This window comes from Lutjanus erythropterus, chromosome 17 (assembly GCF_056507025.1).
Source record: "Lutjanus erythropterus isolate fLutEry1 chromosome 17, fLutEry1.hap2, whole genome shotgun sequence".
NCBI lineage: Eukaryota > Metazoa > Chordata > Actinopteri > Lutjaniformes > Lutjanidae > Lutjanus > Lutjanus erythropterus.
This window is the reverse complement of record NC_139333.1, coordinates 31,327,404-31,554,142: the sequence shown is the minus strand read 5'-3', so window position 1 is coordinate 31,554,142 and position 226,739 is coordinate 31,327,404. Positions and strand designations below refer to the sequence as shown.

At 38.8% G+C, this 226,739-nt stretch overlaps 7 protein-coding genes across 13 annotated transcripts; 5 read left to right on the top strand and 2 right to left on the bottom strand.

The window, feature by feature from the left end:
- The first annotated feature begins 25,445 nt into the window (after nucleotides 1–25,445).
- Nucleotides 25,446–42,254, top strand: LOC146312520 (NLR family CARD domain-containing protein 3-like). 4 transcript variants are annotated; one of them, XM_084740678.1, is made up of 15 exons: nucleotides 25,446–25,518; nucleotides 26,410–26,469; nucleotides 27,901–28,001; nucleotides 28,134–28,247; nucleotides 30,061–30,174; nucleotides 31,235–31,348; nucleotides 33,864–33,942; nucleotides 34,111–34,339; nucleotides 35,976–37,770; nucleotides 37,878–38,051; nucleotides 38,657–38,830; nucleotides 38,910–39,083; nucleotides 39,828–39,998; nucleotides 40,111–40,157; nucleotides 41,058–42,254. In XM_084740678.1, exons 1-15 carry the CDS (start codon nucleotides 25,450–25,452, stop codon nucleotides 41,618–41,620), a joined length of 3,978 nt encoding a protein of 1,325 aa, XP_084596804.1. In that variant the 5' UTR covers nucleotides 25,446–25,449; the 3' UTR covers nucleotides 41,621–42,254. The 4 variants fall into 4 exon arrangements, with proteins under 4 accessions (XP_084596804.1, XP_084596805.1, XP_084596806.1 ...); XM_084740679.1 differs by lacking the exon at nucleotides 30,061–30,174; XM_084740680.1 differs by lacking the exons at nucleotides 30,061–30,174; nucleotides 31,235–31,348.
- A 3,165-nt stretch (nucleotides 42,255–45,419) lies between these two features.
- rfng (RFNG O-fucosylpeptide 3-beta-N-acetylglucosaminyltransferase) lies at nucleotides 45,420–61,810 on the top strand. 2 transcript variants are annotated; one of them, XM_084740420.1, is made up of 9 exons: nucleotides 45,420–45,737; nucleotides 50,222–50,794; nucleotides 56,034–56,082; nucleotides 57,091–57,193; nucleotides 57,398–57,551; nucleotides 58,102–58,187; nucleotides 58,749–58,914; nucleotides 59,110–59,195; nucleotides 61,492–61,810. In XM_084740420.1, exons 2-9 carry the CDS (start codon nucleotides 50,288–50,290, stop codon nucleotides 61,565–61,567), a joined length of 1,227 nt encoding a protein of 408 aa, XP_084596546.1. In that variant the 5' UTR covers nucleotides 45,420–45,737; nucleotides 50,222–50,287; the 3' UTR covers nucleotides 61,568–61,810. The 2 variants fall into 2 exon arrangements, with proteins under 2 accessions (XP_084596546.1, XP_084596545.1); XM_084740419.1 differs by having other exon boundaries at nucleotides 45,420–45,833.
- Nucleotides 61,811–66,885: 5,075 nt separating this feature from the next.
- dcxr (dicarbonyl/L-xylulose reductase) lies at nucleotides 66,886–84,685 on the top strand. Of its 3 annotated transcripts, none has more exons than XM_084740929.1 (9): nucleotides 66,886–66,962; nucleotides 69,558–69,631; nucleotides 72,746–72,843; nucleotides 74,991–75,145; nucleotides 75,275–75,317; nucleotides 77,166–77,265; nucleotides 79,752–79,816; nucleotides 81,071–81,188; nucleotides 84,471–84,685. In XM_084740929.1, the coding sequence occupies exons 2-9, from the start codon at nucleotides 69,580–69,582 to the stop codon at nucleotides 84,572–84,574; spliced, it is 735 nt and encodes a 244-aa protein (XP_084597055.1). In that variant the 5' UTR covers nucleotides 66,886–66,962; nucleotides 69,558–69,579; the 3' UTR covers nucleotides 84,575–84,685. The 3 variants fall into 3 exon arrangements, with proteins under 3 accessions (XP_084597055.1, XP_084597053.1, XP_084597054.1); XM_084740927.1 differs by lacking the exon at nucleotides 66,886–66,962 and adding an exon at nucleotides 69,222–69,364; XM_084740928.1 differs by lacking the exon at nucleotides 66,886–66,962 and adding an exon at nucleotides 69,270–69,353.
- A 5,066-nt stretch (nucleotides 84,686–89,751) lies between these two features.
- Nucleotides 89,752–110,676, bottom strand: rac3b (Rac family small GTPase 3b). Its single transcript, XM_084741033.1, has 6 exons — nucleotides 110,508–110,676; nucleotides 102,859–102,930; nucleotides 98,374–98,491; nucleotides 96,364–96,426; nucleotides 95,620–95,779; nucleotides 89,752–90,813 (listed from the first exon to the last, which is right to left on the bottom strand). The coding sequence occupies exons 1-6, from the start codon at nucleotides 110,540–110,542 to the stop codon at nucleotides 90,683–90,685; spliced, it is 579 nt and encodes a 192-aa protein (XP_084597159.1). The 5' UTR covers nucleotides 110,543–110,676; the 3' UTR covers nucleotides 89,752–90,682.
- A 1,263-nt stretch (nucleotides 110,677–111,939) lies between these two features.
- On the bottom strand, nucleotides 111,940–145,147 carry lrrc45 (leucine rich repeat containing 45). Its single transcript, XM_084741239.1, has 18 exons — nucleotides 145,048–145,147; nucleotides 142,125–142,428; nucleotides 140,606–140,667; nucleotides 140,437–140,507; nucleotides 138,452–138,630; nucleotides 137,185–137,313; nucleotides 134,868–134,980; nucleotides 132,903–132,961; nucleotides 132,614–132,691; nucleotides 130,602–130,737; nucleotides 127,566–127,643; nucleotides 126,285–126,396; nucleotides 126,117–126,187; nucleotides 124,293–124,385; nucleotides 118,325–118,417; nucleotides 117,313–117,486; nucleotides 115,143–115,290; nucleotides 111,940–113,536 (listed from the first exon to the last, which is right to left on the bottom strand). The coding sequence occupies exons 2-18, from the start codon at nucleotides 142,351–142,353 to the stop codon at nucleotides 113,337–113,339; spliced, it is 2,025 nt and encodes a 674-aa protein (XP_084597365.1). The 5' UTR covers nucleotides 142,354–142,428; nucleotides 145,048–145,147; the 3' UTR covers nucleotides 111,940–113,336.
- A 437-nt stretch (nucleotides 145,148–145,584) lies between these two features.
- Nucleotides 145,585–156,290, top strand: trub1 (TruB pseudouridine (psi) synthase family member 1). The gene is made up of 8 exons (XM_084740865.1): nucleotides 145,585–145,773; nucleotides 145,856–145,954; nucleotides 148,006–148,061; nucleotides 150,143–150,224; nucleotides 150,348–150,420; nucleotides 153,229–153,368; nucleotides 155,547–155,603; nucleotides 155,727–156,290. Exons 1-8 carry the CDS (start codon nucleotides 145,626–145,628, stop codon nucleotides 155,906–155,908), a joined length of 837 nt encoding a protein of 278 aa, XP_084596991.1. The 5' UTR covers nucleotides 145,585–145,625; the 3' UTR covers nucleotides 155,909–156,290.
- Nucleotides 156,291–165,348: 9,058 nt separating this feature from the next.
- On the top strand, nucleotides 165,349–174,986 carry hhex (hematopoietically expressed homeobox). The gene is made up of 4 exons (XM_084741581.1): nucleotides 165,349–166,001; nucleotides 171,288–171,466; nucleotides 173,246–173,296; nucleotides 174,159–174,986. Exons 1-4 carry the CDS (start codon nucleotides 165,614–165,616, stop codon nucleotides 174,420–174,422), a joined length of 882 nt encoding a protein of 293 aa, XP_084597707.1. The 5' UTR covers nucleotides 165,349–165,613; the 3' UTR covers nucleotides 174,423–174,986.
- Nucleotides 174,987–226,739: the final 51,753 nt, after the last annotated feature.

The window sequence follows — 226,739 nt, the reverse complement described above, 5'->3', positions numbered from 1 at the left end:
GAGCAGAGTTTGGTTTCAAGTCTCTACCACCATCCCTTCAAAAGTTATCCCCCGAAAACCAGTGGAGGTATGATAATGACATGGTGCTAGGGTTATAACCTAACACTGATGGCATCACAGAGCCCATGCTAGATCAAAGCACAGTGTCTGTGACGTCATCACGTTGCCTTTGATAACATCACAGCCACCTAACATTCTGATGTGTTCACTTGTGTGTGTGTGTATGTGTGTTGTGTGTGTGTGTGTGTGTGTGTGTGTGTGTGTGTGCAGACAAAGTTATGGGGGTGCAGAGCCTGCTTTCAAGTCTGTACCACATTCACTTCAAAAGTTGTTCCACAAAAACCCGTCCATGTATGCACCAGAGTCCTCGAGGTTCTAGTTGACCCACTTCCCAACCTTGTAGAGACTCGATGGTGGTACCCTTGGATCCGGAATGTCCAAAAATGGGGGTGCAGAGCTTAGTTTCACGTCTCTACCACCTTTCCTTCAAACGTTATCCTCCAAAAACCCGTCGAGGTATGCACCAGAGTCTTCAAGGTTCTGGTTGACCCACTTCCCGACCTCGTAGAGACGCGAGGGTGGCACCGTTGGATCCGGAATGTCCAGAAATGGGGGTGCAGAGCTTGGTTTCAAGTCTCTACCACCATCCCTTCAAAAGTTAGCCCCCGAAACCTGTCGAGGTATGCACCAGAGTCCTCGAGGTTCTGGTTGACCCACTTCCCGACGTCGTAGAGACTCGATGGTGGCACCGTTGGATCCGGAATGTCCGAAAATGGGGGTGCAGAGCTTGGTTTCAAGTCTCTACCACCATCCCTTCAAAAGTTATCTCCCGAAACCTGTCGAGGTATGCACCAGAGTCCTCGAGGTTCTGGTTGACCCACTTCCCGACCTCGTAGAGACTCGAGGGTGGCACCGTTGGATCCGGAATGTCCGAAAATGGGGGTGCAGAGCTTGGTTTCAAGTCTCTACCACCATCCCTTCAAAAGTTATCCCCCGAAAACCAGTGGAGGTATGATAATGACATGGTGCTAGGGTTATAACCTAACACTGATGGCATCACAGAGCCCATGCTAGATCAAAGCACAGTGTCTGTGACGTCATCACGTTGCCTTTGATGACATCACAGCCACCTAACATTCTGATGTGTTCACTTGTGTGTGTGTGTATGTGTGTTGTGGGTGTGGGTGTGTGTGTGTGTGTGTGTGTGTGTGCAGACAAAGTTATGGGGGTGCAGAGCCTGCTTTCAAGTCTGTACCACATTCACTTCAAAAGTTATTCCACAAAAACCCGTCCAGGTATGCACCAGAGTCCTCGAGGTTCTAGTTGACCCACTTCCCAACCTTGTAGAGACTCGATGGTGGTACCCTTGGATCCGGAATGTCCAAAAATGGGGGTGCAGAGCTTAGTTTCACGTCTCTACCACCTTTCCTTCAAACGTTATCCTCCAAAAACCCGTCGAGGTATGCACCAGAGTCTTCAAGGTTCTGGTTGACCCACTTCCCGACCTCGTAGAGACGCGAGGGTGGCACCGTTAGATCCGGAATGTCCAGAAATGGGGGTGCAGAGCTTGGTTTCAAGTCTCTACCACCATCCCTTCAAAAGTTAGCCCCCGAAACCTGTCGAGGTATGCACCAGAGTCCTCGAGGTTCTGGTTGACCCACTTCCCGACGTCGTAGAGACTCGAGGGTGGCACCGTTGGATCCGGAATGTCCGAAAATGGGGGTGCAGAGCTTGGTGTCAAGTCTCTACCACCATCCCTTCAAAAGTTATCCCCCGAAAACCAGTGGAGGTATGATAATGACATGGTGCTAGGGTTATAACCTAACACTGATGGCATCACAGAGCCCATGCTAGATCAAAGCACAGCGTCTGTGACGTCATCACGTTGCCTTTGATGACATCACAGCCACCTAACATTCTGATGTGTTCACTTGTGTGTGTGTGTATGTGTGTTGTGGGTGTGGGTGTGTGTGTGTGTGTGTGTGTGTGTGCAGACAAAGTTATGGGGGTGCAGAGCCTGCTTTCAAGTCTGTACCACATTCACTTCAAAAGTTATTCCACAAAAACCCGTCCAGGTATGCACCAGAGTCCTCGAGGTTCTAGTTGACCCACTTCCCAACCTTGTAGAGACTCGATGGTGGTACCCTTGGATCCGGAATGTCCAAAAATGGGGGTGCAGAGCTTAGTTTCACGTCTCTACCACCTTTCCTTCAAACGTTATCCTCCAAAAACCCGTCGAGGTATGCACCAGAGTCTTCAAGGTTCTGGTTGACCCACTTCCCGACCTCGTAGAGACGCGAGGGTGGCACCGTTGGATCCGGAATGTCCAGAAATGGGGGTGCAGAGCTTGGTTTCAAGTCTCTACCACCATCCCTTCAAAAGTTAGCCCCCGAAACCTGTCGAGGTATGCACCAGAGTCCTCGAGGTTCTGGTTGACCCACTTCCCGACGTCGTAGAGACTCGATGGTGGCACCGTTGGATCCGGAATGTCCGAAAATGGGGGTGCAGAGCTTGGTTTCAAGTCTCTACCACCATCCCTTCAAAAGTTATCTCCCGAAACCTGTCGAGGTATGCACCAGAGTCCTCGAGGTTCTGGTTGACCCACTTTCCGACCTCGTAGAGACTCGAGGGTGGCACCGTTGGATCCGGAATGTCCGAAAATGGTGGTGCAGAGCTTGGTTTCAAGTCTCTACCACCATCCCTTCAAAAGTTATCCCCCGAAAACCAGTGGAGGTATGATAATGACATGGTGCTAGGGTTATAACCTAACACTGATGGCATCACAGAGCCCATGCTAGATCAAAGCACAGTGTCTGTGACGTCATCACGTTGCCTTTGATGACATCACAGCCACCTAACATTCTGATGTGTTCACTTATGTGTGTGTGTATGTGTGTTGTGGGTGTGGGTGTGTGTGTGTGTGTGTGTGTGTGTGTGTGCAGACAAAGTTATGGGGGTGCAGAGCCTGCTTTCAAGTCTGTACCACATTCACTTCAAAAGTTATTCCACAAAAACCCGTCCAGGTATGCACCAGAGTCCTCGAGGTTCTAGTTGACCCACTTCCCAACCTTGTAGAGACTCGATGGTGGTACCCTTGGATCCGGAATGTCCAAAAATGGGGGTGCAGAGCTTAGTTTCACGTCTCTACCACCTTTCCTTCAAACGTTATCCTCCAAAAACCCGTCGAGGTATGCACCAGAGTCTTCAAGGTTCTGGTTGACCCACTTCCCGACCTCGTAGAGACGCGAGGGTGGCACCGTTGGATCCGGAATGTCCGAAAATGGGGGTGCAGAGCTTGGTTTCAAGTCTCTACCACCATCCCTTCAAAAGTTATCCCCCGAAACCTGTCGAGGTATGCACCAGAGTCCTCGAGGTTCTGGTTGACCCACTTCCCGACCTCGTAGAGACTCCAGGGTGGCACCGTTGGATCCGGAATGTCCGAAAATGGGGGTGCAGAGCTTAGTTTCACGTCTCTACCACCTTTCCTTCAAACGTTATCCTCCAAAAACCCGTCGAGGTATGCACCAGAGTCCTCGAGGTTCTGGTTGACCCACTTCCCGACGTCGTAGAGACTCGATGGTGGCACCGTTGGATCCGGAATGTCCGAAAATGGGGGTGCAGAGCTTGGTTTCAAGTCTCTACCACCATCCCTTCAAAAGTTAGCCCCCGAAACCTGTCGAGGTATGCACCAGAGTCCTCGAGGTTCTGGTTGACCCACTTCCCGACGTCGTAGAGACTCGGGGGTGGCAACGTTGGATCCGGAATGTCCGAAAATGGGGGTGCAGAGCTTGGTTTCAAGTCTCTACCACCATCCCTTCAAAAGTTATCCCCCGAAAACCAGTGGAGGTATGATAATGACATGGTGCTAGGGTTATAACCTAACACTGATGGCATCACAGAGCCCATGCTAGATCAAAGCACAGTGTCTGTGACGTCATCACGTTGCCTTTGATGACATCACAGCCACCTAACATTCTGATGTGTTCACTTGTGTGTGTGTGTGTGTGTATGTGTGTTGTGGGTGTGGGTGTGTGTGTGTGTGTGTGCAGACAAAGTTATGGGGGTGCAGAGCCTGCTTTCAAGTCTGTACCACATTCACTTCAAAAGTTATTCCACAAAAACCCGTCGAGGTATGCACCAGAGTTCTCGAGGTTCTAGTTGACCCACTTCCCAACCTTGTAGAGACTCGATGGTGGTACCCTTGGATCCGGAATGTCCAAAAATGGGGGTGCAGAGCTTAGTTTCACGTCTCTACCACCTTTCCTTCAAAAGTTATCCTCCAAAAACCCGTCGAGGTATGCACCAGAGTCCTCGAGGTTCTGGTTGACCCACTTCCCGACGTCGTAGAGACTCGATGGTGGCACCGTTGGATCTGGAATTTCCGAAAATGGGGGTGCAGAGCTTGGTTTCAAGTCTCTACCACCATCCCTTCAAAAGTTATCCCCCGAAAACCAGTGGAGGTATGATAATGACATGGTGCTAGGGTTATAACCTAACACTGATGGCATCACAGAGCCCATGCTAGATCAAAGCACAGTGTCTGTGACGTCATCACGTTGCCTTTGATGACATCACAGCCACCTAACATTCTGATGTGTTCACTTGTGTGTGTGTGTGTGTGTATGTGTGTTGTGGGTGTGGGTGTGTGTGTGTGTGTGTGCAGACAAAGTTATGGGGGTGCAGAGCCTGCTTTCAAGTCTGTACCACATTCACTTCAAAAGTTATTCCACAAAAACCCGTCCAGGTATGCACCAGAGTCCTCGAGGTTCTAGTTGACCCACTTCCCAACCTTGTAGAGACTCGATGGTGGCACCGTTGGATCCGGAATGTCCGAAAATGGGGGTGCAGAGCTTGGTTTCAAGTCTCTACCACCATCCCTTCAAAAGTTATCCCCCGAAACCTGTCGAGGTATGCACCAGAGTCCTCGAGGTTCTGGTTGACCCACTTCCCGACGTCGTAGAGACTCGATGGTGGCTCCGTTGGATCCGGAATGTCCGAAAATGGGGGTGCAGAGCTTGGTTTCAAGTCTCTACCACCATCCTTTCAAAAGTTATCCCCCGAAAACCAGTGGAGGTGTGATAATGACATGGTGCTAGGGTTATAACCTAACACTGATGGCATCACAGAGCCCATGCTAGATCAAAGCACAGTGTCTGTGACGTCATCACGTTGCCTTTGATGACATCACAGCCACCTAACATTCTGATGTGTTCACTTGTGTGTGTATGTGTGTTGTGGGTGTGGGTGTGTGTGTGTGTGTGTGTGTGTGCAGACAAAGTTATGGGGGTGCAGAGCCTGCTTTCAAGTCTGTACCACATTCACTTCAAAAGTTATTCCACAAAAACCCGTCCAGGTATGCACCAGAGTCCTCGAGGTTCTAGTTGACCCACTTCCCAACCTTGTAGAGACTCGATGGTGGTACCCTTGGATCCGGAATGTCCAAAAATGGGGGTGCAGAGCTTAGTTTCACGTCTCTACCACCTTTCCTTCAAACGTTATCCTCCAAAAACCCGTCGAGGTATGCACCAGAGTCCTCGAGGTTCTGGTTGACCCACTTCCCGACGTCGTAGAGACTCGATGGTGGCACCGTTGGATCCGGAATGTCCGAAAATGGGGGTGCAGAGCTTGGTTTCAAGTCTCTACCACCATCCCTTCAAAAGTTATCCCCCGAAACCTGTCGAGGTATGCACCAGAGTCCTCGAGGTTCTGGTTGACCCACTTCTCGACGTCGTAGAGACTCGATGGTGGCTCCGTTGGATCCGGAATGTCCGAAAATGGGGGTGCAGAGCTTGGTTTCAAGTCTCTACCACCATCCTTTCAAAAGTTATCCCCCGAAAACCAGTGGAGGTGTGATAATGACATGGTGCTAGGGTTATAACCTAACACTGATGGCATCACAGAGCCCATGCTAGATCAAAGCACAGTGTCTGTGACGTCATCACGTTGCCTTTGATGACATCACAGCCACCTAACATTCTGATGTGTTCACTTGTGTGTGTATGTGTGTTGTGGGTGTGGGTGTGTGTGTGTGTGTGTGTGTGTGTGCAGACAAAGTTATGGGGGTGCAGAGCCTGCTTTCAAGTCTGTACCACATTCACTTCAAAAGTTATTCCACAAAAACCCGTCGAGGTATGCACCAGAGTCCTCGAGGTTCTAGTTGACCCACTTCCCAACCTTGTAGAGACTCGATGGTGGTACCCTTGGATCCGGAATGTCCAAAAATGGGGGTGCAGAGCTTAGTTTCACGTCTCTACCACCTTTCCTTCAAACGTTATCCTCCAAAAACCCGTCGAGGTATGCACCAGAGTCCTCGAGGTTCTGGTTGACCCACTTCCCGACGTCGTAGATACTCGATGGTGGCACCGTTGGATCCGGAATGTCCGAAAATGGGGGTGCAGAGCTTGGTTTCAAGTCTCTACCACCATCCCTTCAAAAGTTATCCCCGAAACCTGTCGAGGTATGCACCAGAGTCCTCGGGGTTCTGGTTGACCCACTTCCCAACCTTGTAGAGACTCGATGGTGGTACCCTTGGATCCGGAATGTCCAAAAATGGGGGTGCAGAGCTTAGTTTCACGTCTCTACCACCTTTCCTTCAAACGTTATCCTCCAAAAACCCGTCGAGGTATGCACCAGAGTCCTCGAGGTTCTGGTTGACCCACTTCCCGACGTCGTAGAGACTCGATGGTGGCACCGTTGGATCCGGAATGTCCGAAAATGGGGGTGCAGAGCTTGGTTTCAAGTCTCTACCACCATCCCTTCAAAAGTTATCCCCCGAAAACCAGTGGAGGTATGATAATGACATGGTGCTAGGGTTATAACCTAACACTGATGGCATCACAGAGCCCATGCTAGATCAAAGCACAGTGTCTGTGACGTCATCACGTTGCCTTTGATGACATCACAGCCACCTAACATTCTGATGTGTTCACTTGTGTGTGTGTGTGTGTGTATGTGTGTTGTGGGTGTGGGTGTGTGTGTGTGTGTGTGCAGACAAAGTTATGGGGGTGCAGAGCCTGCTTTCAAGTCTGTACCACATTCACTTCAAAAGTTATTCCACAAAAACCCGTCGAGGTATGCACCAGAGTTCTCGAGGTTCTAGTTGACCCACTTCCCAACCTTGTAGAGACTCGATGGTGGTACCCTTGGATCCGGAATGTCCAAAAATGGGGGTGCAGAGCTTAGTTTCACGTCTCTACCACCTTTCCTTCAAACGTTATCCTCCAAAAACCCGTCGAGGTATGCACCAGAGTCCTCGAGGTTCTGGTTGACCCACTTCCCGACGTCGTAGAGACTCGATGGTGGCACCGTTGGATCCAGAATTTCCGAAAATGGGGGTGCAGAGCTTGGTTTCAAGTCTCTACCACCATCCCTTCAAAAGTTATCCCCCGAAAACCAGTGGAGGTATGATAATGACATGGTGCTAGGGTTATAACCTAACACTGATGGCATCACAGAGCCCATGCTAGATCAAAGCACAGTGTCTGTGACGTCATCACGTTGCCTTTGATGACATCACAGCCACCTAACATTCTGATGTGTTCACTTGTGTGTGTGTGTGTGTGTATGTGTGTTGTGGGTGTGGGTGTGTGTGTGTGTGTGTGCAGACAAAGTTATGGGGGTGCAGAGCCTGCTTTCAAGTCTGTACCACATTCACTTCAAAAGTTATTCCACAAAAACCCGTCCAGGTATGCACCAGAGTCCTCGAGGTTCTAGTTGACCCACTTCCCGACCTCGTAGAGACATGAGGGTGGCACCGTTGGATCCGGAATGTCCAGAAATGGGGGTGCAGAGCTTGGTTTCAAGTCTCTACCACCATCCCTTCAAAAGTTAGCCCCCGAAACCTGTCGAGGTATGCACCAGAGTCCTCGAGGTTCTGGTTGACCCACTTCCCGACGTCGTAGAGACTCGGGGGTGGCACCGTTGGATCCGGAATGTCCGAAAATGGGGGTGCAGAGCTTGGTTTCAAGTCTCTACCACCATCCCTTCAAAAGTTATCCCCCGAAACCTGTCGAGGTATGCACCAGAGTCCTCGAGGTTCTGGTTGACCCACTTCCCGACGTCGTAGAGAGTCGATGGTGGCACCGTTGGATCCGGAATGTCCGAAAATGGGGGTGCAGAGCTTGGTTTCAAGTCTCTACCACCATCCCTTCAAAAGTTATCCCCCGAAAACCAGTGGAGGTATGATAATGACATGGTGCTAGGGTTATAACCTAACACTGATGGCATCACAGAGCCCATGCTAGATCAAAGCACAGTGTCTGTGACGTCATCACGTTGCCTTTGATGACATCACAGCCACCTAACATTCTGATGTGTTCACTTGTGTGTGTGTGTATGTGTGTTGTGGGTGTGGGTGTGTGTGTGCAGACAAAGTTATGGGGGTGCAGAGCCTGCTTTCAAGTCTGTACCACATTCACTTCAAAAGTTATTCCACAAAAACCCGTCAAGGTATGCACCAGAGTCCTCGAGGTTCTAGTTGACCCACTTCCCAACCTTGTAGAGACTCGATGGTGGTACCCTTGGATCCGGAATGTCCAAAAATGGGGGTGCAGAGCTTAGTTTCACGTCTCTACCACCTTTCCTTCAAACGTTATCCTCCAAAAACCCGTCGAGGTATGCACCAGAGTCTTCAAGGTTCTGGTTGACCCACTTCCCGACCTCGTAGAGACGCGAGGGTGGCACCGTTGGATCCGGAATGTCCAGAAATGGGGGTGCAGAGCTTGGTTTCAAGTCTCTACCACCATCCCTTCAAAAGTTATCCCCCGAAACCTGTCGAGGTATGCACCAGAGTCCTCGAGGTTCTGGTTGACCCACTTCCCGACGTCGTAGAGACTCGAGGGTGGCACCGTTGGATCCGGAATGTCCGAAAATGGGGGTGCAGAGCTTGGTTTCAAGTCTCTACCACCTATTGGATAAAATGCCAGCCGGCCGACAGTTTTACATCACTGGGAACGGCAGAGTGAAAAGGCGCACAACTGTCATGGATGATAACCAAGACGGATACAGAGACGGAGGGCTGACAATTGAAGATCGTCTGCCCAGCCCGTAAGTAGTGAACAATTAACTCTTGTACATTGGAATGTAAATGGATGGACGCATATGAACTATGAACTTAGACTCATGATTTTAAATTACTTTTGTCCGTTCATCACAGCATGTTGGCTACTACTGCTACTACTACTGCTTTGAGAGCTGAAGAGTGAGGAGAAATGTTACCAACTTTGTGAAACGTTGTATGTGACAAATTCTTAGTTATTTGGGCCTTCTTGTAAATTCGAACTCATATACTCATAGAGCTGTGATCGGATCACCCAGGATACATGTGAATACCAGGTCTGAATGGGCTATTTATTTGAATCGTTAGAACCGAATTTCTTTGAATCATTTTTTCTTTGCGCTAATTGCTAAGAACAGCCACGCACTGATGAGAGTCATGTCTTTGTTGCTGCATGACTTGGTCAGGGTTAACTACAGAGGAAGGAGGATCTAGGGGGGATAGAGCGTGACTCTTTAGGCCCTCAGGATGGAGACGCCATTAAACCAGAAAAACAAAAATCTTCAATCAGAAATTCATAATCAACTCCTCATCCTCCCCCACAGAGCACAGAACCCTTCCAACAGTCCATGTTTGACAAAAAGCAAACATATTGTCTGTCATCCTATAATAGGCATGTTCCACTCTCAGTCTGGCCTTTAACAGGCCCTCCAGAACTGGCACCGACTCCACACTGCCGACATTCTGAACGCGGTTCCTACGTGTCAGCCAGATGGCCAACTTAGCAGAACCAGAGAGAAAATTTATCATGGAATGAACACTCTTCTTCCTGGCACAGTATTTCGGACCAAAGATGAATAAACCAAAAGAAAAAACTTCACCAAACCCCTGGAACAGCCTTCTTAATAGTTCAAAAAGAGCTGACAGCCGAGGACACTGTACAAACAAATGTGCCAAAGTTTCAGTCTGACCACAGAAAAGACACTCCTCCCCTACCCCCGGATCCATGTGTGCTCTGTGTCTGTTTGTAGCTATTGCACCATGTACAACCCTCCACTGGAGGTCTGCTGTCCGCTTTTCAACGGGCAGCTTGTACAGGGACCACCAGCTGCCTTTCGGGGAAAAGTCTGTGCCAAAAAACTCAGTCCACCTCGACTCCTTCAACCCTGCCAAAGATTGCGGGTTCAGAACCTTGACACAGACGTGGTAAATTGCTTTTTTCCCTGCATCCTTTAGCTTGTTCAGGTGAGGAGTTGTGAACGACAGCAGCTGGTCTCCTCCCTCCTGCCACTCCCCCACTGCTGGGGTGATGAGCAGAGAGGGAAAACTGTATTCACTGTTCTCAGTCCACTGGTCACATAAAGTGCAGCTCTCTGCAAACGCTCTCAGGTTTTGTGGCAGGGCAGCACGAACTTCCTCCACCACTCAGAGGTGATGTTGCTCCTCATTCTCAGAGTGTCCACCGATATTGCTGTCATCTTCATTAGATGGCCCAGTTTGGTGCAGCCAGCTTCTCTGAGGCTTGCTCGCAGGCTAGCAGACTGCATTGTCTGCGTCCTTAAAAAGTTGTTAAAAAATAAAGGCTCCTCAAACAACCACATACCTGGAGTCTCATCTGTGGTACGAGGAAACCTGAAAATCTGCCAGGCTTGCAACACAGAGCTGTAAAATGGTGTCAGTCCAGCAAGAACCACATCTTCAGGTTGTAACAGGAAAAGCTGTTTGTCGTAGCCCAAGCGCCCAGCTCTCCTCAGCAGCAGCCTAGCTGTATCAAGCCAGCCTGGGCCAGAGGTATACAGGAATCTTTGTGCAGTCTGGAGTCTAAAGGAGGCAATTTTACACTGAATATTAATCAACCCCTGTCCCCCTTCAGCTACAGGCAGATAGAGGACTGCTGCTCGGACCCAGTGCTTACCAGACCAGAAAGTCCACGATAGCTCTCTGAATATCCTCTATCAGGCTTCTTGGTGGTGTCAAAGCATTGAACCTGTGCCAAAGGGCCGAGGCAACAAGTTGTTGGCAACCAGAACTCTTCCCCTGTATGACAACTGGGGTAGCAACCATTTCCATTTAGACAACCACGCGCACACTTTCTCCTTGACACCCACCCAGTTCTTTGCCTGAAAGCCTTCTGTGCCCAAGAACACCCCCAACACTTTCAGCCCCTCCTTACCCCACTCAAGACCTCCAGGCAGACTGGGAACTGCCTGATCCCTCCACTGTCCCACCAACAAGGCTTCACTTTTCGCCCAGTTCACCTGTGCAGATGAGACCTTTTCATACAGGGACAGGGTGTCCTGCAAACATTGAACATCCCCCTGGCTCGTAACAAAAATACTGACGTCATCTGCATAAGCTGAAACAGTAGGAGGATGAGCAAGATCCGAGGACCCAGGCAGTGAGAGACCACTGAGCCAACCCCTCAACCTGCACAGCAAGGGCTCAATGGCTGTAAAGCTGACCTGATATAGGACAGCCTTGTCGTATCCCCTCGCTGCACAGGGATTGGCCGGCTCAGCCCTGCCCCTGTCTTTACTAAACACTGAGCACCACTGTACAATAAACCAATCCAAGCTAGAAACCCATCACCAATACCAAAAGCCCTGAGTGTAGAAAACAAATAAGAGATCCACCCTGTCAAAAGCCTTCTCCTGGTCCAAACACACAATACTAAAATTGACATTATTATAAGATCTGCACACATCAATGACATCTCGAATGAGGAAAATGTTGTCCATAATAGTCCTGTCAGGCACACAATATGTTTGATCTGTATGAATGATTATGTCCAAGATGTACTTAAGTCTATTTGATAAGGCTCTAGAAAGCACCTTATAGTCTGTACATAGGAGGGCAACTGGCCTCCAGTTCTTAAGTAAGGCCAAATCCCCTTTTTTGGGCAGTAGGGAAAGTACTGCTCGTCGACAAGAGACAGGGAGAGATCCTGCTCTAAAACATTCCAGCAAAACAGAATGCAAATCAGGACCAAGAATATTCCAGAATCGCTTAAAAAAGTCAGCAGAGAGACCATCGATCCCAGGTGCCCGTCCTGACACTAGCTGGTTGACAGCAACTGTCAACTCCTCCAGAGTCAGTTCACAGTCCAGATCAGCTTTCTCTTCCAGGGTGAGCTGAGGAAGCCCCTCCAGGAGCTCCTCATGACATTCCATGCTGCATTGCTCCGCCCTGAAGAGTTCAGCGTAGAAATGCATGAAATAGCTCCTCATCTCACTAGGACTTGTGGTCACTCTGCCTCCTGGCAGCTTAAGGCAGGTCATCTGCTTCCTCTGTGCCACCGATTTCTCTAGATTGAAAAAAAAGAAGTTGCGGCATCCATGTCCTTTAGCTGGAGGAAACGAGACCTGACGAGGGCCCCCTTGACTCTTTCCTGCAGGAAGGAGCTCAACTCGAGCCTCTTTTCCACATGACCCATGGTAGGATCAGAGTCCCTATGTAACCCTTCCTCAATGTTTTTAATGCTGACTTCAAGTTCCTGAACTGCTGCCTTGATTTTAGCAGTGGAATGGGAGGTGTACTGGTGACAAAAAACACGAATTTGTACCTTACCAACCTCCCACCATTGCTTCAAAGAACTAAAATCACCTTTTCTCCTTTTCCATTGCTTCCAGAAATGCTCAAAACTCTGACAAAAAGTACTGTCTTGCAGAAGTTTGTTATTAAAAAAAACAGTGGGACTTAACCCTGTCACCTGGTGAACTGACCAAATCTATGCTAACAAAATGATGGTCAGTGAAACCAACTGGATTTATGTTGCTATGAATTAGTCTAGAGCTAAGATTCTGGGAGATATAGAACCTATCTAATCTGGCTGCACTCACCCTGTTGTTACCAACCCTCACCCATGTATACTGCCTGGATTGTGGATGTTTAACCCTCCATGTGTCTAACAGATCCAAGTGTGTGATAACACTATTAAGACTCTGAGATGACTGTGGGTGGGGCTCCTCACCCGTCCTGTCCATTGTAAAATCTAGAGTACAGTTAAAATCCCCACCAATAATCAACTGATCCTGGTGATAATTAATCAGCTAATTTTTTAGCAGTGTAAAAAACCCTACTCTTTCTGGCCCTTGATTTGGGGCATACACATTAACAAAACAAAACAAAGAACTTTCTATTTCAGCCCTAACAATCAACAGTCGACCTTTCACCACTTCAGTGGAAGATAAAATTGTTGCATTTGCAGTTGATCTAAACAGAACAGCTACCCCTGCACTGAAGTTGGTGCCATGGCTAAGAGAATATGAGCCCTCCCACCATAAACCCCAGTCTACCTCATCTACTGGATTTGTATGTGTATCTTGCAAAAAAAGCACATCTATTTTTTTCTGAATAGAAACTTCAGAAATTAAAGACCTTTTCTGTCTGTCCCTCCCACCATTAATGTTTAAAGACCCTATTTTAAGGTTCTGCATAGAAAGGTGAGAGAGGAGAAACAGACAAGAAGAAACAAGCAGAGAACAGTAAAGAGAGGAAAACACAGAGTGATACATGATCATGTTACTTTTTTCGTTTTTCGAGCAGGTCTACTGTTTTTTGCTTTTCTCAAAGTTGTAATGCCTGCCTCCACCTGCCTCTTATGCGGACACGCAACACGTTTGTGTCCCACATCACTGCACTCAAAACATTTCAACTGTCCTAAGCTAGCATACACCATATAAGCGCCATCACCGTGCTTCACTCTGAAGGACACCTCCAGTGTTTGAGAAGGTGAATCCAAAAACATGAACACCTGCCGTCTCAGAGACTGCACATGCTTCAGCTTTGGATCCTTACATCCCAAACTCACCGTCTTAAATCCACTGGCAAATTTGCCGAACCTACGGAGCTCGCTTTCTAACGACTCGTTAGGTATAAACGGCGGAACACCAGACACGGTGATCCGCGTGGAGGGAACTGACAGCGGGGATACCTGCACAAAAGCGTCCCTAATAAACACGCCGCTCTCTATCAGCTGATACACATGAGGCTCATCTTTCAAAAACACGACCACAGCTTTGTTCATTCGCGATGCAAAACAAAGATTGTCATGTCCTACCTGCTCACCGGCAGCCAGCAGAACCTCCTCCACGGTAACAAAACTATCCGGCAGCACTATCCGCACTCCCTGCCGGATAGACGGAGGTGGCGTCTCGGAGGACGCCATTCCTCCCGAAAAAACACCGGACAAAACCACTGATCACTCAGCCAATACTCAAAACAATATTGGAAAAAAGCTTACCTGATCATGTACACAAGACAGATGAAGAAGTCAGAGTGAAACCCGTAAAAAACAAGGACAGACAACTCTTCAAACTCCGCGCCACTCACACGTCCGCCACCACAACTCACACTCACCGGAAACGGAAAGAGAGAGGAGAGGAGAGGAGAGGAGAGGAGAGGAGAGGAGGTGGGAGGGTGTCATGGGTTGATAACACCGTTGGAAATTAAAGTGATATATTGACTGCCAAAGTGGAAATGTCCCTTGTTTTCATTTCAGAAATCAGAAAACTTTAAGGTAATTACAATCATCATCATAAAATTGTAACTATGAGTTGTTAAATAAGAAGGCTTACCTTACATTTTTCACCTTTGAAATGTATATTTTTAAATTGTTGGCAAATAGTACCTTAGTAGTATAGTGGTGCTTATTCCCTTACAAACGTGTAATTGAATGACCAAAAACCAACTCTCACAAAGTGAACCTGCAGTTCTTTGTCTGTGGTTCTTGGTTTACAGTTCTGTCTTGGATGTATATTATTTAATACACAATTTTACAGACACTGTCTTTTTAAAGTTGCTCAAAGACCAGAGTGTCTTGGATATATTTTAGTCTGATTTTAGATCTTCAGTGTGAAGGAAATCTGGCAGAGCTGTGTTTGCTTTCTCCAGCAGATGGTGGTATTGGCCTGTGAATATTCACTGAAACAACGAGAGGATCAGCCTGTGGCTTTCTTACTGAAAAACTTTTATGTTGGTTTCAATACATTTACAGTATATTAACAGTCAATATTTACCACACACTCACCAAACACACAAGATTTTGAATAGCACAAGTAAATAGTACCTTGTTTAAAGGAGAGATCTCTAATGTATTGTCTGTAATAAATCTTTAAATGACCATGATATGTCATCATGCTTATTCTGGGCCAGAATGACTGTTTTTCCTGACCTGTTTCACATAAATTAGACTTCATATTAATGCTACATGTTCGCCAAATGAGTGTCTGTTTATAAGACATAAGAAATCATTAAAAGATTTTTACAACAGTTAATATTTTTATGGTGTCTTGCAGGGAGTAAGACAGGCAGCCACTTCATTCAAACTCCAGAGTGTGTCTGATTTCTGGATAATGGACTTAACTTTACATTGACAGACAACTGACAGTTATAAACAGCTGATCAACATACAGCAGAGGACTCACTGCTTGTTATTTTCTATTTATGATGCTACACATATCTTGTGCTCCTGCAGAGCTCCCGCAGAGCTCCTGCAGCCTGCAAAGCTTCCTTGAGTCTGGGGAGGAGGGACTGTATATCAAATAATAATAATTAAACTAATATACAGTCTATGGCTTCAACTCATATTTGCTCTTGTTGTGTGTGTCCGCTCACAAGTCAGTGTAGACAATGGTATGTGCGAGTCCCTCCACATGACTTCTTTAATGCTAGTTTGTCTTTGTATGCTCATCGGTGTGGGTGTAAAAGTGTGTTAGAGGAAAAACCCACACAGACTGTGTATGTGTGCGCGCGTGTGTGTGTTTGTCCAAAGGCCTATAATCTCACCCAGGACTAACAGTGGAATCCAACTGGTCACAATAAGGTCTTTGTGGTGAGTGCAGAGCCAGCAGGTGAAAACTCTTTTTCAGACCTCAGAGGGAACATGTGATGGAGAGTTAGTACAGTGTGCTGTCTTATCTGCGCTTATGTGTGAGTGGGTGTGTGTTTATGTCTATGCACAGTGTGGAAAACCAGTAGCACAAATGATTGATGAACAGACTAATGTTTAAACTCTAGAGCAGGGGTCCCCAAATGGCGGACCGCGGTCCGAGTCCGGACCCACACGCCGTCCTATACGGACCCGGACCTATAACCAAAAAATTATTAATAGATTTTAAATTTTGACGGGACGTTTCTATTTTAACTGGCGCAACTTTTCTAGTCTTTCCGGCGCTTCTTTAGCTGATCAGGAAACACACAGACCAACTGCAGAGAAGCTGTGTGTGGAGGAGACTGTTGTTAATGACGAGTTTATTACAACAGAAACTAACGTGATGGTTAATGACATCGACATCAACCAGATGCACTTATAAAATTAAACAACTGTATAAGGAGGCCTAAACGTAAAACAGGAGTCTGTGTTTCTCTGTGAGAAACTTTCAGACCTTGTCACAGCAGAGTGAACAGGTGAGGGAGGAGAGGAGGACAGACTGATCACTAATCAATCACTGATACCGTCGTTCTCTCGGACTGATTAAAAAACATAAAAATGTCAAAGTTGGTGACAAACCAAACCTGGATGTCCACACAAATAAAGTCTTTGTGTGAAACACTGCAGAGTGAAACATCGTGCTGTTTAAAGACAGTCTGCTGTCATTAGTTTGACAGAGACAGAGGGTCGTGTCTAGAAGGGAACCCTAGACCTGCGAAAGATCGCGCGAGTTTGATTATTTTAGTAGAAATAACGGACACAAATCTGTGAGAGTGCAAATAAAGAGTTACCTTCTAGACACGACCGAAAAAGGTGCGCAGCTCCAAAAATAGAAAATTATGTCATGGTGCCGATGTTTTTAATGTGGCAGGCCACCATAAATAAAACACTATTCACTGATCCACAGAGAGTCACTGAAACACTGATCACTGACCTGCTGTGATGAAAAAAATACTCACATTCTTTATTTAGGTATTTTTACATTGTGGTATTAGTGTTTTTACTTAATTACAATTTAAAAATTGTGCATGTTATTGTTTCCTTTTTTGAAAAATCAACATTTTTATTGCTGTTGTTGTACTTTAATGGTATTCTTATCGCTATTTTTATTTATTTATTTATTTATTTATTTTATTACTAAATACAGACCTGCAAACTCCTAAGAGGAGAAAAAGGTGTCATGTTGGTAAACCAGTCCCCTGTCCTCTGGGGGTCTGGGAGCGTCTGTCCTGCTCCAGAAGAAAAATGTTGTGATTTTAACATGTTAACAAAATATTCTGGTGACTGTTTCAGTTAAAAGAGTGAGTTCACTCTTCTGTTTGTGGTTTCTGCAGACATTACTACCTTTACTTTTACCTTTGTACTTGGAAAAAAAAAGTAAAAAGTAAAGTGAAAACAGTAAAAGTAAATCTACATTAAAAGTAAAGTTACTTTGCTGAGTATTTTTACTTTAGCAATTTATAGTTGTTCATTTAATAGACCTGTCTTATCTTCTCTTTTGTATATTTCCATTGTTCTTAAATAAAGCAAAAGTAATGTAATAGAAAAAAAAATGCAGAACACGCAATATTTCTTATCTGATTACTCAATTAATCAGCAGAATAATCAATAGATTATACTTAAATTTTACTGGTTCGGCCCACTCGAGAAAGTTAGACATTATGATATTCCGGACCTTTGCTTTAGGAAATTTTCTCTAACTGGACCTCTTTGAATTTTAATTGAATACCCCTGCCTTATGGTATCAATTTTTACTTCACTGAGCTTCCCGGAATCCTCCCCTTCACTCCACCGCACCACAGCAAACTTCCTCTCCATGTGTTCTGACATGATCAAATAAATAAAATTGTTGCTTAGCTTAGCAATCAATAAATGGCCAACAGACCAACAGACAGATAATGTTACAAATGCATTTTCATATATTGTGATGCAAATGTCTGTCCTCTGTCACTGATAATATCCACATTTCTTACAAATTTTTATGTGTACTGTTCAACACTCAGCTAACAATCAATGCTAACATTACCCAAAAAGAAAATCAAGTGCAGGCAAATTTAAGCTAAAACCTTAAAATATATACCTTAACATATCTATCTATCTACATAATGTTAAATAAGTAAATTTACTTACCTCCAACGCTAGATTCATTCAACTGCGTGGTATCCATAGGGCAACGGCGGAATCTGCCGTATGACTTGCCGCTCTTCCTCATTCAAAAGATACGATACGTTACCCTTGAGTTACCTTGCAAGATCTCGCGTTGATAATTTGTTGCCAGGGCTCAGGCATGACCCGCCCAACTTTCCCTCTGATTGGCTTATCTCAATATTTCCACCCTAATCTTAACCAATCATCGCTCTCATGGCTAAAAAAACACTTAACTTCCAGGGCCCCGTCTAATCTTATTCGAGTTGTTTTCTAGCCGTGAAATTAGCGGTTCACAATATGGATGGATTATAGACGAGACAGCTATGCCGAAGAGGAAACTCGTTACACCTGACACAACAGAAAGAGACTGGTTGAGGAAAAACGTTCCTGCACGTACTTTATCAAGATGGAAAAAAAAGGTATGCGCGACATGTCTCCTAACGCAGCTCATAAGTAACGGTAACGTTACAGTATTTGGTAACTAGTTACTGTCCATTGTTTCGTCAGGAAAATCAACAGAATTTTGAAAGACATCGGAGAACACACAACGCCACAACATGTAAGTGCTACCAATTTCTTTACTCTTCGTCTTATCATCTAATATTGTCATACTTAATGTAAGATACATAGCGAACTAATAGCTCACCATACAATAATCATTTAAGCCCTAGTCCTGTTGATATGTGCCAAATGTGAGCTGAAATGTTCACTTTTTCTTTAAAGCATGAAACATTGTGCAGTGTGGGGTCATGCACACTCCACCACCATATGTATTTTGCATTATGTTTTGATGGACAAGAATTACAGAGATACGGTATAAAACATTGTAAATGATGTTTGTATGTCACGTGAGTAGGGAATTTATTGTTGTTGTGAGAAGGAAATCCCAGGCTAGGTTAGACTAACCCAGAATAACCCTAACCCCTAACCCTATACTCTCCCCCACCCTTATCCTAAACCCAACCTTCCCCCTCCCGCCTAATCTCCCCCTTTTTTACTCTTTCCCATACTATACCCATGGTTATACTTATCCTAAACCCAACCTACCCCCATCCTTATCTAAATACTCATTAATTCTATACTCTCCTTAGTCCTGACCCTAAACACAACCATCCTCCCCCCTCCTAACTAATCCCTTCTTTCTTTCTCTTTTCTCTTCCTTTTTTCTCTCTTTTCTCTCCCATTTTTTTCACACTGGACCAACCGAACCTGGACTCACAAGAATAATTTTTCAACACTCCCTCTCCCCTCCCCCTCCAGTTCCCCATCAGGAATCTGGGAGGTGGCGGGGAGACACAGTATGAGCCTACTCCGGCCGGGTTTTGATCGAGGTTAACCGACTTCTCATTACCTCTATACTGTTGTCCTCCTGACCACTCACCCATTTTCCCATATGTTATCCCACACAACCAAGATGGTGAGGATTTGACATCTGACATGAGATCTTAAGCAAGTAACATGCGTCGGCCAGTGCATTGCCTTTGACTCTCCACACCAAACTGAGCCGGTTACACGACTGACCCAGGGAAGTCATCGAGATAATAATTCCTACACCTAACCCAGAATAATTTCTGTTGCATTCATGTTGTGTGATTTTTTAAAAGCAAATGTAATCTACAAGGCAGTAGAGGAGGTACAGTTTTTAACATATCAACAAAACATACAGTTTTATGTAGTGTGTTTGCAGTGTAGTTCAAAACCAACCAGTCATCAATAAAGGAAAGGAAAAAATGCATTGTAATAGTTTTCTGGGGAAGTCTGTGGAATCTGTCTCTAAGGAGTTGTTGATTTGTATTGCTTAAAGGAAAGTTATGAAGATACCAGTCAGAGAGAAGATCAGAGAGCAGAACCTCTCACACAGGCTCAGGTGAGACAAAACTACAATATTATACAGCTCTCTCTCAGTCTCTCACCCTCACTGTCAAAGTACAGCTACTATTTCTCTATTTCTCCCCTTCATTCTTATCTTTTTAATAAAAAAATGGACTTGTGTTCCTCTCAAGACAGTGAAGATGCCACGCAGAGAGCAGAGCCTTTCACAGTAGCACAGGTGAGAAAAAAAACTACAACTCTCTCTCACTCTGTCCCTAACTCTTACTGTTAAACTACAGCTACTATCTCTATTGTTCATTTCTGTCATTCTTAGGAAAGTCATGAAGATGCTAGCCAGAGAGAGGAGCAGAGAGGAGAACCTCTCGCACTGGCACAGGTGAGCCAAAACTACAGTACTATACTGTCTTCTCCCTCTCTTTCCCTCTCTTCCTCTGTAATGAGTTGTTGATTTGTATCCTTCTCAGGAAAACAATGAAGATACCAGCCAAAGACAAGAGCAAAGAGCTGAATCTTTCATAATGATACAGGTGAGGCAAACTACAGCATTCGCATATGAGGTTAATTACATTTTTGAATATTACATTTAGTTGTCATTTGAAAAACTGTAACAAAATGCAGACATACATTTTTGCGGTTAATTGAATTCATCTTCTTTTTTTTCCCTTGTGTTGTTCCTTGTGTTTATTTTTTATGCTAAGTACAGTCAACCGAAATTGAAACCTGATAAGGTTTAATACAGTTCTGCTTTTTTCAATAATTTTAGGACAGTGTTCCTCAAGAAATAGATGTCCACTCCCATGGACTAACGGAAGGGCAAAGCATCATCTCGATTCTCTCCTTTGCACTGAGACACAACACTACAGGTGTATTGATGGAGGATTCATGGTCATACCTAAAGCAAAACAAAACAAAGAAACAACTCTGTTGCACTTTTAAAGGATGGGAGTATTTTTAGAGTCTCACACTTTATTGACATGGGTGACCAGTGTTTATATGCCATAGGAAACTATGGTAGTTGCACAGTGCAGAAATTAGCCAGAGGTTCTCATATCAAAACTCAACTGAGCTACATGTCAACTGTCCACTTTCCCACAGGCTTTCACAAAGCCATAAATGCTACTCAGGTAGTTAGACCATGTATGTATATTCAGTGTCCACAGTCCAGCTCAAGTGTATGTCAGCTACTGAACACATATTACTGTAAGTGAATCAATGTTAACTAAATGTGAAGTCACTTACTCATTTTGAGTTTCTGAGCTGAAAAGGAAACATTTCTGTCTAAACTATTAGCAGTGTAACTAAACTGAAGCAGCACATATCAGTAAAGACAAAATGCACATGTATTCTTATGTGAGACATTTTGCACTGCATGTTATTCTAATCTTGTGCAAAATTAAGTCTTTCTATAGCAAGAAAGGAATGAATGAGTCTTTTTCTATCTCTTTGCTTCATATTGAATACTTTCCATGGGGATTTTTAATATTTGCTGTGTGAATACAAAATCATTTTGCTAATTTTAATGGCCACAGTTGGTTTAAATAACAAATATTACCCATGTAATAATTTTAGGAAAATTCAGTAGTCAGAGAGAAGAATGAGCCACCTGGATTTGAGAAAATGCTTACCATAGCAAAATTTTAACATTCCAGTGTTATTATGTGTCAAAACCCCCTTTTTTTAGTCATCTTGTGCTTTTCCATGAAATTGTATTGTAAGATTATGTTGTCTTTTAATTTGTATGTCTTATATATGTGGCACCTCACATAAGTCTACGTCTAAGTGTTTTCTATGAAACCTTTAAGATTTTACTTTCACTGATAGTTGTCCAGCTCATAGAAGTTTGATATAACACAGATCTACTAAGGATATTGTATGTGAAATTACTATCATATACTGTTCTTATAAGTTCCCAAGTCATACAAGTTTCATATTGTACAACATTACTAAGGATCTTATATCTGGCTTGATTGTCTTATGCATAACTTACAAGTTTCAGATAAAAGAGACAAAAACTTTATAAAATTTATCTGTATCTTTTCCATATGGGTGCCCTTAACTTGGCATACCCTCCCACTTTGCGCTACACTTTTGAGGTCTTCCAAAAACTCTTGCTGGAGCTGGATGGATTTAAACGGTCCCTAAAAGTAAACACCTTGAAGTTGAAGTTGCTTTCCTAAATGCATGTCATGTCTTTGTCATCCTAGAGGAGAAAAATGTGGCATCATGCATGGACCCTTGTTGAGGATGTAGCATCATGCATGGACCAAAAATGCCAAGAATCAGCACTGAGTTCCAGTTAATCTTGGTTTACTAGTGGGAAGTTGCCTGTCATAAATGTTTTCTCATTTTTTGTCAAATAAGGTATCTGTTACAGTAAAGATTTTATTCTTCATTTATAATGGTTAGACACCTTAAGCTGGTCATTTTTAATCGATTCTGTTGATTTTATTTCATTAATGTTTTAGAAGTGCACTAGTCTAGAGGACTGGTTTCAGAGTGTAGGTTTGAAAGATTTTAATTGCATATTTGAGAAGTGACTGTGTTACCAGATCTATGTTGGATGCGGTGTATAATGTGTAGTACTGTGTATTTGCTGTTTACCAGTCATACCAACCTTTAAGTAGTATGATACAAATTTAGATATTTTTCTTTAAAAAAAAATATACTTAGTCTTACTTTAAATACAGTACCTTTTGCTGAAGATAGATCTTTAATTTACTGTTACTGTTACAATATAATGCACTTTTACTATTAATGCAGTACTTGTACATTCTTTTTTTTCTCCATTTAAATAGGAGTATACATACAAGCTTAAGAGGCTGTTTCTATCCTGACCCCAGAAGTTGTTTTGAGCATGTTTGTGTGTTAAACATTCCTGAATATCTGAGAATGTTGAAACTCTGTTTCAGAGGGTTGCAAGTTTTTCACTGCATATTTGAAAAGCACTATTCCAGATCTGTACTGTATGTACAAAAGTATTGGGACACCTGCACAGTCTAATGCTATTGACAGTGACAGTGTCGACAGTGTTCCTAATATTTTGCCACAATAGTGTATATTGGATGTAGTGTATACTGTGTAATACTGTCTGTTTGTTCAGTTTATGTCAAAACTGGCAATGATTACGTAATTTTAGTGAGTAATGTAACGTAATGCAAGCAAGTAAATTAAAATGTCAAGCACAAGAAAATAATTAAAATCTACTAAATTACCCCATAACAGCAAATACTACAGATATATAAAATTTACTTAAAATTTTGGGGAAAATGATGTTCCTGTCTATGAAAAACAAGTAGATTTTACTTAATTTGTTTAAATAAATATAACTTAAAACTTGGATATAATTAAGTAAATGTTACTTAATATCGTCACAACTGTTATGTTTTATGTTAAGTAAATTTTACTTGATACTGGCAAGTGAGTGTTACTTGATATTGCAGCATTAAATTTTACTTAAATCATTTGCGTGCAAATACTTACAATATAGATTTTTAAGTAAATCTTATGAGTTATTTTTTTCACTCCTGAACCTCTCTTGGCCTTGTTTGGTGCCCCCTTGCAGCCTAATACCTCTAAAGTCACGCAGACTGTTCTTGCCTTTACCACCCTGCTGGCCAGGCGACTTCTATTCCTTAATTGGAAACACCCTCAACCTCCATCCCACAACAGGTGGGTGAAAGAGCTGTTACTATCCATTAGACTTGAAAAACTTAGATTCTCCCTCAATGGCCCCCTAAACTCATTTGAAAAGACTTGGAGACCTCTCTTAAATCATGTTGATTCTTTGACATCTCTGCCTGATTGTGATCTCTGAGCCTGAGTCTTTTTTTTTTTTTAAGCATTTTTTTTTTCTTTTATTTACTTAGCAATTTGTTTTCCTAACTGGTGTATTTGTTGTATGTACTCGGTATTCTTAACAGGGTGTTAATGAATGCACAATGATACTCGCTCTCCCTTGGGTGGGGTGGGATTGTGGGAGGGATATAGGGATAAAGGAAGGGAAAAATGGAAAGAAAGGAAGTTTTCGTCACATTTCATTGTTGTGTTGATGCCTGTGAAATTACTTCCAATAAAGAAAGTTAATTAAAAAAATGTATACATTGATTGATTATTTGGATAATCATTGGATTATGTGTGATTTTCCTGCTCTTACGTCAGACTGTCTGCTGTGAAAAAGAAGAGTCATCGTATTTCTGCGGACTGTACTTTCACTTTCGTTTCAGTGAAAGCGTCGCTGATGAACACATCTAAAGGTAGGTTATTAGTAAAGTGTTGTCTTCTCGCTCACCGTGTTCTGTCTGTATCCACAGTTAATAAAGTCTGCCTGTTCAAACTTAAGAACAGTTTATCTCCACCGAACTCAGCAGTGAACACCGTTTACATGTTAGAGTCGATGGATCAACAGAGGACGGAGTGTCACACAGTAGACATGAGACTAACAATAAACACGCCACAGCAGAGACGTCTGGATAATTTCATCCTTCTGTAGTCTTTAGTTTCACTGAAGTTGAGGAATTTAAGTTATGGAAGCAGAGCGACGAAAAGTGACATTTGAAACAGCTTTTCATATCTGACATGTCGGCCACTGAAGATGACGTTTTAAGTATTTTTCTTTGGTCATTTCCTAGAGCAGTCATTACCAAAGACTGGGTCACGACACCGGAGGTTTTATTTGGGTTTAAGATATAAAATGTGTATATTGATTTACCGATGGGGGGGTGTTAAAGGGATAGTTCACCCAAAAAATAAAAATTCAGTCATTATCTCCTCACCCTCATGCTGACTGAAAGTCAGGTTTAGTTTTTCAGTCCACAAAACACTGCTGGAGTTTCACAGGAAAACAGTGTTGCAGAATCTTCCAAACAATGGAAGTGAGTGGTGACCAGTTTTCAAATTTAAAAAACAACCAGGAAAAAAAAAAAAAAAACATAAAATGCCTCCATACTGCTCATGTAGTGTAATCCAAGTCTCCTCAAGTCCCAACATGCCGTTTGGCATAACACACACTCTGTTCAGACAGTGTGGATGCACATGTGAATGTAGCTCCAAGCTCAGGATCTACAGTGAAGAGTCAGTCTAAAAACATGATTTACATTACCTCTCTGGAGTCAACTTGGCATGTTGGGGCCACCAATGTCAAAAAAGTCTGGACAGGGCCCTGCTAGTAACAATATTCCCTCCAGTGCATTAAAAAGTATAATATTACCATCTGCAATGTAGAGGAGTACAATAACATAAAATGAAAATACCAAAAAAAAAAAGACGAAGGACCACTACTCTATACTATATTCAAGTACACTTACTATCCACTCGTCCTCAGTGTAATGAATGAGCTGGATGTTGCTACACAAACTCTGATGTCTGTAACTGTGACAGTCCTGTAGTGAGTTAGTAGATAGTACTTAGATTAGATAGCTTTAATCATGCCTGAAAATTTGAGCCCATCAGGGACTGATGCTGTCCGAAATGCTGCTTCTTAACAAACTCCCCTCTATGCACCAAACAGTACAGATAAAATGTTTTGTCATCTCATTTCAGCACAATGCCACCAAAGAAAAGGCAGAAACAGCAGCAGGACTTATTTTGTTTTTTTAAAAAGAGTAACGTCAGTGTGAGTAACAGTTACACAACACAAGTACAACACCTAATCAGACCATTTATCAACATGTAGGACATTATTTTAGATATTATGTGCAAAAATTTTCCCATCAGGAGAATGATAGTACAGAGAGTAGTGAGGCAGTTGACGCAATGAAAGGTGGAGAGACTGAGGAAGCTCAGGTGAGGTTTTATATTGATTAGTGAAATATGTAATAGCCTGTTATTACTTTTTAAACATAAACAGTTTTATCATGAGAAGAAGTGTAATACATTCAGGGAAGAGATAGCAGAGCCAGGTGGAGCTTCAGAGTGTGAGGTAAGGTTTAAAAATCATATTACTGATTATAATAGATCCGTAAAGGAGAACAGGTGAGGACTCATGTCAAGTTGATTTTTTAAAGATACATTTTCAATAATTATTTCATTATTTCTACAGTACTGTCAGGGTTTGGGTTAGGTTATGATTAGGTCATCAGCTGCACTAGAAGACCCACTAGAGTTCTGCACATTTATATGGTAAAATGCTTCTCCACAGTGACCAAAAAGTGGATTTTTTCACATTTAGTTTTAAAATGGTCCACCTTTATGTTCAGGAGCTGTACCTTAGACCTGCATCTCTGAAGCCATTTTGTATGTTTAGGAGCAGCAGTGTAGCACGAAGGAGACAGGAAGAGGAGAGGATGGTACAGGGCCTGATGTGAGGTCTTAAAATAAATGAGTGAAAACTTTTACTGTAAGGGTTAGATTATGCTGTAAACAGAGTTAACAATGTATGAGCCTATCAGTTGTTCAATCTGTATGATAAAAACCTTAACAGACACTTTTTTAGCTTTTGTAAGTCAAATGCTGATACTGTACATTACTATGTAAAGTCTGTTGTAAATACATTAATGCCTTGCAGGGACATCAAGGGCTTGAGGCAGGGAGTCAAAGTGAGGGAGAGACAGGAGCAGACCAACAGGTAAGAGAGATTAACATATAACAGTAGAGTTCCCAAAGAAGTTGCCCATGTCTTAAGATCATAAAACATATACATACATATATTATACATGCATTAATATAGGTGTGCATAACACTGTTTTTCCAAGAAACATTTGAAAAAAAGAAGAAAGAAAGTATTTCATCAAACCGAAAATAAAACAATTTCAGAAAGATCAGCCAAGATATGGACAATGCTGGAGGGAGTGTGGAAACTCCCAGGCATATCATTTCCACATCTCCTGTAACTGCCCAACGATCCAGCCTTACTGGGGGGAAATAGTAAGATTGATTAATTTAATAATAGGTTTTGAAATCAGACACAATTTCTGTACAATATATCTCAGGAATATTTCTGCCACAATCAATTGTAGTGATAAATACTTGATAAGAATAATGTTGGCAGCCAGTAAAAAAGCTATAACAAGGAGGTGGCTAACTAAAGAGCCCCCAACAAAAGAGGAATGGATTGGTATTATAAAAGAAATATATAACATGGAAAAGCTAACTTTCTGGACAAATTTACTAATTACTGGAGAAAGTGGACATTCCATTTTGAAACAGCGGCTTCTACTCATGATAATGTGTAATTAATATATATATATATATATATATATATATATATATATATATATATATATATATATATATATACACACACACATAAGTGTGAGTATGAAGGTGCGGATATGTGTGAACAAAGATAAGTAAAGTAATTGTGAATGTTTTTACATCTGTGTGTATGTACAGTATGTATATATAGTGTACATGCATATATGTGTGTGTATGTACGTAGTATGTGTATACATATGTATATATCTATGAAAATTAGTAATTTTTTATATAAATTCTTGGAGTAAAACAGCCCCCTTGAGTGAGTACCGTACATAACAACAAGCAGACTTTGGACCTATGCTTTGGACTTTTAATGGAAATGCACTTTCAGTGCTCATTGTACAAACAGATTTATCCCCTAACTATAATGACGCAGATCAGTCCAACAGGGAAACACATTAATGGTACAGAAATGGACTGGAACGAAATAACTCTAAAAATTTAACCTTTTCCCTGAAACAATGTTGCCCATGTGAATCACTGACCTGATCTGTTATTTTTGAAATAATTTATTTTTCTATGATTGTCTGTGCTTTTTTCTTTTTCCTTGTTTTCTATGTATTTCATTATGCAACACATACAAATCTATAAAAAATAAAGTAAAAAAATATTAAAAATATTAAAAAAAGAAGAAAGAAAGTAAAAGATCACATAGCATTTTCTGAATGTTTTGCAGTGTAGTTAATTTATGACATATTTCTGCTCAAACTATTTGCGGATCTGTCAGGTTTCCGACACGTGTTCCCCCCAGTGTTAAACTCATTCCTTAGCCCTTGATTGTGATGTTATTTGGGTGAAGGTGCTCAAAGCCATGGATCAATGTGAGGACAGAGAGGACGGAGTCCTTCCAGCTAAAACCAGTCTGAGTGGGGAGCATGGCTGCCACACTGAAGCTCTGAGGTGAGATGAGGATCTTTTTTTATTGTGTAATATAAGTGACCAACATGAAGTGAGAATCTTTAAGTGTCTGTGCAGTGAAATCACTCCACTGTCATACTTTAGAGTTGAAGCTTGTGTGTATGTGTGTTGAAGCCCAGAGCAGCAGCACAGACTGGAACCTCCTGAACCCAGCTGTGTGTCCATGAAGAGCCACCACTCTATGGGAGTCCCCATCACATTCACAGGACAACACACTGCTGAGACACAGTAAGTTTCGAAGCCTTTTAATGAACTAACCAGCAAGGTTTATGACTGTTTGAGTAGTTGAGCCCAGTATGGAGCTGCTTCTTCTCTCCTGTGATTGAGAAAAAATGGGTATACTGAAATAGATGTAGGAGGTATTGAAGTATTACAGAATATCAGGGGATTTAAAAATACAGACAGTACCATCATTGTGAATAAAGTTATTTGAAACATAGAAGTTGCAACTGTTTATTTTACTGATGGAAAATAAAAATATAAAATGAAATTAGTAGGAGCTCAGCCAACAAAAGAATTACCTAAGAAGTAATTGGTTGGTTGTTTCCAGGGGTGGACCTAATTAATTACAAATACTCAAATTACTGCAATTAAGTCAGTAAACTTAATTAAGTTTTTTTTTTATGTACTTGTACTTTTTGAATACAAATCTGTACTTATACACAAGGAGTCTTTACACTATGTAATCTACTTAGTTACTTTTAAAATCATAGTTGAGTACTAGTTACAGTTTGAATTAATATCCAAACCTTTCATCTGCATTTTAGTAGCCAATAAGGCGATCTGTTGACAAACTGGCCAATGAAAAACTTTTAAAATGCTACAGGTCTAACAACTAACATCCCTACTGGTCTGCAGTAGGGATGTTAATGATTATTCATTAATTGATTAACTGCTGTTAGGAATTTGACCAATTGAAAATGTATAATCTATATTTTATATTATCTATATTATATTTGATTGAATACAGCTATTAATAAATCATTAAATGTCAACGATTAACAAGATTAAACGATTGCGACGATTACAATGATTAAATATTTTTCATGTTTCATTGTTGTAGGTCTATGAAAAAGTTGAGACAGCTCAAAATTTCAAGCCAACATACTACAGTCAAATTCTTCAGTTTTGAAAAAGTTTTACCAACTGCTGATCTTTTGTTGAGATAATTTACTTTTCTGCTTTAGAAAAATTTAAATGTTTAAATTTTAGAAACCCCAAAATGTTGTATTTAGAAAAATATGATGTAAACCATTTAATTTTAAGGCAACAAAATAGTAACAAATCAGGTTCACAGTTAACTGTGACCACATTTTGAAAAACATTTTTTTTTTTGAGTTTCTCTAACTTTAAATTTTACTATAAATTTATCTAAGGAAGAATAGAAAATTATCTCAACTAAAGGTCAGCAGAAAGTTTGTAAAAGTTTGAGTTGGGCTCATAACTCAAAAATTCTACTGCAGTATGTTGTACACTAAATTTCAAAAAAGTATTTCATTAACTTAAATATGCATCAAAGACTGTGTCTACGGCTCAGTGTCTTCCTCGAAATTGTGGTGGTGACTCATCTTCTTGAGTCTCCATAAGCTATGGCTGCCAAAAAAAAAGTCTTCTGGGAAAAGAGATAATTGAATACTTGTGGCTCCAGACAGATTTTTTTCTCCCTTTTTTGGCCAAAAATGTCTCTTTTGATTGTTAAGGTTGCAGACCCCTGCTTTACCACCCCCCCCCCTCTCCTGTCATATTTTCAGCCGTCCTATAAATGAAAAGCATAAAAATATTTTAAAAATATTGATACATATAACTTCATTTTGGGATTACTGACATGTATCAGCCAGATGATACACCAGTTAATCATCTCCAGTCAGCCAAATGATGTGCTTAATTCAGAGAGAAAGTGAGAAGTACAGTGGTACTTTTTCTCAATACACAGGTAAAATATTTGTTTTTCAAGCCATGGAGCTCTGAATATAACTATTTACTGTGTCAGTGTCTTGTGTTTTACAATGTAAAATACAGTATATGCTGCATTTTATTCTAGGATGCAGCAGCAGAGAGCAGACTCCTCTGCACTCAGATCAGTCACTCCTCCAGGACACACAGCTAAGGAGCCTCCTCTGTATTTCAAAGAGGAACACCACTCTGTTGATAAAAGGTAAAGATTTAAAACTCATACACACCTTCACACACTAAAGACTCTACTTGACAAAATCAACTTGACTTGGACTTTTAACACCAATGACTCATGACTTCACTTGAACATGAGCCTTTTAACTTGAAAATACTTGATTCCTTCCCCCAAGCCTGAAGATGAAAAGGTTTGTCATTAAGAAGGTGTGGATCCATGAATCATTTTATGAATCAACTGACGTCAACACTGTTCTTTTTCATGAAGTCCACACCAGATTCAATCTGTTTGAACAACAACAGCATCCTATCAAGTTGCAAGAGAGAACCATGAAATGAAATTCATTCACATATAAAAACTATGAGGTGGTCAAGAAAAAATGAATTGCGGAATGCAAAACTTGTGGGTCAAAAGTTACAGAAAGGAAATGCAACAACTTCCAGCTTTGTTCAATATTTGAAGTTGCCAAAGAAGAAGAAGTTAGTCGAGGCTAAGAGTAACATAGCTAGTGATGATCTAACATTAGCTTGACAACTAAGTAACTTTGTAAATCAATGAAGCTGGAAACACAGTTACATTATGATTTGTTTAGGACCTAAAACTCAAAGCTTAGGACTTGAAACTTGACTTAGGACTTGTCAGTCTTGACTTTGGACTCGCCTGTCTTGACATGGGACTTAAGTGCGTACTTGTGACAATCAAAACACTGACTTTGATACCAGCCTGCTGCCCTTTGCTGTGAGTTGTCACCCGACTCTCACCCTCCTTTCCTGTCTCTTTATGGCTGTTCTATCACAATAAAGGCAAAACAAAGAAAAAATACAATTAGTGTACAGTTTCAAATTTTATTTAGCATTAAAAATGTGTTTGCTTACCACATTTTAAAAAAACACAGTAAATACTGTCCAGCATCAGTCAAAGTTAGCAATAGTCTCCCAGGTGCAGGTGCAGCAGCAACGTCGGTTGTTCTGCATCATTTTAACAATACCACAAGAAAACCGATAACCCTGATCATTTTTGTCACTATTATCATGACATGAACGTGTTGAGCTTGTTGTTTCTTTCTGTGTGTGTATGTGTGTTGAAGCCCAGAGCAGCAGCACAGACTGGAACCTCCTGAACCCAGCTGTGTGTCCATTAGGAGCCACCACTCTATGGGAGTCCCCATCACATTCACAGGACAACACACTGCTGAGACACAGTAAGCCAAGTTTTGAGGCATTTTATTGAACTAAATCCAGCAAGGTTTGTGAATGTTTGAGTAGTTGAGCCCAGTGTAGAGCTGCTGCTGCCTCTCCTGGGAGTTACTAAAGTGAACATGCAGTGTTTCCCTTCGCTTTTTTTCTTTGGGGGGGTGGGGGGTGGGTTGCCTAGGCTGGAATGAGTGTGGTCCGTCGTTGCAGGACCCTCTCGCCAAAGGACCCCATTACCATGATTACAAAGCATTTGGACCTGAATAAACAGTTAACACTGATTTGTGTTCACATTTTTTTATTTTAGCAGTGGAACACTGTTTTTTATTCATTTATTCATTCATTTATTTATTTATGCATCTAGCCATCCATCCATCCATCTATCCATCAGGTGCAGCGTTATGGGTGGGCCTAACGGGTCTGGGCCCACACACTTATACAACTGGCCCACCATAAATGACTCGGAGAACATATATTTTCTTAATTTTTTTTTTTTTTAATTATTAAAATAAGCATTTTAATACACCCTTAAGACAAAAAAAATTCCATTTGACAAAAAGACAATGTTTATTCAGCTATTATCGAATGTGAGGTCTGGACCATGTCTGCACGTCACACTATGGCAGTTGTTCAGCAGAAATGATGACCGGTGTACTGAGGAAATCTTATCATTGTCTTATTTTATACCTGCAAATGCATTTTTCATCAAAACTAGAACATCTATAAAATGTAGACAATACAGGAGGTAGAGCTGAATATTGCTGCCTGACTTGATTGTCTTCAGATGACCTTCACAGCACAGATAGTTAAGTGATCTACATGATCCATAGTGAAAACATAGATAAGGAGATATCCTGTGCCATTTGAAATAAATATAAACTGCAGATTGAAACTGAAGAATATTTTAAGTGTCATTAATAATGATAATCAACTGGAAGTGCTAGTTGCCATCCACAGTATGATTTTGTTAAAGTGAGATTATCAGTTGGAAACAGTGTTAACTTTTGTAATTAAAAGGCCCAACCGAAGTTACTGTGGCCCACCCAAACACTGACAGCCATGCTGGATCAAAGCCAGACTGACGGTGGTGGTGGTGAACAGGTGTGTTTGGGTCTAGTCGTGGCGACGTTAACAGGGGCAGGAGATCGGCAAGCGCTGTGGTCGGGGCTGGGAGAGATGCTCTCATTTTGGCTAACACTGGCCGCAGAGTGGGGCGAACAGCTGGGGAACCTCCATTTACAATCTTTGTTTGTTTGTGTTTTTTTTACCGTAACAGTGGAAAACTGTCTCTCCTCTGCTCTCTGAGTGTGGCTGGGTGTGTCTGTACCGGTGTATGGGTGTGTGCTGTGAGAGAGGAGCGAGGGGGGAGACCTGCCCGTCACAGAGGCGAGGAGAAATGCGTTGTAATGAATGTAATGAAACGATAGCAACACATTCGACTCTGAAATCGCACAAATTAGAGTTAAGGAACACCTGTTATAGGCCCTTTTAAAATATAAATTAAATAATGGAATTTAAAAATTTCTGTTTGAAATTTGAATTTCTGTGTGGGGATCCTGTTGGGAGGGCGGGGTGTCCTACCAAATACACTATAGGGGAAACACTGACATGCATATACTTACTTCAGAAGACTGCTTTCTTTCTATTTACCTTCTCTTTGAAAAGTTATTTTAATGATATCTTAAATTTATAAAACATAAATCTATCCATGCATTAAGTTATGAGATGACCTTTTCTTGTTTCTACCTCTAACAGTTTAGCATTTCAATCAGGAGAGTCTCCACTCTGAATGTACAAAATATTTTTATTTGACATGCACATTCAAGATGAGAAATGTGAAAAATCTTTGGCATTAAGACTCCATCGTGATATCATCATGTGTAAAGCCGTGATTAGTAAAGGAAACCCCTGATTGAGTCCAGACACTGGTGGTGGTGAAATGGCTGTAGATTAGAAGTACTAGAGGAGAACAGGGTGGAGGATGGCCGCAACAATTCTTTGCTGAAGTGACAGCTGAAAGTGGCAGAGAGGAGAACAGATTTAAAGTTTTGACACAACATGATTGGCTGATGGAGATTGAGGCTAAACGTGGATGGTTGACTTAAAGAGTGAACGTCCATGGATAGCTGATTGAGAATAAGTGGGTAAAGAGACGGGGGGGAGAGAAAGACAGTTATGGATGAAGGAGACATGATAGCCTTTCTGATTGAACTTACATTGAGCTTCATTATGACATACCACTAATCATGGATCAGTCTGTCAGAATAAATGCAGTATGTTTTTTTTCCGTATCAGTTGGCTGACTGAATCGAGCTAGCAGTGGGTTTGTGTCATTCACTTTTTCATCATTTGTTTTTTTCTTGCCATTATGGGGATTTAAACTAGTGACCTAGGGCAAAAAAGGCAACATAAGTGCATGCAGCCTTGCTAACTTTTGACTGTGTGTGTGTGTGTGTGTGTGTGTGTGTGTGTGTGTGTGTGTGTGTGTGTGTGTGTGTGTGTGTGTGTGTGTTTCCTCCACAGAGCCCACCAAAAAACATCAAATGTCCAATGTAGTCAGCCTGAGCAGCAGCATCAAACAGACCTGGACTCCATTTTTATGGTGTGCAAGTGTACAAGGACATTTTCTCAACTAACATTAACAACTTCAAAATGAATGCATGCTGTTCAGTGTCAGTGCTACACTCTTCTGATCTAGGATCTGTGGGCTTTCTATGTAGGACAGATGACTGTGATGCTGAAAACTAATTTTATATATGGCTTGTTCCAGCTTCTGGAAGAGAACATACTCACTTTTGTGAAGAATGAGTTGAAGAGGCTTCAGAGGATTCTGAGTACAGCCTACCCAGAATGCTCTGAGAAGTTGAAGGAGGATGAAGCTGCTGTCGGCAGTGAGGAGGACAAGCACAGGAGACACAGCAGGGACGCTTTTGTGGTGATCACACAACACTTTCTCAGGAGAATGAAGATGGAGGAGCTGGCTGACTGTCTGCAGAGGAGTAAGAGTTTTTTCAATATGCAAAGCCAAGTTCAGTTTCTCGATACTGCTGTTGCAATATTGCAACAGCAATATCGAGATTGTAGGAGATCGAGATTGTAGGCTGTATGACTACTGGTACACAGAGAGATTTTTGATAAACAATCATCAGTAATGTGGATATTAATGACTCAGTGAATAAAAGGAAAAAAATAAACAATAATTAACAGCTGGAACAGTCACTTTACTGTAATGCAGCCTTTAAAACCAGGAATTGAGGAACCCTTGTGCCATATCATGCCAAAACTAATCAAATATCTGTCAGTTATAGACATGTCATCAATGGCAATAAGAAAGTAATTCTATAAAATGTTCTGTAGTTTCACCAAAGTGCAATAAATGCAAGCCATCATTGAAGCACATAATGAATACACCCATGAACAACCTATCATATTGCTTGAAAATGGAGTATGCTACGAGTGACAAACAAAAACCCAATCATTTAATAGACAATCCCCACATTTGCACCTACCCTGTCTCATAAAAAACCTCGGTACTATGACTGACAGACAAACAGCAAATCATTTTACAGATGTGATATACAGTTGCCCCATTGACATATGAGACAACAGCATGGAGTTTCAAGTAGTGACAACAGACAGCATGAGTGACATATGAGGACAACAGATGCAGTGACAAAATGAGTGCATGTTAAACAAAAAAACATGTCAGCTCGCCACTTTTTTTTCATGTCAGACTACTATCAGCAAGTGAGAGGCTCAGACATCCAGAGGGAGCTCAAAGTAGAACTGCTGCTTGTTTTTGTCCAAACAAGTCAGCTGAGGTGGAGGAGATGGAAAGCATTGCAGCGTGCAGGGACATCATTCTCTCCCTGCTGCCACTGTGACCTGATCCTAGATTAGAGGGAAGAAATAGGTGATGGATCAACAATTATGAGAGCACCATTATGTGTTAGCTATGCAGGAAGAGTTTCCTGACCAAGATGGGTATTATAACAGATTTATTAGATCATCTCAGCCACTTCCACCCTTTGAAATAAATAACATGGCAGTCACAGGCCATATGATCAATTATCTATATCTACCAAGATGAAACTAATACATTTTTCAGCTATATGTTCCAGGCCTAATAAGTGCTATTATAGACATTTCTCAATAACTCCATGCTGACATAGAGTGAGTTAATCTACATCAAGACATTATCTGATCACAGTTGGGCAGCACATCTCCCCCAGCCCTGCTCTTGAGTGGGACCTCTCCTTAGTATTTCTACATATTGGAGCATGGGTTCAGACTTTTACTTTTGACAGCTCTAGAAATACCATCAGACTGCATTCTTTCCCTTGATAATGATCCCATTGGAAAAAAGCAGGACTATGGCTATATCCCTCAGACACACACACACACATACACACATACACACACACACACACACACACACACACACACACACACACACACCGGAGAGCCTCTTAGACCATGTTCAGACCTAGTATAAATATGTGTTCTGGGTCATCCAGTCACAAGTGGACATCACATGGTGTAGTGAGGACCTCGAAAAACCTCATATCAGTTTTTTACCGTGCCGCTCTATTCCTCTTAAATACACTCAGTCTCATTCATTGTTTTCTCCAACAGGAACGAGTGCTGCTAAGTGCCAGTGTAAACTCAAATCCAATCTTAAGAAGAAGTTCCAACCCTTGTTTGAGGGGCTTGCTAAAGCAGGAAACCCAACACTTCTGAGTGAGATCTACACAGAGCTCTACATCACAGAGGGAGGGAGTGGACAGGTTAATGATGAGCATGAGGTCAGACAGATTGAAACAGCATCCAGGAGACGAGGCAGACTGGAAACAACAATCAAATGTAAAGACATATTACAAGCTCTACCTGGAAGAGGTCGACCAATCAGAACAGTGATGACAAACGGAGTTGCTGGCATTGGGAAAACAGTCTTAACACAGAAGTTCACTCTGGACTGGGCTGAAGACAAAACCAACCATGACATACAGTTCACATTTCCATTCACTTTCAGAGAGCTGAATGTGCTGAAAGAGAAAAAGTACAGCTTGGTGGAACTGATTCATCACTTCTTTACTGAAATCAAAGAAGCAGGAATCTGCAGGTTTGAAGAGTTCCAGGTTGTGTTCATCTTTGATGGCCTGGATGAGTGTCGACTTCCTCTGGACTTCCGCAACAAGGAGATCCTGACTGATGTTACAGAGTCCACCTCAGTGGATGTACTGCTGACAAACCTCATCAGGGGGAAACTGCTTCCCTCTGCCCGCCTCTGGATAACCACAAGACCTGCAGCAGCCAGTCAGATCCCTCCTGAGTGTGTTGACATGGTGACAGAGATCAGAGGCTTTGCTGACCCCCAAAAGGAAGAGTATTTCAGGAAGAAATTCAAAGATGAGGAGAAGGCCAGCAGAATCATCTCCCACATCAAGACATCACAAAGCCTCCACATCATGTGTCACATCCCAGTCTTCTGCTGGATCACTGCTACAGTTCTGGAGGATGTGTTAAAAGCCAGAGGAGGAGAGCTGCCCAAGACTCTGACTGAGATGTACATCCACTTCCTGGTGGTTCAGTCCAAAATGAAGAATGTCAAGTATGATGGAGGATCTGAGACAGATCCACACTGGAGTCCAGAGAGCAGGAAGATGATTGAGTCTCTGGGAAGGCTGGCTTTTGAGCAGCTGCAGAAAGGAAACCTGATCTTCTATGAATCAGACCTGACAGAGTGTGGCATCGATATCAGAGCAGCCTCAGTGTACTCAGGAGTGTTCACACAGATCTTTAAAGAGGAGAGAGGACTGTACCAGGACAAGGTGTTCTGCTTTGTCCATCTGAGCGTTCAGGAGTTCCTGGCTGCTCTTCATGTCCATCTGACATTCACCAACTCTAGTGTCAATCTGTTGAAAGAAGAACAATCAACCACTCTGAGGTCAAGGCCAAATATAAACAAATCTGCAGTAATACTCTTCTACCAAAGTGCTGTGGACACGGCCTTACAGAGTCCAAATGGATACTTGGACCTGTTCCTCCGCTTCCTCCTGGGTTTGTCAGTGCAGAGCAATCAGATTCTTCTACAAGGCCTGCTGACACAAAACAGCCTGCCAACCATTCCAGAAACAGTTACATACATCAAGGGGAACATTGGGGAGAACCTCTCACCAGAGAGAAGCTTTAACCTGTTCCACTGTCTGTATGAACTGAACGACTGTTCTCTAGTGGAGGAGATCCAACTGCACCTGAGTTCAGGAACTCTCTCCTCAGATAAGCTTTCTCCTGCTCAGTGGTCAGCTCTTGTCTTCATCTTACTGTCTTCAAAAACAGTTCTGGACCTGTTTGACCTGAGGAAGTACTCTGCATCAGAGGAAGGTCTTCTGTGGCTGCTGCCAGTGGTCAAAACCTCCAGGGAAAATCTGTATGTTTATACACAACCAAATACATTCACTTAACCTTAAATACAGTGATGTAAAGCAAGAAAGGAAATAACTGACATGGAAATAACTTGTTGCTTTGGCCTTCCAGGCTGAGTGGCTGTAATCTATCAAATAAAAGCTGTAAAGCTCTGGCACCAGTTCTGAGCAGTCTGTCATCTCCTCTGATAAAGCTGGACCTAAGTTACAATGACCTGCTGGATCCAGGAGTGAGGCAGCTGTCTGCTGACCTGAAGAGTCCACACTGTAAACTAGAAGCTCTCAGGTTAGATTTTCACTTCATTTCAAATGATTTGAGATTTCAAGCTTACTGTCCTATAGGTCCACACAGTCAAAACAGCCTCTCAGGATTATGACCAGGATTAGTAAACACTCACTGATACCCCTTTTCCATACACATGTGCTGGCTTGACTCAGTTTGACTCAGCACGCGACCACAGCAAGAGGCAAGGATTTGCATTTCCATTGCAACAGGGCAATTATTTAGAAGCTTTTATTATGAAACTTTAAATATGTGTATGTATATAGTGGATTGCCAGATATTTCATCATATGGAGGGCAAAAATTAGGATAATTGAAACTCCCAGTAGCAGGGAGAGAGGAGACAAATGAAGAGAGTTGGAAAACATGGGATGCATATTTCATCATTTATCAGAATTAGATAAATCATATTATATCATATACCATTTTGTGTCATTTACAGTAGATTATCAGGGTGTGTTCATGCCTTGCAGGAATTGGAAAAAAAATAGCACAGACAGATGGATTGCGAGCCAGCTGTAGAGCTCTGTGCTGTGGCATGCTTTGTGTACACTGTTTCTGCCATCAAGAGTTTTTTTTTCTTTTTTCACTGAATATATTTTTCCACAGGCTACGTGGCTGTAAGCTGTCATGGAGAAGCTGTAAAGCTCTGTCCTCAGTTCTCAGCTCCCAGTCCTCTAGTCTGAGAGAGCTGGACCTGAGTGACAATGAACTGCAGGATTTAGGAGTCATGGAGGTCTCCACTGGGCTTAAGAGTCCACGCTCTAAACTGGAAAAGCTCAGGTTAGATCACGTTAGCCTTCAAGATATTTTTGCCAAACTTAAGTCCATTTATTTATTGTTTTTTCATTCTTTTTTTCAGGCTGAGTGGCTGTGACCTGTCAAATGAAAGCTGTGAAGTTCTGGCTACAGTTCTCAGCAGCCAATCCTCTTGTCTAAAAACGCTGGACCTGAGTAACAACGACCTGCAGGATTCAGGAATGAACCTGCTTTCTGGTGGACTTGGGAGTCCACACTGCAAACTGGAAAGTCTCAGGTTAGATCAGATTATGATGCTTATGTGTACCAAAAAGTACAACATTACATTTCATTCACCTGTTCTGTTCAGGAAATTGTATTACTGGTGAAGATAAACTGGCTAAATTTTCCACAAACCAATATATTTCAAAATCTTATTATTGTAGCTGATATATCTATTACAGACCATTACAAAAACTATTTTCAGCCTAAGTCAGAACATTGATTATTTTACATGATACATTTCTTTGCCTTTCTCATGAGGTTGAAGCAGAAGGGGTTCAGTTGAAAATCAAAATGTCATGGCGGTGATGTACTTGTTTGTTCATGTTGCAAGGCCACTGTCAATCAGTTATGCCAAACCACACCCAGTCAGACCTGCTGAAGGAGATTAGCTAAGTTTTGAGTATTAAACTCTTTATAAATTATGCAAGTTCAAATGAGCTGTACTTAGTGAAGCGAACAACAAAAAGCTAAGCTAAGAAGCTTTTGGCAGTATTATACATATGCACACATTCTCAGCAATGTGTACCAATCTAATTCACTGGCTAGTTAGCAAAGCTGATAGTGACTTGATTTTCACAAATATTACATTTAGGAAAAAGAGACAATTGGGATCAGTCAGTAATCTGCACACCCACCACCCTGTCAACCGCTATTGGTTCTACAGCTGAGCAAAACACCATTGTGTTCATGGGTTTTGCTTCAGAAATCCTTTAGATTTCCTGATCTGACATGTATCGTCTTTTGGTTTGTGTTGTAGTCTGTCAGGTTGTATGGCCACAGAGAAAGGCTGTGCTTCCCTGGCCTCAGCACTGAGCTCCAACCCCTCTCATCTGAGAGAGTTGGATCTGAGCTACAATCATCCAGGAGACTCAGTAAGGCTTCTCATGGCTGGGCTGAAGGATCCACACTGGAGACTAGAAACTCTCAGGTAGGGAGGGGTGTGTAAAACAGAAGTGCATATAAAAACAACTTAGTACCCATATTTCTTTCATTATCAAAAAGATTAGGCTGGTTTAACTCTGTTAATCTCCTCCTTCAAGGGTGGACAACAGTGGAGTCCAACTGACAAAACCAGGACTAAGGAAGTGTAAGTGTTTTTTAGGTTGATTTCTGAAAGCTCTTTGTAGCAGTCCGTTGTCTCTAATGATGGCATTTGGTCTGGGAGGAGGGATGGTTCAGGTTTAAGTTTGGCAGGCTTGGTGGTGGTCAGGTATTCAGATAATATGTCTTCTTTTTTAGCCGCTATTGCGTCCATATAGATGGAGTTGGTCATGGAGAGAATTGTAGTTTGGGAGATATGCTCCTCCCAAGAGAGGCCAAGAATCTTTTGAAGGCACTAGATGTGGAAGACCTCCAGGTTTTTGATATGCTGTCTGTATGGAGTCCAGATTTCTGCCCCATAGAGCAAAGTGGAGGTACATACCACATTATATATGTCAACCTTGGTGCTAACCTTCAGGTTGATAGAGGTTATGTTCAGATGTTTGCACAGCTCTCTGCTGTTCTGTAGTAAGACAGAGATCATGTCAGTAGTGGATCTGAACTTCAGGAGACCACATTGTACTTCAGAAAGAGCTCTTTCCAGCATGTGTTCCATCAGTTTGTTGAGCATGATTTCTGGAACAAGGATCAAGCAGCTGCAAGCAAGAACTGCTTTAACATAATGGCAACACTGACACACAGTGATTGGAAAGACAGAGAATGTCTGAGGACATCTGGTGGAAATGTGGTGAATAGCAGGTCTGTAGAGTTAGACATGCAGGGACCTCGGGGATTGAATTGGCATTGTCAGCTTAGTGACAACCAGTGTTTAAATCCATTATTTCCATAGACTGTCCTGTCCCACTCTCCCTCTCTACTCATAATCAGTGAATCAGTAAAGTGATTTGTAATATCCACCTCTACTTCTATGCCCACTGTGTTTATTTCCCTCTACACCTACAAGTCATTTGTAAAAATTCAGTCAGTGCCTTGTTCTCTCCATCAGATGCCTGTGAACTTGAAATGGACCCAGACACGGCACACAGGAACCTGTTCCTGTTTAATAACAACATTGTGACATTTGAGGAGGAGGAGCAGCCATATCCTGATCATCCTGAGAGGTTTCAGTGCTGGTATCAGCTGCTGTGCAGGATTGGTCTGACTGGTCGCTGTTACTGGGAGGTCAAATGGATAGGACTGGTATCCATAGGAGTGACTTACAGAGGAATCAAAAGGAGTGGATACGGTAATGACAGCTGCATTGGTTGGAACGACTGCTCCTGGACTCTGGACTGCTCTCATGTAGGTTACTGTGCCTGGCACAATAACAGAGTCAAAATCATACAAAACCCTGCCTTCTCCACTGACTGGAACACAGTAGCAGTCCATTTGGACTGGTCTGCTGGTACTGTGTCCTTCTTCAGAGTGTCTGAAGGTGAACTGAGCCACATCCACACCTTCAGCTGCACCTTCACCGAACCCCTCTACCCCATCTTTAGGATTCGGTCTGAGTTTACAGACAAACTTTGCCACTCGCTGTCTCTGTGTCAGATGTATGAAGAAGACTAGAGACACACTGGTGACTGACAGCTGCTGACAAGCTCCTTCAGTGTGTACAGAATCCAATGCACACAATTACACACACATATATGCACATAATTACAGCACACAACACAACTATATCTTAAAAACTAATTTACATATTTTCAGAGAAGTCTGAATGAAGGCAGAGGTGAGGGCTCTCTCTAGAGAGCAGAAAACTGCCTTTCAGTCGGGTGACACAGAGGCTTACAGAACAGCATCCCATCCACAGAAGATGCCATCTCCACTGCCTTAAACTCAGTCTTCACTCACTTTCAGAAAAACAACACCCACATCAGATTGCTGTTTGTTGATTTTAGCCTCATGAAGCTGACTGAGTTTGGATACTTCCTCCATTCTAGCCCTCTCCTGTTCACCCATGGCTGCAGCCCCTGACATGGAGGGAACTCTGTTGTGAAGTTTGCAGATGACATCATCATTAGGGACAAGGTTTCAACCAACAATGAGACATCATTTGGGGAGGAACTCAACAGTCTTACAGAGTGGTACAACAACTTCCTTTTCAACTCCAGCAAAACCAAGGAAACCAAGATTCCTGAGTATCAACATCACAGAGAACCTGTCATAGACATCACACATCTCCTTCCTTTTAAAGAAAGGTCTGAAAACGTGGGATATGCACGGCCCAGTATAGGAGGGCAGTATTTATTTATATTAATATTGTATATAAATGTTACATTGTTTATGTGAGTTCTGCAAAAATAACTGCAACTCAATCTTGCTATAAAACTCTGTGTTGGACAATGATAAATACATCTACCTTGTACTTTGTACATGCACCTTGTAAATGTAAATGTAGATATATGTAAATTTTATCTTACAGAGCTGATTTCTCACTAATGAGTTTACATGTAATGATTCTACATGAGGTGACGCTAAACACAGTTTTTAGATGAAGTGAAAAGTCAACCACAAGAACTTTCCTACTGAAGATTTAAATCTTTCAAAAAGTTTTATTAACTTCTGGGTTTGGGATATCCACCTGAAACTTATGCCATAAGTAATGGTAAATGGTGTGATTTCTTTTTTTTTTTTTTTTTTTTTTTTTACATGATTTTAAAACATTTACATGATAAAGCAAATACACACACAATAGACATAAAACATCCAAGACCATTATATAAAATGACAGAAAAAAGACTCACAGAGCTTCAAAGATTGGTCCACAGATTCCAGTCCACAACAATACTGACATGATACTGATGGTATGAAAATTTCATATGATGATTACAGTGACCACAAATATCATCATCGCTATCCTGGTATTGTTGTCACTCTCCAAGTTTTATATTGACAGATGTTAAATGTTTTTGATGATGCACTCAACAAAGCCATGTTGCTGCTGTGCCTGCATCTGGGAGTATGTTGCTATCTTGTTAACTTGTTGCTAACATGCCAAACATCACAGATGATCCCAAAGCTTTTGTCTGAGGTTGTCAAAATTAGATTTGCACATCAATTGAAATCACCATTTGTACAAATGTCTGAATAAAAAACTATTTAAATTATAAAATTTTTGGTCCTCACTCAAAAATTGTAGGCTTATGAGTTGGCCACCCCTCTGTAACTGCTCAAAATAAATATAAATAATAATAATAACAATAATAATAAATATTTAAATAATCTAAATATGCCTTACATATAGATAAAGCCCAATAATTTCCTTAAACAGCTGGCCACTGTAGTTTTTAACAAATGTTACTCAAATAGGAGAAAACTGTGCTGTTTTCAGCAGTAGATTGATCATTATTTGGTGATCTAGTGAGTATTTGTGGAAGCAGGATGGTGTGTGTGTGGTTGAGTCAAAGTAAACTACAGTGTGTGTTCATGTTAATAAAGGAACATGTCAGCCTGTACAATAGAGTGTGGCTCACTCATGTGTTTTTAATAATGTTGGACAAAAATAGAGCTCTATGGTACAGAAGAATAAGATATATCAGGCTTTGATACACGGTCAGTATCCTCCTTCATTGTTGATTTGACTCTGCACTTTGAGATTAGTTGCTGAACAAGAAAAATATTGCCTGAACACTGCCAGAATATTGCATTATATTTTATCTCATTCTCATTAAAGAAATACATTTCAGCTACACAATATGGGTTATCGTTTTCATTTATTATGTGATCTATATGTGGTATTTCTGATAATTATTGGATGATTGATAATAACATGAACACTTCTGGATAGACACAGATCATATATTAATAGTGGTGATGAGGTAATAATGGATTCCTCCTTTTTGAAGTGACACTAGTACAGGAGAAATGTCTCTCATTGATTTGTGATGCAACCCTTTGAATTATGGTCACACAGTTTCCTCCATTCAAAGCACAAGTAAGGTGTGTGCAGAGAACTGAACATTGTTGAGGTAGTACATGGTATGTGGTGTTGAAATACTGCCTAGGCTAGTGACGATCAGCAGAGGGCGCTGAGCTGCAACTGAAAGAGCTCAGAAACACAACATTCACAGATCAGTGACTGAGAGATTTGTCAAGCTGACTAGAATTAGCCCGAGCAATACCAGGGGTACACTTTTTACAGAATAAAAGCATCACATAACAATACGTCAGTAAATAATTCCATTATGTAATTTTTTTTTTGCACGGGCCTAAATGACCTTCAGTGGGCAATGTGACTGATTGAAACCAGCTGTAACAAATTGTAATCAATACTTTTGTTATGCAATTATAGGTTTATAACAGTGTAAGTAATAGAGACAAAAAACTATCAGTAACTATGAATCAGTAGCAGATGTCTGATGAAATTACATGTTCATACTTTTTATGGGGTCATATGAGTGCTGTAAAAAAGAATAAATCTGTAAAAGAATAAGAAAATAAATGTGAAAATATAAAAGGAAATAAGTAAATAAAAATGGTCTAAAGAAAAAATAGAAACAGAATAAATAAAAATGTAAATATTACCTAAGACTGAGGCAGGGTATTGTTTAAATAATGTTAATACCAGTACCAATACCAGTACTCTGAAAGTGACACAGATACCAATAGATCACTCTATTCAATACTGTCCAAGTGTCCACCCTGAAGTTTTCTTCATGCTTTATTAGGTGCTTCATCATACCATAGTCATAGTCGTATTCACAGTTTTTTCCTGAATTTAATCAACATTTGATGCATTTATTTTTTATCAAACCCACATGTGTGTAATGTATCCATACTTTTGAATCATTGTATTGACTGGAGAAGACTCAATACTACTTAGTACTGGGTTATTTCAATTGATACCTCTAAGTTATTGAGTATGGATACCCATCCTTCTGCGAGATAAATAAAATATAAAGGAATCTGATTATTTACATTTATTTATTATTTAAGATTTACATTTATTTTAACGTTTATATATGTGTATATATGTGTATGTGTGTGTGTGTGCAATGAATCTAATTTTTGTATACCTCTTTTTTAATATAATAGAATTCATTCATTTTTGTCCCTTTAGTTTTTCCTTATCCTTTTCCCTCCTGCTTTTTAAACCTAGGAGGATACATGTGGTCATTCAAGTAAAAACAAAAGGAAAAGCAAAGGTTCTGTTGGCTGGGAGGTGTTATTTGTCTGTACGTGACTTTTTAATGGCACTCCTATGACTCCATAACTTTCATCACCATATTGCAAAACACTACAGGTTTTATCTCTTGACCTTTCTAAAAGATTCTCTTATGTCCACACAGGTCATCTTGCTTTACCCACCATACTGAAAATAAATTGCTCTTTTATTTTGAAAGATTTGCCGGAAGTGCAGTGTTATTATCCAGTCTGGCTTTGGCCCGGCGGTCCGAGGTCCGAGTTGAGTTTGTTGGTTTGTGGAATATTTGGTGAAGTAGAAGCGGACGGGCTGGCAGTGAAAGTAACCCTGTAGCTTCCTAAAGCTTCTTAAAAAGTTATCGGTAAATAAAACCGATGATCTGAACCGAGAGGGCAGAGGAGGAACTAACGAACTGTTGTAGGTTTAAAGTCACGTCGGAACAAAAAGGAAGACAACGAGCGGAGCAGTGGATCCCCCGGTGGCATTCTTCATTCAACACCGTCGAAACTGAGGATTGTTGATCCACTAACGTTCAGCTCGGTGTGTTTCAGTCACAGCTGTATGGTTCCTGGTTAGCATAGTTATTTAAAGGCCATGCTGGAAAAAGAAGTCCAATGTGTCCTCTGATATTTGACGGTAAGAGCTGCAGCGAAGCCGCAGTGCCATTCTTTGCCAAGCTGTTTCACCACGACAAACTCCACTTGGAAATCTGTCTCTTCAGAGTCCGCTGCTTACAAGACGGACTTTTGTGTTGTAGACAAGAAGTTTATGAGTATATCCCAAGTGCCCGTTAAACTCGGTATACGTTTTATTTTTCAGTCAGCATATATGTTTTATTCAGATTTCCACTTTTGTAACGACTTCTCTCAGAATAAACACCTCAACTCTAAACAATGTTGCAATACTGTAACCAAATATGAACGTGTAAATGTAATGAAAAAGAGAATTGTTTGGTAAATTATACTGATGCCGAAGTTTTTTAGTGTGTCTCTTTGGCTCATAACCATAATTGAACGATATATAATACTGCGTAAAAACAAGTCCATCTTAAATTGATGTATTTTTAAGCGAAAGTAGTTTAACAGTTTGGTGCTCAGGTTTTTAGCTAGCTTAAGTGTTGGCTTTAAACTATGTAAGGTAATGGCTGTAAGTAAAGTAACAGGTACAGAGACTGTATTATTTCATAACAAAGTCAGACCACTGCAGACCAGTACAGAGAAACTGCACACATAGCCCTTTAAACAATGATGGAAATGATTCAATGTATATTTGCATCTAGTCTATGTAAGAGAGATTGTTATCTTTACAATGAAAGGGATAGTTCACCCAAAAATGAAAATCCAGTCATTATCTGTTCACCCTTATGCTGATTGAAGATCAGGTTTAATTTGTTCATCCACAAAACACTGCTGGAGTTACACAGGAAACGGTGCTGCAGAACCTCCCAAACAATGGAAGTGAATGGTTTGCAGTTTTCAAACATTAAAAAACAATCAAACATACATACAAAGCCTCCATACTGCTCATCTGGCACAATCCAATTCTCCCAAAGTCCTGACATGCCGTTGGCATACCGTAACACGACACACACTCAGCTCAGCATATGAATGTGGCTCCAAGCTAAGGACCTACAATGAAGATTCTGACTAAAATCATGGTGTCAATGACATTGTTTTAGTCAACTTGGCATTTGGGGCTTTAGGAGACTTGGATTACACCAGTTAAGCAATATGGAGGTATTTTATATTTTTATTGTTGTTTTTGTATGCTTGAAAGCTGGTCACCATTCACTTCCATTGTTTGGGAGATTCTGCAACACTGTTTTCCTGTGAAACTCCAGCAACTAAACCCGACCTTCAAGTGGCATGAGGGTGAGTAGATAATTACAGATTTTTCATTTTTGGGTGAGCTATCCTTTTAACTCAATACAGAAAGTCTTACAAGCTTTGAATGTGGATGAGGCAGGGCACAATATTAGCACCAGCCATCAGCCAAATGCTGGTAAATTATGCGAATGGCTGGTAGATTTGTTTCACCCACCAGCCAAAAAAACAATGATAATCTATTCAGTGGCTTTTAAAGTTTAAACCTCTCTGTGAATGTTGTGTTTCTGATGTCTTGAAGTTAACTTTGCACCCTGGGACTAGGTATTCCAAACAGCTGTTACAGCTGTTGCCCAATTAGAAGGCATTTAATGCAGCTTTTTATTATAATTTTATTACCAGCAGAGGTGGCAAAAGTCCACACATTCTGTACTCATGGAAAAGTGCAGATACTTGTTTGAAAAAAGACTGGTAAAAGTAGAAGTACTGATTCAACTTCTTTACTACAGTAAAAAAATGAAAATCTACAGGCTCAAAGATGAAAAGTTAAAAAGTCAGCCTGTGAAGGACATTTCTGCTTACTGTTTCACTGCAAAGCTAAGTGAACCTCTCCTTTTCTCCATACTCCAGTCTCCCTCTCTAACTGGTACATCTTGTTAGGTCTTGTAGTTTTTGCTGGGATACACCTTTTATGACATTTCTCGTCTTGTTGCATCTTTTTCATCCCACTACATCTTTTTTGTTCTTTGTTTTTTTTCTATTTCATTTTATGTATTTTGTCTTTTTTCATCTTGTTACTTGTTTTTCAACTCATGTTTTTTTAAATCCTTTTTTGTTGTCTTTTATGTTGTTTTAAACCTTGTTACTTTTTTGTGGTGTTTTTCATATTGTTGTGTTTTTTTACGGTATAAATTGGTGAAATGCACATTGAAATTCTCCAGCGTCTAAGATGACAAATTCCTTTTTTGTTTGACCAACAGTCCAAAACCTAAATATATTCCATTTATAATGACAGACAGAAAACAGTGAAAAGTAGAAAATTCTCACATTTAAGAAGCAGGAAATTCAAAATTGTTGGCCAGTTAAATTTCAGTCCATTAATAATTTACTAATTGTTTCAGCCTAGTTGTTTGCCAACTTGTAGAGGGCTGTAAAGAAGAGATAATAATAATAATAATAATAATAATAATAATAATAATAATTATGATGACGATTATGATGATAATAATAATAATGATAATGATATGAAGAAGAAGAAGAAGAAGAAGAAGAAGAATTTGCACATTCCTTGAATTTTCAGTGTGGATTAAGAGCTTTACAAAAACAACTTGAAAACACTGTGACCACAGGTTACCTTTCCATTTCCACTGAGTATTCAGAGCACTATGGACATGCAGGGCAAATACTGACCTGTGTCCCCTGACCTGAGCTTTGAAGGACAGCCTCTCTGCTGTTGAGGTGTCCGTGCTCTTCTGGTGCTCCTGTCTCTGGACGCCTGGCTCTTAGATGTGACTGAACGTGTTGGTAAACTGCTGTTTCTGACTGCTGACTCACCATAATCAGATCTCTTTCAACAGTCACCACATCAGCAGGAGCAGAGCCTGTGTGCTGCTGGTGGGGCTCAATGGGCCCTTTGTGGGGGACAGTATTAAAAACAGATGTGTGGGAGGTTTGATTTTGGGGGACACAAACAAGTGGACTTCAGCAAGCTGTAAAATGGGGTATTAAAGTTTCCTCATGAGACAAAATTATCTGGTGAGAAGTTGACACTGATAATTTGTATAAAAGTGAATATATTTAAAGAATAAACACTATAGAGTCGATGCACACTAATGTGGTTTGAATTAAAGGGTTGTGATGTAGTGTAAGACTCATTTGGGTGGACAGGCATGCATCAGAACTTAAATTTAGACAGTAATGACAGTACTTTATATTATGGGTCTGTAATTTCCTAATAATTTCTTAGAAGTAGCCCCTCCTACTTTTCCATGAATATGCTTTTTGTTGCATGGAGCCCTAATTTGGCTCTCAGAACTGTTTAGCCATGGAGGTAAAGAGGCCAGTCAGCTGTCTGCTGGTGTTTTTCTGTGGGTACTGTATAGCCCACTTTAGGCATACTGATCCAACCTAAAAACCAAACCTAAATGAAACCAACAATTCCTGCTACTGTTGCTTCACATTGATATAAATTGGCTATGACTGATATTTTTTATAATTTAACAATAATGTGGGAGGTGGCACTCGAAGTATTAGGGGTGTAAATCACAAATGATATTATACTGATTCTTTGGACCAGTAGTTCCCAAACTTTTTCTGGCATGACCCCTTTCAAAGGTCAAAAAAATGTTTACAGCTGTCTGTGTACGTGTACATCAGGGCTTAAACTATTTAAACAATATTTCTTATCCGATTACTTGATTAATTGCCAGAGTGATAAGTAAAATACTCAGTTATTAAAGTAATTGATAGCTGCAGCCCTATTGTACACATTTGTGTGACTAAATATATGTCACACAGACCGTTGTGTGTTCACTGATGCGGAACGTATAATTTGAGCTTCAGAAGATAATAATGTCTCAGCTTGTTTTCGCTGCCTCCAAGTGTCCAGAAATACAACTATGACTGCAGGTTTAGGTTAAATCTTTCCACCATCAAACCATTATGAGGCTTTTATTGTGAAATAGCTAGAATTTCCTGAGCTTTTATTGTGAAGAAGCAATCCAAAACCTGCAAACAAAGCATGAAACCACTCCTTGTCTTTCTAGTGAGAGATCAACGCCCAATTAGAGATTTTTTTATATCAATTTTTTGCTTCCCTGATACCTGAACTTTGCATATTGTGTACCCATCTTTGTAGTAGCAGTGTCCCTTTTCGGGGTTTATAAATTATGGGGGACCAGATCGGTGCATGGTTTTGTGAACTCACCAATACCTGATCCAGCATTTTAGGCAGCATCTGAGGCATTTTTTGATACTGGTATTTGTATCAGAACAAACGTACCCTCAGTAATGTTGGTTGATACCATGTGGTCTGTTTAAAATCTGAACTTCTCTCACCTGTTTGAAGAGCTCTCAGAAAGGTCTCTATCTAACACAACCTGCTCTCTGCTGAAATGTAAGGACATGCTGTTTGAGGTGTTGAATATTGGATATGAACATGCCTCTCAATACACTGTTGAATGTCCCATTTTGTCTGTGTAGGTTTCCATGTGACGGTGTGAGGATGGGACAGGGTGGTGTTGGACGTGGCTGCAGCCCTGGAGGCTGATGAACCTGCTCCATTGGCCAATCAGGATGCACATAGCTTCAGTGGGTGTCAGCAAGTTCTGCTTCCTGTTTTCCCTGGCATTCTGCGGCCTCCTGCTTCTGCTCATCCCCGCCCTCCAGCCCCCAGCTCGCCAGGTGGACCTGCCTCAGCCCCGACCACAAGTCAGACCAGCTCAAACTGGCCCATCACACCATGCTGGGGTTCCGGCAGCATCTGTCCAAGGCGGGGGAACTGACTCTGCCACAGGACTCATTAGGAGCTTAGCAGGGCAGGTGGGATCAATTGAGACTGGAGTTACCAGGAATGATAACCACAATCCCAAGAGTGGGACGGACTCCAAAAGAGGGGCTCTCCCTGGAGGAAAGGGTCATGGACTTTCAGGGTCTAGGTCTCGTGACCCGTTAGAGTTAAAGGACATTTTTATCGCAGTAAAGACTACCAGGAAGTACCACAAGTCCAGACTGGAGCTGCTGATCCAGACCTGGGTTTCCCAAGCTAAAGAACAGGTGAGGAGAGCAGGGCAATGTTCAGTCTGAAAATATGTGCACCGTTTTGCTACAGTTTCCAGATTGAATGACGCATTTCCTCAAAATGGTCCAAAATGAGTGTTGAGGTGTGTTTTTTCTCATATGGTGGGTGTGCTACAGGTGTTTCCCAATCATCAGCAACGTTTATGTAAAAAAGCAGCTAAGTGCAGTGCACTTGCGCACATAACAGTGTGTTCAACGAGACACCCGTTCAGTTTCAATAAATGTTTTGCCAAGTTTTGTCAGGGCTGAAAGCGGCCCTGGAGTTCTTCATTGGTTTCGATGTTGCCTTCACTGACCTGTGCTCCCTGTAAGGCTGGACTGGACTTGAGACTCAGTGACCTGAGACTTGACTTGCACCTGCATAAAATGGCTTGTAAAGATGGGCCACACAAACTAAGCAGTTTTTAAACAGTAAGTAACTTGTAATCTGAGTAGTTTGTTGACCAAGTACTTTTACACCTGAGTGGGTTTGTGAAAGGATAATTTTTACTTAAGCAATTGTTATGTGAGTAATTGTAATTTTACTTGAGTAAAGATTTTCAGGACTATGCTCACCACTTGTTGGAAGTAGCAATAGCGGTTAATGCTAATGTTAATCACCTTGAGTTGAGTGTTCTGACAGTGTTTTGTTGAACTGTTTGACTTTGTGCTTCCTCTTAGTTTAACCTGAACCCAATTGTTGCTCAAACCCAAACCACTCATCTTCCACACTGAAGAACATCAACTCAGTTTGACACAGACCACAAACTTGACTCCATCTAGTCATTCTTCCATCGCCTGACTGTTACCTAATCTAAACCCAAAGCACAGTGGAAACGCTGCTGTAAACAGGGCTGAAGAGCAAACAGAGCTTGACATAAGATCTCAAACCAGTAACCATCAGTGTGCATGCCGGCTTCTTAAATGCGCAATGAGATTTGTGGCTCCTCCAGTGATTTGCAAACTGGAAGTGAAATGTGTGCAGCAGTAATCCAGAGAGTCTGACATTTATTTGCAGGTAGGAAGCCTTTCAACATGCAAATTGCATGAAGCAGGTTTGTGATTGGATGGTGTGTTAAGCTAGCTGGCAGTTGGTACACACTGACAGACACACTGAAGATGTACGGACTCATATCTCTGATATTGATCGTTGATGTCCATGTATAGATTAATATTTATACCTCTTTTAATTGATAATCAGATGTATGTTAGTTACAGTCCTGAAGTATGGTGCTTGGCTGGCTTACAACTTGACATAACTTCAGGACAAAATAAATCATAGTTATTTGCCGCTCCCAGTTAAAGCAACGGATAAAGAAACTGTGTTTGCTAAATACTGTGGCTGTTTAGAAATATAATTGCTCTACATAATCCCTGTTACCCAAGACCTTAACCATCCAATATGTCTGTCAGGGGTGTGGTACATGAGCTAAAAGCCCTCTATAATAATTCATGAGTTGTTATCACTGAAGCTATCAGCTGCACACTGACGGCGGGTCCTAACATTCAGAGCACATCTTTACATAAATAAGCAACTCTCATATAAACACATTCCTGCAGCATGTAGCGGCTCCTGTGGTGACAGAGTGAAGTGAGACATGGGAAGCAGCGGGGCTTCACCACCACGTCAAGTCCACTAGTTTACATTTGGGTTTAGGCTTATACACTGATGTTTGTGCTAATGAACTTGGCTCTTGTCTGCGTACACCCTGTTTCTGTTGTTCGGGTGGTTTTTAGGGAGTTGCCTTATCAACACCAGAGATTCCTCGCTTATGCGGTTAGAGCTTGTCCTCGTTGACATTTAGTAGAACCACAGGACATTTATAAGAAAATAAATCTTGACTTCACCCCTCATCTTCTCTGTCAGAATCCCCTCTATCAGACCAAGTTGTTTATTGAGCTCATTGTGGAATCATTCTGGAGTTTCACCCACTGTATATTACTCTTAGCTCCTGATGCTTACGGGGATAGTTCACCCTAAAATGAAAATTCAGTCATTATCTACTCATCCTCATGCTGATTGAAGGTCAGGTTTAGTTTTTTAGTCCACAAAACACTGCTGGAATTTTACAGGAAAACAGTGTTGTAGAATCTCCTAAACAATGGAAGTGAATGGTTTGCAGTTTTCAAATGGAAAAAAACAAATGAAAAAAAACTTCTTCTTTTTTTGCACATTTGTATGTGTGTTCCATTATGGCAGTCCTGGCCTGGGTTCCACAGCAACCTGAAACATGGAGACATGTGTTTAAACACTTTGCTTAGCTGCCTCTCTCTGCCCCACCAACCATCATATCCATACACACTCGCTCACCACACCACGGCTCTGACTCTCCTCCAAAATGACAGAACAGTTTGAGCTTGACAATTTATTTTCTTTGGAAACTATTGTCAAACTAAACGTTTAGGCCAACGTGGGCAAGAAGTCTTGAACATGCTCAGAAGCACGGGAAGTTTAAACTTCTACTGTTCAGCTGTTCTACAAACTCCGTCCACTGGTGAATGTGATAGACAGAAGCTCCAGATCAAGAGAGTAAGTGGAGGGTTTGCCAGTTGTTTTTGTCAGATTGTACTTCTATTGAGGGTGGGCAGAAGTTTGGTGAAACTATGCTGGGAATTGTGTGAGGTCAGTAAAGTACACATGCAGGGATAGATCCTGATATTCTTAAGCACTGGCCTCACAGGCCACAAAGTCCCTACATTTGGTGGCCAAATACATTTCTGAGGCCCAAATGTAAACTTGTATAACAATGCAGAAAAGGCAACTTAACACAACTGAACACAGCCTATCAAGGCAATCTCATTTCTAAATGACAGTTCACTTGCTGCTACAGAACAAACAGACTACATCATGTAATTCCAGCAGCCAAACCACACAAACCTCAGTAACACAAAGCTTGTACTGTGCATCACCATTCTGCTTTTTTATGTTCAGCAGCATGTAAGTAAGTTAAATTACTTTAAGTGTTCAGGCTTGAGGTATTTTTTGTTAGAAGAGACTTTTAAGTTTAAGTCAAGAACTTTGATATATATGCCATCTATAAAGCAAGTGTCTCAGGAGTGTTATTTTACTTGAGCGTCTTAGTGTGATAAAAGTTTTTGTTTAAAAAATAAGAATTGTGTGAGAGAATTGTGATTTTAATTCTTAGAAAGAAGATTCACATTTTTGTAAGAATCATGCAGTCCTACAAGAAATTGGGATGTTTGTGGGACTCTTAACATTTTGTTGGTGAATCCTCGCAGCATGGGGACAAAACTTATGGTCACACGGGGCCAGCTATGTGGAATATTTGGTGGCTGCACAGCAACTTTTTGTGGCCATTGAGCCATGGTCAATGTCAAACCATGTCATGGTAAAGGTGTAATTTGTCCTGCCTTTACAGGTACAAATAGGTACATTTGTACAGATGCAAAATTGGTCTGGCTCAGTAGCATTTGTACCAGCAACCTTTCCCATTGAAATGAGTTAGATTCAATGTAATAACAGTATATTAACTCACGGAGATTAAATAAATCCACGCTGAGATTCAGTTCAGTTCTCAGCTGAGTTCTTGTTTTACTCACAACCCAAAGATATTCAATTTACTGTCAGAGAGGAGTAAAGAAACCAAAAATAATATTATATTTTAGAAAAACTACTCATCGATTAATAATTGGCAATTATTTTGATAATCGAATAATTGTTGCAGCTCTAAACTGATCATTTGGATTTGATGACACATGGAACATTATTGGTAAGAGGCCATGGTATAAGTGGGATAATGTCCTCTAAGTTGTACATTCCAATCATCCTTTCTAACCAACTTTCTAATCTTTCTGTCAACTCAATCTTTTTAACTAGAGCTGCAGCTAATGAGTATTTTCGTTATGAAATCTGCAAATTATTTTTTTATGATATCGATTGTTTGGTCCATAAACTGTTAGAAAATAGTAAAAACTGCCTGCTGTGTTTTGCTTGAATATTCCAAAACCAAAAGATTAGCAATTTGCTATCAAAGAAAAAGACAAATAGTGATCCCTCACACTTTAGAAGCTGCATCTATGGACTGTGCCACATTCTTGCTTGAAAAATTTATAATTAAAAAAATTAATTGATCATCAAAATGGTTGATTTTCTGTTTGACTAATTAACTAATCAGTCAATTAACTGTTCCAGCTCTATTTTGAGCAGCTGTGGATTGCAGGAAAGTAGTTTCAGTCTACAGTCCAGTTGAATCGTCTGTCCATGCCAATTTCCAAATGGCCATATTTCACTCTTAAAGGTTTTTAACACACACACAGTCAAATGTGCATGAAGAGAGGCTTCAGTTTGAAGTGGTCTTAAGTAGCTCATATAAACTTTTAAGTATCCAACACAGAGAGCACTGTGAGCAGCTCTGTATTGAACACTATTAAAGCAATTAGTAAGTCTCAGTGCCGGACAAAGAGCCTCAGTGTGGAGAGAAGGAGGTTTAACTGCAGAAACACTCTGCCCCACTTCGCTCTGAAATGTCACAGGCGGTGGGGGTGTAGGAGTTCCAGTTCAGTCTGTGCTCCCAGGATCAACAGCCCGACTCCGAGTCTGTTCTGTGTTAGCTCTCACATCAGATACAGGAGGCATTACAGGCCTGTTGCCACTTTATTTTACTGCTCATAGGTCAGTAAAGTGTGTCCCCCCTGTTTACAACTGCCTGTAAAATTGAAAGCTGCTCATACCTCAGTGTATTTAATGTGAATGTGTCAGTGCAGCTCGCACACTGCAGCAGACTGTGTGGTGTGTATCCTCACATTAAGAGGCAGCTGATGGTTATTTAATAGAAGCCTGAGGTCAAGTTAAATGAGCCCTTTGACCATGTCATTAGATGGTGTGTGAAGGTGAAGTCTGCCTGCAGGGCTCTGAAGAGACTTAACACATCTGTCTCTGCCTCCTGTACAAGACGAACTGTCCATATAGAGAACTTCACTATCAGAGGCTCTGACATCCAGGTAGAATGAGAAACATCATAAAACTCTGGCAGTTTGATGAGTTTAACTTGGATTTTATTTGCACAACAGAAGCCTAAAGAGAAATGAAAAGGTGAAAAGAAGCACGCAGTTAATTTTTGTCATTTTTGTTTTGTCTTTGATCTTTGTCTTGCAACTTGTACACATGTCCTCCTCAACAAGAGGAACAATGGAGGACTTCACTGTGTCCCAGTAGGAGAGTATGAGTGTGTGTGTATGTATGCTTGCATTGTTTAACAGTGAGCCTTTGTTTCAGACCTACATTTTCACCGACGGTGAGGACAAGGAGCTACGGATGAGAACGGGTAAGAAGTTGACACTTTTCATTAGGGAGGTTCTTGGTGACTAATATCCCTGTCAGTTAAACACAAATTTTAATTTAGACAGTAAGAAAACACCCAGAGAGCAGGTAATGTTGAGCACAGTTTATTAACTGATAATGTTTAACTTTGTCCAAAATAATACTGTGTTTATTAAGACATTATGAACATTGAACATCATTGAACAACTCATTAAATGCCAACTTTTCAGACTGAACAGGATCAGTGTCTGCAGGTATAAACAGCGTGGCTAATGTTAGCAGTGCTAGCAGCAGTAGCTGCTCTGCTCACAGGTTAATGTCCATGTCTGTGCTGAATGCAGTCACATGTTGCTGCAGTTAAGTGGTTATATTCTGACACAGACTACATTCAACCTTGTTTTTATTTTCTACATCAAAACACTGATAAACCGTGGTGTTTATGAGCTGTCATCTGTCCCACTTTGGTGCCATCAGGGCATTTGCACTGGACGAGAGGGGCTGCTGTCTGCTGGAGCTACAGCCCCGACTAGTGGCAGGCTGCTACATAACATCTTAGAGGCAACAGTTAACTGGCATTGTACATGAATGGAATATTGATAAATACTTTAACCAACTAGTATTTCTGGTGCCAACTAGCGAGGGTGGTAATGCTTAATTGTGTAGTCCACTCATGGCACACATCCCTAATGTCTGTAGATGTAGATGCACTGTAGATGACAGGAGTACTGTATATGCAGATTTACAAATTTCCCTCAGAGAACTGAGTCATGTTAAAATATTCAGTATGTCGCACTAAATATGTAGTCCTGTGCTTGGATTTAAGTACAGATTTTTTTTGAACAAAGCAGCTGGAGGAAGAATGGCAAAATTTATGATGTACAGTATCCCCAGTGCTTATGTACTATATGTGAATCATCTGCTACAACATAGAAAATATTCAAGTGGACAGTAGAACAATATGATTCTATATACAGCAAGTAAACAGTGCTGTCCTCTGCTGTCTCTTCTCCAGGAGCAAACATCATCAACACTAACTGCTCCGCAGCTCACACCCGACAGGCTCTGTGCTGCAAGATGTCTGTGGAGTACGACAAATTCATCGAGTCTCAGAAAAAGTGAGTGAAAAGTGATCTGCACCTGTACCACCATTACAGTAAACGTGTTCACTTAGGCAGGGCTAATGTATGATGCTGACTCTGTGTGTGTGTGTGTGTGTGTGTGTGTGTGTGTGTGTGTGTGTGCGTGCGTGCGTGTGTGTGTGTGTGTGTGTGTGTGTGTGTGTGTGTGTGTGTGTGTGTGTGTGTGTGTGTGTGTTCCAGGTGGTTCTGCCATGTGGATGATGACAACTATGTGATCCTGCCCAGCCTGCTGCGGCTGCTCTCCTCCTACCACCACAGCCAGGATGTGTACCTGGGCCGGCCCAGTCTGGATCATCCTATAGAGGCTGCAGAGAGGGTCAAGAGTGACGGATCGGTCAGTCAGCTCACAGCTTATCATGAGTTTTTGGTTCCACTAACTGACAAATAAAGCCGCGACCAGTACAGCCAAATCCAGGCTTCAGAAAAAAAGCTAATTCCCTACAGAGTTTTTATGGGTGCTGGAAGTCCTTGAAAATACTGGAATTTTAATGTGGTGTTTTGAAGGGTTGCAAAGTGCTTAAAACCTCTTAAAATTGTAATTGCATGACTTTCATAATAAATTGCTGTCTAACTGAATAGTTCACTGTTTAGAGAAAGAAATAAAATAAGTTAAAGGAGGAATTTAAGAAGCTGAGATCAGAGAATTTGGACTTTTTTTTTTTAAACTCAAACTGATTGATTGCATGTGCTCCACATGTTTAGACCTCTTTTTCAAGACTTTCCTGTAACTAATATTTTCATTATCAATTAATCTGTAAGGTGCTGAAAAACCTTGAAAATTCAACTTAAAAATGCTTGAAAAGTGCTTGAATTTGACTTTGGAAATGGTGCAGGAACTCTGTCCCTAACAGCAGGCTGCTGTGGCTGTTTTTGTCTCATTTCAGGTGTCTGTCAAGTTCTGGTTTGCTACAGGTGGAGCAGGTTTCTGTATCAGCAGAGGTCTGGCACTGAAAATGAGCCCCTGGGCCAGGTAGGTCATGGACTCTTTGACTCTTTGAACTGATTTAAACCTTTGTACCTTGTGAAGACAGCTCACTCGTGTGGCTGCATTTTGTGGCAGAAAATCTACATTTTTATGTACTGTAAGAGCAATGTAAGCTCTGATTTAGATGAAGAATGAGTAGAAGAGAATGTCATTAGATAACCCTCAAAGAATGTGCCTGGACCTGCTCCAGCATGTTTTAAGGTGTAGATGGAGACACAAATATCACAGTGACAGTAATGTCAAGAGAGCATGAGTTTCCATGTACAGTGGGTGACACATGTCTCTGTAGTTTGTCAGCTGTAACAAACTACCACTTTGTTTAATTTTTCTTAAATATTGACAGAAGAAACTGAGGAAAAGACACCCAAATTTTAAAGAAATGTATACAGACAAGTATTGTGAGTAGCTGTGTCCAAAGAAGTTTAAAAATGTAATTTCCATTTTCATTCCACTTGCCTGGGAGGATAATGAGTTTAGAAGCTGCTGTCGGTGTGAGGAGACACTTTGACAGACTTTGTAGGCTGAAATTCTGCCCTCTGGTTTCAGTTTGGGGAATTTCATCAGCACAGCAGAGAAGATTCGACTACCAGACGACTGCACCATCGGCTACATCATCGAAGCGCTGCTGGAGGTGACCCTGACGCACACACACTTCTTCCACTCTCACCTGGAGAACCTACAGAAGCTGCCCACTGACACTGTGCTGGAGCAGGTGAGTATGGTGAACAGCAGGGGTGTAATAAAACAGTTTGCAGTTGAAGCAGTTACAGATTTAGCCCATTCTACTGGCACATGTTTTTAAAAATGTCTGTATCATATCAGCCTCTGACCTGTTTATAAAGTTTGGGTTTCCCTGAGCTCCTCTCATTAAGTGAAGTTAAACTGAATCATTTCTGTTTTGCACCAGGTGACTCTGAGCTACGGAGGCTTTGAGAACAGAAGAAATGTTGTCAGCATTGTTGGAGGCTTTTCACTGTCTGAGGACCCCACAAGGTAAGCATACCAAGGCTGTATGCAGACACAATCAGGCGTTGTTGTGATTAGCTGTAGGGTTGTGCAACATTTGGGGGGGACTGGTGGGGGTGTTTATTTGTAACCTGACACACCAGATGGTTTGTTAAACAGAATCATCTTGGAAGTCGTCTTTAAAAAACGTTTTGAAAAGGGCAGGTGCTTCCAAAAAACACCTGACAGGTGACTGGATGAACCATCCGTTTATCATGTTTAACACGGACAAATTTCAACCTTTTGTGTTCTTTGTTCTTCTTTCAATGAAGAAATACTCTACAGTTTAATATAACTGATGCTATCACAGTATCTACAGTAACCTCTTCAGGAGCCACCGTTGTTTTTTTGAAATGAGTCACTTTCATGGACGCTTCTCGCTGTTGTCAAACCTAAAACCACACCCTTAGCTGCCAGTAGTCCCTCCTAGGACGCTGACTGGCTGCACCACTTTTGGTGTGGACATAAATTGATAACTTGAATAGGTGAATTCTCTCGTGATCTTGTGAATCCAGCTGCCTCACAATATAATGTTTAATTTCTCTGTTTCACTGGCTTTCTAACTACCAGCTCTCTCTCTTCCCATTCACTCTGTGCTCAAAAATGATCACAAACCAAACAAAGCTTCTTGGTGTTGGTATTTTGCGGCATAAACTGCAGCCAGACACAGATGTTGAAGCTCAATACACAAAATAAATAAGTGAGGATACAACTGGGATATTATTATTGTTTGGTTCTTGATCTCCACCTGGATAGCGACCAGTTTCAGAGATATTTCAGGCTGACTGTAGAGCAGTCTGATCGTCTGCTTACATGATTGGCCACCATAGCTTGACATCAGGTTGGGTTTCTCCAAAAGTTGATTATGTTTCAACTTTTCTGCCGTACACTGCTGTGTTTTTTCAGCATCCTCTGTGGCCCCTCTGCTCCTCTACACCCTGCACATTACTGCATCTGTAAAACAAACAGGGCTTTTTTATTAAACATAACTTCTGATTCATGGAGGTCTTTAATGTCTGGAACCATGCATATTAGCAGTGTTCTTATGTAATCTGAAGGATCAGTATCAAAAATGAACAAAGCTTCTAAGTGTGACTAAGTTGGTACTTGTAGTGACCTGGTCTGTGTTTTTGTATTTGTTTTATCTTAATATTTCACAGTCTGTGTAGTTATCTATATGTTACTGTAGCAGAGTGAGTTTTACTAACTGCTGTGTTACATGGTGAGTGTGTGGACATTTGAATGTTCCAGTCATATGTGTGATTCAAAAACAGCAGGCGTTATTGTGCTGCAATAACAGCCTCGGCTCTTTTGGGAATTCGTCCCACCAGATTTTTCATTTGAGCGTTGGTGAGGTCAACCACTGATAAGCTCTGGCTCACAGCTGGCATTCCAGTTCATTCCAAGGGTGTTGAGGATTGAGGTCATATTGTTCCACAGCAAACTGACATTTGTTGTTGATGATGTTCTATGCTGAAACATTAAGATTTTCCTTTTTGGGGGCCTAAGAGGTCTCAGAACAAACCAAGAAACAGACCCAGACAACAAGTACTGAAAGCAGCATGCCCACATATTTTTGGCCATATTGTGTGCTTGAAGTGTGGACATAGAACATATCAGAATTGGTGTCAAAAACATGATTGGGACATTAATTATTTGTCTGATTATTGATTATTCTTACTCAGTTAATCACTGCTATACATTGTTTTCCTGAGGCTTGTGCACTTGATTGTAAGAGGAGAGAACACATTTTTTTCATTTTATTCAACAGTTAGTGCATAAATACATAGACAATATGAACAACACAAAGTACAAATACATTAAAGAACAACACAACAATAATGAGCAAAACAAAAAACACAATAGAGCAAATAAAAGAATGAACAACAAGTAAACAGATCTGTTTGGCTTTGGATTTATTTCAGATGACTTCTTCAGGATGAGTTTGGCATTATTCATTTTTGCACATATATTTTTATTTCTTTCCGTTTCTCCCTCTTTGCCTTCCTCTTTGTCTTTTCCCCTTCCCTGTTATACACCCACATTTACATTTATTTGTGTTGTCAGCTCCCCGGCAACTGAACAGATCTGAGAATCGTTGAATATGTTTTATTGATCTGTTTGAGATTTTGTAGATTGTTGTTCTACTGATATCTGTTGTGTTAAGAGATCCAACCATTGTGAGATATTGATCTTTTTCCCTCTACTTTTCCAGTTTAGTAGTATTGTTTTGTTACGTTTTGAAAATGTATGTCTCTGACTCTCTTCTGTTCCCTCCCTGCAGGTTTAAGACAGTCCACTGTCTTCTGTATGCAGATACTGACTGGTGTCCAAAGGTCAAACCTCGACACAAAAACTGAAAGCCTCAGTGTTTTTATCCTGCTACACCTCTGTCCCACTGTCTCACTCTGCCATGTTTGGATCCAGCTACATTTAGCCAGAAATATTTCACATGCATCATTTTGTGGATGCTGTTACTCCTCATGCTTCATGAATGCACCGACAGGTCAAACAGATCTAACTCATCAAGTCAATAATAGGTGGAGCCAAAGAATGACTTTCTCTGACTAAGTGAGCGTGGAAGTGAAGCCAGTGTAAACCAGCTTTTGTGGTCCAGCTTTAGTAGAAAAGCAGCGAAAAACTGTTTGAGTCTCCAACAATATTAGCATTGTAGCAAAGATGCTGCCTTTTATTACAGCGCTGCTCTGCTGGCTCAGGAGAAACACTGTTGTACAAATTCCATCTTTGTGTTTCCACTTGACTAAAATCCAGTTTTGCACCAAATAAGGAGCATGGATTTTGTCTGTTACTTCTTACAGTGCCACTTTAAATGGGTCAATAGGAAGAGGAGGGATGATTACACATTTGGATATATGAGAGTTGTATTAACAGATCTGAACATTAGAAGACTCCCTACGTCTTTTCTCATTGGTTGAATGAAGGAAAGATTAGCCTGATTCTTTGGCTCCATCTACTGTGGTTTTAAAAAATGGACTACAAAGCTATAGAAGTCATAATCCTGAACTCTGAAGCTACTCTGAGGTTATGAATGTCTATAAGACTATAAGAGATGTCCCTGCAGAGTTCCTGCTTAGACATTCATGTTTTCTAGACAGCTGACTTTTACTCTGATAACTTGCGTCTCTTTGGCTGAACCACTGAGAGCGTCTGTCCATGATAAATGACGGTGAAACTTCACCCTGCGTTTCAGTGCTGTGCTCCTTCCACTGAGTGATGAACCACTTCAGGCAAATGCTCCAGCTTTTGAAGGACTCCACAGTGTTATTACTGCTCAAGATCAGTTGATGAATGATGGCACAGATGTTTGAATGTTACCCACAAACCATAGCTCTTGTTTTAAAGGTCATTTCTCTACTTTATTCTTCTCCTGCTGACGTTACCCCAAAGTCCGTGTCAAAGCAGGCTGGTTTCTTTAAAATGACCGAATGTTGAGGTACTTTTGAGATGCGTTGAGATTGTGTTGCTCTCAAACATGAACTGAACTGATGTTTTATGTGAGCAGATATGAGATTATGTTTGAGCCACTGACAGAAAACCTGTGGAAGGTTTCTGTGCTACATTTATTCACTCTGTTCTGATGCCTTCATGTTCTTCTTGTATTAGCCTGTTTCTAACAGGCCAGTCTTTATAGTTTTGCACTACTTTGATCTTGTTACTGCCTGTATGTTACTGACTGGACATCTGTTGTACAGTGTTGGTGTAAATATGAGTGATCTCCATCACATATTCTTTCTCTGCTTAGTTTGTAGTTTTAGCTTCACCTACACTTCTGCCAGACAGAGTTACTCTGGAGACAAAGATAATTAGTTTGTTGGAGTTCAACAGAGCCAAAGATATCTCAACCACTCTGCCATGAAAGCTGATATGGATATTCATGCCCTCCAGAGGATACTTACTGATAACTGAAGTGAGCACTGACCTTTTCTGAGGCATCATCAGGTCACACTTTCCTGTTGACCAACAATTTTGTCATGGTGAGGTACCACGCTGCAAAAATGTTAAACTCTGTTTCTGTAAAAAAAACCCCAAAAGGTTAAACTTGTTCACCGAGTTACAATAACTTTTAAAATATGATCAAAAAGGCTACTATTTAGGAATTATTGTTTAGTGCACTTAATTTAATTACAAGCCAATTAATATTAAATATGAGGACCCAGTTGCATAAAATCACTTAGGCTAAGGTGCCCTTAAATTTTCATCTAATAATGCCCCAGAAATAAACAGATTTCATTAAAAAAAACTTAAGGATTTCTTCAGAATGCTGTTGGAGAAAACACTTGAATCTCTGTGTTTGCCATCAGCAACTTAAGTATTCCTTGTGCTTTGTTAGAAGGTCCACTTACCATGTTCATTGGAAAATGTTAAAGGACCAAGAAGTCCCTTCTTAGTCTGTTCAAAGTGAAATATTATGAGGAATGTAAGACAATGGTTGAATTTATAGTGAACGAAGAGGAGGAGGAGATACCAAGACACATTTTTCAAGACAGGGAGTCCCTGCTGAACGCTATGAGTGACTGTAACTAGTTAACCAAACATGAACATTATTCTGTCTCACATATTAACTAATATTTTAATATTAGCTGTATCATTTTATTGAAAGTCCTGTCTTCTTTCTTGCTGTCACAGCAATATTTTCATATTTCTTCAAGACTTCATCTACAGTTTGTTTCACAGCAGTGATAGTCGGTTACTTTTTGCCACATCTTCTGCTTGTGTATACCTCTTATGGCTTTTTTAAAGTTATCTTGAAAACATTAGTCTAAAATATAAGAGGTCTTATGCAACCTTCAGCTTAGGGAAACATGTTGTGGAAGGGACAAATTTAAAGGGATAGTTTGCCCAAAAATGAAAATTCAGTCATTATCCACTCACCCTCACGCCGATTGAGAAGACTGATCACCATTCACTTCCATTGTTTGGGAGATTCTGCAACGCTGTTTTCAAATGAGACTCCAGTAGTGTTTTGTGGACTAACAAGATAAACCTGACCCTCAATCAGCATTGAGGGTGAGTAAATAATGACTGAATTTTCATTTTTGGGTGAACTATCTCTTTAAAGTATTTTATGCAACCGGGTACAGGAGATTAATTGTTTAAAATAAGGTTAGTTTTATTCTTGATTCTTAAGGCACGTCTTTAACATCGGTGCATCCACTGCTTTGTTCCAGACTGACAGATCTAAGCAGCTATTGGATGGATTGCCGTGAAATGTTTTTCATGTGTTCCCTTCAGAATGAATTGTAATATCATCAATATCGTTTCATCAAGTTTCATCATTAGGTGAACTTTTCATTTGTCCAAGACTAAGGACATTCCTGTCAGCTTCTCCTGTACTTTGTGTTTAGTGTTAATCCACAAATGTTAGCATGCTAACGAGCTAAACTAATATGCTGAACATGATCAACGCACCAGCCTCGCACAGTAGATGCCAAGTCATGTTTCTAACTAAGTAACATTAGATTGAAACCCAGTTCTGTTAAGATGTCTTCTGTAATGAATGGAAAATGAAATGCCTGACTAACCACAGCCATGCTGTAGTTTTCCAAGTAGCCAGTTGGCCTGCTGGTGCTCTGTATTATAAATGCTTGCGATAAGATGGAAAAGGAAATCCTCGCAGATAAGATTTCCTTAAATATCAAGACCTCCTTCTTTTGCCTTCTCAGTTGCCAGCTTTCTGACTTGTACTTCATAAACTGCTTCTTTGGCTCCACCCACTCAGCTTACACCAACCAGCATCAGTATTTCTGCCTGTAAAAAGTATTTGTGTAAAACACCTGTCTATCTTTTTGCACACAAGACTAGAATCCAAAATCCAGAGCATGTGTCCCACTGCAGGTCAGTGGGTGAGACTGAGTGTGAAATGTGTTTTTGTAAGCCTTCTTTATCACTGATGTGTTAATGTGTTCTTTCAGTAAGAATAAAACCTTTCTGCATTCTCAACTGTTTGACTGTTTTATTGTTGAATTACAGCTGATGTGTGGATCTGTTTAGTTTGATTCATTGAACAAAACATGGAAGAAAACCAACACTATGGTCCTACCAGAGGTGGCAAAAGTTCGTGTGTTCTTTACTCAAGTAGAAGTACAGTTATTGCTTAAAAAAGACTGGTAAAACTAGAAGAACTGATTCAACTTCTTTACTGCAGTAAAAGTGAAAAAGTTCAGGCTCTGAAATGTTTAAAAGTAAAAAGTCGTCCTCTGAAGGACATTTCTACTGACTGTCTCTGTGCAAAGATAACTGAACCTCAACTTGTCTCCACAGTCGAGTCTCCCTCTGTCTGTTTCAGATTTGACCTTGTATACGTCTTGTTATGTCTTCTATGCCTTGTTTTGTCTTGTTACATGTTCTATATCTTTTTCATGGTTGTCGTCTTGTTACATCTTTGACATAGTTTTTGTCTTTCTGCGTCTTTTACATTGGTTTCATCTTGTTACTCTTTTGGGTGGTTTTCGTCTTGTAATGTCTTAAACAGTTTTTATCTTGTTATGTGTTGTTGCATTGTTTTTGTTTTGTTACTTGGTTTTCATCTCGTTACATTTTATTACATCTTTTACATCATTTTCATCTTGTCAGGTCCTTTACAGTTTTCTTACATGTTCTTACATCATTTTCATCTTTTTCCATCATGTTTGTCATTTTACATTTGGTTACATCTTATATCTTGTTACATCTGTTGCATTGTTTTCATCTTGTCACGTGTTTTATGTTGTTTTCGTCTTGTTACATCTTTTGTCATTTTCATCTTGTTACATTGTTCATGTTAGGTGTTGTTATGTTATTTTCATCTTGTTATGTTTGTTTACATTTTTTCTCATTACATCTTCTTACATCTTTTATGTTGTTTTCATCTCATTAGATTTTTTCCATCATTTTCTTCTTGTTAGGTCTGTGATGTGATATGCACTGATGGATACACTAAGGAATCATCTTTCACGTTATTGTATATTCATGTTGATGTTTGAAGGGCAGTGCTCAATGATGCAAAATAAGAATGATCATATTTCCCCTTAAATGCATTAAAACATGTTTTTAAAATGTAAGATGTAAAAAGTACAGTTGTAAAATGCTCCAATCTCTGGTTACTACTCTAGTTATTGCAAAGTTAATGACATCATGTGTAACTGGTATGAACTGTCTGTCAGATTTCTAGGAATGTGTTTGCCATGTCCTCCTGGGAGCTGTCTCCCTGTAACCCCTGCAAGTTAAACTGCTGTTACACAAGCAGATGAGCTCAACTCTGGAACACGTGCGTGATTAAATGAAGTTGATGGAGGAGAACAGTGACCTGGTGCTGCTCTTAAATCACAAACTGGGTGGATGTGGATGAAGACAAGGCTTCACTTCAGGGTATTCATATCTGTGTGTGTGTGTGTGTGTGTGTGTGTGTGTGTGTGTGTGTGTGTGTGTGTGTGTGTGTAAATGTGTAGGCATACTTCATCTTTGTGTTGTAGTCTATATGTTCCCTGTTACCTCTAAGTTCTCATTAGGTTCAGTGCTCAGACACGTGGCAGCCACATGATACTGAACAGTCAGAGAACCAGAGACAAACCAGGCTGCAGGTTTGTGGTCATGTGACTAAACACAAGCAATAAAACTGACATCTAGATTGTGACACTAATGTTTGACTTTAACATGACATGAAATGTAAACACATTTTGCATAACCTCTTCTCAACAAAAGAATCTGAAGTTGTCAGGCGTGAAATTTGTCTTAACAGAAGCAGCTGAACAAAAGGTAAGCCATGTATGTATCAAATGATCAACACATGCACTTGCAGCACCAACTTAGTAGAGGAAATAGTTCCAATGATAACTGTTGACAGTGAGTGTGTGAATTGTTCAGTTTTCAAACCTACAAATAAAAGTCCTGCACTCAAAGCCCTTAGAAATGCACAAGTACTATCAGTTGTCAACAACCTGGGACTCTTTTGCTCCTCTCCACTGGCTCCCTGTGACTTTGACAAGAAATAGTATGCAAATTATTTATTTTTTTGTTTTTAGAGTTACTTTTTTCTTAACTTTTATTTCTAATTGAAATGATGACATTAATGTGTAAACACAGAATAAGTGAAAACGTATATTTTGTCACTCAAATCATGTCTCCAGTTTGGCTCCCTGTACTCTTAACTTCTGCTAGTGACTAGTCTTGAGTCTCCGTAGACTTGCTGTGTTGCCAAATCCAGAAAAAGGAAAAGGAAAGGTCTCCTAGGAAAATAGATATTTTAATAGTTGCAGCTCCAGACAGATTTCTTTTTCTTTTTTGGCCAAAATGGCTGAAGGTTGAGGTTGCTCACCCCTGAGCTAAAAACAGTCACAGTGCAGTGTTAAGGTCCCTGTCAGTGTTTTCCCATTAAATCTGATGTTTTTAGATTCATATTATGTTGCATTAAAGTGTATGTTACATTTTCCTGCTGTAGATGTTTAAAGTTAATCTCATTTGAACTGCTTTCTATACTGTTGGCTGGTTTAATCTACAGCAAAGCATCATGGTCTATAGTGTGGCTGTCTTATGAGAATCACACATCTCTAAAAAGTCAGATATGCCTGTTTTCAGCTTTGTGACCGTACATCTTCCAGACGATCCAATAAGATTTTTTGAAGAGCTTATTTAGCTGAAGAAGGAGGAGCATTTTCTCAAACCATAAAAACACTTCATCCTTCAGTTCATCACACATTCAAAATGTAGTCTCTACATACATTTTTGAGATACATGGTTTTCATTGGACAGGAAGGGGATGAAAAATTGTAATCTGAAAAGTAACGAGTAGCTGTGGGATGAATGTAGTGAAGTAAAAAGTACAGTATTTCCCTGTAAGATGTAGTGGAGTCAGTATACAGTTGCTTAAAATGGAAATACTGCAGTGAAGTACAAGTACCTCAAACATGTACTTAACTGGGGCAGATCCAGAGGGGTGGCAAAAGATGCTTTGTCAGACAGTTCTGGTCAGTCTAATTACAAAAAATTTAAAAATGAGAAATTGTGTCTGGTTGGAAATTTTCAAGAGTGAAATTCTGATGTCTGAGTGCAAACGAGTGCAGCCAGAGTTGACACTTTAACAGGTTTCCATCAAGCAGCCCCACGAGCTGTCCCTGCAGCACGCAGCATTTTATCTACCACACTGTCAAACACACTGCATTCATTTAGATCGTTTTAGAAATAAAAACATCAAATTTTATACATTCTGGCCACATGTTAGGCTAAATAATGGGTTTATATTCAATGAAAAAAAAACTTGCATTTGAATAATATTTGGACAATATGTCTGAAGATCTGGAAATAAAACCATTTATTTTTATTGGCACCTATATTTCTATTTAAGGTTTTACTTCTGCCTTCATAAAATATTTTTGATTAACATATCTTCATTTGATTAAATTATTATGGAAGCCCATTTCCACCAGTGAAAGAAAACAACATGGTGTGTCATAATTAAAAGATCAAGTTCAAAATTATGTTAGATATGTTAAATTGAAATGTAAAATTAAATTAAAAAGTCATAATTATGAGATAAAACATGGACATTATAATAAAATCTCATAGTTATGACTTTTTAATTTCAATTTTAACTTTTTATCTCACACCCTCAACTTTTTATCTCATAATTTCGACTTTTAATTACATAATGATGACTTTTATCTCATAATTAAGACTGTCACATAATTATTTTTCATCATTATTATTATTGTACTTAAGTACAGTACTTGAGTAAATGTTACTTTCCACCACTGAAACCAGATTCCACTCACCTCCATTATGTTAGACTGAAAGCAGAAATCTGAGTCAGACATGAAAACTCTTGAGTGTTAATATACTGTGTTTGTGTTTTATTATTTATTATTTTATGATTTATTATGATTCCACGTGTCCACAGACAGCAGACTGTGGTGGTTTATGCCTTTTCACAGTGACTCTGCAGTCTGACCTGGAAGATCAACACGCTCTGAACATTAACTTTGGTGTCAGAGTTTAATCTCTGAGCCCAGCGGAAAACACACACACACACACACACACACACACACACACACACACACACACACACACACACACACACACACACACACAGCGCTTCCTGAGCTGCAGTCCGGATCCACCGACCGCTCAGTCTGTCGGTGTGTCAGTCTGCTGTCCAGCTGCTGGTAAGACTCTTAGTCCAACATTGAAGCACATGATCAGTGTGTGGATGCAGTGGATGCAGTGTGCTGTGTAACGTGCAGGACAAAGACCAGGAAGTTGCAGCTGAGTTTAGTTGGATCAGTCTGACGTCATGTGACTTCTTCATGTGACCTCTCCTCAGTCTCTTCTATCTGTGTTGTTTGTATCAATCCACAGCTGATCTGGGACCTGTGCGAACATGGAGATTTCATTTGCAGGCAAACGAGCTCTGGTCACGGGAGCAGGAAAAGGTAACACACAACACTTAAAATACTGTACACACAAAGGAAGTGTGAAGTGAGCGTTTACACTGACACCAGCAGGCTGCAGTGAGCATCACACCCACCTCTTCATCCACACAGGACACACAAACAAAGTCTTCAGAATACTAGGCTTATTGAGACAAACATTCATTAGAGAATTTTTAATATGCTGCAACTGTCCACAGGTTTGGGATCAGTTACAATATCTGACTTCCATACGATGAACAATATGTAAGATAAGATAAATCTTTACTAGTCCTACAACAGGGACGCTTGCAGCAGCAAACTGGATAGCAGAATAGAAAGAAGCATAAATAAAAACAATAAATAATAAATAATTAAACAAGCAATATTTACAAGAGGAGACTTAAAAAATAGGAACAACATAAACAAGAGGAAATATATAAAATAGGAATAATATATACAGTACAAATCTTTAAATGGTACAGACTGAGTTTAAAATGATGTACTAGACCAGAGCTGGTCCTGACCAGAGATATACAGAACAGACTGAGTATTTCAGTACATTCATTTCCATCTTGCATTAGTGTAGAGTTGTGGTGGACTATATCTAAGTACATTTACATCAAGTACTGCACTTATTTTGTACTTTACTTGAGTTCCATTTTATCCAACTTTATGTTTCTACACTACAACCTGGAGGCAAGTACTGAACTTTTTAGTGATGACATTAGATGGTCTTATAGACCATGATGCATTGCTGTAGATTAAACCAGCCAACAGTGGCCTATAAAGTAGTTAAAATGGACTCAACCTTAAACATCTACAACAATGAACAGCAGTAACATTAAATCAATAATATTAATCCAGAAACATCAGACATAATAACACTGACAGGAACATTTTACTGCAACATGAATACTTTTACTTTAAGTACATTTATCTGATAATATTTAAATATTTTTTTTACTTCAGTAAGGTTTTGTAAATGCAGGACTTTTACTTGTAGTGAAGTATTTTTACAGTGTGATATTAGTACTTCTGCTTCAGTAAAGGATCTGAATACTTTTTACACTCCTGGTCTCCTCAGAGGAGACACACATATCTAACATCGGACAGACAGACAGACAGACAGATGGACAGAGGGAGGAGCATCAACTTAACATTACTGTGAATTAATGATATCAAACTAGGAGAGGAGGAACACAAGTTTACCTGATTACTGTTCACCACATTCACTGTCTAGATGTTATTTTCTCTTTCGTTCTGCTTCATTCTCTCATCAAAGTTGTAAACACTGACACCTGCTTTGACATGAGGGGGAGGCAGGGCCCTTGTGTACGTCATGGGGCCCTACACAACCTGTGTAGTGTGAGTATAGGGCCGACCGGCACTGTCTAGACATCACCAATATTTATTTTGATGGAACAGTGCAGCCATGGACTTAGGTTCACACATTAATTTCACACAGTGTTAGTGCCAGATACACTGAGTGCACAGATGGTGAAGCACCTACTGCAATGCCACCACAACTGCCAGATGCAACCAGCAGAGATTTGCAAAGTTCCACCAACATTAACATGACCTGAGCTGAGACAGGCTGAGCAGTTGTTGATCACTTGCAGCCCGTAGTGAGAATATCCCCAGTTAAAACCTGAGTGCAGGAGAAACAGAGACAGAGTCAGAGACAGTCAGAGTTCATTTATTTGCCATTTACAGTAGATACTACATTAGAAATGGAGGTGCAAGAGAAAACATGAAAAAGAAACAGCTCATCACACAGACAAAAAACAAAACAGTACATGAAAAACACAGGACAAAAGGAAGAACAGAAACAAATGCAAATGCCTTGCATGAATAAGTCTGACAAACAGTCCCACTCAGAAATAAAGCACACAAATGAGGTACACTAATCAGAGCACGTGTGCATGAGTTACTTTTAAAGTTCAGTTATACAATTATAAAGTGCATATGCACAGATAGCTTTGTGTGTCCAGATTATGAAGTTTGTAAGGACATGTGACACACAAGGGACAGTTTATGCAGGTAAAAAAAAGAAAAAGTGCAAATAGTCAAAGTGCACATGTTTTACTTCCTAGATCAACTGAAGTAAACAGTGAGGGACTCCACCATCAGGACTTACAGTTATTTAATCCACATATTGCACTTGAGAAGAAACTTTCTGCAAAGTGAGTGGTGGAACATTTAATAGAACGATAGCATCTGCCTGAAGGAAGAGGAACCAAGAGACTGGCAGCAGGACGACATGAAGGCTCACTGATTATAGAAGAGGCACGGGACACGAGATGAGAACTATGAAGATCCTCGAGGGCTTGCAGGCTGACACCAGTTATCACCAGTTACACACCAGTTATTACGTACCCAACACACAATTCTGGTCAAAGATTTTAGGATAACTGAAGAGATGACCAGAGATGGGTGTAGAGAGTTTGGGAATGACATGCAGCAAAGGGCCGTAGGCAGGAGTCGAACTTATGGCCACTGCAGAGGACTCAGCCTTAGTACATGGGGCGAGTGCTCTACCAACTGAGCTAGAGGCCACCCTCCTCCTTCAGTCCACATGTTTGGCATGCTGCAGTTCATTTTTTGCTGTGTGGTTCATAAACAAACTTAGGTTTGATATCATTTTTTCCAGCTGGAGCTCAGTGACATTATGTTAGTTCTTCATGGTTGTCTGCTGTCTGATTGGTTCAAACAAAGTGGATGTGATGAATTTAGCGTCTGAGCGTAATGAACACTCAGAGATGTCCTTATCTGCCTACAACGAGTTTTTGTGTCCTGCTTATGAATGCTGGGACTAAAAGTAAAGTGTTAGAATTGAAAATGAACTGATGAAAGCTGAGGTGATATAAAGGAATGTGAATTAAAATGATGACATATGGTGTGAACTTCAGCAGGTGATGAAGGCATCCATCATCCTCTCATACCCTCACAGAGTCTTGTCAGTTGCAGCGCAGTGAGAAAATGGACTTTTAAATGCTTTGTTCCTGCAGTTTAGTCTGGTAAAGCCTGAGTCATGTGTGGAATGTGTGTGTGAGTGTGTGTGTGTGTCAGCTCTGGTGTCACACTCCGCTCCGCTCTGTAATAAGTCTTTGTGTTTATGGATGTTTGCTGTCTCAGGGATCGGCAGGGCCACGGCTCTGGCTCTGGCACGCTGCGGGGCAAAGGTCACGGCGGTCACACGCACGCAGGCTGACCTGAACAGTCTGGTGCAGGAGGTACACACACCCCCAACACACACACACACACACACACTGTCACCAATCTGAGGGGCCCCTGTCCCCGACCTCTGACCCCTCCACACCCTCCACTGTTTCATCTGTCCCATTGTGCTTCCATTCCATCTCTCCACTCATTATCATCCAAGGTTTCTACTTTACTCTCCACCCCACTGCTCTTCATCTATTGTCCTCTTCATCTTCATCACTGGCTGAGATATGAGCAGCAGCTCTGCTCTGTCTCATGGAGTTGGTGTTGTGAGTGAATATGATGCCAGAGGTGTGAAGTAACTAAGTACAAATACTTTGTTACTGTACTGTTAATCTACAGTCATAGATTTTTCAGGTATCTGTACTTTACTTGAGTATTTATTTTTCTGTCAACTTTTTATTTTTACTCCCTACATTTGAAAACAAATCTCTGTACTTTCTACTCCTCACATTTTCAAAGCTGGTACATTACTTCAGTTTTAATGCATTTGAGTGGAAGTATAGATAATTTTTATTTTCCAGCAATGTGTGCCACCTTCCCAGCATCAAGACAGATTTAAGTGGATGGGACAATAGCATAGAAAAGATGAATTCTTGGTGTATCCATCAGTGTGTATCATATCAATTAAGCAGATGTAACAAGAGGAAAACAACATGAAACAAGCAAGACAATAACATGAAAAAGACCTAACTAAACAAAAAATGATGTAAAAAACATAACAAGATGAGACACAACGTAAAAGAAATAACAAGACTAAAAATATATAACTAGACAAAAAGAATGATAAAAGACAGAAGACAAAAAACAATGTAAAAGACAAGCACTTTTAGTGGATATACAGGCACTTTTGCCCCAATAATCATATTGCAACCACTGCAGTCTGTTTTGCAGCTGCCAGCTGAGGTGACCTCATTTATTTTAGTTTTGCAAAACTGACGATAAATCACAAAAATGGCAAAGATAACAAATAATATACAGAGAAGCAAATAATACCTAAGCAAGTTTAAAATATCAATAAATTTTCACAAAGTTATTGAGAACACAAAGTTCACAGTGTGATAGCAATAATAATAATAATAATAATAATAATAATAATAATAATAATAATAATAATAATAATAATAACAATAATAATAATAATATACATTTGCAAGCAGAAAATGTGAGTATGTGACAAAAAGGAATTAAATGGTTTTCAAGAATCTTTTGTAACATTTTATAGAGGAACAGCTTTTTGCCAAAGGATGTTTTTCCATAATTTGGTACTCATAAATCTTACTGAAAATTGACGTCTGCAAGTGAGAAATTTAGTAAGAATGGACCTGAGAATTTGCTTTAAAACCTCTGAAAACTTGGCTTGAAAGAGTGAAAATGCATATATGATATCAAAGTTTAGTAAGCAACGACAAAGATCTGAGTGAAACTATTAAACTATTAAAACACCTGGTTCACAAACAGCTCATTTTGCTGTTTAGACAATTTTTCAGGAGTGTGTGGGCGTGTCAGCTCAGCTTTGATTGACAGCTGCCTCAATGTCCTGCTGTGGACCACCGTGGACACGGTCAACACCTAAACAAAGTCCCCCCCCCCCACCAAAATCACTGTGCTGCTCTTTTCACAACCACTAGACCAAACCATTATTGATTTGAGCCAGGTTAAATCACTGCAGCAGCAGGAGAAGAGAAGTTTTGTTGCACCCACATAGCAACTGACAGTGATTTTTTGTGATTGGTTTGTGCAATTAATTGCAGAATTTTCATAATAAATCTCTGAACACAAACACGCCCAATTCAAATCCAATACAGGAAAGTGTAGAAAAACTTAGTTTGACATTATTTCAAATCTGGATTAAATCAGACTTCTTTTTATATGCATACTATGATGCTACTATGAGCCTAAATTACATGGTTAGAAGACTGTAGTGGATTTGGATTTACAGAGGCTGTTCAGGAATATCCCTTGCACTTGAAAGCATCTCGTAAATAAAAACACATCTTTGAAAGAGATTAAAAGATAGGGACAGGGATTGTAATTGTGTTTTACCACAAACTGTGTCCACTGTAGAAGAGATCAATGTTATCAAAGCCTTTAATATAAATGAATCACATTTAGACATCTTCTGTTACCTTAACTGACCTGTCTGTTCCTCTCACAGTGTGCGTCCATCTCCCCGGTGTGTGTGGACCTGGCAGACTGGGGGGCCACGGAGGTGGCCCTGCAGGACGTGGGCCCCATCGATCTGCTGGTGAACAACGCTGCCTGTGCCAACCTGCAGCCATTTCTGGAGGTCACACCTGACCAGTTTGACCAGTAAGACAAGAATACAGGAAACTTTCATGATCTCAAACTGTGAAACTGCAGCAGCCAGTTGTCACAGAATACAGCCTGATCAGACTGTACTGTTCCATCATGTGTTCTCCTGTTCTGTTTTATCTGCAGGTCATTCAATGTGAACGTGAAAGCTGTGCTGCATGTCTCTCAGGTACAGTACACCCACCGCCACCCACCACCAACACAACACAACACAGACCCGTTTCTGTTGTTTTTAACAGGGACAGGACATTTTTAAGGGGAACAATATGTCACATAGAAGTGATAAACATGATCTGAAAGCTGGAGCCTTGGATGGTGAGCACCTCTGTTCTGTGGATTGCTCAGAAATCGAACTTCTTAAGAAATCCAAGTGGAAGACTGAAATTTCATACTGAAATTGATGATGCCAAAATTTCCCATTGCTGCTCACATTTAAAGCCTGATTTGTGCATGTCTTCATGTCTGATGTCCACATATGAAGGATTAAGTGCTGTCCACAACCAACAAGCAACTCTTTTTTTAAAATATATTTTATTTAGATTATACATTATATACAGTTAACACTTTCCACAATAACAAAACAAAGACACACAATCTTAATAATAAAACAAAACAAAAATCAAAGATGAAACAGAAGACAATATAAAACAACACATCTGCTCCACATACTTACAAGCTCAGCATCTGTATATACATCTGTATGTTCCTGTCTGATCAACTCACTCACTTCATAAACTCACATCTCCAACGAAATGATCCTTTAGATTGTGACCAATAGTTGTGTTCTATGTGGTGCTATTGTTATTTATCCTTCAGTGTTACAAGAACACCGAAAATGAAAAAGATAAGTTAATGAAATAAAACAAAACAAAACCTCAAATCAGGTTCAGTACGGAGACCACTCTTTTATCTTCTTCTCTTTATGCACACTTTTAAAGACCCCCTCCAGTGAAAATTCTGTTTTTAACCTTGTGAACATGTCCATGTGGTGGTTTCATGTGTTCTAAGACATATCAGGAGTGAAATGAGCAGTAAACACCATGACTGAGCAGGTCTTGCTTTGAAACGGTGAGTGAATGAGCAAGGGCAGTCTCAAAAAAACACATTCAATCAGGGTGAGTATATGATGTCATAACTCTAAGGAACAAATCACCTTAATGAAGGGGGTGGCGCTGTATGAATCATCAGCAGTGATGCTAGCGGTGTAGCTAGTGCCTGCGATTAGCTCACGAAACAGAGGAGAAGCCAGGTGCTGCTATTTGGGGGTGGGGGGTGTGAGGAGAGGATGGGAACTATTTGCATATTCATAAACCACTGAATGCTGAATGAAGTCAACGTGTGGAGCTATGTGTAAGTCATTTTAACAAGGTATTTGAATTTATTTTGCAAAAATAACAACAATAACAAAAAATATATATTATTTTGTTTTACATTAATGATAATCAACGCCATCATTTATATAGATTATTGCCAATTTATGTTGCCTTGTATACAAGTATACAAACATAATGATGTGGATTTAAATTATTATAATCAGAATCTAAATAGTGCTGTCTGTCAGTGTATTGTTAAGAAACACCTTTAAATCACCACTTGGAGCTTTTTGGACTTTTTGAATGTGATAGAGGAGACTTGTATGAGTAATAAACATTACTCAGATTTTCTCTTGTAATTTGTGTGAGGGTCACTTCTTTTTTCTCACAAAATGCCTGTAGTAAAAAATATTTATTTTGATATTAAGATCATTTTCAAAATGTTTCCCTTTACACAATTCCTTCTTTCACATTGAGGATTCACGTTTATGCTGCAATTTGTGTGAGGTTGACCCACAGTTTTTGGGTAAAATGTCTGAACTATATACCAAAGAAAACCATCCATCCTCTGAATGTGCCAGGTTTTTGTGTCAGGGAAAATCTGGGCAAGAAAACCTCAATCTCTCCTGGAACGGACGAGCAGGATATCTGAGGGAGGTTAAATTCAAATAATCCCTCTGTTGAATTTCTGTCTCTGTGGACAGATCGTGGCTTGTGGAATGAAGGCCAGAGGATCAGGAGGTTCCATCGTCAACGTGTCCAGCCAGGCCTCACAGTGTGCCCTCAGAGACCACGCTGTCTACTGTGAGTAACACAGCAACAAGGTGTTCAGTACAAACAAATCCTGAACAGAATCTTCTGAGGAAACATTATGGTGTGATAACTCAGCTGCAGACAGGTCACTGACTATTAATCTTACAAACACTTCTAAACACCGGGGTTTTCTATATCTGGCTTTTTGTACATTGGGCCTCAGTCATCAAACAATCTTAAGAAGAAATTTCTTCTTAAAACCCAGAAAACACAGGAAGGTTCTGGCTTTCACCAATGTTTTCTTATGTATTATGCACTGTTTAATACATTGATTCACCCTGGGGTTCGGGCCCCTCTCAGGGGGACGCCCGAAATCACAGGGGGTCCCCAAGACTTTTTCAGCTCTGAGGTCCTCTAAATCAGATCTGGACATGTCACACTAAAATCACAATTTCAATTTCATCTCAATTTAAGCACTTTTCAAGCATTTTCAACTTTTCCTGCACTTCTAGCTGACATATTTAAATCTAAAATGATTATTCCTCCTCTTCATCACATTAAATCAGATGTTTTTGTTTTATTATCAACTAAAATGATGTTTTATGATAAAATTCTACAGACGGGTGACAAATTCAAAGAAAACAAAGTTTCATGTTTCAAAATGTGTCACCTGTCTGTAAGTAGACTTGGCTTCCTGTTAGGGTTGTGAATGTAGTGCATTGTCCTTAACAAAATGTTGAAAATGCTAACAATTAATTAATTGATTAATCATTAATAATTAATAAGACATAAAACACATTTTTTCTATTTTTTTCCTCATTTACATTTTTTTCTTATTGTTTCTCTTTTTTCTTATTTAAAGTTTAATTTTAAGTGTCATTATGCAATGAATGACTCTGACAAACAAAACAATGTCAAATGAGGCACTAGACTAATGATTAATTATCAATCAATACATGTTTACTTTAAATTCTTATTTGGTAATTCATTGATTAATGATTAATCATTAACTTCCTGTCAATCTGTCTCAGCAAATATCTAACTTATTTCATTTCTTTATCACAAAAGTTAACTAACTCATTTAGTCAGGCAGCAATTTATTATGAAAGTAATGTGATTACAATTTCAAGCAGTTTCAAGAACTTTATCTAAAATCCAAGCACTTTTCAAACCTTGAACACATTAAAATTCAAGTGTTTTCAAGGATTTCCTGTACGAACTTGCAACTTATATAAAAGTTTGAATACAAAAGTATTTAAAAAGACACGTTTCTTTGTCCTCAGTTAAAAATAGTGTCTGCTTAATGAGCCACAACTCTGTGAAAATAAATCATTATTGATCTTTTGGTAAGAATGAGTGTGTAAAAGAAAAAATGTTGAGCTTCTACTAGAACAGAGACATTTAGCAAAGCTTAAGCTTCTAAGAATGGAAATTATTTAAATGATGTTTATTTTGGACAGTAAATACTTGTAAAGAATCACTTCTTCTTTTAGTGTATGCACACATGTGTTCAGACTGGGGGTTCAGCTTTCCTTAGATACAAGTAGGGGGGTCCAAGGAAAACAGGAGGGGAACCACTGGTTTAATATTATAAGATATATACTATAAAAGTATTTTTATCATTTCTAATATTATTTTCATTATTTCACAAAGCATTATGGTCTTTTAAAACAAATAATGAATTTGACTTTACAGTGTGATTATTTATAGCCTGAAAACAATCTCATCACTTAAAAGTGCACATCTTTATTTTTACATGTTTTTTTTTTAATATGTATTAATTTCTGTGTTTTAAAATATGCAGTGTTTGCTGATGTTAGATACATGGACATGTTGCAGAAAAGAACACTTATTCACTAAAATAATTTTTACACACTGGTGTTTAAATGTGTTTTACAGATACAGATTTAGAAAAATGTACGGTCAAACTATTAATTCTGAAAGAAAACAAACAAAAACAAACTTACCCTGTGATTCTGAGATGTCAGAGGAGTTAGATTTTCATTTCTGAATTCTTGACTTCTCTCTCAACTTTTCTGATGGAAATGTTGGTGAATGAGACTCATCATTATATGTATTTACTTTTTATGTTTGCATTTACTGCCATAATTAAATGACAGTTGTTTAGCCTTTTGTCTTCGATAACTGACACAGAAGAGTTGTGTTGTGTTTCAGTGTTGTCCAGCAGGAGGCAGCGTACACCCACAGTACATACAAAGCACAGTCATTAGTTTTGATGAGATTTAGTTTTAAGAGGAGGATACATCATCAGTGCTCAGATATCACAGCATCAGGGACGATACCACAGCCCGGGTTTATTGACACTGACAGAGTTGATGACAGAGATTCAAAGAGTTTCCTGAGGGCCAGCTGGCTGGAAAGACATTTAGTTCTCAGTCACCATTTTTACCATCATAGTAAAAATACTTTAATGCAAATTACTGTACTAACTACTACAGACCCACAGTGAGGAGTTAGCAGGGCCCAGGCTCTCATACTGTAGCTGTGGTGACAGTAACATTCCTGTTGTTGTTCAGGTGCCACTAAAGGAGCCCTGGACATGCTGACTAAAGTGATGGCTCTGGAGCTGGGACCCCACCAGGTACCCTCACCATTACACTGCACACAAACTGCCCTTCATCATTTAGACCATGTTTTGACTTGTTGGATTTGACAGTCGCCCACATCCAGTGGTGGACAAAGTAGTCAACCCCAGTACTTGAGTCAAAGTACAGATACTCCTGGTCAAATATTACTCAAGTACTCGAGTACTTGCTTTTTAAGAATACTTAAGTATCCAAAAGTACAAATTACAAAGTACATTTTCTAATATCAATACATGCTGTATTGTTTTCATGATGCATTTACAGAAGCTTGTAACTCTCTGAAATCACCTAATGATGCACTGACCTGCTTGTAGAACCACTCTGCTACACAAAGCCTGTAAAAACACCTATAACAACTTCGGCATAGAAATACAATCAAATACAAAAAGGACAGCTGTTGTCTCCCCAATAAAAACAAACAAATAAAAACAAAAAACAAAAAAACATCAGGGCTTTTTCTTCTCCCCACACATTTATTACAGGGAGTTGCAAAGTTTACTGTACAGTCTGTTACCACGAACAAACTACATCTCTGCTTTCAAGAACTCACCGTTCTGTTGAACCACTTGGCTACACAGGAACCTGAACACAGCATGTGGCCAGCTGCATTTTAGACAAGAAAAAACAGCAACAGCTGACTTCAAAGCTAAAGACTAAAAGTAGACTAAAAGTAACGAGTAACAACAACCATCCTAGAAATGTAGTGGGGTGAAAGTCATAAGTTTCCAAAAAATATATTCTCAATGGTGACCAGTTCTCAAATGTAAAAAAAAACCCAACAGAATAAAAACATAAAATGCCTCCATACTGCTCGTCTGGTGTAATCCAAGTCTCCTAAAGCCCCATTATGAGAAGTCGACCCAAAAAATTCACCATGTTTTTATCCTGAATCTTCACTGTAGATCTTTGCTTGGAGCCACGTTCACATGCACACTGAACTGTGTGTGTGTGTTGTGACACTGTGCAAACGACATGTCAGGGCTTTAGGAGACTTGGATTATGCCAGACGAATAGTATGGAGGTATGGTTGTTTTTTTCCATTTGAAAACTGCTAACCATTTACTTCCACTGTTTGGGAGATTCTGCAACACTATTTTCCTGTAAACCTGACAATCAGGGTGAATAGATAATGACTGAATTTTCATTTTTGGGTGAACCATCTTTGTAACGATGGAACAGTTTGAACTGATGTGCCTGTGCTTGTGTTGTGTTGTGTTGTGTTGTGTTGTGTTGTGTTGTGCTGTGATCAGATCCGTGTCAACAGTGTGAACCCCACAGTGGTGATGACAGAGATGGGTCGCCTGGGCTGGAGCAACCCTGAAAAAGCCAAGACCATGACATCCCGCATCCCCCTCGGCCGCTTTGCAGGTTGTACACCCACCCACACACACACACACACACACACAGTTGAACTCATCAGTACATACAGCCAGAGACAGTGGAACACGTTCTCTTTGGATTCTGTCGTTCTGTAACATACAACTTCATGTCAATGTTTGGTACAAATATCTTTCTTTCCAGCTTAAACACAGGTAGTAATCATTTATCTATAGCTGCTTGACCCTGTCCCAGCATGCATTGGGTGACAGGCAAGTCAGTAGTCCATCTGGTTATCAGCTGCACGTCTTCAAGGCACTGTTCAACGTATTGGAAATAGAATAATTAGCTTTCTTTTCCAGAGTGAGATGAGAAAACTGATATTAAACTCTGAGTACAGTTTGTAGGATTTGACATGGAACTACTCCCAGCTACATTTACTGCTATTTTAAGAAGGTGTGGGAAGCCCAAAGCCAGAACACCAGAGCCAGTACAGGAAATCTTTCTAGATTTAAGTGTTAGATTGGAAAGTTCATGTGGTTTCACTTTGTTCTTATTTTCCAAATCATCTTAGAGTTGTCCAAAAGATCAGTCTCTGTCTTGATAAAGGTTAGTGGTAATAAATGGTAATGGTAATAAACCAACCAAACCTTCCAATCCAACAAACAGACAGTGCTTCTGTATTTTTGAACACATGATATCTGTTTGTTAAATAGCTCCATGTATTTTTAACTTGGCAGAGCTGGACCAGCTGTTTCCCCCTCACTCCAGTCTTTTTACAAATCAACTACAGAAGCTGAGACCAGCTGTACATGCAAAAATTTATTAATACTATTGTTTTCTTAAGATATTAATGGCATTATCTCAAGAAAAAGAGCTTTGTTATCTCGAGATAAGAAAATGATTAACCTGTTATCATAAGAAAACAAGCTTTGTTGTCCTGAAATAAGGAGATAATCAGCCTGTTATCAGGACAAAACTAGCTTTCTTATCACAAGATTAGGAGATAATCAAACCATTATCACGAGAAAATGAGCTTTGCTGTCCTGAAATAGGAGACAATTAATACGTTATCACGAGAAAACAAGTTTTGTTATCCTGCAACAGGGAGATGATCAACCTGTTATCACAACAAAAGTAGCTTTCTTGTCACAATTAGGAGATAATATCCCCAATATCCTGAGAAAACGAACTTTCTTATTGTGAGATTAGGAGACAATTAGCCCATTATCACGAGACAACAAACTTTCTTATAGCAATATTTAGAGAAATTGTGCTTTGTTATCCTGAAATAAGGAGAAAATCAACACGTTATCTAAAAAACATTAGCTCTCTCATCAAGAGATTAGGAGACAATCAGCCCGTTATCACAAGAAAACTAGCTTTGTTATCATGAGACTAGGTGATAATCAACCTGTTATCACAAGAATATAGTCTTAGTTATCCTGAAATCAGGAGATAATAAATCAGTTATCACAAGAAAATGAGCTTTGCTATTTCAAGTTTCAAAAGGCAATTAACCCATTATTGAGAAGAAAATTAGCTTTGTTACCACGAGATAAGAAGATAATCAACCTGCAGTCATGAGAAAACAAGCTTTGTCATGACGAGATAACAAAACGTCTGGAATTTCAGAGGTGTGAGGTATGTTTCTGTCTGTGAGCTCACTGAGGAAAGTCTGCTCATTCAAAAGTGTTTAAGTTTCTTTTGACAGCAATGCTAGAGCTTGATGAACCTGTTATCACAAGACAGTGACCTCCGTCATCTCAAAATACAAAACAATCCATTTGTGATTTCAAGATAACTGCAAAAGTATTCTGGGCTTCTGTACTAACCACATCCTGACTCCAGCTCTGGTATTAACACACAAACGTGATTTGTTTCCCCTGTCTCATCTCACTCTCATAAAGAATGAAGTGATGAACTACTTCTTAAAGTTTGGGTGGTCCTTTTCTTTAAAAACAAAGTCACGTGGAGGGTTTGCTCTGAGCGCCCAGCCTCCTCACAGACTTCACACCAGGCTGCTGAGAAGGAGGCTGGAGGCTGATTCACATTCAGGAATGTGGATTCCATCCTGGTGGTGGAACAATGGAGCAGCTGAGCTCTTCAGCCTCGCCTGTCCATTCAGTCCAACTGTGTCTTGAGGTCTTAAACGGAGTTCATTATGTCCTCTTATAGCTGGAGCTACAGCTTCACATTCTCTGTGATAGAGTCCAGCATGTTGGTCAGTGTTTGACTCCACCAACACACTGCCTGGTCAACAAATCTGGTTTTCATCCACAGTCACGATGTCGAGGTGCAGACAAAGAGTGCAAACAAATTCTAGTCCTGTTGTCAGACTGAGTGTAAACTAAAACTAAACACACACACTTATACTGATAACTGTGTTCATCTGACTGTTAACCAGGGTCTAGAGGGTTACTTCAAAAATGTATTCAGATACAGTTACTAAATAAAAATGTAGTCAGTAATGTAATCCAAATATCACAATATTAAAGCAAAGTAACTTGATTACTCTCCGTTACTTTTGGATTACCTCAATATGAAACATAGTGAAATTGTGTAGCCTAATATAGTGTTTTTAGGACTGCAACTAACAAGTATTTTCATTTTCTCAATTAATCGATTTGTTGTTTGGTCCATCAAATGTCAGAAAATGGTGAGAAAAGTTGATCAAAGTCCAATAAGACGTCCTCAAATGTCTTGTTTTGTCCACAACTCAAAAATATTGAACAAAGTAAAGAAACTGAAACAGAAAATATTCACATTTAAGAAGCTGAAATCAGAGATTTTAACCTTTTTTTTTAAATTAAAAAATTACTCAAAACAATTAATCAGTTAATTAATCCTGTCACAAACTTGTCATGTGCTCATCTCCACGTGTTTGGACTCAGTCTTTTTATCAATATAAATGCTGATTAATTTAATAGTTGAATAATAATAGATTAATTGTTGCAGCTCCAAGTGTTTTATGTTCATTGTTAAGTTTATTACTTTGTCCAGTTTGGTTGTGCTCAATTTATTGATTGATTGTGTGTGACTGTGTGCACTGCGCGTGGTAATATATCATTCTTTATTTTAAAGTTGTACTCCTACTAATAATCCACTTTTTACTAAATATATTTCTAATCTGATTACATCTTTTATATATATAGCTTTAATGAAATACAGTTATCTTTCTTTGCATCCAGTTTACATAAACCTGTTACATGTAATCTGTTACTCCCCAAGCCTGGTGTTAACTGAGCTCCCTGTGTGTGTGTGTGTGTGTGTGTGTGTGTGTGTGTGTGTGTGTGTGTGTGTGTGTGTGTGTGTGTGTGTGTGCGTGTGCAGAGGTGGAGGACGTGGTGAACAGTATTCTCTTCCTGCTGAGTGATAAGAGCAACATGACTAATGGAGTGACTCTGCCGGTGGACGGAGGCTTCCTGGCCTGCTGATCAACACGAGCTTCATCTCAGAGGAAGAGGAACAAACATGTCCTGTCTTATCAATTATTGTACAAATACAGGTCAGTTTCATTCAGGCATTAAAGTCAAGCTCAAACTTTACTTTTGTTATTTGTCTTTATTTATGTATAACACTGGAGTATGTTTCTTTTTCCCTCTACTTGCATTTATGTCATTGATTTTGAGTGGTATTGGTAATTATTGATAGTCATTTTACTCTTACCTGTAATATTATTTATCCATCTAGATTGTTTCAGTGTGAGTTGCTAACAACCAATTATGTTAGGTTAATTGATATCATATATTCTGTTACAATTTATCAGTTTTATCTTCAGTAGTTGTTTTTATCTAAGGAACAGTCTAAATCAGAGAGGAAAAAGAAAAGCAGCAAATCCTCTCTTTGGAAAAGATGAAACCAGAGAATGTTTGTTCATTTTGCTTGAAATAATTACTTACAACATTTAGTCATTATCAAAATATGCATCAGTTAATTCTGATTGGTTGAGGCGGATGACGCCCACCCTGAGCCTGGTTCTGCTCGAGGTTCCTGCCTTGTATTGGAACCTGCTAGCTTAAACCATAATCTACCACTTTCACTGAAGAGACTGTGTCCCATGGACATGTGCTTCATGTCTGACTGAAGGTCAGAAGATAAGTACCATATTCATCTGTGTTAGTTTGGAGAGACAGATTATTAATTATAATTATATATAATTAGAATTTTTGCTGATTAAAAAATACTACTTTTATGTAAAACCACTTTTAAGTATGTATTAAAACATCTCTCACGTTTTGATATTTAAAAAATCCCATAATTTTGGACAAATAGAGTCTCACTATTTTGAAACTTTTAACCTTCAGTACTCATGTAACTTTCTTATCTTATCTTATCTTACCTTATCTTATATTATATTATATTATATTATATTATATTATATTATATTATATTACAGTCTACTTGCCAATATCTTGAAGCCAGAAATATTGAATACCCCAAAGGTTTGTGGGTCTTCATAAACATTCTATAATTTATGACCAAGTTAGTTATTTCTGTTATTTCAATAGTTATCAAGTTATCTGTGCAATTTAATCAACTCAGTGTCTTCTCCTCTAAACTAACCTGAACTTTATCAGATTCAGCCCACTTAGAGCTGGAATGTGGGGCTTTCCAGTTTAAACAGCCATTCTGAATTTTAAAAAAGTCAGACAGCATCCTCAATAAGTCCCCAAAAACAAAATCAGCCCAAGACCAGCCAAGCGGTTGCTGAAACGTTGTCCCTATAGGTCATAAACCTAATTAATGTTAATTAATCAAATTGCCCAACATATGCATGTTAGCATCTAGCAGTTGCATATTGCTGGAGACCCATATTTACATGTCTGACATAAAACTGTGGGGTGCTCAACATTTCTAGGTTGACAACAGGACAAATAGATTTTCATGTACGTCTGTTTCATTTATTTTATATAAGGCTATTTCTTTTAAGTCCCAGCAGTGAAATTTTGGATTTATGTTAAGTTTTATGTTAAGTTTCTTACATGGTGCTTGATAAATTGTATACACATCATTAAACCAAAAAATAATTACCAAATAATGTCATGTAATAACATTTATGAAGCATTTTATGGGTCAAAACACCACTTGTGTTCATGTCCTACAGCTGTGGTCTCAATGTTCAGATACATGAAATGAGTTAATAAAAATAAATTGAGATTAATTTAAATGAAATTGTTCTATATAAATATTACTTTACACTATGCTAAAAATATTTTTGTTTGTTTGTTTATCGATCATTTATATGATTTTTTCAATCTAAAGGCACCTGTCCCACACTTTTATGTCCTCACTGCAATGCTGAATAAAGTCCATTAAAATTAAAATTCATGGAGGTTGATTTTTACTCATGTTTGAGAGTCAAAAGTGCCCGTGGTTCAAGAAACACCCAGAACTTTCTTTTAATATTTCCATCTTATGTTCTCCATGTGCACAGTATTTGTTAAATCTGATTTCCATGTGCTGTTATTCTTTATCCTATGTATTATCATGCTGTTATTAATAGTAAGAAAGACAGAAACAAAGAAAGACAGGGGTCTGAGTGAAGAACAAATGACAGTACACAGAGTACCTTACATATACATTTGTATTTAGTATACAAAAAATTGAAATATTTCACCACACAGACATGTGAAGTAATAAAAAATAAGACAAACAGTTGGAACAAGTATACAAGTCATCTTACATTACATACGTACATGGCCAATGCATTTCATCATACAACCTCTCCTAAGAATTACAGTGGGTCAAAGAACCAGAGAACTTCCATGCAATAGTAGATTAGAATTTTTCGCTGCGTTTCTCAGCTACATCTCGACACCTTAGCTAGGCAGGACCACACGACATGATTCAACCACACAGTTTGCTATGCCAACCAAAGACAGCGTGACAGAGTTGGACTGCGGTGCTGCGTCTCACCACGCGGGGGGAGACAGACACACCACAGACCTTTGCAACCATACAGAAATGCATTTCATAAAGGTGCAATCTGCACTGTTTGCCACGACGACAAACTCCACAAAGATTGGCCCCTTTATTGTACACTGTTAGCAACACTTCTAACTTCAACATGAGCGACTATAATCCCTTTAGTTTGAATTGTTTTAGAGCTAAATATTCAGGTACATGTAGATATATTCATAACGCATTCCTTTTCTAAGGATTATTCTGTACATCACTAGATGTCATTAATATCCATTTTTTCTTTCTTTATGTTCACAGATTGTTGAAAAGTCTTGTGTATTACTACAATACAATATGAAATAGTACCAAAAACTGGACACTAAAAAACTTGGCTTAAAACAATACTGTCTTTTCTGCACTACCCCAAACTGTCCAACAAAGCTGTCTCACTGATACCAACACGTGCTCGTCCACACACATGCGCACGCACACACACACCAGCGTTCATATACACGCCTGTGACACACACACTCCCGCTCACACACACTCGCACACAGAGACAAGGTCTAAACAATGGGATAAATTAAGACAGAATATTTTAAGACCCATGCAAGCTCCTCCACCCCCAGAGGCAGAACTCAGGCAGCAAGGTTGTACAGCCCCCACGTTTGGCATGCTCGTCTGTCACATGTTCACAGTTAGATGAAGTTACCCACAGACACCTGACTAAGATCACATGTCTGTTGAAAGTTAGAACACAATTGTGATCGTTTTTGTTTTTTGTTTTTTTTTAACCATAAAAGGACCAAGAACCTCAGGTGATGTGGCAAAATGATCTGAACTGAAGGCGTTCTCTTTTTCCAGAGTCGACCACACCTCATGGGCTTCATCAGTGAAGAAGACCTGCAGAGGTCTTCATCATGTCACCACATGCTCTTTAGGGCTGGGTATCAGTACTCAGTACCTTTAAGTATCAATTGAAATAACCCAGTACCAAGTAGTATTGAAACTTCTCTAGTCAAACGATACCTCCAGCAGAGAGGTATCCCAGATCTAGAAAGAAAATGACAATTTAAATGGTTTTGCTGACAGTCAATCACTGCAAGTGTTCTTCGTGAGGAAGAACCTTTGAAAAAAGGTATCAAATGAAGTACTCCATGAAGTATCAGTATCACTTTAAGGTTACTGGTATTGTCATTTAACGGAACCCTTGACAAACCCTTATATCAGAGGCAAATGGTACTGGGTAGAACCTCAGCCATTCAGGAAAAACTCTTTTGGAACTCTCATTTCTGAGTATTCATTGATGAAGACCATGAAATACAGTTGAAAGCACCAAAAAAGAAGCTAGTAGGTTAAACTTAAAAGATTTTTCTCCTTTTTTTAAAATTCATTGTTAGGTTACAGCACCGATGTTCTCCCTTCAGTTCTATTAAAGGTCCAGAAAGAGATTCTGGAGAAACATAGTCGATTGTTGAGTCACCAACCCAAAGTGTAGGTTTACGAGAACCTGGGAATGAGACTCAACAACTGACAGTGTTTCTCCAGAATCGCTTACTGTAGAGGGTTTATATGTAGCAAAGTCATCATGCAGAAAGTCTGGTCACGTAGGAGAACATTTGTAGAAGGTCTCAGGAAAATACCATTTTGATGCTAAAACATATATGATCTCTGACCAAAATTTGAATGTTTGGATTTGAACACATAAGGAACACTACTGGGAAACTACAGGATGATATAAAAAATAATGGACCTGCCTTTTAAGTTCAGACTATTTTGTCAAACTACCATTGTCAGGTTGAGTTGGAAGATGAATTATTGACCTTGTAAATAGCAGTTTTCAGCCCCACCTCTGGCTGAACGCTCAGGTGAAACAAGTGAGCTGACCTGATAACTGAGAGGAGGATTTTTAGTGAAACAACTTTTCACAAGGTGAAGAATTAGCCTTCACATTCAAAATGTTTTAGAATTGGCTCAACGAACTTCTGACTGCTATTTCAATTTTATGCTCAAACTCTGTAGAGGAACATGATCATAATTTTGCCAATCAATCCTCTCAGTATCAATAACATTGTACTCACTTAAGTAATTGCTGAGATGTTTGACAGGGATTGGGTTGACCACAGCCAGCTTAACCTTGAGGGTGAAGACGAGCTGCTGAGCTATTAACATTTTCACTTTAAAAGCTGTGTTTGCACAGCAGGAATTTTCCCTAGGAACTAGTAACCTTGGGAGGACCAGGGCCTAATTTATATTGGGGACATTATTTTACCTCCCAAAAAAGTCCTTACTCTGGGGATAGTACTTTCCAAAAGGACAGTAACTTTGGGGGTGGAGCTTGCAGCGCTGAACATCTCTAATCAGTCCAGTACTTTTTTTTACCACCATTTTTAAAAATCTGTAGCCGTAAACCAGTTTTTTTTTTTTTGTTAACTGTGCTTGGACACATCAACATGGAGTTACAGCAGAAAGAATATGACTCATGAGCTGATAAGTCTTAAGTCCAGGCCACTTTATGTAACATCATTGTTGTTGGACTAATTTCACTAATCTTCTGAGTCTTTAAACTGTGGTGGAAATTTAGACAACAATGACCTAAAGGAACCTTTCAGCTCTTTGGAAAGAAGTTCCTGGAATTAATTTTTTTTTCTAAGTTAGAACAATACCTGGCCCCAGATTTTCTGTACAACATATTAGGACTAAACTGAAACTAAACATAAATGTCTAGATTTTTACAGTGGGGCCCCCTGCTGGAGATTAAGTACAAATGCTGGTGTTGTTTTAAAACCCTTTTTAGTGTTTTTTCACTCATGAGACTTTACACTCTTAAAGGAACAATTTACCCCCCAGAAAAACATTAATGGCATCCTCCTCCACATCGATACAGTACTGCTCACAACAAGGTGTGGATTATCTTGAGTAACTGTGTCATGATTTCCTGAAAGAGGCTGTTGAGGGCTTTTTTGAGCACCACAAGCCGAGTGCCCTCTGGTTCTATTACATTGTAGAGAAGCCGATATCTCCAAAACTCAAAAATCTAAGCAACTAACTTGGTGAGTACAATGTTATTAGCGACTGGAATAAGACCCTGGTTGTAATAAGCATGCCACATTATTTTTTCAGACATCATGCTGTATTTGTGAAGTGTCATGACTGCAGGCAGTAGTGTTTTGTTTACTGTGTGCATGCCGATAGTTTGTTTTATCTCCACATGCTGATCTTAGACGAGGAGCTGAGGGTAACTTCTGACCTGAAGGCGTATTCACAGTTCACTTTCTATCTAGTCAACACTGCATTAATTCAAGCAAGCATGGCTGAGAAAGAAGAGATGTTGTAGTATGAAGACGAGTAATAGAAACCTTTGTCAGCCCTCATGGCAACTTGATGTAGTTCTATGAGTACAAAGTAGGTGGACAGTCAATGTCTTTCACAAAGAACCTATGAATCTATTCAGTAATGGTAAAAAAATCTGATTAAATATTGGTCTTGGTACCAATATCGCCTTGAAAAAACATCAATATAAAGAAAGCAATCTCAGCAGTGCACACTCACGCTCGCTAGTTTTTCTCTCTCATCCTCTCAGAGAAGTAGTGGTTGTTGTTCATGGTGATGTGGTGTAGTGTTTTAGCAGTGTCTCCTCCTCAGAACATGGTGCACCTCTTTCCCCTCTTCTTCACGGGCGGAGGGCAGAGCACGGCTCGGATGGCCTCATCGAATACCGTCTTCAGGCCCCGCTGGGTCAGCGCGGAGCACTCCAGGTACTTCACGGCTCCTGAGGGAGGAAGAGGGCATGATGGGAAAAAAGATTTCTCAGACACTGCTTCTACTGCTGAAGTATAGCAAGGTTCAAAGGGAGCCAGTGAAGAACAGATTTGTTGTCAACCTTAAGGCCTCAGAAGACTTTGAATAAAGTGTTTGTTGAATCCTTTAATAGTGCCTGAAACCACCACCCCCTCACGTCCTCTCCCACATCATAAGTAACTCTAACTGATTTCCATAACTAGAACAGCCATAAGCCTCATTTTGACCTTTGACCAGACTAAGAGATGTATGCATTTGTTCTTTTTTAAAACAAAATAAGCATTTTGTGCATTTTGTAAAATGTATTTACATATTTATCAGTATGCAGCCATCGTGTGTAGTAAATCGTAATGACTGCATATATTCACAGCAGTATTTTTCTGCAGGATAATAACCATCAGTGATCCAATTCAAATTTTAGATTAATCTTTAATTACTCAGAGGGAGAAACAGTTAAATGTATTTCATAAGAATATAAATATCTTATTTTAACATTTATGATAACAAATTTCCACCTAGATCACAAAAATAATCACAGCCTATGGGAAAAGGCTGGAAACGAGTACAAAAGGAAAACCACGAGTTGGAAATATTGCTATTTGTAATAAGTAAGAGTACTTTGTTTCAACATTTGAGAGCTTCAACGCAAATATTCAGTGAGTTATAGGTGCCAAGACAAAACATGTTACAACCATCCCTGGTCTCCCGTATTTTATTTTTAATTGAGCCTAATTCATTAATTATTTGTATTTCAGCATCAGGAAATTGGAAATTGAGAAATTGAGACCCCTTGTGAAGTTTTACTGACAGAGACGATGATAGTTGCTAAGCAACCAAGCTGCATTTCTGTGTGGTCAATATTACCAACTCTGGCCAAAAAAGGTAAAAATTATCACTTTATTTTGTTTTCTGTGTAACAACATATATATATATATATATATATATATATATGTATATATATATATATTTAGGAAAAGTCAGGTACCAATAGCATTGTATTCTTTTAACTCAACAAAGTTATTTAACTTTGAAAAGGGTCAAAATGAGTACCCTGGCTGTTGTAGCGTTAAAGGCATCATTTGGATTCATAGAAGAAGAAGAGAGGTCCACGGCACTCTTCTTCTTTATAAAGCATTTATTCAGATGCTATCTCAAAGACAGCATAGACAAAGCTTGTACATGCTAAAATAGAGCTGGGTCACAACCCACACGTAGCAACACAGCCTTCCACACACAGCAACAAGCCTTCAAATACAAGACAAGTCAAACAACATCTAAAGGTTATAGCTGATGATATTCTACATTTTTCTTAGTGCCAACAAATCTAAATAAAAGATCAAAATCAACAATAAATTGATCCTTCTAACAAGTACTGTCTGTGTATCTTAAGACTGATATAGCTTAATATACACAGACAACCAAACCAAACTCCATGGGTGAAATCAAAAATTTTACATCCTGAAATACAGGAGTTGTGGGTCTGCTGCAGCAGGCTGTTAGCTTGTTTGGGTAATTGTGTGACTTCAGTATTTTAAAGGGTAAGTTTGGATTCACCAAAGTCACATGACACATACAAACTAACAGATCGAGGCAGCAACTCCCATCTTCTGCAGGGTAAAATGAGTGATTTTGCCAAAGGTGTTTGGTTGGTTTGGAAAGAGTGATATTCGGCCCATATAACTGTGGTTTCCCATCACAAAAGTCTATCTGACAGCAAGATAAAGGGGTGAAAATATTAAAATAAAATATAGCATTCACTTCAACTCATACTGAATTTGTTAGGTGTCTTCTACGAACTGGGGATGTGTTGACCACCATCTACACTAGGTAGAATACTGACTATGGATCAGTACCTCATACAACCTCACTTCAAATAATCAAATCTTTCCTTGTCTGACAATCTCACAAGCACATCTCCTTCATGCAGTGATCGGTCAGGTGTGCAAAGGTGTGTAAGTAACGCAAAAACATGAATGCACTCAGAGAGACCGTGTTCACCCTAACCACGTTAAGTGGGATTTGTCGTGTTGATACCTGAGATCAGGAAGGTACTGTGATGGAACCAGAAGGCTATCTCTCCTAGATTATGTGTATTCACCAAAACTACTTGGTGACTTGGCCAACTTGGCTTTTTTTAGCGTTATTGCAGAAGCATGTATCACCTATGACTGATATACACTTATAAACATTGGAAAATAAAGCATATTGGTGAATGCAACAAGTTCTCCTAATTTCCTTGAACACACCACTTGAGAACAAATCTGCTCATACGAGTGATTCTTGCATGAGGCCCAATGTTTCCCACATGTAGAACTTTTTATGTGAAGATGTCAACTAAGCAAATTCAAAAAATGCACTACAGAATTACAGAGTGTATACTTGGTTAGAATTACCTTATGACTTTTAAAAACTACTTGGGTAGGTTTATGATAAAAAACTACAAAGGCAGGTTTAAGAAAATTTTGTGCTTTTGGTTCAAATGAGTATGTTATCCATTAAGTTATCTCAGAGGGTGTTGTTGTGTAAACCTGACATAGTGGTGGTTTACAATGGTTTGTTACACAGAATCATCTGAGAAGTTGTCCTTAGCACTTTCAAAAGTCACTTGGCAGGTGACTGGATGAACCATCTGTCTATCATGTCTAACATGGGCTAACTACAACCAATCAGCCGAAGCAGGTCGGGAGAAGAGTGAAAACTTCTTTTCCATGGAGAAAAGCCTTCAGTGTCAAATACTCTCCAGTTCTGATATAACTGATTTTATCACAGTATCTACACTAACCTCTTCAGAGACGGCATTGTTTGTATGAGATGAGTTGTTTCCATGGACGCTTCTCACTGTCATCACTTTAAACCACGCCCATAGCTGCCAGTAGTCCCTCCTAGGACACTGATCGGCTGCACCACTATTGGTGCAGACACGAACAGATAACTTGAAGCCTGGCAAGATGGATTCTTGTGTTATCTCATGATCCCATGAGTCCAGCTGCCTCAGAATGTAAATGCAAAGTACTGTATATGTAAAATCTATATGGTGGTTTGAACAAAGAAAAAATCTAAAGGGTTGGTTTTTGGATTTTTGGTAGTGTTTATTTTTTTCTACATGCTACATGTCTTTCACATGCTGAGAGGAACAGTTCAACACGTTGGCTTTCTTTCTGAGAATGAGATGAGGAGATGGAAATCAGTCTGTGTGGTAACTATCGCTGCCGATTGAACATTTTCCTAGTCAACTGAAAGACATCAGTTAAAGCTATACATATATATTACATATATACTATTACATATATATTTTGTGGGCATGCCTGTTAAATGCTAATGGCAAGAAGGGTAATGTCTCTGAATGTGTTGGAACAACCAGCAGGAACTGAACATTTTCATTTCATTTAATGCAGTATAACCTCGCACAAGTCTTACTGTTACATGACAGTGTGCAGTTGTCCAAAAAGATTATGTTGCAGCCTGTTTTATCAGCTGCAGCCATCCAATACTGGACCAGTTTCAAAAATTGGTGTCCCAATTCGTCACTCAAACAAAAACATAGGAAAATAAGCTTCAGGTTGAAAACTACCATAGTTACCCTTTAAGTGCAGAGCTAAGACTAAAGTGTTCAAAGTTCAAAAATCCACCTACAGCAGCAGCGTCTCTAAAGCTCACTGATTAACATGTTGTATGTTGCAGAGTTAGGTGTTCAGAATGATGAGCCACAGTTTCTCCATCCCCTCAGCAGCTTTGTGCAGTGTCTCTGGCTATAGTTCAGGTTACCATGGTGATAACAGGTTTTGGTCTCTGTACAAGCAGAAACCTGACAACCTCAGTGAAAACAAGCCGTCAGAAAACCTCCAACTAAAGCCACAGACTCTGCTTTTCTGGTTGTGTACATATTAAACCAATGATGAACAAAATGTTAACTACTTAGCCGTAAAGGTGTTGGCAGGTATATTTTTTAAATTTGGACAGCGCTGTTTTTCCTGCTTCTGTTTTTAAGTTAAGATAGGCTTGTCATGTCCTGATTCAAGCTCTGTACTTAAGGGGTAACTTGGGTATTTTTCAACCATGTTTCTGTTAACAGAGACAGGCTGCAATGTAATCCTTATGGGCAACTGTGAACTGTCAAGTGTTTGTTTTTGTCACCAACAGGCTCAGATTGTCATTCTGAGTGTCTGACAACATTATGGAAAGGACCTCTATAGAGAGAGACCTTTTTTTTCAAACAGTAAGATACAGCTCTGGAAAAAGTTGAGACCACTGCAAAGTGATCAGTTTCTCTGGTTTTACTATTTATAGGTATGTGTTTGAGTAAAATGAACATGTTTGTTTTATTCTATAAACTGCTGACAACATTGCTCTCCAATTTGAAATTAAAATATTGCCATTTAGTGCATTTATTGGCAGAAAATGACAACTGGTCAAAATAACAAAAAACACGCAGTGTTTTCAGACTTGGAATAATGCAAAGAAAACATGTTCATATTCATTTTTAAACAACACAACACTAATATTTTAACTTAGGAGTTTAGAAATCAATATTGGTGGGATAATCTTAATCTTTAATCACAGCAGTGGTTTTTATAATCTTCCTCATAAAATAAGATTTGGTTCAGGTGATCATCTAATCAGTGTCTCATTAAAGCAGAATGAGAAGTCTTGTGTTGGAATCCAACAAACACAAGCAACTATAACGTGTATAATTTATTCAGGAGAAAAATTCCCTTTCTACAGACTAAATCTTCATACAAAACATATGCAGTTGTGCACGTGGCACACACAGCCTCACCAATCTCTCTTGCCATGGCCAGGCCCTGTGGGTAGGTGATGGGGGACAGCTTCTTGTCTCGCAGCCTCTCGATGGTGTCCTTGTCATCTCTCAGATCCAGCTTGGTGCCCACCAGGATGATGGGTGTGTTGGGGCAGTGGTGTCTCACCTCAGGGTACCACTGGGCCGCCACACACACACACAAATGCACGTGTACATATGCACATATACAAAGGACAAAGTCAGTGAGAGAGGAGAGAGAGAAGAGTTAGCTGGATGCAGACTGAGGCTGAGCAGTGATGAGCGCCTTCACACCATGACAGTCAACACACTCTGTGGAGCTAAACAAGTTGTTTTTATAGATCTGTGTGAATGGAAGCAAAGTTGTATGAAGACAAAACATCCTCAGGCATCACATGATGAGAGAATCCTGTCAGACTGTGCTGAGGGAGGCAGGACCTTCACAACAGTGTGGTTTCATGTGAGAGCGTCTCATGATGCTCAGCAGATCAAACCACAGGCGGCCACTACGCTCCCCCTGCACAGTGCTCGGCCTCGTTCAGACCTCGCCTCACAACACGTCTCTGTACTGCCACACCCAGGGGGGGTCAGCTCAAATCCAGATTGTTCTAAGCCGAGGTCTGAGTGGGCGGGGCGGCGGTGTGAGAAGCCAGGTGGAGCCATAGATGTGCCTCCTTGTGGTCAGACTCGGCATGGAGGGGGGAGGACGTGGGGAGGGGGCGGGAGGTCAGTCAGCGTACTGACCTTAGCTCGGACGTTCTCAAAGGAGGCCGGACTGACCAGGGAGAAGCATATCAAGAACACATCCTGGGAGAGAACCAAAGAGACGGCTAGTTGAGAGCAAGATCTGTGTGTGTGTGTGAGTGCGTGTGTGTGATCCTTCTTCATTTTGAATTGACATTTAAAGTCTATTTTTTGTAAGAAGTATCCAACATTTTAATGACCCTTTTAAAGCCACAGTTGACCCCAAAATCAAAAATACATATTTTTCCCCTGGCTGGTAGTGGTATTTATCCATCTAGATTTTTTTGTTGTGAGTTGCCGAGTTTTGGAGATATCAGCTGTAGAGATGTCTGCCTTCTCTCTAACAAATGGAACTAAATGTCACTTGGCTTGTGGTGCGCAAAGCACCAGAAAGACATTTGAAAAATTCTAAATCTGTGTCTCTGATGGCACTCAGCTTGTCACACCAAGAAAAATTAGATGGATAAACAAGATGGTGAAACAGCACTGCAGACCAGGGAAAAATATGTACTTTTGTTAAGGGGCAAACCGTCGCCTGACATTTAATCAGTAGGATTTAGTTTTCACTCATGTAAGTGATCTTTTAAGATATCTCTAAACTAATTTTGATGTGTTATATTCAGACCCCAATCAGTATATTGGTTGACAGATCAGACATTAGCCTTTCACAGCTATACTGCTCTTTATCAGTACTGGCATATCTGTTGTCTGATATGTGCCTCTATGAAAACTTTTTTTAACAGAACATCATCCAGATGTTTTTAATTTGTTATATATGTGTTTTTTATTCATAGTTTATAATTATTAAAAATGAAAGTTTGCCCTGATTGTCATTGTGGACAATTAACTTTATTGTTAAACTGTAACAAATTACTAACTAATATCAAAAACTAGTTTTGAATTATCATTACAAAACAACTGTTACTGTATATATTCTATACTTTGTATATTTATATTCTGTATAACAAATATTGGCTGATATATAGATATTGTCATTTTTTTGCTCAGTAATGTCAGTATCGTCATTCAGCCCAAAAATTGAGTAACTGAGTTTGAATAGAAGTCAGTGGTAAAATACACCCACAATGGATATTTCCACTGGTAATTATTAAGAATTAACATTAAGACTAGTGAGAAAATGAAACATAGATATCTTTAGTTAGAAATTAATACGAAATGTAACTATGGGTACTAGTAAGTACATAAGTTACTTTATGAGTATGTTGAATTGGAATTCTCACTAGTCAAAAGCAGTTGCTGATATCTACAGCTACTATTACCTCTACTGATTACACTGTTGGTTAACTAACAGTGACCAACTGATACTATATCACAAAACTCATTCATGACCTTGTTTCATTTAATTACACAGAGAGACGTAGACTTCAGAGTTAGTACAATTCATGAAATTCAGGAAGGGAAGTATGATTATAAAACCTAACCAGCCTTTTATTTATAGGAAGAATATTTTGAAATTTGAGGTGAATTGTGTTATTTTTGTGAAATGTGATTTAGTGATATTTAGATCTAAACTAAACTGAATCTAACCAACGTTCTTTAACATTATAACCATATCAAGATGATCTTAATTAGGGTGACTGTAGAGTCTGTATAACAAGTTGAACTACAGAGTTGACATCATTCTGTAAAGATTCACCACATTCCATTTTATCTTCATGTTTCTATATGTAAGTGAGTGATATCAGTCACTTCAGTCGGTTGTCAGCTGTTCCACCTGACAGTTAGCAGGTGTAAACATTTAGTAACATCCTCTAACGTCTCTAAGTAAGAACTAGTTTGTTTTGTTCAACACATTCTTTAGTGAGGCGTAAATCTCCACTTTGTAAACATTCAGTTGTAAAAGTTTGTAAGGGACTTAAAAACTGCTCTGGATCAAAAGTTTCCTTTTCCTTGAGATGTTATCACTTTAGAGGTTTCAGACAGAGCTGAACGTGTGTGTGTGTGTGTGTGTGTGTGTGTGTGTGTGGCTGGGGGAAAGGGTTTGAATACCGTCTGTGGGTAAGACAGAGGTCTGAGCCTATCGTAGTCCTCCTGTCCTGCTGTATCCCAGAGGCCCAGATTCACTGGTTTCCCATCCACCATCACATTGGCAGAGTAGTTGTCAAAGCTGCAGGAAGGTGAAAACCACACTAAGTAACATGCAGTTAAAGTTAGAACTATTTAAAAAAGATACATTTTCTTGTCATAACTAAAAAATATTGGGCTATGTAGTCGGCCACACCTCTGTGACCTCTCAAGCTCTGTGGCATTTGCCTGTGGCTTAAATGTAAAACTATAGATATAAAACACTATTAAAATTAGATTTTAAAATGATACACTTAATAATAATTATAGAAATTCAAATTTATTTATTTTTATTTATTTATTTCTTAGCATTTTCCTTCATCTTCCTCCAGTTTGCCTGCTGAAGTGTTAAGACATAAATATTCAGCTTTTCTTACATACAAGTAAGGCTCCAAGGAAAAGAGAAAGTTTGGAGCCACTGATCTGGATAAGGATGGCATATTGTTTAAGGAAATTTTGTTTTTATGTTATTAGTTTAATAATTGTTTAATATGAAGCCAGCAGCATCTTTTCACTTGTTGATAATGTATCTTATGGTAGATTGTCACCAGGTGGTGTAGTAAACTTACAGCAATAGTTTTTGGAAACACACTTAAGTCACGTTCTTGCTGAGACCTTTATGAGAGGATTGACATCAGTATCATATCTATCTGTGAAATCAAAGACAACAACCGGCAGCTGGTTAGCTTAGCTTAGTTTATTTTAGCCTAGATTAGCATAAAGACTGGAAGCAGTGTAATGGTCTGGGGTATATATTGTGTTATGTCTCCTTAGTTATCAGTTCATTGTTGTCCTTTGTGTTGAGTTTTCCAGACCTGCCTGTGTTTTCCTGCTTATTTCAGACTTTTACCTTGTTCTGGATTTGGTCAGCTTTATTTTTGTGTGTTTTTGGACTATGATTTCTTCTACATAAGCTTTTTGCTCATTAACTTTTTGTTGTTAAATCACCTTTAACTGTTTCTGCTCAGTCTTGCTAATTCACTTGACACATTCTAACAAGCAGTGGGCAGAGTTAGCCTGGCTCTGTCCAGAGGTCACAAAATACTCTAACCAGCACCTCTAAAGCTCACTAATTAACTTCTCCTTTGTTTAATCTGTACAAAAAATCTTGATGTCTCCATGAGGTTGCTAGGCAACCAGCAGAGACTCTAGGAGGTTACTGCTCCCAGTGGCCCATAACCCACAATAAAACCACAACTTGATATTTTTCACTTTTTTTTGTAGTTTTGTTGTGTGTGTTTTATCCTCCTTGTTGTGACAGTCAATCTGTGGCCCTGACCACAGCTCTGAAATATCAGCAGTCTAACTATATTGTGTACTGATAAATGGAGCTGTCTGTGGTGCTGAAGAAGCAAACACATTTGTAATTGTGAGTTTTTCTCTCAGTCCCACTCTTCTATCAGTTTTGTATAAATGGAACCATATAGCCTTCTGTAAATACTTAATTCTATACTATAATGTAGTCTGTATACTCATCACAGATCACAGAGACACTGCTGCCTGTAGTAGTCCTATAATATTTCTATGATCATGCTCTCATTGAGGCGTCCTCCTTGTTAAAAATTAACAAACAAATCACCGCTTGGCAGTAACAGATTGACCATCTGGAAATTGGGCAAATGCCAAAAGGGCTGCTTGTCTATAGGCCACGTGGGCTGATCAGAATGAGACTGTGCGTCTAATAAAAAATAGTAATAATTATATTTTTTTCTTTGAGGATTTTGAAATCAGCCGACTTGTACCTTGATAAACACTCTTATGATGTCCTTGATCTAGTGAGTGGAATGGTCAGCTGAGGATGGAAACTTCAAATTGAGTGGGTATGAAATTTAATGTTGTGTTAAATCCTTGCTGGTGTATGTCAGCAACTGTGGGGATGAATATAGTGTGTGTCATTTGAATGTGTGTTTTGTGTTGCAAATTTCTGCATTTCAGTCACTCTGTATGATTTTACCTCCAGCTTTTTATGTTTACATCTGGGTGGGGTTGGTGTTAGGTTGAAAATAGAGCTGGTTACAAATGTCAGGGCTGATTTTTGATCCCAGTCTGTCACTGACAGGTTATATCTCATTAAACAAATGAGATATTATACGTTAATCAGTAAGCTTTAGATGTGCTGCTAGGACAGAGCTTCATATTTACTGGACAGACATGAGAGCAATAATAATCTTCTCATAAAGCTCTCGACAAGATAGCAAAAATGACCAAAATGTCTAACTATTCCTTTAGGGCTGTATGTGAAGAAAGATCTGATAAAAAAAAATCATTGGAGCTCAGTGTTTCATCCACTGCAATATCAATACTTATATCGTGGTATAGTATATCTTTTGGAAAGTTTGACAGAAGAAATCTTAAATCAAAGTTCATTTGGTAGCTTTCAGTCACATCTCAGGGTCTTCATCAGCAGATGCAGTTTGTTAAGTTGTTGCTGGGTTGGCTCAGGTGTCATCATGTGACCTACAGTATGTATGGAACTTTGGTCACATGGTAAAAGGTTGTCTGGTCATATATATTATCTGGTCATACATGTTGTGATGTGGTTCACACTTAGGTCATGTGATGACCACTGAACTGATGAAGACCCTAAAACATGGTTTCAGTTTCTGCTTTTGTCAAACTATGATTTCTAGAGTCAAGAATGAACTTTTTAGCTATAATAGATAATTGCAGGTCTGTTTTTGGTTAATCTGTCAAAGTAATCTCTGGCAAACCAAAGCTTAAACAATATTACCATAAATAGCCCATTCAGTAAAATACAACTTTAAAACATTTTGTTCTGCACCGGAGTACATTTATCTGATTATTTATATCACTGCTACTTTGATTCAGACAGGAATTCATTTTGAAAACAAAAGCTGAATTTTAAATTCTACTTTGTCATTGTACATTATGTAACTAAAGTACAATTAATTTAATGATTTTACAGACTTTTATTTGTTTATTTAACTGGAGACTTTGTTGCCATGGTGCCACTCTGCCTCCAGCTGTGCTGTTAGTTTTGATGAGATTCTTTTTCATTGTCAGTGCAAAGCCTGTAAAAACTGTAAAAATGTTGAGTGTTTAAATTAAAGATTTTTTTTTTTTATTTATGTGATATGTAAATAATTATCAAAAATTGTTCAGTTCAATTAACTTATTGATATGAGAGAGATGTACTAAAGTTGCATTTACTAAAAATATTTGAGTTGGCTTAATCAATGATTTACTCCAAATATTTAAGCTCTCATAACCTCCAACTTTGGGGTTTATAAACACTGCCAATTGATTGTCTTAATTTCATTGAGTCCTGCTGACTTATTTGGGTTTCTAGTTTGCCTACTATGGTCTAATAACAAGATATTAAATTGAGAGCTCCTGAGGTATAAACAGTCTGGCAAATTGTACGTGCTTTCCTTAATCAATCATTGGTAGGATTAAGGATCAATTAATTGATTAATTGTTATTTTGAAAAAAGCAAAATTTAAGCTTCATTTCCACAACAACATATTACATATTATCTGACAGCATCACATGGTGTATGAAACATATAAAGGCGGACATATTCAGTCCCTCCAGGAAGTTACGATGTTGTGATCACAACAATTCACGCAAAGCCAACCAATCCTCCTGAATTCTATGTGACCTGGCAATTTTGTCCAAACCACAATTTTTCCGCAAATTTGACCAATCATTATAGCTTCTCACGAGTTCCACCAATCACAGCAGTCCTCTCTGCAAACATCATACATGTATGTCTTAATGACCGACTAAGTGGTTTTGTTTTATTATTCAATACTTTTCTGGATTCATATTTTTGTTCTTTTGTCACAGGTATGGAAAAGAAAACAACATTTACCATTGTCATTAATATTTATCAACGCTCTGTCTACTTTTATTCTATAATTTTGTGCTGTTTTGACTGAATTTGTGCTCCAGAAAGATTCTGCTTCTTTGTAGAATATCAAACTGGTGCACTTCATCATTTACAAACAAAACAGATTTTTATCATTTTTGTAATTCTGAGCCTTATTGTTCCGGTTAGTTAGAACACTCAGAACACAGTGTGGTTTTGTTCTCTCTGGAACAAGATCCCTTTGATTTTTAATTAATTATCCAAAAAAAAAAAAAAATGCTATTTTGTTTTTGTTTTTTTTTCTCTTGGTCCTACAATTTCATTGCAAAAAATGAAAATAAAATCATTGCAATAGGCATCACATTTTTTTTAATAAAACCTGCTGTGATATCAGGCATTTCAGGCCGCAACAACCCCAAAAAAAGGTCCATGAAATCCTGGAGGGACTGACTATTACATTTTTTTTAATGAAAATCAGAAAACAGAAAGTAAACAGAAAATCATCTGGCTCTCAGCTGTAACATGAAACCACTGCTTATATGAAATAGGGTGCAGTGTGTCAGTGTGTCTGTACTCACACAGTGGGGATGTATTCACCAGGGAAGGCATTGGTGGTGTAGCTAATCAGCAGACAGGTCTTACCCACAGCCCTGAAGAAGAGGGACAGCAGAGGACACATGAGGACTAATTTACAATTTACAATACACTTCATGTACAAACAGTAATTCTGTATAGACTGTGGTATATGCCTGTATGTATGAGTGTAAGGCAGGCTGTTACTCTCTTTTACTGTGCCACACAGACACTGGCCTACATTCATGTTGCCTGAGGGACACAGTAGCCCCCTATGATACACCCCCCTCCCAACTCACACACATACAAGCTCACTCACGCAGTCACTCACATGCACAGGCACAAGCACCTCTCCAGCTCACAGTACAGAACCCCCCCCCCCCCCCACACACACACACACATACGCACACACAAACACCAGTACTGCGCTAAACTGACACAAGCCGCAGGACGCTGCACAGATTGGAGGTGGCATGGATGGGTATTGGCTGTGTGCTCATGCATGATGTAATGAGCAATTTTTGTGTGCATGTCTCCATAGACACAGCAAATGGTGGTCACACGCAGTGCCAATATGTGTGAGGGTTCCATGAGACTGATTTGAGGTCAGTGAGTTGTTCTGGTTGCAACGGAGGGCAGAACAGAGAGGGACAGAGGGACAGAAAACAATAAGAGGGAAGAAGATGAGAGTACAGAGCCTGATACTAACAGCTTCAATTCATCTTCTCATTTCATAAGGAAAAAGGCCTTTAGATTGCACTTTATTTTACAGCAAAGACAGTACAAGCTGTATTTAAAGTATCAAATCTGATGAAAACTAAATCTAATAATATATTTAGATATACTTATTAGAGAATAGACCCTTTATTAGACCCTTATTACACAAATTCTTACTATACATTACAGAACTGTAGGGTAAACCAAATTGTATTGTTTCCCAATGTTAGAGCCTTATTAGACTTCATTATTGGAGAAACACTACACTTAGGTTTACAGAACACTTCTGTTGTAATATGCCCCTAATTACCCTCTAATGATGTCTAATAAGGATCTAACAGTGGAAGACAATACACCTTAATTTACAGTACAGTTCTGTTGTGACATGTCCTTAATTATATTCTAATAAAGTCTAATAAGGGTCTAAGTGGTCTAAGTGGGAAACTATACACTTGAGTTGTACACTACTATACAACTACAACTATACACTTTAGTTTACAGTACACATCTGTTGTAATGTGTCCCTAATTACCTCCAAATAACAACTAATAAGAGTTTGACAGTGGGAAATAATACACTTTAGTTTACAGTACACTTCTGCTGGAGGGTTGAAAGATCTAATAAAGGTCTACTACTGTCTTATAAAGAACATATTATTTCTAGTTTTTGTCTAAGTCCTGCTTGTTACATCTTATATCGTACCGTTGGTGTATGGTGTCTAATTAGCGTATAGCTGTGTCTGTTTACTGACTAATAAATAACATGTTACATCTAGTTTTTGTCTAATCTAATATGAAGCACAGGTCCAGGCTCCAAAAACACTGGATCCTACACTTCCCACAATGCAATTTGATAGTGTCTGCTCTTTAAATGAGTCCTTGACTGGGAAAATTCACATGAATGCCAACCCAATTCAGAACATCAATTCAGAACAACCCTACCTCACTCTACCCTGTGTAGCATCCATGTTGTTTCCAACAGAGGTGATCATATTTGGATGAAAGCGTGGAGCTGGTGGGAGACGTACTGTGAGTTTAGCTGTGCCTGCTTTTGGCTCGTACATACGGCAGGAAAAAATGGCAGCCTGCTAGGCCACAGTCTTTCTTATATTACAGCTAAATAGCGCAGCAGAGTCTGAAAACATCTGAGGTGAGAAATGAGCACTGCTTAGTTTGATAGTTAAATCTGGGCCGGGGGCCACAATTGACTAAATGAACATCATGCTGTACTGAAGAAGACTTAAAACTAGCGATTTAGACCATAAACTCATGAGGAAACTGTGTACTGAGGTAATAAATCAAGTGAGAATGAGGCTCGTTATCTAATAAGAATACAGTACATACATACATGATCTGATTTCTTTATGCAGCCAGCAGAGTCTCCCCCTGCTGACCATTAGAAAATATGCAGGTTTTTAGGCTTAAGCTTTTATTGAAACACATTTGAACACTTAACTGTTGCGGGATGGATGAAAACCCTGCAAAACAGTCGCACAAGCCGATTGGCCCAAAACGTAAAAGTGAATTCATTTAACCTGCAGATTGTATACAGATTGTATATTATATAATATTTTAGTATATTTTCAAACATAGTTGTTCATCTTTAGTACTGATGATTCAGCCAGTAGAGTTTTATGTCCATCCAAGACTTGGTGGATTATCAGTCCACCAACTATCAACTCACACTGTCTAATAAAGAAACAAGTGTGATTTTTACTCGGTGGACGAAATCACGCCTCCCATTCACAACTCTACTGTATGTAAAATCAATTTAAAGATGCAAGTTGACACACATTAGCTCTGTGTAGCACAAATTAATGAATTAAAGAAGTGCAGCTTCTATGGTGTAGTGCTGAGTGAAAAAACTGACAAGGCTTTATGAATCCAGTCTACGAATGTATGTAGACAGGAGGGAGAGCAGAGACTGGAGGAAAACAATACAAAGACCTGCAGTTTCTAAGATAAGTCAGAGTCTGAGCTGTAACACAAACACACACAGATGGCCTCTGCAAATACAGAGCCTACTTTGCTAGCTAGCTAGCTAGCTTTCTCCAGTCCCTGGTGGGACAAGCCTCTGGCATGATGGAAGTGCCTCCAGCATGACAGAGACTGGTTGTTGAAAAGATGGACAAGACTGTACATGTTTTGACCTGCATCCTCTATGTTAACAGTAGCATGGGTTTTGCAAAGTAAGGTACACATTTTTAAACACTGAGTTAATTTATTAAGTTACCCTTTAATCAAGCTAACGTTAAACTGCTAGCAAGCTTATGCTAGCTAACAAACACTATTGTCCTTCTCCAGCCCCGATTCCCTATATCAACCCCTCTGCCCTCAAAGATGGACAGATCTTAATCAAGTAAACCTGGGCGACTGAACAGGCACTTGTTGTTGTTGACCTTAACCCATCCCTCGTTAGCATATTTTAGGCCAAACCCGATTACAGCCCCACATTTTTCTTAACAAGCTTCCCTCTATATACCAAACAATAGGAGCTGGCAGTGACAGGGACAATACATGGGGGAAATTTGACTTGGCAACGACAAAACTGGGGAGAAAATTAAAAACAGTACTATAATAATATAGCCCCCACCCAACACAAGCCCATGAAACATTTGAGAAATGAGGCCCTACCCGACCCAAACCTGTCAGGCCCCGTTGGGTTCAGGCACGGATCTCAAGCTCTACTATGTACTAAAAGGAAATTGTGTATAAAATCCACCTCTCTTTCATCATTGTATATAGCCTATAAAAAATTGGAAATATTAATGTTTGATGGTTTAATGGTAGACTAAATGTTGAAGAAAATACTGTTGATGTAAAAATGGTCCCAAGGAAAAGCGAGGGAAGTTTATTTTACATTATATAACATAATTCATACATACTATTCTAAGTCAAACTGTATACACTCTCTTAGTAAACTCACTCACTGACCACAGTTTTTCCTTTTGCTCAAATTCTCTGCATATAATGTTGTGTTCCTTATACTATGACAGTTTCCCTGAAATTAGATTTAAAATAGCAATATATAACCTTGCTTATTGTATCACAATATACTGAGTCATAACCACTGAATCATGATACATGTGGTAACAGAACATGTGACAACGACACCACTTCAGCTGAGAATTAGCTCAAGTCGCTAGTGAGCTACACAATGTCTGTATGATCTATACCATGGCTTTTTCAGCAAACACAAACTGTTGACAAAAACACACAAATTTGTGGGACTAACCCAAAACAAAATCTTGTATTTAGTCTTTAGACTCTCCCCACCACACCACCAGCTTGTAATGCAGACTTTCTTTTATAATTTTAAGCCCACTGTGAAATGGATCAGAGCAGCACATCTGGGTACTCTGCTCTTGTGCCATGCCCCGCCCCTTTTTGGATGAAAACAGCCGCTCTAATTTGACTGACAGTAAATGCAAATTCCGAGGTCTTTGCCAATTTAGAAGCATAAAATAAAAATCCATATACTGGATAAACCATATAAATACTACCTAATACATAATACATATAAAACCATGTACCAAAGACTGGGTTGTGAACCACCGGTGGGGTCACCAGAAATTTTATTTGGGTCCCCAAATAAAATAAGATTACGGAAGAAATTCTGCAAATTTAATATTTATATCTACAGTACAACTTTTATAAAAGCATTTAAAATGTGCATGTTGTATTGATAAGAAAAAATTAAAGCCTGTTAATAGTGTCTAAATATTTTGTCTCATTTATGAAGTAGGTTAAAATTTTTAATTTTTTAAATAACATTCAAGATAAAAACTTTGACTTTGACTGGGTCACGATGGTTTGTCAGTTTTAAAAAGTGGGTCCCCAGTACACTAAGGCCAGTTGGGCAATTAAGGATTGGTGTCATATAGAAAAAGATAAAGAAATAGACTGTCTCCATCAAAGTGGACGAAACTGAAATGTAAAACTGCCCTACTGAATGCCCAGGTAATGTATTTCTGACATCTGTCATGTTTTATGCCATTAAGACACTTTATTTTGCTGTTTCGGTAATTGGTCCTTACTGTAAACTAAATAGATTCTATGGAGGCCGTTTGCTGCGAGCCGAGAGAAGTAGAAAACAGGTCTGTTTTAGCTGTTTACAAGGTTCATTAGTAGAAGCTAATTCAGCTCAATTTGTGTGAATTAATAACGTTAAAACACCCTCTGCTCCCGCTGGTCTTTCAAGTGAACTATTAAACCAAGCTCTATTCTAAAAACAGCTGTTTTATGGTACAGTCATATTTCTTCACTGTAAAATCTTTAATTTTACCATCACTAAGACTTTTCTGATTCACTTCCGTCTACACACACAATCTGCACACATGTCATTTACTCAGTGACATTAACTAACCTGTGATGAGGTGTCTGCAGACTACAGTTTATCATCAGTTCTCTCTGCTGATGCTCTGAAACCACACCACTCTCCTCTTTTACCGTCCGTCACTCTTTGGAAAAGTGAAGGAAATCATAAATTTCCATTTACTGTTTGACGTGTGAAATGCATTGCAGCAGCTTTTAGCACTTTTGCAGTGTTTTGTTTTCACCCAAAAGGGGGTGTGGTCATTCTGACTGCAGGAAAGTGACGTGAGCCTGCTCTCGTACCTTTATGACATCATCGGGGTTGTTTTTATGACATTTCAGAAATTCCAATAATCTATTTCTGCTCACATAATATACCTATGTTAAATCAATACTGTGATATAAGACTGGATATGGTTTTATGGTGACATGACATGAGTGTTGTCCTGGTTTTAAAGGCTGCATTACAGTAAAGTGATGTCATTTATTGAACTTACCAGACTGTTTTAGCTGTTCTATTATTATAATATTATTGCATTATTAATGTTTAGTCAAAAATATTTAGATTTTGTCCAGTCCATCACCCAGTGGTAATGTCAGTGTTTTACTCTGACATCTGATGCTTTTAAAATTAATATTAATACTGAGTTGAGTTTATTTTAATTACTTTATATACTGTTGGCTAGTTTAATCAACACCAATGCATCATATTCTGTGAAATAATCAAATGTTTGCTCTACTTAAAAATGTATGATTTGTTATTTTATAGAAAATGTCTATTGAAATGTATATTGTATATTTTGGATTAATCTAAAACATTGTAATATTATTTACAAGCTCAGTCCTGCTACAGAGCCAGCTGAGTAAGATGTCCCATGATGGTTAAACTAAACCAGAAGAGTGCTCTTTTAAAGGAGCAACTCACCACATTTTATGTGGATGTCCAGTCAGTGTTGATGGTAAATGTAGTCAAGTGAAGCAATAAATTCCCCAGTGCGGCTGTACTGACCGATAAGGGTGGGGTGCGTTCAATCTGAAAACCGTTTTGTTATGGTTTCATGATTGAATTACATTTTTCCTCAAAGCAGTGCACTTATGTGAATAACAGGGTGTTGAACACCCCACCATTTTTGTTTAAATATACATTTTGCTACATTTTGTCAGGGCTGTGAATGCAGCCCTGAGTTCTCATATACATTTGGTATACATGTACCAGGATGCATTGCACACAAGCCTCTGACACCTATGCCCATGTTGAAAAACACTCATCTCGCACACCGTCTGGCTACCCAGAGGAGGAAACCAAAAATGGAGTTTCACAGGAAAACAGTGTTGCAGAATCTCCCAAACAATGGAAGTGAATGGTGACCAGATTTCAAATGTAAGAAAAAACAAAACAAAACAAAACAAAAAAACCCATACTGCTCATCTGGTGTAATCCAAATCTCCTAAAGCACCGACATGCTAAATTGACTTGAAAGACGTCATTTACACCATGTATTTAGCCTGAATCTTCACTGTAGATTCTTAGCATGGAGACATGGTCATGTGCACACTGTCTGAACCGGGTGTGTGAGGTGTGACAGTGTGTGCACAAGTGAACAGCACTTTAGGGCTGTAGGCTACTTAAACAGTATAGAGGCATTTTATGTTTTGTTTTTTGTTCTTTGTTTTGGTTCTTTTTACATTTGAAAACTGGTCACCATTCACTTCCATTTTTTGGAAGGTTCTGCAACACTGTTTTCCTGTGAATCTCCAGCAATGTTTTCTCAGTCAGCATGAGAGTGAGCAGATAATGAATTTTTGTGAACTGTTCATTTAAGTGGTTTATGATATTTCAGAATTCTCAGTATTCTCTCTGCAGATAATATCACAGTAATCACCTCTACTATAGAGGAGGATTAAGGTCATAAACTTTTTTTTTTAAGTTCTGAGAAAAAATATTCAAATTCTTGATTCTAAAATATAACTTACTGTTAAAATTGTTTAGTGTCATCATTTTGACTTTAATCATAAACCCATGATTTCAGTCTTGGGCCTATCCTGGCTTTTTTCCCCCCTAAGATTTAACATGAATGTCAGAGCTCATTTTTCCTGGCCTTCATCCACACCTTAGCACTGATATTGGTTTTTAGAAGAGAAATGATGAAAGGCTGCTGCAAATGTCCCTCCACACTGACCTGAGCGGGCTGTGGCTGCAGTAAGACACGCTCACAGCTCACTGGGAGCAGAATTAGGGCAGCGGGGCCTGTTTGCCACTGACAGGGCCACAAATTCCTTAGCGTGCATCAGCACTTCAGCCTGCCTCCAGTGGCCTACGAGGCGTGTAGGTGTTCCCGCATAGCATCCCGAGGCGCTCCGCTGCTGCAGCCACAATCAACCGGAGGACACGGTTTGATCGGACCGAACGTGTTCCCAAAGATGCAGAGAACCGAGGAGATGCACCGAGCACCGGGGAGCAGGCGACAGAAAGCAGGGCCACCGACTGATCGCTGAGCCCCAGCCCCTTTTCCTACATAGCATCCTCCCATCATCCATCCATCCGTGGCCGCTTCACTGACTCACACAGTAGAGGCTGCTGCTGGTGTGTGTGAGTGTGTGTGTGTTTGTGTGTGTGATCTTACCCGTCGCCCACCACCACACATTTGATCGCTTGCATTTGGACACGAGCTGGAGGTTTCCAGGAGCCGGCGCTGGTGCTGTAACAGATCCGACAGTGTGCGCTGAGGTCTGGGATGAGAGCAGCGGGCCAGTCCGCTCGGCGATGGAGCCGCAGTGAAAGGGGTCGATGACGAGCAGAGCCGAGCGGCTCCGGAGATTACCGAGTGTGTTTAAAGGGACAGAGAGCGAAGAATCCGAGCAGAGGAGGAGAGGATTCACCCCTCCGAACTTTTGTCTTCGCTTTTTCTTTCTTTCCTTTTTGTTTTGTTTTTCTAACTTCTTTTTTCTTGTCTTTTGTCTCTTTCGATTTTTTTTGTTTCTTACATATTTATTATTTTCTTTATTTTTACATTATCCATTTTTTCTTTATTTGTTTTTTCTTTTCCAATTTCAGAATCTACAATCAATTGTAACTTATAATAATAATGAACATAATTTTAATTGAAGATATCCAAAATGAAAAATCATTACAGATATCCATACTGTAATTTAGAATACATATCCAAATAAATATTGTGACTAGTCAAAATGCAGCTGCAGATCTTCACAACTGTATTAAGGTGACAGTTGAAAGGTTGAGAGGACACTGTTTCAACATACAGGATTAGTTGACTATCCACAATTACACTTTTGACATCCATAATAGTATTTCTCCTATTCAGAATGGTAATTAAAGCTATCCACAGTGACATCTTAGCAAATATTATATTTCAAGATATTTGTAATCTTGATTGATACTGGTCAAAACTTAATTTAAGATATGTAAAAAAAAAAACTTAAAAAGTATAAATGGGCTTTTTAACAATAAAAAGCTAGATATATTGCAGATAACTGCAATTATGAAATTCCTCCTAGAGGCAAAAAGACTAATGACATTTTTTTTTTATTTTAGATATCCAAAGGGAGAAACCATTCCAAGAGATATCAACAATACATCTCTGCAGTTGCACCTTTTCCCTTATTGTAATCTGAGATTACATTTTTACTGGTTATAATGGCGATTGTGGGTATCTGTAATTACATTTATTTATTTATATACCCAATCTAAAAAAAGAAACTACAATTTCATCACACTAAGCCATCATACAACTTTGTATTATAAAATAATAATAATAAAAAAACATTATTTAATATTAAAGCTACAAATTGCTTAACCCCTACAGTATATCATCACCCAATAAAGCACAGGAAGCACGGTGAAGTATTGACGAAGGTTTAAATGGATGTGAACTATCTTGACACTTAATGATCTTTGGCTGTCATTTCAAGACCCAGTGACCTCATACATCCCCACCCCACCATCACACTCTGAATAGCATCTATGTTATCTGTTAAATGGGATGATTGACTAAATCAGCCACTACACCGTCCGCACAGCAGGAAAAACCACAAACATTTATGTCAGAAATGACCACCTTTAATAGATATATAAAACACAAGTCATCAAAAACTGAGCAAATGGTAAAAACACACCTGAAAAAATAAAATGACAAGCATCATGTCTGAAACCATTTCATGATATAAAACAGGATTTTGTTTTATAAAAGACGGCATCCAGAGTTTAATTGGGAATTTGTTCATAAAATATCGTTTAGAAAAACAGCAGATAACATTTTGTGAATCAGTTTCTGGACTGTCTGCTTTGACAGATACAACAATAAGGCAGATTTGAACCAAATCTCATTTTGCATGTAAACACATTACCTTCAATTCATTTAGACTGAGTTAGTGGAACAGAACTGAGCAGGACAGAGAAAACAGATACAGATGATGACTTCCAGCTCATCTCAGCTTCAGAAAACATGTAGAGTAGAAATGATATGGCGATGATTGGAACATAGACATTTTGAGGTGCATTTTGTAAGGCAGAACCAGCTTCACTGATCATGTTGTTACATTTTTTTCTTCTTTTTGATGTTCAGACTGCTGCGTCACTCCTTCATGTAACAGAGGAGAAATAACATACATGTTGAAACAATACAGAATTTCTATGAATGTGGATATAAGAACATGTTGTTTTGAAGCTGGTAATAATTTCATCTGGCTGCAAACGTCTTGTTAATAACAAACAAACTAACAGGGTAAAAGTCTAATGCACTGTGGCAACCCCTAGAGGCTGGAGTGTTCATTACACCCCATTACATTAAAAGTGTTGGACCCAATAACCAACATACTCATTATTGAGAAATTCAGAGCGCTTCATTAGAAGGTGGAGGTGAAAATGTAAATTTTGCCCTGAGGGTGGTGAATCTGGCGATAGATGAAAGGTCAAAAGAGCATTATAAAACAGGATAATTTCAAGTGAAGTTGTATGAGGTATTTATCCATAGTCAGTGTATTATCTACAGTAGAAAGTGGTTTGCACACTCAGTTTGGAAGCAGTGAAAATATTCTAAATATAGCGTACATTTAAACTGTTTTTTTGGTGTCTAAAATACATGTTGCTGCCAATCTTGTCCACAGCAGGACATTACTTAGGTTCCTACTCTTGCTGCTGCTCCAAACTGAGGGTGTGCCAGCCACCATCTACTGTTAGTAATACACTGACTATGGATAATTACTTCATACAACCACACTTCAAATAATCACAACTACAACTAGCCAGCCAAAGCCATACTGCGCTGCACTGACAGCTCCATCATATTTCTGTTACACTCCTGATTTTTACTAGTCTTTTCTACTCTTGAAGTCCAGACAGTCATGATTTCTTTCAGTCCTTCAGACCATCCTGACCTGCGCAGGAGCCCAGCGGAGGCTCAGAGGTTCCAGCTGAGGTGTTTGAGGTCTCCGGGTCATTTCTTGGGGCTGCTGTAGTGTCCCAGAGGGGAGCCCTGGACGTATGTGAGGATGGCACTCTGCAGGAAGCTGGCTCTCTGCGCCTCGTCCTCCCTCATCCTCTGGATCTCTGCCTCTTTCAGCCGCAGCTTCTCCAGCATGGAAGACATCTGACTCTCTTTGTCAAGCAGCGCCTCTCTGTGGTTACTGCTCAGTACTGCAGGACAGTAGGTCACATAAGGAGGAAGAGATGAAATACAGAAGTACAGAAAATATCTCAGATTTCAAACATGATGTATTTGAAATAGGGCTGCAACTAATGATTTTTTTGATTGTTGATTAATACATAAATTATTTTCTTGGTTAATCGATTAATTAACCCTGTCCACAAATTATTTTTATCATCAATCACGTTGATTATTTTCTTCATTAACTGATTAGTTGTTTGGTCCATAAAATATCAGAAACTGGTGAAAAATATTGACCAGTGTTTCCCAAAGCCCAGGATGACGTCCTCAGAAACCAGAAAAATATTCACATTTAAGAAGCTGAAATCAGAGAATTTTGGCTTTTTTCTTTAAAAATGACACAAAACAATTAATCAGTTATTAAAATAGTTGATGACTCATTTAACAGTTGATTAATGATAAAGTAATTGATTAATCGTTGCAGCTCTTATTTGGAATCGGAAATATTACATTCCAAACAAATTATCAGAGTATCTTTTTTTCTTAAAAGGTGAGAACCTTTAACAGTTGTTTCTTGGCATTTCTGGTTGACCTGGGCATTACTGGTATGTAAGTTGCTACACATGTAATATGCATCGGCCGATATCTTGCTCATTCTACTGGCATCAACACATTTCTTAAGTAAAAATAATTTGCTCTGAAATAATTAACACAAACAAAAGACCCAGTTGTAAACTGACTTTTTGAAATTTTCTTTTATGCCCAAACGAAATAAAAGACTTGGGTAAAGTGATTAAAAAATTCCGAGTTATTTATGAGTGTAAAATTATGAGTGTTCATAGAGAAAAAAAAAACAGATCAAGGCCATGTTTTAATACACTGAGTGCTCGAAATGTTATTTCCTGCACTAGTGATGTGTCGATGGACTCATTCATCACTATCCCATGTACGCATAAACCAACCAACTGCCACCTAATCAGACACCTGCACCTCTCAGTTTCATTTCCACACATGTAGTAATGTCATGCAGGAAACACTTTGGGACTTTAAAGCAGCTAAAACTGTAGTTATAAACGTAACAAGACAGAGGAAACTCAGCAGAAACAGAATTAAATAATCAAAGAAGCTGCACTGCTGGGTCTCATGCACAGCATCTCTCTTACCAGGGAGATGCTTCATCCTATTTGCTATTAATCAGAATGTTCATTTTTATGAACCAACCCACCCAATCCATGGATTAATTGCAGTGCCCACAGTTGTAACTGTTGTCTGTGCATCACTAGTGTGCACACAAGATATGTGTTGTTACCATGTTTTTAGCTAATTTGTGGCCACAACATAAATGTATATACAGCAAAGCAACACGGCAGAGCAGCCTCTCCCAGAGCAGCAAGTACACCTGCTCAAAATATTATGCAAGGCAGGTTTTGCACACCCACATAATCTTTCCTGGAGATGCAGTGTCTGCCAAGTGCACAGGCTATACAGTGACAATAAACAACTGCATTTTATTCAAAACATCCAATGACATTTCAAGTGCTCAATGTAGTAAAAGAGAAGCACTGAATATGTATTTCTTTTTCTCTATGACCACTCCAGTACTCAGGGGAAGATAAAGAAAGAGTGAGGGCACACCTTTCATCTCTCTCTCCAGAGCATTGATCTTCTCTTTGAGTCCTCCCTGTGCCGTCCTCTCTGCATGTAAATGTCCAATCTGCTCCTGCAGCTCCACCCTCACCCGCGTCACCTCAGCCACTCTCTCCTGGTCCTTACCTGACAGCTCCTGCAACAACACACCACCCGTTCAACACCCAGTGACCTTACATGACCACAAACACCCATTTATTTCTTCTTCTGACACTTGATAGGCTGTCACAGGCTGAGCTTCACCAATGAGGTTTCATTTTTAAACCACTTTAAGTCACGGTTTAAGTTTAAACTATGTTGCACCAAACTATAAAACTTAGTTTGAAGTTAAGAAAAATTACATTTTAACCTCTCTTTTAATCTCAGTGTAGGTTTTACTCTAAACCTAGATTCTGTTGCACCAAAACTTTAAACTACAATTTAAACTTGATTTCAAACTTACACCTAAGGAGGTTAAATTCTGCAATTGAAAATTGAGGTCAATAATGACCAGTTTTCAACTGTAAAAAAACAACAGAAAAAAATAAGAAACACCTCCAGACTGCTTGTCTGGTGTAATCCAAGTCTGCTAAAGCCCTGACATGCCCTTCACTTGTGTGTGTACACACACACAGTTCAGACAGTGTGCACACACACACACACACACATGAACATGGCTCCAAGCTAAAGATCTACAGTGAAGATTCAGGCTAAAAACATGGTGAAAATGGAGTAAATGACGTCTTTCAAGTCAACCTGGCATGTTGGGGCTTTAGGAGACTTGGATTACACCAGATGACCAGTATGGAGGCATTAAGGTTTAATTTAATTTAAGATCAAATTAAGAACTAGGGCCTTAGCCTGGGGCTGAGAGACCTTTCACACTGGCCCAATCCAAAGTGGGCTAACCCCAACTTAAGCCTAGGGCTTGCTGGCCCTGCTCCAGAGCAGGGTTAGTCCTGAGTTTGCAGGGTAATCCCTGAAAATCAACTATACCCAGGGCTAAAAACTGCCTGTGTGAAACAGGGCTGAAAAAAGGAGTAGTCACACAACACTCTAAAATGTTCACATCAGTTGGTGCACCATGTAACCCAGACATGTAAACCCAGGGCTGGCAGAAGTGCAGTGTGAATCATAGACCGGTGCTTATTTTAACCCTAGCTTATCAACATGTGTGTGAAAAGAGGCCAAGTTAGTCCAAGGTTAGCTCTTAGCCCAGGGTTAAGAATAGCTCAGGGATAAGAATAGGCAGTCTGAAAAGCCCTAATTTATGTTGTTGGTTTTTTTGTGTTTTTTTTAATGTTTGTACACTGGTCACCATTCACTTCAACTGATTCTACAACACTGTTTTCCTGTGAAACTCCAGCAGAGTCTAAAGAACTAAGACTAAAAAAAATTAAACCTGACTTTCAATCAGCATGAGGGTGAGTAGATAATGACAGAATTTTCATTTCTGGGTGAACTAACCCTTTAAACAAGGAGAAATTAGAGCTTCTCTGCTGAGCCATCATGAGTATATTAAGCTAACATTTTAGCTTGCTAGCAAACAATGTAAAGTTAACATTTAATAACATAACATAACCTTTAATACAGAGCAGCTAATTCCCCACCAACAGCACACATGTTTTTGCTTTATCATTATTAACAGTGATTATTATGTTTGATAAACAAGCAGATCTATATCAATTAAACTCAGATAACCTAAACAGAGATTAATTTTTGCTTCATTTTGAACCTGGATTAACTAATTTTAAACCAAATTTTACTAAACTCTGATTAGAACTAATCTTAGATTAGATTAAACCTTGTTGGTGTGACCCAGTCATAGAGGTGTGGATTGGAGGGAGCTATTTTGGGTGTTCAGCATCTGTCTATAAATACAGTCCCATTCATTTTCTCATAGACAATGTTGGGTGACTGACACTTGTCTCTCTTCAAGTCTCGGATGGACACGAAGCATGAAATATCTGGTCCTTTGATAAAAAAAAAATCAAAGGTACAAGTCTGTGGAAATAATACAATAGAAATAATATGCAGTGACTTGCACATCATTCATGCAGCAACACCACTGAAAAACTGACACACAGGAGTGACATGTTGAATGATGAATGAATGATGATGCCTACACACAGTGACCCTGAGATGCTGGATGTGTAACAGGCAGCTGGGGGGTCCTGACCTGCTGGAGCTCGTCTATCCTGCGCCGCAGACCGTCCATCTCGATGCTCTGCTGGCTGTTCTTCACCTGCAGCTCAGAGATGGTCTGTTTCTGCTGGGAGGAGTGAAGCTGCACCTCCTGCAGGGAGGATCGCACCGCGCGGAGCTTCTCCTCCAACGACGACACGTGCTCCTGCTGCTCAGAGGAGACAGAGGTGATTGTACCTCATCTGTGCACCGTTTGGACAAAAGCCAGTGAATAAATGTGAATGTAGTAGAGATGCATGATATGGATGTTTTTCAGCCGATAACTGATAATGACCTGCCTCTCATGGCCAATACTGATAAGATTATACACAGCTGAGAGTAAGAAAGATTCAGATACGCTGAGCAAAGATGGATGATTTAATACTCCACAGCTCTGACTGAACTGACATCACCTAAAATCTACCTCCTCAGTCTGGCTTTTGATTAGGAATGGTTTATAGACAATAATCTTACTTATTTCTGTTTTATTTTATTATTTTTAATGATTTCACTTTATTTTATTCAACATCATCTGTTATTTTATTATTATCAGTATTGTTTTGTTGTTATTGGCTTTATTTGGCTTTATTATGTTTTTGTTTTGTCCTTACTCCATTTTAGGTTTTAGTTTGAATTGCATTAACCTGTATGAAAGGTGCTATACAATTAAAATGTGACTGATTGATTGATATTACAATATTATACATAATAAATAACAGTTTGGACTCTTAAAATGTTCATTTGTTTTTTTAGTAATGTTCTTTAAAAAACTTTACACATATACTATGGTGTTTCTAGAACATTTTGCCATAGAATTCAAATTAGTTGCTTTTACATCATCTGTTAAATAAGATATTATCAGCTATAATCCATTATTGGAATAATACATAATATACTTTATTTCATTACTGAACGATTATTTATTGGCCCTGATATTTATCATGCATCCCTGGTGGCTAACGTAGTCACATCATACTAAGTGATCAGAGGGAGATTTTTTAACTCACCTCCTCCAGACGCACTTGAGCTCGCACTCGTCCCAGTTCCTCCTCTGCCTGCGCTCTCTCTGTCACACACGCTGCTTTAGCTTTACTCAGCTCCTACAACACACAGACATTAAAACACATCACATGACATTAGTTTAAGAGCGCAGGCAGACTGTAGAGTTCAGCAGAACTTCTCACACTGTGCAGAAGGTGTCCCTGAAGATCCACACCGAGCCCCGCCCTCCTTAGTTACTGTTCCTACGTCTGTCAAGCATTCAGTTCTCTCACTGCACATATGCAGTTTACAGTGATGTTCTAGTTGATGACTGTAAATTTTGTTTGGCTAAAATGATGACTCGCAATATTTTTTTATTCAGTGTAGCAAGAAATTTAATATGACAATATTGCAATAAAAATACCGTAACACAGTATTACAATGTTTTTGGGTTTTCTTTGCATAAAGTTACTGACTGCTTTTTTTTTGCAGTTGCACATAATTCAAACATTTATGTCAAAGACAATTCATGCAAATTATTTACACATGCTTCCATCATGGCTGCAGGGTTGGGAGGGTTACTATAAAAATGTATTCTGATACAGTTACTACCTGTTAAAATATATAATCAGTAACCTAATCTAAGTACCAAGTTATTCAAGTAATGACACTTAATTACTTTAGTTACTTTCGGATTGCCGTAAACAAGCAAATTCATTCCAGTCTGAAGTTTTTACAGGCCCAAAATATGTTTCAGTACTCATAGTACTGACAATATGGACAGATTAGCCAGGTAACTGGATTTCTGTGTAGCTAACATTAGCGGCTGGTCTGACCTGTAAATGTTTCTGTCAATTAAATGTTGAGTTCTTGGATGATAACAACATTTTCACAGCTGAAAGCAGAACTGACACTGTACTGTGATGTTGTTCCTCTCTTCTGATTTGAAGACAAAATAATTTCTATCCAGTTACACACTTAAAATTTCAAATCACAAAGCAATACAAAACAATAAAACAAAATATTAAAAAAACAATAAAACATCAATACATGAACACCCAGCATCAATAGCAGCACATCAGTCAATAATTCCTGATAAAAGACATGTTAAAACCTGTATAAAACATTCACATCCCTCACTGTCAAAACACATGTAACAAATCTTTGAAGGTGTCCATGGAGACATTCATCGAATAATGGAACACAATTACCTTTTTTTTGTATTCTGATAATGTAATCCTGTAACTTGCAATCTGTTACTCCCCGAGCCTGCATGGCTTCTACTTTTATTTTATTTAATTAAAGAATGAAAGCAGAAGCGCTTTAAGTCAAAAGGGAAAATAATTTTATACGAAACAGACACATCAACAACATACACATCTGATTTAATATTTAATAAGGGACATTTTTTCAAGTTGTCAATATGATATTTTTATCATCACATCCCAAGTAGGTAGCTAATGTAAGCTAATGCTAATGCTTAAGCTAGTTGAGTCAGATAACTTTTCAGTGTTTCCATTTGACAGGCTCTTAAATATATAAGGTTATTTACTGGCTGTGTACATGAATAAACCAATTTAAAATGCAGTGGTATCAAACACAAGTTTAGCTGGTGGTAATGTTACTACAGGAAGTAAAATAGTTAGCAGACATGCTAATGTTTGCAGCTTATAGACATGCACGATATTGGATTTTTGCCAGTATCTGATGTGCCAATATTTTCCAACTCATTTTGGCTGATTGCTGATGCTGATGATATGTGCATACAATTTTTAGACCCAGTCTCTCCATCAAGCATCAAGTCTCTCCTGTGGTGAATGAAATACAGGGTGTCCACAAAGTCTCTTTACAATTTTAAACATTTATTACAAAAGCAGTTGATGAGATATGTTAATCATATCTGTTCTATGTACTCAGTGGTTATCAGAGTTTTTAATCACATTGCATTTGTGTATTTCAGGTAGCCTGTTGATGAAAAAGGTTCAGTTAAATAAATCCCTAAAAATGGCTACTCCTCAAGAAAAGGCACAATGTGTATCGTGGTTTATTGAAACTAAATCGGATATGCAGACTCAGCGAAACTACAGGATCAAGTATGGACAACTGTCTGGCAGCAGTACGGATGGACATCGTAGGAGAACGATCAAAGGCTTGTCTTACATGATCAATGTTTTCCTCAGATGTTCTTGGTTGTCCATTCCTTCCTTTATCCAACACTGTCCCTGTCTCAAGAAATTTATTGTGCCATGCATGAATTGACGGACGTGACGGTGGATGTCTTCCATACTCAATCCTGTTTGTGATTAAAAACTCTGGTAACCACAGAGTACATAGAACAGATCTGATTAACATATCTGATCAATTGCTTTTGTAATAGATTTTTTAAATTGTAAAGAGACTTTGTGGACAGCCTGTATTATTCTGCCTACTGTTATCAGGATGGCCCACAGGCGAATGCAGACAGAAAATACAGTGCTTCTCAAAATGGACACATTCACTGAAAAAATGAGAAAACTGACTTAAAAAAAAAAATTCACATCACAGACATACTTGAGACCTGTGCGAGTAATTCAAGTATCATCTTATCATCCTGTAATATTGTCAGAAATGTTCATTTTGGGCAGAAACAGGTCTTTCATTTTAAGTCTTTATCTGCTGATACAGATGACCGCATCCCTACCAGCTCACGTTACAGTGCATAAAAACAGAGTTTAATCCATTGTTCATGTTTTCCCTTGTGTTTTAGATTTTTGAAAGACTACAAAAAGAGAGTATGGCTCTTCTTACAGCCCCATGCACACCGCTTTAACACGGAGAGAGATGCAAATGTTGAAGGTCTGCGGTGCCTAGTTACAGTTATGAGCTAAGCCATGATTGGACAGTTGCTGTTCCCAAGAGTGGTTTTGCAAGGGTTTAATCAATTTAACTGCAATTTCATTCTGTAGAAATGACCCCATAATACAGGCCTATTGTGTTGGATGACAGTGCAGTGTTAAGATATTCATCTTTATGTGACTGCCACACCATCTGTGCCTGTCCACCTACACTGCAGACAGTTTTTTAAATGAGCTCTCCAGCATGCCTTCACCCGCAGCTTCAGCTCAAAGGTGGGAAATTCCCAGCTTGAGAGGAGCCAACTTGTGGACTTGTGGATTTGAATAACTGCACTGTTTGGAAAGTTGCAGTTAGGGAATCTCCCCCCTCCAGTAAATACAGATACTATTCAAGTCTGCGGCTTTAAACTGTTTGTAGTGGATGCTTATAAAAGTAGAATTATGCAACATGGATTATGTGAGACAGAGTGCTGATTGCAGTGTCTTTGTTGATGTGTGCAGCAGATTACAAGTTCCTGACTGTTGCTTTCACTATTAATAATGACTAACGGCATCATAAACAGGAGAAAGATCAATCATGGTGTGCCTTTGTTATATCTCTGTGGCTGCTGGAGTTACATTTCTGAGGAAACAAACATCAGTTACAGCAGCTACTGAGGCTGTGCACAGGCTCTGCTGCTGCACCAGCAGGCACAGGAGGGTTATTTTAAAAATGTATTTTCATACACTTACTGATTACCTGTTAAAAAATGTAGTCAGTAACCTAATCCAACTATGACAATTTTAAAGTAATGTAACTTGATTACTTTCTTTTACTTTTGGAGTACTTACCTCAATATGAAATATGTTCAGATTGTTGAGCCTAACGTAATGTTTTATGTTTGTTAAGTGAAATTGTATAAAAATGCACAATTAGATAATGTGCATTCAAATTAGGACAGAAACTAACAATTATTTTCATTATCAAATAAACTGTTTATTATTTTCTTGATTAATCGATTAGTTGTTTGGGCCATAAAATGTCAGAAAATGGTGATGGTAATGGTAATGGTTCACATTTAAGAAGCTGAAATCAAAACTCTAATTCAAATGTTCTTTGTTAAGTATGCTATTCACACTTCACATTCAAACTTCAAATAAACTGCCACAAACTTATTCTGGGGCCTGTGTTTTTACCCACACACACCCCGCTCACCAACATCAACACCTACAGTTCCAAAATATTTATTTACTGTGTCCGTCTGTTTTACACACAGGTAGTTTGGCTCAAGTTTAATTACCATTCAAACTTAAAACCATAGCAACGTTTAAGAGCACAGCTGTCAAAGCTCACACCACTTGCTAACCTGAGATGATGTGAATGAGTGAGTGAGAGAACAGCTGATTGGTTCACTTTTCCTAAATGAGGATGTCCTAACCTGCTCTGTGTGTCAGCCAACAGGCTGAGCAATGTGTCGCCTGCTTGAAATATCTCTCACCCCAGCTCTGTTTTGGCAAGGTTTCACAAACCATCATAATATTTTATCTGGTTAAAATGGATGTGACATCCTTGAACTTTGTGTTTCTTCTCATCAAAGCAATCAAAAGGAGGATGAAACCTTTTATAGGAATATCCTCAAAAAAGGTCAGGGTTTGGAAGAAACAAAGAGACCTTTTGGGAGTTACAAGTAAGTAAACTGTCCTCCAACTATATAGAAACAAAACTGGCTTAAGGAAATTATTTTAATTATGAATAAATAACTCAGACATCCAATTTACTTTCTGGGGAGCAGGGAGGAGTCACACCGTTGTGACATCACTCATATTACATGTGGACAGTTATTTGCTCGTGTTGCTTCTAGTTAAGAAGTCATGTCACTCGTTACCAACTGTGGCAAGCCAGCTGAGTCTGGCTGTAAAAGGGACTAGAATAATTTGTTGTCATGGCAACGGTAAACCCTTGCTTTACAACTTTTGATTTTGAGTGCAAAACTTTCACCAAAAATCTGTGAATGCTTTTATTTCATATTGTTGCCAAAAGACCATGGTATCAGAAGGATAATCATCGGGTGGTTTTTCGCCTCCACATTGTGCCTTCAAACTGTTTAACACACGCCTACTCTTATTTAGTATAATTTCACATATTTAATATTTCAGTAGCAGTTATAGTAATATTGACAGGTTGGTTAGCTAACTGGATTTCATGGAAGTGTGAAATGTTGTAATGTGTGTGCTCTGCATGGTAGTACATCATTTTTCATTTTAAAATGTATTTTAAAACTGTAACCCTGCTAATGATCCCCATTTTCACTAAATATTACTGAAATCTTATTACATCTTATTTTGTTGTATCTGTAATGGAATATAGTTACCTTTATATTTGTATCCTGATTACACAATCCTGTTACATGTAATCCGTTACTCCACAAGCCTGTGCACCATAACTATTAGATGCAAGATTTAGGCTAATAAATAAGTTTGTTCTCTATTATGGGCAGCTACTTTGCTGACTAAATGTTACATCGATTGTAAAAAAAATATATCTATAAAATAAAAGCACCACACACAATGTGAACAACATGTTTCACCTGCGGCTTCTTCAGGTTCACTCAACACAGTTACATGAGCTCCCACAGGTTTGTTTTTCAGTGCTCAATAGGTTTAAAAGAAATCTGTTTTTCACACAGCAGTAGGACCCGTAGTCTATTATTTAAGATTTTTAGCACTTCCTATTCAGTTGGTTGTATAATGGTATAAGTTAAAATTATATATAAAATGGTGTAATTCTTGTAACTCTTTAATAATCATGCTATGGTTTTTTATAAATGTAATTCTGTGTAACATTGTCATCCTTTTTATATGAATGCTTTTTTTTTTTTTAATGCTGAAGGACTGAAAAAAAAAACCGAAGTGAAATGAGTGTGATATTTAGTCACATGATCTGTGTATATTTCTCACACCTGTGGGAGTTCATGTCATTGTGTTGAGTGAGCCTGAAGGAGCCACGGGTGACACAGGTGTTGATTTCTCCTAACAGTAAAGTCAGTTCAGTTGCTGTGATTTTTATTGATATTTTTTACTTTAGATGTTCCTGTGACCGACCAGCACTTGATCCCTCACAGCCTTCCTGTTATGCTGGTTGTGTTTTGATCTTTGATACACAGACACAGTAAACTCTGACCTCTTCCAGTTGTATCCGCTGACCCTCCAGTTTGAAGATGCGTTCTTGCAGAGCTCTCTCGCTCTCCTCTAGGTGTCGATTCACGTGCTCCACCTGGGCAAAAATTTAAACTTTTAGTATTTTATCTTTTTCTATCTAGTCCAAATCGATTAGAATACTGAGCTTTTGTAAACCACTGTGTACAGTGAAACAATAACTTAGGCTGCAAAACTGATCAACATTATTGCAATTATCACAATCTCAATATAGCCAAGAGCAAAATCCAAATCACAGAACCAAACTACTTTTTTAAATAATGTATAAGAAAACAGCATTATAATGAGGTACTGTTGTGCTGCAGAGATATCTGGGCCTAAAAATCGTCAGACCTCAACAAATATCACATTATCATGATTTTAATTGGGTTTATTTTCGGTAAAAATGAAAGTTGTGATGCAAAAATGACCATTCCCACAATTCATATCACGTATTACAATTTCAGTCAAAATAACTGCAATATGAGTTTGCTGCCTTATCATGCACCCCTAAAATGAACTGTCCAACAGACAAAATGAGTTTCCTTTTCTCCTGTTTCAAACTAAAAGTGAGCAAACCTGAAATGTTGATTCCATTACACGGAAAAACTGTACACAAAGGTATGGATTTACAGTAAGTTCAAGAAGTGAGTGTAAACTGTGATGGACGTTATCTCCATATTCCCACATCTCAGTTATTAATTTAAAGGGTACAGTGGAATCAGGGGAATTCCGGAGTGCTTGGAAAGCTGATTGGCCTGGAGTATCAGGTCAGTGTTTAAGTGCTACATCAAACATGGGGCAGCTTAAGCCCATCAGAACGGTAAACCGTCAGCCCACCTGCCTACTTTTTATCTGGTATGATCTCTGTCTGTTATTTCGAGCGATTTCTCCCACGCACGAGACAACGTTCAGTTAACGCATGGATTACATGTGGCCGAGAGGTGTGGAGTAAAAGCAGACAGCACAGGAGAAAAGCATGCTAGCAGTGTCCTTGTTGCCGCACGTCATCATATCACAACTACATTTCTCGAGTTGATTCTATGTTTCTATGTCTATGTAGTGCCCTTAAAACTCGATCATACTCTATAGGAAATCAACTAATGATCTGGAAAATAAAGACCTACATGTGTTATGGAAGTGTATCTGACAAACTCCTCAAACTGAAGACAGTTGGATTGACCTGGACTGATGCCTGATTCCTAGCCTAATTATTATCCCAGTGTGCAACTGGGTGAGTACAATAATACACATGGAGCTACCAAATGATGGACAAAACTAGGGCTGCAACTGATTATTTTCATTGTCAACTGATCTGTTGATTATTTTCTCCATTAATCAATTAAGTAATCCTGTCACTATTTTGTCAGTTGAAAAATAAATCCAAACATGTTCAGGCCTATTTTTCTGTAACAATTATTATCAATTATCAATCAGATCTGTTATAAATTAGTTGTTTAATCTATAAAATGGAGAAAAATGTTGATCAGTGTTTCTCAAAGCTCAATATGACGTCCTCAAATCTCTTTTGTCCACAACCCAAAGGTTTTCAATTTACTGTCAGAGCAGAGTAAAGAAAGCAGAAAATATTCACATTTAAGAAACTGAAATCAGAGAATTTGGATTTTTTTTTTCATAAAAAATGACTCCAATTAATTGATTATCAAAATAGTTGGTATCATCATCAATTAATTGTTGCAGCTATTCAAAACTACAAAAACAAAACTAAAGTTGTGATAAACTGAAGTTGTCCTTATATGTACATACATATATAACATATACATATAAATGAGAAAGTTGGTGACAGCACCTCCTTCTGGCGGAGACTGTCCATGTCCTCCAGAGCTTGCTTGGACCTTCGCTTCTCTATCTCCAGACGTTCTGTCAGAGGGGGACATACAGGACATCTCTGCTGGGTTACACATGAAGAAATCATATGTGTTGTAAAGAATGTGTGTTTTCTGTGAGTGTGTGTTACCTTCTGCCTGTGCCAGTCGCAGCTTCAGCTCTGCTGTGCTGTTGGTCAGCTCCTGCTTCAGCTCAAAGATCTGCTGCTGCTGACACTTACACCTGCGCTCCATCTCCTCCACCTGACCAGAGATGGCAAAAGTTTACACATTCTGTACTCAAGTACAAGTACAGATACTTTTGTAATAAAGTACAAGTACTAATTGAACTTGTTTACTGCAGTAAAAGTGAAAAAGTGCAGACTCTGAAATGTACTCAAAGTATAAAAGTAAAAACTTTCCCTCTACGAGATGTTTCTGGGCAAAGCTAGTTAGCTTTTGTTCTTCTCTGTCCATTTTGTCTTGTTTCACCTTTTTTGTCATTATGTCTTTTACATCTTTTTCATCTTCTTACATCTTTTACATTGTTTTTTGTCTTGTTTCATCTTTTTTGTCATTATGTCTTTTACATCTTTTTAATCTTCTTACATCTTTAACATTGTTTTTTGTCTTGTTACATCTTTCACATCATTTTGGACATGCTACATTTTTTATGTGGTTAGTCTCGCTTCATCTTTTTGGTGTCATTACAATTTTTTTGTCTTGTTACATTTTACACATTGTTTTGTTGTCTTTTTTTTTTTTTTGTCTTGATACATCTTTTACGTAACCTTCATCTTGTTAAGTCTTTAAAGTGTTTTGTCTTGTCATGTCTTTTTCATTTTGTAATGTCTCTTTCGTCTTGTCACATCTGTTGCATGGTTTTCCACTTACGTTGTTTTCGTTGTTATAGCTTTTGCATTATTTTTTGTCCTCTACATTGTTTTTTGTCTTGTTATTGGTGTCGTTACTTCTTTTTCTTTGTGTTTTATGTCATTTTCATCTTGTTATGCATGATATGCACTGATGGATACACCAAGAAATCATCTTTTCTATTCGTTACTGTCTTATCCACTTAGGTTGAAATCAGTCTTGATGGAAGGCAGCACACAATGATGCAAAATAAAAATAATCAATAATTCCCCTCAAATGCATTAAAACTAAAATAAAAAACCCTGTAGTGAAAATTGAAGGAGTAGAAAGTACAGATATTTGTGTTCAAATGTAGGGAGTACATTAAAAATAGAGAGTAAAAGTACATAAAAAGTTGTCAGAAAAATAAATACTCAAGTTAAGTATAGATGATGAAAAATCTACTTAAGTACAGTAACCAAGTATTTGTACTTAGTTCTTTCCCACCTCTGCATCTGTGCTCATAACCGTGGCCCGTGTGTGTGCTGCTGAACACTGGAACAGTGTTGTGACAGACTTACTTTGCTCCTGAGTTGGACGTTGGTTTCTGTCAGGTTCTGGATCTCTCTGAGGAGTTTGCCCTCTCTGAGTGCACCATCCTGCAAGATGCAAACACATGAGGTACATTCATTACTGACAGCAATGTCTCAACAAGCAGAAATGATTCTGATTTTTCTTTTTCTCAGCTTGTCATAATGTGTTATTTGTTCAGCAGGATTTGAGCAGACTGAACATTGATTTGATTTTTTTCTTGATGCTTTTGCCATGTTAGGATGTATGTTGTTAAAGAGATGTTCGTCCTGGTATGCAAGGCCACGCCTCCTTCTGGGGGAAAGATCACTGTTTTACATAACGAGAGAAACAAGGAAATGCTGAAAAGCTGCTGTGCAGTAGGTTGTAAAACAAATGAATATACAAATCTATCATCATCACTGGTGCCCCATCCTTCCTGGAAAGGAAAGGGATCCTAAAAAGAGAGCAGTTAGAATGTCTGAGCCTCCAAAAGATGGTAACTCATTATTTTGACAGCAGTGTTCGTTCCTTTTTGATGACAATAAATATCAATTGGTTTATTTATGTTGAATAAGAAACTAGAAACAACTGTAACAATATCCACGGCTTTCACACTGGTATTTGAGGTACATAATATACATGAATACACACACTGTGTGATAAACAGCTAAATGAGGAATAAGGAAGGCTAACTAATCTCTCAGTCTAGCTTGGATCAACAGATGTCTATTAACTAGGTTTTATTATTTATAGACCACACTTAGCCTACTATACCTGGTAACTTAGCATTAGCCATAGCAGTCCACTGTTGACTCATTGATCCACTTGGACAGGAATAGACTGAAGGATCATGATGGCTGACTGATCAACCTTAATTTATCAACATCTTGTGAATGTTGCGGTTCAGGCAAGGTCACAAAATAATTGTTAAACATGTCTATTAAAGACAGGTTTGCTTAACCTAACATGAATTCATACAAACATGTACATTTACATTGTTGTCTATGGGATCTTCTGTTTCTTATCTCCCAAAAGGGTCATGACATTTTGGTGAAGCACCTGTATGTGTCAGTCTGATGTTCAGTATACTGCCCAGGTCCATGTGTGAAGTGAATAACTAACAGAAAAAAGTAAACTGAATATATTAAAGGATACAATATTTTGTGAAATAATGGACTCATAACTATGAAGTGCTGTTGAACCATTCACAGAATCTCACTAGTACCATTTACAGGCTCTTATTTGTTCCAAACATACCACCTACAAACAGGGGTGGAAGTAATTAATTACAATTGTAAACTTTGTACTTTTATGAGTAGATTTTCAAGTCTGTACTTTTACTTGTACTTAAGTATTCATTATGCCATGTAATCTACTTAGTCACTAGTCATAGTTGAGTACTGAGTACAATTTGAATTCATATCCAGACCTTTTATCTGCATTTTTGTAGCCATTAAAGTGATCTGATGAAAACCAGGACATATGGACAAAAAACAAAACAAAACAAAAAATATATTTAATGACTGATCTTTAACTGATTTTTAATTAAGAATTTAAACAGTTACAAATGTATTCATGGATATTTAATCAATAGTTGTGGCAGTAACTGCACCTCGTCTAGCTTTGTTTTGTCTGCTGGAGACATTTGCTGAATAAGGAAATAAAAACTTGAAATGAGAGAAAAAAAAGACAAAAAAAAAGTCAAAAAAAAAAAAAACAAAAAAAAAAAAAACAGCCAATCAAAATGAGGGGAAAAAACACTTGTTTTGTATCAAATCAATTATTAATGACTAATTAATTGTTAGTGTTTTAACTATTGGTAAAGCAAAACACAGAAAATTTAAAGCCCTAGTCTGGAGAGGTGATGGTGACATTGGTTAAAAGTAACTAGTAGTTTTTTGATAAATACTTTGTACTTTTACTTAACTTTATTTTAGCAATGTAGTAGTACTTGTACTTGAGTACAGATTTTTTAGTACTCTTTCCACCACTGCTTACAAATCACATGACAGAAGAGTGACAACTCTAGGAAACTATTAATAACGAGCACAGCTACAACACTTAATTATTGTGCAATATTACCTTCAATATCTCTTCAATATTACTGTTCACTTTTCATTGTTATTATCATGTAGAATATTAGGTCTGATATGATATGCAATATTGCAGTCACTATCAGGTGCAATACTACTTTCTATTATTTTTCAATATTGCTTTCAATGTCATTTTCAATACCATGTTTCTATTTTTGTTTGTTTTAGCTTAATTTTTAATTTATGTTAGTTCTGTTGTTATTCTATTAGGTAGTGTTGTTGTGCAACCTTTCACACTTGATTTTATATTTCACTCTATATGTAATATTCTATTGTTTTTGTATCATTTTTTTTCTCGGTTACTGTAGTTTTGGAAAATAAACAATCTCTGGCACAAGAATTTCCTTTGGGATTAATAAAGTTTTGACTCATGCTATGGTATCATGTATCATATCTTCTGTTATCTTTATCTTTGTTGTTTTTCTTTGTCATTTATGACAGTAAATGAAGAGCCTTGAACTGTTGGTTGGACAAAAGAAGCAATGTGAGAGCATCACTTAGGGTTGTGAGAAATTGTGATGAGCATTTTTCATTATTTTTGACTGCAGACTGAATGATTTATCATGAAAATAATAGGCAGATAAATGGATAACAAAAATAATCCTTGTCTGCAGCCATAATAAGGAGAAATATGCATAATTAACAACAGCTAGAGTTGTCATGTATAGCAAACTTTCTTATAGACTCAACAGCATCAACATTTTGAGATTCCCATCATCTCAAGATTGTCTCTATTTAAGCTATTTTCCCTCTCGTTTCACTCTGTAAACAACAGCCAGTAGCAACAGGGATTTTCATACTGGTGTTGACCAAAACTATCACCACATGTGAAAGCTTCCATGAGCTAGCTAAGGCTGGATCACATATGAAAATGTGAGCCTGTTTAAATCTTATTATCTGTAAAATCAAATTTGAAGTGAAGTGACTTGTTGCAGTGCCATCCTTCCGTACCTCTTGTTCTTTCTTCCTCTCTCTGCTCTGTCGGTCCCTCTGTTCTTCTCTCTCAGCCTTCACTCTCGTCAGCAGCTCTCCCATGTTGTGGTTCTTCTGCTCAGAGAGGGCAAGGGCAGCCTCTGTCATCTGCAGTCTATGGGACATCACGACATGATCAGAGTTATTGTACATTATGAAACATTAGTGAGCGGTGCATCGATGATCTGACGGTGATGTCTGATGCAATCAGGATGACACAGACTGTAGCATGTACACAGGCACACAGGCTGGCCAAAACAGGACTTGTACAACCATTTTACTGGCAGAAAGGTCTTTGCCATCTTTGTGGCAGGATATCAGGACAGGTAAGAAAAAAATCTGCTGTCATAATCGACCCACACCACCATCAATATTTTCATCTTTGATGAGGCTCAATATTTAGTGTAGTATTTGTCAGCAGCAGATGTTCTGGCACAACAGTCACAGAAGGAAAATGCTGTCATATGGACTTTTCATATGTATCCCTGGGCTATTCTTAAGCCTGAGCTAAGAGTTAACCTTGGCCTAATTTAGCCCCTTTTCACACATGTATTGTTAAGCCATGGTTAAGCTAAGCCCAGGGCTATATGATTCACACTGTATTTCTACTAGCCCTGGGTTACATGTCTGTCGGTACAGCAACAAATATGAACATTTTAAAATGTTGGTTTCACACTGACACTTTTTAGCCCCGTGTTTAGTTGATTTTCAGGGGATAACCCCACAAACTCAGGCCTAACCCTGCTCTGAAGCAGGGCCAGTAGCCCTAGGCTAAAGTCAGGGTTAGCACACTTTGGAATGTTTCAGGATTGTGCCAGTGTGAAAGCTTTCTTAGCCTGGGGCTGAATGCAGTGTGAAAAGCATTGAGAGTCAAAAGCCAGAAACACACACAAAAAAACCCAACTAAAAACAACCTAATTGTCAAATCAGTAAATTTCCTGATCACCTAATGACCACGTCCCTGTTTTCATGGCATCTCAACATGAGCTGTGGTCTCACTGTGTGGCACTTTCTTGACCTTGTAAATCATTTTGCCTGTTGTGGGAGGAAAGGCTCAAACAGATGGGAGGTGCATTCACATGAGGCATCACAAGGGGTATTTTGGTGGAAATCTGGTCTCACTTTCACTTCTACTGAAGCCCAAACATTAGAGAAATTCAAGCATGTGTTTCCTGTAGGGGTGCAAATTCTGTGTGATTGTGTGTGTATGCATTTTCCTCTGAAGAAATGGTACACAAAACATACATTATCGATTATAAATTAAAATTATTTAAAATTCTGGTATTGACCAGCTCCACACTACCGGACTACAAATTGTAGTGTCACACTCATACTCTGATTATAGTTTGTGACTGTCTCAGAGCACAGTGCAGGGAAGTTTCGTTGAACGGAAAGAGTTTGAGAACAGATGTCTCAGAACCTCGTCTGTTTCTGATTACATCACTCAGCTGCCAGTCTGCTGATTAATTAAATAAGAGCAAAGCAAATACTCAGATCACATGTGCAGTAATGAAAGAATAATTCTTACAATATAAATAAACTATTTGGACTGATTGCCCTCCAAATAGTAGATGCTTTTAAATTGGCATAAAAAATTAAATGTACAGCAGGATCATTAGTTATTAATGTTTTCCAATGCTTTTATAGTTTTCTGTTCACCAGTATTAACTGTACATGTACAAATGCTGTACTTACTGGCCTCTTTTATATGTGTATTTTTTAATTAACTTACTCCTCTCTGACAGTAATCTCTGAAAAAATCTCTGAGTTGCAGACAAAAAATATGTTTGAGGATGATGACATTGTAAAAAATTCAAAATTCTGTAATTTGAGATTCTTAAATGTGAATACTTAGCTTAGCTTTGGGTTGGAGGGACATTTTATGGAGCAATCAATTATGAAAATAATCATTAGTTGCACCCCTCACCTACACAAAGACTGTGCTGTTGTTCATATTGTGAACATGAAATAAAGGAAAATGAAATGCTTACTTGGCAGTGAGAGAGTTGACAGCTGACTTCCTCTCATTCAGAGCTTCCTGGAGTTGGCCTATCTGCATGGAGGTGGACCTGACCAAACAGAAAAGAGGTAATGAGGTCATTGCCATGAGGTCATGGATTCAAGATGAGAAAGGTGCACAGTGATTGTTATACATACAAACATAGCGAACAATGTGCTGCTTAAATAACTTCTACATCTCCTGGCTTTATTCCCAGTGCAAATGTGAAGGGTTAATAGCCTCTCAGTTATAAAACTGTACAGAGTCACACCTCAACTCACCTGCTGGAGCGTCCTATCTCTTCCCTCTGCATGTCTATGGTTTCCATCAGGCTCAAGAACTGAAAGAGAGGACAACCAAAGACATCAGCACAAACATTATCCTAAATCTGCTGTACTTCATGAGTACTTGAAGGTGATATTCCACACAAATTCTTGTGTGTATCCAAAAAAGGTCCATAAATTCATATTTAATGTAGCTACAAAATGTTTAATCCATATTGGATCATAGTGACTGCACGCAGCTTCAATTCATGTCAGCTAAGACGAATCAGGCTTAATTTCTCACAATATTTAATGCATTTTACCATAAACTTTATTGAAATCAGTTCTATTCTGGATAATTAATAACATTCTAACTGAATAGATTTAACTCTACTTTCACTTTAAAAGAGCAGTGTGTAACTGAACAAGCTGATTATAAACACCTCACCTCACTCTCCCCATCCAAGCATGTAGGAGAATCTACGGTGGCTACTAAACTCACACAACATGTGACAGGCCATATCCGTCATTTCACTAAAAACATGTCAGCCAAATGTCAGCCTCATGGTGGCGCTAGAGTAAATGTCCATCAAATGGTGCTTTTCCACTGGCAGTGAGTCAACCCGTGCTGTGCTGATTTGCATTTCCATTACCACTTTCATGACTCAGCACAGTTTGGCGTGTCTGAGATGGACCTTCTCTGCAGTGGGGCCAGTCCCGCCTCCAAGTGGGCTGCAGTGAAGTCTCACCAACTCCCTCAATCTGCCCCTCAAACAAGCAAGTGTTGCAATAATTAACTCGTCTGTGCAGGAAAGCAGAGAAAAAGATGTTTCCAAACTTGTCTCTGACTGTGTGTTCAGCTCTCAGTACTTTAGACCTGATCTTTAGGATTTGAAGTTTAATTTCTCTCCTGGTTCGCTGTTTTTATGTTCAGATAGCTGCTGAATTTTACTGTCATTTTAGCTTTCAGCTGTACAGGAGTCAAGTTAAGTTACTGCTGATGAAAACTGAAGGTTTTCTAGTTTTGCTGCTTCATAGTGAAAGCTTTTGAATACAACAATAACATGGGACTTACATTATAAAGAATTTATAGGAAGTTGAATGTTTAGATGCTGTTTTACAGCTGCTCAACTCGAGCTAAGCTGCTCGTCTTCAGTCATGAGACACACCTTCAAGTGAGTAGCTCTGTTGTAATGGAAATGCAAACCCCTGCTGTGCTGGGCTGATGTGCCAAGTCAAACCGAGTCGAGCCAGGCCAGCACGTGAATAAAAAAGGGGTATAAGTCAGTAGAATTCATCCTGTGAAGATCATGAATGTCTGAACATAGCATCATGACAAACCATCAGATAGTCACTGAGATATTTCAGTCCAGACCAGTGGCTATAAATACAGGTGGATGATGTCTCCACTTCCTCTCACTATACAAAACTAAAGTCAAAGTATCCCAGATACAAGCGCTGCCATCTTTTGCTGGTGACATCATTTGGAGCCAGAGTCAGTGCAGTAGTGATCGCGGTTGGAATTGTGATATTGAGGTCCCACCCACACAGCCAGCTGACTCAAACACCAGCAGCGCTCAGCTGTCGGTCACAATGTGACACTCCCTTTTTATTGCATTGAAAAATAATTAAAAATAAATTGAAAACGAAAAATAAAAACTTGAACAAAAATCAGCATGATAACAACTACCTAAAATGAGAGCAACTATCTTTAGGAAAGGTTTATTTGATGTGTAGTTTGATGTTTTAGTTTGATCCATGTCCCATCTAATCTAGGATTTATGAATTGTACTGCAGCTAACAACCAGGAGAAGGAGAAGTTTTGGCTGCTCTTTTGGGAAGAGTTCATGTTGCTCATTTCTAATATATATGAATGGCCTGGACCAAATTGGTGGACCGGCGGACCTGAAAACCTCTGCAGCGATCTGCATGGCATGCTTCTCACTGAGTGTAAGTTGTTTCTTTCTTTAGTGTGTGGTTTACCTGCCGGGCCTTTTCCTCCTTCAGTGTATGAATCTCCTTGTTGAGGACCTGGCTTCTGCTGTGGCTCTCTCTCAGGGTGGACTGTCTGTCTGAGTTGTGCCCTGTGGTCTGCTCTTAAAGAGTTAACAACAGGAGCAGAAGGGTCAGGAGTGAAGAGAGAGAAACATGGGTACAAAGCAGAGGACAGCATGCTAATAGGTGTCACAGAGTGTATCACATTCAAATCCACATTATAGTAGTGTTAACACTCCCAGTGGTGACAGGTGTAACATGATATTCAAACTTAAGCCTTACTGTTACAGTTGTAACCACAGATGGGATTATGATTTCCTCTGAATATAAGACACTGAGGCACAACACTGTATCTCACCACCAGCTGACCTCATGCTGTATGCCTTTATATGTCTTTAATATATACACAGTAGGATGTGATAACATTGTGCCATGAAAAGCTCTGTGTTTTGTACTTTACTGTGTGCTTGGAGTCAAAATTATGTTAAACATTTTGGTCACACTAAGACGAAATTATTCTGGTTTGGCATAGCAGGCAGCGCTATATAGGGCTCAATTAATCACAATAAAATCATGGCCGAGTGCAATATCCAAATTGCAGAACTAGAACCAAATTTCTATTTTTTGAGAAAGGAAAAAAATATGTGAGAAAACACCATTATAATGAGGTACTGTAGTGCTGCACAGGTGCCTTGGTCTAAAAATCTTGTTTTTTAGATGGAAGAAAACATGTTTGTTTGGTATAGACTTCAACATAATCACGACTAATAGTTTCTTTTTTTCATCAAAAATGAAAATTGTAAACTAAAAATGATCATTCCCACTAATCGTATGGCATATTTCAATCGCAATTTCAGTCAAAATAATTACAATATGACTTTTTTTTTTACCATATCATGCAGCCCTGGGTGCTATACATATCATCAGCAGCGATACCCAACCCTCAGGAGAAGCTGGATGTAGCTAGTTACTGTGATTAGCTCACAAAACAGAGGAGAAGCCAGGTGCAGGGTAGGGGTATGGGGGTGTGGGGTGTGAAGAGAGGGTAGAAACTATTTGCATATTCATGAATCCTTGAATACTAAATGAAGGCAATGTGTAGAGCCAAATGTAAGACATTTTATCAAAGTATCTGAGCTTATTTTGCAAAAAAGAGCATGAGCTGAGCATGTTATATTGTTTGAAACATGACAGGAAACATGATGGTGCTGTTACTTAGTTTTAGCCATAGTTTAGGTTAGGTTGTGCTGGATTATACCTCTTTTTACCAACTGATATCCAGTCCAGTGATTTTGGCCAGTATCAGACTGATACCGATACTGAGTATCAGAGTGGCTCATTCCTAAATCTGAGCGCAGCGCCACGCCAAGAGTAGGTGCCACCCCTCTCTCCGTCGGAAAACAAAGGGACAGCCAGCAAGGAGCACTTTTACAGCTGATCATGTGGGAGGCCTCGAATATCCAGAGTTGTGTGGCACAAGCTTGAAACAATACAGTGAAGAGAGTGTTGAGTTTTACTGTTGAATTGTATTTTCAGTTCTGTGTGCAGCACAAACTGATTTCCATCCACCTCAGTGGTTGTAAGGCTGAGGAAGAAATGCCAGAGACAGATATCTCTGAAACCAAAACTATCTGAACGGAGAGTTACCTCCAGAGGGAAGTGAGAGGATATGTTATGGGGTTCTTCTGTGTCGTTTAGATGAACCGACCCTTTAAAGAGGCAGACAGGATGCAGCTGTCTGTTTGTGGGGGCAGTGTACTATGCAAAAAATACAAACAAAAACTTTGTTTGAAAATAAGTTCATGGTTCATACAGCTTTTTAAGAGTAGACTTTAAGCAATGTTCAAGAACTTATAAATGCAAACTGTGAATTCCTTTATACCCACTGCAAACAATGCACAGTAAACTGTCACTTTGTTTATTGTATCAGCTGTTCATATTAACTTTGATTGTTTATTTTGAACAGGATTATTTAAGACTTGCAAATTTCCAGAGTAAGAGATCACCAGAGGTCTCATCTAACTGTGATGATGAATATGACAAAGGGATTGTTTCATTTTATATATAAATATAAAAAGATTTCTGGTTTTGTGTGATTATTTTGAAAATCGTTTTTTTTTTAAGTCAAGCATGTTCTCAATCTTTAAACATAACAGTTAAAAAGAAACATTTTCCAAACTTTCAAGACTTTGTACAAACCCTGTGAGTTGCACGCATTTAGTAATGCAGAGCAAAAAGACAAGGACAGACACACAGACACACACACAGACACACACACACACACACACACACACACACACCTTACCAAGTGCTTTGAGTGTGTCACTCGGTATGTTGTTCCCTGCCATTTCCAGCTGCACTACGCTCTTGTTCTTCTGCAGACCCTCCAGCAGAGACCTGCCGCCCAGCAGCCCAATGTTGTTCCACCTCAGATCTGTGGACACAGTCAGTGACACAGGCTGGAGTCAGTGTACACCAGAATACAGTAAGAATCTGCTCTTTAGTTCCTCAAGCAGGGGGTTACATTTATCATTCTGCATCTTTGTTAAACTCAAAAGCAGATGCTTTTTTCTGTCAGTGGTTGCTGTGGATCCCGTGAATCAGTCAAGCCTATGTCCCTCTTTTAAACCCCTGCATGAATAGCAAGTAAGACAAAAATGTTGTATTGAAATTAGTTCAATTTTCAAGTGGCAAAAGCTGCACTAAAACTTCACACAATAACATCAGCAGAAAATTTACTAAGCTGTGCCTTTAAATAATGAACGCTTATCCTGTGACAATTACAAAAAACTCATGCAGTCATGATTACATTCAAGTTAAAGTGAGTAAGTATAATACCAGTGTAATATCTTACCTAATATGAGCGTAACTAGTTGATTTTTCTATTAAATTAAATTATATTAAAGGGATAGTTTGTTTTTCTGTAGTGGGGCTTCTATGAGGTACGTAGTCAAAGTCAGTGTGTTACCCACAGGAGATGGCTGTCAGACAGCCTTTTATGATAGGATATGCTGTTATAGAAGCCAAGTATCACTCTCCAAATCAAGAAATAGTAGTTTTACCTCACAGAAGACAGGAGTTGCTGGTCTACCACAGGAGAGCAGAGAGAAGAGGCTTTAAAAGTATCTGCCTGTTGAGCTCGCAATACCTCTGTAGCTAGCTAACTCTGGCTAAGTACCTCATACAACCTCACTTCCAATAATCCAAACTATCCCTTTTAATCATTGTTGACTTACTTGTGGAACCTCAACTTAAACGCAATCCGTTATCTGTTTGATTTCATGATATATTAGATATATTGTGATTATACTTGGTACAATCAAATGTACCTTAAAGCTATGTAGACCACTGATACAGGCCTGGTGGTTGATGTATGATAAATAATAACAATTTAAATTGTAATGAGTCAAACTGTTCAGCCCTGTTAACAGTAATATGTGTGATCCCCAACCAATCTTCTGACAGACAACAAAGCAAAAACTTCATGTCACTTAATAATCGACAGATTCTTATAACCGTAGACAATTGGCCTTCAAATTGCCGTAGTCGTAATATATTTTATCATGTGTCACCTAACACTTCCACAGTGTTGTTGCGTTTGAGTGCCAGAGCGAGCTCGGCCGCTCCGTGGTGGTTGATCTGATTGTTGCGCAGGTCCAGCTGTGTCAGCACGCTGTTGGAGGCCAAACCTTCACAAAAGAGTGAGAAGGCTTCGTCCCACACCCCCAAAGCATTCCACTCCAACACCAGCCTGCAAACAGCATTTACAAGTTTTAAGCATCATGTGCTCTCTGCTGCAAAAATCCTGTCTTGGAAGACATACAAGGAGTGATTAGTTGGCTACAATATTTATTAGCAACTAGTCAGCTGTGTTAATATTTTTCTGACCAGCCCACACTGTGAGCAGATCTGAGAGTAAAGGACTAATCTTCAAACTAATATGCTCAGTTACTCCAGTGTTTCTCAGGCAAATGAGCAAAGAGCAGACCAAGGAACCATCCAACTTAGGCAAGACTGCTGGATGAATTACAGTAGAAAATACATGATGTGATCTGTCAGACTAATGTGGACAGCAGGGGAATAACACATAATTCCAACCTTATGTGAACTTTAATCAAAGTACTTGAACAATGACAGTTTAGGGGGGCCAACAGCAAAGTTTAACAGGTGAATCCAGCCATGGTGACAGCAAACATACTGTAGCAGCTCAAATTAGGATTGGTGATTGGTGGCATTCAGGAGTTCTTGAGCATAATCAATGTTGGCTGCATCATAAATTTTATTAATAAATAATAAGTTGTTTTCTTTGCATGACCACTGACAGATGGGTTTTGTACTTTTTTTAAACACATAACCTCACCTAATTGGCCTACATTAAGATTGTGTTTTAAAATATGACTGGCCAAAGTAGCAATTACACAAAGTGTGAAGGAAAAAAAAAAATTAGTTATTCAGCTATTTTATACCAAACATGTATTCATTATTTCTATTCATATTTCAATTATAACATCTGTAAATTTTACCTTATTTGTAAAGTTGATATGATTTGATCCAGAAAGTTCTTTCTTGACTTTGGAAATAGAAATTTAACTAAATCATTTCAACTCAAGGTCCCCTGACTAGCCTTTTTCATGAGATGTAGGTGAAAGCACAGGAAACAGTAAGTGGACCTTGAATTCAGAGGTGGGAAGTAACTAAGTAGAAATACTTTGTTACTGTACTTAAGTACATTTTTCATGTATCTGTACTTTACTTTAGAGTTTATTTTTCTGACAACTTTGTGCTTTTACTCCCTACATTTTAACACAAAATTTCTACTCCATACATTTCAGAAGAGGCTTGTTACTTTTCATTTTGATGCATTTGAGTGGAAGTATTGATCATTTCTATTTTGTGTCATTGTGCACCACCTTCCCAACATCCTGACTGATTATAACCTAAATAGATGGAACAGTAACACATAGAAAAGAGAAAATAGAAAAGTATCCACTGATGCATGTCATGCATGACAGATGCAACAAGATGAAAACGGCATAAAAGACACAAAACAAGACAAAAAAGACATTAGACTAAAAATGGCATAACTAGATGAAAGAGACATAAGACAAAAAACAAAAAAGACGTAACGATGTAATAAGACAAAAAAAAAAAACAACATAAAAGTTGTAACGATGAAAAACTAAGACAAAAAAGACGTAGCAAGACTAAACAGACAAGAAAGGGAGACTGGACCTCAGAGAAAAGGTGAGGTTCCGTTAGCTTTGCCCAAAAACAGCCTGTAGAAATGTTCTTCAGAAATGTCCTTTACTTTTATACTTTTAGTACATTTCAGAGTTGAATCATTACTTCTATTTTTTGTTTTGTGTTTTTTACACAAGTATCTGTACTTCTACTTGAGTACAAAATGTGTGTTCTTTTGCCACCTCTGCTTGAATAAGAGTATTTGTCCAAAATAATTTTTTATTTGCTATTTCACAAAACAAAAATTACATTGCACATTAAAGTGCATATCTGCTGGAGTGACAGAAAATATGCTCACATGAAGCACGATTCTCACCTGCGCAGAGTTTTGTTCCGTGCCAACAACTTTCCCAACACCTCAGCACCTTTGGATCTCAAGTTATTCCCCTGTGAACAATATTAACCATCGATCAAATATCAATAAGCATGTTTCATATAGAAAAAAACTCCATGGAGTGTGGAGAGTATAACTGTACCAGTTTTACCTTCAGATCCAGGACTTTTACAGTTATGTTGTCAAACAGTCCAGTCAGCAGCACTTTGGCACCTGAGAGTCACACAAAAAAGGAAAGCAGATTATCTCATGCATGATGTCACACTCAGAGCTTCATCTTTTCTCAAGTCAAAGTGCTTCTCAAGCAATTTCAAGGTGCAGTTTCAAGTCTTTCCAGCAACTTATAGCTGCACTGTAAATAACATATTTATATCCATACAATCAAAATGATTATTTCACTTCTTCATCACATTAAATCAGATGTTATTGTGCTATAGACCAGTGTTTCCCAACTCTGGTCCTCAAGTCACACTGCCCTGGGCCCCGTTTCCCAGAGCCTTCGTAGCGCTGCGTTCGTCGTAAGTTGTATATAAGGTCTCCCAGGCTGTTTCCCAGAGTTGGGAAACAGCCTGTAACCTTAAGAGAGACCTTAAGATACAACTTACAACGCAAGTAGCGCTACGAAGACTCTGGGAAATGAGGCCCTGCATGTTTCGGATGTTTCCCTGCTCCAACACACATGATTCAAATGATCAGCTCATCACCAAGCCTCTGCAGAACAACCTGATCATTTGAATCAGGTGTGTTGGAGCAGGGAAACATCTAGGGCAGTGTGCTGGGGGGGGACCAGGGACACACTGGTCTATAGACAACCCAAATTATATTTTGTGATGGCATTCTACAGAGGGGTGACAAATTACAGGAAAACACAACAAAGTTTCAAATGTGTCACCTGTCTGCAAGAAAACTTGGCATCCTATATAACCTGGTTGAGCCAATATCGGACTTATTTTATTTCTTTATTTAAAAAGTAGGGCTGCAAGTGATGATTATTTTCATTATTTATTAATCTGTTGATCATTTTCTTGATTAGTTGATTACTTGGTCCATAAAATGTCAGAAAAAGGTGAAAAATGTGAATTTGTGTTTCCCAAAGTCCAAGAGGACATCTTTGTTGTACCACAACATATTAAGTTTACTGTCATCGATGAGTAAAGAAATATTCACATTTAAGAAGCTGAAATCAGATAATTTGGACATTTTGGCTTAAAAATTACTCAAAACATTTAACTGATTATCATAATAGTTGTGGATTAACTTAATAGTTGACAACTAATCGATTAATTGACTATTCATTGCAGCTCTACTATTCAGTCAGGCAGCCATTTGTTATCAAAGTAATGCGATTACAGTTTCAAGCAGTTTCAACTGAGAAAAAAAAAACTTTACAAGTCTGATTAATTAAACTCAACAGCTGCAGCAGTACTGACAGCCATCCCAATGATTTTTAAGAAGTCTGATTTTTTATGGTAACAGTAAATGTAGAAACCAGGTTATTCATGTAGAAACCAGGTTATTCATGTGAAAAATCTAAATATGTATCAAGCAAATATTTGCATTTGTAGATTTGTGTCTGCTAACAGAACCTACTCTTCAGCTGGGTAACTTCCAGTATGATACAGCAGGGTATACTGTATATAAACTGTTTGTGGATTTGAAGATTTACACACCTTCCTCACTGAGCATGCAGTCACTGAGCGACACCTCTGTAAACACGGTGTCTTTTTGGAGCGCCCTGGCCAGCACAGAGCAGGTGTCTGCAGACAGGCTCTGTCCACTCAGGTCCAGTTTGGAGCCCTGAGTGGCTCTGTTCTCCTGCAGCTGAGCCACAACACTCTCCTGAGGCTCCACACCTCCCTCCTTACACAGACGCAGGTACGTCTGCCTGAAGTCCTCCATTCTGGGTCACCAGTCTGTCCTTTTCATCTGAGGTGTATGACGCTGTCTTCACAGCTTCCTTCTTTATTCTACGACCTGTTGAAGAAGAGACTGAATTTACAGACAAGTGATGAGAGGACTAGATGACAATGGCAACTGTTCTGGTCATTGATTTATCAGTCATAAGTCATTTTTCAAAAAAAAAGCCAAACATTCCCAAGTAGTAGCCTTTGAATTGTGAGGATTTGCTGCTTTTCTTTGACTAATGTGACTGTAAATATTTTTGGGTTGGCCTTCAGGACATCATGATGGGCATTTCTTATCATTTTATTTATGGACAATGGGATAAATAGATGAAATGAGAAAATAATTAAAAGACTATTCAATAATGAGAAAATAAATGTTAGTTGCAGCCCTTTTACGCAACAAATAACACAGTGTTCAGTAAATTATGGGCGTTATAGAACTGAAAATCAGTTTTATAGGACACAGATGCATGCTACTACTGCAATAATTCTGTCTTTCCTGCATCAAGTGTGTCTGAACTGCACCCTAAAGTTCGGTTGGTAGATAGATAGACATGGTTTCAGATTTGTGTGTTGTTATATTGTGATATAAGTGTTGTCTTTCCCTGGCTTTAAAAGCTGCATTACAGTACAGTGATGTAATTTTCTTCTTCAACACTTTGTGGTGGGCTTGGCAGGAGAAAAAAATCTAAGCAAAAATGAAAATGCTTTGAGATGTTTAAAAAAACAAAAAGAATATTTGTGGAACTCACATACCTGTGGCTATGTCTGTTTTGTTTAACCATAAAGTGCAATATTTTTAATGTTTGATTTTGAAGTAATCCAGATTAGATTACATTTTTTGTAATTCAATGGTTTATGTTCCTGCTTACAAAAATTGCCATGTAAATTGTATTCAGTGACAGACTACATTTCAAAGTAATTTGACCCAACCCTGAGTAAGCAGATAATGAAATCGACGTCACACGGACCCTCATGTACTTGCACATATGGAAAGTATCATTTTGTTTTTAGTCATTACATCCACATTACTGATGATTATTTATCAGAAATCTCATTGTGTTAATGTTTTGTGAATGAATCAAAGCCCATTCTTACAATATTGTCAAAATATCAATAAATATTTGGTCAAAAATATTGTAACATTTGATTTTGCCCACGTGTCTTTCTACTGGTTATACCATCAGTCAGTGAGTAAGTGGACGCAGACCTGCAGGAGGCCCAGAGTCAAACAGTCAATCAGCTGCCTTGATGAATTGCATGGAACTCTTGTGTTACAACTGTTAATTGACTGTCAGTGCTTCCTAACTACCGACTTCATCTACCAACAGGACAGTTTCTGACTGGGCATACAGTACATGGTTGCTTTATCAGGTAAAGACTTGTCAGATACTATCAGTGTCCTGAGCTCTGTAACACACAGTAAAGTTAATAATTCAGAGATGTCCAAGACATCTGTGTTAAAGCTGAAACATACCACCACTTCCACTCAGTTCAGTAGAATCAGTTGGCTACCAGCATTAATTAATTATTACTAGTAAATTAGAAAATCTAAGCAGTGTGGTAAGAAACAACCAGTGGTGAAAAGTAATTAAGTACATTTACTCAAGTACTGTACTTAAGTGCAGCTTTGAGAAACTTGTATTTTACTTGAGTATTTCTATTTTCTGCTACTTAAGACTTCTACTGCACTACATCTCAAGGAAATAGAATTTTTACTTTGTCTGACAGGTTTAGCTACTAGTTACTTTTTAAATGATGGTTATTCATCTCCTTCTTTCCAGTGTTTCCAGATGTGTTGATTTTGGAATGTTAGTGAAGTGTTCCTTTAAGGATAAAAAAAAAATCTCTTCCTTCTTTAGCTAAAATATTTTAAAACCCTCTTGGATCAGCTGGAAAATGCATCATCACAGGCTGTTGGATTTATTTATTATTTATATTTATTTTATTCTATTATTAGATATAATAGTGAAAGACTGACAGTGACCATTTTACTGCACCATGATTACTTGTACTTTTACTTTTCATATTATTAAGTACATTCTGCGGATAATACCTACTGCACACACTTTTAAGTGAAGTTTTGAATGCAGGACTTTTATTTTGAAATTTGTACTTTTACCGAATTTGAACACTTCTTCCACTACTAGCAACATCTAGACTTGACCATGCAAGTACTCCACTGTGGTCCATAAAAACTGTAGCAGTTTTGAGTGCATTACAATTTCGGAAAAAACACACACGATGTAAACTTTAATCTTCCCAACACCAACACCACCAGAATCACCTCTACAATTCGGCAACAACTATACATAACAAATACAACATATTAATTAGAAATTTAAACTTTGACAACAGTCAGATTAGCTAAGAGGTTGGCGGAAGCAGCAGTGTGACACAAAAGTATCAAATTAAAAGTAATAAATGCTGATGGTGTGAAATAATATATGTGCCGAATTAGAATATAGCTTCTGTTGACTTAGAAACGGTGCAGTGTTTTATTCTACAAGATATGTATCGTCAGGGTGAGCAAGCTAAAGTTATATAGCCAAGTCTTGAATGAGGGTGTCGCGTAATGTTATCATTACACTCCACGCGCGCCAAAGGCTCATCCAGGGCTTTCAAAACAGAGGAGCAAGTTTATAAAAAATAATCATATGTTCAGTAAAAAACAAAACAAAACACAGACCTCAGAGACTGCAGAACAACTATCTTCCTGACAGTTATTGTTGTTGTAGACAGCACAGCTGACAAGCGCAGGAAGCCAAGCTAAGTAACTAGGAAGTGTGTTGCGGCGCAAAGCATCTTGGTCAACGTAGTCTCTTTTTTCTGCATTCTTTATTTTGTCATAGAAAAAAAATCAAAAATCAGAATATTACACGTTTTAAGTCAAAATCTTTGAGCAACACGACAATAATAAACTTTAAACATCTTTCAATATGTTTATGTACTATTACTCATAATGCCAGAAAAGATCTTGGAAAAGATGGAACACGGTTTTAGATTGAGATGTGCAAGTACAATTAATATTTATATAATTTTTCAGCAGTCTTCCCTTGTCCTGGGTGAGGTATTTAACAACTGACTAAAACTGCACTAATCAGTCAAAAAAATCTTTGGGCACAGAAAGTTATTTGTAACAAATTCTCTGTAACGTTGTGTTAATGGACCAGCAGGTGGCGTAATACAAAAACAGGCGCTCAAGCAGAGCTGGTAACTGCGTCAGTAGAAGAAGAAGAGAATCAGCCGAAGAAGAGTGATACAAGCATGGCAGGAAACATCAGTAACACTGCAGGTCCTATAACTAGTTCTCTGTCTAAACTCCAGTCTTTAAATGGACTGTTCGCCATCTATAAGAAACAAGGACCGACCTCTGCAGACGTCTTAAACAAGCTCAAAGAAGCTTTACTGAAAGGTAACATGGCAGCATCAGGAGTCAGGAAATAAACCTGCTGTATTGGGCTGAAGCTCACAGTGAAATGTGTTGTGTCTCTCAGAGGCTGGAGTACAGAACCCCAACCCGCGGAAGAGGAAGAAGCAGAGCCTGAAGATGGGACACGGAGGGACGCTGGACAGCGCTGCCAGCGGGGTGTTGGGTGAGCACCTGAGCACGTGCCACTGTTGTCATGGTCATGATGCCTTGGTTAGCGGTGGAGCAGGAAGTAAAGAAAAGATCCACCCAGATATTTTTCATGTGATTGTACAGTCAGTGTTGATGGTAAATACAGTCAACTGAAACATTGAAATGCTACTATATTGACAGAGGAAGCTGAGTTCTCTTGCTGCAAAATCTGTTGTTCTTCCTCCATCAGTGATGTCACTGCGATGTGGTTGGTGTTAAGGAAGAACTACTGGCTGTTTCAGCCTGGATTTCTAGTCTCCTCCTCTTGGCAGCCAGGGGCAATGCTAGATGAGTATTTTGTCACCCAACGCTATGTTTTGACCAACAAACTAATCGTAATAGGCTAGGGTGGTGATATTCAGCAACATGAGATTGGGCATCAGAAGGTTGTGCGCAAAGCATTCTGGTACATGTATGCATGCTGAGATGGCTAGACATGCAGGAGAAGAAGTTTTCTTGGTCAATATAGCAGCACTGAGGAATTTCTTGCTTCAGTTAACTACATTTACTATCATTACTGACTGGACATCTGCATCAAATGTGCAGAATTTCCCTTTAACATTATAAAGTTGATGGGGATGTTGGGTGGTGTTGGCAAAAAAGTGTATATCAAAAATTGTTCACATGAGCTGTGAACCTGATTTTTCTCTATTTGTGTTTTTGAAAATTCAATGGTTTTAATTGAAAATATTACAATTTTAACTATGCACATGTTGGGGCATTTCTAAAAGGGATTTTTTCAAGTTTATCTAAAGAAGAAAAGTTAATAACGTCAACAAAATATTATTAGTTTGTAAATCTTTTCAAAACTCAACTCAACATTTTAGACTGCTTCAGAAATTAGACAAAATTAGTGTAATTATACAGAATTAACAAGCTCTTGTTTTTTTCTCTAATCAGTAAAAGTATAAACATATTTTAAATGCTTTATAAAAGATGTACTACAGATATAACTCTTACATTTGCAGAATTTCTTCCACAGTCTTTAATTTATCTGGCAACTCGAATAAAATCTCTTGTCACCCACCAGTGGGTCATGACCCAGTCTCAGGGAATGAGTGTTTTAGAGCCCCCAAATATGTAAAAACAGGGTCCTGCAGATTAGTAGTACTGCACTACTAACTGTAATATAATTACTATTTTGGACAGTGCAATCTCTTACACAACATATTACTGGGTAAAGCAATAATATCACAGTAATAAGCTACTGAGTAATGCATTACTGCCCAACAGTGGTGAAAAGGTGTCTCTTTCCTTCCTGTCTGTACCTGTTAGGTCTTAATGGTTAATAAATGGTTATTAGAACACCTGGAAAGTCAAAAGTCCCTATCCTGTTATACTCTATCAGCACTGATTTAATGCCTATTGTCCAATCAAATTACTTTGTTGGAACTAACTTTTTTAATGGTTCATCAATGAGTAGGTGTGCATTAAACAGTTGCCCTCAAAATCAAAAGCTGTGAAGCAAGAGCTTACTGTTGTCATGACAAGGAATAATTCTCGTCCCTTGTACAACTGAGCAGTTCGCTGTGTTCTTTTGTTTTTGGTTTAAAAGTCTTTAAGTATATCAACTGCCCATTTTGTTGCCTTTCATATTTATTTCATCATTTTCAGCTCTTCAGGTGTATTGTTTTTCAGTTGTTTTTTTCTTTTTTTCCTTTTCTTTTTCTTTACTACATGAATTTCTAACAGTGATTAAACTTGTGCCAAACTGCATGTGCATTAAATGGTTGTAATGCACACCTGTTAGCCAATCAGAAAAGAGTATTCACCCAGACCATGGTATAATAAACAATATACATGTGGGCAAAATAAATGACACCATTGTTGTTTTTACTCTGTCAGAAAGCTAAAAATGGTTTACGATTAGTTACATCTCCCTCATACCATCACCCTCCCACTGGATGGTTGATTGTAATAAAACAGGACAAACATTTCCAGGGCCGCCTCTGGTGAGGCTGTGAAATGAGCCAAATAGTAGCAGGACGATAGACGTTAGACTAACACTGTGTGTGTTTGTTTCAGTCGTTGGTGTTGGGAACGGCACAAAGATGCTCAGCACAATGTTGGCTGGTTCTAAGGTGAGTGTGTTTCTGCTTATATAAACAGTAGAAGTCAGTAGATATACAATAAAGCTGTAAAAAGCAGCATCAACCAAACTGTGAAATGTTCTGCTTACTGCCAGTGACAAATCCTTTTCACTGCACTCCAAAGACTTAATATGGGCTTCATTTTCACATCATGTGCAGTTTAATCAGAGCAAGCTTTTTTTTTATTCACATTGTGTCATAAATTTGGTCATATTGAGACATAATTATGCATTTTCAAACTTATTGTATACAGTTTCAGGTATTCTGGTGGTTGGGCTTGGCCAGTATCAAAGTATTATGTTATACCATGGTCTTTAGAAATCCTGAAGGTATGATTTTTCAGTACCGTCATTGCGAACAAAGTTATCTGAGTCATAGAAGTTACTGGGGTTTTTTTCTGATGGAAACTATAAAGCTAAAATAAATTTATTACAATAGGGTACTTAGCCAACAGAACAATTATTTGGAGGTAGAAAACAAATAATTGAGCAGGAATTCCTGCTCTATAGCTTAAGTCTCCTTGACAATTAATGTAATGTATAACTAGATTCATTCAATCATGAAAATATTGCCACATGCAACTTTATTTTGACATGACTTCTTCCAACTATAAAAGCAGTCTATTAGCCACATGATATATCTATAAATCATCTCTGTTCAGCCAAATGATGTGTTTGAATCCGCGGTAACGCAGTAGTGTCATCAGGTCCTTGAGCAATAATCTATGGAATAAGGCTGCTTATTTCCCATGTATTCATTAGGGCCGTAAGTATTTACATCCAGTAAGATTTGTCTTAGAGGGCTAGCTGCAAAGCGTTGTGAGCTAGACAGTGTCTGTCACCAGTGGTTAAACATTTGTTTTTTCACACAAATACCCTCTTATACTGTACACTCTGGTGAAATGTCAGGAAGGTATGACAAAATAGATTCTGTCCAAACCTACTGGTGACTGGGGGCATATACCACATAACCACAGCATGGATAGCTGGGGATATTTGTGGGTTTTTTTTTTGTTGTTGTTTGTGTTAGAGCTAAGACAATCCAATCCCATATTGGTATCAGATGCCGATTGGATCAGACTGCCAGCACTGATCTACATACCAATCCAGATCACATGGTTTTTTAGGAATTATACTGTAAATATGTAACAATAAAATTCATATTGCCAAAATTCTGTCACATAAAATAAATTAAATAGTAATTTAAGTGTTCTACAGAGATATTTATTTTTTGCAGCTGCTACTGAAGTCCTCAACATGTCCTTTAGAGATATTTTACTCTTGAAACACAGAAAAGCAAGACAGCAACTGATAATGTGTTAAGAGCTGCAATGATTAATCGATTATTTAATTAATTGCCAACTATTTTGATGATTGATTAATCAGTTTGAGTGATTTTAAAAGCAAAAAAGATCAAAATTATCTGATTGCAGCTTCTTAGATGTGAACATTTCCTGGTTTGGTCTGAATATCTTTTGGTTTTCAGTACAACAAGATACTTGGGCTTTGGGAAACACTGATCAGCATTTTTCACTTTTTTCTGATATTATATAAATCAGACAACTCATAATTGATTAATTGAGAAAATATTCAATAGATTGACAGTGAATATAATTGTTAGTTGTTTCTTCTCTCTCTCAAATAAAAGCAAAATGGCAAAAATTATATTATTTATTAAACACCAAAAACAGAACATGTAGACAAAAATATATTGTGCACACAAATTGAAGAAGGAAACAGAAGCTAAATTTAATTTAAAGCTGCTGTAATTAAATAAAAGAAGTGACCCACAGAGAGCGATCACACAGCTGGGTGTTTTGTGTTTCCAGTCCACAGTTGATCTGTTGTGGTTCAGTCTGAGCCGTCTCATCAGTTTTGTTTCCACCAGGCTGCTGTTATCAGTGAAACTGCTTTGATAAAAACACTGTTCACTGCCTGAAACACTCGCCCCTGCTACAGTTGCATAAAGTGAACAGCATGAATATTTGCATCAGTCAGAAGTTCCATATAGTCTCGTGTAAGTGGTCACTCTTACACCGAGATAATAAAGTGATGTGTGTGTTTGTTTTTCAGAAATATGTTGCTGTGGGGGAACTGGGGAAAGCAACAGATACTCTTGATGCCACTGGCAGTGTGGTTCTAGAGAAAGAATTTGGTAAATATTGAAGTACAAATGACATCACTTCATCCCATTCAGCAGTCTATCTCTGTGTGTGTCCCTCTGTCTCTGCAGTGTTAAGTCTCTACAGGATGTTGCTGATGTGATTTTTGTCCACAGAGCACATCACCAGACTGGAGTTTGAGGAGAAGCTGAAAACTTTCACTGGTGACATCATGCAGGTTCCTCCCCTGTGAGTAAAAGCTCCGGTGTGTCATCATAGTAACCAGGGTTTGTCCTGGCTCAGACTGAGGCTGAGGTGGGACAATTCTGATAATGTGCTCATTTACATAAGCAACATATTTTTAGAGTTCTGATAATTATCATGTTATTAAGCATACGTGTTGTACGCAGTCAAACGGCTAAGATTTTAAAATCAAATCAAATAATTTCATAGCTTTTGTTTTCAGTTGTTTTTTTTTTGTTTTGTTTTTTTTCATTTATAGTTTGGGGCCTTCTTGCAGCTAGTTGAACAAAAATATGGTGTAAAAGCTCTTTATTTAATTTACACATTTCACAACCAGAGGCAAAATATTTCAGCCTCTTATTTTTCATTTGATAAAACCTCTTATTTGGCCCTTTGCAAAGCCCCGCCCTCCTTAGTTACTGTTGCTATGCCTGCCAAGCTCTCCATTCTCACACTTCATTTATGCAGTTTATGGTGATGGTAACAGGGGCAGATTTAACATCGAAATTGGGAGGAATTGTTGAAACACAGGCCCTTTGAAACCTTGGAGAATTAACAAAAACAAAAAAACAAAATAATGACTTACAAGCAGATTTCAAAAGTCGACTAACTCGACTTGAGTCAGCTGAGAAGTCTCCACATTTTCAAACAAGAACCCTGTGAAAGTGTAAATGTAAAGTTACCTGACAGCTGCATATATGATAGAATGTTAATGCTAAAAGACTGAGGCTAAAGCTAGCTTACATCTCAGCAAACATTGGTTGGATGGTGAAATACAGCAGGTATAGCTACATGATAGATGTCAGACATACACTAATTAACATGCGAAAAGGAAGCGCTGGAACTCGATAAGTGCAGCAAACGGTGATCGCAGAAGACGGCCGGGTAAAGAGCTAAGCTAACCCAGCTTAGACCTGAGACGGTGAGCCAGAGAGAGAGATGTATGATCATCAGCCCACTTTGATTCTGCATCAGCCCACATCCTCCTCCTCAAACCCCCACAGAACAAATGCAAGTTTGGCTGGAGGTAAAGTTATTGCAGGTAGTAAGCTAGTGCTAGTTAGCCAGACATGCTAACAATTGTAACTTATGTTAGAGCAGATGAAGACAGTTTAATCCATTCACCACACGTGTGCTCTTGTGTTGAGTATCACTCTTCTCAGAGCCTCCTACACACCTTCAACATGTAGAGTAATGGAAAACTTGACAGCCCTAGCTGCATTTGCTAACCTATGATTGGACAGTTGCTGTTTGGAGGAGGGGCTTAGCAAAGGGTCAATTAATGATACATCCCATCAGTGTGATCTTTCCAGCGAGTTCACTAAGAGGAGAATCATGACCTCAGGTGAAAGTGTTAAGTTTGACATCTGAGTATTACAGCAGTTAAAAATAAATACTGCATGTTACTTAAGAGATGAGGTAAATTGGTCAGGTCTGGAAATAGTTTTTTTTCTTTCTTTTTTTTTCAAGAAATGAAATGTGCTTAGATGCAAAAGAAACAATATTCTGAATATTCTATTCTACCTGTTTTAACAGCCACAAAGAATCAGGAAGCTGATATTTGAGAAAATCCATAGAATGTAAGAGAGTTTTAGCAGCGCCTTTATGGCACTGTGCAGATTTTGATACATGCCGTCACCATGTCATGACAGTTACAAGTGACAGAAATCCACCAAGAGCATTTTCTCTCTTCACTCATCCACACACACACACACACACACACACACAGAACAAATCTTATTGGCTGAAAGCCATCAAATAGACTGTACATTCATGCCCCTCAGAGGATGCAGCCATTACAGAGCCTGCTTCAGTTTGTCTCCTGCTCCACAGTTCTCAAAGCATGAGCCCGTTGCTCGTCCTGTGGACTGGACCTTTACACCTAATGTCCTGCTTGCACACAGTAAACTGTAAAATGTAACAGGATGACCACATGGCATGTGCTGAGCAGAGTAAAGGCTTAAACACGTTTGGATTTATTTTCAAGTCATTTCTGTAATGATTATTTTTATCATTGATCAATTTGTTGATAATTTTCTCCATTAATCAGTTAGTATTACAAATAGTTGCCAATTAGTTTAAAAATCGTTTCATCGATTAATAGTTGTAGCTGTAAAAGCAGGTACTCTGTAGGTGTCAGTATCACCTTCAGGGTATTGCTATTGGTATTGGTATTGGTATTGGTACTAATAAATCATCATAGGTATAGATCAGAGCAACCCATCCAGGTAGCCCCGAAGTAGTGACAACTCTGACACAGCCTCATTTAAGGTGGGCTGACTGTTAAGGTGGACCAGGCTGTTCTCATTTCAGTGACAAGCTGCTCTTTGCTCAGGAGATGAGCACAGCCTTTAACCACAGTTAAAAGCTGTTGATTTTTTCCACATCTTTACATATCATGGCTTTATTTTTTGCATCAAATTATGGAAAGTGGTATTGATAAGAGTATTGACAAGTATCGGTATCAATAAGCAGTACTGGTAACAATGAAACTCTATGATACCCATACTTACGCAAAATGTGTTGTGGTCGAGGGAAGTGACATGTGGCTGCTCTAATCCATGCTGCTGTGTTTGCATCGTGGTGCAGTGAAGCGTGCAGCCTGTAGAGGTCACTAGCAGAGCTTTACACTTCACATCTGTCCATTTCCCTGTGAAGAAGCTTTCCTGCCTGTGGCCATGACACTTCCTGTAGTCCAGCAGCTTCAAGTTGGACCATTACATGTCACTTTATTAGTGCAGCTTATCTTTCTAATTAAAAAAGACAGGCAGTGTGTGCAGTATAGTGTGATTTGTTAATTTTCTGTCCTTTCAGCTACTCGGCACTGAAGAAAGATGGCCAGCGTCTGTCCGTCCTGCTGAAGAAAGGCCACCAGGTAGAGGCCAAACCAGCCAGACCAGTGACTGTGTACAACCTGAGCCTGCAGGAGTTCAAGCCTCCTCTCTTCACTCTGGGTCAGCACACATGCACTATTTCTCTCTCCCTCTATGTAACACTGACTTCTGTGGCCATATTCACAAAGCCTCCTGGTGCAAAGAGTTGCTCCTGCTGATGCAGTTCTGAGAAAATTCTTCGAATTGTTACATTTTCTAAGAATTTCCCCTCAAAGTTAAGAGCTCAGCTCCGCTTCACGGAGAATACACACCGAGTCTATTTTTGACGGATGCCACGTCAATTAGCACAGAGCAGGTCGAACAGGTAGGAAGTCAGGCACGGAAAAGGCAGGGAGAATCTGGTTAATTTTCAGAATAAAAGACCCCTTGTAGACTCACAATCCTAAAGACAGACAGAAAATAAACTATTTAACTATGTAGCCTGCTTATCTGTGGTAGAAGCACAAACAGCAAGGAAAGAGGACTTAATCAACAAAATCAGAGCAAGTAAACATAATCAGACGGGCAAAACGCTGCACTGCTGAAACGCTTCTGAAACGCTGCTGGTGGGAATTGCAGTCGCTCATATGATGGAACAAAACCACAACGCACATGCAATATTACAAAGCCGCATCTGGTGGAAATCCCCGGTAAGAGTTTCTTAAACAGAGGAGAACATGTCAGAAAGACCAAGAGGTAGGAGCAGAAACACTTACAGGTTAAATCATGCAGGGATGATGTTTGTGGTCAATCTCATTAAGATGTGCTCACAGAATAATAGTAATAATAATTGCAGCCATCATTGTCATTATCATCTTTATTTATGTAGCACTTTTTTTAATGCTATGAAGTGTTTTACAAAAGAAAATAAAACAGCATTCATGGACACAGTGTTCTTCTCCCTATAATGTCAAATATAGTAAGTACTGAAAGCATGTGCGTGCGTATGTGAAAAGGCTACTGCATACAACCATATTTTCACAATTTTCCTACTTTTATTATTAAAAAAATAATAATTATTCTAATATTAATCTGAGATCTTAAAGGGATAGTTCGCCCAAAATGAAAATTCAGTCATTATCTGCTCACCCTCATGCTGATTGAAGGTCAGGTTTAGTTTTTTAGTCCACAAAACACTGCTGGAGTTTCACAGGAAAACAGTGTTGCAGAATCTCCCAAACAATGGAAGTGAATGGTGAGCAGTTTTCAAATGTAAAACAACAACAGCAATGCCTTCATACTGCTCGTCTGGTGTAATCCAAGTCTCCTAAAGCCTCGACATGCAAAGTTGCCTTGAAAAATGTCATTGTTGTCATTAATTTTTTTAGCCTGAATCTTCACTGTAGATCCTTAGGTTGAAGCCATGTTCACGTGCACACTTGTCTGTCTGGGTGTGCACACAAAAGTGAACAGCATGTTGGGGCTTGGAGAGATTTTATGTGATTTTTTTTTTGGTCATTTCCATTGTTTGGTAGATTCTGCAACACTGTTTTCCTGTTAAACTCCAGCAGTGTTTTGGACTGAAAAACTAAATCTGACCTTCAATCAGCATGAGGGTGAGTAGATAATGACTGAACTTTCATTTTTGGCTGAACTATCCCTTTAAGCCGGAGAAAGTGTCAGAAAGACCAAAAGGTGGAGAAATATTCTCCAAACACTGAATGACAGTAAATTAATGAAACGTTTCAGGTTAAATCATGCAGAGATGATGTTTGTGTGAAATTACCAGCATGGTAAATAAACAGTGCTTTCAAAATTTTCATTATTGTTACTATCATTATGAGTAGTAGTAGCAGTAATACTAGTAGTACAAGTAGGAGTAGTAGTATCATTATTATTATATATTATTCGAGCGAGATGTTCTTCAAGAGAGATGATTACACCATTTATTAGTAGAGACTAAATTCTGTTGATTTTATTTTTGTCTAGTTTTTAGTTGTTTTTTTTTTTTATTAATTTATTTTGATCAGCCAGTCACATTCTTTAAAAGCATGTGTCATACCCAGCAATGTGTTCAGCCACATCTCCTCTGTCCCCTCCTTCATCAGAGTTACGAAGTTGAGAAGTCTCTTAAATCAGTCCTAAGCTACAACTCCTTGTTAAAAGTTTTTAGCTTCAGTTAGGAGCTCTCTGAGAGGAGTGTTTGTGAATTTCTGATAACTAAAATAGGATTTTGTATATCACTCTCTATGCTTTCCTTGTTTTTAATTTTGAACTACACATTTAAACACACTGAACATAGTTGTGTTTTTGTGACAGATATTGAATGTGGTGGTGGATTTTATGTCAGAAGCTTGGTGGATGACCTGGGAAAAGGTGAGATGGATTCATTCTTTTTCACACTTTCCTCATTAGACTGTTGAAACTGAACTAACCATTTAGAAGTAAAACCTGTTACCACGTCACCATGAGAATGATCCCGTGCCCCATGTGCTGCAGCTCTGTCATCGTGCGCTCATGTGAAGGAGCTGATCCGGACCAAGCAGGGTCAGTTCACCCTGGAGGAGCACGCCTTACACGAGGAGCAGTGGACACTGGAGCATGTCCAGCGCTCCCTGCAGCCCTGCTCAGACTCACAGCAGGCTGAGGACTGTACAAAAGCCCCAGAAGCTGACACCTGAGGAGGAACACGCTGTGAACAGGACTCAGAGTGAAAGTGACGAGCTCAGACTGCTGTCTGTTTCGTGATTAGTCATGACTGCTTGGCTCTTCCAATGAACACAACATCCTGTCTAAAAATCATCTGGATATTTGAAGGTGTGCTGTTTAGAGAAGCTGAGACAAACGTCAAAATCTCTGCTGTGTTAAAAGTCAGTGGAGCAGTGGAGTGACTCTACACTGGACTCATGATTTTTAGTCCACATCCAAGTGTTTTTTTGTCTCAGCTGCTGGTTAAGTTTTGGTTAAATATGTAAGTAATTCAGTTTGGATATGACAGCCCTGCTCCACCCTCCACCCAGCCTCCTGGAGAGCAGGCTGATAGAAACATTACACATCACTGTATACTAGAGCTGCAACCATTAATCAAATAATCAGTTATTAATCCATTGTTAATTAATCAGCAACTTTTTTGATAATCTGTTTCAGTCATTTTTTAAGCAAAAATGTTCAAATTCTCTGATTTCACCTTCTTCAATATGAATATTTTCTTTACTCCTCTTTGACAGTAAACGGAATATCTTTGAGTTGTGGACAAAACAAGACATTCACAGACATCATCTTGGACTTTGAGAAACACTGAACAACAGATTTCTGAAACTTTATGGGTAAACAACTATTAATTGAGAAATCGAGAAAATAATCAACCAGTTAATTGACTATGAAAATAATTGTTAGTTTCAGCCCTACTGTATACAGGTCACAATTTCTATATATAATTTCTTATATAAAAATGTGAGATGATATACTGTGTTTGAAAAGACTTAAAAGGGATAGTTCAGATTATTTTACCTACAGTACTACCTAGGGCTGAATGATTTTGAAAAAATGCAGTTGCAGTTATTTTAACTGCTATTGCAACTGCAGTATGATTTGTGATATTAGAGGTGATGATAATTTTTAGATTATTCTTATATTGATTGGGGAAAAAACATGTTAAATGACTGGTGCTTTTTTTTTCAGGAATCTGTTCTGAATGAAGATGTTTTTATTTAAGTCTGTAGAATCTGATGTGTAGGAGAGGACGTCTCTGTCTCATGACAATGGATAAAATTTTGATTAATTGTGCAGCTCTAGTATTACCTACAGTAGATGGCAGTCAACACGCTCCCAGTTTGGAGAAGCAGCAGGAGTATCGTAGGAAGCAAAGTGATGTACTGCTGTGGACAAGGTCAGCAGCAAAATGTATTTTAGAGGCCTGAAGAAAATTAGTTTAAGTATACGCTATATTTCTAATATTTCAACCACTTTACCTTGCTGTTGGACAGCCTTTTCTGGCATGAAACCACCGTTATATAAGCTTCATACTCTCTGCAAAGCAACCACACTCCTTTAGCAAAAACTGGAATTTAACCTCACAGAACACAGAAGTTGCTGTGTTTTGTGTGACTTCACTGTTATCAAAGGCTAGTTTGGATTCACCTAAAATCACACAGCACAAACTAAAAGATGGAGGCAGTGGTTCACTAACAACTCCTGTGTTCTATGACGTAAAACTGCTGTTTTTCCTTTAGGAATCTGGTGGCTTTGAGGAGAGTGATATTTGGCTTTTATAACTGCGGTTTCCTGTCAGAAAAGTCTGTCTGATGGCAAAGTAAAGCTGTGAAAATATTCTAAATACAGAGTACACTCATACAACTCCACTTAAAAAAATCTGAATTATCTCTATAAAGTTTAACATGAAACAGACTCAGCAGTGTTAAGTGTTAAACAGACATTCAAACTGCAGGATTTATGATTTGTGCTTATGCTTATGTTTTTCTTAAAAAAAAAAAAAAAAAAAGAAATTACAGTTTGCAGTCACAATAGCAGGAAATCAGCAGAAACATTAACTGCATTTATATTGTGATATATGAATATTGACTGGTATGAAAGGAGTATTGTAGTAACATTTTACTAGCTGTACAGTCTTGGTCTGAACATTATCTTCATTTGGTCTTGTATGAACCACTAGCAGTAAATATCATTGGTTCTACCTGGAGATGTGTTTGTGGATGTGCTGTTTGCTTTGAACGGTGCTCTTAACAGACTTTTTGTGTTTTTTAAGATTACTCCACCTCTGAAAGTGTTACATCAGCAGTGCTGTACACTGATAAAGCATAAGTAATTTCATTTGTTCTGTACTTGCAAATTAAATAAATACACAAGTGAAATGAATAACAATTGTGTAATCATGTGTAGGCTCGTGGTGAAGGAACTGTTTCTGCACAGGGCATCAGTGGTTGGCTGACACAGTTAAGTGAGAAAATTTTGGGCCCTTCAACATCAGGCATAACATCTGCATAAAAAGAAAATATTATGTAGTTATAGAGATTTTCTAAACGTAGAAGTCTTTCTAGTTTTTGTCTTCCTCTCCTTTAAACAAACGTTGAACATTTGAATTTTGCTGCCTTGTATCTGCTATCAAACACAGGAGAGGAAATAAGAGTTTGTGGTTTAAGTGTGAACAGACTGAAGTACATCTGGCAGATGGAGTGGTATAATTAGGCTGAACCATGATACAGCGCTGCTACAGTCCATATTGCAGGTGATAATGGTGTCACGTGGTGCCAATGTCTGAGAGCGGTTGACTGATAAAATATGTATGGAGAACAATACCTCCAGGGCAAAAAGGATGGTGAAAGGTGAGGAATGATTTTTTTAATAAAAGCCCCACACTACTGCTTTTTGAAATAGGTCAAAATTGTGACTCATTACACCATAATTTTAAATTTATGTGTCATACTTCTGACTTAGCATCTCAATTTTGATATGATACACTGCCTAGCCAAAAAAAAAAAGTCACACAGTGTAATATTGTACATTTATTTCTGTCCATCCTGTTGGATTAATTTTTCACTGAGATCTTGTATTGATGATGGAGAGTCAGATCGCTGTTTAAAGTTTTCTCCAGAACATCCCAAAGTTTCTCAGTGGGGTTGAGGTCTGGACTCTGTGGTGGACAGTCCATGTGTGAAAATGATGTCTCATGCTTCCTGAACCTCTTTCATTATTTGAGCCTGATGAATCCTGACATTGTCATCTTGGAATATGTCCGTGTCATCAGGGAAGAAAAAATCCATTGATGTAAAAACCTGTTCATTCAGTATATTCAGGTAGAGAGATGACCTCAGGCTTTGGGCTCATAACGTTGAACCTCGACCTGACCAACTGAAGCAACCCCAGATCAGAACACTGCCCCCACAGGCTTGTACAGTAGGCACTAGGCATGATGGGAGCATCACTTCATCCACCTCTCTTCTTAGCCTGATGCCCCGATCACTCTGGAACAGGGTAAATCTGGACTCATCAGACCACATGACCTTTTTCCGTCGCTCCAGAGTCCAATCTTTATGCTCCCTAGCAAACTGAAGCCTTTTTCTGATTATGCTCACTGATAGGTGTTTTTCTTAAGGCTACACAGCTGTTTAGTCCCAATCCCTTGAGTTCTCTTCACTTTGTGTGTGGATGTTCTTGCTTCTGACATGGTTGTTCAAGAAATGAGAAGCTGCTCACTGCATCAGTTAGGGTTAAATAACTTGTTGCCAGCTGAAACATATTAATCACTGCAGTAATTTTCCAATGGGAGTCTCTTACCTATTTGTTCAGTTAAATCCAGGTGGTGACTTTTTTTTTGGCCAGCCAGTGTACTGTGTAAGTCAACTTATCACAGGTTTTAAGAATTGTAACTCCAATTACAAAATGGTCAGGACGCTGCATTAATTACAAATAAAATCTAAATTCAATGATTTTCAAATCCTTTCCCGTGTATATTCAATTAAATACAGTACAAAGACAAAATTATTTAATGTTCAAACTGATAAACAGTAGCAACAAAGACTGTGAGAGTTGTGTAACGCTCCAGAAACATTGGAACATTCCACAGGTAAGCAGGTTCATTGGTAACAGGTGACAGTATCATGGTTGGGTATTAAAGTTGCATCCTGGAAAGGCTCAGTCGTTCACAGCCATGGATGGAGTGAGGTTCACCACTTTGTGAAAAACTGCAAATGGTCCAACAGTTAAAGAACAATGTTTCTCAACACGAAAGTGCAGAAATTTAGAGATTTCACCATCTACAATCCATAATATCATTAAAAGATTCAGAGAATACAGAGAAATCTCTGCATGTAAGGTGCAACCAACCAACACTGAAAACCAGCACTGAATGTCTATGACCTTTGACCCCTCAGGCAGCACTGCATTAAAAACTGCATTAAAAACCCACATCATTGTATAAAGGATACTACATGGAACACTTTGGAAAACTGTTGTCAGTAAACACAGTTTGTCTCTGCATCTACAAATGCAAGTTAAGACTCTACCATGCAAAGAGAAAGACATATATCAACAACATCCAGAAACACTGCAGACTTCTCTGGACCCGAGCTCATCTGAGATGGACTGACACAAAGTGGAAAAGTGTGCTGTGGTCTGATGAGTCCACATTTCAGATTGTTTTCACTAATCATGGACATCATGTCCTCCGGGCTAAAGAGGAAAAGGACCGTCCAGATTGTTACCAGCACTAACTTCAAAAGACAGCAGCTGTGATGGTATGGGGGTGTGTTAGTGCCCATGGCATCATGGGTAACTGTCATATCTGTGAAGGCCCCATTAATGATGAAAGGTACATACAGGTTTTGGAGCGACATATGCTGCCATCCAGAGACGTCTTTGCCAAGACACATTGTGGATGTGTTCCAACAGCATGTCTTCATAGTAAAAGAGTTCAGGTACTAGACTGGTCTGCCTGCAGTCCAGACCTGTCTCCCATTAAAAATGTGTGGTGCATTATGAAGCACAAAATACAACAACAGAGACTCCGGAGTGTTTTACACTACATCCCACCTTCTTTGGAATCAGGGTTGTATCACATAGTGTCTTATATGTTTAAGTTACTAAATATAAAATGTATAATATTTCATCAAAAGTGAGGAGCACTTACTTCTAAAAATTATACATGAGTAAAAATTTAGGGCCAGTCAAGTCATGATCCCAACAAAGCCATATGTCATCATTTAGACTCTCATAGGCCCTGCACACCCTCACAGGAACTTTAAATTACTCCTTCTCATCACACCTGTAGTTTTGTGTAAGTTGGGTGGAGCTATGCTGTTAATGTATAGATGATGTCTCCAAACTACACTGATGGTGGAATAAATTGTTCTGCAAGTGCAACAAAAATAAAAGCAAAATGAGGGAGCTGTCAATCAAGAACATTCTGTTCTGTCCACACCGTCTTAAAGTGGAGGTCTAATCGGTGTGGAAAACACATGCATGTCTCTCATGTGCAGAAGCTGAGTCCAAATATCTGATATCTGCTGCAAAGAGAAACAAAACAACTACAAAGAGAAATAAAACAACAAAGAAAAACAAAATAACTACAAAGAGAAATAAACTACAAAGAGAAATAAAACAACAAAGAAAAACAAAACAACTACAAAGAGAAATAAACTACAAAGAGAAACAAAACAACTACAAAGAGAAACAAAACAGCAAAGAGAAACAAAACAACTACAAAGAGAAATAAAACAACAAAGAGGAACAAAACAACTACAAAGAGAAATAAAACAACTACAAAGAGAAATTAAACAACAAAGAAAAACAAAATAACTACAAAGAGAAATAAAACAACAAAGAAAAACAAAACAACTACAAAGAGAAATAAACTACAAAGAGAAACAAAACAATTACAAAGAGAATCAAAACAACTACAAAGAGAAATAAAACAACAAAGAGAAACAAAACAACTACAAAGAAAAACAAAACAACTACAAAGAGAAATAAACTACAAAGAGAAACAAAACAACTACAAAGAGAAACAAAACAGCAAAGAGAAACAAAAGAACTACCAAGAGACATAAAACAAAGAGAAACAAAACAACTACAAAGAAAACAAAACAGCAAAGAGAAACAAAACAACTACAAAAAGAAATAAAACAACAAAGAGAAACAAAACAACTACAACTACACACAAAATGGCTATGACCGCATTGACTAAAACAACTAAATAGAGAAACAAAACTACAAAGGCAAACAAAACTACCACAGGGAATCAAAATAACCACAAAGATGAACAATATGATTACAGAGACCAAAATGACTATAAAAAAAAGACACAAAAACAACCATAACAAGACATGAAATAACCACAAAGAAGAGCCACAGAACATCAAGCACAAACAATGAGCTTCATAATGAGCTACAAACCCACTGCGAAAAGACGCAAAACAACCACAAAGTACGTCGGTGTTTAAAGCTCCATGTCTGCGCCTGGGGCCCCCCGGAGCCCATCGTCTAATCCACCCATGAAGTATATGGATAATGTTTAATGTTGAGCAGGACACAGTGAGAATGTGTATGTGTGAGTCTGTGTGCGTGAGTTGTTAATGGGAACATACTTGGCGCCAGCTGCTGAGGAGAAGTTATCAATCGTTTTTTTGGACAGGGGTCTGACGCCGCGGGACGCTGGCCGGATCAATGAGCTGCAATCATTGTCTCAGTCCAAATATTAGCCGTTTGCACATTTCTTTCATGTCTTCAAGGCTGCTCATACCTCTGTTTGCTCTCTGAGTCCACTTTATCTAAATTACAGCCGTTAGAAAGTTGCGCTTTAAAGTCGCTTCAGAAGATCGAAGCATTGGATTGGATCAGAGCGCGCAGTGATCAGAGAGGAGCTGCGGGCCGAAGCTGACCTGTGACCGCGTCATTAATGAAGTCAGCTGGTAATAAAAAAAAATCAAGATGAGCTTCACACGTGCAGCTGTCCGTGGTGTGTCTGAGAAACAGAGAAGTTGTCGGTTATTGTTTAACACTTTGCGGAAACGTGTGTGAGCGGATAAACATTCACTAAGCGAGCCATTATAGACATTTGCATTTATAGTCATTATCATCAGAGTGTCACCTCAACCACTGATAGGAGGATTTCACAGGAAAACTCCTAACATTCACATGATGAGTTAATCACTCGCCATTCAGCTGCACCGTTCGGGATGTGGATTGCAGTTGGCTTGTATTACATTGTTAAAGATAACACTCTGTTCTCTGTGTTTGATTAGTCAAAGAGACATTTAGCTCCTGTTCGGCCTGTGCGTAAAACCAGGGCCATAACACAGACTGAACTCAGGTCAGCTGGAGGTTTCCTTCAGGGGGTTTCAGGGTCCCGTCTGGGGGAGTTTACAGTTGAAACTATTTTCTCACCAAAATTTTATCCCTGACAGAATGAGGAAGGTCTTACAACAGGAGAATCTGTTTATGTAGTTTATGGTGCTGAAAGACAGACAAGAGACTCACTAATGTAAAAGTATGTCTCATAGAAGGAAAAGAAGTGCTGTCAGAAATAGGAACTAATGGTAAAATGAAAAACCCAATTATGAAACATCCTTTCATATTTTATTCATCAATTATAGACCACTTCGTGGAAATACAAAAAAAATAAATAAATAAATAAAAATAAAAATAGCTATAGCATGTCAAATATGGCACAGGTTAAAGTAAGGCAGCCCCAAAATTTAAGGAGCTGAGGAGTGTGACCTGTGGGTGTGTCGATAACTGAGTTGTGCCTGCAGGGCCAAGGGCCAAAGATTTGTTTATTGAAGGATTACTGCTCACTTTACAGTTGAGTCTTCAATCACATTGAAGCTGTGTACGAAAAAAATCAACAGGCAAAGGAAAGATACACGTGCACAGATGCACACAAATATACTTGAAATAAAAAGATTATTTACTTGGTCACTGGAAAAATCAAATAATAGAATCTTTCTACTGTAAGCATTTTTAATCCAAACGTCACATGGCTCATAAAGAAAAGCTGGGGTAAAAACAGTGTTGTTGTTGTTGTTGATGTAAAAAATAAATATCACATTGCACATTCACAATCAGAGCTGCCTCAGATTTTTCCAGACTGCCAGTCAATACTTTGAACTTCCATTAAGCCTCCTCTTTGACTGAATACTTGTGCTTTTGTTTTATTTATGGTCAAATAGCTCAGGGTTTTTTGTTATTTGTTATGACCTGTTGATGAGTCTGATACAGAAATATATGTACAGAAATAAATAAATATTTTGTTTATTTTGTCCTAATACAACTACACAGTGTGTGTATTCCGCACTAATAATCCAATGTTCAGACAACAGAATAGTTCTGCTTTAAGAAAACAGATTCTGCATCAAAGCTTTTCTCTTTTTTCATTATTTAGAACATTGAGCTTTATTTATGTTTGTATTTATTTGAATGTTTTGTAACGGTATCACTGGATCTGTTGAGGCAGAAAGCTTTGCAGAGAATTTAGACAGACAAACTAGTTCACTCTGACCATTATGCTTAACAAGTATTGATGTACATTTTGCTGCTACAACACATCTTTATTGAGAATGTACCATTTTGAATACAGAAATTTTACAGGTAATTAAGTATTTCTATGTTGCAATTTTGCTTTTACTGGAGTAAAGGGAGCGAATCATTCTTTCACCACTGATCATTATATAATCACAATAGCATAGCTGGAGACATGTAGAAGCACAATCATTCAGCCAAATGATGGCATTAATTTGTTTCTCATACAACAACTACTAACATTCTAATATTCTGTTTAAAATGTTTATTTAAAGATAAATAGTCCTGCCACCACACAAATGTAATATAAAGCTTACATATTTTAAATCCTCAAAAATAAATTGTACATCCAGTCTATCCTCAGCATTCCACCATGTTTTTTTTTTTTTTTTTTATGATTTATTAGGGTGTTTATTGAGTCATTTCCTGTAGACCTATATAGTTTTGTTGTGTATGCTTTTTGTTTTTATGAGAAGCAAAAAGAGAACTTCTACTAGCATTTGATTATACAACCTTGTGTTGTAAAATCATCCACAAAGTGCATTTACTTTATAAAAAATGAAAAGCGGGCTACATACAAAAGAAAACAGTGCACAGTTATAATACTTTTTATTAATATCTTAGTTTTTCATTTATTCATTACTTTTTCCTACAACTTCAATATTGCAGATCCCTGGTAACTTTACTAAAGCTTGTTTTCCAGTGAAGATATGAACAGCCACAATTCCTGCTTTCCAAAATGGATAATTAATAACAATAACTTGCATACAGCACTGCATTTTCAGTAAGAGAAATGTGATGAGGGAACAGTGTGAGGATCTTATTGTTGAGTAAACCCCAGTGTTTTTGAAGGTGGCATTCAGCCTGCTATCAGTGTCATGTTGCACTATTATATCAGCCAAACAAACCATAGATTTGGGGGTTGCTGATTGGCTGTAGTGAAGTGATTCTCTTGAAATACTATTATCTCTCCTCTCCCGTCATCTGATCACTGTGCGCCTCGATTGGAGCTACGCGTGAGCCAATCAGAAACGGCCGCCGGCCACCTGCAGGAAGTTGGCCGTCCACTTATCTCCTCCCTCCTCCGCCTGCAGCCAGATAACAGCCCCAACTGTTGGATCAAGCAGCAGCCAGTCCTCCACCGCAAACTGATGGACACCAAAACATTGTAACGGTCTCCTCCTCCGCAGCGCTGAAGATTCTAAGTCTAATGTGTCTCTGCTGGTTAGTGGACTGTGGAGTTACAGTGGATGCTTAAAGAACTTCTTCAGAGACAGTGTCGATAAAGAGGAAGGCTGCAGGGACAGACAGGAGGGAGGGAACCCTAGCGCGCAGTGACGGCACAAGGCACCATGAGCGTCCCGCTTTACGCACCGACTCCCATCCAGCCGGCTCACCCGACCCCGTTCTACATCGAGGACATTCTGGGGAGGACCGCCGCCACCTCATCCTCCTCATCTCCCTCTTCTTCATCCTCCTCTTCCTCCTCCTCCTGCTCAACTCCGATCATCCCCACACCGACTCTCCCGTCGCCCAACTCCTCCTTCACGAGTCTCATCTCGCCGTACAGGACGCCGATTTATGAGCCCACACCGATCCACCCGGCGCTGTCTCACCACGCCGCTGCCGCGCTGACGGCGGCGACTTACAGCTCCATCTACCCGTTCCACCACCACCACCACCAGCACCACCGCTCCATGGGGGAGTACGCGCAGGCGCTGCTCAGGCACGACCCTCTGGGTGAGTTTGTGCGTAAAAGTCTGTCTGCTCTGTAGTGCGTCTGGGGTCCAAATCTTTACACTTTTCACGAATCCGTATCTTGCATTTTGATTTTTATTTGACATTTGTGAAATTAAATTTGTGAGAAGACACCCAACGCCGGATGATGTGGCAACAGATTACTTTTTAGCCTTTGCATGAAAACTTCTCTGTCTTCGCAGCTTCGTTTCAGTGCCAACGAAACCATTTTTGCATAAGTATATCACGCTTGGCCATGCATGCATGTCCAACTCCTCACAGTCTGCAGTCTTCATAAACAGACTGCAGGGTTATAGACAGTCACTGGACGCGTTCCTTTTCTGTAGTCTTCAGCTCTTTCTGCGTGATGCCTGAGCACGCACACATGAGTCACACTGTTATTGTGACAGACATATTTGGGGCCACAATAGCAGCGGGCTTATCCATTCAGTCTGTAGTGGCGGTGGTGATAGGGGGGTGGCGGGGGGGGGTGCATGGCAACCTTGACTCTTTTTCCTGACTCCCATTGTTCAGAAACATCAGAGGAGCAAGTCAGCGGTGACTAAAACATAGCCGAGCTCTAAATCACTTGTTATTTCACTCCTCTCTCTCTCTCTCTCTCTCTCTCTCTCTCTCTCTCTCTGTGTGTGTGTGTGTGTGTGCGTGTGTGTGTGTTTTCCCATACTTGTCAGCCCCAAATGCCCTCTGCAAGGAAGAAAATGATTTTAAATGCATGCAGATATTTGCTGGGTTCGTGTATTCTCACATTTACATCTACATGCATGAGGAGTGGCGTATTATGCAGTATTACGAAGTATTCATCAGCCCAGAGTTTTCAAAGGAATCATATATCTTAGATTTAATTCTTAGAAAATACAGACACTACATTGCAGTGTGATGCAGTGGTGTACATATACAAATGTTAGCATCTATTCAGTTCAGTTTTATTTGTTTAGCTAATCACAACAGTATTGAGCAGATCCAGACAGTACTTTTTATAAAGCCAGTAGTTCCCTCCAAGAGCAAGCACTGAGGCGACTATGGTGAGGAAAAACGTGCTATTAACAAAACCATGAATTACTATATCAAAATAATGAGGTAGTATATCACAACAATGAGTTAGTATTCCACAATAATGCATTAGTATATCAAAAATAATAAGTTACATATCACAATAATGAGTTAGTACTCCAAAATAATGACTTACTATATCAAATTAATGACTAAATAGCTAAAAAATAATGAGCTAGTGTCTGAGTTAGTGTCTCAAACTAATTGATTATTATCTCAAAATACTAAGAAACTTTCAGAATAATGAATTCATATCTAACTTCATATTATAATGACTTTTTTCAGCACTATGGCAGTAATTGGCCTCCATACTTATGAAATATGTGACTGTATACACATGATATAGCCTGATATATGTGGTGTTGTGGCTGGTCAGAGCAGCAGGGTTTATGAACAGTTAGTCAACATGAGCAGAGGTTAGGATGTGAGGTCGTGGTAGCCGCGGTGCCTGCCGGTCCTCTGTAGTATGGTGTTTGCAGCGGAGCGTCTGACTGTGCGTTGCGGCTCTTTTTCCGTTCCTGGCGGAAGCCGTGGGCCTGTCGATAGGAGTAAATCTGCTTTCAGAAGCTGTTAAATGTTTTCCTGGCTCACCCCGGCCAGCCGCTTCCTCGGGAGCTCGCTGCACGCTGCTGATTATTTTATCGACATCCTCAATACAGACATATTCAGGAAACACTCGGCCTCTGATAGCCCGGGATCCGTTTTTCACATATTGTTGCACTTCCTCTGGCTGGCCAGCGAGGATGTGGCTGACTTTCTTTATGGTCGGCGGGCGGCGAGGAGAAAATCAAGCAAACAGACAGCACATCAGCTCTAATGGGATCTTACAGGACAGATAAAGAGGCATTTTACACGAGTTTAAGGGGCAATAAAAAGGGAAGGCTTCAAGTGGGGGGTAGAAAGAAACAAAACGAGGCATTGTAACTGTCACACAGCAAACAAAAGAAAATTAAAAATACTTTAAGGAAAGATTCATTTCAGTGAAAGTCTGGAGGCCTGCTCAAGTACACCCGAGACATTACTTAACTGCTGTTAAAAAAGAGGCTACTTAAGTAAAAGTACAAAGTAGAGTATTCTCCTCTAAACTACTCAGAGTACTTTTGATGTCTGATGCATTATCAATAACAGCTATTCAATCAAAGAGGTTTCTGTTTCTCCTGTTGTGCTGTGGTCACACTCACCAAAGTAAGAGTACACACTAACACACTTGTAAAAAATGCTCCTGAAAGTGCCCCGCAAAAATACTTAATCACAGTAACATGAGTAGCTGTAATGCGTTACTTCTACCCTACAAAATCACCAGGCATCACGTGTGTGTCTGTGTGACGTGATCCAGTTTGAATATGGATCAGAACTGCATTTTTATTAGTAATTATTATTAAACTGATCACCAACTATTCCGATTATCAGTTAATCGGTTTGAGTTTTTTCTTAAGAAAAGTGAATATTTTCTGGTTTCTTTACTTCTCTCTGACAGTAAACTGAATATCTTTGGATTGTGAACAAAACAAAACGGACGGAGACGAACACTTTTTCATTTTATGGACTAAACAATTGATGAATTGAGAAAATAATCATCAGATTAATCAGCAAACAAATGAATCGTTACTTGCAGCCCTGATACTGATTGATTAGATTAGAATATGGTCTCTGTGCGCAGTTATTTGTTTATATTTCCGCTGTTTAGTTATTCCAATATGCTCATGTTTCTTTTATTGCATTAAATCATATCATGTATTAACACATGTAGACTAAACAAGAAAATCCAACTGCTTCAGTTGAATAGAATTCGTTTATCTCATGACTTGAGACTCTTTTTTTTGTAACAACCAGCCAGGAAGGAAACATGATTAATAAATCATAATTAGCAGAGTTGGAGAGTAATCAACTACATGTGATTAAACTAGTAGTTTAACTACATTTTGCAGACACTTGCTGGTAGTCCAAGTCATATTTGCATCGTGATTCCAGTAGTTAAATGACTTGACCAGACACTGACTGATGGACGTTGTCTTTACGGAACACACTTAAAAAAAATAAATAAATAAAAAATACAAACCATTTCACAAGAGACCTTATCAATAAATCTTGGGAAGACTTCATGTGTGCAAAAATGAACGTTCCTCGTCATTTTATTGCCATTTACACATTTTAAATACTGTATAAATGAGAAATAAATGCATTTAGGCTGAGTTAACAGGCCATCTCTGGTTTTATTTCCTCTCACTGGGAAATTAATATAGGATATTTTAGCCGGTTTCATAAATGAAGAAGAAGAAGAAGACAGAGGAAAAAAGAAATTAAAATAAGTGGCGGAATTAACAAGCTCCCAGGTTTTCTCTCATCAGCAAAACAATGAACACATTTTGAATGCTTCATAAAAGACGTGCTGCAGATATAAATCTTAAATTTGCAGAATTTCTTGTCTTCTTTTTTATTTTTTATTTTTTTTAAATTTGGTGAGTCACAGGAGATTTTTTTGTACAATCCCACGAGTACTGCTGTGGGCACCTTTTGCAATAAACTCAATTAAGTGGACTTTTGCTGGTATGTGAGTTTTTGTACGATACTTTGTTGTAACTTCGTATCACCTGCATGAACACTGTCACATTTTAAAAGTAGTTTGAACTAATTTTTCTGACTAAACTAGCTGTCTCTCCCAAGTTCAGCCCCCTCCAGTGTGTAGTCTTTGGTATCTGACACAGCTCTGAACCTCTCCAACACTGATCATCAGATATAAATCCTGGTAAGAGACCTGTAGAAATAGAAGGGTCTGTCCTGCTGTAGCAGCGGGACAGCCTTGGACTTTCGTCCTCCTGAGTGGCCTAAATATCTGTCCACTCTAAAGCAATATTGTTTCTATACTTTAGCTCATTAATGATTAACCTGAGCTTTATTCTCTTAAAAAAATGTCATGAAAGGACAGATGGGCTGGACTGGCTGACTTCCTTTGGGACAGAGCAGCAATCAGAAGATGTTCGACAACCGTTTGGAGGGGAGCAGATTTACACCGTCAGTGCGAGCAGAGCGGAGGACATGAGTGTCTGTTGGTGGATGCCATCGCCTATAATCACACCGCAAAGCAGGAAGCACATGAAGCGGATATTTGGCCATAGTTTTCACTCTGTCACGACCTTCCTTAAAGACAGCAGCAGCAGCAGCAGCAGCAGGCCGGGCTGACAGGCGGCTGACTGCAGCCTCTCAGCTCCATTGTTTGTTCCAGACCATTAACTGCAGAGGAAACCAGACAAGACAAAAACAGCCTGATTACAGCGCTACACACTGTCCTGTCTGCCTGATCAATCGGTCTGTTAAACTACATGCAGAGCAATACAGTCACTTTATTACAATGCTGCAGCGGGAGCGTTGCGCCATTCATGTATTAATAGATTATCTTATTCATTCCTTTTTTTTTTTCTTATAGTTTTCTACTTTTTTTTTTTTTTTTTACCTTCAAACCGCAGCTTTTTTTACTCTTCATTCACACGTCAGTCTGATCTATGAACACGATCAGAATCAGAAATTCTTTATTGTTCCATTGATGGAGTTGGGTTACGTTACATTTCCTCCCATTTAAGAATAGAAACATATAGGCTGAAATTATAAGACAAGTAAAAATGTAAATAAGGATGCTGGAAAATATGTGCATGATACCACAATATATAATCTAGCAATAATAAGAGCTATAGAGAAAAAATGTAGTGTAACAGTGTAACAATAATGCTGAAAAAATGGCTCTATAAATTAGAGCTGCAATAACTAATCAATTATTAATTGATTTTCTAAATTAACCAACAGCTATTTTCATAATTGATTAATCATTTTGAGTCTCATTTTGTAATTAGAAGTCTAAATTCTCTGATTTCAAATGTGAATATTTTACACATATTAATAATATGTATAAAAATAATAATAATATTTTTGAGTTGTGGACAAGACATTTGATGACGTCATCTTGAGATCTGATCGACATTTTTCAACATTTTCAGACATTTCATGGACCAAACAACTAATTAACTAATCCAGAAAATAAATCGACAAATTGATAATAATCGTTTGTTGCTGCCCTACAAGTGTTAAGATTATTAAAATGCAAGAATATTATAAATAAGTGTGAAATGAATCAGACGTGGCTTGTGCCATTCTGTGTGAATGTCTGGACATGGTGTTATGAGGTTGTGGACATGGACATTAAATGAATGTCTTCCCTCTCTGAAGGCAAACCTCTGCTGTGGACCCCCTTCATCCAGCGGCCCCTGCACAAGAGAAAGGGTGGTCAGGTCCGGTTCTCTAACGACCAGACCATCGAGCTGGAGAAGAAGTTCGAGACGCAGAAATACCTGTCCCCCCCGGAGAGGAAGCGCCTGGCCAAGATGCTGCAGCTCAGCGAGAGACAGGTGAGGAGACATGTTATCCACCGTTCATTCAAGAGCGTATGTGGACTGTCAGTAAATCCTATATTTAATTTAATTTAATTTAATTCGTGTTTTTGTGTGTATCTGGGTACGGACGTCGCGCACGTACAGAGGACACAGCGACTACTTTCATATTTAAAGTTATCCCCGTACTGACCGAAGGACAGAGAACATGTCTTCTACATTCTTTACCGCTTTTTTGTACCATGTGGAAAAGCAAAGTTAAAGGAAAGCTTAATATAGCGTGATATATTCCACTCTGACTTTGAAACATCAGCTTATGTTGTGTTTGAAATATTTGTCACAAGATGCTTCATTCATCAATGCTGCTCATCCAAACATTTAATTACAACTCTTATCAACACAGGAGACTAACAATTACGAGATATGTTCCGGTGTTAATGTGACAGGTCACCATATTTGGTGTAACACCCCTGAAACTCAGTCAGATAAAGAAGGAAAATATTTTATGGTAATTTCAAACTTCTAAAATTGAAACGTAAAACTTTTTAATATATATGTTTGTATTTATATTTCATGACCTCTCAAGGCCCTTCTGCAGGGCACTCACGGCCCACCAGCGGGCCGCGGCCCACACTTTGAGAATCACTACGTAAATACTGTTGCTGCAGAAGAAAGCCCGGACATTACTTTTACTAGCCACTAACGGAGCTATTACAATCTGTCTGAACTATTTCATTTACGACAGCCGCCAGAAAAAAAACGAGATGAAGTGAAATCCAAATCACTGATACAAAAATATTATCATAATGCAAATTCATTTTTGCTGGAGCGCGACTGACGTATTTGTGTCATGGTCCGACATGTTGTCAAATATGGGCCAATATGACTTTTATTTTTATTTTCATAAAATATAATGCAGATTGTTTTGCGTTTTTTAATTTTATTTTTTTATGTTTATATGCCGCATTTTATGTAGGCCTGGGCCTGAGTTTGATCCTTGTCTTGATTCAAGTGTATCATACAGTATGTCAGTCATTTCCAGAGACTGGGTCGTGACTCACGCGGTGGCTCACAAGAGATTTTATTTATTTTAAAATAAAACACTATGGAGGTAACTCTGCAAACGTAAGATTTATATCTGCAGTGCACCTTTAATAATGAACTAAAATGTGTCTATTGTTTAAGTGATGGAAGGAGAAAATAAAAACCAGTCAATTCTGTCTAAATGCATTTATTTAGTCTCAGTTATGAAGTGGGCTCAAATGTCCGATATTGTTTTCCCCATGACAGAAAATAAAAAGAATACCGTCAGCCACTAATTCCTCATATATTTAACGTGTATGTTATCAATACCACGCGTCTAGATAATATAAGATGATGCAGAAATGACATTAAGATAATCATGAACGTTCATTAATGCAGAAACAAACAAATGAACTGAAAATGAACTCTGTGTTTATTGATAAGGTCAATCAACTTGGGTTGCCATGGTTTATTTACAAGTGGGTCCGCCGAAAAAACGTTTGTGAAGTTTATATTCCCTGAAGTTTACTGTTAAACTGTCAAATATCCTGCCTCCCTTACATCAGTGTGTTTATGAATGCTTTCTGTTTGATATCTTGTTTGATATATTTTTTACTCCCTCATTATTATGAGTGTCGGCGCCCAAAATCTAGTATTGGACAGGACAGTAATCACAGTTTGACATGTTCGTTTCTGGACCGAGTCCAGTATAGAAGTGGAATGGAATCCGATCTTAATTCTTCTCATTAAGCAGTCTGAACTTTTGTCTTTCAGGTTAAAACCTGGTTTCAAAATCGACGAGCGAAGTGGCGAAGACTAAAACAGGTGAGAGGTTTCTCTAATTTTCATAAGAAATACTCCATTAATTTCTTATGGAAGAATTATTAACAAAAAATCTTAAGTATCAGCCACTGCAGCAGTAATGTGATTACTTTAAGGTGTGATACACTGGGTTAATATGAATTAAGCTGTGACAGATGAAACATTCTGACTTTTTGCATTAAACTGAATATTGTAGTCGTGTCCTTATTAGTGCAATTACATCAGTTGTATTATTCATAATTAGTACACACACACCGTAAAAACAAAAAAGTTGAGAAAACTCAACATTTCAAGGCATCAGACTGCAACAGATTTTTGAGTTTCAGATTCTTAAGTTTTGAAAAAGTTTTTACCAACTACTAATCCTAATCCTAATTTAACTTTTTTTACTTAGATAAACTTAAATGTTTGATTTTTAGAAACTCAAAACATTGTATTCTTTTTAAATGAATAAATTAATTGAAGTGAAAGTGAAAGTTAAAATTTTAATATTTTTTAATTAAAACCTTTTACAATTTTTTCATTTTTTAAAAGTTTCTAAAACTCAATGATTCGAAATGATCTCAAACTAAAGATTAGAGGTCAGCAAAACTTTTTAAAGTTTATTTCAAAACTTAAGAGTTTCAAAACTCAAAAATCTATTGCAGTGTGATGCCTTGAAATTTGATTTTTTTATTATTATTATTATTTTATATTTTTTTTTTACAGTGCACATATATGTTTTTGTAGCAAAAGATGATATTTTAAGTGAGTTATGAAGGAAAATGTAGAAAATGCCCCCGGTCTCCTCCAGTAGGCCAGTAGGATTTAAATGTCAGCTGTTCAGGCGTGTTAATTCATGAAACACTGTGTCCACGTCCATCAGGAGAATCCTCAGGGAGGGAAGAGGGAGCTGGAGGAGGACGCCTCCGCCGGGAGGAGCACTAAAGCAGACGACCTGACCGAGACCTCCGAGATGCAGAGCCCGGAGCACAGACACTCGGTCCCGGCCTCCGAGCTGCAGACGACCCGCTGTGTGCGCTCCGTGTCCCCGCAGCAGAGCCACACAGAACTGGACTCTGACGTGTCTGACGATTCAGACCAGGACCTGGACATAGAGGACGAGTCCGAGTTCACGCTCAAACCGTAGGGCTGAACACTGATACTGGATCCAGTGGGATTTTAGCCCGTAGGAGCTGGATGATGAAGCTCGCAGGACTGCTCCTCACTGGACTGCAGACTGACAGACAGGATGACAGAGCAGAAAAAAAGAGCAAATCCCAGAAATAAAACATGTCACCACCTTCAGTGCCTTCACACTGCACTGTCATCTGAGTTCTAAATATATCTTTTTGTATATAAAGCATCTGTATCTGTATTTGTGTTGATTGTCGCTGTTGTGTCGATCAGTGTGTGTAAATGAGCAGCAGTTGTATAGATCACTTTCTGTTCTGTGTGTGGTTTTGGATGATAAACGCTCTTATATGGGCCGTTGCCTTAAAATGTGATATTCCATTAAATAATCAATGTAGCTCAAATTATGTTTTCTTTGGTGATATGTAGCCTAATAAACTATTTTTGTGGTAATTTTGTGTTAAGAATGAATGAGTCACTTTTGCATGAAGCTCAGCTGGAATTTGACTGTGATTTATGGTTTTGTATTTCTTCAAATTGCACAGAAAAATAAATACCTTAAGTTTTGAATTTAAGACCATTTTTGTGTCGGCAAAGAATTAAAACGACAGAGTGGAAACAAATCAATGCAAAGCAGGCAACAGTAAGTGAAAATAACAAGAACAGATGGGGCTTTAATGTACATTCAGCAATAATGAAGACAGTTGATAAAATTCTTATTTTAGAAGCCTAAAATAAAAGTGAAAAAGCTTTAATAAATGGTTATCATCTTTAAATAACAAAATGATTGAGTTACAAGGACAACAAAAGCTTTGGCATGACAAGTTGGAAAAAAAAAGTGACACAACACTGAGTGAAAACAGGTTCTGCTTTTTGAAAGTGTGAAAAATATGGTCAGTTTGGAAGATGAACTGTATATTATTGTCTACCTGACTTCCTGTCTTCACCTCAGCTAAAAGTTTCTTCTTCTTCTTCTTCTTCTTCTTCTTCTTCTTCTTCTCATATAATGTTAAAATTATATAAAAAAATTGGATTAAAACTGGATAAAAAATTAACAAACAAAGCGAGGAGGTGCTCAACATCGGAAAGTAAATAACATAAAATGAGACATTTCTTCATTTTGAATAGTCCAAAGACGTGGGCAGTATGGGATGTTACCTATTATAATATGCAGATATATCTGTATTATCTATGCATCTGGCACAGTTATGCCCCTGACATGAATGACAGAAAAAGTTCAAGAAGAAGTTTGACAGAAATCTTTCTCTCAGTAAGGTTTTAGGGAGTCAGATGACACAGTATAAAGAGTGCAAAGTCCATATCAGGAGCAGATTGTGGTGATGGTTCCACTATTGTTTACTCAATATCCTCATTTTTTTTTTCTTAAATTATATTTTCACTTTTCTGTTGCAGTTTTGGTTTGGGTTAAAAATAACCGCACATTAGAAAGGGCTTTCTGGCAGAAAAAGTCATATAATAATTACTACATATTAAAGCATGACATGTTTAAGATGGCTGCTCCTAGTCGCTGTTTAAATTTACTTTATGGAAATCAATATAAAAAGCCATGGTGGAGAAGAAGTAATTGGATCCTTTACTCAGACAAAAACTACAATGCAATATTATAAAAATATTCCTTACAGGTAAAAGCTGCATTTCAAATTTTATTTTGATAAAAACACACTTGTTTTACAGGAACAGTTTACCTAAAGCACCAAAAAGATAAGATAAAGGATGATTTCTCATTTTTGTATTTTAAAAACAGAGTTTGTGTAACCTGTAGTTGAGGGTAAGAACAGCTGAACTTCCCGACATACTAATACATAATGAGCATTTTAATGCATAGCTGGTCAAGTTATATCTAATTTTAACTATTTAGTGCAGGATAAATAGTGCAATGCAATGAACATTTATAAGCTTATCATACCTTTTGGATGACATTTTGAAACTGAATACTAATATAGAACTTGCTTGCATTAGATAATCCATACCAGTGAACAATATGTCTATTTTCATTTATTTCAAGTTGCCCTCCTCACATGGACCAGAAGAATTGAATCCCTGCTATAACATCTCTCACTTAAACCGAAGCTTTTGATTGGTGGATTTTGTACAGGAAGCTCTGTAGGTCATGCTCCATCTTAATTCACTCTAAACGGTTACATTTTGATTTACAGGTGACGGTTTGTGTCATGAAGACATGTTTTAAAACAAACACTTTAATTTGTTGAATTCATTTTCAGATTCATCCATTTAAATGATCTAAATATAAAAATGTTTTATTTATTTATTTTTTCACAAAAGACTTCACAGTTTAATTAATAATATTTTTAATGTTTCAGTCTAAAATAGTTCATATATTATGCTATATACTTACCTCAATCTATATAATTTTTGTCATACAATTCTGCCTTTAAATAAATGTTCAGTTCCATAAAGCTGTCATGTTGTTATTTATAGCATCAATATGAAGTAAACTTAAAGTAGTTCAATAGATTGCAACAGCAAAACTGTAGAAATATAATATATTACTGACATGATAATTACAGTATTGCACTGTAAACCTCACATTATACGATACAATACTGTAAAAAGAATTACAGTAATAAACTGTGAAAGTTAATCACAGTAGTGAAACAGTAGAAACTGTTGTATAATAATGGACATCCCTGCTGCCAGTTGTTTACTGTAAATTCACAGATAAATTTGTTCCATTCCTCTTCCTCCTGCCAGTCGACCTGACATCATATTATTTATATATTATATTATTATAAACTTTGAGAAGCTCTGTCATAGATTACTAGAACCACAGAATATACTGTTCAGATCAGAAGATCCTGACCCCCAAACAGCTTTGCAGAACATTCAAAGCTGCCTATAGAACCAAGGCTCAGGAAGTCCACGAAAGGTTTTCACATTCACTCACGAAATTCTAATCATATGATTTTTTTTCATTTCTTTTTTCCACAAAAGGTTTCATAGTTCAATAAATAATATTTTAATTTTATATCTAAAATAGTTCATAGATAATGCTCTATATCTTAAATCCAGTCTTACTTTTGTCATACAATGCTGCCTTTGAATAAATATTCTCTTCCATAAAACTCTCACTTCATCATCTTTTTTGTTTTAGAGGTTATGCATATTTAACATAAAACCAAACTAATTTCTAGTTCTCAATACTGAGACGTGTCTGCAATTTACAGTTGTATTTATCAATATAAAGAAAGTTAAAGTAGTTTAATGTTTTACAACAGATTGCAACAGCAAAACTGTAGAAATACAGTATATTACTGACATGATAGTTACAGTATTACACTGTGAACTTCACATTATAGGCACAATACTGTAAATTATAAATTATTACAATTACAATAATAAACTGTGAAAGTAAATTACAGAAGAGAAACTGTAGAAATTGCTGTATAATAATGGCAACCCTGCTGCCAGTTGTTTGAGAAATTATTTTCTTGTTATGTATACTGGTGTCCATGGGAGAAAACTCGGTCATAGATAGTCATAGATTACTGGAGCCACTGAATATGCTCTCTAGGAAGATCCTGACCCCCAAACAGCTTTGCAGTATGTTGAAAGTTGTCCATAGGAGCAGAGTTTCATTCATTTAAATTATAATGATATGATTTTTTTGTTTCTTTTTTTTTTTTCCCACAAAAGACTTCATAATTCAAAGAATAATATTTTAATTTGTATACCTAAAATACTCCAATTTAACTTTAATCCAATCTAATGTAATCTAACGTATATAAGGGTCCCACTGTCACAGATAACAATCAGTTAGGATCAGTTGAACTAATTTGCGACACAAGTCAACATAAAGCTGGTTGTTGTTGTGGAGGATGAATGCTGGGAACAGAGAGGTCCAGCTCAAAGACGCACAGTAAACTGAACCACTGCTGCTCATTCTGCTGTCTCACTGAGGAATCAAAGGCTGACACAGATTAGCAAACATGTCAATGGTTGTCCCATCACCACATTCATCTTCAAATAGCTTATCATTGAGCTCTCATGCAAACACTGAGTGGGAGTTTTCAGTAAGTAGATTAGGTTAATGATTGAGTGAACCCTCAGAACAACAGGGACAGCAGACAGACAGCAGGGCACTGATTGATACTCATACAATATGTCCACAGGACTTCTTAATAGAAGACAAGGGGACAGGTTCTGAGACTTGTTGATGTGTAAGTTGAGAGAACTGATTTAGAACTGATTTAGAGCTTTTAAGGATTAAAGCTCATTGATCTTATAGCCTTGTTTGAGTTTCATTACTGAAGTTCAGTGGCCTCACACACACACACACACACACACACACACACACACACACACACACACACACACACACACACACACACACTCTGACTCTTCCAAAACCAACAGTATGCACATTGATCTCAGCCTCTGGATTGTGTAATGCTTCACAAATTGTGCAGGGTAAAGTCAACATTTAGGGGAATAGTACACACAGTTGGTGGGTGAAATGTTCAGCAGATAGCTGCTCCATTCCAAAGTGCCCGTCTGATCTGCTCAATTCACACACATACACACACACACACACACACACACACTAGACCCACTTTGTTACTGAACATGACTGCTTCGATGGGAGCAGAGTCTTATTTAGAATAACTGACTACAGTACTTGTAAACTTCATATTGTGTCCACTGACCGTCAGTCACACAGCAGCTATGTGGCTATTTGTATCTGACCCCAGAGGTGATGACACAAGCAGTGGTGGAAAGTACTATGATGTACTGAAAATCTGTACTCAAGTACAAGTAATGTTACAATACTTAAATATTACTCAATTACAAGTAAAAGTACTGGTGGTAGAAATATACCGCAGTAAAAGTACAAAGTATTTGTCACAAAAATTACTGTTAACCATCTGTCACCTCTTCAAACAAGGTTTGCAGATTTTGTGCATGTTCCTTAACCAACAGTTAAAAATGCTGACAATCAATTAATCTCAAACACTTTTTAAGATTTTCCTCATTTTCAATTTTATCTGTTTGTTGACATTTTTTTTCTCATTTTAAGTCTAAGTTGGCTCCACTAGACAAAACACATGAGGTGCAGCTACTGCCATGACAACTGATTAAATATCCATGAATACATTTTAATTGGTTAAATTCTTAGTGGCAATCATCCTCACTACAAATGTAGCATTGTAGCATTTTGTTTTGTTTTTCATCCATATGTCCTGGTTTTCATCAGTCTGTTTGTGATTAGATCACCTTATTGGCTACTAAAATGCAGATTAAAGGTTATTCAAATTGTTCACAATACTCAACTATGATTTTAAAAGTAACTAAGTATATTACAACTTGAAATGCATACTTATGTACGAGTTAAAGTACCAGACTTGTAAATCTACTCACAGAAGTTCAAGCACCCCAAAAAACTACCTAATTACAGTAATCTGAGTAATTGTAGTTTGTTACTTCAACTTCGACTCCTGCACACAAGAGCAGATACTTGTGTAAAGAAAGACTCTGGTAAAAGTAGAAGTACTGATTCAACTTGTTGACTCGAGTAAAAGTGAAAAAGCACAGGTTCTGAAAAGTACTTAGAGTACAAAAGTAAAAATTTGTCCTCTGAAGGATATTTCTTCTGACTGTGTGCAAAGCAAACTGAACCTCACATTTTCTCCATCAGTCTCCCTCTGTCTGTTTTGTCTTGTTACATCTTTTACATAATCATTGATGTTGTCATATCTTTTTCTTCTTAGTTTTTTTTTTAAATATTGTTTCATGTATTATCTGTTCTTTAAGTGATCTTTTTCATCCTGACTCTGATCTTTTCATTTAACCATTATCTTCAACAGGCGCATCAAGACATGCATTTGCAAAGAATGATTTATTGGTAAAATTGTGTTCCTGGCTCCACATTCAGCAGCTTTTCTGTTTGTTTGTTTTTTCTCTCAGATGAGACAATCAGCAGGCAGATACACAAGTTTTTTCATCTCTCCAACTATGGTAACAATATTCAATATTCAATCAATGTATTAATAAAACATTATAACACAATGCAATAATAAATGCATTGTAAAAAGTGTGAAATTAAATGTAAAAATAAAACTAACCTTATAAAATAAACAAAGAAAACTTAATTAATACAAATAATAATAGAAAATATCTTAATATCTTAAATCTTATATAACTTTATTTCGCTCTATATTTTTGATATAGATATAGCAAAATAAAGTTTTTTCTACTGAAGGAGGAGGTTTAATCTCACGTTATTCCACCAGACAATGACTTTGAGATCAGAGCTGCTCTACACACGCCCACACAGACTCTGCTTTGTTGACAAGTCAGAAAGAGAGCCTATGATTGGTTGACAGACTCAACCCCTGGCGGAGATTTCAACTGGACGCTCAACAACCATGTTAACAACAACAATAGCGGTTTTCAACACAAAGAACTGGATAAGTAATCACAAAGACTTTCAGAGTTGGATTTATTATCCTGGAAATGTTCAGGTTCAGTTTACTCTAAACGAGCAACTTAACCAGGTGGTCACACACTGTTGTCTGGGTAACACAGGTAGGGTCGCCACCTGTCCCGCATGATACAGGATCGTCCCATATTCAAGAGTAAACTGCACAGAACACAGTTTGTCTCATGTTTTCATGCAGACTCTACTCTAATGCACACACTTCGTTTTCGCGTGCCTGAAAAGATGTGAGGTAATCACATCATAAAACATATTTTTGTTACTCATGGTGGACTAGCTGACCTGAAGCAAAATTCAGCAGAGGACTACCACATCTAAACAGAACAAAAGCAGAGGGAGCAGAGTGGAGATACTGGAGTTACTTTGACAGACAAACATTTTGCTCATGTCTATGATCTGATGTTTTCAACTATAAAATGGTCACAAAGAAGGTCAACTGTGTGGTTATGATTATTATTAATGAGTAGAGACAGAAAAAGTACACACATTCTTTACTCAAGTAGAAGTGGAGACACGTGTTTGGAAAAAAAGAGACCCTAGTAACAGTAGAAGTACTGATTCAACTTGTTTACTGCAGTAAATGTGAAAAAGTACACACTTTGAAATGTACTCAAAGTATAAAAGGACATTTCTACCAGCTGTTACCTGCTGCAGAGCTAACTGAACCTCACCTTTTCTCTACAGGTGAGTCTCCCTTCGTCTTCTTATATATTTTGCATAATGTTTTGTTTTGTTATGTGTTTTAGGTAATTTTCTTTCTTTCTCTTGCTACGTCTTTAATGTTGTTTTTCATCTTGTTACATTGTTGTATTTTGTTTTTGTTGTTCTGTCTTTATGTAATTTTGTCTTGTTGCATCTTTTTTTTGTCTTGTATCATTTTTTGTCTTGTTATGTCTTTTACATTGTTTTTATGTCTTATGTGTTTTATGTCATTTTATACTATTGCATCTTTTTTGTCTTGCTTGGAAGGCGGCACAGGATGCAGAATTAAATAATCAATAATTCCCCTCAAATGCATTAAAACTAAAGTAAGGTGAATGTTTTAAAACTGTAGAAAGTACAAATATTTGTATGTCAGGAAAACAGTTACTCAAGTAAAGTACAGATACCTAAAAATCCACTTAAGTACAGTAATGAAGTATTTGTAATTACTGCCCACCTCTGTAAAGGGTTAAATGATTTACTATATTTCTAAAATACTAAACAGGTAAAATATCTTTTCAGGTCTCAAAGTGATGCTGATCAGGTGTCAGCTGGTGGGCTAAAATGATCCATTATCATAAACTGTGACACCGTAAGTCAGTGGTTGTGATGTTCAGCTGATATTCTGAGAACAGATCAGAGACTTTGTATCACCTCTTTAATAGGACGAAACCCTCATAGACAGCAGGACAGTATTACCACTGCTCATTATTAGCTCAGTGTGTGTGTGTGTGTGTGTGTGTTGGGGGGGGGGGTTGGTGCACACAAGTTAATGTGTGGTTATATTTGAACGACTGAGGAATGTGTTGACTGTTGACCTTGGCCAAATGGAAGCCATTATCTCCCCTCACTGAGGCCTCGCTCCTCCTGAGCTGATAAATTAATGAGAGAAAACACGGCGTACATCGATACTGCTGTCGCCAGCAGAGACACAGACACTGACAGACAGGGGAGGGACGGGGGGAGGAGGGGACAAAACAGAGACACACAAGTATCAGAATATCAGAACGGCAAACACTTTTATTAAAACACTGATGGGACACAGAGAGGCAAAAACAGCATCAGCATATTTATAGCACTGAAAAAAAATGACTGACCAATTTAAAAAAAGCTTCAATTAGTAACACAAATTAATTAAGTTTTTTCAAATCAATTTGACAAAATAGATGAACACAACTGCTTTAAGTTTGATGGAATAAACTAATTGCTTTTAATCAACAGTTCACTTTAATGCAGTTTAAAATTAAGGCAAGTCAACTTAAAAGCTTCCACTTTTCCAACTCAATTATTTGTTTTACCTGAAGGTAAAATAGTGCTCATTAACATCGCAATAATGTGGTGTCAGGAAAAGTAGTTTTTTAATAGGGACCTTAGTGTGTTATTTTAGATTCTTGAATGTTACCAAGACTCAAAGTTAAGCAGACTTAATGATAGCTGGTTTGGTTCAGAGAGTTTACTAAAACTTAAACAATACAGTTTAAACAATAGGGACATTTCATATCTAACATGATGCATTTTTTTTTATCACAAAATATAAGTTTGTCTTGTATTAGACCTGGAGAAAATGGTGGCTGAACTGCAGGGGAAAAATTTGGAAGAGACGTGGACATCATGATGTCAGATGTACAATACTCACAGAAACCTAACTGACACACTTTTACGGATATAACAATAGCGGGTTAAGGGAACAGGGTGTAATTTTATAATCCAAAAAAGTAGACTACATCAATAAAGCAGAAGACTGAATGAGACTCAGTCAAAACATTAGTTTACCTCAAGTGAAATACGCTTAAAGTGTAGAACTACAAAAGAAACAGAAAATAACAGTGAAAGAGTTTGTATCAGCGGAAGTGCGCTGCTTTAGTTCTGTTTCAAAGAATTTGTCTTCTCTGCTGTTTCATATATATTTTGGTTTGAGTAATTTTTTTTAGGAAAAAAGTCCCTGGTTTCAGCTCCTACAATGTGAATATTTTCTGTTTTCAGTTTCTTTACTCCTCTCTGACAGTAAACTGAGTATCCTTCAGTTGTGGACAAAACAAGACACTTGAGGACGTCATCTTGGAAACACTGATCAACATTTTTCACTATTTTCAGACATTTTATGAACCAAATTAAAATAAATCGATTAATCAAGAAAAGGCGGGACAGATTAATCGACAATCAAAATAATGGTTAGTTGCAGCCCTGTTGTAGTGTGCTTATTATTTTGTTATCTAAAAGTTACCAGAATACAGGAAACAACCTTGATGTCTCAAGGTTGGCAAGTATGTTTGGAATAAACCCACGCAGACACAGAGAGAACATGCAGACTCCACACAGAAAGGCTGTGTCTGAACCAGGATTCCAACCCACAACCTTCTTCTGCTAAATGCTCCGCCCTTGTAATCGTTTAATGGCTTAACCTGAACGGCTTCAGACAAAATGTTAATTACACTATACTACTGCTTTCTGACTTTAACACGTATTGATGAGGACTTAACTTGGACTTGTCTCTCAGAGTGAGAGACATCCCGACAGACTGTTTCAGACTGTCTCTCACTCTGAGAGACAGACAGGACAATGTTGAAATATAAAGGTGAGTCAACCATCGACTTCCTGCGGACTTCTGAAGGAGTGCAACAGAGTCAGAAACAAGTTCTTCTTTACCTAACCCTTGTCTAAACCATAAACCAAGACTAACATGGAGTGGTTGACTTTGTGGGCACCAGCACCCATAGTGTGAGTCTGTGAAAACACACACACACACACACACACACACACACACACACACACACAGAGGACCCAGCCATAACACAGCGGCTAACAGAATGATTACTGCAGCCTGGGAGCATTTAGTCATGTGTACAGCTCTGAGTGCAGAGGAACTAGGAGTTAAATTGGCCGTGTGCTGATCTGTGTTGAAAGAGAACAAACAGTAGCTCCTGTGCTCTGCTGGCCAGCAGAACACACCAAACAGCTTTCTGAACACTTGTAATGATGATGAATGTCTGTTTGTGGGTGGACCAGGATGTTCAGCTTCCTCCAGCTTTAACCTGCCATTAGGACAGTGAGCTGCTGTCCTGTAGACGGTTTCAAGTTTGCTATTTTTCATTATAGTACATATTGTATATTAACTACTTCTGTTGCATTCAGTACATCACCAATTTATCTTTCATAGTTGATTTATTTATGTTATATATTTTTATTCATTTGTTGAAAATGTTTTTTTTTTAGGTGAAGCCTCAATTTTTGGTTGGGCTCTTAAATCAGGCTAAACGTACAGTACAAGATCAGTTCATGATGAAAACAGCTGATAAACAACAGCTGACATGTGTACATGCAAGTGTCTAAGAGTGTATGTATAACTATGTGTGTGGTGATGTATGAAGTTTTTAAAAAATCTTGTTATAATGTGATGTCTATAGTAACGTTTTGATGTTATAACAATGTGAAAATATCTTAATGTGAAAAACATCTTGTTAAAACATATTATTCCATGAAACTCATCTGTATTTCTTTTCTTGGCATGGTGGCACTACACTGCTGTACAAAAGTACAGCAGTGTATTGCTGCTCAAAGCGTTTCAGAAATTAAAAATGAAAAGAGCAGACAATTCATACGACAGATAAAATATTAAAATACATTTGAAAATATGTAGAAAGTAAAATAATGAACAGTTAAAAATACATAAAACAAAGTAAAAGTAAAATGATGATAATGATTACTACCACCATCACAACTTTCACCAACATCAACACCATCAGCAACAGCAGCATCATAGTCATCATCATCATTGCCATCGCCATTTCCAGCATCATCATCATCGTTGTCATCATCATCATCATCATCATCATCATCATCATCATCATCATCACCGTCTTTACTGTCATCACCATCTTCATCATCAAAACAAAACAACAGAGAGCAGCTTCAGAGTACATCTTCATCTCTTTGGTGTGGTGAGCAGCAGAGAGGGCTCTAAACTATCTTTGCATCACATTTATAGACAAGCACGAGAATCTTAAAATTCATTCTAATTCTAACTGGAAGTCAGTGCAGGTGGTTCCTGGTGCAGGGACTATAGATTAGGTGTGCTGTGAGCTCTGTGTCAGTTAAACTTTTAGAAGGAGAACTTTAGAACTGATTCATTCAGACTTTTGGAGGGAGATGTGTGCACAGTGAACTGCAGTAGTCAGGTGAGGGTTAGCATGTGTAATTAAATCATGCAAGGCCCTTCACAGTAAGTTTCCTGCTTTCATCCATAGAACAGCACATCCTTCACAGTATATTCTCTGTAATGTTAGTAGGTCTTGAGAAAATTGCCAGTGAAGATTTCTCATACATGACCTCTTCCAGGCAAAATGCTGAATCTTTGAATGAGGCTTAATTATGTTATGATAGCAACAGGTTTTAGTTACCTAATCTCATAAGAAAACAATCATCATATTGTTTGTGAGACATTGATAACTGTCTCATTATGTGTCTTTATCTCAGGATGACATGCGTTTGTGCTTCATGGTCTGTTCACCCTGGTTTAATCATGGAGTCATTCTGCTCAGCTTTAGGAGAACACTGGACAAATGATAAATTATTAGTTCCAGACAAAAAAACAAAAAACAAATGAGAAAACACAAGATTATATATATAACCATTGTTCTTTGAGTGGAGAGACTACCTCTGCACCCAGCCACATATTCTACATGTACAGGAGCTCTATTGCACATGATGCAGCATACATTTCCCACAATGCAACTCAGCATCATAAATGCTTCCTGCTTGCTTAATGCCAATGTCTTTCAAATCCCATGTCTGCAGTTTGAGACACAGGCTTTCTTATGGAAATCTTTAGTCTCCAAGCCCAAATTGAGATGACCCTGATGACATCATTATGACCTAGTCAGAGGATATTATACAACTATTTTCACATGCTGAGTGGTACTCACTATAACCAGTAATCTGATGTTCATATGTTAAGTTGGTAGACACAGCATGATGAGACAGAACAGTGCTGTCCTCAGTGTAAGCTGAGTGGACAGACTCATGTGAGACACTGCTGGCACCAGTGATCCAAACAAAGAAGTGAAACCAACATGTACTCCAGAGAAAACAGTAATGTGCATGTCAGCAGGGCAGCAGTCCATGGCAAAGCTTTTACTAATGTCCACTACAGACACACTCCAAGGCCAGCAAAGACCAGAGACCAAAGGAAAGACCAGCCTGAGGTAAATGACTGGAACAAGTGATCATCCTTTGGACCTAGGATCTAATGAAAAGCTACTGCTGTGCAAGGCTGCCAACCTGCTCCCTATAACATCTGTCTGCAGCCACATGTGGACGAACAGACCAATGACAGCAGGACACAGAGACAGGAAACCCTATCATCAAGGCCTACACAAAAGCACTTTAACCAGGATATTATTTTATTTTAAATTATCCTTTATTTAGACAGGATGATACTAGATCTCTTCTTCCAGGAAGTTCTGGTCAAGAGGGCAGAACATGCAGTTTCACATAAGAGACAATTCCATGGGTTAGAAAACATCACATTTCACCACAGGTCCAGGATTATGTAAAGCAGCAACATGTTATGTTCAGGACCACTTGTAAAAGATCTTTAAAGATATTCAAAGATAGGAGTGCTTCTAAAGAAATTGTATTTTGCAACTCCTGCATAAAAAAAAAAAGCTGGGTGCACCCTGAGGACATGTAAAAGATTCTGGCTTGTGGATCTAGTGTTACAGCTGCTGGTATGATAGGATGAATGACTGGATTTATATGTAGGTAATTTACCTAACAGTGACTTCACAATAAACAGCAGCATGTGTGATTTTCTCCTCTGGTACAGAGACCATCCTAAAAATGTATATAAAACACAGTGATGAATGTGTGAACCTGCACGTAATGCCGTGTGATATGCAGAATCCAGTTTTTAGAGTAGTGTTGAATTTGCATGCATGTAAATCACATCGCCGTAATCTAAAACAGATACAAATGAACTCTGCATAATTTTCTTCATGGCAACAAATTGAAGTCATTTTTGTAAACAGAAATGAAAAGTTTAGGACCAAGATATCTCAAAAGATAATCAATGTGCAGATTAAAAAAACAACTTTTCATCAAGCCATATGTGGAGGTATCTGTAGGTGGTGACTCTTTCTACACATGTTCCTGTTATCTGGCTTCATTTAGCCTAACAACCGCAATCATGCTGAACGGTCATACAACGGTTGGTATCAACTTTGTAAGAGTTCATTTACAGCTGTATATATGCTCTATGCAGAGCCAATACTGCAGCCTATAAGTGGCTGACACCGTTGTTGGCCACCACATTATCCTCAAGTATGATTGGTTATCTGTCCAGTGAGAGGCAGGACCATAGTTTGAACCAATTGTTTGACTATTATTTATAGATGTGCATTGTTTTCTTTTATATGTAGCCTGCTTATTTTTTGTCAAGGTTAATTTATTCAAATATAGTCTCACAGCCTGAGGATAGAGGTACAGCGTCTTTTTGAGGACTTAAAGAATAAAGTATAGAAGCTTTATATTATATTTGTATGGTGCCACTCTGTTGTGTGTGATTTGTACGACTATTTATTTTTTAAATAAAAATTTTAAACACAAGAATGAAAGAAACTGTAAGATAATGTAATGTTAGTAGTAAAAGTAGAAATGGAAAGGGAACATGAACATGCGCATGTGTGTACTTCATGCCACCCCTGCATAAGTCAGTGTCCCACTTGGGCCATCCCTGACAAAAAAATCTGTAAACACCCCTGCAGGATTCATGTCCTGTGTGAAATGAAACTGTGGATTTATTTACTGTTTTGAGTAACTTAAATTTCATTATGGATGTGACTTCTGCCACGTGAGTAGTGTCACTTCCTTTACATGACATATGTACATAACGTAGTTATTCTAACCCAAATCACAATCTTTTTGTAAAACTACAAAGTAATTTTTGTGCCTACACTTATCCAAACGACAAACATTTTACAACATAAACCATATGCGTACTGTCCTGTGTGTAATGTCTCTGACTTGCATAATGTAGATAAGTTCTTGTCAGCCTGTTGCTGCTGATACTCTTCTGTGGTAATACTGTCATTTTGAGATGACAGATGATACTGTGTAGTCTATTATAAGAAAAAGTAATGTGATAATAATGACATATTAGGTAATCCACTACTCCTACACTGCTGCAAACACATTTGATTACAATGATAAAAAACACACAGACACACACACACGCACACACACACACACACACACACACACACACACACACACACACACACACACCAGAGTAACAAAGTGCTCATCTCCAAAAGTGACTTCGTATTCTGAAACATAAAAGTGCCTGTTCAATCAGACAAGTGAATGAAGTCACAATAATTTTATTATACAAATGATATGTGACGACTGAATTGACAGAAGATGTTTTCTCTTCAACTCTGCAGGGAGATTTTTGTAATCTGCCCTGAGCAGCAGTGAGACCAACTTTTTATACAGGCAGGAAACAACGGCTGACAGAGAGGAGTTTTACACCATGCAACACAGGACCTGGCTGGAATCGAACAGTGGACATTGTGGTTATGTGGTTTGTACTGTGGCACGCAAATTCAGCTACCATGGTGCTCCAGACTGAAAGAAGAGAATTGTTGGACCGACTTAAAAACATTACTTATGGCAACTACTAACACACAAATTAATTATTATTTTTTTTTTTTTAAGTTAACAAGTTATATGGTGACAATTGCTTTAAGTCAGATACACTTAATAATCTGCACTTAATTCATGTCAGAAATTGATGCAAATTTAAGGCAGGTCAAGTTGAAAGTTTCCAATTTTCCAACTCAATCATTCATTTTACCTAAAACTAAAATACTTCTCCTAGTTGTACAGTATAGTATAGTATAGTATAGTATGATATTGTACTAAGTAGTTTTTTTAATAGTAACATTACTGATACAATTGCTAATGTTAGCATGACTTTAACATGTTGGTTTCATTTAGTGAGTTTACAAAAGCTTAAACACAATTTAACCAATTCAGATGGAGAACTTTACAATTAACATGATACATTATTTGAAAATATCATTTTTGAGAAACCTAACTGATGTGGCTTAACTTAAACAAGAATAGAAGGTTGAGGGAATGGGATGAAATTTCAAGTTGTTATAAGCCACAAAAACAGACCAAAAGCAGAATGGAGCTCCTTCAAAACATACTTTTCTTCAACTACTACTACTGAAATACACTTTTTACAAGACAAGTTAAATCCTAGTACTGAAAAGGGACACTCCAAGTGATACTTTTTAATTTCTCCATACATACTGCTTTAATCCACAGGGTGTATTTCTATCAGTTCATATAGTGTATTTTTATTAGTGTGTACTTTTTGTATCAGTGTGTTCTTTTTGTATATGGTGTGTATTCATTTTGCTCCCATTATGCTGCTCCTGTAATTACCTTTCTCTGATCTAGTGTACCTGTACTATCCTGTGACTGTGGCAATAAATCTCTTGAATCTTGAATAAATTTTACATTTTTTTACAAAAACACTTGGGTTGTCATTTTTTTAATGATGCATGAGAAATACTGAAAATGTTATTAGAGACAAATACAAATTTTCAGTGAAAAAGTATCATGTCCAAACCTACTGTGTATAAATACTGCAAAAAGTAATTTCATACAACAGACTGCACTGACCCAAGTATTGAAGTACTATTATTTTATCAAATATTTCCATCATGATCACATTTTTCCCAATGATTTTCTCTCATTTCATATATATAATCTTCTCCACGTTCACCTCAGGTGTTGAATGTATCAGCCTGTCTTTGTTCAGCGTCCCATCTGGTGAGTCAACAGTGAGGCCTGGAGTCGTCACAGAAACCACTTACTGTGTGTGTGAAAAGGATCCACATCGAGACATTAATCCCCAAAACAATAATCCAATAGATAATGCGTGAGGGAGGCCCTTTGAAGCAATGGAAAACAGGAGAGGGGCCGCGGGGGGCCCGGCAGCGGAGATTCATTCCTCCGGCAGCTAAGGAGATATCACTCACCGATTCATGGGTGCACTCAAGTGTACTATTTGCTTTTCAATTAGGCCATATCCAAATGGAAGATAGGGAGGTTTTAAAAGTATTCACATGGTAGTTAAAAGAGTACTGGATTTTCTGCCTCACCATCCAATTTAGATAGAGTCCATCTGAACGATTAGCTGCTCAAACAAGCTGCCCTGCAGAGCACACACTCTGATAATAAATAGTTATGGCCAAATGTCGCAAACATCCGACTGAATTAAGGTGCTATTAGGACACAAGTGACATTTTAGGAACAATATAAAAGGATATCTGCTGAGGTGAGGTGGGTGGCTGCTGGAAAATACAAACTTTTCCACTGTGATAAGATTATTAACGTCAGGATTTGTCATGAGGTGTTTGTTCTTTAAAAATAAAATCTCATCACATTCCCAGAAAACAACCCATCACTATTTACAAACTAGATCATTTTACTTTAGTTTAGTTATATTTTGCACAATTTAAAAAAATGCAAAAATTGCAGAGGTAACAAATAATGTATATTGCAGGGGGAAAAAAAGCCCCAGAGGACTTATTAGGTTAGGTTAAAATTTCACAAAATTATTGAAGAACACAAAATTAATACACACACAGAAAATAATACATATAATGGCAAAGTAATAGTAATAAAATGTATTTGATAGCAACAATAATCATAAGGAGATAATGTAATGATAATGATAATAATAAGAAAATATGAGTATGTGATGCATGTATGTATGAATGCATGTGTATGTGTGTGTTGTGAGAAGGATGTGGGTTTACATTTTACTGACCCCTGAGTAAAAATACATATCAGTCTGAGTTAAACAAACAAAACATGGACAACAATACATGTTGTATCTTTTCCTTTATTTTAAGAATCTCATGCCACCACAAGTACAGTAATATTTTCAGTAATGTTCATAGTCAGATGCCAAATTAATGGACTCAGACCTTCACAGGGTGTATCTTCAAAATGTCTCTTTGAATTAATTAATTAAGATATTCAAATTCAAAGAACTAAAAACCACATGTGAAAAATTACTTGGCATTCATGTAGTATTTAAGCTCAGAAGGCACAAAGACAGAACGTCAGAAATCAGCACAGAATTATCATATGACAGGATTAACATGTCAATCATGTCAGTTTATTTATATAATACCAAATCACAATAAAATTATCTTGGAGCATTTTTCATAAAGAACAAGTCTGGACTTTGCTCTTTATAATATTACTTAAAGAGACACGAGGGTTCCCACCAAGAGCAAACACTACATCAACAGTAGTAGGAAAACGTACTTATCAAGCAGAACCAGGGTCTAGGACAGACCTGGGAAAAATGCAGCACACAGGCCAGATGAGGCCCACTGAAAGGTTTCACGTGGCCTGCATGGTACACTGTAAAACATCAAGTTTTAGACATTACCAACAAAAGATTAACCCACAATTCATCACATGGCAAATCAGAAAGGGTGACCAACAGTAGAAGTGCCCTACATAGAACACTTGTGACCATCCAGTATTAGAGACTTGGCCATTATTAGGAGCTTATATTATGTATCTGATCCACAGCAACCTGATCAGTTCTCATGTTGGCCCCATGAAAAATAATCACCCACCCCTGATCTCGGTGTATTGAGCCCTACTGACCTGATCCCTACTCCCTACTTCTCACTTCTGTGCACCTTACTGTACTGTGATGCCCTTATTAAGAACAGTACACACAGCAGACTATGGAAGCTTCATTATATGCCCATGGATCTGTTTGTCCAGACCTAAAGATCAACCACTACACCATGTGCTATAAGAAGATGACTAAATGCCCCAGGATATCCATGTATTAATTTGTACTGATTTATTTAAACACATTGTTTAGGACTATGAACAATATGAGAACAATACAAACTGAAGTAATAAAACTGGACTAGTTTTTGATACAAAACCAACATGTTCCTGCTCCGAGCTAGTCAAAGACAGTTTGGTCAGTGGTCCCACACTTCAAACTAGGATGCGGTAATCTTTCAATATAATAGATACAAAACTACATAAGGAAGTTTAGGAAAAGATCATGTTTGGGTTAAAATAAAAGTATGTTACTGAAGTTAGTTAATGTATGTAAGTATGTAACAGAGGTAAGTTACATAACATCTAAAAAACAAATCAATGCTGATGTTTGGTTTTACACAAGACATAAACCCTGGTCTCCAGAGTGAGGGCCCAATCACACATGCACAAATTAAGGGCCATGGCCACAAATTCACATCAGTTTTTCACAATGAGATCAACTTTGGTGTGACAAGAACCTAAAAGTCCTTGTTTATCTGACCCATCCATCCACCCCAGTGATGTTCTTGCTCCTTATACTACATCACCTGACTTCCAAAGCACATCAAAACATAACACACATAGAGATACGTACATAGTCATAGTTTGAAACATAGGCACAAGGACCAAGCTGATCTTTTTCAATGCATTGAGTGAGTGTGGGCTGACAAGACAGGGCGACATGATTAGCTAATGATGGAGGATCTCTTGAGGCCTGGGAGACTGGGGCTTGTGGGAAGTTGCCCATGTTGCCTGGTTGGTAATCCAACAGAGAGAGCAACCAGAGAACTACTGTGTCAGTTGAAATCGATATTAAAGTCAAAAGGCAGCATTTTGACCAGCGAGAAGCAGCAGGTTGCAACTGTACAAATCTTTTTATTTACAGTACAGCCCTGTTCACCAACCCATATATACCTGCCACCTATATCTGGTCAACAATGTGTGATTACCAGGAGGGTTTAATGTGTGTCACACTCTAAAGCGATATTTCACCCAAATATGAAATTTCACTCAATATCTACTCACCCCTGTGCCGATGTGAGGATATCTCCAGTTCACAAAACACTTCCGGAGCATCAGTGGAAAACAGCATTGCAGCCAAATCAAGTGAATGGTGACCAGTTTTAAAACGTAAAAAAAAGAACACAAAAAAATACAAAATGTCTCCATACTGGTCGTGTGGTGTAATCCAAGTGTCTGTAAGCCACTACATTAAAATTTGACCCAAAAAGACGCCATTTACACCATGTTTTTAGCCTAAATGTCAACTGTAGCCTCTCAGACCTGATCCTTGTGCACATGCCTGAGCGCAACACGAGATATACGAGATCTCGTGATACCTTCACACCTTTGTTTACATGCTACCTGGAAGCCACTCAGACATCAGTGAGAGGTCTGCTCAGAAATAGTGACTTGTCACAGCTGACTTCACAAACATTCCAGTTTCCAGCAGAAAATGTCCAAGGACTTCAACATAGAAGAGGAACATAATTTCTTTGCTGCAGCCACGCTGCTTGGGTGAGAGCTTTTGTACCTGAAAATTTTAATAGTCAAATTTTAATGTTGCAGATTATGCACACTTGGATTGCACCACACGAGCAGTATGGAGACATTTCGTGTTTTTTTGTGTTCTTTTTTCACATTTTAAAACTGGTCACCATTCACTTCAGCTGTACTGGATTTGTCTGCAACACTGTTTTCCACTGAAGCTCCGGGAATGTTTTGTGAACTGGAGATTTTCACCCATCCTCACATCGGCACAGGGGTGAGGAGATATTGAGTGAAATTTCATATTTGGGTGAACTGTTGCCAAACTTCCTGTCCATTTCCCACCCCTTGCTCCCTCTTCATTCAACCAGCCAGTAGGTGACACTATTGTGGAGACAAGGTTATGATCCCTCACCAGCTTCCCACTGGTCACCATGCCTTATTTCCCCATCAAGCCAATCTGAAGGCCTGTACAGACCATACATCCAAACTACTATCTATTGAAGTTACGGCCACTCATAAGGGTGTGGCCTGTCACATGGTGAAATTCATAGAGAGGACAGTGATATGAGGTATTAGGGTGGTGGATTTCCAAATGATGTTGTCTCTCTGGCATCATCAGGTCAATGTTAGAGTTCACCATTTTCAGTAAGTTATTATTGGCCACTTATACCACACCATAACCGTAACTTGTGGGAAAATGTACTATAAAAGGACCCATTTCACAATCACGGCAAAAACATCCCATCATAAATCTCACTGTGCTTCTGAGCACACACAAAGCCAGTATTGTGATGTCTGAGTGGAGTCATGGAATGTCAGAGGAAATGAATCAAAAGTGTGGCTCAAGTCTTATCAGCCCAGCCCCAGTCACCGTGCTACAGTGACACTTTTCTATTAGCAGCCCCGATTATAGCAGTTACACTTTAAAAAGTGTTGTGTTAAAATCACAACCCAAATGTGGAGATCTGGGTTGAGTTCTGCGACATGACCATGGATGTAAAGGAGAGTAAATCTAAACTCAGCACATCCTGGATAGTTTTTTACTGTTTCTTATATAAATGCATGATATTTAAGATATAAAGGCACATATTTGACATTTGTTGTACGGAAGGAGTGCTGTTATGAAAAAAGAATGTGAGTTAGTTTTGATTAGCAGCCCCTTCTCATTCTCATTCTCATTCTCATGACATTTTGTCATGACCCTCAGCGCCTCATACAAATATGAAAGGTACCCTTTAGAGTCTTCATGAGATGCACCAAGGTTTCAAGTAATTTCAATGGAAACCCATCAACCTCAGGAGACATAGTATAAAGAGCAAGAAAATCCATTGGTGGGAGGTGGGGTTGATGGATGGTCATACAAATACATGACTTTCACCCGGGTAGTCAGGGTTGTGTCCTGTGTCAAAGCAAAAGTCAACATTACCTAAAGTTTTTAATTTGAATAATGTCATGTGTCATGTCACTTGCAGCACTTTGTCACGTCACGTGACCTATATAGCATAACACACTTCATTTCAACCTAAACCATGATCTTTTCCTTAATATAACCTAGTAGATTTGGTGTGTAAGCCTAACCAAGTAGTTTTGTTGCTCAAATCCATAATAGTGGTTTAAGTACCTAAACCTAACCAAGTAGTTTTGATATCTACATCTAACTAAGTAATTTTGGTGCCTAAATCTAACCAAGTATTTTTGGTGCCCAAGTCCAACCAAGTAGTTTTGTTGCCTAAAACTAACCAAGTAGTTTTGTTTTCTAAATGTAAGCAAATAGTTTTGTTGTTTAGGTCTAACCAAATAGTTTTGGCACCTAAACCTAACCAAGTCAATTTGGTGCCTAAACCTAACAAAACTATAACTATTCCCCAACCTTAACCATGTGTTAAAAAGGAAATGTTGGTATTTGACATCCTGGGATGAGAATAGGTTGGGTCAAACCAATCAAATCAGGTTAGGCAACTAAAACAACTGGTAAAAGTTTGGAAAAAATCAGTTATGATTCCCTCAAAGTTAGGTGTGTTTCACCTCCATCCATGAGCCTGACCTCCACACTGTGGGGCCACATCCAATCTTGTATGATGTGTATTTTATGTGAATGTCATGAGACTTCTAGAAAAAAGTGATTTGTGCACTTATTAACACATCAGACATGCCAAATTTTTATCATGTTCACATGAGGAGGTGCATGTCTCAGAGGAAAACATAGCAGTGCCATATCACTGCTGCAGTTCAAATGCAATTCAAATCTCGAATTGTATTATCAGTTCATATCTGGGTAATGTATCTGATCTGTATTCACTTACAGTCTGAGTGTGTATGAGTGCATGTGTAGAGGTATGTGTGAACAGGATCAGCACAGCTTGTATCGAGTTTTACAGTGTTGAATAGTAGCTCTTATCAACCCCTCATAGAGACAAACACAGCTAAATGATCCAGTCATAAGCTTTCACCGATCTGCTGCTGCTCCTTTTATGACATGCTCGTGCTGTTGTTCCCATCCCACACCATTGATTTTTACTGCCTGTGTACACAGCGAGCCCCCTTGTAAAACTGCCTCTGTTCACAGCAATGTGTTGGCTGGTTTGTGTGTGTGTGGTTGTACGTTTGTGTTCAATGATAAAACAATAATCCCAGATCAATGAGAGATAATGTTTAAGGATGCTACTCCTTTTACTGATATATGGGAGCCTTGAAAAGCAGCTGAAAAAATATTTATTTTAACTTAAACTGAACCACATGTCAATTTAACTGCTTCTGTTAGAGCCCGTCTAATGCTCTTCCATTGGTCAACAGAACTGGATGTCTTGAGTTTAGTGAGTTGTTTGTTAAGGAAGTCTGAGTGACATGTGGGGTTTCCAATCACTATACTACAAATTCGATTCAGAGCAATATATTAATTTCAGGCAGATCTATCAGATGATGCTTCTTTATCTGCATCTGATCAATCACCCTGTTCATCCCTGTGGAGATTAAGTTTGCTTTCGTTCATTTGTATCTTTCAAAAAAGCACAAAGCACATACTTTAGTAGATGTTGGCAGCTGCAAGGTAAGCATACAAGCTGAAACAACTAATCACAAGTGTTTGTGGTGCATCTATAATTTTTTTTATCTCAAAGATATTTTTATTGAATTATTTCACATATATATGGTACAGGTGTAAAATGTTGACAGGAAGCATCTATCATTTTTCCAATACAGTTTAGAAAACTGCACCAACTTTCACATGATGAAAGCGAAACTGTTTGAAAAAGGGCAGGTATTTTCAAAAACCTGATTGGATGAACCATTTGTCTAACATGGGCTAACTTCAACCAATCAGATCAACAAACCAGCTAGAGAGTTCCCTTCCAATGCAGCTGGTTTCACAAGAATCCTTTGGTTCTGTGTAACATACCATCTGCTGTGTCAGAGCCAATTAGTAAATCAAACTCCTGCTGAAGCCGGTTGTGAGAACAGTGAAAACATTTTTTGCATGGAGAAAAGCCTTCAGTGATGTTCTTCACTCTTCTTTCAGTGAAGAAATACTCTCCAGTTCTGATATAACTGATGCTATCACAGTATCTACGCTAACCTCTTCAGGAGCCGCCATTGTTTGTTCAAGACAAGTCACTTCCATGGAGCTTCTCACTGTCATCACACCTAAAACCACACCCATAGCTGCCAGTGGTCCCTCCCAGGACGCTGATTGGCTCTACCACTTTTGGTAAGGTGATCTGGCGAGATGGATTCTCAGGTGATTTTGTGATGTCGCGAATCCAGCTGCCTCACAAAGTGAGAAAATTCATGTCCATGTACACAAATGTAATAGATGAAGTTTTGTGTTTTCTGTTACACTACAACTTAACAGATCCTGAGGATTAGATTGGACCATTTCTTCCTGAAACTTTTATTTTTGCACATTTGGGGTTGGATTTATTTCTCACTTAGAGGAGAAATAGTTGCTGTTATTTCATACACTCACTGGTCATCGTTCCAGACAACAATTTTGCGATTAAGCTGATAAATAAAAAGACAGAAATTAAATGACACAAACTCAACCCAACAATAACACAAAAGCAAATTCATCATCACCATCATCATCATAGTAATAACAAACATTTTCTAAGCACGTGGGGATGGATCTTATTCATTTTTTGTATGCCATCTCTAATTATATATGCATATGTAACGGATTTAATAAGTAGGTGATCTCACTTACCATTACAAGCTCTCTTACTGTCATTATTGAAGGTGCACTGAATTTAAATTATTGTTACAAACTGTCTGTTTAATTATTATGCTATTCATTGTCTTATTTTGTTTTATTATGATGTATGAAGTACTACAAAGATTTCCTATTTTTATTGTGTACACGAATGCCACACTCAAGAGCCCATGCAGACTTCACGGATGCGCCCCGTACTGTGTTACAGTCTGCTGTCTCTGGACTTGTGGTATGTTGACTTCGGCTAAGCTCCGCTAGATTACTTAACTTTTTACGGTTGAGAGTGTGTCTTATTTACCATAAATGTGGAAGATAAGCTCCCGAAAACACTAACTAATGTTCTGTGATGTTGTTGGGTGGACGGAAAAGTATATGGAGCAAGTTGTTGTACAGGTTGCCGTGTAGTTAACTTTGTTAGCTAACTGTTACCTCGCGGCTAATTCAGGTGATGTAGCTATTTCATTAGCCGCAAGTCAGATATGTTTAGCTTGGTTTTGTTTCAGTGCATCTTGAGCTGCATGTTTAATGAGAGCTGGCTGTGGATGCTAATTTCGCTGTTCTGTTCACCAGTGCCGAAATAAATGGCAGGCCGAGCCAAATAGTGAATCATCATTAAATCTACACAACGCAAGAGTGCTGACACGTAACACATATGTTCTATTATTGGTAGCCATAATTAAGGTGGATTTTGTTTGTTTGTTTGTTTGTTTGTCTTATGTCCTTGTCATGGCTGTTACACACAGAATACACACAGAGATGCACGTCAGCAGTGTTTATTGTCCCTAGTAAATTAATATCCATGTAATCTTCTGGTTTCAGGTGTTTATTTAAGGCAAAGATACGCAATGAGGTTTTCTCAAGCTCTTGAAAGGGTATTAATACTGGACACTTAGAAAAGATGTGTGTAATTTGTTTTTTGTTCTCCACATCCTCTCCAACAACTAGCCCCTACTGTAACATTTGCCATATTCACAGGGCATAATAAAACTCACTTTCCAAGCAAATTCCCCTCAATACTTGCACTGTGATACCGTCAAATTTCTATTTAAGGAGTTAGTAACAAAATTGAGTATGCTGATATGTGATAAGCTGCAGTAAATGAAAAGCCAGAGACAGGGTGGGGAATTCTAAGGAAGAAACGGAGCATGAGCTTCAGGTCCTCACACACGCACACACACACACACACACACACATATTACCGCTGGCCTTTGCTTATTAATGTGTGGTTTCAGGAAACTATTGCTGTGCTGATGTTTCCAGCTATAATGTGACTGGCCAGAACAATGCAGTGTTAATTTGTTTGGTTTCCGGCGAGGGACTGTGAAAACAGTGATGACCACAGAGACAGGAAAGGACATTAATAGATGAAGGAATGCTGAGGGATGGGGTGGGGGTGCCGGGTAACGTCCAGCACAAAGGAGGATGTTGGACACAGAAAGAGAAGGTTAGTACTAGTACTGTGTTTACACCAAAATTAGTGCATATATGCAGGTTTTTTTTAACATGGGTAATCCTGCTAAAACAATTGAACAGCTCCTTTCTCATCACCAGAGGACCCGTTTGCCTTTCTGGGTTTTTTTTTGTGTCACCGTGAAAGGCCAGACTCAACTCATGTGTGCAGCAGAACAGAGAACAACGTGTTTTTAAAAGTGCCTGTGTTCAGCTCACAGAACTTTTATTAACCTGACACGGCAGATGGTTTGTTACACAGAACCATCTGGGAAATCGTCCTTAGAAACAGTTTGGAAAAGGGCAGGCACTTTCAAAAACACCTGGCAGCAGATTGGATGAAGCATCTGTCAAACATAGGCTTCACCTAATCAGATCAACACTTCCATTGACGCGTCTCGCTGTCGTCACTCCTAAAACCACACCTGTAATTGCGTTGTCTCTCCTAGGACGCTGATAGCTTCACCACTTGTGGTGCAGACTCAAACAGATAACTTCAAGACTGGCAAGATGGATTCTCACATGACCTCACAAATCCAGCTGCCTCGCAAGGTAAGCAAAAGAGAAAAGGTGTTTAGGAATCTGATTGGTTCTGCATTTAGAGATTCTTATAGGTATTTTTCATGACCTTTTGATTTGTCGTAGTTGGAAAAGATCAGGTGTGCTAGTAACATTCCATTCAAGTGTCCCAGAAGTCACGACTGTGGCTGAGTCACAATGAACAAAACAAAGACCCTGAAACTGAAGCAGCTAAATTCATTTCATTATGTAAACCTGTGCCTTTCCTGGTGTCACATGTCAACGGACAAAAAGGCCTATAGGCACTTAACGTCACAGTATGCAGAAGTCACTGCAGTTACCTGCAATTTCCAACAGGCTGCGTCATGTTACAGCCATGCTGCAGCAACTGGAGCAATCCACAGCCATTCTAGACAATGCTTGTGATTCCACCAGAAGCGCTGCAGCACGTCCCAGTAGCAGCTCTCCGCTCTGCTTCAAATATGCACATCTATTTTTGACAGATGCTGCAGCAATTACAGTACAACGGGCAGGAAGTCAGACACAGAAAAGGCAGGGAGAATCTGGTGTTGGAAAGCAGTGAAACACTGTCCTGGTCATCAACCAACACTCAAGCCATCTTTTTTTCATATTCACAGCCATTGGTGTTTTTCTATTTTTATAATTTGCAACTAAAGTTCTTCAGTTTTAACTCTGATATCCGTCTTGGCACTTTTGACCAGTCAGTTGTGTAGGCCTATGTGAGGTGTTTGTCTACATTTCACAGTGATTCAAAGGATTTCATGTCAGAAAACCAGCTCTCCATGGACTCTGCTGCATTCTTCTTATCCATGGAAAGTGTTATCTGAGACAACGAGGGTAACAGGATGTGCTCTTTATCACTTCCTCCCAGTCCCACTTTGTTTAGAGCTGCATCGCAGTGAGTGAAGGAAAAGAGGAGGAGGTGCAGAGAAATGAAAGAACTGGTGGCATAAATAGGAAGTTGGTTGACAAGTTGGCTGAAAAGTAGATTTAACATGTAAAATCCAGCCATTACATCATCAAGTGTGGGTTCATTGTGTTACTGGTCTGGGCCGCATTTCCCAGTTTCGATGTATCTCAGCGCTCTACGAAGGTCTCTAAGATATACCTTAGCAAAGGAACTTCTTTTCCTACGAGTGTTTCCCAAACTGTCCCTTAGCGGGTGCTCTTACGAGGAGCTGTTAAGGTACATCGTAACTTGGAGCTGTCCTTCGCCACGGTGCTGAAAGTGTATTAATCGATGCTGCATGCATCGATTGATCACTTATAAAGGTAAATAGATGATGTTGTAATATTACAAGCCTTGCCACAATAATTTTACCTCCATCAAATATTATATCATAAATGCGGCTATGCCTTCCAGAGATCATCTGCTAAACTTTTTGAAACCTAGTCCACACATACACAGGTATTTTTTTTTTTTTTAAAACTGTGTTTTAAAACCAAATCTCCGTCCAGACGAGTGTTTTGGTACCGTTTCATGCAAAATCCCCGTCCTACTTATGTTCTACATCATGTTGTCCTCTCTCTATATATATATGGTAAAACTGATAACGGTGGGCTTGTTGTGGGGAGAAATGAGGTTGCTTGTGTAGTATAAACATTTTGAAGTTGCGGTAAAACCATGCCACTTTTCATTGTTAAACTGAAGGGCAACGCTTGATATGTGATTACATCTTTGCAACTTTTCATTTATTTAAAACTTAACTTTAGAGATTGGGAACAAAGGGGTATGGGGGGTCTCTTGAGCGCGCTTCTGCAGTCTCCCAGAGACAAAGCTGAGCTGCAGAAGTGCACCAAGGGCGCTCAAGAGATTCACTCATGTCCATATGAGGAAAGGTGTCCATATAAGGAAAGGTCTGTCACACAGCAAGTTTTGGCTATCTTGGCCTATTTATTGGCTAATTGTTTTTAAAAATAAATTTGGGTGCCACACTTTATGACAGTGGGCTTATTTTGGGGAGAAATAAAGGGTCATTGTGATGCTTTGGTGACTGTGGGACATGGACCGTTTGCACAGGAAATGGAAACTTGGAAATCAGGAACTTCAGGCAAAAATGTTTATGATGTTTTGTCTTGTTTGAAAACCAGCATTGTACAGTGCTGCACGACGTTCGTTCATTCTCCTCCGGAGGAAGACGTGCTCATGCACGAACAGCAACACTGTGTGACAACGATGACAGCAGGTAGCTTCAGAGCAGGTAGTCACTATCCCTGAGGAAAAAACAGCAGCATCTTGTCCCACAGCCGAGTCGGCCCAGATATAACTATCGTGCGTGCTGCCGGGCCACTTGGGAACAACATCCCCAAAGAGCCCTCTGTGGTCCACCACCACTTGGGTGTTGCGCAGGATGAAAATATGAAGGCCTGGTCGTTAATGGACGGGTTGGACATGAGGATAAGGGTCCCATCCAACAGTCCAATTACCTGGGGAATGCCAGCCATAACGTGGAAGCTCTGGTGTGCCTCTATGATGTCCTCTCTCCTCGCAGGCATCTTGATGTCCCCTTGTGCATGACGCACAAGGACCCTGGTCACAGCCTCCACACTCCATGAAACCGATGCCTTGCTCAGCCCGAATCCGACTCCCACCACCTCCAAGAAACTACCCCCTGCGTAAAAACGCAAAGCTGCCAGAAGCTGTACCTCTGGTCTGAGAGCGAAGTTGCATTTGGTAGCTCTAAATGTATGGCGTAAGCAGATTCAGGATCTCCTCACGTGGCAGCCGGTACTTGGGACAGGATGGCACTGTCTGAGAGGACATCAAGCGGACTGAAGTTTGTCCTTATAAAATGGTTGACATGAACCAAATGGCTACGTGGACGGCGACGCCTTTGATTCATTTGATTGAGCCATAATCTAGTCCACAATGAAGCAAACAGAGGCGATGCGCATGGTCGCTTATATAGCTGGTGATGCCCGCTTGATTAGTTTCCAGCCGGCCTCATTAGACGAATCAATTTGTCAAAGTGGTGGGGAACAGACTGTAGCCTAGTCAGAAAAAACATATCATCAGTTAGTCAGCTCCATTAAACGAATAAATAAATAAATAAATACATGAATAAATAAAATTATTTTTTTCATAATATTCATTATTCATTATTATTTTTCATGAGGTTAATTTTAAACTAATTATGTAATTTGCGCAAGGAGTCTAGATGTGAATTATACTGCAACTGTCCATTTAAAAAGCATCATTTTGGCCTAATAAAGGTAAAACTCTGTTAAGATGAACGGAGCGCATCACTAAGAGACAGTTTACGAGTGGTTCAGACCGCCCTTCTTAAGATATACCTTCAGAAGCTTAGCTAAGGAGACTCTGAGAAACAGCCCGTAAGCTTAAGGGAGACCTTAAGATACAACTTACGACGCACGTAGCACTACGAAGGCTCTGGGAAACGGGGCCCTGGTCCACACTGCGCACTTTTAGAGCCTTACCACTTGGTTAGACTCACAAGTCAGTCTAAATGTTTCACTCCATAGAGACTGAGGACAGTCTCCCAGGTTTTGTTGCTAAAACCATTAAAAACCTGCATTGCAATCCAAAGTAAAGCAGTTCTCCATATTGCGACAATGACATGCAGAGGTTGTGTACCTACTTCTGAGGAGAATGCATAATTTCTTGAAAGGTTGCAAGAGTCATAGGTTTGTTACTGGGTGGGCTGGGTTGAAGCAACCTTGCATTTAGAAATCCCCAGATGGCTTCAAGATTTCCAACTGTACCTTTGCTAAGCCCCGCCCTCCTTAGTTACTGTTACTACACCTGCCAAACATTTCATTCTCACACTTCATTTATGCAGTTTACGATGATAACAGTGGCAGATTTAACGTAGAAATTGTGAGTAACTGTTGAAACGTGAGGTCTTTGATTCCTTAGAGACGTAAACAAAAGCAGCTTCTGATTTCTAGCTGACAACAGATTTTCTCAGCTAAAATAACTCACAAGCAGATTTCATAAGTGTAGCTGGCTCATATGAGCTAATTCTTTAAGGCAGCTGAGAAGTCTCCAGCTGAGAATGTTTCCATCTGACATGTTTGAAAACAAGAACCCTGTTCAAGTGTTTACAGAATGTTAGCTAACAGCTGTGTACATGCTATACCATTAATGCTAAAAGACTGAGGCTAAAGCTAGCTTACATCTCAACAAACATTGGTCAGATGGTGGAATGTAGCAGCTATATCTACATGATAGATGATAGAAATACACTCAATAACATGGGGAAAAGAAAGCGCAGGGATTCAATTAGTGCAGCAAACCTTGAGATGGGTCACCCAGCCAGACCGCAATTGTGGAAGAAAGACGGGATAAGAGCTAAGCTAACCCAGCTTAGACCTGAGAAAGCGAGCCAGAGAGAGATGCATCATCGTCGCTCCACTTTGATTCTACATCAGCCCATGTCCTCGTCCTCAAACCCCCACAGAACAAATGCAGATGCAGTGGTATCTAACAAGTTTGTCTGGAGGAACAGTTACTACAGCTAGTAAGCTAGCGTTAGTTAGCCTGACATGCTAACATTTACAGCTTATGTTAGAGCAGATGAAGACAGAGTTTAATCCATTAACCACACTTGTGCTCTTATGTTTCACGTCTTTGAGAGCTGACAAGAAAGAGTCCAGAGTCATGAACACCAAGTATTGCTCTTCTCTGAGCCTCCTGCACACCTTCAACATGGAGACAAATGGAAAGCTTGACAGCTCTAGTTATAGTTGCTAAACTGTAATTGGACAGTTGCTGTTTGGAGGTGGGGCTTGAAGGGTCAATTGTCTGGTATCACAAGACTGCCTCCTGGAAACTAGCAGTGCATGAACTCTGTGGCAGTGTCAGAAACTACTGTACATTTTTCCTCTGGGTAACATCAATCAATCCATCATACATTGCACAGCATGTTGTAGCATCTAAGTAGGAATTTGCTATCAGATATCAGGAATTCATAACTTGGTGAGAGGGTAGTGGCAGAGGAAGGGCCATGGCCATAAATTTAAGTCTTTTACTCATCAAAAAAGTTGGGTTTGAATTGACAGGGGACATAGCCGATCTTAGCATAATGAGGTGGCACGTGGAGGGTCCTGTCACACACTTTCTGGACACACCCTTGGACTGATGTTCAGTTAGTGTCTTTTTAGGATGATATTACGTGTAGATAGTAACAAAGTAGTAGGTGCCTTTTGTCAGTCCTGAGTTGTATCTAGAGGGGAAGGAAGAGGATGAATGTGCTTCAACCGAATCGCAAGAACTGCAGGTTTGTCCGGTGCTCTCAAGTGCAGGATACTCTCATCATAGGCCAAATATATATCCACTCCACTGTCATATAAGTGTTTAGAGCAGGTCTGTGCTTGAAGATTTGGAAAGAGACAAAGGTTATTCTATTTCCTAAAGACAGTAGATCTGCCTTCACTGGTCCCAACAGTCATCCATGTTGCCAACAGTAGCTGAATGGGTAAAGATGAACAAACTGGTAATAAATATTTCTAAAACAAAATGTATGGTGCAATCCTCAGATAAGCTTATCACTTAGTGGAAAGCCAATAGAACCACTAGAAGGCTAAAAAAAGCTAAAATGGGGAAGAGCATTGTCTTTACCAGGAAATGTCCTAGGTTTGTAATATCAGACACTGAACCAACTGATCCAAGCTTTAGTTCTGTGGCACCTCCAGTACTGTTTGGTCATTTGGTCATCTGCAGCAAAAAAAGATCTAAAACAGATGTCCAGCTTATTCAAAACAATGCTGCCAGGTTAGATTTTCATTCACAAATCTGCACTGACATTAATCAAATGCACAGAACTCTTCCATACGTTATTATAGAGACAGATTACAATGAAATCTTGATTTTCTTCATGAAAGTATTAAGTGACTAGAAACCCCTGTACTTTTCTGACCAAGTAGTGTTTGTCCGAAGCAGACATAACCATCTGACCAGACAGGTCAGGATGAATCTCTGCAAATCTATTATAATTTACGGAGCCATTGCAGGATGGAACTCTTTACCAAATCACGTTTCACATCACAAGTCATGGCTTTAGCTAATGGGGATCCTAATAAACTACAGGAAAGGCTTGGAAAATAGGTACAAAAACCATGGAGCACACAGAAGAAGGTGACAGAGATTTATTGAGAGACTAACTTTGAAACACCAGCTGCATCTGCATCGTCTTCATGAAGAATTTATGCAGTGTCTGCAGGTATAATTTTCACAAACAAAATAGGGTAACCTGTCTACAGCCTGGGAGCTTAAACCCAGGGGGAAAAAGTCAGCAAAGCACCACTCACTGCTGCTCACTGAGTTCATTGCTCTGCACTGAGTGCACAGTCATAACTGGAAATTGACTGAATAAACACAAAAAGAAATCTAATTCACTTAATTTGCACTCAAGTTATTAAGATATAGCTACAAGGACTTTCCCATTTGCATGCAAAACCCTCTCATAGCTATTTCACCATCTAACTCTGTTCCTAATGTCAGCCTCCAGGTTTTGTATCTGTCAGGTCCTTTTTCATCAAGTTAATATCATTCTAAATGTAGCCTACATTTATTTACAGTAACATTTTAGGTATAACCTACATCATATCTTTATAGTAATTAAATAAACAGACAGAAAATGCTGGCACACTGTGACCTCATTAATACGTTCTTGTTTTTTTAATCCATGTGGCGTCTCAGGCTCTCTATTCATTTTGTTTCCTGACACTCCCCTTTGACCTCCATGTGTCTCCGTGTGTCTCTGCATCTCTCTGCATGTCTCTGTGTCTCTGTGTGTGTGTTGAGTGGTGTGCAGCTCCTTCTCCACAGTGTGCAGTCAGTGATGGGACCCAGAGGATTTGCCTATCAGTAACAGCACATGTTCTCTTGTTCAAAAACAACAAGCTATCTAAGACCACACATGTGTCTGTTGGGCGTATGACTGCACTGCTTTACTGAACACCCTGTGTGTGTGTGTGTGTGTGTGTGTGTGTGTGTGTGTGTGTGTGCATATCTCTGCTTCTCTTTCACTTCCCTATTCTAAATGAACGAGAAGCCAATTTCACAACAATGACAGACAGACTAGATTAGCATGCATATATTGTCAGACACACACACGCACACACACGCACATCACTGGTTCTATGGTTGTTGACAGAAAGAAATTTGACACCATCAGCCACAAGTGCAACCTAAACCTAATCCTAAACTTTGAACAGCAGTGAAGGACCAGTCAAAATGTCTTCCAATGCAGAAATGTCCAGTCAAGGAAATAATAAACCTAGATGCACCTGTTCTTTATTTCACTATAGCGCCCAGGAGCGGCCTTCATTTTAAAGTCATTCCCAGTGTATTAAAACGTGGAAAAAAGCCCTGGGCTTTATGTTGTAGAGGTTTAATTCGTCATCAATAACCAGAACTGGAAATACGCAGTGTTAACATTGAGGTCTGTGATTTTTCTTCAAACAGCGGGACCTTCCTGACTCTCACTTTCAGAGATGGAAGCTGTTTTCTGGACTTTTGAGACTTTTCCACATATACGTTTTTCTCATACAGGTTGCCAAAAACACGACTTACAACGCCATTGTGGAAAATAAGGAAGAGGTTTTTTTTTTTGTTTGAAATCACATCACACAATCACCATCAGTAAAGAGTGTGACCTCCTGGCTCTCCTAATATGTTTTTTGTCTTTTCAGTAAATTCGTAGATGGTTATTTTCATTAGGGTTTAGCTTAGCTGTTTAATTAACATCTTTTATAACAGTTGTTCCCAAACATTAGGATTGGACACAAAGGTGGGTCACGGGAGATTTTATTTGGGTCACCAAATAAATAAAAAGACTATGGAAAAAAATTGTTAGTATATTAATTCTATTCTTATAATTCAATAATATAAAATGGTCTGTATCATTTTGAGAGGAAATAAAACCAATCAGATGTCCTGTTAACTCAGCCTAAATGCACTTATTTCTCATTTATAAATTATTTGACATATATGTATGCTTGCAAAAACATGCATCAAGATTAGAACTGCAAATAATTTATTGCTGATCAATCAGTTGTTGGTGAAAAATATTGATCAGTGTTTCCCAAAACTCAAGATGATGTCCTCAAATGTCCACAACTCAAAGACACTCAGTTTAGGCTTACTAAGATTTATTATTAAGGTCTGTTGTGGATTGGGTCATGATGATATGTCATTCTTTGAAAGTGTGTTGCCACAAAAAAAAGTTTGGGAAACACATTTTTATAACAATCAAAATCAATTCAAGATCAAATAAATAATACAGACGTCCTATTATAGTGAAATTTTTTATTTGGATATAAACATTTTTCATCTACAAATTTTTCATTGAAGTTCAAAACATAATATGTTATTAGAAAATGAAGAACATATTTGGATGATGCATATTAATATGTATGGAAATATACCATATATGGGCATGGAATTGTTTAGATTCTGGAGTTCTGCTCCATTATGACACGTTCTGTTCTACACTCAGTCACTTTATTGACTCCCCAGAGACACAGAGGACAGATCCACATTGACCTTCACTGAGAAAACAGCAGAAAAGCTACAATGCTGAGAGGACGTACCTGACTGTGCTTTGTGACGTCAGCCACTGGGACAATGCTTCAACATCCCTGCATGAGGAGAAACAGAAGTGGCCTGCTGATAAGTATTCATTCATAAAAATAACAGCTTTCATTTTACTCGACATGAGATAGTTAGCTCTGTTCACATGGACAACCTCACTTTAGATGATAGTAGCAGAAAGAACAGACCTGAAAACACACAACATGTGTTCATTCCCTTTTAGAACTAAATGTAATGTTTAATGTTAGTAGAGCTCAAAGTTTCTTTGTGGATGGCACAGCACATTACAGAGCAACATACTCTAAATTTAACAAAGCTGAACTTGTGGTAAACTCCGTCTAAAAGATCATTTCTTATTTCTTATGACTCATAAACAGACACTTATCACTCAGCAAACAATTTGGTATTAATTTTAACTCCATGTAGAGTAAAATAAACATGATGTTTCCCAGATAATGCCTGCCTGCCTTAACAGCACAGTTTGCAGATTTTAAGGTAACATTTTTTTAAAAAGATAGACAAAAATCAAATTACCAGGGAATGAATGAGGAATGAATGAAGCGCAAACATGGTAGTTAACCATTAGTTAATCAGTAACCCCAAATCAAATTTTATAGACTTGCTAATGATAAGTTAACGATTAGTTGATGAAACAATTAGTGAGAAATGAATGAGGAAATAATTACTAATTAACCATTAGGTAACAAGGAACTACTTCTTAAGTACTCAATATTATATATCTCCTAACATTAGAGGACACAAAAGAGGTAGATAATTATTAGGTAATGAGGAACTAGTTATTACCAACTGCTTATGTATCTCTTTACTTTTGTGGACACAGAAAGGGGTAAGTAATCATCAGGTAATAAGGAGCTATTTATCAGCGAAATTATTAGGTAATGAGGAATTACTTACTACTTACTACCTACTATTTATGTATCTCTTTACTTTAGGGGACACTAAAGCAGTATACTACTTGAATTTTATATGGTGTTGAGTATCCTTGTATATTACTCTTGTATATTTTTTTAGTTTTAGTTGTGTTGTGTATATATTTTTATATTCTCAGATATTTTATTTTTCAATATTGTTCTGTTCTGGTGGTTACGTGTATATTTACTGTCCACATAATATGTCTGATTATGTCTATCGATCTGTCTTTACAGGTGATGAAAAGGGGTAAGTCACTATTAGGTAATGAGGAACTACTCACTAACGACTCAATATTACATATCTCTTTACTTTAGGGGACACAAGTAGAGGTAAGTAATCATTAATTCATTTTAACTAATTAATTCATGAAGAAAGTGATCAGTGTGATCAATTCACAGATATTCATGAACTCTTATGGAATGTTTTATTAATTAGGATCTCCCAACCTGTTCTGTAGTAACTCACCAATATCTACTATATAGTCCTCCATTAAGAATTTTTAAGGAAGTACTTATTAGCAGTTCCTCAATTATCAAGTCATTCCTGAATCATTCCTCAGTTGTTTTTCATTAAATAATCATTACCAACATAACAACAACATAAAATCATTAACCATTAGCTAATCTACTACCCACCTACCTACCCACCTACCAACAGACCAGCCAACCAACCAACAAACCAACCAACCAACCCACCTATCTACCTATCTACTGACCAATCCATTGCATTAGTGATAGATCACATCAACCTTAATGCTGCATTGAAGAATCCAGGTGTGAATGTGTAACTGTGTGAATGCGATCAGGGAAGTTTCATGGATGCCCTCTGTGAAACTCAAAAATCCTACCTACTGACCAACCAACCTACAGTATGTAGCTACAACCTGTCTATCTAACTACCCACCTGCCAAACTAACTTCCTATGTACCTACCTACCTAGCCACTGCATCAGTGGTGGATAATGCCAACCTTACTGCAAATTGCTGCACTGACACTGCTCAGGCTTTGTACTGGGCAGCTTCCAGGACTGAATGTATAACTGTATGAATGTAATTAGGGAAAAAGTCCCCTAAAAACAAGCAACCTACCTACTACCTACCTACCCATCAACCAACCAACCAACCAACAAACCTACCTACCTACCTAACCCCTCCACCCACCAACCTACCTACTACTTACCTACCCATCTACCTACCCACTTATCTACCCACCAATCAACCTACCTACCTACCAACAAACCAACCAATCAACCAACCAGCCCACCTACCTACTTACCTACCATCTACCAACAAACCATCCAAACCAACCAAACCACCCACCCACCTATCACCCCACATATCTTCCCACCAACCAACCTACCTACCTACCTATGTACCAACCTACTTACCCACCTACCTATGTACCAACCTACCTCCCCACCCACTGATCCATTACATCAGGGATGGATCACATCAGCCTACCTACTGATCCACCACATTAGTAAAGCCTAAAGCAAACAATCTACTACCTACCTACCTACCTACCTACCCACCAACCAACCAACAAGCCACCCAACAAACCTACCTACCTACCTATCTACCCACCTACCAACCAACCAACCAACGACCAACCAACCAATCCACTCACCGACCTACCTACCCACCTACCAACAAACCAACCTAACCACCCACCCACCTATCACTCTACATACCTACCCACCAACCTACCTACTTACCTGCCTGCCTACATACAGATCCATTGCATCAGTGATAGATCACATCAACTTACCTACTGATCCACCACATTTGTAAAGTCTAAAGCAAACAATCTACTACCTACCTACCTACCTACCTACCCACCAACCAACCAACCAGCCACCCAACAAACCTACCTACCTACCTATCTACCCACCTACCAACCAACCAACCAACGACCAACCAACCAATCCACTCACCAACCTACCTACCCACCTACCAACAAACCAACCTAACCACCCACCCACCTATCACTCTACATACCTACCCACCAACCTCCCTACTTACCTGCCTGCCTACCTACAGATCCATTGCATCAGTGATAGATCACATCAACCTACCTACTGATGGTGGTACACTGGTGGTGGATCACATCAATCTTAATGCTGCATTGAAGCTGCTCAAGTTTCATACTGAGCTGCTTCCAGGTATGAATGTGTAACTGTGTGAGTGTGATCAGGGACGTTTCAGGGATGCTAATACTCCTTTTTAAGGGACAGCACAGAGGCTCACAGGAAGAAGGATTTAATACTGGGTTTGTGGTCTAGACCTTTCCTGTGTGGAGTTTGCATGTTCTCCCCATGCTGTTTTGTCTGGTTACTCCAGTTTCCTCCCACTTCGCAAGACATGCTGCTTAACTCTAGCATTTAATCTGCAGGACTTCAATAAATTGTAATAAATGTATTTCATGGTTGTCCATCTGCATTTATGCATTCTCGGTCTACTGCTGGTGCATCAAAAACAGAATCACAGAATGAAATGGAATGCTTTTTAAATAACATGAGGGGTGACAATAATAGTATTTTCAAGTCAACAGGTTCTACTTTTATGAGTAGATTTTTCAAGTCTTAAGTATGACAAAAATTAGAAGTAGAAAGAAATTTGAAAATGAGGAAAAAACATGTTTAGTATCTTATAAATTATTAATGATTAATCAGATGTTAACATTTTCAATTACTGGTTCAGCAAAATGCACAAAATTTGCAACCCTAGTTTGGAGAGGTGACAGTGACATCAGTGGTTAAAAATAACTAATACTCTGAGTATGGACTTAAGTAGATTTCTGACAGCAGTACTTTTACTTGTAATAAAGCATTATTTTAGCAATGTAACAGTACATGTACTTGAGTACAGGTTTGCAGTACTGTCTCTACCACTGGTGATCAGATGCTTTACACCGCCTCAGGTTTTATGTTATAGACCTAAAGACAGCTGACAGAGGAAAAAAGAAGAGAAAAGGAGAGAAAAGCAAAAAAAAAAAAGGTGGTCAGCACTACATGGTAAAACTTACAAAAACTACAGCTGTAGTAAAATGTATGAAACCACATAACATGTCACTGACATGGATGTTTTCTGTGGCTGACCATTAAATCTTGAACACACAGTTCTCTCCCTCAGCTTGTGTTCATACTAAATGTCCAGTAGTCATTTATAGCTCCCTGAAAGCCCCCTCACCCCTTTTATCTGTGCCAGGCAAATTAAGCTTTAGGAGACAGACGTATTTTGCATATAGCCGTTAAAGTAAGATTGTTCAACTCTAATCCTGACCACTGCAGTCTGACCCACTACCCTCACATCAGCATGTCCTCCGGAGCACCCTGCGTTGATGCTATTCTTTTGGAATGATCAAAATTTTCATATCCAACATAAAGAAAGGAGATAAGCGAGTCACTAACTGAGCTCTTGGCAGCTGTTTATTTTACTCAACCACATCTGAGCACTGCAAGGTGCAGCTGGCTGCAGGAGCTGTTGAACTCCAACTGTATGCTTAGCAGTTGGGTCAGATTGTGGTCGATTCACATTCAGACCATAAATAAACTGCTTCAGAATTTGATGTGACCAGATCAAGATCACTTCGTGTCAAGGGCCTTGAGGCACCTGAAGTTCAGTCTCTTTGATCCAGACCAAAAGGAAAGAAAGAAATATTGTTGCATTTTAGTCCTGGTCTGATTCGTGTTCACATTAGCTTTTTACAAACAAACCAACAGAAGGAAACATGAAGTTTTACAGACTGACAGGTAACTTGTTGACTGGACGGTTTTGGCAAGTGTCATCCTGCATCATCAGGACCTACGTGGCAAAATCAAATTCCTGTGACTGACAGTTCGTGCTAAAATCACACCATCCATGATAAAATTCTTTCACACCACAAACGAACCGCACCAGAGTTCTTTTGGAACCACATGGAAACCCACTTTTTTAGGTGGACGGGGTCTGACTCTTTGGTCCACACCAGGGTTTGACTGACAACTTTCACAACAGCTAAATGGGCAAACAGACCATGATCTGTTTTAACTGGACTAATTGAGGCAGGTGTGAAAACGCCTTTAGTGTGGTTGTGTTGGTTCACATCTGCCAATACGGATTGTACCAAGGAAGAGGATGAACCATAAGTCCCATTAAACCAGATTAAACATTGCAGGTTTGAAAATCTCTGCTGCTCTGTGCATGTGCTCTTTTTATCCCAAAACTTAAAGAGGAAGTTAAGAAAACAGTTAATGATAAACTTTTAAAATGAGGATATGCATTAATTTTGGTAATAAGGTAGGTTCAAAACAGATCAGATTTAGAGTAGATAAGCTCTGTCAATAATATTCATTCATTCATTTTCTGTAACCGCTTATTCCCAGGGGTTCACCCTGGACAAGTCGCCAGTTCATCACAGGGCTGACACATAGACAACCAGTCACACTCACATTCACACCTACGGGCAATTTAGAGTTGGACTGTGGGAGGAAGCCAAAGAACCTGGAGAGAACCCGCACAGACATGAGGAGAACATGCAAACTCTGCACAGAAAGGCCCTGCCCCAGCCAGCCGAGGGATCGAACTCAGGACCTTCTTGCTGTGAGGCGGCAGTGCTAACCACTGCAGCACCACTCTGTCAATAATTTACCTCCTAGAAACTGATTTTATTTTGGAAGGACTGATGAGTTTTATCTTACTGTTTCAACCAGACCAACAGCAATACACCTGGATGCAGGCTTTTTTCACAGTCCTCAGATCTCTACTAACAGTGTGCCACTGATGCAGTTGACTTGGCACTTCAGTCCAGTACAGCAGGGTTTTGCATTTCTATTTTAACTGTGCTACATGCTTGAAGGTGTGTCCTTAACTGAAGACGAGCTTAGTTCGAGTTGAGCAGCTCTTCTGGCTTCAAAAAAACAAGATGGTGACAGCCACAATGCCGACCTCGAAGCTTCAAAACGGCGGTCCACAAACCAACAGGTGACATCATGGTGGTTTTTGGTTGCAAGGAAAAGGAAAAAGGAAAGTAACTACAGAGGAAAAAGTGACTTCCCAGAGCGGAGAACTGAGAAAAATGACTTTAAAGTTTTCTTGTCGTCGAGCCAAAATAGTTGCAGGCAGATAATTGGATATGTGTCAGTTTTAAAGCTTTATATCAGGTTATTCTTACACCATGTTAATCCTGACCTCTGATTTGACCTTTGACCTTATTTGTAAGTTCCTGTACTCTGCCTTTGCAGAACTTACAAAAAATATTGGGTCATACCAAAGCAGAAGGTAGTAACTTCTATTTTATCTGATCACTTTACTTTTATAATGCAGAATAATGACAAATATGATAAAATCCTCAGCCTTTTTTTTTTTTTTTTTTACAGCATTTATTATTATAATACAGTACACTTGTGATGTTGCAAGTAACTTGAAATCCAGTTATTTCAATGGTTTTTGGTAGTCTCTGAGCATTTGAAGTTACTAATACTTATACTCTCACAAAATAACTGAAATTTTATATATAAACTGCAGTGCTCTGCAGCAGAATAAATAGTAAATACCATCAAAACTTTTCCAATAAAAATGATACTGACTGTTGTATTTTAATGCAATACATTTTCACACTTGTGATCAGAGTCTGAGAGTTAATATTTTTCTATACTGTTGTTATACACAGTAGTATAATGCACATAGTTGACATATTTCTTCATTTTCTTGCAGATCTTTTACTTCTAAGAATACAGTAACTGCAGTTACAGTGGTTTGTTGTGGTTTCTCTATGGCTTAAAGCAGTTACTGAAATTTCTCAAAAATCTTGCTCAAGTTCATTCTTGACCTCGGACACAACAGATGACAAAACTATCTCACTTGACTGTCCACTAGTAGCTGTTGTGGAGCTTTTGATGAAACTGATGATATGATTCCAGAACAGCTACTAATGGGACCTTAAGGTGGGATGGTTCAGTTTACCACCAACAGAATCCCACCAAGCAACATCATTTCAGTGTTGTCTCTTTGGCCAAATTCGGTCAGTCCGTTGTGGCCTCTATTTAGCCCAAAAATAGAAAATTTACCGTGTTTGGTCAGTTTGGTTCAAATCTAGCCCAAACAGACACAGGGCATACTGAGGCTCTTGCAGACCCAGTCCTGAGCCTACAGAAGGCAGAGGGAGACCATTATCTTTGTTTGACTTCCTCTTCTTAGTGTTTGATAAATCAGCATAGCAGGATGAGCTTGACCTCTTCATTCAGAGGTGAAGACGAGTCCACAGCAGAGTAGACACAAAGACTGCATGACAGCACTGCAGACGGCTGCTCCACTCAGCATCAGGATACTTCTGGTAAAATAATGTCCTTTTTTTTTTTATAACATTTCTTCTCCTAAGTACGTCAACTTGTTCAGGGACCCAGTTTGACATTTATTCACCTACACACATTTAACAATACAGTCTTATAGTCAGAGTCTCAGAACACCTCCAGCCTGAGGAAAGATCAGTCTCTAAAGCCAGTCACTCACGAGACAAAGATGTTTCAAACCTTGGGAGAAAAATGTGTTAGACTCATTTTCTACCAGTTTAAGTTCAACTTTATTATGACATTATACAATCATACAAAGTACAATCACACAGTCAGACTGAGTCTCTGCATTTAACTCATCCTAACATCAGGAGGGTTCAGGTTTGGGGATGCCAGAGGCACCACAAGCAACAAACTCACTAGCTCCCATTAAGTTTGACCCACAGGTTCAAAATCTTGCACAGATATTGTTGGCATGATGTTAAAGGTGTGTAGTTATTTTCATGGCCTTGTTAATGCTACTCAAAATGATTTACTCTTGATTTCTTTATGATTTATTCTTTCATGTTTGAGAAAAATGTGTTGTAATGCAGGTTATGTTTTAGCCCCGTACTAAATGAGTACATTTTCACAAAGCATGCGGCCTTTCAAATGATTCCTCATACATCTGTTGCAAGCTTTTTTATTTGGGTATGCCAATGACGACTTTTAATTTAAATCATAATTTTAAAGGCATTAGTCCATTGCCAGCAGTGAAAGAAAAAAATATCCTCATGGTATGTCATAATTATGAAATAAAAAGTCATAATTATGAGACTTTTTTGACTTTCAATGCAATAATTTTGACTTTTTATCTCATAATTTAAATTTTTTTAATGCCATAAATTGATTTTTATCTAATAATTTTGACTTTTTATCCCTTAAAATCTTTTATTCCTCATAATCAAGACTTTTTAGCTATTCATTTGAATTTTGATCTCATAATTATGACTTCTTATCTCATAATTATGACTATTTATTCCTTAAAATCTTTTTCCCTCACAGGCATGACTTTTTTATCTCTTAATTTCAACTTTTTATCTCACAATTATGAAGTAGAAACGGACTTCCAAAGATTAGAAACCAAGCACTTGCTCCCTTGTCTGTATCCTGAGGCTTTGTCTGATGGTGTTCCTCCCATTGGCTGTATTTATCGTGTTTATCTCGGTCTGTTGTTAATGAACTTTGAAATAAACAGAATTTTGTGGAACTAGAAAAATCACCTGCCATTACTTTACTGTGATATCATCCCCTAAATCTCAGACATGTTAATAAGCAGAGGCAAACACTCCCGGACTTGTTGTTTTTTGCCATGTGTAAGGGAGAAAAAGAAACATCAGAGAGAGATGGATGGATAGCGGGAGTAGAGGTGTGTGTACATATGTTAACATTCCTCCTGGTTCCTGTCGTCCACTTGAAGGAGACAGGAGGGACAGCTGACAGCCTCTGAGAGGTTTATGTCTGGTGAGCAATAATCATGCATGTCTCTGTGTGTGAGTGTGTGTGTTCATGTTGTATGAGTGTGTGAGTGTAAGTGCTGAGTGTGGCTGAGTAAACTAGACACTGAGAGAGACTCTCAAAGAGCCATCAGAGCTTTTTGTCCTGCTGACAAGAGACTCTTCTCAGAGACAAACGTCCACCTAGAACAACTACACAAAGACCAGCGTCCATGACTCTCTCCTCCAGTATCAGTTCTCTGCAAAGCGAGCTGCAGTCAGTGTGTTGAAGCTGCTGTACAGTATTGATTCCACAATCATTCCTTATCATCAGCCTCTTAAAATTGGCTCCAAAAAGAAAAAAAAATGTTGCTACCTCCTCAGCTGAAGAAGACATGAGCAGTCACTGAAAGCATTAAGTACATTTAGCAGGTACAACCTCTGGGCTGAAAAAAAAAATTATGAGACAGAAATTCATAATTTTGAGATTAAAGTTCCTAATTATGAGATCAAAAGTCATAACGCTGAGATAAAAAGTTGAAATTATGAGATTAAAAGTTGCAATTACAAGATAAAACTCACAGGAACATTCCATTCAATTGCTGTCTATATAATTTATATATATGTATAATTATGTAATGATCTGTATGTTTTTGTATTGTTTTACATTTTCACCCTTTTTTCAGCCTAAGAAACTGTACAGATCACATCCAGTGTAACAGGCTGACAGCATTTTCTTTCTTTCAGTGTGTAGAACTGTTAAACACACACTTTTACAAAGTAAGCAGATTAAATGTCTTCCACAGCTCCAGTTTACCTGACAGAACACTGGACTCGTCTCTTAAGACAGAAACATGCAGTTTGTTGGGACACATGTGACTACAGATGAGGAGAGTTGAAGAGTTTGGACACAGAGAGTCAGTCCAGTGGTGTCTCCGTGTTCTCTGTGGCTCCCTCTGCAGGTCAGCATCAGTCAGTGCTGCTTCATGCTCAGCTGCTTCAGCTGTTATATGAGGATGGTGGACAATGAGTTCAAAGTATGAGTAATATACACGGTCAAATACCAACTGTTTGTAGAAGTAGGTAAGTTTAATATGCCAATAGTAACAAATGACACCAGTAATATGATATTTGATGTGTAGTGATTTATTTTAGTTCAGCTTTACAATTAGCAGCTTATTATCAGGTTCTACAGCTTATTATTAAGTAGTTTAGCAGGGGTAGGGTGGGGTGATGGGGGCAGGTGGTGATGAAGTATTCACATCCTTTACTATAGTACAAATACTAATAATAGACTGTGAAAATACCAGAAAATCTCATTGCTTTGTTTTATTAGTTCTGATTATTTTTTTAATTCATCATAAATATGATGTGCTAACTTCAAACTTATAAAACTGAAACTTAAAAATGTTTTATGTATATATTTTTCATGACCTCTCAAGGCCCACCTGGAAGACCTTCACGGCTGCAGCAAAAAATGATAATACCAGTACTAACATGATACCAATACCAATAGAGTGCTTCATTCAATACCTTTTTTTTGAAGTTTCTTATTCATAAAGAACCATATAAATAGTATTTTTTTCTAGATCTGGGTGCAAAAAGGAAGTTGTTTGACTGGAGAGCTGTAGGATTCAGCAGCAAAAAATTAGAACACACAACAATGAGGAATAAGGAAGTGATTTTAAATAACAGTGTACAGTACAGTAGCAGGAGTAGGTACATGATCAGGGTAACTTTGTTTGTTGTTGTTTTGTCACCTGAAACAGTGCAGCAGTAGGGACAGTCTTCATGTGGTCTGTTGGCCGGTAAGGCTCACAGCATTATAAGAATTATGGCCAAAACTGTGGAAATCCCCTCTGGAAACAGTCAAATCTAATATCATCTCAAAGGGCGTACTGACTGTGGATCAGCAGGAGACACAGAGTAAACAGAGCAAAGTGACTGGCTGAGTTTGAAATTATTTCAACCATTTCTGTTTCCCTGTCAGAAGATAGATTAAATAAATCTGTCTGTCTGTGTGTGTCTGTGTGTTACTACTATTATATTAGAGTTGCCACATGCAAAATCCAGCAATATTGCACTGCGACTTTAAAATTATCATATTATAACAAAACTGATTGTTCAGACAGGGAAGGGGCCAGGATGCTACACTGCATGTCAAAAGTATACAGTTCACACAATATTGCATGGAGGCTCAGGCAGATTTTGATGGTTTGAAGCAGCCTGGAGGCCTACGCTACAGCTCAGCTCTGCTTCTGAAAGCTGCAGCACTCTCCCTTAATACTGGACCGATTTCAAATACTGTTGTACCCATTATTTACTTAGACACAAATAAAATGCAAACAGGGTCCAGGTTGAAAATACCAAAGTTATCCTTTGAACTTTTTGCACCAGTATAGATTTTTAAAAATGTCTTTAAACCACTCATTATTAAATCACTTATCACTATTAAATCACTCATTACTGCCCAGCTTCGGTCTTTTGGTTGTATGTAATGGCAGTAACATACAAACACACAGACTTCAGTCAGATTTATCTAATCTGTCTTCTGACAGGGAAACAGAAATGGTTGAATTCATTTCAAACACAGAGATAAGCCAGTCTCTCCTCTCTGTCAGCCAGTCACATTGCTGTGTTTACTCTGTGTCTTCCTGCACCGTAAAAACCAAAAAGTTGAGAAGGCTCAAAAATTTAAGGCAATTTGCTGTAGATTTTTGAGTTTTGAGCCCAACTCAAAAACTCTTAGCAACTACTAATCTTTTGTCGAGATCATTTGTTTCTCTTCTTCAGATGAACTTGAAACTTTGAGTTGTAGAAACAAAAAATGTGTTTCAAAAATTATTGAGTAAACTCATTGAAGTTAAAGTGAATCATGGTTAATATTTTTATATTTTCATTAAAAAACATATAATTTTTAGGTATCATAATAAGGTAACATTAGTTTGACACTTAGGATAGTTTTGTCCTCATATGATCATACATGGGGTAAGGTTTGATTTTTTGATTTTAGAAATAAAAAATATTATCTTCTCTGTAGAAAATTACACTTACACTGAACTCTGTGAGCTTAAACTTGGGTTAAAGTTACCTCCTGTACACACAAGTAACTCCAATAGCATATTAACTGAGACATATATTCATCTGTTTCTCAACAGGATTCACAGCGCTCTCAACCACAAATAAGAGCTAAGTTTGAGTCCCCTCTAATATGAACAAAAAAAAAACCTTAAGAGCCATTGACAGACAATGTTCTAGTTGGCCCTTGGCCTTGTCTGGAACATCTGGACAACCTCCCTGGCTCAACACTGGAGTGTCCCCATTCCAGGATGTCCTTCAGTGATATTTGTTTAGAGTGTAACTTACAATGGAGGTCAGCAGTTGTATAGCAGCCGGTGCTCCGGACAGACACAGGAAGTTGGCAGGAAGCTGGCAAAGCAAGGAAAGGAAGAGCACATGGAGAGAAGAATAGGTCCAGTGACAGTTCACTGCTGTGATCCATATATCCTCTTTCAAAAGGGGCACTGGATTGTCCCCGGATGTGAGTTATACAGTATCATTTTCTCCAAAGTTTACTGACAACATTCTGATGTAGACAATATGTATGTGTCTGATCAGAGTACACTTTGTAAAGTAGGTGGGAGAAATACTGAAACCTTTATTTTATGCTTAATTGTGTTGGCATACAGAGTATATAGCTGCACTAGGCACATTTTTTATAAAAATACATCTTTCTTTTTTTCTTTATTTTTATTTTTTTACATCTTTTTCATTCTCTAGAATGAGGTTCCCTTGCAAGGTAGTTGGATTCACAACATCATGCAATCCATCTTGCCAAGATTCAAGTTATCCGATCGCACCAAACGTGGACGTGGTGCAGCTAGTCAGCATCCAAGGAGGGACCACTGGCAGCTACGGGCATGTTGACAACAGCGAGAAACATCCATGGAAGCTGACTGATTGAAACTGGCCCATGTTACACATGATAAACAGATGGTTCATCCAATCACTTGTGTTTTGAGAGTGTTTTTATTTTTTGAAAGTTCCTACCCTTTTCTAAGGACAACGTCCCAGATGATTCTGTGTAACAAACCATCCCGTGTTACACAGAATAGACCTGGCCTTGTAAACATGCTGTTACAACTATTTTTAACTAATGGATATGGAATGAATCATAATTCTCTAAATGCATGGCCTTTTTACCATCTCATGATGCAGATTTAAATATACTGTAATCAGCTCATGTGTAGAATTGTAGAATTTAAACTCACCACTGTCTCCTTAAACATCAAATTGCCAGGAGGAATTCAGAGGACATGAGCTCAGCATCCTCAGTGTGAGCTATAGTCCGAAGAGGAAGAATTAGGAAAGTATAGGAATTTTTCGTCTCCATCAGATTACATTTATAAAGGTTTAAATAAATGTGTAGAGGGGGATGGGTGTGTAGTCAGTGGTGGAGGTAGTATAGAGAATCTGTACTCAAGTAACAGGCTTAAGGGGTAACAGATTACAAAATCTGGTTACAAAAAGTAAATTTTAAAATAGTGAATGATATACTGCTATGCACAGTGCGCACACATTACAACACACAAGTCTCAACACCACACTGGCCTCTGGTGGTCTGGTGGTCTTTCTGTGAAATCATAATTTACCTTGCAGTTGTCAATTCTATGGAAGTCCATTTCTGCCAGAGAAAGAAAAAAAATCCTCATGGTAAATCATAATTATGAGACTTAAAAAAAACAAAGTTATGAGATAAAAGGTCACAGGAGAAAAAAAGCCAAAATTTTGAGATAAAAAATTAGAATTCCGAAAGAAAAAATAACACTTTTTACCAAATGCATCTGTAATTTGATTAGGTCTTTTTTATCTGTATCTATAATGGAATACAGTTACCTGTTTTGTATCTGGATTACATAATCCCATTATAAGTAATCTGTTACTCCCCAAGCCTAGTTAAGGGTAAGGCTAGCATAGTGGTTCTCAAACTGTGAGGCGGGACCCCCTGGTGGTGCACAAAGTCATGGCAGGAGTCATGTGTGACCACGGGGGAAAAAAATTGCAAGAAACTGATTAATGTCAGGGAAATAAACAAACAAGAGTTTGCTGATGTTATCATGCTGTCCTTAATTTCACTAAAATTCAACTTGAATCGTTCAGTTGCTGATGATTGATTTAAAAAAAAGGATTGTGGGCTGTGTGGGCGTGAAGTTTTCAGGTTTCTGAAGCGAGACATGCCACAAAAAGTGTGGAGAACCACTGGGTAAGGGTAGCTCTCCAGGAAATGGTTGTAATTGTATGTAATGTCGCCAAAAACACCATTCAACAAAAGAGTAAAGTGTGTGAGGGGGAGAAAAATAAAGCTTCATGTGCATTTTCCATCTATCTGTCATCACGTATCTTTACATTCATTCCTGCCTCTCTTTACCCCATTGTGTCGCATCAAACCATCTGTGTGTCTGTTCCTGCAACTCTGACACATTTCCTATATTGCTGTTGCTGTGTGTGTGTGTGTGTGACCCACTTCTTGTTTTTGGTGGAGTAATAAGGAAACTCATAGTCAGGGCTTTTGTAAAGAGAGTATTGTTAACCGCTGCGTCCACACTCCTAATGGGCCAATCCATTGCGAGATGAATTGCAGGAAATAGAAAGTGGTTGTGTAAGCTGGTCAGGGCCCACTGCCTTACTCAAAATGCAGTTTCAGAACATGTGGTAACCTTTCTGTGGTACTGTTTATTCTTAACCACACCCATCAAGTGGCTCACTTACACACTGACATCATTTGACAGATGTGTCAAGTGTTATTTATTACACGTTACAATAATAATGATAATAAACTTAATAATAATAAACCCGTTGAAAGTGACTAACAACATGCACTATGGTCCTGTGCTTAAATACAGTTCTGATGTGACATTCACTGCCACTAAAGATCACAGTAAACCACCAGAATCTTTACCTTGCGTGGCAACTAGATTCATGAGATTACAAGGTCACACAAGAATCCATCTTGCCAGGCTTCAAGTTATCTGTTTGTGTCTACGCCAAAAGAGGTGCAGCCCATCAGCGTCCTAGGAGGGACTCCTGGCAGCCACAAGCATGGTTTAAGGTGTGACGACAGCGACAAGTGTCCAAGGAAGCAACTCGTCTCGAATGAACAATGGCAGCTCCTGAAGAGGTTAGTGTAGATACTGTGATAGCATCAGTTAATCAGAACTGCAGAGTATTTCTTCATTGAAAGAAGAGAAATTGTTTGAAGTTAGCCCATGTAAGACGTTATAGACAGATGGTTCATCCAATCACCTGCCAAGTGTTTTTTTGGAAGTGCTTGCCCTTTTCCAAACAGTTTCAAAGGATGATGAAATAAATTTTCAATAAAGTTGGGAGAAAAAAGTGGCATCTGAACACACCTTGTTCACAAACTTTGATCAAACTATGGATGTAAAAAGGGAGAAGTGCATACAGCATTGGAGACGGCCCTCTGTTTATTCTTGCAAAAGCTGCCCAGTGGATGAAACCAGCTTCTGGGTATAATGCTCCTTGAAATTTACGGTTAAACCCTCTGTCAACTTGAATACAGATCAAATTATTTAATCATATTTCTTGTACCAAAAGGATCAAATCCTGATAGTGAATCAAGTTATTTTGATGCTCCATCAGTCGCCCCATTGGGCAGTTGGTCCACAAAATTTCCCCACTTTTTGGTGGATCAACAGATGAGATACTCACGTACCAACTTTGCTAGAAAGCCACAAAATGCAAAAACGTAAAAAAAAAAAAGTCTATTTAATGAAGACATGAATATTGAAAAAAATATGCTTCAACATTTTTCACCATTTTCCGACATTGTATGGACCAAATAACTTCTTGGTTAATGAAGAAAATGGTAGGTTAATCAATAATGAAAATAATTGTTACAGGAACGACAGATCCAAACATGTGGAGCACACAGGCATACATCTGTGTTTGGACCTATTTTACAACTGACAAGATTGTGACAGAATCAATCAATAAACTGAATATTTTTGAGATGTCGACAAAACATTTGATTTTATAATGAGGAAATCCAAATGTAACAGAAAGTAATCAAGTTACATCACTTTAATATTGTGATACTTGGATTATGTTATTGACAGCATTTCTTTTTTTACTTTTTTTTTTTTTTTTTTTTTTTTACATTTTTACCCTCTCAACCTTAGTTACTGCATTATTTATATTCCAAAAATTGTAAAGGTAGCGCATCTCAAGTCTTCAAGTCAAGGAGAAGATACTCACATTTCAGTATTTTATGTTTTGTCCTCCTTGACTTGAAGACTTGAGATGTGCTACCTTTGTAATTTTTTGGAATATGTTCCCTGGATTTTGGGTCTGGCACTCCACTGAGAACCCCATTGCTGAAGCACAACCTCCTTTTCTAAATGGATTTTTTATATCTGACCTAAAATGTTTTTGAAAACACATTTTATTGTCCTGTTTAACTGCAATGTAATAAACTTACTCACCAGGCCGCCATGTTGAAAATGGACACAGGGAGGGACTCACATGCAGTGGAGTGTGACTTCATTGCACAACAAATAGTTGTATGCTGACATCTAGTGAGGCTGAATGTTGTGTATTGCACCTTTAAAGACTGTGTATTTCTTAGAGAATTTCTTCCACCACTGCCAGGACATGACACAGCTGGAAGTGCTTACAGTGTGTCATATAGAAGTTTGGCTGAAAAACCCAAGTTTACAAGACAAGACAGAGTTTACAAGAGCAGTAACACGAAGAGTCGCCTCTATATAAAGTTGCAAAACCAAGCACCTTTATCACTTTCAAAGAGCTGATGTTGCTGTTGATGTTTCTGCATTTAGTTGCAGCTGAAGTGACTCTGCAGATTTCTTGAGTCCCCAGTTAAAGATCACCACAAGAGGAAACCACAGCATAGGGGATTCATTCATTCATTCATTCATTCATTCATTCATTCATTCATTGTCTGACTGTTTTGGCGGGTGAAGCCAACAGATTCTGGGTTTACAGTTGATGAGATAAATGCACGCAGAGGGAGCAGCTGAAGTTCATTTTGTTGGCTTCAAAGTCCGGTGAATCACAAGGTCTCTTTTTCCTGTTGCTCCCTTGGTTTCTGCTGACCATAGCAGGTGCTCTGGAACTCACCACACACAGACACACAGTTCTTAGTTTCCTTCTCTTTCACTCATTCAGATATTTCGTCCTCATGCTTGGAGTGTGAAGGGAGAAATGGCCAGTGACAGAGTCCATGCTGCTTTACCCGACCCTCCCAGCCAAAGCGAAGACGAGAACAAAGAAGAGGAGAAGGCTTTTGGGAATATTTGTGCAGAGTTAGAGTCTGTGGACCTGCCTCTGGGAACCACTTTAAGGTAAACTAGTCAGCATTATTGCAACATTAAGAAAACAATTTTTGAAATTCCATCTGACCACAATTAATTTAAGAAGATTTACAAAGTGAATGGTTTAAAATACTGATTGGTTTTATCTGCACATTAAGAGATGCCAACAACCAAGAAAAGGCAGGCGTTTTATGTTTATTTAATTGCACTTTTAGTGTTATGTAGGCTACTCTTAAAAACAGCCAAAAAATGAGCAGCAGTGGGTGCTCAAGCTCTTGCTTTGCCCCAGATTTTGCCTGTCAGGCATCAAACAACTGACTGGTCTAGATTACTGGGGCCATGTGCAGCCTGATATTAAAATCTGCATGATGTATACCCTAGCCTAATTATAATATTCTTTTAGAAAGACTGGAACTTAACTGCAGTCAAGGATAAGACAGCATCACTGTCAGAGTGCTCCTTTCTAGTAAAGATGCAAATACTATCTATTATTAAGTATCAGATCTCTGTCAATAAAACTAATGTGATTTTAAGTGGGGTTAGTGCACTCCAATTAATGTGGTAATTTAAACAGACTTTATAATCATTATGTTATTATGTAAAGAAATAAATTAAGATTAAATGCACCAAAAATAATACTAAAAAATAAATATAGGCATTAATTAATTTATTAAATGTGACATAAATTGATATTTTTGGTTTTGGTTTTGCATTAATCCCACTCTTTATTTACTTTCCCATTTCATTTTCCATTTTGTCTATTAATATATTCATTTATAAATGTATATGTCTGTATTATTTGCCATTTGCAGTTCTCCTATTTATTTCCCAAAACTTGCTTGTTTCTTTATCTAATTTTTACATTTCTTTATGCATTTTTGCTTCAACTTTTCTCCTGTTGGTTGATTGACATCAGAGTGTACAGATACATGTCTTTCTCACAGAAAATGAAATGAAAAAATTAAAGGGAAAAGGGGGGAAACATGCTCAGCTCATTCTAACTGTAGTACGCCC

Coding starts and splice junctions, on each gene's coding strand:
- dcxr (XM_084740929.1), top strand. CDS start 69,580: ATGGAGATTTCATTTGCAGGCAAACGAGCTCTGGTCACGGGAGCAGGA. Junction 75,146..75,274: donor ACACCTGACCAGTTTGACCA/GTAAGACAAGAA, acceptor TTTTATCTGCAG/GTCATTCAATGTGAACGTGA. Junction 81,189..84,470: donor CCCCCTCGGCCGCTTTGCAG/GTTGTACACCCA, acceptor GTGCGTGTGCAG/AGGTGGAGGACGTGGTGAAC.
- trub1 (XM_084740865.1), top strand. CDS start 145,626: ATGGCAGGAAACATCAGTAACACTGCAGGTCCTATAACTAGTTCTCTG. Junction 150,421..153,228: donor ATCATGCAGGTTCCTCCCCT/GTGAGTAAAAGC, acceptor CTGTCCTTTCAG/CTACTCGGCACTGAAGAAAG. Junction 155,604..155,726: donor GGTGGATGACCTGGGAAAAG/GTGAGATGGATT, acceptor CATGTGCTGCAG/CTCTGTCATCGTGCGCTCAT.
- rfng (XM_084740420.1), top strand. CDS start 50,288: ATGAACCTGCTCCATTGGCCAATCAGGATGCACATAGCTTCAGTGGGT. Junction 58,915..59,109: donor CTGACACTGTGCTGGAGCAG/GTGAGTATGGTG, acceptor GTTTTGCACCAG/GTGACTCTGAGCTACGGAGG. Junction 59,196..61,491: donor CTGTCTGAGGACCCCACAAG/GTAAGCATACCA, acceptor CCCTCCCTGCAG/GTTTAAGACAGTCCACTGTC.
- LOC146312520 (XM_084740678.1), top strand. CDS start 25,450: ATGCCACCAAAGAAAAGGCAGAAACAGCAGCAGGACTTATTTTGTTTT. Junction 28,002..28,133: donor TGCCACACTGAAGCTCTGAG/GTGAGATGAGGA, acceptor TGTGTGTTGAAG/CCCAGAGCAGCAGCACAGAC. Junction 33,943..34,110: donor ACCTGGACTCCATTTTTATG/GTGTGCAAGTGT, acceptor GGCTTGTTCCAG/CTTCTGGAAGAGAACATACT.
- rac3b (XM_084741033.1), bottom strand. CDS start 110,542: ATGCAAGCGATCAAATGTGTGGTGGTGGGCGACGG. Junction 95,780..96,363: donor TTGAGAACGTCCGAGCTAAG/GTCAGTACGCTG, acceptor GTGGCGGCCCAG/TGGTACCCTGAGGTGAGACA. Junction 90,814..95,619: donor GGCCATGGCAAGAGAGATTG/GTGAGGCTGTGT, acceptor TTCCTCCCTCAG/GAGCCGTGAAGTACCTGGAG.
- hhex (XM_084741581.1), top strand. CDS start 165,614: ATGAGCGTCCCGCTTTACGCACCGACTCCCATCCAGCCGGCTCACCCG. Junction 166,002..171,287: donor GCTCAGGCACGACCCTCTGG/GTGAGTTTGTGC, acceptor CCCTCTCTGAAG/GCAAACCTCTGCTGTGGACC. Junction 173,297..174,158: donor AGTGGCGAAGACTAAAACAG/GTGAGAGGTTTC, acceptor CACGTCCATCAG/GAGAATCCTCAGGGAGGGAA.
- lrrc45 (XM_084741239.1), bottom strand. CDS start 142,353: ATGGAGGACTTCAGGCAGACGTACCTGCGTCTGTGTAAGGAGGGAGGT. Junction 126,188..126,284: donor GCGACTGGCACAGGCAGAAG/GTAACACACACT, acceptor CCCCTCTGACAG/AACGTCTGGAGATAGAGAAG. Junction 124,386..126,116: donor ACAGTCTCCGCCAGAAGGAG/GTGCTGTCACCA, acceptor ATTTTTGCCCAG/GTGGAGCACGTGAATCGACA.